At 46.1% G+C, this 288,358-nt stretch overlaps 1 protein-coding gene across 1 annotated transcript; it reads left to right on the forward strand.

Annotated features, from left to right (window-relative positions):
* Positions 1 to 6,854: 6,854 nt before the first annotated feature.
* On the forward strand, positions 6,855 to 126,930 carry XAF1 (XIAP associated factor 1). The gene is made up of 9 exons (XM_069217221.1): positions 6,855 to 6,966; positions 38,359 to 38,494; positions 44,341 to 44,397; positions 45,243 to 45,453; positions 53,317 to 53,376; positions 68,193 to 68,263; positions 70,104 to 70,490; positions 122,243 to 122,316; positions 124,794 to 126,930. Exons 1-8 carry the CDS (start codon positions 6,935 to 6,937, stop codon positions 122,288 to 122,290), a joined length of 1,002 nt encoding a protein of 333 aa, XP_069073322.1. The 5' UTR covers positions 6,855 to 6,934; the 3' UTR covers positions 122,291 to 122,316; positions 124,794 to 126,930.
* The last annotated feature ends 161,428 nt before the right edge of the window (positions 126,931 to 288,358 follow it).

A 288,358-nucleotide genomic window follows, 5' to 3' on the forward strand; every position in this document is an offset into this window, starting at 1 on the left:
ATGCGAGAATGAAAGTCATAAATCCACCATACAGCCATAAATCAGTGCTCCCCAGTCCAGCCAATTCAGCAACACCATAAATCATCTTTTGACAGCACGATCTGATATAGATTCCTATCCGTGCGCTGGATGAGAAGGCTGCACGGGTTGCGCACAGCAGCTTCTAGGCTTCCCTTGCTACCAATATGTGACATCCAAGGCCCTTTCCAGCCATGCCTGGGCTGCAAGTGCCATGCCTGCTTTGCGACTAACCCTCTCTGGCTCTCAATGTCCCAGTCATCTGGAATCCCAAGGACCACTGTTATAGCAACTCTTTCCCTTTCGTCGGCCGCCCTTATGTGTTATTGTTGCAATTTAATGTTGCTGTCTCCGCCACCGTGCTGTCTACTTTTCTTCATGATATTTGCAGCAGATCTGTTCCACCCTATCTCGTGCAGCAGCTGTGACGCCTGCTGTCCTGGTAGGTGTGGGTGGGTGAGGCAACACTCACTGTCAGTATCTCATTGTTGACCCTCCAGCCTTTGCATTTTAAGCTCTTTGGTGGTGGTGCACTCTTTTCTGGGTATTGGATCCTACAAAAGGATGCCCGACTAATCCTGTGCCGGAGTTGTCCCATGCAAAGATACATCTACCTTTCAAAAGCTAGGGGCGTCGTGCGCATGCCAGTCACCACCTGGCCTGGCAGGTTGGCCAGTTCTAATCTTCTGCTACCACCCTCACTGCTGCCCATATGACTTAGAGCCCTCAGGACGCATTACCCCCAGTCCTTATAGGGTCCAGCTTAGCCACCCCAGTCCGCTGTTCTTTCCTGCTGGTAGTTACATATGCAAAATTGACAAACCAATAGGTGTGACTTTAAAGTTGTAACACTTCAGAAATTATGGCTGCTTGCGATAGATATTAAAGAAGCAGATATATTGGTTTGCCAGAGCCTGTTCATTTTCCTTTTTGTTTATTTTTTAAATCTGCCCGGTCCACTTTGAAAATGCCACTTAACCCTACTTTCGAATGCTGTGAATTAGGCCTTAAACACTTTACTATCTTGTTGCGTTGTTGTAATTAGGGTTGATCCTGCGATAGCATGCGCCAGCGCATGCGTATCGCTTGTGAGATGCTGTTGCAGTTAGAAAAGGGCTTGGAGCCTGCCTGTCACTCACCATTTGTTGGCTGGTGTGACACTCTTCTTATCAGCCTCGTAATTTATCCACTTCAAGCTGACATCATTTCCAGTCCTGTCAGCGGAGCAGGGATCAATCACTGATTAATTTAACTTAATTAGTACTCCTTCGCTGCTCCCAATATGATTGAGGTACTATTTCTTCCACCCCTCTGCTGCCTGCTCCTCCCTCTTTAGCTTTTTTTAAATGCTTGTCACACTTCCTAAGGAGCGCAGTCCACTTACCAGATGTGCTATTTAAGGAGGGTTTTATATATTGCGCCATTCCCTGGGGAACTTCCAGGCTCCTGAACTCCCTCTCTGAACTCCACAGCTGACAACTTGTGGACTCTGTATAGTATACATTAATACTGCGCACCTCATATTCACGCTGCATGTCCACTCTTTCAATCTTCTCCCCTCCCTTGTATCTTTCTACCTGTTTAATGGATTTGCATTTACTGGTTTAAGGAGTCCTAAACTAAACGAGATACACAAACCAGCCCTTACGTCAAGACCTTTGTAATGTAAGCGGGGTCACTGCAGGCATGTTATGTGGCTCATCTAGCTTCAAGTGAACAGTACTGGAATTTCCCAGCAGGTCCTCTGTACTTTACTGGTAGGGTTCAGTTCTCACTCTCACCACTAGTTTTTGACTTCATGTTAACAGGGCGCCGTCTGAATTCTGTGTCAGGACGGAGGTGAGGATTATTCATTTCTTTATTCACTTTAATAAAACAGCATTTTCAAATTTATAAAAGAAGAAACATATAACAACGTCAGAACTACAAGTCCCATGAGTCTCAGAGTGAACGTGTCCATAGTAACCAAAGTCCAATCACAACACAGTCTATTGTATATAATCACGTGACGTCCCTTCCCGTTTCTCTTTCTTCAGCGCACATCAGTTAAGTCATTCCTTTATTAACTCCTCAGACATTGATAGTTATTCAATTTATTAGTGTTTTAATGTGTTTTTATTGATGCGCTTCTTCAGATGTGTACTGTATTTTCTTCCTAATATTGCACTTTAGGCTTTCTGACTGAGCACGTTTTTTCCCCTATATTGCAAGCTCCTGAGGAAATGCTCACGCTGGAGGTTTTCGATAAACTATCCGAAACCTTTCATAAGAGTGCACTCACGCTTACATGCGCACTCTACCGGGAGGATGTCCAACCCAGAGAAAATAGAGACACTGTCGCCCAAAATTCTGACCTTGTGTATGAGGTCCCCTTTAGGGGAGAGGGTTATTCACATGGAGATGTTTCCTCTGATACCGATCAGGACCCTAAGAGACCATGGCGCCCTGGGTCCACTTCTTCAGAATTCGCTGAAGGAGATGTAGTTCAGTCAGACATGTATGATCCATCCACTATTTATCACCCCCATTCTTCTGAGTGGATTCCTGATCAAAAAGTAGCAGTTTATGTTTCCAGCAACATATGACAGCCCTTAGAAAAAGAAGTCAGGGCTAACTTAGAGCAGAGTGCCCCAGACCATCCTTACAAGGGAAATTTGCGGTCACCCCTGACATAGACCCAAAGCTCTGTACCTTTTTTTAATAAATACATGAGGGATCCCAAAAAGGAAAAGATTGTTCATAGAGGGATTGCCAAGATAAGTTACTTGACGTGGTTGGCCCTCTTACCCAAATAATTCAATTAGCGGAGCATTCTAAACAAACAGGCGCTCCTTTATCTGCCGAGTTTATAACCAGTTGGGCTCTATGAGCTATCTGCTTGCTAGGGAATGCTAATTGTGCACTGGCAACTGAATGAAGGAGATCCCTCCTCATAAAGATTTACCCTAAACTGGGTGATTTAGCGACTGCGGAGGCAGGACAAACTGCACAGGGTAACCTATTTGGAGAACCCTTTGTTAAGGAACTAGAGAAGTTTGTTTCAACATTTTGATAAGGCACAAATCTCTATTAAAATAATCTTCCCTGGAAAGGTTTTTGCTGGGGCCGCTCCTCCGGCTCTTTCATGGAGAGGTAGAATCAACCCAGCTGCCAGAGCAGGCGCTAACACCCCTGGAGGAATTTCTGGTAAGCAATACCCCTTTTTTCCCCTCAAGAACTGGGAGGAGGAATTCAGAAATCTGCTCACAATTGGGAAAAAAGTACAACAGATCCCTGCATCCTACAAACTATTCAAGGTGTGCACATCAAATTTTATGGATCTCCAGTCCAAAACATTCATCCAAGACCTCTATTTTTCTCCATCGACAAATCAATTCTAAGCGACTTAAAGGTTCAAGATCTTTTACTGAAAGGAGCCATTTACAGTTCAGTACTTTACCTGCACGGTTTCTTAAGCAATATTTTTCTGATACAAAAGAAAGAAAAGGGATTCAAACCTGTGATAAATTTAAAGTATTCAATGAGTGGCTGCTCTATCGCTACTTCAAAATGGAAGACATCTCCTGCGAAATATTCTTTTGACAGGAGATTGGATGGTCAGGTTGGATCTCAAAGATGCTTACCTCACCATTCCAATCTTCCCTCCTCATTGGAGATTCCTCCAGTTTTTATGGAAGGATCAGGTGTACAAATTTCTAGCTCTTCTCTCCGGCCTATCCTCTGCACCATGATGCTTTACCAAACTCCTAAGACCAATGGTGGAGTTTCTACGTACAAGGGGAGTTCGGATGATCATCTGCTTAGATGACATTCTTTTGATGGACCAATCCCCTCAGCATCTCAAATACAGCTTGTACACGACTATTGCTCTCCTCCAGGACCTAGGTTTTATCATCAACCAACAGTAATCAGAACTCGTTCCAACTCAACAAATTGCTTTCCTAGGATTCCAAATAGACTCACTGAAAGCTTCCCTGAGTCGTCCTCCATCGAAGGTCTCAAAGATTCGGAAAGAACTCCGTACAGTCCTTTGACAAGACAGAATATCCTTACGCCAACTGGTCAGGATAGTGGGACTTCTCTCATCCTCCATCCAAGCCATCATCCCAGGGCCCCTCCACCATCGGGCTCGTCAAAGCTAAAAGCCACTCATTTACGCAAGGGTCTAACTTAAGGGCACTCAAAGAGTCACACACTAGTCACCGAAAAGCCATAAGCATGCTGAAAATGAAAAAATACAACTTGGCAGCTGGGCAACAGTGACTGTAGGTGAAACTACTTCTGAAAGTCATGAAGCTTGTACTGAACTCTTCTTGAACAAACTGTTGAAAATGAAACTGGTATTAATTTACACAAAGGGCCCCCATGTCACACAATTCCACAACTAAAAATTCCAATCCAACCCACATATTTCCACTGCACACTATATACATCCACTCCACTCCATTACACATGGGTAAAAGACATTGGCCCTCATTCTGACCCTGGCGGTCGGCGGAGAGACGGCGGTCGGACCGCGAACAGACCGGCGGTATTAAAAATGGCATTCTGACCGCGGCGGTCCCCGCCGCGACCGACCGCTACTTCTCCACTCCGACCGCCGCGGCGGTCATGACCGCGGGGCTGGAGTTTGCGCACTCCGGCCCGGCGGTCGTCCCAAGACCGCCAAGGGTATTATGACCCTGCCTAACGCCGCGGTTTCTTGCGGGCGGGAACCGCCGTGCGAACCATGGCGGTAAGCACTATCGGGGCCAGGGAATTCCTTCCCTGGCACTGATAGGGGTCTCCCCCACCCCCCACTACGCACCCGAGTCCTCCCCCCACACCCTCCACCCCCCTGCCACCCCCCAGAGGTGGTACGAACCCCCTCCCCACCCCCACCCCGACATGCACATACATGTACCGCGACATGCACACACCCCCAACATGCACATATACACACCCCCTACACACACATACACAACGGGGACACATACCCGCACACATACATGCCGACATGCGCACCTGCCGAACAGCACACATTACCCATAGACACAGCAGCACCCCCCGCCCGCATACACGCACTCACACACCCCCTCTACACACTCACACGCACACCCCCATGCACGCCCACATCACACAACACCCCCCCACCCCCTCCCCTCACGGACGATCAACTTACCTTGTGCATTGGTCCTCCGGGAGGCGACGGGAGCCATAGGGACGTGACCGCCAACAGAAGACCGCCAACAGAAGACCGCCACACAGAAATGTGGGTCGTAATTCTGTGGGCGGTGTTCTGCTGGCGTGGCGGTGGAGGTTGACCAGTCTCCACTTTCCCGCCGACCGCCAGTGTGGCTGCTGGCGGTTTTCCGGCGGAACGCTCCCAGCGGTCAGAATGCGCACAGCGGCACACCGCCGCGGTCGGCGGTCTTCACCGCGGCGGTAACTCAGCGGTCTTGCGAAAAGACCGCCAAGGTCAGAATGAGGGCCATTGTCATTTGCAACCCCAATAGCTCTAACTCTGGCAAACGCGAGAGCTATTGGCTTTGCTGCACCAAATAATTGCCATTCAGTCAGGAAGAGGTGGGAACATTCCTCCCCTTTCCTTAATTTTCACCAGCTTGCCATGGTTTTGTTTTTTTCTTAGCTCTGGAATCCTCTGTGGTGACCAAAAAAGTTGGGTTACTTGTTAGTTTGTTGTGTGCGACCTATAAAATGCTAGCACACACTCCATTGGCATTTTTATACCTGCAAATTGCTCTAAATTCTCGGACTCAGCCCCGCAAGCTTTTCTAAGGCTTCTTACACAAACACATTTCTCTATTCTCGCACAATGGAGAAGCAATGGTTGCTAAGAATCCTTGTACATCCAGACGTTCTTTTTTGTTATTTCAAAAACGAACTGTAAGGAATGATTAGGAAATTGTATACAATTTTGTTTTGCCTTTGTTTTCACATTTCCATTGGTTGTTTGATATTTGTTATAAATGTGCCTTCTTTCTGTTTATTAATGTCTAAACTCGGAGTCCATTCCCACAACTCTTGATCAGTGATGTCTCCTCCAGTGAGCATTCTTCATTTGAAGCGCCTCTGCTGCCTGAGCCGTCTCAGTGAGCTCCAAGAGCTGTAATAACAAGGAAATGTCCGGGTACTGCAACATAAAGTGTTCAGATTATCTAATCCGCGCCTCTTATCATTTGCTCCCGCTTTCCTCCTTCTTCATTTTTTTTTTAATACTGCGTGTGATAGCGTAAGCGTAGCATCTTCACACTGCTACTGGACTGCTCGCTTCCCCACTTGTCATTACACCAGGCCCTCTCCTCCCCACACACCAACTGCTCCTTTTATCTCTCTCTCTCTCTCACTGCCACTCCCACCTTTCATCTCACAATACCACTGCCCCTTCTCATCCCTCCCATACCTTACCTATCTCCTCTATACTGCCTGCTAACACAGGCTACCTGACTGTGGCTCCCACGCTGTGCACTGGTCCACCTCTCTCATCCCTCCCTTTCGTTGCCCCTCCACTTCTCTCTCTCTCTCTCTCTCTCTCTCCTGTACTCTCTTTTTCCCTTGCAACTCGCTCTCTCACGTACTGTCCCGCCTCACTAACATTCCAATACAACATACATACTTCCACTACACACCACATACATGCACTACACTACAAAGCAAAACGCCTAGCTAAAACATTATCACTTCTCACAAATGCGAAACCCATTGTATTGCAAATGCTTGTTTTTTATTGTCGCGCCTAATCGACGGAATCTGCAATTGCCTAACTGCAGCGCAAGGGGTTTCCCTTCTCGCTCTCTAGGCGTAGCTGGGAGGAGCCTTCAAGTTTTACGGGGTGTTTCGGTTTCATTTCCATTGCAGAGAAAAATAAGGAGCGACTTGCGAGAGAAGGCAGGGCAGACCTTAAACGCGGCTGAAAATGGAAGAAGAGACACAGTTTTGCGGTAACTGGTAAGACTGTTGCGTGGCGTTTGTTATTATTTAGAAATCAAGAAAGTGTGTCAGGAAGACCTTAGCAAAGATAACAACTCGAAGGATTTGTGCTCTCTTAGACATTGTTTCGAGAGGAGGCATTTAGATGGTTTACTTAATTGCTTTGTGATCAGGGGTGAAGGTTCCTTTGGTGCAGTAGGTGCAGTGCCACCGCGACCCAGAGTCCTGATGGGGCCCGCTAAGCCCTGAATATCCCTGTATTTTAACAGTCATACAACAGCCTGGGACCGTGTACTTCAGTGCACTAGGGTCGGTAACACATTGGCTACGCTAGCATTTTGCGATAGTTTCTAGTTTGGCACTTTGGGCCTGATTACAACTTTGGAGGACGGTGTTAAACCGTCCCAAAAGTGGCGGATATACCACCTACCGTATTACGAGTCCATTATATCCTATGGAACTCGTAATACGGTAGGTGGTATATCCGTCACTTTTGGGACGGTTTAACACCGTCCTCCAAAGTTGTAATCAGGCCCTTTGTCTGTTGTTTGGCGAGTGGCCGCTTAGTTGTGTATCATTCATTGCCACTGGTATGCTTGACTTGGAAAAGCGCTACGTTTCGAGTAGGACTGAGATACAGTGGACTTTAGCCTGAAGTTTGCATTTCTAAAGATACTAGTTAATCGTGCTGTTATGAAAACTCTCTCCACCTCCCAGGTATTCCCCGCGCCCATAGCTGCCAAGTTTTGGTTCCCGTACTTTCTTCAGTCAGTGCTTGAAATGAAAAACGAATAGTGGAAGTAGCCTGTACCAGGGTAACTGCTTACTTCTGAGACGTGCTTGTACCCTCCAGTTTAAACACAGAAGAGTCCCAAAACGACTTTTCAGATTATAAGATAAAATCTGTGGTGCTGAATTTCCCTTGAACACAAAACGTAGGCACACTGGGTGGTTGATTTGGTCTAGAACTAGACTCGTGGACAAAGACAAGGTTATATTTCATACCACAGTTGTTCAAGACTTCACCATAATGATTATGTGTAAAGTGCGACTCATCATTTCCCTCAGCGTCCATCAGACCACACACCTGTATGGAGGGAAGTTTACAAAAGCAAGCATTAAAACCCCCCACCCACAATAGTAAATGAAATGTCTTTGTTTTTACTTGCTAAAATGTTACTCAATTCAAACATGTTGGTCAAAGTATAAATAATCTTTGCACTTGTGTGAATTGAACAAATCGTCATACACATTAATTACAAGCGCTTGGAAGTCCCCTGGTAAAACTAAGCATAACATCTGGTGTAAGAGGGAGTTTGACAAGAGTTTGCAGATGTTCCAGGGAATAGGACTGGTACCAGAATAGCCAGACCACCCAGCCCGCCCTGTAGGGAATGGTAGAGCAGGTGAAGAGAGGGTGGAATACCCATCAACATGAAATGTGTACGTAACCCATGTCTCCCGAAGGCAAAACATATTAAAATCGTTAATAATAAGCCAATCAGGGTTATCCAGTTTAGTAGCTATTCTGGCTATATCCAACAAAACCAAATTCATCACATTGTAATTTTGGAACCGTGTGCCCTATTACATTCTGATTCCTCTGCGGATAGATTGAGGTAGGGCAGGGGGGTCAATGGAAGAATGTAATGCCTGCCCTGACTTACCAGTTTAGTCGCCCCAACACAGATTCGGCATACTCTTGAGGCAAATACCACACACAACAAATGTTGCATGATGGAGGCTCAATATCAGAGCCTTTATGTTTCTGATTTCTGAACTAAATCTTATTCCTGCAGCCACCATTTGGTTGAATACAGACGTAGCTGGGCCTTCCTTTTCTCTAATTTCCCTGTCTCTGAAAACACGGGGTCAATTTTGTGGTAATGCTCTTGAGACAGTCAGTTCAGCTCATTGAGAGAATCCAAAGGATCAAAGGTGTTGCTTATTTAAACATTATACGTTATACTTGGCCTTATTGCTGGCCTGGCATGCCCTTGAATTACACGAGAACAACGTCTGAGTAGTCACCCTATAGCAGGAGAGCAGTTATAGTACTTGGTTTAGAGGTTAACCTATTGATAGTGGTCAGTACACTGCCTACCATGGAAGAACACACAAGTTCGCAACAACACAATCACTCGAACAGGTCTTAAGTCATGGACCTCCCCACTTTACTCTTCTCATCATTATAATGTCGTGATAGAGCTGTTGGAAGCCTCCCACTCTGATGTCCACCAGTGCACCATCTTATTCTTGAGCTTAGTTCATTTCTCGACTGAGTATCCTACAAACGCAGTACACCGTTAAAGATAATTACACAGGGCGTTGCCTCAGGGGGAAGACGCAAAGTGTATGGCAGGCTCAGGTGCGGAGCATCATCCTTAGGTGATGTCAAACTATCAGACTCCTAGGGTAAAAACAGTGGCGTTGGATCATTCTGCATTGGGCCTCTAAAGACATATGGATTGGTTGCTTTACTGCTCTTAGTTGCCCCAAGGTAGCACCCTTGCTACACTGAGTTAATTAAGGGCATCTTTGGTTGCTCACCTGGCACTATCTCCGACAAACACTAAGCCCTCTTTTTGGCTGACTGATTCGGAATATTTATTGTTGCCAAGATGGTTGCCAAGTTAGACTTAAGCCCTTTACATTTTTTGAGAATAGTATCCAAAATTTGCGACATGTTCTTGTTGTTTCTTACTTGCCCACAGTTACAGTCGCCCTTGACATTCTCTAATAAAATCGATTGCCCTTTTGGCTGCGAGGTCTAGGGACAGCTTTCATTTTCTTAGTACGTGGGGACTCACTCGACCTAGGAGGGGAGATATTAATCAGTAAAGGAACGTTAGAAACACATAGATTAGACATAGACACAGCGTTGGTATTGGTTAAGCAAACACAATTTTTCGTAAGGCTAATGCCAGGACCCTTAGTCACAGGATCAATGGTTAATGCCTCATTAACTGCACCTTGCATACGTTCTAATGATCCTTCAACATTTAAAATTTCATTAACAGTTACCCCTATTGCATTAGACAAAAGGTTCACAGCACCTGACTTCTGTTTGCCCATAGGCTGCCAGTAACCAAATACAATCCATAAATCAAAGAAAAATAAGGTAGCCCAGTCCAGTCTCCCCCAGCCTCTGACAGGGTCAGTTGGGGCCATCTTGACCAGGCCTTCGCCCTGGTGCAGCCCAACGTGTTGCTGGTTCTTATGACGTGCTGTAAACTGCCAAATACGATGCCCCTCCTCCTAGTCACTTAGGCACTGTGAGGCTCATAGTCCAACTGCAGCAAAAACTTCAACAAAGCGCATTTTAAATGGATTCCTACCACAGGTTTCATAGAAGCCCCACCTTTGTGCCCCAGCTCCCAACAGCCTCTTGAAAGGCTGCCAACACCCCTCCATGTTGCAGAGGCCGCCTTTCCATAAACACACAGAGTTACGCTGAGCAAGTGTCCCCTCTCCTTGTCTTTTACTTGCAGCTCCCACTATTTCCCAGAAACCCCCGTTGCTCAAACAAAACCCTAATTACTGCTGTTAGTGCCTGCAGATACCACTCTCTGTAGAGCAGAAGAACTCTCCATGTCTCAGCTCCCCCCCACCACAACATAACAGCCCTCTGCGCCCAAATTGTAACCATAAATACTTTTAGGTCCACCCTCTGTTAGTGTTGCAGATGCCCCCTCTTAAACCATCCCCCCTTTTATTTGTTGTCAAATCTCTCTGTGCAACAAATGTCTCCAACCTGCATCTTTATTTGTGTGCCCACAGGGGACCAACTCTCTGTGGCTAGTACTCTCCCCACGTGCCTAGGTCCCCATTGTTCCCTCTGCCTAGGTCCCCATTGTTTCCTCTAACATCACTACTACCCACTTGCCTTTCTTACAGGTCCCCAGACTCTTAATCCTAAGGTGCCCTTCAGGTCCCTTCCCCAATTTCCTTGTGTAAGAGTTCCCTCCTACTCCGTATCTGACACAGGCAACACCAGTCTCTGCTAATTTGCTATTGCTTTGTTAGGTCTGAAATCCAAAACCAGCATAATTTCTCTTGATAAGAACACTATCCAAGGGAAAATACAGACTAATTGGCACCCTAAGCAAGTACATGTCGTACCATAAGTAGCCCAGAAGTAGAACCTTCTTAAAAAATTATGAAAAAAGCTTAAAAAGGAGGGCTGTAAGCATTACAAAATATTTATACCCATGGAAATTAATAAAACAGTTACATGGCAAGTTAGGAAAGCATTTACAAATATATACATTTGTTATACTTTAAAGGGTCAAAGCTTGCACAATTACCTCACATGCCATTCATTTCTTATAATAATGTAAAAGGTCACACAGTATTTTCCACTGATCTGGTTCAAGTGATGCAGAGGTCTCATGTTATTATATGTCAGGCATGAGTAGATATTTAGCTCTTACTGTTTTTATTTAGCTATAAATGATTTGAAGGCCTTCAAATTGGGTATTGGGGAAGTACAAAACCACAATAAAACGAGATCTTGATAGTCCATCCATGTTTTACAAGAAACAGTTTGAGATCTGCATCATAAAATGTACTGCAATTCCATGTAATGGTGTTGAGTCAAAAGCTATGTGGCGCATTTCTAGTAATATAGGGCCAGATGTAGGGAGCCTTTTGCATGTCGCAAACTGCGAAAAACGCAGTTTGCGACATGCAAAAGGCCTAACGCGATGCACATCCTCAAATTGCGAGTCGGTACCGACTCGCAATTTGAGGATGCGACTCGCAAATAGGAAGGGGTGTTCCCTTCCTATTTGCCAATGGACCACTGCCTACTCTGAAAAAATGAAACCAAATTGTTTCATTATTTTTTTGAATTGAAACTCGTTTTCCTTTAAGGAAAACGGGCTGCAATAAAAAAAAAAAAAACTGCTTTATTAAAAAAAGCAGTCACAGACATGGAGGTCTGCTGTCTCCAGCAGGCCACCATCCCTGTGAGTGCAGGAACTCGCTATGGGGTCGCAATTTGCGACCCACCTCATTAATATTCATGAGGTGGGTCTTTGCGACCCCATAGCGAGTCGCAGAAGGTGTCTGAGACACCTTTCTGCATACCAGTTTGCGAGTTGGTATGACTCGCAATTTGCAAGTCGCAAATTTTTTTTTTGGCTACATCTGGCCCATAGTGTTATACTAAATTACTAGTTTTGAACCCTCAAATATTTCCATTGTCAAACACTCGTTGTGTGGTTTCTAAGCCACACCCATGGGCCACCCATTCTATTACTTAGTGTCCAGCCTGGGAGCGTGAGTTCGCGGTTGCCCTGAGGACAGTGCTTTCAACATAATAGGGTGTACCTTCTCTGTTTGCACCCGGAGCACCTGCTGAAAGGTGCGCCAAGGTGCAAACCGTAAAAGTGCACCCTATCTGTAATAGGGGCCCTCATTGAATGTATGTTAACGCCTTAAAACGAGGTGAGGAGGAATTTAATTAATCATTTGTTCCTCTATGAGCCAAAAGACCAGTCCACGACTGGATAGTTCTTTTCAGTTTTTTCAGTTTCAAACAACAAAACCCTGAACTTTTTAATACATGATCATTCCAATTGGAGAGCTGTTTTTTCTGTTCGAGGCAGCTTCCCTAGATATTTTGGTGTGCAGACCTCTATGTATTTACTTATTTTATTAAATGTGTTGTAGCACATTTTAGTACTTTAGAAGACTGAGGCCCTCATTCTGACCCTAGCGGTCGGTGATAAAGCGGCGGCCAAGCCGCCAACAGGCCGGCGGTCCAAAATATGCAATTCTGACCCTGGCGGGAACCGCCAACACAGCCCGCCGCATTAACACTCCGACCGCCACGGCGGTACAAACAAACAGCGCGGCGGTCCCCGCCAACAGCCAGGCGGCGACAATGTACCGCCCACCCTATCACGACCCACCAATCCGCCACCTTTTCCGGGGCGGGAGCACCGCCGATAAAAACACGGCGGAAACAGACTACGAACGGGAAAACGCTCACCTCTACGCACTCCACGCGAGATTCCGGCAGTATGGAACCAGAGTTCCTGCTCATATACCAGGAGCACGCCCGGCGGCGCGGAAGACATCGGTGAGTACTGCACCTACGACACAGGGGAGGGAAAAGATTACCGGCACACACCCACCCACCCATACCCACTACAACACACACATCAATGCATTCCCACAGATCACTGTCACAACCCACAAACCCCCCCCTCCGAAATAATGCAAAGACCAAAAGAAGAGATCATAAACGGGCAGATATATTGAAATATGGACACCAGTAATCCCAATAAATAAATAAACTATGTACAAAATATACACAGCTACTAAATGTAGTCCAACCACTGTCCGTGGACCACAGGGGTCCTGTGCAAAGGGGCAAGGCCCAGTCCCACGACAAGAACTCCACGGAGAGAACACTGCAGGGGCATCAGAAAGAAAATAGGACAGGCACCTCAGGGGGAAGGGAAGGGGGGGCACCTCAGCCACTTGAGTACACGACGCCAGATCCACGAGGGGACTCCATGACCACTGGGCCATCCTGGGGAGTGCAAAGCCAGAGTGCAAAGCCACAGTCCAAACAGTCCATACAGTGGGTGGCCTGCCCACTGGGCCATCCTGGGGAGTGCAAAGCCACAGTCCAAACAGTCCATACAGTGGGTGGCCTGCCCACTGGGCCATCCTGGGGAGTGCAAAGCCACAGTCCAAACAGTCCATACAGTGGGTGGCCTGCCCACTGGGCCATCCTGGGGAGTGCAAAGCCACAGTCCATACAGTCCATACAGTGGGTGGCCTGCCCACTGGGCCATCCTGGGGAGTGCAAAGCCACAGTCCATACAGTCCATACAGTGGGTGGCCTGCCCACTGGGCCATCCTGGGGAGTGCAAAGCCACAGTCCATACAGTCCATAACAGACCCCACTGCCACTGGAGGAGGCATGTTGGCCAGAGGACATCCTGCAGCCCTGCCCGAGATAGATCCTGCCCTGCCACGTCTGCCAAAGGGCCAGCGGTTCTTGCCTGGAAGGGCCCAGTTCAGCGCCTCATGCCTTGAAGGGCCCAGTTCAGCGGGTCTTGCCTTGAAGGGCCCAGTTCAGCGGTTCTTGAGACGGCGGGGCCCAGCGGAGCGGTGCTTGAGACGGCGGGGCCCAGTTCAGCGGTTCTTGAGACGGCGGGGCCCAGTTCAGCGGTTCTTGAGACGGCGGGGCCCAGCGGAGCGGTGCTTGAGACGGCGGGCCCAGTTCAGCGGTTCTTGAGACGGCGGGGCCCAGCGGAGCGGTGCTCGAGACGGCGGGGCCCAGTTCAGCGGTTCTTGAGACGGCGGGGCCCAGTTCAGCGGTTCTTGAGACGGCGGGGCCCAGCGGAGCGGTGCTTGAGACGGCGGGCCCAGTTCAGCGGTTCTTGAGACGGCAGGGCCCAGCGGAGCGGTGCTCGAGACGGCGGGGCCCAGTTCAGCGGTTCTTGAGACGGCGGGGCCCAGTTCAGCGGTTCTTGAGACGGCGGGGCCCAGCGGAGCGGTGCTTGAGACGGCGGGGCCCAGTTCAGCGGTTCTTGAGACGGCGGGGCCCAGCGGAGCGGTGCTCGAGACGGCGGGGCCCAGTTCAGCGGTTCTTGAGACGGCGGGGCCCAGTTCAGCGGTTCTTGAGATGGCGGGGCCCAGCGGAGCGGTGCTTGAGACGGCGGGGCCCAGTTCAGCGGTTCTTGAGACGGCGGGGCCCAGTTCAGCGGTTCTTGAGACGGCGGGGCCCAGCGGAGCGGTGCTTGAGACGGCGGGGCCCAGTTCAGCGGTTCTTGAGACGGCGGGCCCAGCGGAGCGGTGCTCGAGACGGCGGGGCCCAGTTCAGCGGTTCTTGAGACGGCGGGGCCCAGTTCAGCGGTTCTTGAGACGGCGGGGCCCAGCGGAGCGGTGCTTGAGACGGCGGGGCCCAGTTCAGCGGTTCTTGAGACGGCGGGGCCCAGCGGAGCGGTGCTTGAGACGGCCGGGGCCCAGTTCAGCGGTTCTTGAGACGGCGGGGCCCAGCGGAGCGGTGCTTGAGACGGCGGGGCCCAGCGGAGCGGTGCTTGAGACGGCGGCTGGTCTATGGCCAACTGCTCATTGCCTGGTGGTGCCCTCCTGGGCAGCGGGGATGGTGCTCCTTCAATGCCCACCTGGGCTGTGGGTGGTGGGGCCCTCCTGGCCAGCTGGGCTGGGTCCTCCCTGGGCAGCGGCTATGGGGGTGGTGGGCTCTCCCGGGGCAGCTGTGCCGGTTCCTCCCGGGGCAGCGGCTATGGGGGTTGTGGGCTCCTCCTGGGCAGCATGCCTGCTGCCTGACCTCTCCGACTTGCTGCCCTTGCCCTCCTTAGTCGTGAGTCTGTGGCCCTTTCCTCCCTTTGGAGCTGTGGCTGGTGACTGTCTCTGGGTGGTGTCCGGGGGGGATGTAGAAGGCGGGCTCCTGCGGCGCCCCTTCCGCCTTCTGCTCCTCTTCCCAGGGGGTGGGCTGGCTGTCCCCTTGCTGCTGGGCGAAGATCCAGACATGCGGGCTGGCGGGCTCCAATACCCCTGCACCCTTGTCAAGGGGGCTGCAGGGCTGGTGGTGGCTGAGGTGCTCTTCTTACCCCGACGAGAAGGAGGGGGGGCTCAGGGTCAGGAAAGAAGTTAGCAGTGGCGAGGAAGAGTTTCTTGGGACAATGGAGAGTGGGAGGTACAGTGGGAATGGGAGTGGAGGGAGAGGATGTGGTTGTAGGTGAGTCACGTTTGCTGTCTTTGGGTGCAGGTGCAGGAGGGATAGGCTGTCGTGAGGTGGATGGCTGTTGGGTGGGTGGGTGGCTGCGTTTGTGTGGTGTGGAAGAGGGGGTGACAGACACAGTGGGAGAGGACACAGGGGACGTGTAAATGGCAGTGGGGGTGGTGACTGCACGTGTGCGGACTGGAGTGGAGGGTGTGCTGGTGATGGAAACACTGGCTGATGGTGAGGTGAATGGAGGTGTGAGTGTAGACGTCACAGGGAGGGAGGAGGGAGACGAGGAGGTGGGGGTCACAGAGGTGGTAGTGACTGTTGGCATGTCTGCATCGGAATGTTGCGTGTGTGAATGTCTGCGTGATCTGTGGTGCTTATGTTTGGATGAGCTTCTCTTGGGTGTTGAGGTGTGTGCAGGCTGGTCTGATGGTGTGGGTGGGACAGGCAGAGGAACAGGAGACTGGGAGGAGGGAGTTAGTAGAGGGAGTCAGGAGACAGGGACAATGGCTGCCGTCAGTGCTGAGGCCAGAGCCTGGAACAATCGCTGATGGGCAGCCTGACCCGAATGAATGCCCTCCAGGTACGCATTGCTGCGATGAACCTCCCTCTCCACCCCCTGGATGGCATTCAAAAGGGTAGTCTGCCCAACAATGAGCGTTCGGAGGAGGTCAATGACCTCCTCACTGAGGGCAGCGGGGGTAACAGGGGCAGGGCCTGAGGTGCCTGGGGCGAAGGAGATGCCCGGCTTCCTGGCAGAGCGGGCACGGGGCGAACGCTGAGGGGCTGCTGGGAGGGCGGAGATGTTGCGCTGGGTGGCGGCTGTACCTGTAATGGCGGGGGGCACGGATGGTGCCACCCCCGCAAGGGAGCTCCCTTCCGAGGACGTGTCCGTGTCGCTGCAGGGTCCAGTCGTCCCCGTCGTGCAGCTCCCCTCGCCCTCCGTCTCACTGGTCCAGTCTGACTCTGTGGCATGGCCCTCCTGGGCCATGTGAGATGCAGCTCCCTCCTGCCCCGATGCCACTTCTCCTCCGCCTGATGATGCTGATGCACACAAGCACAGAAAGACAAACAAAAAGGGGGGGGGAGAGAGAAATAAAGGGATATTGAGTACATGGATCTCCGGTACAGTTAGCGGACATGACAGACACAGATGCCCCCTGCACTAAGTTGCGCACTTGTGGTCCGCTACGCATTCCGTGGAACATGCCCTACACGCCTAGAGTTGACAACTGCACCCATGGATGACACGACCCAGGGATGGCTGTACTGACAAACTACTGAGGGTGGTGGCTGGGGACACAGGGGCTTACGGGGGTGCCCAGCCTACAGATATCGCCCTGGCCTAGGGGGACCCACAGCCCTCCTCCCCCACCCAGACACCTCCACTGCGCGACAACAGAGTAGATAATGCTTGTACTCACCCCCTTGTGTCTGCTGTGCTGCCCTCACGCGCCCATCCAAATCAGGGTAGGCCACCGCCAGGATCCGGAACATCAGGGGGGTCAGTTGACGGCAGGCACCCCGCCTACGTTGGGAGGCCATCCCCAGCAGAGACTCAGCGGTCTTCTTGGTCCCGCGGCGGATGTCCTCCCACCTCTTGCGGCAGTGGGTGCCCCGTCGATGGTGGACCCCCAGGGTCCGGACTCCCTTGGCGATGGCACGCCAAATCCCGATCTTCTCATGGGCGCGGACCTATGTGACACGTACAGGGAGGGAGAAATACCACGTTCAAGTTTGTCTGCATTTTCCCTGCCAGTGGCCCAACGCCCCCCATCCCCGCCAGGCCCCCCGCCATGCCCCCCGCAAGGCCCAACATGCCCCCCATCCCCGCCATGCCCCCCGCCATGCCCCCCGCCAGGCCCAACATGCCCCCCATCCCCGCCATGCCCCCGCCAGGCCCAACATGCCCCCCATCCCCGCCATGCCCCCCGCCATGCCCCCCGCCAGGCCCAACATGCCCCCCATCCCCGCCATGCCCCCCGCCAGGCCCAACATGCCCCCCATCCCCGCCATGCCCCCCGCCATGCCCCCCGCCAGGCCCAACATGCCCCCCATCCCCGCCATGCCCCCCGCCATGCCCCCGCCATGCCCCCCGCCAGGCCCAACATGCCCCCCATCCCCGCCAGGCCCCCCGCCAGGCCCCCAAGCCAGCCAGTGGCCCCAAATCCAGATTGAATTAAACTCACTTGTTGGTCTGGAGGACCGTAGAGTAGCGCATACTGGGGGAGGACCCCATCCACAAGTTTCTCCAACTCCTCTCCAGTGAAGGCAGGGGCCCTTTCCCCAGGCGCAGCAGCCATTGTCCCTTCCAGACCGAGGTCACAGCAACACTTGCAGTATAGGTCCTCTCCTGTGAAAGTTCAAGTCGCAAGTGGATTAGTAGATAGAAAATGGCGGTCACGTCCGCAGCGGTGCGTACCGCGGCGGTGCGTCCCGCCACCGCCGGCGCCCTTCGCCATTGGCTCCTGAAACCCATAGGCTTCAATGTTAACCAATGCGGCTTCGCGCCGCCGTCTTCGCCCGCCGCCCGCCGCGGTGTGCCACGCCAGCGCATTGACCTCACATCCCACTGTCACACTTCACAGGTCAGGCAGCCGCCATTTCCAGGCCCACATGGCTCTATTTCATCTGCGTCACACAGGCCTAGGCCTTGCATAGCCACTCAGACACGCCATTCACTGCATAGAGAATCGTTTACTGTGCTAGCTGTGAGTACGTACCTGTGGGTTGCTTGACTGTGTGCTCCATGTTGTCCTTCCTAGGCACCGTCCGCTGGGTTTGGCGAGGAGACGGATGAATCCTCCCGTGTACCGACCGCTGGTGGACCTGTCGACAATGGAAGAACGCCACATTATCCTGACCTACCGTCTTAACCGTGCCACTATACATGAACTGTGTGCCCAGCTGGAGCCCGACCTGATGTCCCCCATCCGCCAACCCACAGGGATTCCCCCTCTGGTGCAGGTCATGTCAGTACTCCATTTCTTGGCAAGTGGGTCATTTCAGACAACAGTGGGAATTGCTTCTGGGATGTCTCAGCCCATGTTTTCGAAGGTGTTATCCAGAGTGTTGTCTGCCCTGATGAAATCCGTGAGGAGCTACATCATTTTCCCTGAGGTGGGCGAATTGGCTACAGTGAAGGGTGATTTCTACGCCCTTGGACATATTCCCAACGTCATTGGTGCCATTGATAGGACCCATGTGGCTTTGGTTCCCCCAAGAGACAGGGAGCAGGTGTACAGGAACAGAAAAAGTTACCATTCAATGAACATCCAGGTGGTGTGTTTGGCTGACCAGTACATCTCGCATGTAAATGCCAAATTCCCAGGGTCAGTGCATGACGCCTACATCCTAAGGAATAGCAGCATCCCTTACGTGATGGAACAGCTAGAGAGACACCGTGTATGGCTAGTGGGGGACTCTGGGTACCCCAACCTGTCGTGGCTACTGACCCCAGTAAGGAATCCCCGGACAAGGGCAGAGGAACGGTACAATGAGGCCCATGGGCGTACTAGGAGGGTGATCGAACGCACCTTTGGCCTCCTGAAGGCCAGGTTTCGGTGCCTGCATATGACAGGTGGATCCCTAATGTACTCACCTAAGAAGGTGTGTCACATCATCGTGGCCTGCTGCATGCTTCACAACCTGGCTTTGCGCCGCCAGGTGCCTTTCCTGCAGGAGGATGGTCGAGACGGTGGTGTTGTGGCAGCTGTGGAACCTGAGGAGAGTGACGAGGAGGAAGACGACGGGGCTGAAACAGACAACAGGGACAGAATCATTGAACAGTACTTCCAATAGGACACAGGTAACAATTCAAAGATAATTTAGTAAATGTGAACTACTCTCCTGCATCTCTGCTGCCTGTCTATTTGCCCCAGTGTATGATGACTGAGTTGTGGCTTTTCCCTCCCTATTTCAGATCTGGGGTCCCCACTACGAGTCCTGTGCTTCGTTTCCCCATGGACTACAGCTTTGTGGCAGCTGTTTGTTGACTTCACCATGTACAAGGACATATTTGCACTGTCATGTCAATTACAATATATTGAAATCACAGCCAGACTCCAGATAGTTTTGTGCAAAATAGGTGTTTATTGAAGTGCTCAAAATGGGATGGGTGGTTTCAAGTGGGTGGGGGCTATGGTGAAGGAATGTCCATGGCAGAGTCCAGAGTAACAGTCACACAGGTGCATTGTCCATAGGCCTGTGGAGAGATGGAGCATGGGCAGTTCAAGGATGGACAGGGTGACAATGTGGGACAGTGGGATGACATCAGGTGGTATCCATTGCTGGCGGGGGTCTTGACATCCTACTCTGTCTTCTTGCGAGATCTCAGGGCCCTCTTGCGGGGTGGTTCTTCTCCTGCAGGAGGTGGGGGTCTGGTGGGCTGCTGCTGTGCGGGGGCCTCCTGTCCACTAGCGCCGGCGGAGGTGGTTGGCTGTTCTTGGTCCAGGCTAGTGGCAGGGGCCCTTGGGTGTTGTTGAGTGTCCGCCCTGGTGTTGACGAGGTCCTGCAGCAGCCCTACCATGGTAACCAGGGTGGAGGTGAGGGCTCTGATGTCCTCCCTGTACCCCCGATAGTGTTCCTCCTGCAGTACCTGGATCTCCTGGAACCGGGCCAGTACCGTCGCCATCGTCTCCTGGGAGCGGTTGTATGCTCCCATGATGGTGGTGAGGACCTCGTGGAGAGTGGGTTCCCTGGGCCCGTCCCCCCCCTGTCGCACAGCTGCCCTCCGAGTTGCCCTGTTTCCCTGGGCCTCTGCCCCCTGGCCGGTGTGCCCACTACCACTGCCCCCAGGTCCCTGTTGTTGTTGGGGTGGTGGGTTATCCTGGGTGCCCTGTAGTGGTAGACACACCGCAGATTGACGCGCCCTGGAGACAGAGGCATGGGCCCGCTGGGTGGGAGCTGTGCTGGTGTTCCCAGAGGGGTTTGGGTCTGTAGTGGCCTGGGCCTGTGTGAGGGGAACCAACTGTCCAGAGGTCCCCGATGGTCCGGGCTGGTCATCGGTGTCCAGGTCGACAGAGCTGCTGTCATCGCTGACGGCCTCTTGGGTGGTGGGTGTGGAGAATTCTGGGCCCTCCGCGGCGGTGTGTTGACGGTCGGGTCCTGCAGGGGTATAGAGGTATGGTTATAGTTTCAATGTGTGGCATATGGGTGTATCTGTGGGTTCCCGTGTCCCCAAGTGCTGGCATTCGTGTGTGGGGGCTTTGGTGAGGGTGGCTTGTGGGGGGGATGTGTATATGCATTGGGCATGCTTTGGTGATGGGTGTCCATGCTTAGTGGACGCATGCAGGCCTAGGTTTTGGGATGTGTGGGTTGTGATGGTGAGACATTGGCGGGGAATAGGTGTGCTGGGGGTGGGGGTGAGGATGGTGGTGGGGGTGAGGATGGTGGTGGGGGTGAGGGTGGGGGTGAGGATGGTGGTGGGGGTGAGGATGGTGGTGGGGGTGGGGGTGAGGGTGGGGTTCGAGGATGGGGGTGAGGGTTGGGGTATGATTTGGCATGCAGGTGGGGGGGAAGCAGTAGTGAAGCTTCAACTTACCAGTATCCATTCCTCCACCGACTCCTGCGAGGCCGTCAGGATGCAGGATGTTCAAGACTTCCTCCTCCCATGATGTAAATTGTGGGGGTTGAGGTGGGGGTCCTCCGCCAGTCTTCTGCACGGCGATGTTGTGCCTGGATACCATGGAACGTACCTTCCCCCGTAGGTCGTTCCATCGCTTCCTGATGTCTTCCCGATTTCTGGGGTGCTGTCCCACAGCGTTGACCCTGTCGACAATCCTCTGCCATAGCTCCGTCCTCCGGGCAATGCTGGTGTATTGGACCTGTGTGCCGAACAGCTGGGGCTCTACCCGAACGATTTCCTCCACCATGACCCTGAGTTCTTCGTCTGTGAAGCGGGGTTGTCTTTGGGGTGCCATGGGGTGGTGTGTATGATGTGTGGGGTGGAGTATGTGTATTTAAGTGTGTTGAGTGTGGTGGTGTGTGTTGTTTTGTGTGTGGATAGTGTGTGGGTGATGGTGTGGAGTGGCTGTGGCTGCTAGTTTGTGGATGGTGGTGTCTCGCTCTGGCCTTCTTTCAGAATTTTTTTGCGTAGGGGTTTGTGGGTGATGTGGGTGTGTGTTTTATATTGTATTGTGTGTGTGGGAGTGGTGTGTGTATGTGTATCAGGTGTGTGGGATTCAAATCGTCCAATGTGGCTGAGTTTTGTTCGTTTGTGTGTATTCTGACCGCGGCGGTGTGTCCCGTCAATGGAATACCGCGTTTGAATGACCGCCGCGTGGATTCGTGGGTCGTAATGGCATGGGCGTATTTCTGTTGGCGTGGCGGTGGAGGTTTTGTCACCTCCACTTTTCCGCCGACCGCTGGTCTGGCGGTCGGTTGTGGCTGTCGGATTTTCGGAGGTTTGCCTTCTGCGGGTCAGAATGACCGTGGCGGGTTTCCGCGACCGCGGCGGGATTATGGAGGATTTATGACCGGCGGTAAGTGCATTTTACCGCCGGGGTCAGAATGACCCCCTGAGTTTACACCGGGACCAGAAATGTTCAGCAATTTCTTTTTATAACAATCTGGGCCCAGTATCTGTGCAAACACAACTCTTCCGGACCACCTCACTCCTCTGCCTTCTTCCTTCAAATTTGTAGTTACTAACGAATGTCCACCTCAGTTGTTATAAAACTGCTTACTAGGACTTTTCAGATGGTATTCTATCTTAAATTGAGATTGTATGCAGCCCCACAGCTGATTTTTTTGATCGATCTTAAGGGCACATCTTTCCTTTCTTAGTACTCTATCTCATGATACTCCATGTATAATCTTTTCCCTTGCCCATATAAGAGACTACAGTAAGTACCTTAAAAGCTACAAATGGGACTTTCTTTGCTTCCAGGATACTGGCCTGTCAAACACATAAACATTGTGACTGTTTTCCAGTGGAGCCCTACATAGCCTGTTGTGAGACAGATCTTTTCAATCAGGTTCCCAAAAATCATGCGGCTTCAAAGCAAACTATGCACATTAATCAGTGCCCAGAGAAGAACAATTATCAACCTCTGCATTGGGAGAAGGAGCAACCTATTCCCCTCCAACCACGCAGTGGCACTGTGATTAAGCAGGCACACAAACAAATCTAAAATAAAAATTCTTGGAGCCGGATGTATCAAGCTCCCGGTTTGCATTTCTTAAATAGCAAATTTTTTAAGAAATCGCTATTTAAGAAATGCAAAATGGGATGTATCAAAATTGCGAGTCGGTAATAGCGATTTCTTAAACTTCGCAAACGCAATTTGTGAGTTGCAAAACCGAATCGCAAAAAAATAGCGAATCGGTATTTGAAAATCTCAAATTGTGAACACGGCAAACCGGAACAGCCTGATGACATCACAACCAGGAAGTGTGTCAACCGATGCTATTTCCAGGAGCCACACCCACAGGAGCAGGCAGAGAGACACAGCCCAGCACCAGGGAGGCAGCCTTGTGAGCCAGCCAGGACCAAAAAGCAACATGGCCACTGATGGGAATGTGAAGGAGAAAGATGACAGGAAGCGCAAGCTCAAATTCAGTGAGGAGGAATTGGAGGGGCTCACTGAGGAGGTGGTCAGGAATCACAACAAACTTTTTGGGAAGGACTCACTCCAGGTACCTGAAAGTGAGAAGAGGAAACTGTGGTCAGACAACCAGGCCAAAATATACGCAGTGGGCGTTGCGCAGCGCTCTGTAGAGGAGATACGCAAGCGATGGTACGACTTGTGTTCATGTGCCAAAGAGAGGGTAGCCAGCAAGCTAAAGGAGGCAAGGAGCACTGGAGGAGGAGCACCCACCCAGACACCGTCCACACCAATGGAAGGCATGGTGGAGTCCACACTGCTTCCAGAAGCTGTCAGTGGTGTCACTGGCATTGACACCTCAGGGACACCCAGCACCAGCAAAGGTAAGGGCAGTAATGATGTGTTTCCTCATATGTGCATGTACAAATGCCCCTAGAAAATAGCTACCAGCATGATGCAGTGATAAGTAGTCCATGCATACAATGCAACAATGCCTTATGGGAGTGGTAGTCCACATCCTAAAGTGCAACTACCACTTAAATAGCAAGATATTGTTCAGCCAAATAGAAAAAACAACACAAAAGACTTTTAGTGATACTATGTCAGTGTACAATTAATACTATTCTGCAGATCTGTCAATCGGCTCTCCACCTCAACTGCCTTGATATCACAACGTGCTGTGGGCATGCAAGTGGAGATAGCACATTGCAGTCGGGACGTCGCACAAGGATGGGTTCAAATAACCAATTTGTTGGAGACAATGCAGACAGCACGGAGTGCTACAAACAGCAAACTGGGTGGTGGGGATAGTGAGGAGCTCTCTAGCCTCAGCAGTCTCACAGCCCCTGTGATGGATCCAAGGTGTCGCAGTACCAGACACAGTACTGTCTTTGAACCCGCTACAAGAGGTGCCACTGAGCACTCAAGTGGAGTAGGTGGACGTAGGAAGTAATGATGAGGGGTATAGCGAACTAGCTTAACATGTAGCAAAACAGTTTTACTATGATGCTAATAGTGTGACACTGTTAATCGCACCTATTTGTGTATAGTGCATAGCCATGTCCTAATCACACGTATATTACCTGAAGTCAAGGCAATAAAGATGCTACATACTGCAATACATATAATAGACATGCTATTGTCATTACTTACATCAGAAATGGTTGCGCATGATGTCAGCACGTCTTTGTCTGCCCTCTGCTGCACTGTTTCTGTCTACTCGGTGAAGGGGTGGCAAGGGATCACCACCCTCATCTGAGTCTGGCTCGGTAGGCTCCACAGGTATGCCACTCGTTGTAGCAATGTTGTGCAACATTGCACATGTAGCCACAATTTTGCATGTTGTTTCAGGGCTGTATTTTAATGCACCACCACTCTTGTGGATGCATCTGAAGCAGCTCTTCAGCAGGCCAAAGGTCCTCTCCACAACACTGCGGGTTGTCCTGTGAGCAGCATTATACCTCCTTTTGGCGGGTGTTGCAGGACTCAGGTAGGGCGTCAGTATGAATGACTGCACGGCATAGGCACTGTCTCCTGGAATGGCAGGAGAGTAAAATGAGTACTTGTTATACGTGACGTCTCATTTACATCAATGCGACATTGTCAACTATTACATTACCCAGTAGATATCCTTCGCCAAACTCCCCAGCTAGTAGTCTTGTGTAAACTCAACTGTGACAAAAGATGTAGGAGTCATGTGTGCTACCTGGATATCTGGCCACGAGATCGGTTATAATGTTGGAGGCATTGCTAGTTACTTGTATGTTCATGAAATGTGAATTTTTGCGGTTCCAATAAACATACTCTGTGGCCGGTGGTGGAGAGATAGCCACATGTGTCCTCCAGTGGCACCTATTACATGTGGGAATCGGGCAATCTGGTAGAAATCAAATTTGTCTGTAGTAATTCCTGTGGGGTGTTGGGGAATCTTATGTGCTGTTGAATTCTGCTCAGCATGGCACTGAAAAATGCATTGAAAAATCGTGAGAGAGCACTCTGTGAGACCCCTCCAGCTGCTGCTATAACCCCATGATAACTCCCTAAGGCTAATAGCTGCAGGGAGCATAATACCTGCACATGGGTGGGTGTACTATTGGTCTTGTGTGTGGTGCGCTGCAATATGGGTTGTAGATCAGCTATCAGGTCAAGTAACATTGCTGAGCTTAACCCATACTTCTCATATATCTCCTCCTCTGTCTGGTCAAAAAGGGTTATGCACACTCTGAAAATGCGCTCCTGTCTTCTCCTCCCCCTCCTCAAACCTACCAGGATCCTCATCCACCTCGCCATGACGTAGAATGCATCCATTGTGGAAAAGGGGTGAGTCATTCTGGGCCTCTTTATATAGGTTGCACCTGGTTAGCACCTGATTTCACTTTGTGGTAAATTGCACGTGCAAAAGGCCATTCTGAGAATAATCGCCATTTGAGAATTTTTGATGTATAGCAATGCGAGACGGAATTTGCGTGTCGCAATCTGCGTATTGCAAATAGCGACAAGATTTTGCAGATCGCAGTCTGCGATTCACAAATCTAGGTCGCAATTTGTGTTACGCAGATTGCAATTCGCTAAATCATGTCGCAGTTGCAAGGAATCGCTATTTTAGCGATATCTTTTATTTGCACTGCGAATGCCTTTTATACATAGTGAAGGGCATTTTTGTATTCACAAACAGCCGATTTTTGCGTTTCGCAGCGTTTGCGAATGCAAAAATGTTTGATACACCTGGCCCTTGGTTACTGTAAGATAAACATTTTGGTGTTGTAATTTTGCTTTATTACCAAAAACATAATTAACTAGTGAAAGGAAGCAAAGCGCAATATCAGGAACAAGATAAGTGATATACAAGTGAAGAGCTATTCACTTTGGGGCCAAAGATCCATGCATTTAGGAAGCACTGTGTTTACATATCCACCTCTCTTTATAGGGATGGAATTTGCCCTCATTTGCATTACATATATCAGCATATACTGTATTCCCCAATTCAAGATCTATGCCAAAAAATGGTCCACACATATGGTTTGTTCTATTTTTTCTTCCACTATAAGATGGCTGCACCATTCAGCTCATGCAAGCAGTCTTTGGAAGAAAACTCTATCACATTATGGTTGAACCTTTAAGTGTTTGATGAGTAAAGATGATGATCTGTGAATCAAAGAGATTGCCAACAAAATGATCCCCTTATATCATCATTGGACCAGCGTTCCCTGATATAAGGCAGAACACAAATACTTGCCCTACTACACACACTGTTTTAGCGCTGATCACATGACAAAGTTCCCATTAAGAAAATAAGTAGGTGCACAGTTGAGCTCATGAGAATTAGGTGGCCTTCACAACTAACAAAAAAGTAAACATATTCTGCTAGGCTAGCTGGTTTTCAAACGTTTGCTTCTTGTGCACCAGAGTGCAGCACATGTGAGGTGCAAATCGTGCACTTCTGGTGATGCATACTCTGGGGGAATCCTTCATCATAAGGTTGTGTGCGTCTTTCAAGGAGTGCTTTCACAGCATGCTCTGCCCCGCAGGAGCCATTGGTGGTAAAGAGCAACTAAACACTGAATGTTGATCTAATATAGTGCAGAATGGTAGTGCATAAAGGTAGTGGTTCCAGAATGGCAGCACGAACATGACTACTAGGTTTGTGAAAGCCCCACCAGAGTCCTGCAGAACGGTATTGACAGTTGATTAGCTGAAACATGTCAGCACATCCAGTATTTCCAGTGACCCCTTGGCATTGTTTTGGCTTATAAGTAGAGTGATGGGTTATTTCAAATTGTATGGTACTTCCACTTGCAATTAGTGTTCAAACTCCTCAGAATGAATCTGTCTATTTATTGGTACACCTAGAATTGTGGTGTCTGAGAGATTTTGTCTGTATTAGTTTATTGTGTAATTGTGGTTTCCATTTGAAGTTTGGTTAGTCATTTTGCATTCTTGTTCTCCATGCAATGCATGTCGACCTGACTTCTAAAATTTAATTGAATGTTATCCCACAGAAGTATGTGTAGGATACGAATAATCTTGTGACTTATTGCCATCATGTGTAAGGATCGGGAGATTAGATATGTGGCTTGAGACAATCTTTTGTCATTGGAATTTGGCATTTATTTAGTGTCTTCAGATTCCACGATGGTGCTCTCAAAAATCTTGTATTTTATTGAGGCTGTGTGAGTGTTTCATTACTCATGCCTGTAAGCTGGACGTCATATCAGTGGTCACAAGAACTGACCCACCAATTTTTCCCACTACCTTCACCTTTGAAATCCTGCTGAAGCATGTCATTTGAGTTTCTTATCCTTTCACACCCTCTGTCACATTCTTGATGACTAATTCCATGGCATCACCTAGTCTGACTTTGTGTAGCACATATGGGTTTGTATACAAAGGCACATCCTATAGCCTTAAGAAACACAAAATTCTGTCCAGAGTAGACTACACAAGTTCAACCGTTCGCACTCAAAATTAATAAATCTCCAGCCATTAATGTTGCTGCTCCATGGAGAGGCACAGCACACCAAGTCATCATTATTATCCTTCCGTGTACCAGAGGGAATGGCTTTATTTGTTGGTGAGCATGACTTGATATAGCTTGGTCCGATAATGGATGGTGTTTTATGGGATGATGCGTGAAGAGTAATCTGATGGATGGTCTGGTGAATATCGTATAACGAGGTGGTTGCATGCCTACAAAGCTCTAATTTTAGTAGTTTGACATCTTAAGGGGAAATTCCCATTGGGAGAGAAATGCCTGATAGGTGTAAGAAGATATAACTAAAAAGTCACCATTAGAAAAGGCAGTTTTTCCTTGTCTGAATATTATCAGTTAGTTCATGCTTTGTCAGCCCCTGTTACATACTTGTTTATGCAAGAAAGATGTAGGAAGTGAAGGGTGGGAAATGTGATGAAAGGTTGATGTAGCAGAACTCCAGCCTTACAGCAATGGAAGGTATGGAATTCTATATTTTCGCATAGGAGTTTTTTTTAATGACAAAGAAAGAAATCTGACCTGTTCTGCATAGTAACCAGCACCCATTTCCACTTCTTGATTTGAATGAAAGTATATATATATATATATATATATATATATATATATATTTACCTTCTGGCAGTCACCAGTAGGCAATTATAGTTAGGACCTATTTTCCATATAAAAAGAGGTTTTTGACTTACCTTTATCTTTTGCAGGGGCTGAGAAAAAGGGGGGAGGGTAAAAAAAAGTGTGTTTACCATGTTTATTCCCATAGACTCTTCAGACACGCCTTCAGCCCGAACCGCTGGACGGAATTACACTAAATTTAGCAAAAAGGTAGCTTTTTGCCCTCAGATCACACTTTTTTTTAAAATTTGGTGCAAATCCATTCAGTAGTTTTTGAGATATTAAAAGGGAAAAGAAATTTGAATCTCTAGGGCTGCAGAGCCAGGGAGGTGATCTGCTGAGATCTGTTTGGCTGCCAATACTTCAAACAAGAAGTGTTGGCAGCCGTTTTGGGACTCTGCTTCAGCCGAGTCCAAAACAAATCATGAAAAAAAGGGTGGGAGTACTAGGCTTGGTTCTGGGGTCCCCCTGAGGCTCCCCAGGCCTAATAAGTATTTTTTTAAAATCTCAGCAAAATCCGAGGCTGGATCCGTGAAGTTTGCAGATATAAAAAACAAATGTGGTCTCCTGCGCTTATAAGTGATTTTGCCCCTTAGTGGGCCAGGTTCCGGGGGCATTGCTATAAAAAGGAGGGGGCACAGAGGGCACCCCTCTTAGGGATTTTAGAATCCCCGGCGACCACTACCTCCCTGGTGCAAAATCTGTTTAATATGCGGGAGGCCCCCTGTGCCCTGGGGTTCACCTCCTCCCTGGGGCTAGAAAATAAATGAATAGGGAGGGCCCTGCAGCACCACATGGGCCCCGGAGACCAGTTCCTCCCCAGAGCTATAATGTGAAAATAAAGCGTGAGGCTCATGTGGACCTCCCCGGGGACCACAACCTCCCCAGGGCTACAGTATGAAAATAAAATGGGGGTGGCGCGGAACCTGACCTCCCATTAGGAATCACCACCTCCCTGGAGCCAACTGATACTTAAAAAAGTAGGGGGGCTCCACGGCCCCCCTCCCGGGCCAGATACATCCCCTGAACCACCACCTTCCCCTGGCTGGCCTTGTGCTCAAGAAAGGAGGGGGGCCACACAACCTCCTCCTCGGGCGATATGTGGCCCTGGGGACCGCCGCCCCTCAGGGCTGGCTCTTGCTACCTCCCAAGGTGCCCACCCTCCTGAGGTGGCTGTTTGCCTTTGCGTGGCAGGAGCTGACAACTCCCCCCAAGCAAAAGCAAACATAACTCTGCTCCCAGCAAGCAGGAGCGTTAAAAATGCTCCCGCTTGCTTGGAGCAGAGTTTTCATCTATTTTCATGCCCCCTTACATGTGGGCAGTGTGAGAGATGAAAAGACTGCTCCTGGCCCCCTCCCTTTTTTAAGAGTAAGAATGGCCCTGGGGGAGTGGTGATGCCCCGGGACGGGAGGGGTCGTAAGGTAACTATAAGTCATGCCCTTGCCATGCACTGCTAATTACCTCAGATATTACAGCACTCGTGATGACTTGATAACATCATTAATAACATCACTGCAAAATTTGCTGTGAAATTATTCATAAAAAAACTGTGCATGGTGGGGGTGTGAGTTAAAGTTACCTTAGGGCATGAGTTATAGTTACTTGAAATATCTCTAACAGGTGAATTTCTAAGGTTGTATATGTTTAAAATGTGAGCCTAAGTATAACAACCCTGTAACCTCTGGGAAGGTAGGTATAGTTAGGACCTGATATACAAAGGAAAAGCTTTTTTTGGTTTTGCCAATACCGTTTGTGCTGCTTGATGAATCTGCACATAATTTTCAAAACTAGTTTGCCACTCACTTGAAAGTTTCGAGGTGATTTTTCAAGACGGGGCCAGAAGTGGGTGGCGCGTTTTGCCCATGCAATATCGCGTAGGGATTTTAAACACAACTACAGCCCGAATCACTGGATGGAATTACAACAAATTTGGCAGAAAGGTAGGTCTTGGTCCTGAAAGTGCTATTTTTGTATTTTGGTATAAATCCATTCAGTAGTTTTAGAGATATGAAAAGAAAACCAAATTTGTATATCCAGGGATATTGAGACTCTGCAAATCCCAGCGATCATATGCTGAGATCTGATTGGTTGCTAACACTTCAACTAGGAAGTGTTAGCAACCATTTTGAGACTGTGACTCACCTGAGTCCCAAAAAAAAGTTAAAAGTAAAAGGGGCAGAGTAGGAATACCCTGACCCCCTAGCCCTGGTGCTGGTGTCCACCATGGACCCGCTGGGGCAAAAAACCATTTGTTTTTTTAAATTGCAGAAAATTGCAGAGGTTTCCCATGCTTTTTTTTTTAACCCTGGGGTGGGCCAAGTCCGGGAACATGTTTTTTATAAATATTAATAGGAGGGCGTGCATGCGGCCCCTCCCCAAGGGAATTTTTACCCCCAGGAACCACCACTTCACCTGAGTTTATTTAGATAATAGGAGGTGGGTGTGTGACCCCCCCCGGCCTTTAAAGGCCTCAATGATCACCACCTTCCTGGGGCTTTTGAATTATTAAAGAAGGGACTGCGCGGACCCCCCCTTTTGCATCCTAATTGCCCTGTGGACATCCATCTCCCCCGAGCACAAAATTTGTCTAAAAAAGAGAGGTGGGCTGCCACCCACCCCAACGGCCCGCTGGCAATATTTGGCCACAGGGACCCCCACCTTCCCAGGGCATAGCCAAAAGCAAAGAGAGAGGGGTGCTGCGTGGCCCCCCTTCTGGAGCCATTAATGGCCCTGGGGACCACCACCCCCCAAGGCCGGCTCCCAATCTCCTGAGATGCCCACCCTCTGGAGATAGCAGTTTGCTGTCGCTTGGCTGGAGCTTTGACAGTTCCCACCAACCCAGATCAAACTGTAAGTCAGCTTCCAGCGGGCTGGAGCAGAAGAACTGCCCCACCTGCTGGGAGCAGACTTTTCTAAAAGAATCCTGCAATTTTTGTGGCTGCCTGTGTGTGGAAATGATGCCGGCTCCATCAGGAGGCATTCAGGCTCTCCTCATGGTCCTAGATGCAGATAAATATGAGTACATCACCACCAAACAAAGAAGTTCACATTACATATAACTAAAAGAAAGTGTAGTTGTTTGGTGGAGATTAAATTATTTGTCGTCTCGTTGTCTTCACCTAACCAGGATTCATGTTATCGCAGATATCTGTATGTAGACACTCGAGGAACTATCACATTGCCAAAATTACAGACACACATGGCAACAGGAGACCTTTACCCAGCTATAGTGTAGAATATGCACTATACATTCACCTAACAACGTAGTAGTTGCTAATTACACAGTACAAAGTACTCCGGTTGGGTAGACACTTTAAGCTAAACTGTGGCCTATTCGTTGAATAGCAAATCAAGTTAGAATACATTCTGCCACTGATGCTCATTTCACAGAAATTTAATCTCCATGGGAAATACTTACAAATATAAACAAAGCAGGTGCCCCAGTTGAGGCTCCACTTCTGTTAAGTTCAAATGACTGAAACTTCTTGCATTTGGAAAAGGGATACCACTTGAGTTTTCTCTGAAGTTCCATCTTCAAAAGTTATCTGGAACCATGCTGGAGGTGTTTGCATTGTTTTTCTTTTGAGCACAATATTTTATGTAGTGACTGTGGCAAGTGTTTTTTTTCTTGCCATGTGCTGTTGAGAACAGAGCACGTTGGTCTCCTTTTTACCTGCTACAAGTATGTACTACTACAATTGGCCAGGGAGGGAGGTCCAACATGAGGTTGGCCACAGGAAGGCTCTGCAGCCAACCCATGGCATACACGGCTGAAGACACTGCATGCCATGGGCTTGGTTACTTACATGGAATTGGTCACAGGACAGGCCCTGCGGGCAAACCCCTTTACGCGCGGCCAAAGGCCATGCGTGGCACAGGGTTGGGTGCTTATGAGGGGGTTTGTCACAGAGCCTGGCCACAGGACCACCTCCGCTGGCCATGTGAGGCAGTGGATTGATTAACATAAAGTATTTAAATATTACTTACCATTAAAAAAATATTGAAATTCACAGGAAAAAAACAAAGGTTACAGGGACGTTATAGTTAGGAATTAGCGTTTTAAAAAATACTAGACATTCCCAGAAAAAAACAAGGATAAGAGGGACGTTATAGTTAGGTTCTGAATTTACATCACAAAACCATAGATATTCAGTTGTTATAGTTTTTGTTAAGTATTTCAGGCAACTATAAGTCACGCCCTAGGATAAATATAACTCATGCCCTCGCCATACACTGCTAATCAACCCAGATATTACATCTCTCATGACATCTTCTATCACAACGTTCAGAATATCTCTTCAACAATTGCAGTAAAATTATTGATTAAAAAACTGTGCATGGCGGGACGCAAGCTATAGTTACCATAGAGTGCGAGTTATAGTTACTTGAAATAATTACAGCTGAATTTCTATGCTTTTGTGCATGTACATTCAGAATCTAACTATATCGTCCCTGTAATCTTTATTTTTTACTGTGAATATAGATAGATAGATAGCTATAGATACACACACACACACACATATAAACATTTGTGTTTTTCAAACTGCGGGTTGGAGGGCCGATTTTTGGTGGGTCACGATAGTCCAAGGAATAAATAAACATGCCTTTAAATTCTATATTTATCTTTTCACATTTGCTGCGCTTCAACAATAGTGGTCAAATGTCAGGCTATGTTTTCTGCTGCTTTTTAGATCTTGGCTAGACAGTGCATGCGCTGTTTGTTCGAAACGTGCTGTTTACACACAGTGGGCATACAGTCCACCCTTACCTTTTCATTAGCTTGCTTCTGCATCACTCTCGTTTTCTTTGTTCCGGTTTGTCAAGCCATCCCTGCATCACATCCTCTTCTTGTATTTGGCCCTCCCCCAAGTGTGGACCAAATACTTGTGTCCTTCCACTGCTCCCATTTTTGGAGCTACTTCGTTCTGTTTTCAGCAATCTAGATTAGTGCTTATGTTTTCCCCTCTCCTCCAGTCTGCTTCTTGTCCACCCTTCATGATCAATCCCGGTTTCATAAACAAACCCCCCCTACGTCCCTGAAGCCCCACCACCCCTCACCTCCCACCCACCATGGTTCATGTTTCTTTGTGTGCACGTTCAGCACACACTAGTTCATTGAGATTGTTGGAGTGTAGCTTTTATAATCAGAATTAACAATGAAATGTTGCAAATTAATGTATAATGATGCCGCATAGAGAATGTATTGCTTTGTTTTTTATTAAACGCATGTGCTAAATGTGCCCACGGGGAGTGGCCACCAATGTGTACGATGCTAAATGAAATTGACTAATAATTAATTATTGATGTACTAATGTATGATTTGTATTAGTGTTAAGAGTTATATGCAATGATCCCTGTAAGGCGCGCGCGCACCTTTCCTTCCCCCATCGCGCAGGCACCTTTGGCAAGCGCGCACGTTGTGCTGTTATCGAATGTTCCACCATTCCTATACGTTGTGGTAGTTTATATGCTTTATCACTTTCTGAGTTTAAATAAGCCTTTTAGAGCGATATACGTGCTCCCCTAAGGCAGATAATGCTCATATTTGAATCTGGATTGAAGTCAATGAAAACAGCGTTTAAATGCAGCGGGGAGTGTTTTAAACATCATTTGGCGTACTTTAGCATACAAGCGAGCAAGTGATATTTGTCTTGGAAATTAATGGTTAATGAGCTAGGAAAAGCTTCAGAACAGTAGAAAATGTGCTGTTATCGAATGTTCCACCATTCCTATACGTTGTGGTAGTTTATATGCTTTATCACTTTCTGAGTTTAAATAAGCCTTTTAGAGCGATATATGTGCTCCCCTAAGGCAGATAATGCTCATATTTGAATCTGGATTGAAGTCAATGAAAACAGCGTTTAAATGCCGCGGGGAGTGGTGTAAAGATCATTTGGCGTACTTTCGCATACAAGCGAGCAGGTGATATTTGTCTTGGAAATTAATGGTTAATGAGCTAGGAAATGCTTCAGAACAGTAGAAAATGTGCTGTTATTGAATGTTCCACCATTCCTTTACGTTGTGGTAGTTTATATGCTTTATCAGTTTCTGAGTTTAAATAAGCCTTTTAGAGCGATATACGTGCTCCCCTAAGGCAGATAATGCTCATATTTGAATCTCGATTGAAGTCAATGAAAACAGCGTTTAAATGCCGCAGGGAGTGTTGTAAACATCATTTGGCGTACTTTAGCATACAAGCGAGCAAGTGATATTTGTCTTGGAAATTAATGGTTAATGAGCTAGGAAATGCTTCAGAACAGTAGAAAATGTGCTGTTATCAAATGTTCCACCATTCCTATACGTTTTGGTAGTTTATATGCGTTATCACTTTCTAAGCCTAAATAAGCCTTTTAGAGCAATATACGTGCTCCCCTAACAGGTCATGTCCTTGGGGTGTGCAACCAGGTCACAAAACTGCCTTGATGCCCTATTGCATGGAGCAATGATATCCCTTTTTTGCTTTAGTGGTATGGAGAGGCTAATGCCAAAGATCTTGGCTAGTTATGCACTGCGCGCGCGTGAATGGTCAATTTCTTGGCGCACGTATCCTTGGCTGCAGCGCACAGAGACCGCACACAGTGGAAATAAATTTGAGGGAACATTGGTTATATGTTAAGGTTTTTTCTAAATTAATCACGAGGCCTTAGATAGCATGAGTCGGGGCTAGCTGCCGGTCTCATATTAAATGTGTTTTTCTAACGTGCAACGTGCAATGTGCTGACTTGCTGAAGGACATGTAGCTGTACTTTTCCAGAAGCTAGAAGATGTGTGTAACCGTAGTAAATTCTTTCTCATGAGACCCGACTTGCTCAAGGAGACATTCTTGCTGAATACAACAGTGTAAACTTGCAACAGGTACAAGGTGGCCTGAACTGGTAAAGACAATGGAACTACTGACAGAGCCTGCGAGAATAAAAGTTTGTACCTAACATTCTACCGTTAGAGACATCAATTACAGGAGCCAATAAACTACGTGAGAACTGTTCTAAAGTGAAAATCCTAATGAGGTGACTACATGATTATTGGTTGGAAATAATGATGCACCAAATCTTGCCCAATTGGAAATTAGGAGACTGTCCAACAAGATTGATATAATCCTGTGTCACAAGGAGAAATCAACCATTCCAAGCCACTTTTTGCCATTGCCATTACGTGCCATTTTTGCTATTACCTAGCCACTTTGTCACTCTGTCTTAAAGACTTTGCTGCTTGACCCTTCAACTCATCCTTACTCTTGTTCTGCCCGTTTTATACTTTTCCTCCTTATGAGGGAAGTCTCCCTTGTTATCTGACTTGCTGAACTTTGCTGTGTTTCCTGGCTGATGGCGAATCAACTGATGTCCTGAGGATGGAGACTGACTCTGTATGCTGACCCGTTACGGAGGGTAACTATATGATAATGAAATTATAACTGTCTGTTTGCCTTTCCTTTCTAGGTACCAACTGCTTATTTGATAGAGACCATAGTTAGATGTTTTCCAAATTTGTGTTGCTAAATTGTTTTGCATGAAGCCCAACATGACAATGCTAATTCGGGGTTAGTTAAGGGAATCACTAACTGGACGCAAATAGACAAATGACTGAATCTATGCTTTGTTGAATAATGCGCTAATGATACTCTGCTGAAGTTAATCCATGTTAACGTCGTGCTTTGTTCTAAGGTTCATGATCTTTGCTTTGATGAAATCTTATTCGAGTTGGCACATTGTGACATTGCTCATGTGTTTCCTGGTATTGAGACTAATAAATCTGATAGTAGATTGTAATCAATAGGGAATAAATATAATAAATTCTTCAAAATTTGGTGTGGTTATTCAATGGCTAAAAGGTCATGTTGTGATTAAAACTTTATTAATGCATTTATCTAAATTGGTTTGCTTTGTTATGTTGGATATTGAGAAAGTTATTGACCTAGTGATTTATACGCTGATTAGTCGTCTCGTCCTAAGGTGTCTTCAATCAGGCCTAAAACGAGTCCCAGACTAAGTAAATTATCTAGGAAGGGACGCGTTATCAAGATCAACTCGAGGTTGTATATGAAAACATTAGATACACTGGCGTTCAGGGCTGGGCACGGACAGTTTAACGTAGAGTTAAGGTTACGGTGCACTTTCAAGTCTTGTGACCCTCTGAAGCAGATGAAGAAAGTTCCATTACTTATTTATTTTGCGCACTGACAAATCTTTAAGCTTTAAGACTCTCTCCCCCTGTAGGCAGCACCCCTTCCTGCGGCTACCCTGCGTTAACTCTAAATTCTTTCCAGTTTCAGTTTTTACTTTGTTGTCAGGGCTATTTGTTCTGCCCTGCATGCATGTTTTGTCCGGGAGAAGAGTGGGAGGAGTCCTGGTCATATGGTGGCTCTTGTGTTTACAGCAGGGAGCAGCTGCTCCTAAATTGCTTTAGTTTATCGAGCCACTGCCTCCCTCTCTCACTCCCACCTTCTACCCAGGGCATGCCATTATGATCAGAGCTTCCAACCATGGAACTGAGGAACCAGGTTCAAGTCTCGGCATAGTATCAACATCCTGTGATCCAGGCCACATCACTTAATCTTCTTGTGCCTATAAACAATGCATGTGAACTTGTGTCATGTTACTAGTGCTTATGTAAAGCACTCAGCCGTCGGTTGAAAGAAAAAATACTTATTTTCCGGCCGATTTCTACAATGTGAGACCAGAAAATGCAGAAACATTTCTGCCCCATGTTTAAATTGTGTGCTCTTGAGCTACATGGCAACAAGACATTAACATTGACAAAGCCAATAGCTATCGCTTTGCTGAGACGAGTTGTCTTTGCCAGTGCTTGTTTTAACCTGAGGACTGGCGTTTACAAAGTTCTTTCACTTTGCAGTCAGAGGAAAAACATAAAATCAATGATGTGACAATATTGCTGGAGTACATGAAGTGTGATCATTAAAGCTTTAGAATGTGTTTTTTTAGTAACACAACAAAATGTAAAAACCTGTAAATGAACAGTGCACATTCCTCAGTTAAGAAAGCTAATTTTTTTGTAATTCTGAAGTGTGATGGAAATAAGAGTTTAGTAGGATCAGAACAAGGGCCATATGTACAAACCATTTTTACGGTAGGACATGGCCTTATTGGGCTGTGTCCGAATGCAACAATGATTTCACATATATCCAAATGCTAATTTACGATTTGGTAACTTGATACTGAAACGCAATTTGGTTTAGCGATTCAGTATTTGGAAAGGGTGTGTTTAGGGCGTGCCTTCCAAATTCCAAATTGCAGTGCTATGTATGAATGTTTTGTGACAGCGTTATGGTTGCAAAACATTCATTTTTGACCGACTACTAAAAGGTAGTGGTAACCATTTGCAAATGGGAAGGCATCCCCAAGTGTCCCTTTCCCCTCTGAGAATGTAAAAGAAATATTTTTAGGAGCAGGCAGTTGTCGTACGGACTTTGAAGTTTAATTTTTTTATTTTTTTTAAATGCGTCTTGTTTTCCTTTAAGGAAAACAGGTTGCATTTAAAAAAAAAAAAGTTAGCAATCACAGGCATGATGATCTGCTGACCCCAGTTATTCCTAATGGGTCGCAAATTGCAACCTACCTCATTAATATTGTTGCAGTAGGTCAATTTGGGACCCCTTAGGAATCGCTATTAAAGCTTGAATGTTTTCTTACATTAGGAATCATGATTTCCTAATTGTGATTTGGTAAGAATCACAGTAAGGAAATTGCAATTACTAAATATTGTACATGTAGCCTCAAATCAAGTCACTTTAGTTGGTGATGCACAAATAATATTCACTGAAGCACCCTTTTCCACAAAATATTATTTGTGTGTTATATATTTTTATCCTTAAAACTGTATGCCTGAGCAAAATTAGTCCCCATTTTTATTGAAAATGTGCTGTCTATAAATGACAATGCACTACTACACTGCGTTAATTAGATTAAAAAATCGTCCGCCTTGCAGGCGGGTCGCAAACTTTTGTATGGAAGCACTGCAATAGATAGATAGACGGACAGATGGATAGATAGCTGTGTTATTATTTACAGTAATACATTTTCCTGTTTTTGCAGCAAAAAAAATGTGGCTTTGACAAATTTCTCTCTCCATGAAGTACATTGCCGGCGTTTTCTCAAGGTGTGCCCAGAATGCGGTGAGCCTGTCCCACACAAGGATATGCAACAACATCAAGATGAGAGCCATAGGAAAGTGAGTGAAAAACCCAGCTGCAGGATGTATGTTGAAGCAGCAGGGCTATCAAAGCAGGTTTTCTGCCGTCCTTTATATCACAATAATACATTGCCATATTTACTCATTCAACATCCATAGTTGTATATGCAAACAGAGGGTTAATGTTGCAAAGAGTAATCAAGGATTTGCGTGTTAAAAGTCTGTTCATTCTTGCCCATGTCATGATAAACAAAATAAAAATAATGAATTGAAGATGGACAGTCTGAACCCTCTAGCTTCATCTCTAATTCGCAAGAAGACACGCAAGACAGCCAAGCTCATTGGTGTCCGGCTCTGATTTATGATGCTGGCCCTGTATGTTGACGACCCAACTCCATGAACTCCCACAGCTTTAGTTAAAAATGGACTCTCTTAGACTCGACTTCGTATTACAGCATCCAAAAGGTTGGCTTTATGTTCAGGCCTCTGTTGATGTTTAAGAGCCACACAGTGATAACTGCAACAAAGTATCTCATGCACCATAAAAAGCCCTCCTAACCTCTACAAACTGAATTGTCTCCTGGTGCTTGTAATCAGTTTTGTTGTCACCTTTCTCAGTGTGAATCATTTTATCAACCTTTGCGGGAATGCAAGGCTAGATTGTCTTTGTAGAGAATAAAACCTCCCAGCTGCAGACCCCCGCCCCATTCAATTTTTTGCATACCCACCTCACTAACATGCTGTAAAGCAACCATCATTTTCTTGACTTAGGCTGTTCCATGTGTAGGTATTGTGTAAGGGGCAGAGCAGCTGCACTTCAGGTGCTGCATCATGCAGTGCTCTCAGTATGCAAGGAAATAGACATGCAGTGCAATTTGAAACGTGTTAGAGTATTGTGACATTCAGAAATATTCCAGAAAAGTGTTTCCATCCATCCATCTGGTCAAATTACTTATGAGGAGTTACCCCAGTCAAGAAGTTGTTTTCTATAGAGAAGGCTTTTTCTTTAACGGTTTTGGCTAAAACCAATCGTGTTACTCTGTGTCCTCACAATTAAGAAGCACTGTACGTGGATATTTGGAATTGTGTGGCATTTGTGATGGGACTCATTGAGCATACATTATAGTTGAGTCTTGAGGGTTATCTAAAAAGACATTAATCAAAATTAATAATCCAGCATAGGAGATGGAGCCTGCATTGTTCTCTTTCCCCTGGGGAACTAATTCTGGGATTAGAGCATCTGGAGTGGTTTTCAATGTGCTCATGTGTGATGCGCAGAGCTGCAATTCCTTTCTCTAATTGCGCTGTTTGCTTGCTAGTCACTGACAGCTGATCTTCATAACTGGAGACATACCTCACTCCACTTGAAGAAACATGCCATAACCTAGAAAGGAAATGCTCTCAGTAAGTCTAAATTGACCAACATCGACTCTAACCTTATATTTGGGTTATTTGACATCTTTATAGAAAGTACAACTGATGAACAAAGTCCTCTTAAGTTCTTTGCTAGGGAATAAATTCTTACCATTCAAATAATTTTTCAAATGTGAGGTATGATAATTTCATGTAAATGTCAACATCTGTGGCTTCCAGAAACACTTCGATGTCAAGTTTATCTATGAAATAGCTGTATGCCCTAATTATTATCCATCATGTAATTATAGCTCTCTTATGGTACCACTTCTACAGTTTTATAGTATATTCATCATTTTACCACAATAGTCGTAGCAAACTATTTACTCGAAGCCTGGGTTCGTTCATTCTGCTAACCACTTTCCAACTGTTTAGTATTGAACTCACCAGACGAATGAGTAAGGAAAAGTAAGCTCTGAAACTCCAATTTGGTCACCGAATTTTATTACTTACACTAACCCACTATCCTCTGCTCCATCTCAGCTGCTGATAGGAAGGCAAAAGTCCAGCTTTAACACACAAGAAATGTCTCCCGCTTGGACACATGCTACTGATGAGTATGTGTGTTTCCTCTGGTCACAAGGTTTTCAAAACCTAGATTACAGTTTAATATTCTAATCATCATGTAGCAGAGTGCTCTGTAGTTGGCGTTTTGGGTCAAACGTGCTATTCAGAAGTTGGATTAACAGTGATGCAGTGGAAAGTAACCCTCAACTTATGAAAACCTAAATCTATCAAGAGCAAAAACCAGCAAAACAAACAAATATTCCATGATAGACAGGATTAAAATAACATTTATTATTAGAACTCTGAAATGTTGAGAGTTCTATTTAAGGCAATGAGGTAACTCAGGGCCACTAATGCTCTGTCTGCTCCAACATTCCAGTGTTTTTCTTTCTGTTTCCCCCTCCTTATTTTAGAGCATTCTACCCTCACTTGGTGGAATTTTCTAATAAATGTATATACCTTTGCCCTTGGGCTACAATAGTTGTAAAGACCATCTCCCTTGTTATCTTCCATTGCCTGAGTCATGGGCTGTAACACAGGAGCATACTTTTGACATACGTATAGCCCTAGGTGGCTGGCTATTATGCTTTATCAAATCACAGTGCTCTAAGTTATGGACATTGGAAATTGAGCACAATACTGTCAAGCAATAATACAACTCAGTGGCTAAAATACTTATTCCCTACAATACACCCTCTTTTAAATTAGTTTCATACATGGTCCTGTTGAGGCCTTCCTCGTTTTGGAATTTATATGCCAAACTAAAAAAATGAGGGTAGTCTAACTGGGAAAATAACATTATTGACTGATGGCAGAAGAAATCATTTTCAAGCTGCAGCTAGAAATTTGACTGGTGCAGTTAATTACATGGCAAAAACAATATATGGCAAAAGTTGCATCATTTGCAAATGACCAGGGCAGGTGTATACTTATGACTGAATTGTGTATTAATCTGCAGTTTGATTAAAAATGGCTATAGAGGTTTTGTACTACACACCCAATTTAAATACTTTTGTCTCCAGACACTTAGGGTCTCATTCCAAGTGCCCCAGTAAAAAAAGCAATAATTTTGCACAAGGAATTACCAATACCCCCTGCCAACAAGTTTCCCAATGTTTTACCTGGAGGAACGCTCCAGTCTGTGCTGTATTTGTACACTAGTGTTAAAAACTTTGTCTGTGTCATAGTTGGCATTCTTACCACCTGCAATATGACTGACATAGGGTCTCATTCACTAGGCTCTTCTTTGAGTAGTTCTGTCTTACTCTTTCCCATACACACACATCTCCAGTAGTAAGTCACAACTAGCCAAGGGAAAAGCTTTGTGATTGTGGCCCTTAGTCCTTCTGAACGTCTACTTCAGGAGTATCCAGTACTGGTCCGGATCAACCCCACCCATAGCAGATTATCAGGCTTCCTCACTTCATCAATTAAAGTAATTATATCCAAAATCTGTCATTGAGCCGACCTTCACCCAGCCAGTAATAACTGGGATCAATTTGAAGTCACAGATTTGCCCAAAATCTTTGACAAAGTAGTAAAGTTTCTGGTAAAAAACTATTAATTGAGAAAATAATTAGATAGGCAATGTGTGGGGAGCGCATGATCAGAACAACCAAAATGTGTTGTAAGCCATGGGACCAGAGAAAGAAATCCTAATCGTTCTTTTTCCAGATAAAGAGATTATGATAATCACCAAGGGCTCGATTCACAAAGAGCCTCTGCACTCGTGGCAGAAACTCTGCAATCGCAATTCTCACTGCATAGATTTCACCACGAGTGCGTAGGCTCCACCACCACTGCTGAACCTCTGCCGTGAGTGCGGAGGCTCTTTTTGAATCGGGTCCCAAGTGCAGTAGGTCTGCAATAAAAGTTCCTTTTGAAATAGTTCAACACACAGACTCTGATTATGAGCCAGCAAGATTAGAATTCCCAAGGGAATTCCACTTTGCCCCTGCCCCATCACAACAGTGTTCCCCCATCTGGTTTTGCCAGGTGCTGGAACACTGAACTCGATTTTACCAGTTGAAAGTCAGGTCAGTAAATTGCTGAAGACAGGTGGTAAATGTGTGCATTAAACCCATGCAAAATAGGGAACACGGTATGGAATACTGCACGGTAAATCCACGTTGACACAGTTGCTCCTGATTCTGTGGGGTTTAACTCTTTATTGCATGTACTGTAGGGTGTTACTTCACAGTAACTGTAATTACAGGTATGGAGAATGCACCCTGCCAGCATTGAGCAACTTGTAATCGGAGCCTTGGTGTCAATAGGTGTTACCTGGATTCCGGTTAAAACCTCAGAGTGTGAAAGCTTTATTATGTGTTCATATTGAAAAGTAGGCAACCCCTCCCTCCAACCCCCCCCCCCCCCCACTGTTAGAGGAGCCAGGCTGAAAGATCAAGGAGTTTTAAATTCTGTCTATAACCATATTTTTCTATGTTAGCAGACACCAGTACTGTTGGTTACCATCACATTGGGAGCCACATACAGGGAGTGCAGAATTATTAGGCAAGTTGTATTTTTGAGGATTAATTTTATTATTGAACAACATTGCGTGCAGCAGCAACCACAGCCTCCCAGACACTGTTCAGAGAGGTGTACTGTTTTCCCTCCTTGTAAATCTCACATTTGATGATGGACCACAGGTTCTCAATGGGGTTCTGATCAGGTGAACAAGGAGGCCATGTCATTAGATTTCCTTCTTTTATACCCTTTCTTGCCAGCCACGCTGTGGAGTACTTGGACGCGTGTGATGGAGCATTGTCCTGCATGAAAATCATGTTTTTCTTGAAGGATGCAGACTTCTTCCTGTACCACTGCTTGAAGAAGGTGTCTTCCAGGAACTGGCAGTAGGACTGGGAGTTGAGCTTGACTCCATCCTCAACCCGAAAAGGCCCCACAAGGTCATCTTTGATGATACCAGCCCAAACCAGTACTCCACCTCCACCTTGCTGGTGTCTGAGTCGGACTGGAGCTCTCTGCCCTTTACCAATCCAGCCACGGGCCCATCCATCTGGCCCATGAAGACTCACTCTCATTTCATCAGTCCATAAAACCTTAGAAAAATCAGTCTTGAGATATTTCTTGGCCCAGTCTTGACGTTTCAGCTTGTGTGTCTTGTTCAGTGGTGGTCGTCTTTCAGCCTTTCTTACCTTGGCCATGTCTCTGAGTATTGCACACCTTGTGCTTTTGGGCACTCCAGTGATGTTGCAGCTCTGAAATATGGCCAAACTGGTGGCAAGTGGCATCGTGGCAGCTGCACGCTTGACTTTTCTCAGTTCATGGGCAGTTATTTTGCGCCTTGGTTTTTCCACACGCTTCTTGCGACCCTGTTGACTATTTTGAATGCAACGCTTGATTGTTCGATGATCACGCTTCAGAAGCTTTGCAATTTTAAGAGTGCTGCATCCCTCTGCAAGATATCTCACTATTTTTGACTTTTCTGAGCCTGTCAAGTCCTTCTTTTGACCCATTTTGCCAAAGGAAAGGAAGTTGCCTAATAATTATGCACACCTGATATAGGGTGTTGATGTCATTAGACCACACCCCTTCTCATTACAGAGATGCACATCACCTAATATGCTTAATTGGTAGTAGGCTTTCGAGCCTATACAGCTTGGAGTAAGACAACATGCATAAAGAGGATGATGTGGTCAAAATACTCATTTGCCTAATAATTCTGCACTCCCTGTATAGTAATATGTGACTTTTTCCAAAATTATGTTTAATCCTTTTCAAAGTAATGGCATAACACATTGTTTTAAATATGGCCCATGGCTTTTGATCCAATGTGCTTAAGGGTTTTGCTAGTATAGGGCTGTCCTCAACTGTGAAGAATAGCCCCTTAAGATTTAGTATTCAAACCTATATTCCATGCCCATGAGAGGGGACATTATCTGGCTTTTTCTTCCCAAGTAATTTAGCACATTTGAATTTATTCAGCTCTGTCTGTTTTACAGGTTAAGTGTGATCTTTGCCATCAAAGTATCCAGCAGTATCTTCTGGAAGAGCATAAGGTCAGAAAAACATATTCAGTACCATATGTATTAAAACAAGCATTTTCTTTTTAAATGTACTGATTATTGACTAGATGCAATGGAACATGTTGTATAATGTGAATATTAAAATCACAAGGAAACATTTCTTAGCTCTAATGAAAGCAGTTCCTGGTTTATCCTGTATCTAACTCCTGGACAGTCCAAGACATATGTATGTATGTATGTGTTTGATATTTCTGTGGGGTGAACATAGCCAAAAGGAAGTGGAGCTCTACATATGGTCAAAGACAATCATTAAAGCAACAAGTATTACAATAGGATGCTGAGTTCTGGATAGTTAATGCATGGTCATGTAGTGTTCTTTAAAGAGGTGAGTCTTCAACGTTTTTTCTAAATTGGAGCAATTGTGGGGTGGTTTGATGGAGCCTTGTCTGTGGGTGTGCCGAGAACCACCAGAGAAGGTGAGCTTGTCCATAAGATAGGCTGCTGTGCTTGTGGTGATGACTTTGTAAATGATGTAGCTGGTTTAGAAGATAGTGTGGTCTGTGAAGGGGAGCAATTGGAGTTCCACCAGGATAAGGGTGATATGATCATATTAATTCTGGCACTGGATGAGACATGCTGCTGTATAGGATGTCTCTAAGGGGAGCCAGTGTGGAGGCTGGTAGCTGAAGTGGGGCATTACCACCGTCCATAAGCAAGAGTACTTTTTATACAGCACATTTATCCAAAGTGTTTTTTATACAACCATTATGTTTTAATTTGATTGTCACAAACCACTTCTACTTAGGCCCATGCTCTAATAATGACATAATCAAAGTGTTGGCTATTAATATTCTCTATCTTCCCTTTTCCACCTAAAGGCAGAGGAGTGCGATGAGCGCTCTGTAAGGTGTCAATTCTGTGAGCTGGATCTGGCTTTCTGCAAGTTAAAGGAGCATGCTGATACCTGCGGCAGTCGCACAGAGCTCTGCCATGATTGTAAGAAATATGTAATGATCAAGGACCTAGAAGACCACAAGCACAGCTGCCTGCCTTCCACTGCTCTGCCTGACAAAAGTGTACGGAAAAAAGGTAATGCACATGACAATTTGAGTTATTTAATCTCACAAATGTGAGATTAAATATCTGCTACTAGTGTATGGATATTGTGATTGGTTACTTTTTTGAACAGGGAACTGCATAACATTGTCTCTTGCAGTAACTTGTTTTGTTACTTATGGGAGTCCTGCATTGGGACAGTGGTGTACTGCTGGTGCTCCTGCTGCTTCTGTCCTTGATTGGTGCCTGTGCTGTCCCTTTCTCCATATGCCCCTCCAACATCAGTGCAGCTGCCTGCAGTACATTCTCCTCTTCATTGAAGCCGTTTGATGTCGGTGCTCATCCACCATCAGGAGACTCACCTGAAGTGCATGCTTATCCAACACTATGACTGTTTTGCATGTCTTGATGTTATGTAGCTCATAGCTACACTTTTAACTGGTAGGAAGAACTACTCTTGAGTACTCTCAAATACTCCACTTTATCCAGGTCCCCACACAATCACTTGGTATTTTGGGGTTGGGGTGTGGGTTGATTTCAGTAAAGACTACAGCATTAATGCTTGTTACAGGGAATTTGCTGTCTGTGTTGATAGGTCCTTTAGGTCATCTGATAACTAGGTCTGTTTTATAAGATTGCACTATTACTTAAACTTCCCACCACCACTTCAGTCCACAGACTCCACACCATCATCTCAGTCTTCTCACAGCAAATACAGTGAAACGTGAGGATTCTGCAGAAAAACGACAGTTTCCTTTCACTACTTCTAAAAAAACCTTCTCAACTTCGAGCAGTCTCCTAAAGTAATGTACCTTATTACGTCGGCCTCAGAGCTTCATCCTCCATGTATTCTATCTCCAGCTTCTGAACAAAGGGGCAAATAAGCTTCTGGTGTCTCTTTCCAGCTTTAAGTTTTGTCCTGTGAGGCGAAAGGATGCTTCCTCATAGCAGTTTCTGGCCTGTAAGGAGCCAGAAACCACTTTTTGGTGCATCCCTGCACCACTAACGCTCCATGTGCATTGTTCTACCACTAACATCCTTGCACTGGACCCTAGGCACAAAACCAACCTCCCAACATTGGTTTCCTCGACATTTCAAGTCATCACACTTAATCCACATTATCATCATACATGTTTTCCCAAATGTCTGATCAACCCCCCCTCTCTTGCATGTTCGTAAGTGCTCATCAAGCACAAATGTGTGTATGGCATTTATGACCTTGTATCTCACCATGCCCTGTATGCCCTCGTTATCACTTATATTTATCTCATTCCATTTCATGCACGTCTTGAAGAAACTTATCTCAGGTGGCGGCCTAGCCATTATAAATAAAAACACTTTCTCATTCGCGACCTCTCATGAGGACCCACTCACCTTACCTTTTATTTCACTTTGCATCCCCTGGCTATGAAAGAACCCTTTCTTATTTAGAGATATGTCTTTAATATTCATTCCTAAAACCGAAGACATCTACCCTGGCGACTTTCTAATTTTCCTCACAGCAAATCTGTGAGAGCATCCGTACTGCAAATATTTTCCTTATTTAACCTCACTTTCCATGCAATCACATCCAACCGCAACCTTGTAAACAACACAAACCTCATCCCCTCCGCTACTCCTGTTGTTATTTCTGCACAGCCCATAGTACTACCTGGGCCTTACCTAATCCTGAATATCAGTGGTCTGTGTCAAACTTATTCTAATGACATCTGAATTCATCCTCTTAAACGATGGCCAGCTCCAACCTTAATTAAAAGACTGGCTTATTAACGGGCTTGCTTCACCTCTTTCAACTTCATATTCTACATTAAGCGCTGCCTTTCATTAAAAGAGCACATAAAGAAGACAGCTTGGACCGCTTGATAATGTTTAAGATTCATCTGAAGGATTAAACCTTCCCCAAAACAAATCTTCCATTCCACAGTGAAATCAGTCATTTTCTCATACATGGCTAGAGGCAAATCTTCAGTTCCAGGCCCCCTGGATCTCACCTTAGCCCCTGTCTCCCTCACCCTCAACCGTGCACAGCCCAAAGGCCTTCCTCACGCAGTTGCTCACCACATTACTGGCCATTACCTGTCAGCACATTACTCCTATTTGCCCGAACCCCTCCACCACAGCCGCAGAGCCTTCATTGGCTCCCTTCTCCACACGTGTCAAGTTCATTTTCCATCACTTTCTGACCATTCAGTAAACAGGACTAGCTGGCAAAAACACTCTTTCTTCCTAGTAATAGCCACACCTCATGGAGCACAAACCTGCGGAAACTGGAGATCCCCAAGACAATTAATGGAAGAAAGAGAAAACAAGACATGGTCTGCTGTGCACCACCCATCAGGTGTGAAACACCCTTCTTTCTGATATTGTCCCAGTGCCTATCCTTCAGGGAAAAAGTAAAAATCTTCCCTTTCTACCAGTACCTCACCTAATTTCACCTTACAATTTCTGAGGTCGCAATTCCCTCCCAGTCTCAAACTCTTCATATCCCTGTATATGTGTATGCCTAATGTAGATTCATGTCATACTGTAAGACATTCAGTAAAAATCCTTCCATGCTTCTGTTGTCTGTATACACTAGATATGCTGCACTTCCCCTTAGAACTAGGATATTTTGACTGAAATGCCTGTAACACAACTTTGCATCAATCAAAGAAGTTTACCCCAGAGAAGGAATACTGCAGCTCATTCACTTTTCTGAGGAAGAGGTTCATAGAATTGTTAGTTTACTTCTCAACACAAGAGAAGCCAATGTTGAGAACTTCTTAGTGAGTTGAGAGCTCGGCGCTGGCAGGGTGCTCTGCAGTTCGTGAGTTGCGAAACTAAAAAGGATAACTCAACAGTCTGAGTTCAATAAACTGTGTATCAATAATTTGGAGAATAGTACCACCTCTTCAGTTTGTTACTTAGAAACAACAAAAGTGAAGTCTGGGGGAAATGTTTAAAGCAAGATAATGTTATTCATAAAACAAGTTATTATCTACCATTTCAGTAGTCACTGCTTGGAATTTTTCAGGCTGCAGTGGGCCAAAACATCTCAGAACTCAGGTGTTCCATGAAAGATCTCTCCAGTGGGCTAGTTTGTGCAAATAATCAGGATTGAAGTGATAAATTGCTAATCTGTTTACATAAGGCCACTTGTCGCTGCATCTAAAAAAGCAATGCCACTAGTGTGCTTCCCCATGGCTGCCAGGCTTGATGCACTACTGAGTGTGCATGCTGTCACAAAAGAAGCATCCTCTGAGAAAGTAAGCTGAGTATATCAAATGGGGCCTGCTGCAAATATATTATGACAGCGTTCTCATCCTGGTGGGCGAATAGTGCAGAAAACAAATCATGGAAATTCACAGACCGGCCAGGAAGAATTTAACCTGCTGTTGTAGTGGGTTCCCTCACACAGAGAAATGTCCTGTCAGGGGGCTTTCATGCTTGAACTTTGCCAAGCTAAATAATTTAGTTGGTGTAGTCAAAGCCTTAGGTCAGGTTGACAAACGTGAGCTAAACATGAATCAAAGAAAAGTGGAACACTCTGTAGATGATCCTGGGTAGCTTGGCAAAAGTTACATGGGTTCAGGCAAAAAGAGAATACAATTGTCACCATAGCTATAGTACAGTTGTGTGTTTTGACGATTTGCAGTCAGTCTTCCCATCCGTTACAAATACAAAACCAAAAAGTAATTCGACTTATTGATAAAGGGGCTTATTTGAACAACTACAGCCTAGTCCCTAACCTAACTCTACAAGACTAGATCACGATTTTCTTCTAAACTATGCAATCCTTCCCATCAAAGTCAAAATGTGGGTTAGCTCTAATTACTGACCAGTAGAGCCCCGCCCCCCTGCTCTCCCATTCGCTGATCGTTCCCCTCCCTCCTCCCTGCTGCCACTCCCTCCCACCTCCCCTCATATGGCAGCCGTGGCGCAGACGCTGCACTAGCGCGCCGCTGGCACGCCTTATGCAACCCCGTCTGCGCCCGTCTGTGCCTGTCCGCGCCCAGAACACGCCCAGCGCCTGGTCCCCAAGACCAGCACAGCCAACAACGCCGTTACACCGCCAACACCCACTCCACACGCAAACACGCCGTCGAACACTGGGACCTGCTCGACACCTCCACCCCGGACGTCGCCTTCCTGACGGAGACCTAGATGAACGCCTCCTCGGCCCCAGACATCGCCATAGTCATTCCGGATGTCTACAAAATCACCCGCAGGGATCACACCAACGGAGTTGGAGGCGGAATTGCCATCGTCCACAAGAACACCATCAGGGTCACGACCTATACCGACGACACCCTCATCGCCGCCGAACACCTGCACTTCCAGATCCACACCAACCCAACACCACCCTCGGAGAACCCTCATCTACAGACCCCCCTCGGACCTCGGCCTCAGTTCTGCCACGCCATCGCCGACCTTGTCAGCAGGCACGCCCTAGACTTTGCCGGCTACGTCCTCCTCACCGACCTGGACTTTCATCTTGATAATGACAACGAACCCAACACCGCCACCCTAATCAACAAACTCGCCACCCTCGGGCTCAGACAACTCGTCACTACCCCAACACACTCCGCTGGACACACGCTAGACCCCGTTTTCTCCGCTAGCCCCCACGTCACCTTCAGCCACACCACCAAACTCCCATGGACCGACCACCGCTGCATCCATTTCACCTTCCAGAAACCCACCATGCACCACCACACCCAACAGATCCCCCGCCGCAACTGGAGCAAAATCAGCCAAGACCAGCTGAACACCAACCTCGCCCGAAAACCACCCACCAATCCGGACCTCACAGCCTGCAACCTATGGCGCTGGATCGACGACTGTGCCAACACCCTCGCTCCGCTCAATAAATCTTCCAACAGAGGTGCCAACAAGAGAGCCAGCTGGTTCACCTCGGACCTTCAAGTCTCCAAGCAAACCTGTCGGAACTGGAGAGAAAGTGGCTCCTCGAACAGACTGCGGACAACCATGCTGCCTTCAAGAACGCCATCTGCAATCACCATCACCTCATCAGATCTGCCAAGAAAACCTCCTTCAAAGACCGCATGGACAACAATGCACACAACAGCAGAGAGCTCTTCAACACCGTGAATGAACTCTCCAACCCCAGCTCCAGCACAAACGACATCCCACCTTCACAAGACCAGTGCAACTCCCTCGCCACCTTCTTCCACCACAGATCACAGACATCCATGATAGCTTCAACAGCCAGACCACCCCGCCAATCACTGACTCCTCAGACTCTCCTCCCACCTTCAACTACGACCCCCTGCCCGTCTGGGCCAACGTGAACGAAGACGACACAATCAAAACCATGGGCTCCATCCACTCTGGATCTCCGTCAGACCCATGCCCGCACCACATCTTTAACAAAGCAACATCTCCTTCGGGACCACGACCTACCCCGAGAGCTGGAAGCATGCTGAGACCAAATCCCTGCTTAAGAAACCCAAGGTGGATCCGAGAGACCTCAAGAACAGGGCCCTGCTTGACAATGGCGGAACCGTGGCCCTCATCCTCCTGGACCTCTCGGCCGCCTTCGACACCATCTGCCACCCCATCCTACGCACATGCCTTCACAACGCAGGGATCCGGGACAAGGCTCTGGAGTGGACCACCTCCTTCCTCTCCGGCAGAACCCAGAGCGTCCACCTCCCCCCTTTCCACTCCGAAGCCTGCAAGATAATCTGCGGCGTTCCCCAAGGTTCGTCCCTCAGCCCTACACTTTTCAACATCTACATGGCCGCCCGCTTCGCCCAGCTGCACAACCTCAACATCCTATCCTACGCCGACTACACCCAACTGATCCTGTCCCTCAACAAAGACCCCCTCACTGCCAAATCCAACCTCCACGAAGGAATGAAGGCCGTCGCCGAATGGATGAGGAACAGCAAACTGAAATTGTACTCGGATAAGACAGAGGTCCTCATCTTCGGCACCAACCCCTCAGCCTGGGACGACTCCTGGTGGCCGACCGCTCTGGGAGCAGCCCCAACACCCACCAACCATGCACGCAACCTGGGCATCATCCTCGACTCAACACTTTCCTTGACCAAGCAAGTCAGTGCTGTCTCCTCAACCTGCTTCAACACCCTCTGCATGCTCCGCAAGATCTACAGATGGGTCCCCACAGATACAAGAAGAACAGTCTCCCAAGCCCTCGTCAGCAGCAAACTTGACTACAGAAACACCCTCTACGCAGGAGTCCCGGCCAAACTCCTCAAACGACTGCAACGCATATAAAAACCTCCACACACCTGATCCTCGATGCCCACCCCCCTTCTGAGAGACCTACACTGGCTCCCCGTCAACAAAAGGATAACCTTCAAGCTCCTCACCCACGCACACAAGGCACTCCACAACACTGGTCCAGCCTTCCTCAACAGATGATTCACCTTCTACACCCTATCCCTCCAACTCCGCTCAGCTGACCTCGCCACAGTCCCCCGCATCTGGAGAGCGGCTACCGGAGGCAGATCCTTCTCCCACCTCACCGCCAAGATCTGGAACACCCTTCCCTTTCCACTTCGACAGACCGAAGACCTGCTGACTTTCAGGAAGCGGCTCAAAACTTGGCTATTTGAGCAATAGCAGCACCCGCCCCCCCCTTCAGTGCCTTGACACCCTCACAGGTGGTAGTGCGCTCTACAAATACACTGATTGATTGATTGATTGAAGTCAGCTGTGAACGTCTGTGCCTTGACTTTCACTCCAGGGAAGGATTTTACTCCTACAAGGAGATAGAGGCTACCACTTTCTCTGGGTTACCCACCCGACAACCTTTGGGACCACCAAGGTTTGTCATCCTTGTGGGAGATCCATTTCCACGTTCATTGTATCCTGTTATTTTTCCTCCTACAACCAAGATTGTGTCAAGGCAGTCTTCCATGTTGCGTATAAGAAAATTATCTTTGCCTCCTAGAGCATGTCCAGTGACCCTCCTAGATGGCTTCAGTCTCCCTTGAGGGATTAAGGTTCTCAGAATATGCCACACAAGCCTAGGTAAATCAGGTATTCACCAGCAACATTTCTCTCACACTAAGATGGTGGGGTCTGAGGCTTTTCATAAACTCCTACATCTCTTCTGTGTTATCCTTTGAGAGTTTCCCTACTGGACTACCTTACAGTCTCCCATGATATTCTAGAGTGAGAACCCTCTACACTGAGCTTAACCGGTACAAACTTTATTGTCAGTGTGGCAACTCTCCATCCTTCATTAAGAACCTGTTATCTTAGGTATCAGATTAAATAGACTTTGCGGAAGAAAAGTTCTTCACTCAGCCAAGGTAAAAGCTGTGACTCATCATCTTGCCAAGAAGTACAGTCCACCTCCAGAGTACCCTTACTTCTTAAAGCAGACCCAAAGCCTGACTCTCCTGTAGTCTCAGCAGTAAGAAGAAGAGATGCATGAATGCCTGAACTATAGCACCTCCCGACAGGGAAAGTAAGAGGACGGATGTGCCTGTTAGGAAGATGTGTGAGATCAGTGTCATAGCACTGAAGATGGCTACTGCCGCTGCCCTTATAAACCATACATCTAGGAAATCTTGGATGATCTTAAGTCATTTGCTGAAGAACTGTCAAGACATTGCAAGCAAGGTTTTCAAGAGATAGTTTCAGAAAGATCCTTTGCCTTAAAAAAAAAAGTCCTCAGTGTGGCAATTGACTTGCTGGAGCTGGCAGCATCTAACTAGTTTCTGCCTGTTTCTGGCCACGGTAGCTGTCTGTCCCTGTTTTCCCCAAAAACTATCGGTATGCTGGGTTATTCAGTATTGTATTTTTTCTATGATTCTAAGGCCAAGTACATTGGGGTTCCGGGTTTAGGGATATTCTTGTCAGTTGTCTTCTTCTGTTCTCATCTTGTGATGCTCTTTCCCATTCCTTTTACTCCCTCAGGTGGTGCTGCTGTCACCGGTCATCGTACTTCTGTGGAATTCAAAAGGGACAAGGAATCAGGTAAGTGTTTTCTGGTTCTCACTGAGGGGGGAAGGGGTAGGTTTAGTGAGGGTATCCAGGGAGGGCTCCACTGTGTGAAAGTCGGACTTCTAGGTGTTCCCCAGGTGTAACATTTCTTGATGTTCCAGTGGGGTCTTGGCATGCACCCCAGTTAGTCTTGTCCCCCTCACCCTTTCTCTGTACCCTTTTTATCTTCCCTGTCTCCCCCTAAGAACAATCGTACCTTGGATAGCCAAGTTCTTCCTGAAACGTGGCCAGGGCAGTGCACCTCCAGGGCTCCTAGTTGCCTCTCAGCTCCTCTGCTCGCACTGACTCCTCCTTTTCCTGGACCTCGGTCGCCTTCTCCTCTCTTCCTGGTGCTTCCTCGTCCTTGCGTCCTCTCGCTCCTTCACTCGCCTTCTCTGTCCCTCCTGCTGCGCTCTCTCTTCCCTTTTCCCTGTCGTTCACATCTCTCTAGCCCTGAATCTGGAAGTCATAGAGACTTCCAGGTGGGGAACTCTCTGCGGTGCCCCCCAGGAACTGGGGAAGCGGCTCGTTAGAGGCTGTGGCTCCCACGTCCTCCTTCCGGTCTCGGGCTTCCAATTTACCCTGCTCCCCTTCCAGGCATGGCCGATCTGTCCATGATGCTGACATGCGGGAAAGGTAGTCAGCGGTAGTCTTCTTCTCAAGGAATGTTCAGTGTCTGAAATGAGAAGGTCTGAAGAGCCAAAAACCACCTTAAAACCCTGGGGTTAGTATCCTTATGGCAAGCAAACCAGGTTAAATCATCAGCAGTGTAAACCACCGACCCAAGAGATAGTACTGTAGAGCCTCAATCACCCACCTAACACACACGCATTCTCTTGCAATGGTCGGATAACGTGGTTCATGAAGCAACAGTTTTTGACTAATGTAGGCCACAGGAGGAAGATGGTGGGATTCATCAGGTTGGGAGAGGACAGCCCTGAGTCCCTAATTTGTGGTATTTATCTGTAATACAAAGGGTCGGGTAAAGTTGGGGCATCTGAGAATAGGGTTGGTACAGAGGTTTGTTTTTAGGGCGTCAAAAGCCTCTCGCTCAAGTGCTGTAAGATCCCCAAGTTTGTTGAGTCGTGATTGTTTTTAAAGTTCTATGAGTGGTGCGTCTTTCTCGGAAAACTGTGGTATGAATCGCCAGTAATACCCAAAAAGGCGAAAACCTCTTTTTTTTGCTGTGGGGTAAGGGAGGTAACGTATAGCTTGTACCTTTTATAACTGGGGATGGATGTTATCCTTTGAGATATTGTACCCTAAAATACTGTATGGATTCTCTGGCCAGGTGACATGTCTCGGGATTGTCTGTTAAGCCTGTCTCTCAAAGGGTAGCTAAAGCATTTTCTAGGTGGAGTAAATGAGAATCCCAAGATGGACTGTGTATCACTATGTCATCAAAGTAAGCGGCTGCATGGTTTTTGCGTTTTTGTATAATGAGGTCCATTAGTCGTTCAAGAAAGTGGCAGGAGCCTCATGTAGTCCGAAAGGCATTACTTGGCACTGATATAACCCTGAAGGGGTAGAAAAAGCATTTTTCTCCCTATCCTTTTCTGTCAAAGGTATCTGCCAGTATCATTAAAAAAGGTCTATAGTAGAGAGAAATTGGGCTCCTCCTAGTTGTTCTACAAGTTCATCAACTTTGGGCATGGGATATGCCTCAAACTTTGCGATCTTGTTCAGTTGGCGGAAGTCTATGGAGAACGGAACCATCCCATTAGGTTTTGGGGCCAAAACGCAGGGGAACTCCACGGGCTTTTGGAAGGTTCAATGTTCTTGCCTTCTAATATTTTTCCCACCTCCTGTTCTACTGCTACCTGCCGGGTTTCTGGTATCCTATAGGTTCCCAGCCGGATGACCTTGCCGGTTTGGTCTGTATGGTATGGTATAAAAGAGATGTCTGTCCGGGCCATGAGGAAAATATGTCTCGGCTTTGGTATACTATAGCTATTATTTGTCCCTGTTGTTTTTCGTTTAACATGGGACTGAGGGAGGGGAGGTTATCTAGTCCTGGGTCGTTGTATGGTAAGAACTGGATATCTAAGGGCTGGGTATCAGTAATAAAGGATACAGGTCGTGGTTTGGTGTTGTTTTTATCTGTTTCCTTCCACTCTTTTAGTATATTAATATGGAATATCTGTTTGTTTCTCCTTGATTGGGGTATTGACACTCTTTCAGTAACTGGGGTAACTTATTTGATGCTAGTGTAGGGGCCGGGACACTTAGCTAGGAATTTGTTCTCAGAGGTGGAAAGATGTATAAGAACCTTACTGCCTATGGCTAGATGTCTGAACCTGCATTTCTTATCAAAGTATAATTTTTGTTGGTCTTGAATTTTTCCATATATTGGTGGATCTCCCCCCAAAGTGTTTGAATCTGATCTTTTGGGGATCCTAGTGTACTCTTACAGGTTTTTCCGCTTCTTCTTCTTCCTCCTAATAATCAGCGACCATGTCCAATAAGATTCTGGGTTGCCTCGGGAACACTAACTTAAAAGGACTATGACCGGTTGAAGATTGTGCATGAATGCGGATGGCATATAGGACGAGGGGAAGTTTTATGTCCCAATCCCATCCGGCTTCGAAATGTTTTTCTTCAACAGGGACGTAACTGTTTTATTACATCTTTCCACTAAATCGTCTGGGGGTGATAGACTGAGGTCTGACTTTGTCTTATCCCTAGCAGGTGATATATTTGTACCATCAGTTTTGACATAAACCGAGTGCCTTGGTCGGTTAGTAATTCTTTTGGGAACCCCACCCTGGAAAATAATTTAACCGTTGCTTGGGCTGCCATCCTCATGGTCATACTTTTTAGAGGAATCACTTCCGGGTATCAGATTGCGTAGCCCACTAATACCAAGATATATTGGTAACCCTTCGAGGAGGATACCAAGGGCCCCACTAGGTCAATGCCCACCCGAGAGAAGGGTACATCGATGATAGGGAGTGGTTGTAAAGGTGTTTTCAGAGGTGTGTGTGGACTAACCAACTGACCTCTACTACAAGATGCGCAGAATTTCCGTATCTATGAGTGGACTCCTGGCCAATAGAAACAAGACAACAGGTGTTCCTCAGTCTCATCCCTGCCATAATGTCCCCCCCCACACACCGTTTGACTGTGGGCTAACTGGAGCACTTGCTTCCGGAAGGTTATGGGGACTATCAATTGCGTTCTTATTGAATCGTGTCCTTCTGTATTATGATATAACAAGTTATCCTGAGCAACCTGGTCCATGCGTTTTTTAAGGAAGGGTCCTCCCTTTGACAGGCTCGAAAACTTCCTGGGTTTTCTTCGTCAGGGCGGACAATAGGAGAGAGTGAAATGACATTAGCTAGGTGGGTCTGGTTATAATATAGGGGTTCTCTCTTGGTTCCACTGGCACATTCTAACTTATTCTTATTTTCTTCTTACCTCCCTGAGTCATGTCAGTCCGACCTGGGTCTGATACATTCCCTCTCGATTTCATTTCCGAGGGGTTTAGTCTTTGTGATAATAAAGAGAAGTCCCCATAGTCGGATCCATCAAATGGGGAATAGCTCCTACCCTGATCGGTTCCTGAAACCCCCTCCACTCCAGCTCTACCCAAGTGACTGGATATATTTGGATTTCTCCATGGACACAGGTTATCGCTGCCTTTTCACTCTCTAACCACTGATCCAGGAATACCAACGAGGCCTTTATAACTGAATGTCTACACCCCAAATCCATAACACTGAAATTGATCTGTTGTTGGCCTGCATCCCCATTGAAAAAAAGGTTCCGCAAGTGGTTGTGCAACAAAGTCACCCTCTGGAAAGACCCACCTCCATGGGTTCAGGCCCTAGATGCTTCTGGGGTCAGTACCGGGCAATATGATCCCATTTGGCACAGTTGAAGCATTGGGGGACTTGTCCCACCTCCCAACCTGGGCCCTGGGAGTTTTTGAAAATTCAGTATGATTCCTAGCGAAACTTTTTGGGGCTGTACTAGCTTTCTGTGTGGGTGGGGTTAGGGAAGGCCCGCGAGGGAGAGCCACGCCGGGCCTTCATTGAGCAGTGGTAAGCACAGGCTAAATCTCTGGCCTTGGGGATGGTTACTTCAGTATGTTGCCTTATCCATGTTCGGGTAGAGCCAGGAAGTGCTCCAAGAATATCTCCAACAATATTTTATTTATTACTTCCTGCTTCATCGAGTCACTAGGCCATAACAATTTCAAACCCATGTCTTGCATCCTATAGAAAAGCACCCGGGATTTGTCCTTGGAACCCCACCTCTTCTTCTGGAACCTTAAACTGTAATGCACGGAGTCACAACCAAGTCTCTCTAGAATCGTTTTCTTTATTTCACTATAGGGCGTATTCCCCCCGGAATTAGCATCTTGATACCCCATTTGTGGTTCAGAGGTCAGTAAGGGGGCTAGATACTGGCCCCACCTGTCTCGGGGCCATGTAGCCGAGTTTGCTACTCTTTCAAAATTAACAAAGAATGAATCCGGATCTTCTCCAATTTGGTATTTTTGGAGGACTGAACTCGATACGTTGGGATATACCTTAGAGCTAGCAATCGTCTTTGTTAGTTTTTGAAGGGCTGTCTCGTGAATGAGCTCATTATTGGCTATAATGGTAGATTAGGATTTCAACCCCTCCTGCAGCTGCTCTCTTTCATTTTGGGAGGTTTGAACCTGTTCTTCCATTACCATTTGCAAATGTCTCTGTCCCTCGGCTAGCTGCTTGATTACCTTGTCAGGAGAGATGGCGTCTTCCATCTTCATGGTAGGTTGTCACACTCCTATCTAGCTCGCCACTGTGACTGGCCCCTGTGGCCATCCGTCTCTGTTTTCCCCAAAATGAATGAACTATCGGTATGCTGAGTTATTCAGTATTTATTTTTCAATGGTTCTTAGGCTAAGTACATTGGGGTTCTGAGTTTAGGAGTATTCTTTTCGATTTTCTCCTTCTCTTCTTGTCTTGTGATGCTCTTTCCTGTTCCTTTTTCTCCCCCAGGTGCTGCCCCTGTTACCGGTCGTATTACCTCGGTGGAATTCAAAAGGGACAAGGAATCACATAAGTGTTTTCTGGTGCTCCCTGAGGGGGGAAAATGTAGGGTTAGTGAGGGTAACCAGGGAGGGCTCCACTGTGTGAAAATCGGACTTCTAGGTGCTCCCCAGCTTAACCTTTCTTCATGTTCCATTGGGGTTTTGGCATGCACCCCACCCACCTTTTCTCTCTACCCCTTTTATCTCCCCTGTCTCTCCTTAAGAACAATTGTCTTCTCTTCCTCCTGTAATGTGGCTGGGGGGGTACATCTTCCGGGCTCCTTGTTGCCCCTCAGCTCCTTGACTCGCACTGGCTCCTTTTTCTTCCTTATCCTGGACCTCGGTCGCCTTCTCCTGTCTTCCTGGTGCTTCCTCGTCCTTGCATCCTCTCGCTCCTTCACTCGCCTTCTCCATCTCTCCCGCCATGCTCTCTCTACCCTTTTCTCCATCGTTCGTGTCTTTCTGGCCCTGAATTTGGAAGTTATAGAGACTTCCGGATAGGGAACTCTATGCGGTGCCCCCGGGGAACTGGGGAAGCGGCTTGTTTGTGGCTCCCGCTTCCTCCTCTCGGTCTGGGACTTCCCATTTATATCTCTCTGTGTTATTCTCTGTGTTATTCTTCTTGGTTACGCCCCACGTCTCTTAAACATGATGCTCAGCTTAAGATTTTTAACCTACCACTTTCTGGCTCTTCTTTATCCAACAATACATAGAGGGAGAGGTGAAGAATGAAGCTGAGGCCTCAAAGGCTGTGGGTCTGGAGAAGAAAAAGTTTTCAAATTTCAGTACAGGCAGAGTGACTGCTGCAGTTATCCTGTTTAGAAGATTTAGGGCCATATGTACTAAAGCATTTTTCCATAGACACAGAATGGGTAAACCCCCTTGGTACATCTGGCCCTTAGTCCCCTTGTTGGTCTTATCAGCAGCAGCAGCAAAAGCATCAGTAGGGCTGTAGGATGCCCTTGCAAATAGAGGAGAGTACTGAAGAAGGAGTTATGTGAGTCCCAGCTGGTCCACCAGTTTCCAGTGTTCTCCAGTGACGCCGCCCTCCCTCCCTCCATCCTCTAAGAGCCACTCCGTAGTGGTCTTTGATATCTCATCAAGTGGAAAAATGGGGAAAGAAATCATAGATGTCCGATGTCCGATGGGTACTCGCTGTTGTCAGGAATGGCAAGTCACTGTTTTTCAATGCAGCTCCTCTTCTTGTTTCACTAAAGCCACTATCAAAATGTAGATGTAATGCTGTGAAAGCACACCTCCATATCACTGAGGAAATCTGCATTAGAACCTCTTTTTTCTGCACAAAGGGAAGATACCTTTACTCAATATATTTTATGGTTTAAAAGGCACCTAGAATTATTTCAGGTCAATCCCAGACTTGCAGATGGTCATCAAAAAGTTAAAAATACCAACTGTTAGCACTTCATCAAATGTTCCCACATCCTAGGAAAGGGGACTGTATATGTGCCCTAGATCTGCAAGATGCCTACTTCAACTTTCCAATACTGAAAAGACAGAGATAATTCATGAGATTCATAGTAGGAACATCCCACTACCAATATGCAGTGCTTCCCTTTGGCCTAAATGCATGGCAGTAGTGTCAGCCTACCCCCAATGTCAAGGAATTAACATACTCTTAGCTATAATTGTGCTCAGAAAGTAGTAAAGGGCTTGCTAATAACAACTTCATTGTTACACTGAATAGTCTTGAAATAATTCCTCAGAAGTCTAAAATAACCTAAGTAAACATTTTTTGTTATCTGGGGCCAACCTTGGACACATTACAACGAAAAGTGTTGCTTCAGGGAAGAGAGTGCCATCAGTCTGACAGAAATGTCATCTTCCATGGAAGACTGCCAAAGCTACAGCCCACCAAATTTCCACTTTACTGGGTTCCACGTGGCCGCCTGCATTTCAATTGTCCTGATTGGAAGTCTACACATGAGAACAATCCAGCAATGCCTGGAAGACAAGTGGTCTAAAAAGGAGAAGGGGTAACAAATTCATCTTAATAGCAGCAAAACCTCTCATTTCTGCTGGTGCAAAAGAGCAAAAAAGAGACACACAAATGCTCTTGTGATAGATGTCTTTGTGTCAGGGTGGGGAGGCCTTCCAGGAGCTCTGTCTGTGCTAGTTCTTCGATCAAAGAAGTGTTGTGGTCACCAGTGGTGGCTGGTGAATTTTAAATTGGTGGGGCGGAAAGTTAAATACTTTTGCTTACATACATATCTATCAAAAGTGCCTGATTACCTCTACAATGATTTTTTTCTGGAGCATATTGAGTGTACTAAATTTACTTGAAAGTCATAAATCTCACCTTGATTGAAGTTCCGATGAAAACCGTTATGCCACTAAGATCAAATCCTCATGCCTCACAGTGCCCAGAAGTAAAGCTGTGATTGCGGAGCCGAGGGAACATTAGTCTCAAGCACCCCCAGACACTTCAAGAACCTGATTCCAAGATAACAAGGGTTAGGGAGCGCTTCTCATGGTCATGATACTGGCAGATTAGATTTATCACACCTAGCTCTCTTTAGGTTAGTGATTAGGTTCTCCGTGCTAGGGTATTAGGTTCTGTTTCACATCTCATGTTATTGCAAGATGGTGGGGGTCTTCATAGTCACGACTCTCATCTTTACAATTCTACTTCTTCCATTGTTCATTATCCTAATCATTACAGCTCATCCATTTTACAGTAGACTGCATGCAGTCTTGTTAGTAAAACCTATTGAAAACTTCACTGCATCTCCTTCATTGCCTGCGTGTGACTAAGACTTGTTGCTCATGTGAGAAAAGGATAATCTTCGTTTAACTATGACTCCCCTCATATGTCGCACTCTAGAGTCCATTTGAAAAGGCTGCCAGAAATCACCTTTTACTGTTTGGGTTTTTGATGAGGTACTGCTTGTGAGCAGGAAGGGTTGGGCCGACAGTTGTGGCTTGTTGCATGATTGCCCTAGTCACCTACAATCAAAAGTGCTGTCATCCCTAAACCAGAAGTCTTGCCTAGAGCAAGAGTCCAACTACGACAAACTCTTCACCAGATTGCAGGGTCAGATATTGCACCTCAACCTTACATCCTTGAATTTGGCATCATGACTCATGATACAACACGGGCATCTGAATTTGCCACAGTCATGCATGGTAATTTTATGGGAGGCTAAACTCCCTTCAACAAGGGCTTGGGATCCTTTCAGATGGAAAAGCATTTGTTTATTGTGGCACCACAAAGGGTACAATACTATATCCTGCCAAAAAAAAGTAATTTTGCCTTACCTATTACTTCTAGCTCAAGTAGAGCTGCAGTTCTCATCGATAAAGGTCCATATTTTAGCTATAACAGCTGATAGGACGCTGGCTAATCAAGCGGCATGTTTTAAAATTTCTGTCATAAAAATGTTTAAAGGTGTAAATAAAGTATTTCCTCTGGTAAAGACATCCCCACCTTCTAAGAGCTCAATTAGTATCTATCAAATTAATGCATCCATCTTTTGAACCTATTCACGAGACTTCATTGCAGCATATGTCCTTAAAGACATCTTTTTAGTGGCTATTACTTCAACACATAGTGCTAGTGCAAATCAAGCCGTTTTAGCAGTTGAAACCTATATGGTATTCAATGCAAATAGAGTAGTAATACAAATCCATGCTTTTTAATCTTTTAACTGGTATCATAATTTCATATTATCCATACCATTACTCTCCCAGATTTCCTTAGGAATCCATCTAAATTAGCAGACTGACCACTCTGTGGGTTTCAGGAGAGTTCTTCACTATTTTCTCAACAAGACAAACATCTTTCTCAAATCTAACCAGCTCTTCATCAACTGCAGTCATATTTACCAGGATTAGCTACTTCAAAACACTCCATATCTCATTGCATTACATCTTGCATAGCTATGCTTTATCGTAGAACCTATTCCATTAGAGGAAAAGCAGCTACCATAGCCTTGCAAAGAAACATTTTGCTTTCACACATATGCAAGGTGGCCAATTGAAAATCAGTTTACACTTTTACAATCCATCATTCTATTGAATCCAATAAAAAGTTAACTCTAGTGTTGGATAAGCTACTCTGCAATTGCGGCTCGCTTTGCTAATAAGGAGGGGAGCGGCACACGGGGGGAGGGAGCGGGTCCAAAAATTAATAAAATAAAATAAATACTTATCTCGCTTCACGCCGCACCTCTCCTCCGTCTTGCTGCAGGCAGGCACAGGCTCCCAGCCTGCCCTGCGGCCAATCCTGATGCTGCTCAGAGCAGTGTCAGGATTAGCACCCCCAGCTGGGCGCTACCAGGCAGACTGTGTTGCAGGGCTGGAGAGAGCTTACTGCGCATGTGTGTTTGGCCGGCCCGAGACAGCCAGCCAAACACACATGCGCTCTGAGGGGCCCTGATTGCCCGTCGCCTCCATGGCCCCACCCCTTTCACCACAAAGGGATAATAAACCTAGTTTTTTATCCCTTTGTGGTGAAAGGTTTACAGCTTCTGCTGCTGGCAGGGGGGATGCTCCTCCGCCTTAATGGAGAAGCAACCCCTGCTACTCTGAGGATTCTTTTTTTAATAAATCCCATATTCAGAGATCCTCTAGTCTCTCATGGCAGTTACCATTTTTATTGCTTACGTCTAAGAGCCACGAGGGTTAATGATTTTTTTTAGTTTACTTCTCTACACTAACATTTATGACTATCATCGAATATGCTACAATGTGAGAGAAATGGTTATGTATTTGTAGTCCTGGTTCTACATCGTATGAATGTTCATTTAAGTTATAAACAACCCACCCTCCTTCTTGTCTTCATTTCCTGGGCATCCAGTACAAAAAACATCCTAAATGTAATCCACAAGTCTTAAAGAGACAGAGCGTTTTTAACTAATAATATAAGCCTGTCAGTATCAACTTTTCCTCCTTATTTAGACATGTAGGCCGCAGTCTGATATATTGGTGCTGTAGTAGCTTGATAAATGTGGTTTGGTGTTACATACTAAAATTCAGAAATGTTTGCCTATGAAGGTCTTTTGGATGGTGCTCCGCAAATCTGGACATGTTGGACTCTGCACACTTTCCATTTATATACGGATGTTTATTTTGATATGAAGTGTTCCCGGGTCCAAGCATACAGCACATAATTATTCTAATGTTTATGACATTATTGAAGATGTGCACAATATGGAACCAGGACTACAAGTAAGCTATGTTCCTTCTAGCCTTCATGTTGGTGCGCCCACTTGGCTTCCCACCTTTTGCCGCACATAAAATTCTCCGAGGGCAGGCATACAAAAGTTGAAAATATACAAATACACGACTCCACTCTTATTAACCCAAAATAAGAGAACCGTGTTTCTTTCCTTGTCCCCAGAGGTGTTATTGCAAGTTAAAGCAGATTTGTAACGGATTGTGACATTCAGATGCCTGTGTACCTACAGTTCTCTGTAGGTGCTGATGCACACACCTTTCTCCTGGTACAAGGCTATCTTGAAAGCTTGTTGCTTCAATTAATATGATTTCATAATACACAATAGAGAACTTTTAAACACCCAACTCGTTTTGTGCCTGGCCTATTGCTTATTCTCTGGTTGAAGGTTAGTGTCCTTGCTCTACAGTGTGTCCTTATCATATTCAAGTGTACACCACTTTTTAGTGAAACACAGCTCCCCATGAAGTTGAAGCTCATTTGGCTAAGCAGCTCTGTTGCTGCTCCTATCTGGCATATGGACTTAACTCAAAGCACATTCTTGTTGCAAATAATGAATTATTGCTGTAATGTTTCACTGATAACAATCCGTTAAAAAGTAGTGTCCGGCCTAAATGTATTAAGCTTAACAAACAAGATGCTAGTGGTATTAAAAGACTCTGAATTGACTGTACGTATACTTCTTTATTGGAAATAAATGTCCTGTTAGATTTTTCCTGCAAAGAACTGTCTATCTGTACCTCATATTAAATCTGAATCTGTTCAGATTCACTACAAGAGCCTATGCCCCAATGTACATGCACTGTTTGCACAAAAAATTGAAATGATCCTGCCATAATTTGATTGTATACTCTCGCTAAGCCATCTGTTTCTAGTGTGCATTTGTTACGTTTTTTTAATGTTTTTGGGGTTGCATATGGTTTGGTTTGTTTCTCAGTTTTGGGTTCTCAGCATTCCACAGTTTGTTGCCCTGGACACTCAGGAACCTGCCTGCGTTTACAACCATTTAAAAATGTGTTGGTGTGTTACATGTGTAGGTGGTAAATATTGGGTCATGTTGGAGTACAGTCTAAGGCTAGTTTGTGGAGGTATTTTGGTCCTTGTTACAGTAGGCTTTGTGCATCGGTCAGAGGACCTCGAACTTGAGCCTTTCCAGCACAGTCTGGCAGCCTAGTGTTGTAATATTTGCAGTCTATTGATGAGTTTCAGTAGAAGTCTTGTGTAGATATTTTCACTGTAATCAAGGCCACTGTTACTTATGCATCAGTGGAGGGAGGACCAGAATACGTAGCAAGGTCTACTAGATTATGCTGCAAAAAAGTAAACTGTGGAGTATAATTTGCCACATTTTGTGGCAGTATTGTTTTGCTATTTTGTCATTCTGACACCACAGAGTGCTTCCTGACCTCACAAAGCTTATGAAGTGCTTTACATACGTGAATATGATTCTAAGTACTAGAAGCACAACACCTCAGTAAAGCAATCTGAAACTAGATTGTGAACAGTTAACCTAAAAAAGAGGTTGCCTCTGTGCTACACTACATTGGGTACTTTTTAAAAATTCCTTTTTGATCTCTATAGGAAAGTGCCATTTTTTATGGTCACCCCCACATTTTTTCCCCAGTCCTGACGGTTATGACTCTGAAAGAGCACTGGAGCCTGCTAACCAGGCCCCAGTGCCAGTGCTCCCTCTCTAAATATGATATATGTGAATTGGTATCCCCAATTGGCAAGGACTTTAACCCCCTTATATGTCTCTAGTAAATTGTATCAGTGGCACCCAAGGCACAGGAGTTTAAGGGGGAACCAGGGCACACAACACTGATTGTGCCACCCTGAGGGACACAAGTAAAACGATATCAGCAGTCCTGCCATTGCAAACTGCATGAGCAGTGCAAACTGCCCTAACCCAACCTTGCCCTCACCATGAGTGGCAAGGCCACTGCACTGTCTTAATATACGTCAGTCATCCCTAAGGTAGGTCTCCTGAGCCCTAGGAGGCAGGGTGCACTATTTTAAAGGTGAGGACACATAAGTGCAAGCTTATATATCCCTATACTGGCCTCTTTCCATTAAAGGCTACTATAAGTGTTCAGAGGGCAATAGGATATCATGGGCAGGCACCTTGGCATTCTGAGGTTGCCAGCTCCATTATGGTACCACTGAATGGTTTCATGTTTGGTATCAAACAACTTGTCTCATCCGATCTGACTTGTTCCCCCAAAAAGATTTAATGTGACGTGCACCCACGTGGCTACCTTAGAGGTTGCCCACCGGTTGCCCAAGTTTTTCCTGTGCCCTGGGCTACAGCCGGCAGCTGCTGCCACTAGACACAAATATGATCCCCTGCCAGGAGGTGTAAACACTCACAGGAGTCAGAACCAGAAACCCGACTGGGTGGGAGGTGTCACCTCCCTCCCTGGCCGGATAGCTAGTGAAGTGGCACATCAAGGCTGTGAGCTTCAAAGCCCACACCCCTCTGATATGCAAGCGGGCTATGTCCCAAGGGAAGACAAAGCCATCCCCTGCCCAGGGTCATTTGTATCCAAACAGGTGGGAAAATGAGATAGTCAGAGGGTTTACACCCCCAGAAGGCTAGCCACACCCCTAGGTTGGGCTGTCTGGCCTTACAGACAAGCAAGGTTTCTGCCATTCTCAGAAGTGGCAGAATAGAGATTTCTGGGTAGAAAAGGTGCCACGCACCACTGGATGTGGTGACCTCAGGAGTGGATTAGCTCCTGGGGCTAGTAGTACTCCATTGGCTACCATTACCCACACCCCTAGTGCGCCCAAATCTAGGATTTAAACACCCCCTGGCATGTGAACTTCAGATCTGACGAACCTGTAACAAAGGGCAACTAGAGACATGTGACTGCGACTTCAGGACCTGCCAAAGCAAAGGCACGATGACCTGTACCCCTGACAACCATCCTGCAACTGCAAGACCACAACCTCCTGGACCAGCTCCAAAGGAAAGAGGAACCACTCTGCAGGCCAAAGGCAGCTCAAAAACTCCCTTGGACTAGAGACAGAAGTCCCCTGCAGCCCACAGGCACCTTGTACTTCTGGAAACAAAGAATCACAGGCCCTCAGAACCCTCGAGAGAGAACTGTGCAACATCCATAACCCAATGCCCCAGTGGCCCCTTTGTTGAGATTTTGCATCCCTTTCCTCACCAGCATCGTCACAGCAGCAAAATCAGTACGTACATCAGCACCAAGGACACTTGGCTGTACTAACTTAACTAAAGTAAAGTAAACTAACTAAAGTCCACCAGTTAGGCTGTACTAACTGGTGGACTTTGGTCCAGGTAAAATTGTAATGACTGTTGGACCTTGGTCCAGGGACTCGCATTACCTATACCCTCAGTGGGGTCCACTGAACTTTACCTGCAAGTGACGGATTGCCTCTAGTAAGTTTCGCCATTGACCGCAGTGTTAAAGTTTTGCGAAAAAGAGAAATGCACTAATTTATTTTTCCTTTAAAAATCCATAAATCCAGTTATACTCATTAGATTGTCTTTTCATAAGTTGGTGTTGGATTTCTTTTGAGTCGTGTCAATAACTTATCGTCCATGTTGATACTCTGAAATGCTTAAAACATGTTCCTTTAGTAAAGCCAGACTGCTCTGTGCTAGACTACCAGGACTGAGTTGGGGATTTATTGGTGTGAACCTAAAGGACTCATTTCGGGGTTAGGTGACAGTATTACATAGTGAAGCCTAACCAACCTCACTGTATAGTACCCCACTTTCTTACAATCCGGTTCAGCTAGAAATGTATTTCTATAATTCTTTAAATGTAAAAATGATGCATTGAATGTGAAATATGTGTCAGGTGTGGTGAAACCATAATTATGTAGAGAATGCTGCCAGATTGCAGAATTCCATTTGCCATGACAGTGGTTAATGCATTCCGAAACCTGGACTTTCTTGAGCTCCACCCAGTCCTGCATCAAATGGTTGGAGGATTTTCTGAAGGAGAGAGTGAGCTGCCCCAGCCACTGCATTACCTCATGGTTGGAATCAGATCTCTCCTTCAGTCAATACAACGTGTGGCCTAGCAATGAAGGACATTGGCATGGATCCGAGTATCATTTGTGTATATGTGGAAGTTTTGCTGTTATCATTTGAGTTGAGGAGTTGCACCAGAGGCAAACACAACATTGAAAACTAGACAAGAAACTGAAGATCCCTGGAGAATGCTGTATGACACTGGTAATGAAGATGATTCCATTAAGATGGTATTTATTTTCTGGCTATCTACATAGAGAATGGATTTGATGTTGCAGGCAGTGGTTACAAAAAATCTTGCATGGACACACTGTTCTAAAACACAAATAATTGGCTCTGAATGTGACTCTCCATAGTACTTGATTCTCCTCACACTAAGAAGAGGGTGTACGCAACCATCCTTTTTCTGCATACAAAGAAAATGTATTAGAGGGAACAATAGTAATTAACTATTTCTTACAATAATCTTATGCTGTTACCAAAAATAAACAATTTCGATTGACACATGCTTGTAGTAAAAGGTCATATTTCTCCAGTCATACACTTCTCCTAAATCTCAAACATTCCTTCTTTGTTCTTCAAAGATTTCAGTAAAAAGGTGCGTTGCCCAAAGTGTTCAGCACAGCTGCCAGAAAGCATGTATCTGCGTCACCAGGTAAGCTCCATGTTTGGTGAATGAGAGATGTGTAGAATGACAACCTACCAATAAAGTAGACATCATTCAATAGGAAGTGCCACACCATACTTACGTGTTAGTGCCCCATTTATCCTTGAAGACTTTTGTTGGGGGGGGGGGTGTTCCACGACTTCATGTCTTTTCTTAATCCCATATGATGGGTGACCAGATAGTTTATTAAGGTGAAGTGATCCAAAGAGGCACCCAGCCCAGTGAATGATATATCACCTTTCCCATTTTCAGACATAGAGGGAACGACAGTTGGAAGATCTAAGAGTACACACAGAGCTTTGACGTTTTTATTTCACTGTGAGAAAGTTTGGGCTCAAAGCATGTTAAGGCTTGTGAAAAATCTACTGTGAAAGAGAGCCATGAGAATGTAGTGCTGTGAAATTCTAGACCTGGGGTTCCTAACCTGAGCTCCACTTCACAGAGTGTATGTGACTGCTTAGAAGATTAAATACATTCTAGACTTGTAAAATATATAGACATAAAAAGGCAACATTTGAACATTTAAAACGCTCTGTAAATGTGAGGTAAGTTGAAATTGGAGGCCAAAATTAAGTTGGATCCTTAGCTTGATTCTTGGGAGTAGTACAGCTTCAGCAAACAGTAGTATGGGTGATTGGTTGCCATAGCTAAAACAGTAGTTTGTGGCCACACTACTATCTTCCAGTGAATCCTGAGATACTGTAGACATCTGGTAGGACACATATATTATGTAGAAGAAAAACGTCACTGCTCAGGTGAGGAAGGGAAAGATACTGATACTCTGCCAGAGAGAAAACTGAAAAATGCATCACAGCCTCACTGAACAAAGAAAATAAACAATCTAGGACATGGCATAACCTTTACACAATGAGATAAGAATCACAGAAACTCAGAAGCAAAGGCAGTGTTGAGGGGTGGGGGTAGTGTAATTGAGGCAAGTCCTCAAATGAGAGGGAAAGTCCAAATGCATATTAACCCTTATCTAGTCTCTGATCCTGACTTTGTGCTTGCTGAGCCAAGAATACTATTTCTCCATCTTGGAGGCGCACCAAATAGGTGCACACCCAAACATATGTGAATGTATACCTGTATATTTTTTGACTCAATGGGTATGGCAGTAGACTTCTTTGTTTCAGTGGCATGGAAAACATGATTCACTTGAGGATGGACTGCCACTATGTACCTCCATCATTCACCTTCCCCAGGACAGATCTGACACAAGTGACTGTCAAAAGGACAAAGGAGCAATTGTTTGGCCCTCAGTGGTTAGCTGCTTTAATGCAACATGTGGGTTACTGAACAGTAATCATTTCTAACCCTTTCAGCTAGGGTGGAAATATCTTCACCCCAAAGGTGTATTAAAGAGGATGTACACTTTATGAATTAGGGTTTGAAGTGACCTATAAATCATTATGTACTGCATTTCTACCTATAACCCCTTCACTTCAGAAAATCGCTGGGAGGGATCTTCAGTTTTCCTTTAAAACAATCGGCTTAGCATTCTTGCAATGCAGCATACATATACCATTTAATAATTAGACGAAATGTAAAGCATATTGTACAGGCGTGTCAGTTAACACTGTAACAATAACACGTTAAATCCTAGTTTTACTTAACAACCACTGGAGCCAGAACTAAAATTAGTTCCCACATAGAAAGGATTTTAAAGCATTTAATTTTGAGTGATACATTTTGCCTTTTTAAATTGTAATCTTTAGTCCTTTTATTGACTTGTCTTTTAAAATGTGACACTTGATATGAAAACCAATTTCTCAATTTCATTAATGTAAATACTTGAATGTCTTCATGCCCTTCTCTTTAATTACAGAATGAGTGCAGTCCATTGCCCCAGGTCGTACGCCGTGTTGCTTCCATGCCATGCAGGAGAAATGCAGATAACTTTACGTCCTTTTCTCCTGTGCTTAAACATTGGCGGGAAATCGAGTCCTCTCTCCCAGACAAAGCATCAACAGAGAAAGATGATGATGTAATGAAGATAAAATCAAGAGAGTTCTCTTTTGAATCCCGTTGTCTTCCCCCCTGCACACAGGAAACATCTTTGCATTTGAAAGGTCTGCTTGGGCGTTCCTCTTTTAGCTTTTACAACAATAAGCAGAGCGGGCAGGATGGTCTGTACAACACAGCATACGATGTCTTACAGTCCTGTCCTCATTGCAGTATCCTTCTGCCATCTCCAACTTTAAAGCAGCACGAGGTAAGAACAGCATACAAAACTCATACTGTCGTACTGTAGTGTACTGTAGTAATTTGTACTCCACTAGAGCTGAGGATAAGTTAAAGTAGCAAATTATACCTTTATTGATACATCTGCACCAAAAAGATCTCTTTTTAATTGGTGGATAGAAAATCACCTATTTTGAAAATACCTGTAGAAGATCTTGCTAATTTGTATTTAGTTACAGATAAGCACCACACCATAATTCCACAGTGGGTATCCTTCAAAGTTCTGTCTCTGGCAAACTCTGACATACTCACTTCCTATAAAGATGATGGGGGTCATTCTGACCTTGGCGGTCTTTTCGCAAGACCGCCGAGTTACCGCCGCGGTGAAGACCGCCGACCGCGGCGGTATGCCGCTGTGCGCATTCTGACCGCTGGGAGCGTTCCGCCGGAAAACCGCCAGCAGCCACACTGGCGGTCGGCGGGAAAGTGGAGACTGGTCAACCTCCACCGCCACGCCAGCAGAACACCGCCCACAGAATTACGACCCACATTTCTGTGTGGCGGTCTTCTGTTGGCGGTCTTCTGTTGGCGGTCACCTCCCCATGGCTCCTGTCACCTCCCGGAGGACCAACGCACAAGGTAAGTTGATCGTCCGTGAGGGGAGGGGGTGGGGGGGTGTTGTGTGATGTGTGCATGCATGGGGGTGTGCGTGTGAGTGTGTAGAGGGGGTGTGTGAGTGCGTGCATGCGGGCGGGGAGTGCTGCTGTGCCTATGGGCAATGTGTGTAGTTCGGCGGGTGCGCATGTCGGCATGTATGTGTGCGGGTATGTGTCCCCGTTGTGTATGTGTGTGTGTAGGGGGTGTGTATATGTGCATGTTGGGGGTGTGTGCATGTCGGGGTGCGTGTATGTGCATGTCGGGGTGGGGGTGGGGAGGGGGTTTGTACCACCTCTGGGGGGTGGCAGGGGGGTGGAGGGTGTGGGGGGAGGACTCGGGGGGGGCAGTGGGGGGTGGGGGAGACCCCTATCAGTGCCAGGGAAGGAATTCCCTGGCCCCGATAGTGCCTAACGCCATGGTTCGCATGGCGGTTCCCGAACGCCAGAAACCGCGGCGGTAAGCAGGGTCATGATACCGTTGGCGGTCTTGGGTCGACCGCCGGACCGGAGTGCGCAGACTCCAGCCCGTCGGTCATGACCGCCGTGGCTGTCGGAGTGGGGAAGTGGCGGTCGGTCGCGGCGGTGACCGCCGCGGTCAGAATGCCATTTTTAATACCGCCGGTATGTTCGCGGTCCGACCGCCGCCTCTCCGCCGACCGCCAAGGTCAGAATGAGGGCCGATGTGTTATGCATGTCCTTCATCAAAGCCCTCTCTGGGAATGCTGTTTCACCACTACTCACCATTATCAATGACTCCCTCACTCAGTGCATCTTCCCAGAAACTCCCAAGAAAAGCCACATTCCCCCACTCCTATAGAAACCTACACTAGACCTGATGATCTTGCCGACTACTGGCCCATCACTCACTTACTTTTCATCAGCAAGACCATTGGAAAATCACTTTACACTCAACTCCTCTATCATATCAGTGCTAGCCATCTGCATGACTACCAAGCTGGCTTCAAATCACACTACAGCACAGAGAGTACTACTTTATAAATGGCAGAAAATGCCCTCCTGACCTGGATGTCCAGTGTGTACCTGTAGCTGAACTCAGTGGCGTAGCGTGGGGGGTGCAGGGGGGGGCGGCCGCTCCGGGCGCAACATCTGGGGGGGGGGGCGCGCTCGCACTCGCGAGTGCTGAAATCCACGGGTTAGGGGGCGCAAATTACTTGCCTTGCCCCGGGTGCTGACAGCCCACGCTACGCCACTGGCTGAACTCACAAGTTAGCCTTGGGATTAGCTGTTTCCCTCATTGAAAAGAAAAATCCAGTTCATGCTGCAGATACATGGCATTGTTAAGTATGTAAGCTTCTAATTCATCATGCTCACAAACGTCTCTTGTTCCTTCGGTCCATTGATTGGGTGGAACTCACAATAGCTTTGGTATGGTTGCTGTGGCATCTGATACACCAGAGTACACAGGATGGAAAAGCAGAAACATGTGAGGATCCAGGAGCAAGCATCTGGACTTTTTCAATGTTTTAGAATGACTGACTGCATAATGGCCATCATGAAACCACTGTATTTTCCATGGAATGAAGGATCATAAAACAAATGCTGTAGCTGGGCACCATACAAGGTGCATGCTAGGGCAGCAGCTATATTATCTGTACCTGTTGTCCCAGTTACATCACCACAAAGACAATCTGCCATGCCTAATTCAGACAGAAAGAGAGCAACAAATCCATTTATCTTAGGCTAGAGTGCTGAACTTTGGAACTTCATGTTTCTCTCCTTTAGGATGGCATTCACTATCAAAACTTTCTTACTTATGAGAGTCTCAAAAATGAAAAGCTAGAGTTATTGGATTACTCTCAGTCATTTCTCTTTTAAAGGTTGCACCATACTGCACCTATATGTCACTTGGTCCCTTCCTGCTGTTTATTATTTAAAGCTATTTTTACTGGCAATATTGGTATTTTCCCGGGCACCCTTATTAGGTCAACGTAACATTTGAAAGTGATGTACCCTATATTTATTCCCTTGCACTACATTCTAAACTCTTTGACTGATTTGCACAAATTGCACTTTGTTCAATGTAAGCACAACTGTTAAATATGTCGGTTAAAATGGCACACCGTGGAGAGTGTATCTTTCTGTATTACAGGGATATTAATCCTTCCACGCTTTTAATGCTAACTTGCACCCAGCTGTCACTGCAGTGTTCTTTACCACGCTGTTTATAGATGCCATAATGTATAACATTTGTATTTGTAATGTGCTACTGATGTACAGCAATCAGACACCCATGAGATCAGGTCCATGCTTTAGAAGCATGTATACTTCATCATGATCTACAAATACATATTTGACTTCAAGTACCAGTCCCATGTTACTCTGCATGAGTGCTCAGTTCTAGTCCTCCAAAGAGAACTCTTTTATTAATCTGTCTAGCAAACCAGACAAACTAGTACCACCAGCTCAATGAAAATCAAATGTACAGGTTTTCTGCTGCTACCATGACAAAAGAGCCCTCAGTGCGAATGCAAGCATACTTCTAGGATAGAAATGTATATTGGAGTGCATCCAGGATTTTAGAAGTGGAAGCACAGAAAACGTAATTAAAGCAGTGGAGTCTGGCACAGGTTTGCAGAAAGGCTATTCAACTGTGCAGGCAATGGAATTAAGACTGCAGAGGAATCCTTATTAAAGGAAGAAGCAAACAGGAACATGCAACTCTCGATGAAACTAGAGATGCCAGTTCAGGTTTGCTAGCACACAGATTCACAGGTAAACCTCCAATTGAAAAAATGTAGCTATGTGTTTGGTATGTGTGTAATGCAAACCTTGCTAAAAGGTAGTGAAGTGCTGTACAGGGTCAAAGGCAAAGATATAGTCAACAAGTGAGTGGTGAGGTAGTGTTTTTTTTTGGAGTAGAAGTGGACAGCCACTACATCATGATGTGGTGTTCTTTAACCCCTTCGCTGCCAGGCCTTTCCCCCCTCCTGTGCTAGGCCTTTTTTTGCCTATTTGGAATAGTTCTCGCTTAGGCCCTCATAACTTTTTGTCCACATAAGCTACCCACGCCAAATTTGCGTCCTTTTTTTCCAACATCCTAGGGACTCTGGAGGTACCCAGACTTTGTGGGTTCCCCTGAAGGAGGCCAAGAAATTAGCCAAAATACAGTGAAAATTTCGTTTTTTTCAAACAAATGGGAAAAAGGGGCTGCAGAAGAAGGCTTGTGGTTTTTTCCGTGAAAATGGCATCAACAAAGGGTTTGCGGTGCTAAAATCACCAGCTTCACAGCTTTCAGGAACAGGCAGACTTGAATCAGAAAACCCAATTTTTCAACACAATTTTGGCATTTTACTGGGACATAGCCCATTTCTACTATTTTTTGTGCTTTCAGCCTCCTTCCAGTCAGTGACGGAAATGGGCGTGAAACCAATGCTGGATCCCAGAAACCTAAACATTTCCAAAAAGTAGACAACATTCTGAATTCAGCAAGGGAGTTGTGTAGATCCTACAAGGGTTTCCTACAGAAAATAACAACTGGAAAAAAAATATTGAAATTGAGGTAAAAAAACAGCAATTTTTCTCTACGTTTTACTCTGTAACTTTTTCCTGCAATGTCAGATTTTTGAAAGCAATATACCGTTACATCTGCTGGACTCTTCTGGTTGCGGGGATATATAAGGCTTGTAGGTTCATCAAGAACCCTAGGTACCCAGAGCCAATAAATGAGCTGCACCCTGCAGTGGGTTTTCATTCTATACCGGGTATACAGCAATTCATTTGCTGAAATATAAAGAGTGAAAAATAGCTATCAAGAAAACCTTTGTATTTCCAAAATCGGCACAAGATAAGGTGTTGAGGAGCAGTGGTTATTTGCACATCTCTGAATTCCGGGGTGCCCATACTAGCATGTGAATTACAGGGCATTACTCAAATAGACGTCTTTTTTACACACTCTCTTATATTTGGAAGGATAAAATGTAAAGAAAGACAAGGGGCAATAACACTTGTTTTGCTATTCTATGTTCCCCCAAGTCTCCAGATAAAAATGATACCTCACTTGTGTGGGTAGGCCTAGCGCCCGCGACAGGCAATGCCCCAAAACACAACGTGGACACATCCCATTTTTTGACAGAAAACAGAGGTGTTTTTTGCAAAGTGACTACCTGTAGATTTTGGCCTCTAGCTCAGCCGGCACCTAGAGAAAGCTACCAAACCTGTGCATTTTTTTAAACTAGAGACCTAGGGGAATCCAAGATGGGGTGACTTGTGGGGCTCTGACCAGGTTCTGTTACCCAGAATCCTTTGCAAACCTCAAAATTTGGCTAAAAAAACGTGTTTTCCTCACATTTCGGTGACTGAAAGTTCTGGAATCTGAGAGGAGCCACAAATTTCCTTCCACCCAGCGTTCCCCCAAGTCTCCCGATAAAAATGATACCTCACTTGTGTGGGTGGGCCAGGTGCCTGCAACAGAAAAAGGCCACAAACATGTAGAGATTATGGGGATAGCACAGCGAGTTGATAAGCACATATTCTTCTTTTACACATCTTTAGGCTGACTCTGCTTTCGGGGCCCACACAAGTGAGGTGTCATTTTACGTGGGAGACTGAGGGGAACGCTGGGGAGTAGGAATTTTGTGCTGGAGCGGTTGTCGTACAAACGAAAATCAGGACAATATGCTTTTTTAAGCAAATTTTGAGGTTTGCAGAGGAGTCTGGGTAAGAAAATGTTGGGGGATCCACGCAAGCCACACCTCCCTGGACTCCTTTGGGTGTCTAGTTTAAAAAAATGTCTGGGTTTGGTAGGTTTCCCTAGATGAAGGCTGCACCCAGGAACAAAAACATAGGTGCCCCCTCCACCCCAAACACAGGTAGTTTTGTAATATATCATTTTGATGTGTCCACATACGTCTGTGATGTGCCAAGCACTAAAATTGTGAAAAGAAATGCACTTAGGTTATGTGAAAAGGACCTATCACCCACCAACCAAGTTGGTGGCATGCTTCATCATCGGGGTCCCACCTGAGACACCTAGCGTGTCACAAGTGTGCTGCGACGCCTGATTACAGCGGAGCAGGTTTTGTCATTTGTACCACACATACTGGTTGGATTTGGCAAGAGGGTGAGTGATGGTTCAGTAGATCGAATTTTATTAACAAGAGATTTCCCAAAAGTGAAATGCACTGGTAATAACTGAAAGGCAAAAAACTGAACCAATGACTCACAGCTCATGAGCTGTAAAGCCACGGCAAGGCACCAACTGCTTTACAGTCCATTCACACACCTTTCATACATGACATACACAAGAACATTCACATCGCCAGCCACGGTCCCAGCACATTACAACACTCGCATCGACAGACAGTGCCAGTCAAGGGCCCATCACTTTCATACGCCCACATGCCTGATACAGCAATCACACCAGCTGATGAGTGTGTGGACTGGCGTTTGGCTGGCACCGCTAGCCAAGCGCCACCCCACCCATACCGCCAGCCAAGCGCCACCCCACGCAGACCGCCAGCCAAGCGCCACCCCACACACACCGCCAGCCAAGCGCCACCCCACGCACACCGCCAGCCAAGCGCCACCCCACGCACACCGCCAGCCAAGCGCCACCCCACCACACCGCCAGCCAAGCGCCACCCCACGCACACCGCCATCACTTTTTTTGTTGTTTATAAACAACAAAGAAACCACTAACTAATTATAAAATAAGTACAAAACTACAAACACAAAAGCTCTAACTAAATACATGACAGTAATGCCAACCGTGAAACTGAACATATGAAAATATAAAACAGGCAGTTTACGCTCACGGTATTTCCCAAACATTTTTCCTAGTGTGATAACTTCTGAAACAGCCGGGCACACACAGCCCAGGCTTTGAAGGGCATTCGGGGCAGTACATCCGGCTCTCCCTCCGGATTGCTCTCTGGGCACATACTCTACATTTCTTTGTGGGCAAGTCTTTTTTGGGAGTGGGAGGAATGTGATCTGGAAAGTGGCGATCTTTCAATCTAGCCACTTCCTCCACCACTTCTACTCTAGGAACTCTTGCCTGTTCCACCACAATAAGGTTCTCTATCACTGACTCCTGAAATTTAACAAATGTCATCCTCGACTCAGGTGAACAATCCTTGAACACAATAAAAGCATTAAAAGTTGCCAAATGAAATAAATGTAGAGCCAACTTTTTATACCACACATAAGACTTACGAAGAGCTGTGTAAGGTTCCAACCTCTGATCAACTCTATCAACACCACCCATGTGCCTATTGTAGTCCAAAATGCACGCAGGTTTGCGCACTTCCGCAACCTGACCCCAAACAGTCACAGGGGAAGTACTCTCATCATGGATGGTAGATAGCATGTACACATCCCTCCTGTCTGAAAATTTCAGAGCTAGCAGCTCATTATTCCGCAAGGCACTGCACTGGCCCCTCTCAAGTTTTTTACAGACAAGCTCCCTTGGATATCCTTTCCAGTTAGAATGGATTGTGCCACAAGCAACTCTAAACAACTCCTTGAACAACTGCACTCCAGTGTAGAAATTATCTACGTACAAATGGTGACCTTTGTTAAACAGTCGTCTACCAAGTTCCCACACAATTTTTCCGCTAACTCCAAAAGTGGCTGGACAACCAGGAGGGTCCATATTGGAATCCCTACCAGTGTAGACCCGGATATTATACACACATCCTGTACTGCTTTCTGACAGCATATACAATTTAATCCCATACCGTGCCCTCTTACTAGGAATGTACTGCTTAAAAACTAAACGCCCCTTGAAAAGGACCAAAGACTCGTCCACACTTATCTCTTTGCCTGGAACATAGACCTCTGAAAACCGATCCACAAAATGATCAAGGACAGGCCTAATCTTAAAAAGACGGTCACAATCAGGGTGATCTTGTGGCAAGGATAAAGCATTGTCTACAAAATGCAGCATACGAAGAAGAAGCAAATAGCGATTACGTGTCATAGTTGCAGGAAATATAGCCGTTGCCATCAAGGGACTAGTAGACCAATAAGAAGCCAGTGACGGCTTCCTGATCAACCCCATCAAAAAAGTCAAACGTAAAAACTTTTTCATCTCTTCCAGATATGTGGGAACCCACTGAGTAGCTCTAGACTAAGGCCTAAGTCTGGCAGCGTTGTCCCTCAAATATTGCTCTGCATACAAATTAGTCTGCTCCTCAATTTCTTCCAAAAATACATCGTCCATAAACAAGTGAAAGATATGGACAGGGAAAAAGTTTTCCGTATTGACTCTACACCCTGGGAGACCAGTAAATGCAGGTAACTTTGGCTGCTCCATGTTTGGGGCAATCCAGGTGACAGGTCTTCTAATGGGAAACCCTTCAGCCCCAGGCTGCTGCACTCTTGGCACATCAATGTCCTCCTCTAAAACAGGCCCTTCATCTGCACTGAGAGTAGCTTCCTCATCAGAAGAATACTCTCGGCCAGAAAAATCACTGCCAGAATCTCTCACTTCCTCCTCTGCCTTAGATGCAGAGTCAGCCTCGTAATCATGGTCTGAAGACGACTCAAAGAGCATGCCAAAAACCTGCTGAGCGGTCACTCTGTGGCTAGCCATGATCCTCACTAACAACAAATGGATTGCCAACAACAACTAGCACTAAAATAAGTAATAAACAAAGTTGTAGCTTTATCATAAAGAGTTATGTACTAAAAAACGATACCACTCACTTGCCTGAAAAAGCTACTCACCAGCAACTACTCTGCACAGACACAGCAATCACCAATGATATCCCACTAAAAAGAAAAAAGAAAAAAGAAAATTAGACATATGACAACACAAATATAATTGTGCTCAAATCTAAGGACAATTTCACACACAATACTGCATTTAGTACACCACCTACAAACATGTAATTCATGCATGTCAACAATACTCCTTTGGAGTAAATTGCTTTCACTTACCTAAAACATGCAACTATACAAACCGCAGGAAAACTACTGCCAAAACCGCAAGGATCCACAGCAAAGGAAGCAAAAGCTTTGAACTAGAACAAAAAGAAGAAATAAACTGTTACAATCACAAATACAAATACTTCGCCAGTTGACAAACACCCCGCCACCAAGAACTTAGAAATTGTCCCTGGTGCCTAAGTGGCTTCTGCTCCACTAGGAGGCACATGGGCTTAAAAAAAATAGGCTGTTCTGCCCCCAAGTTGGGCAGAAATGGCCAACAGCTCTGTACCCTGATTGGGGGGCGGCCCTTGCCAAAGGGGGCGAATGGGGGTGCCCCAGCACAAAAAAAACAAAGGGAACCAAAAACTAAAATCTCTGACATCTTGGTGCCTTCTGCCCCCCTTGGGGGTAGATGGGCTAACAAAAATAGGCTGATCTGCCTCCAAGGTGGGCAGAAATGGCCATCACTAATGTGCCCCCTTTGGGGGGGTGACCCTTGCCTAAGGTGCCGCCCCCCCACACACACAAAACACACACACGATCCCTGGTGCCTAAGTGGATTCTGCCCCCCTTGGGGGCAGATGGGCGTAAAAAAACAGCTCTGTGCCCCCTTTAGGGGGAGACCCTTGCCAAAGGGGGCACCCCCAGCACAAAACAAAAAAAGGGGAACAAAATAAAAAATCCCTCGCGTATTGGTGGTTTGTGCCCTCCTTGGTGGCAGATGGGCCTACAAAAATAGGCCCATCTGCCCCCAAGGGGGGCAGAGATAGCCAATATGAAATTTCCCCACTTTGCCCAAGGGGTGCCCCCAAACACACAGAACACACACACACCACACAATCCCTGGCACTTAGTGGGTTTCGACCCCCTCGGGTGCCAGATCGTCCAAAAACATGTCCGATCTAGCCCCGGAGGGGGGTCCGAAACATTTAATAAAGTTCGATGGCATGTGTAGCTGCAGATACACATGTTGTGCATAGCCCGCCATCTGATGTTGGGTCGGAGTGTTACAAGTTGTTTTTCTTCGAAGAAGTCTTTCGAGTCACGAGACCGAGGGACTCCTCCTCTTTTGCTTCCATTGCGCATGGGCGTCGACTCCATCTTCGATTGTTTTCTTTCCGCCATCGGGTTCGGACGTGTTCCTTTTCGCTCCGGGTTTCGGAACGGAAAGATAGTTAAAAATTCGGAAAATTACGTTAGTATTGTTGCGTTCGGGATCGGGTTAGATAGAATCGACACCGAATCGAATCGTGAAGAGCTCCGGTAGCCCTTCTGGGTAATTTCGATCCCCCGTCGGGGCCTGGTCGGCCCGACCGCGTGTAACATCGAAGCTGATGGAACGGACCCCGTTCCGATTCTGTCCTAAATGCCACAACAAATACCCATATACAGACCAACATTTGGTCTGTAACCTGTGCCTGTCGCCCGAGCACAAGGAAGAAACTTGTGAGGCCTGTCGTGCGTTTCGATCCCGAAAAACGCTCCGTGACCGGCGAGCCAGAAGATTACAGATGGCGTCCACGCCGACAGGACACCGAGAGTTCGAGGAACAAGGAGAAGAAGAGGAAGCCTTCTCTATCCATGAATCGGACTCGGAGGAATTCGACGTCCACGAAACAGTGAGTAAGACGTCGAAGCCAGCACACAAGAAAACAGACAAGGCCCAGGGGACGCCACTGCCAACAGGCCATGGCTCAACCCATAAAGTCGGTGACCGCCCATCGGCACCAAAAAAGGCCGAACTAGTGCCGAGATCGTCCGACTCGGGTCGAGACACAGGCACGCAGCAATCTCGGGACCGAGAAAGTGCTGCCGACAAAGATCGACGCCGAGACAGCGGAGCCAAAGCTGCTCGACGCAGAGACAGCGGCACCGAGGAGGATCGACGCCGAGAAATTTCGACTCCAAAAAAGAGAAAAGTCGCCTCGGAGCCGAAAAAGAGTAAGGACATAGTTTTGGTGCCGAAACGACCGGCAACCGAGCCAACTACCAGCTCCTATTCAGAGGAGCAATCACTGTCGTCTCAATTGCGCAGACATAGATTCGAGGACGAGTTACAATCCACTGAAGTGGACCACACTCAAAAGCGGATCTTTATACAGAGTGGAACAGGGAAGATCAGCACCCTTCCCCCTATTAGGAGAAAAAGGAGACTTGAGTTCCAAACACAGGAACAAGCACCACAAACAAAAGTGGTCAAGAAGGTAACTCCGCCACCCTCTCCTCCACCTGTAACTCACATATCACCGGCACAGACTCTGTCACACTCACCGGCTCACACCACCATGAGCCAAGATGACCAGGACGCTTGGGACCTATACGACGCCCCAGTGTCAGACAACAGTCCGGAGGCGTATCCTTCCAAGCCCTCACCACCAGAGGACAGCACAGCGTATTCACAGGTGGTAGCTAGGGCAGCAGAGTTCCATAACGTGTCGCTACACTCGGAACCTGTCGAGGATGACTTCCTTTTCAACACCCTCTCCTCCACCCATAGCACCTACCAGAGCCTGCCTATGCTCCCAGGAATGCTAAGGCACGCAAAGCAAATCTTCAAAGAGCCTGTCAAGAGTAGAGCAATAACACCAAGGGTGGAAAAGAAATATAAAGCACCGCCCACAGACCCTGCTTTCCTCACCTCACAACTGCCACCAGATTCAGTTGTAGTAGGGGCAGCTCGCAAGAGAGCCAACTCTCACACATCAGGCGATGCACCACCCCCGGATAAAGAAAGCCGCAAGTTCGACGCAGCCGGAAAAAGGGTCGCAGTACAAGCTGCAAACCAGTGGCGCATCGCTAACTCTCAAGCGCTCCTAGCGCGATATGACAGAGCCCATTGGGACGAGATGCAGCACCTCATCGAGCATCTACCCAAAGATTTACAAAAAAGGGCGAAACAGGTGGTTGAGGAGGGACAAAACATCTCCAATAACCAAATACGCTCCTCTATGGATGCAGCGGACACAGCTGCAAGAACAATTAACACAGCAGTAACCATAAGAAGGCACGCGTGGTTACGAACATCTGGCTTTAAACCGGAGATACAGCAAGCGGTGCTCAATATGCCATTCAATGAGCAACAATTGTTCGGACCTGAAGTGGACACGGCAATTGAGAAGCTAAAAAAGGACACTGACACTGCCAAGGCCATGGGCGCACTCTATTCCCCGCAGGGCAGAGGCACTTTCGGCACCTTCCGCAAAACAACCTTCAGAGGGGGGTTTCGGGGTCAGGCCACACAAGACAGTACATCACATTCAACACCGTCTACCTACCAGGGACAGTACCAAAGGGGAGGTTTTCGGGGCCAATACAGAGGAGGACAATTCCCTAGAAACAGGGGAAAATTTCAAAGCCCAAAAACACCTACAACCAAACAGTGACTCACAGGTCACTCATCCCCTCCACACAACACCAGTGGGGGGAAGAATAAGTCAGTATTACCAATCTTGGGAGGAAATAACAACAGACACTTGGGTCTTAGCAATTATCCAACATGGTTATTGCATAGAATTTCTCAAAATCCCTCCAAACATACCACCAAAAACACAGAATATATCAAAACAGCATTCAGACCTTCTGGAAATAGAAGTGCAAGCATTACTGCAAAAGAACGCAATAGAACTGGTACCAGGTACACAAATAAACACAGGAGTTTACTCACTGTACTTTCTAATACCAAAAAAGGACAAAACACTGAGACCAATCCTAGATCTCAGAACACTAAACACCTACATCAAATCAGAACACTTTCACATGGTCACGCTACAAGAAGTGTTACCATTGCTAAAGCAACAAGACTACATGACAACCTTAGATCTCAAAGACGCGTATTTCCACATACCGGTACATCCCTCGCACAGGAAATACCTAAGGTTCGTATTCAAAGGAATACATTACCAATTCAAAGTATTGCCGTTCGGTATAACAACCGCACCAAGAGTCTTTACAAAATGCCTAGCAGTAGTAGCTGCACACATCAAAAGGCAGCAAATACACGTATTCCCGTATCTAGACGATTGGCTAATCAAGACCAACTCACTGACAAAGTGTTCACACCACACAGATCAGGTCATACAAACCCTCTACAAACTCGGTTTCTCCGTCAACTATGCAAAATCACACATTCTGCCATGCAAAGTACAGCAATACCTAGGAGCAACAATAGACACAACAAGGGGAATAGCCACTCCAAGTCCACAAAGGGTTCAAAATTTCCTAAAAGTTATACAAACCATGTATCCAACACAAAAAATACAGGCAAAGATGGTATTACAACTCCTAGGCATGATGTCCTCATGCATAGCCATTGTCCCGAACGCAAGACTGCACATGAGGCCCTTACAACAGTGCCTAGCATCACAATGGTCACAAGCACAGGGTCACCTTCTAGATCTGGTGTTGATAGACCGCCAAACATACATCTCGCTTCTATGGTGGAACAGTATAAATTTAAACAAAGGGCAGCCTTTCCAAGACCCAGTGCCACAATACGTGATAACAACAGATGCTTCCATGACAGGGTGGGGAGCACACCTCAATCAACACAGCATCCAAGGACAATGGGACGTACATCAAACAAAGCTGCATATAAATCACCTCGAACTGCTAGCAGTTTTCCTAGCGTTAAAAGCATTCCAACCCATCATAACCCACAAGTACATTCTTGTCAAAACAGACAACATGACAACAATGTATTATCTAAACAAACAGGGGGGACACACTCGACACAGCTGTGCCTTCTGGCACAAAAAATATGGCAATGGGCAATTCACAACCACATTCGCCTAATAGCACAGTTTATTCCAGGGATCCAGAATCAACTTGCAGACAATCTCTCTCGAGATCACCAACAGGTCCACGAATGGGAAATTCACCCCCAAATTCTAAACACTTACTTCAAACTTTGGGGAACACCTCAAATAGACTTATTTGCAACAAAGGAGAACGCAAAATGCCAAAACTTCGCATCCAGATACCCACACAGGCAGTCTCAAGGCAATGCCCTATGGATGAACTGGTCAGGGATATTTGCGTACGCTTTTCCCCCTCTCCCTCTCCTTCCATATCTAGTAAACAAATTGAGTCAAAACAAACTCAAACTCATACTGATAGCACCAACATGGGCAAGGCAACCTTGGTACACAACACTGCTAGACCTATCAGTAGTACCCCACGTCAAGTTGCCCAACAGGCCAGATCTGTTAACACAACACAAACAACAGATCAGGCATCCAAACCCAGCATCGCTGAATCTAGCAATCTGGCTCCTGAAATCCTAGAATTCGGACACTTAAACCTCACACAAGAATGTATGGAAGTCATAAAGCAAGCTAGAAGACCATCCACTAGACACTGCTATGCAAGCAAATGGAAAAGGTTTGTTTGCTACTGCCATCATAATCAAATTCAACCATTACACGCATCTCCAAAGGATGTAGTGGGTTACTTACTACACTTACAAAAATCGAACCTGGCCTTCTCTTCCATTAAAATACACCTCGCAGCAATATCTGCATACCTGCAGATTACCCATTCAACTTCACTATTTAGGATACCTGTCATTAAAGCGTTTATGGAAGGCCTCAAAAGAATTATACCACCAAGGACACCACCCGTTCCTTCATGGAACCTCAACATCGTCTTAACAAGACTCATGGGTCCACCTTTTGAACCCATGCATTCTTGCGAAATACAATTCCTAACCTGGAAAGTTGCATTTCTCATCGCCATCACATCTCTAAGAAGAGTAAGTGAAATTCAGGCGTTTACAATACAAGAACCTTTTATCCAAATACACAAAAATAAGGTAGTCCTAAGAACCAATCCTAAATTTCTACCAAAGGTTATTTCACCGTTCCACTTAAATCAAACGGTAGAACTACCAGTGTTCTTCCCACAGCCAGACTCAGTAGCTGAAAGGGCACTACATACATTAGACATCAGAAGAGCACTAATGTACTACATTGACAGAACAAAAGACATCAGAAAAACTAAACAACTGTTTATTGCATTCCAAAAACCTCATACAGGAAACCCAATATCAAAACAAGGTATAGCCAGATGGATAGTTAAATGCATCCAAATCTGCTACCTTAAAGCAAAAAGGGAGCTGCCCATTACACCAAGGGCACACTCAACCCGAAAGAAAGGCGCTAGCATGGCCTTCCTAGGGAATATTCCAATGCACGAGATATGTAAGGCAGCCACATGGTCTACGCCTAACACATTTACTAAGCACTACTGTGTAGAGGTGCTGTCCGCACAACAAGCCACAGTAGGTCAAGCCGTACTAAGAACTTTATTTCAGACTACTTCCACTCCTACAGGCTGAGCCACCGCTTTTGGGGAGATAACTGCTTACTAGTCTATGCACAACATGTGTATCTGCAGCTACACATGCCATCGAACTGAAAATGTCACTTACCCAGTGTACATCTGTTCGTGGCATTAGTCGCTGCAGATTCACATGTGCCCACCCGCCTCCCCGGGAGCCTGTAGCCGTTTGGAAGTTATCTTCAACTTTGTACATTTGTAAATATATTATTTAAACCTTAATTGGTACATACTTATTCACTCCATTGCATGGGCACTATTACTAACACACACAACTCCTACCTCACCCTCTGCGGGGAAAACAATCGAAGATGGAGTCGACGCCCATGCGCAATGGAAGCAAAAGAGGAGGAGTCCCTCGGTCTCGTGACTCGAAAGACTTCTTCGAAGAAAAACAACTTGTAACACTCCGACCCAACACCAGATGGCGGGCTATGCACAACATGTAAATCTGCAGCGACTAATGCCACGAACAGATGTACACTGGGTAAGTGACATTTTCATTATTGCCCCCGGGGCAGCGACCCTTGCCTAAGGGGTCGCTGCCCAAAAACATAAAGAAAAGAACATTCCTGGTGTCTAGTGGTTTTCGGACACTCCCCCCCCCCCCCCCGGGGGCAGATAAGCCGAAAAATTGGCCGATCTGCCCCCCGGGGGGGGGGGGGGGGCTGGGGGGCAAAATAGGATTAAAAAAAAATAGCCCCTAATGGGAGCAACCCTTGCCCAAGGGGTCGCTCCCAAAATACATTACAAAAATCAAATCCCTGGTGTCTAGTGGTTTTTGGACTCCCCTGGGGGCAGATCGGCCAAAAAATCGGCCGATCTCCCCCCAGGTGGGGGGGGGGCGAAATAGGATTAAAAAAAATAGCCCCCCATGGGAGCGACCCTTGCCGAAGGGTTCGCTCCCAAAATAATTGTGAAAAATGAAATCCCTGGTGTCTAGTGGTTTTCGCCCCCCCCCGAGGGCAGGTCAGCCAAAAAAACACCCAATCTGCTCCGTGAGCAAAATACGAAATAAGATAGCCGATCTAGCCCCGGAGGGGGGACCGAAACATTTAATAAATTATTGCCCCCGGGGCAGCGACCCTTGCCTAAGGGGTCGCTGCCCAAAAACATAAAGAAAAGAAAATTCCTGGTGTCTAGTGGTTTTCGGACACTCCCCCCCCCCACCCGGGGGCAGATCAGCCGAAAAATCTGCCGATCTGCCCCCCGGGGGGGGGGGTGGGGGGGGGGTCAAAATAGGATAAAAAAAAAAATAGCCCCTAATGGGAGCAACCCTTGCCCAAGGGGTGGCTCCCAAAATACATTACAAAAATCAAATCCCTGGTGTCTAGTGGTTTTTGGCCTCCCCTGGGGGCAGATCGGCCAAAAAATCGGCCGATCTCCCCCCAGGTGGGGGGGCGAAATAGGATTAAAAAAATAGCCCCCCATGGGAGCGACCCTTGCCCAAGGGGTCGCTCCCAAAATAATTGTGAAAAATGAAATCCCTGGTGTCTAGTGGTTTTCGCCCCCCCGAGGGCAGGTCAGCCAAAAAATCACCCAATCTGCTCCCGGGGGGGGGGGGGAAGCAAAATATGAAATAAGATAGCCCCCCATGGGACCGACCCTTGCCCAAGGGGTCGCTCCCAAAATACAATACATAAACAAATCCCTGGTGGCTAGTGGGCATTTTTGCTCCACGATCGCGGGCCCTGGCCCCCCCATGGGCCGGGTGCAGGACGAGGTGATCTCTTCCAAGGCACCCAGGAACCGGTGCCTTGGACGAGATCACCTTGTCCAAGGCACCCTACGGGTTAAAGAGATTTGTCTTCAACTCTTTTATAAATTCAAGCAGGGTTCAGTGGGGCCTGAGTGATACAGGTGTGCTGTTCCACACTCTGGGTATGTAAATGAAGAAGGCCTGTTGCCTTGTTTTTTTCTTTTTTGCACTTCTTTGCCCCTTTCTGTTCGACTGTAAAAAACAAAGGGTTGCTTGTTATGATGGCTTTGTAAACGATGTATACAAAGAAGTGCCTGTCCAGCTGTTATTTTTCTTTATGTATGACATACAGGACACCTTAATACTCGTGTATCAAACACACATTAAAAAGCCAACTTAAATTACCTCCAATCATCATGTTTTTTTTCATTTCAAGAGATAAGTCGGAGTATACGGCAACGTGTTATCATCAGTCAGCTTAGTTCAAATCATATTTGTTCTTATTTGTACCCTTGAAAGACCATAATGAAGTAACACTTTGAAAAAATAAGCCAAAATGAATGAATGTTAAATAATGATTTTTTTGTTAAAAACAGATGTATGGGTTTTGTTCTTGAACATCAGTCCAATTTTCAGAAACAAAGGTTGTTCTATACTCCAATAAACACATTCAGCTAACAAGGTGTAGGCTAGATAGTGGCCAAGGCCATTCTCTACTGGGTAATCTATGGCCCTTTTAGAAATTTGTAAATGATGCAACTGGTTGGTTATGAAGATCATGCAGATTTTCAGAAAGATCAAGCGAAGTTCCATGTCTATAAGGTGATGTGATCATATTTCTTCAGGCCCCAAATGACAAGTGCTGTGGCATGCAGGGTGCCCTCATGGCAAATAATAAGAATTCAGTATTGCAGGGCTCAGTGCCATGGGAGTGATGGACATATAGATCTGAATGAGGTGCAGGCAGTGTTTAATGTCTATGATCTCTGGAGTGAGGGGCACTTTCAAGTACAGTAGTGTATCATTGGCATGTTTGTGAATTTTGATGCTATTGTGGAGAGTAGAGCCCAAGTGACTCTATAAAGACTTTGAAGACGACAAGCTGAACCCTGCAGGACTCCAGAGATTGTAGGGATATTCGGGGTCCCCGTATGCATTGACTAGTGGTAGTTGGATCAAGTAGAAGAGACAGAGAAGCATGTTGCCAATGAATACCGTTCAAGATGTCAGGGTGTGGATTAGGGTGGGATGATAGATGCCACGGAAGGTGCACGGGAGGTCCAGCAATAGAATGGCAACTAGTATGAAAAGTAATTAATTATTGTAAAGTAATACACGAAGACCTTCTTTCATTTCTGATATTACAGATACTACTTCAAACATTCCCAGTCTCCTGAGACAGCCGGAATTTGAATCTCTAGTTTAGTCAATACGATGTGCATGTATAACTGAATCTGCTGAATTCTGATTGGTTCATGGTTATTAGGGTTGGGTTTGTGATTGGTAGTAGGGTTGAGATTCTGATAGGTTCCTGGTTATTAGGGTTGGGTTTGCATTGGTAGTAGGGTTGGGATTCGTATTGGTTTCTGGTTCTAGGGTTGGGGTTGTGATTGGTTGTCAGGTTTAGGGGTATGATTGGTGATTAGGGTTGGGTCTCCCATTGGCTGTGCGATTTAGGGTTACAAATCTGATTGGTTAGGACTAGGTTTCTATTGGCCAGTAGGGCTATTTAAGCCTAGGGCTCAGGACGTCTCAGCTCGGGCGTCGAGGCTAAGGGTGGAGAGGACAAGGGCAGCTGCCTGTTTGGGCCTGGTCGGGACAGGTAGTGCCTAGGGCCAGAAATGCTGCCCAACTTCCCATTTATCAGAAAGGAACTTAGGGCCAGATGTAGCAAAGGGTTTTTCCCATTCTGTGTCAATGGGAAAATGTGTTTGTACATATGGCCCTTACTCCCTACACATCCATCAACATACAAACACATTATCTGCAAAGACATCCAACTTTTGCATCACAAATGGACCACATACAGATTGCAAAGTCTCATTATCCAACACAGTACCCCATATACAACACCTATGCACATATCCACCACAACTACAACAGTAAAACACCTTCATTCTCACAGCAAACACTACTCTGTCCACTCCCACTAACACAACCTGCCATCGCCCACACAACACAAAACCACATTATATATTACTTTCAGCCATCCAGATACACACTCCCTGTTCATACAAACCAACAGCACTATCTTCTATTTGCTCAACACAGACCCCTTGTCATCATGACAGTACCTAAACCCAGCCTTCCAACACACCATCTACAAACGCCCTTCCCCTCTCTTCACCAATTACACACAACCATACAATCCTCACACTCCACGCCACCACACATATTACCTCTTTCAGTCATCACAACTAACACAAACTCCCCTGACACACATCCATCCCCTCTTACACACCTCATACACCCATGTCCAAAACACATCAACACCCCCTGTAATAATCTACTTCCACTCACCAGCACTAACTCACATACAAATCCCTCACAGAAAACCACTACATCAATATCCCCTCTCACTATTCCACAAAAACAATACAGGCCACACACATAAGCACATCAAATCAGCACAAACGTTCATTATACTTATTGTCCCACCCACTCCCATCCTCATGACTACACAAAGAATACAAATCCTGACCAATCTTTACCCCTACATTCTCACTCTTCACAAACATCTACTACAAGCACCCCAACACAGCAACATTCATTCACCTGCCTCGCATCCATTTGCACAATTTAGAGCTTTACATAATGATCTACACCGCTAACCCATACTCCTTCCACACTAAACAGACGCAAACAAAGTAAACAACATGCCACTCGTAACAACTTTGCATCCCCTTGTCTATTACATAATAAGGCTACCATACCAAAAAAGTACACTCTTCATGTCTCTCTCAGCCACCAAGTCCACCATCCACACACACAGACCCAACAAAATGCCTCCTAAGCCTGCTGGAAGAAGAACACTATATTGAAAAACAAGACTATTGTGACCCTCACACAGTTATCACAACTAACAACACAGCTGCTACAAGCTCAAAATATACTGCTCACCCTTCTCCTAAACAAAACGACATCACCACTAACACACTTTTTCTAAACTGCCATCTCATAAATGCTCGGTCACTCTGAAAAAACGTACACCACATCTACGACCTTCTCAAAGACACACAACCTGACTTACTTTTCATAACAAGAATCATGGTTGGGAGATGACATGGCCCCAGTGTTGCATTAAGCCCTTCCTCCGGACTATCGAACCATCACACAAAACTGTATAGGCAGGAGAGGAGTTGGACTAGCTATTATATTCAAACAAGCTATAAATCTCAGTAAAACAGACATTTCCATACAACGTGGTGAAGCCCTCCTACCAGATGACACCCTACGCCAACTTCCTCCTGTAACTTTCTCCTCCTTTACAGACTCCCTCCTAACAACTCAACATTCCCAGACGCTTTTCTAGATACAGACTCAGACCATATCACATTATTCTCAAACCTATGCATTCTTGGGGTCCTAAACATTTGGTTTGACAAACCCAATATGCCCCATCCAAAAGCTATCACCACTGGTCTAGTCGCATTGAACCTACATCAGATTGTACACAATCCCACACACATCGCTGGACACATCCTAGATGTCATTTTTGCTAAGCCTGAACTAGTTACCATTCATAGCATCACACCAATCACATTGTCAGACCACCATTTGATAACTTTCTGACTTAAAACTCCACAAATCAACACACTCCACAACTACTTACATACATGCACCTATCGACCTTGGAGAAAATTCAGTTTTGATGACTTAGAAACACAACTAACAGCCAACACAGATCTAGATACAATTAATTCTGTTCCAAAACTTTATGAGTGGTTACAGGAAGCTTTTGATACCCTACTCAGAAAAACTAAACAGGACAAAAGAAAACCAACACCTTGGAGAAACACAGAACCTAAAAAGAAAAAGCAACAGACCAGAAAGTTGCAGCTGACCTGGCTCAAAACAAACAACACTCAAGACAAACTGCAGCTACACAAACTTAACAGAATATACAAATCATCAATCATAAAAGCTAAAAAAAAAAGGTACTACTCAGACAGAATTCAAAATGCTAAATCTGCAACACAAGAATTTTGTAAAATTCTCAATGAATTTTGAAAACCTAAATGCATGGAAGGAAGTCATCCCACTACTCAAGATTTCACAAACAAACTGGCAACTCATTACACAACCAAGGCAGACACATTGGACTCCTATTTAAAACAGTAGAAAACCATCAGCACCAACCCCTTTCCTAAAATACCCTCTAAGAATAAACCAATCCAGCCTCTACAGTCCTTCAAACAAATATCACAAGGTGAATTTATGGATTTGGTAAAAGCAAGCAGATCTTCCGGTTGCCCTTCTGACCCTTGCCCACCACACATCTGCAAGAACATTCTTTTATCTACTTCTGCTGCCACACCTGTAAGAAGAATCATCAACAACTCTTTAACTACATTAGCTTTTCCTGTAGACCAAAAAAGCATACATATAACCGTTATTAAAAAAAACAAACCTAGACCCGCAGGACCCAAACAACTACAGACCAATCACAAATGGACCTTTCCTGGGCAAACTGATAGAAAGAGCAGCATTCGCCCAGATGTCACAATTCATTAAAGACAATTCCATACTTTCAAACTGGATTCCACCCAGGAAGAGGCACTGAATCGGCACTCATAGCTATCTGGGATGATCTTAAAAACACAGTCGACCGCAATGGAGTTGCTGCACTATTTCTCTTGGACCTCTCGGCTGCCTTTGATACGGTTGACCATGACACCCTAATTCAAAGACTCCAGGAAGCCGGCATAGAAGGGAATGCTATCGCCTGGATTACATCCTACCTTCAAAAAAGAACTAATATCATCTTTTCTCCCACCTTCTCGTCCAAACCCTACATCCCAAAAGCAGGGGTCCCCCAAGGATCAATCATCCCACCTTTGCTTTTCAACATCTACATGATATCATTACCAAAACTGATCAATGATTTTCAACTCACGTGCTACAACTATGCAGATGACACACAAATACTACTTAAATTAGAATGCCCCCGAAATATTGATAACTCACAAATCTTCAGTTGCCTCAGAGCTGTTGATCAGTGGATGACTTGGAGCCATTTCAAACTAAATGCCTCCAAAACAGAAATACTCATATGTGGTGACTGGCAAAATTATGTCCCACTGTGCACCTGACCTGACGATCTCAGACCACCTCCTCAATTATCCGAGGAAGTTAAAAACCTTGGAATTACCCTGGGCTCCAAGTTAACAATGAATGCCCAAGTGGACAAATTAGCACGAACAAGCTTCATCACCTTGAAGCCTCTACGACGCATCGTACCCACCTCCGATTTCCACACAAGGTGCAGGCTACTATCTTGCTTGTACTATCCAAACTGGATTATGCCAATGGCCTCTACCATGGATCATCTCTATCTAATATTAAAAAACTACAACGTATTCAGAACTCCGTTGCCAGGCTATTATTACATGTAAAGCCACCAGCCCACATCTCACCTGCCTTGAGAGCACTACACTGGTTTCCTGTTGCCAGAAGTAGCACCTTCAAGCTGCTTTGTATCACCCACAAAGCTATACATGGAACAGGAACACTCTTTATCAGAAACAAAATAACCAAATACATTCAACAAAGAAACTTCCACTCAAGATTGACACCCCGCCTTAGAACACCACCATACAAGAAAAAGACTATATGGGGTACATCCTCCTCCGTTCAAGCAACCAAACTATGGATTTCATTACCCCCAAATATAAGATCCACAGATAACTATCTTATCTTCAGAAGACTACTCAAGGGTTGGCTCTTCATAACCACCATATTCAAACAGCTATGGACTGCATATGCCTGTGCTGATAAATATTTTTAATCTGATTATGTGTATATTCTAGATATGTATAGTTCTTTAGGAAATATATATCTCTACTATGTCATAACAATAAATCACACACATACTCTTTAAACCTGTTTAACTAATGTATATTTACTCCTGGTTTAAATATGTATATGCATGTGTATATATATATATGTTCGATGGCATGTGTAGCTGCAGATACACATGCTGTGCACATCTCGCCATCTGGTGTTGGGCTCGGAGTGTTACAAGTTGTTTTTCTTCGAAGAAGTCTTTTCGAGTCACGAGACCGAGGGACTCCTCCCATTTCGGCTCCATTGCGCATGGGCGTCGACTCCATCTTAGATTGTTTTTTTTCCGCCATCGGGTTCGGACGTGTTCCTTTTCGCTCCGTGTTTCGGGTCGGAAAGTTAGTTAGAATCTCGGAAAAATCGTCGGTATTGTTTGCGTTCGGTATCGGGTTAGTTACAACAGATCGACACCGACTTTTGAAGAGCTCCTTTGGCCCTTTGGGTTTTTTTTTTCGATCCCCGTCGGGGCCTGGTCGGCCCGGCCACGTGTCTCTTCAAGGCTGATGGAACGGACCCCATTCCGCTTCTGCCCAAAATGCCATAACAAGTATCCATATACAGATCAGCATCTGGTCTGTAACTTGTGTTTGTCGCCGGAACACAAGGAAGATACTTGTGAAGCCTGTCGAGCGTTTCGGTCCAGGAAGACACTAAGAGACCGAAGAGCAAGGAGACTGCAAATGGCGTCGGCACCGACAGGACAAGAGCGTTTCGAGGAGGAGGAAGAAACATTCTCCATCCATGAATCGGACTCGGATGAGATCGATCCCGAAGAAACGCCGCAAACCGCGAGTAAGACGTCGAAACACAAAACTCACGAAAAAGCCACTAAAGCCCAGGGGACGCCACCGCCAACAGGCCATGGCTTACCCCGAAAAATAGGTGACCGATCATCGGCACCGAAAAAGGGCACGCTGGGGGCGAAGTCATCCGACTCCGGTCGAGATACCGCCACACAGCAATCTCGGGCTCGAGATAGTGGCTCCGAGCAGGTTCGGCACCGAGATAGCGGCACCGAAATGGGTCGGCACCGAGAGACCACGATGCCGAAAGTAAAGAAGGTTTCGTCGGAACCGAAAAAAGCAGCCGAAAAGGTTTCGATACCGAAACATCCGGCCTCGGAACCGAAAACAAGTTCCTACACTAAAGAACAGGGACTGTCCACACAAATGAAGACACATAGATTTGGACAGGAATTGGAAACAATAGAGCCAGACTATACACAAAGAAACAGGGAAGATCAGTACTCTCCCTCCAATTAAAATGAAACGCAAACTTGCCTTTCAGGAAAAAGACAAGCAGCCACAGGCAAAGGTGGCTAAACAAGTAAACCGCCACCATCTCCACAATGCTCTCCGCAACCATCACCAGTAGCCACTCCACCAATGATGCAATCCCCAACTCATACAGGAATGAGTCAAGATGACCCTGACGCATGGGACCTTTATGACGCACCAGTGTCAGATAATAGTCCTGAATGTTATCCAGCTAGACCGTCGCCACCAGAGGATAGTACAGCCTACGCACAGGTGGTGTCGAGAGCAGCAGCATTTCATAATGTCAGCCTGCATGCTGAGCCCATTGAAGACGACTTTCTTTTTAACACACTGTCGTCCACACACAGCCAGTATCAAAGTCTTCCTATGCTACCCGGAATGCTAAAACACTCCAAACAAGTGTTTGAAGAGCCTGTAAAAGGAAGGGCCATTACTCCAAGAGTGGAGAAAAAATATAAACCGCCACCAACAGACCCCGTGTACATCACACAACAGCTAACACCGGACTCAGTTGTAGTAGGGGCTGCGCGCAAAAGAGCGAACTCACATACTTCAGGAGATGCACCACCTCCAGATAAAGAAAGTAGAAAATTCGACGCAGCAGGCAAAAGGGTGGCGGCACAGGCAGAAAACCAGTGGCGTATTGCCAATTCACAGGCTTTGTTGGCCAGATACGATAGGGCCCATTGGGACGAAATGCAACACTTTATAGAACATTTGCCCAAGGAGTTCCAAAAGAGAGCGCAGCAAGTAGTAGAAGAAGGACAGAGTATCTCCAACAATCAGATACGGTCAGCAATGGATGCTGCAGACACAGCTGCTAGAACTGTCAACACAGCAGTAACAATAAGGAGACATGCATGGCTGCGTACATCAGGATTTAAACCAGAAATACAGCAAGCTGTGCTGAATATGCCATTCAACGGACAGCAGTTGTTTGGGCCGGAGGTGGACACTGCGATCGAAAAACTTAAAAAAGACACTGACACGGCCAAAGCCATGGGCGCACTCTACTCCCCACAGGGCAGAGGCACATTTCGAAAAACACAGTTTAGAGGGGGGTTTCGAGGACAAAGCACAGAAACCACAACCTCACAGACAAGACCCACTTACCAGAGCCAGTATCAGCGGGGAAGTTTTCGGGGACAATATAGAGGGGGACAATTCCAAAAGAATAGAGGAAAGTTCCAAAGTCCCAAAACTCCTCAAAACAAACAGTGACTTCCAAGTCACACATCCCCAACACATAACATCTGTGGGGGGGAGACTAACCAAATTAGTACCAAAACACCAGAAAGGAACAGGAGTTTACTCTCTGTACTTTCTCATACCCAAAAAAGACAAGAGTCTGAGACCTATATTAGATCTCCGAACATTAAATACCTACATCAAATCAGATCACTTTCACATGGTGACATTACAAGACGTAATTCCACTACTCAAACAACAAGACTACATGACAACACTAGACCTAAAGGATGCATATTTCCATATACCGATACATCCTTCACACAGAAAGTACTTAAGGTTTGTATTCCAGGGGATACATTACCAATTCAAGGTGTTGCCATTTGGAATAACAACTGCGCCAAGAGTTTTTACAAAGTGCCTGGCAGTCGTAGCTGCACATATCAGAAGGCAGCAAATACATGTGTTCCCGTACCTAGACGATTGGTTAATCAAAACCAACACGCTAGAAAAATGTTCACAACACACAAAGTATGTCATAGAAACCCTCCACAAACTAGGTTTCTCAATCAACTACACAAAGTCACACCTTATACCGTGTCAAACACAGCAATACTTAGGGGCGACAATCAACACAGCAAAAGGGATTGCCACTCCAAGTCCACAAAGGGTTCAGACATTTCACAATGTAATACAGGCCATGTATCCAAAACAAAAAATACAAGTCAAAATGGTGATGAAACTCCTAGGCATGATGTCCTCATGCATAGCCATTGTCCCAAACGCAAGGTTGCACATGCGGCCCTTACAACAGTGCCTAGCATCACAGTGGTCACAGGCACAGGGTCAACTTCTAGATCCGGTGTTGGTAGACTGCCAAACATACACCTCGCTTCAATGGTGAAACAGTATAAATTTAAACAAAGGGCGGCCTTTCCAAGACCCAGTGCCACAATATGTAATAACGACAGATGCCTCCATGATAGGGTGGGGAGCACACCTCAATCAATACAGCATCCAAGGACAATGGGACACTCACCAAAAACAGTTTCACATAAATCACTTAGAACTATTGGCAGTATTTCTAGCGCTGAAAGCATTTCAACCCATAATAAGCCACAAACACATTCTTGTCAAAACAGACAACATGACAACGATGTATTACCTAAACAAACAGGGAGGGACACACTCAACACAGTTGTGTCTCCTGGCACAAAGAATATGGCATTGGGCGATTCACAACCACATTCGCCTAATAGCACAATTTATTCCAGGAATTCAGAATCAGTTAGCAGACAATCTCTCTCGGGATCACCAACAGATCCACGAATGGGAGATTCACCCCCAAATACTGAATACTTACTTCCAGAGTTGGGGAACACCACAAATAGATCTATTTGCAACAAAGGAAAACGCAAAAGGCCAAAACTTCGCATCCAGGTACCCACAAGACCAGTCTCAGGGCAATGCGTTATGGATGAGTTGGTCAGGGATATTTGCTTACGCTTTTCTCCCTCTCCCACTCCTTCCATATCTAGTAAACAAGTTGAGTCAAAACAAACTCAAACTCATACTAATAGCACCAACATGGGCAAGACAACCTTGGTACACAACACTACTAGACCTTTCAGTAGTGCCCCATGTCAAACTACCAAACATACCAGATCTGTTAACGCAACACAAACAACAGATCAGACACCCAAATCCAGCATCGCTGAATCTAGCAATCTGGCTCCTGAAGTCCTAGAGTTCGGACACTTAGACCTTACACATGAATGTATGGAGGTCATAAAACAAGCTAGGAAACCTACCACTAGACATTGCTATGCAAATAAGTGGAAAAGATTTGTTTATTACTGCCATAATAATCAAATTCAACCCTTACACGCATCTGCCAAAGACATCGTAGGATACTTACTACATTTGCAAAAGTCAAAGCTAGCTTTTTCTTCCATTAAAATACATCTTACAGCAATTTCAGCTTACCTGCAAATTACGCACTCAACTTCTCTATTTAGGATACCAGTCATAAAAGCATTTATGGAAGGTCTAAAGAGAATTATACCACCAAGAACACCACCAGTTCCTTCATGGAACCTCAACATTGTCTTAACACGACTCATGGGTCCACCTTTTGAGCCCATGCACTCTTGTGAAATGCAATACTTAACATGGAAAGTTGCATTTTTAATTGCCATCACATCTTTAAGAAGAGTAAGTGAGATTCAAGCATTTACCATACAAGAACCATTTATTCAAATACACAAGCATAAAGTAGGTCTACGGACAAATCCTAAATTTTTACCAAAAGTCATATCACTGTTCCACTTAAATCAAACAGTAGAATTACCAGTTTCTGATGGATACAACTACCTGTGGATTCCTCACCTCATGAATACTCCCATGGCGCCAGCATTCTACGGAAATCTTCTTACTAGTCTCTGCACGTCGACGAGGACGTCACTGTCTCGCACGCGACGCCGTCTGACGTCATACAGGCAATAAGAGGTCCTCGACGACGTGCGGACGTCAGTTCCCTTTTTTCCGTGCATTCGAAACGGTTATCTTCGAGGGAGCAACTGTTACTCTTGCGGTTACAGTGTATATCTTGCTGCGTACTCTTTCTCCGTGGAAATAATGTCGCAGAGAAAGTCTGGATTTAAGCCTTGTCGTGAGTGTGGAGGCAAGATGTCGGTGACGGATCCTCATTCCGATTGCCTTTGGTGTTTGAGCTCCGACCACGACGTCTCGACTTGTGATTCATGTCAGCACATGAATCCGAAGGCCCTTAAAGAACGTGAGGCGAAGCTGTTTATGGCCAAGTCAAAGGAGAAGCATCACAAGAAGTCTTCTCCAAAACATCGGCGTCATCGAGACTCCCGGCGCCGTAGAGAATCTCGGCGTCATTCAAGGGAGGCTCGTTCCAGGTCTCCGGATCGGCGCCGAAAGACATGGGAGGTCAGCCCCACGGTGACGCCGCATCCTTCGACGCCGTTGCCCTCTCCGGCGTCACCAACTTCGCCTGGACAGGCGTCGGTGATTGAGGTATTGGAGCCTCAAGTGTTTTCTCCGGCGCAGACGCCGAGGCCGGAGTCGGGGTCGCCTCCGAGACAGGCACCCCAGTATCCGGCTTTTCCCACCCCTGGAGCCGATAGTTCCGCATTCTTGAATGCGATGTATGCCATCTTCCAACAGATGGCTCCAGGGGGTGCTCCGGCTGGGCCTTTGGCCTTTTCTTTGGGTGATCCTGCGCCTCTTCGGCCGGCACCCTTTATGCCCTTTCTCCCGTTTGGGAACGTGGGCTCGGCGCCAGTGTCGGCGCCGGTGGCCGCTCCGGTGGCTTCAGAAGGATTGGCCCCGGGGATTTCCATCCCGTCGACGTCGGGATTTCGGCCTGTGACTCCGGTGGGTCCATCTGCTTCAGCTGCTCTTTCGTCGGCGCCGAAGTTACATGTGGCGCCGGACGCGGCGTCGGTGGCTTCTGAAGATCGGCGCCGATCTTCGACTTCGGCGGAGGCATTGTCGACTCCGCGTATTGAACAACGACTTCATTCGAGGAGACGTGCTCTCCGGGTACTAGAAGAGCAGGAGTACCAACGAGCCCTAGAGGAAGGAGAGCTAGAGGACTCGGGTGATGGGCTGCGTGGACTGGAGTCGGCCAGTGGGCTGGACACTTCCCCTGAGTGGGACCTTTCGTCACCGGGGGAATATACTGAGGAAGCTGCTTCCTTTCATACAGTGGTACGGAAGGCAGCTAGTTTTTTGGACCTGCCTTTGCCGGTGGTGGAGGCAAAACAAAACCTTTTGACGGAGGTGTTGCATCCGGCCTCAGCCGCGGCGGAGCCTCTGTTACCTTTTAATGACGCTCTGCTGGATCCGGTTTTAGAGGTGTGGAAGAGGCCGGCATCTTCCCCAGCAGTTCACAGAGCCGTGGCCAGGAGGTATCGGACGGCTCCAACTGATCCTGGTTTCCTATCTAGGCACCCTACGCCGGAGAGCTTGGTAGTGCAGGCCTCCTGTTCGTCCAAGTCAGCGCCTGGTTCTTTCCCGACGGTGCCTGGGGACAGAGACTCAAAAAAGCTAGAGGCGCAGTCGAAGAAGATTTTTTCGTCCTGCAGTCTGGCGTTAAAGGCCACTAATGCGACCTGTATCCTGGGGAGGTATATTCATGCTCTGATGGATGACATCTCCTCTTCGTTTACAGAGCTTCCCCAGGGTCTTTTGGATCTTGTCTCTGATGCCCAGGCTGCTGCGACCCAAATTATCCAGACGGGACTGGATACCACCGACTCGGTAGCCAGAGCAATGGGCACAACTGTGGTGGAAAGGAGACAGGCCTGGCTCCGTAACTCGGGCTTTTCGGCAGATGTACAGTCCACATTGTTGGATCTCCCGTTTGATGGGGACAAACTGTTTGGGGCTAAGGCTGATTCGGCCTTGGAACGTTTTAAGGAGAGCAGGGCCACGGCTAAGTCGTTGGGACTCCAAGCTCCTTCTTCCACGGCCTCTTCCAGATTCTTCAGGAGGTTTCGTGGATTTGGGCGTGGCTCTTCCTCCTCTTCCTTTCGGGGAAGATATCAGCAACCTGCCTCTTCCCACCCCTATAGATCTTTTAGGGGGAGGGGTAGGGTCCGCACCAGGGGAGCCTCTCAGCAGCACTCTGCCTCTTCCTCATCCTCTGGCGGGGTGCAGCAGGGGAAGCAGCCTTAGGCTTCCACCATTTCCCACTCACTCCTCTCCTGTAGGGGGAAGATTACAGCATTTTCTCACCAAATGGGAGACTGTTACGTCGGACACTTGGGTTCTCAGTGTTGTGGGAAAAGGCTACACCCTTCCCTTTCGGGAGTTTCCGCCCCTCATCCCGCCCCGCCCTTCGTATTGTTCACAAGAACACCTCCTGTTGCTAGAACAGGAGGTAGAAGTCCTCCTTTTAAAGGGCGCGGTGGAGTTGGTCCCGGAGCAGGAAAGGGGTCAAGGAGTTTACTCAAGGTATTTCCTGATTCCCAAGAAGGATGGTCGTTTGAGACCAATTCTGGACCTGAGGATCTTGAATTGGTTCCTCAAGCAGGAAAAGTTCAAGATGCTGACCCTAGCACAGGTGCTTTTGGCGTTGAACATGGAAGACTGGATGGTGTCTGTCGACTTGCAGGATGCTTACTTTCATATCCCGATACTCAAGTCACACAGGAAGTATCTCCGGTTTGTGGTGGGATCGCAACACTACCAGTTTGCGGTCCTTCCGTTTGGTCTTACTTCAGCACCTCGAGTCTTCACGAAGGTGATGTCGGTGGTTGCGGCAGAGCTCAGAAGGAAGGGGATAGCAGTATTCCCTTACTTGGACGATTGGTTGATCAAAGCCAAGTCCCCGGAGCTTGTGTTGCGTCATCTGCAGTCAACAACCCAGTTGTTGTTCGACCTGGGCTTTTCGGTGAACGAGCCCAAATCTCACCTGGAGCCCTCTCAGCGCCTCCTGTTCATAGGGGCAGTACTGGATACAACATTGGGTCGGGCCTTTCCTCCGCCTCAGCGGATTCAAGATATTCAGGATTTGGTTCCAATGTTTCGAAATGGAGCGGTAGTTCCAGTCCTCAAGGTCCTTCGTCTGCTCGGTCTTTTTGCCTCCTGCATTCTGTTGGTCATGCATGCTCGCTGGCACATGAGGGCTCTTCAGTGGTGCCTCCGAAGGCAGTGGTCTCAACACAGAGGGGATCTAGAGGGTACTGTCAAGATCTCCAGAGATGCTGCTGTGGATTTGAAGTGGTGGATTGCAAGCAACAATCTTTCACAAGGAAAGCCGTTCCAGCAGTCGCCACCAGTGGCCACAGTCATAACGGATGCTTCCACTCTAGGGTGGGGAGCTCATCTGGGGGATCTGGAGATCAAAGGTCTTTGGTCTCCAGAGGAACAGATTTTTCACATCAATCTGTTAGAGTTACGGGCTGTACGTCTGGCTCTCAAGGCCTTCCTCCCTTCCCTTCGTGGTCAGTCGGTACAGGTCCTAACGGACAATACTACCACGATGTGGTACATAAACAAGCAGGGAGGAGTGGGGTCGTACCTTCTCTGCAGAGAAGCTCTTCGACTATGGTCCTGGGCAAAGGACCATCGGATTTGCTTGATAGCAAACCATCTGGCCGGAGTCTTGAACGTGCGTGCGGACAGTCTCAGTCGCCACTTCTCGGCAGACCACGAGTGGCGTCTCCATCCAGATCAAGTCCGTTTAATCTTCCACAAGTGGGGGTTTCCTCGGGTAGATCTGTTCGCCACTCGAGAGAACGCGCATTGTCCGTTGTTCTGCAGCCTTCAGTATCCGATGCAGGAAGCGTTGGGGGACGCGTTTCAAATGACCTGGTGCGGCCAGTTGCTTTACGCGTTTCCTCCCATACCCTTGATTCCTCGAGTATTGAGGAAGATTCGCCAAGACCGGGCTCTAGTAATCTTAATAGCTCCGGATTGGCCAAGGAGGGTGTGGTACTCCGACCTTCTCCAACTCTCAACGTGCCCGCCGCTCCGTCTCCCTTTCAGGGCAGACCTCCTCTCACAGTCGCAGGGGCAGGTTCTACACCCCAACCTCCAGAGTCTGCACCTACATGCCTGGAGATTGAACGGGGCAACCTGAGTTCCTTCTCTCTCCCGCCTGAGGTAGTGGATGTTATATTAGCGGCCAGGCGACACTCCACTAAATCTATCTACGCTAATAGGTGGTCTAAATTTGTTGCGTGGTGTGGAGAGAGGCAGATTGATCCTTTACATGCTCATCTATCGGACGTTTTGTCTTTTGCTCTATCTCTGGCGCAGAAAGGCTGTGCAGTGGCTACCATTAAAGGTTATTTATCGGCCTTGTCAGCCTTCATATGTCTTCCAGACCAACCATCTTTATTTAAATCCCCTATTGTTATCAGATTCTTGAAAGGTCTTCTAAATCAATATCCTCCAAAGCCATTCGTTATGCCGCAATGGGATTTGTCCTTAGTCCTGACTTTCCTTATGGGGTCCCCTTTTGAACCTATGCATTCTTGCCCCTTGAGGTATTTGGTTTTAAAAACAGTCTTCCTGATAGCTATAACATCAGCAAGGAGAGTGAGTGAGTTGCAGGCCTTATCAGTAAAACCCCCTTATACAACTTTTTATGGGGATAAGGTGGTGTTGAGGACCAAGGCTGCTTTCCTCCCGAAGGTTGTTTCACCCTTCCATTTGGCTCAGGCAATTACTTTGTCCACGTTCTATCCTCCGCCTCATCCTTCCAAAGAGGAAGAAAGACTGCACCGTCTGGACCCAAAGAGAGCGTTGAGCTTCTTTATCGATAGAACAAAGGATTTCAGGCTGGAGGATCAGCTGTTTATTGGATACGTGGGCAAGAGGAGAGGAAAGGCAGTCCACAAGAGAACACTATCCAGGTGGGTTGTTCTTTGCATTAAAATATGTTACTCTTTGGCAAAGAAGGATCCTCCTGAGGGCATTAGAGCTCATTCCACCAGAGCTAAGTCGGCCACTTCGGCCTTAGCCAGAGGTGTTCCTGTGGTCGACATCTGCAAGGCCGCAACTTGGTCGTCCCTTCACACTTTTGCAAAACATTACTGTTTAGATTCTGAGGTTAGAAGGGACGGCCATTTTGCACGGTCAGTGCTGCAGGATTTCTTGGTTTGACCATTTAGGCACCCACCGCCGGGCGTGGTACTGCTTTGGGACTCTATTCATGAGGTGAGGAATCCACAGGTAGTTGTATCCATCAGAAGAACGAGTTACTTACCTTCGGTAACGACTTTTCTGGTGGATACATTAGCTACCTGTGGATTCCTCACGGTCCCACCCGCCTCCCCGTTGCCTTTATGGTCTTGCCAAGTAATCCTTGAGTGTGCTCCTCTTGGTCTTTGAGGGTGCAATAGATGTATATATATAATATATTTATATATATGTAGGTATATGTCTATATATCTTTATGTATATACTTGGTGTGTGTATATATTTTAAAAGAGAGAGTTTTATATATATATATATATATATATATGTACATAAAAAGATTTACAGTTATTCATACAATGTGGTGTATTTTTACATTATAATGGATGTTGCATTGTTCTTTCATTGCATTGCCTGGTTGTTCTCATGCACGTAAAAAATGATTGGTACTGACGTCCGCACGTCGTCGAGGACCTCTTATTGCCTGTATGACGTCAGACGGCGTCGCGTGCGAGACAGTGACGTCCTCGTCGACGTGCAGAGACTAGTAAGAAGATTTCCGTAGAATGCTGGCGCCATGGGAGTATTCATGAGGTGAGGAATCCACAGGTAGCTAATGTATCCACCAGAAAAGTCGTTACCGAAGGTAAGTAACTCGTTCGTTCTTCCCACAGCCAGACTCTGTAGCTGAAAGAGCACTACATACATTAGACATCAAAAGAGCGTTAATGTACTACATTGACAGAACAAAACTAATTCGAAAAACAAAACAATTATTTATTGCTTTCCAAAAACCTCATACAGGAAATCCAATTTCTAAACAAGGCATTGCTAGATGGATAGTTAAGTGCATTCAAACCTGTTATCTTAAAGCAAAAAGAGATCTGCCTATTACACCAAAGGCACACTCAACTAGAAAGAAAGGTGCTACCATGGCCTTTCTAGGAAATATTCCAATGACCGAAATATGTAAGGCAGCTACATGGTCTACGCCTCATACATTTACCAAACACTACTGTGTAGATGTGCTAACGGCACAACAAGCCACAGTAGGCCAAGCAGTACTACGAACATTGTTTCAAACAACTTCAACTCCTACAGGCTGAACCACCGCTTTTGGGGAGATAACTGCTTACTAGTCTATGCACAGCATGTGTATCTGCAGCTACACATGCCATCGAACGGAAAATCTCACTTACCCAGTGTACATCTGTTTGTGGCATTAGTCGCTGCAGATTCACATGCGCCCACCCGCCTCCCCGGGAGCCTGTAGCCGTTTAGAAGTTGATCTTGAACATCTGTATATTTGTAAATATATTACTTTAAACTACATTATGTACATTACTCCATTGCATGGGCACTATTACTAGCATACACAACTCCTACCTCACCCTCTGCGGGGGAAAACAATCTAAGATGGAGTCGACGCCCATGCGCAATGGAGCCGAAATTGGAGGAGTCCCTCGGTCTCGTGACTCGAAAAGACTTCTTAGAAGAAAAACAACTTGTAACACTCCGAGCCCAACACCAGATGGCGGGATGTGCACAGCATGTGAATCTGCAGCGACTAATGCCACAAACAGATGTACACTGAGTAAGTGACATTTTCCATATATATATATATATATATATATATATATATATATATATATGTATATATATATATATATATATATATATATATATATATGTGTGGGTATTTGTGTGTGTGTGTATATATATATGTGTATGTTATTCTATGCTTAACATGTTCATAGGTCATTGCATAGCTCCTAGATAAGTTGTTATATGAGATACTTATGAATCCCTACACTCATTTAATATCACACAGATCAAATGTTTTATTATCGGAAGCATTTGGCTATTCAAAAATTGAGTAAAGATAAATAAATGTTAGAAAAGTACACTTATTAACTCCAAATATTACAAATCTTGAACGTCTGTGTTTATACAATACTACTTTTCTTTTTCTTCTCATATTATACCCATTATTATATTCCTCGAACATATATTCCCTGACTATGTATTTACATATCTATTTATTTGTTACTCTAGTCCTTCTGTACTAGAGAAAAGTTAAATACAAATAACATCAATAAATAAAATTCAAAATTATATATAAGTACATTAAAAAATATATTATTAATAATAATAATGGATAAATAAATTAAATAAAAATAATGATCCAAATATTTGTGTATATATATAATATATATATTTTCGGTGGCATATGTAGCTGCAGATACACATGCTGTGCATTATCCTGCCGTCTAGTGTTGGGCTCGGAGTGTTACAAGTTGTTTTTCTTCGAAGAAGTCTTTTTGAGTCACAAGACCGAGGGACTCCTCCCTTTCGGCTCCATTGCGCTTGGGCGTCGACTCCATCTTAGATTGTTTTCTTTCCGCCATCGGGTTCGGACGTGTTCCTCTTCGCTCCGTATTTCGAATCGGGAAAGTTAGCTAAATATCGAAAATTCAACGGTATTGTTCTCGTTCGGTACCGGTTCAGTGTTATTGTATCGACACTGATCGCAGAAGCGCTCCGGCGGCCCTTCGGGGCTTCCGTTCTTCAGCGGGGCCTGGTCAGCCCGACCACATCCATCGTCGAATACTAATGGACCGGACCCCCTTCCGCTTCTGTCCGAAGTGCCACTCGAAGTATCCTTATACAGACCAACACCTGGTCTGTAATCTGTGTTTATCACCTGTCGGGTACATAGCGCGCTTTATAAATTCACTGATTGATTGATTGATTGATACTTGTGAGGCTTGTCGAGCTTTTCGATCTAAAAAGTCTCTACGTGATCGACGAGCGAGAAGACTGCAAATGGCGTTGACACCGAGAGAACAACTCGACGTCGTGGAGGAGGAAAGAATTTCCATCCAGGGGACAGACTCTGACAATTCCGAAAGTGAGTGACCCACAACGATGCAGAAATCAGTGAGTAAAACTGCCCCGTCCAAAACTCACACAAAGATCGTTAAGGCCAAGGGAACGCCACCGCCAGCAGACCATGCCTTAACCCATTGAAAAGAAGGTGACCAAACATCGGCACCGAAAAAGGCCAGAGATTTGTCGAAGACTTCCGACTCCGGTCGAGAATCCGGCACCGAACGATCTCGACACCGAGAGTTCGACTCACCCAAGGTGAGAAAAATAACGTTGGAACCGAAAAAGTCTTTATCGGAAACATCGGTACCGAAAAAAGCGGCTTTGGAGCCGACACGAAGCTCTTACACAGAAGAGCAAGGACTTTCCAGCCAAATGCATGAAAAACACAGATTTGAGCAGGAAATAAGTATGGATGAACCAGACCATACGCAAAGGAGGTTGCATATCCAGAAAGAGACTGGAAAAATACAAACTCTTCTTCCAATTAAAACCAAAAGAAAACTGGCATTTCAGGAGACAGAAATGCAGGCGAAGGTGGCCAGAGAAAAAACCCCACCACCAAGGTTTTCGCCACAACCTTCCCCACTACACTCACCACAGCTGTCTCCGGTGGGAACACCTCCAATGCAGTCACCTACGCATACAGGGATGACACAGGATGATCCTGATGCATGGGACTTATATGATGCACCAGTATCAGATAACAGTCCTGATTGTTACTCAACAAAGCCGTCACCTCCAGAGGACAGTACTGCATATACGCAGGTACTATCCAGGGCAGCTACATTCCACAATGTAGCAATGCATTCGGAGCCAATAGAGGATGATTTCCTGTTCAACACCTTGGCGTCCACCCATGCTTCCTACCAGAGTCTGCCAATGCTCCTGGGTATGCTCAAACATGCAAAACAGGTATTCCAGGAGCCAGTTAAAGGAAGGGCTATCATGCCTAGGGTGGAGAACAAGTACAAGCCTCCCCCAACGGATCCTGTGTTTATAACACAGCAACTTACACCGGACTCGGTGGTTGTAGGAGCAGCAAGAAAGAGGGCAAACTCTCAATCGTCAGGAGACGCTCCACCGCCTGACAAAGAGAGTAGGAAGTTTGACGCAGCGGGCAAACGAGTGGCAGCACAAGCAGCCAATCAATAGCGGATCGCTAATTCGCAAGCCCTACTTGCTCGCTACAATAGGGCACACTAGGACGAGATGCAACACATTATACAACACTTGCCCAAAGAACACCAGAAACGTGCCCAGCAGGCTGTGGAAGAAGGACAAGCAATATCCAACAACCAAATAAGGTCCTCATTAGACTCTGCAGACACGGCAGCACGAACGGTCAACACTGCGGTAACCATTCGCAGGCATGCATGGTTAAGAAGCTCTGGATTCAAGCCAGAAATCCAACAAGCAGTGTTGAACATGCCTTTTAACCAAGAACAATTGTTTGGGCCGGAAGTGGACACAGCAATTGAAAAATTAAAGAAAGATACGGACACGGCCAAAGCCATGGGCGCGCTCTACTCCCCACAGGGCAGAGGCACATTTAGAAAGCCAAAATTTAGAGGGGGTTTCAAATGCAAACACCAGAGCCTTCCACCTCGCAAACCAGACCCACCTATCAGGCACAATACCAGAGGGGAGGGTTTTGTGGCTCATATAGAGGAGGACAATTCCCAAGAGGAAGGGGAAAGTTCCACACCCCTAAAACAAGCCAAACCAAACAGTGACTCTAATGTCACAAAACCCCAACACTTAACACCAGTGGGGGGGAGACTTACTGCATGCTATCAAAACTGGACACACATTACCACGGACGCATGGGTCCTAGCCATTATCCAACATGGTTATTGCATAGAATTCACAAATTTCCCGCCAGATGTGCCCCCAAGGGCACACAATATGTCCAAACAACACTGAGACCTATTACAAATTGAGGTCCAAGCACTATTACAAAAACAAGCAATAGAGCTAGTACCCAACCATCAGAAAGGAACAGGCGTCTACTCACTATATTTCCTAATTCCAAAGAAGGACAAAACATTAAGACCTATCTTAGACCTCAGAACACTGAATCTCTTCATTAAGTCAGACCACTTCCACATGGTAACACTTCAAGACGTGGTTCCCTTACTGAAAAAGGAGGACTACATGTCAACATTGGATCTCAAGGATGCGTACTTTCACATACCCATCCATCCTTCTCACAGAAAATACTTAAGGTTTGTGATACACGGAGTACACTATCAATTCAAAGTGTTACCGTTCGGGATAACAACAGCCCCAAGGGTATTCACAAAATGCCTTGCAGTAGTAGCCGCTCACATAAGGAGACAGCACATGCACGTATTCCCATACTTAGATGATTCGCTAATAAAAACCAACACTCAACAACAGTGTCTTCTTCACACGCAATACATTATAGAAACTCTACACAAACTAGGGTTCTCTATAAATTACCAGAAATCACCTCTGCAGCCATCCCAAATACAACAATACTTGGGAGCAACACTCAACACACAAAAAGCAATTGCCACTCCAAGTCCACAAAGGAGCCAGGCGTTCCAAAATATAACATCAAGCATACAGTCAAACCAACACTACCCAGTAAGGTTTGTAATGAAACTTCTAGGCATGATGTCTTCATTCATAGCCATTGTCCCAAACGCAAGATTACACATGCGGCCCTTACAACCGTGCCTAGCAAAACAGTGGACACAAGCACAGGATCAACTTCAAGATCTAGTGTTGATAGACCGCCAGACACACTTCTCGCTTCAATGGTGGAACCCTATAAATTTAAACCAAGGGCGGCCATTCCAAGACCCAGTGCCTCAAGATGTGATCACGACAGATGCTTTCATGATGGGGTGGGGAGCACACCTCAACATGCACAGCATACAGGGTCAATGGGACAATCAACAAAAACATCTTCACATAAATCAGTTGGAACTGCTGGCAGTGTTTCTAGCATTAAAAGCATTTCAACCACTAGTAGCCCACAAACACATTCTTGTCAAAACTGACAACATGACAACAATGTATTATCTCAACAAACAAGGAGGGACACACTCGTCACAACTGTGTCTCTTAGCACAAAAAATTAGGCATTGGGCAATTCACAATCACATTCGCCTAATAGCACAATACATCCCAGGCATTCAGAACCAGTTAGCCGACAATCTCAGTCGAGATCACCAGCAAACTCACGAATGGGAAATTCATCCCCAGATCCTACAAGATCACTTCCTACGCTGGGGAACACCAAAAATAGACCTATTCGCAACAAAAGAAAATGCAAAATGCCAAAACTTTGCGTCCAGGTACCCACACCCTCAATCCAAGGGCAATGCATTATGGATCAGTTGGTCAGGGATATTTGCTTACGCTTTTCCCCCTCTCCCACTCATTCCTTATATGGTCAACAAACTAAGTCAAAACAGACTCAAACTAATACTCATAGCACCAACCTGGGCTCGCCAACCGTGGTACACAACACTGCTGGACTTATCCGTAGTACCTCACATCAAATTACCAAACAGACCAGATCTGTTAACACAACACAAACAACAGATCAGACACCCGAATCCAGCATCGCTCAATCTAGCAATCTGGCTCCTGAAGTCTTAGAATTTGGACATTTAGACCTTACACAAGAATGTATGGAGGTCATTAAACAAGCTAGAAAACCTACTACAAGACATTGTTATGCAAACAAATGGAAAAGATGTGTTTACTACTGCCACACTAATCAGATTCAACCACTACATGCTTCCACAAAGGACATTGTAAGCTACTTATTACACTTACAAAAGTCTAAGCTAGCATTCTCTTCCATTAAAATACATCTCACTGCAATATCTGCCTAAATGCAGATTACACATACAACATCGCTTTTTAGAATCCCAGTCATCAAAGCATTTATGGAGGGACTAAAAAGAATCATACCCCCTAGGACACCGCCAGTACCTTCGTGGAACCTTAATATTGTATTAACATGACTCATGGGACCACCATTCGAACCCATGCACTCTTGTGAGATGCAATACTTAACTTGGAAAGTAGCCTTTCTAATAGCTATCACATCACTTAGAAGAGTAAGTGAGATACAAGCATTTACTATACAAGAACCCTTTATACAAATACATAAACATAAAGTGGTTGTCCGTACAAATCCTAAATTCCTACCAAAGGTCATATCACCATTCCACCTAAACCAAACAGTGTAACTCCCAGTCTTCTTTCCACAACCAGACTCAGTAGCCGAAAGAGCCTTACATACATTAGACATAAAGAGAGCACTAATGTGTTACATTGACAGAACAAAACAATTTTGTAAAACAAAACAATTGTTCGTAGCCTTCCAAAAACCTCATGCAGGTAACCCTATATCCAAACAAGGCATCGCCAGATGGATAGTTAAATGTATTCAGACTTGCTATATTAAAGCAAAAAGAGATCTACCTATTACACCAAGAGCACATTCCACTAGGAAAAAAGGCGCCACAATGGCTTTTCTGGGGAATATACCTATGACAGAAATTTGTAAGGCAGCCACCTGGTCTACTCCTCATACATTCACTAAGCATTACTGTGTAGACGTGTTAGCAACGCAACAAGCCACAGTAGGACAGGTTGTATTAAGAACATTATTTCAGACAGCTTCAACTCCTACAGGCTAAGCCACCGCATTTTGGGGAGATTACTGCTTATTAGTCTATGCACAGCATGTGTATCTGCAGCTACATATGCCACCGAACGGAAAATGTCACTTACCCAGTGTACATCTGTTCGTGGCATGAGACGCTGCAGATTCACATGCGCCCTCCCACCTCCCCGGGAGCCTGTAGCCGTTATTAGTTGAATGAAAATTGTAAATTTGTAAATAAATATTATTTTAATACACATTATGTATATACATACCTACTCCATTGCATGGCCACATCTAGTATATTCACAACTCCTACCACACCCTCTGCGTGGAAAACAATCTAAGGTGGAGTCGACGCCCATGCGCAATGGAGCCGAAAGGGAGGAGTCCCTTGGTCTCGTGACTCGAAAAGACTTCTTCGAAGAAAAACAACTTGTAACACTCCGAGCCCAACACTAGATGGCAGGATAATGCACAGCATGTGAATCTGCAGCGTCTCATGCCACGAACAGATGTACACTGGGTAAGTGACATTTTCCATATACATATACATGTGTGTGTGTATATATATATATATAAATATATATATATATGTTCGATGGCATGTGTAGCTGCAGATACACATGCTGTGCATATCCCGCCATCTAGTGTTGGGCTCGGAGTGTTACAAGTTGTTTTTCTTCGAAGAAGTCTTTTCGAGTGGCGTATGGGCGTCGACTCCATCTTAGATTGTTTTCTTTCCGCCATCGGGTTCGGACGTGTTCCCCTACGCTCCGTGTTTCGGTTCGGAAGATTAGTTAGATATCGGAAAAATTTGACGGTATTGTTTGCGTTCGGTATCGGGTTAGTTAACACAGATCGACACCGAATTTTGAACAGCTCCGGTGGCCCTTCGGGGTTTCGGTTCCCCAGCGGGGCCTGGTCGGCCCGACCACGTGCGTCGACAAGACTAATGGAACGGACCCTATTCCGCTTCTGCCCCAAATGCCACAACAAGTATCCTTACACAGATCAACATTTGGTCTGTAACTTGTGTTTGTCTCCAGAACACAAAGAGGATACCTGTGAGGCCCGTTTCGATCGAGGAAAACGCTAAGGGACCGGAGAGCGAGAAGACTTCAAATGGCGTCGGCACCGTCAGGACACCAAGACTTGTAGGAAGAAGAAACATTCTCCATCGCTGACTCGGACTCGGACGAGGCCGAAACAGAACAGACGCCGTAAACCGTGAGTAAAACCGCCCCAGCCAAAACTCACGGAAAATACATAAGAGCCCAGGGGACGCCACCGCCGGCAGGCCATGGCTTAACCCAAAAACTTGGTGACCGTCCATCGGCACCGAAAAAGGGCATGCATGTGTCGAAGTCATCCGACTCCGGTCGAGATACCGGCACAGAAAAGACTCGACCCCTAGACACAGGGTCAGAACAATCTCGACATTGAGATACCGGCACCGAGACTACTCGGCACCGAGAGATCGGAACACCGAAACACAAAAAAGTGGCTTCGGAGCCGAAAAAGATGGTGGAAAAGGTTTCGATCCCGAAACATCCGGCTTCGGAGCCGAAAAATAGTTCATACATGGAAGAGCAAGGGCTTTCCACACAAATGCAAAGCCATAGATTCGGACAGGAACTAGAGGCAGGGGAGCCAGATTATACACAGAGAAGGATCCATATCCAAAAGGAGACAGGGAAGATAAGAACTCTCCCTCCTATAAGGATGAAAAGGAAACTGGCTTTCCAAGAGAAGGATAAACCACAACAAGCAAAGGTGGCAAAACAAGTAACTCCACCACCATCACCTCAACGCTCACTGCAATCATCACCAGTCGCTAGCCCACCAATGGTGCAGTCTCCAACACACACAAGCATGAGCCAAGATGACCCAGATGCATGGGATCTTTATGATGCCACTGTGTCAGATAACAGTCCTGACTGTTACCCAGCAAGACCATCACCACCTGAAGACAGTACTGCTTACACGCAGGTGGTGTCCAGGGCAGCTGCCTTTCACAACGTCACACTGCACGCTGAACCAATCGAGGATGACTTTTTATTTAACACCCTGTCATCCACACGTAGTCAGTACCAGAGTCTTCCAATGCTACCGGGAATGTTAAAGCATGCAAAGGACATATTTCAGGAACCCGTGAAGGGCAGGGCTATTACTCCCAGGGTGGAGAAAAAGTACAAGCCCCCACCAACAGACCCTATGTACATTACGCAGCAACTAACACCGGACTCTGTAGTAGTTGACGCAGCACGGAAAAGGGCGAATTCACACACCTCCGGGGATGCACCACCACCCGATAAAGAAAGTCGCAAGTTCGACGCAGTGGGAAAAAGAGTGGCAGCACAAGCAGCCAATCAATGGCGCATAGCGAATTCACAGGCTTTGCTTTCAAGATATGACAGAGCCCACTGGGACGAAATGCAACACTTTATTGAACATTTGCCCAAAGAATTCCAAAAATGTGCACAACTGGTGGTAGAAGAAGGACAAAGTATCTCAAATAACCAGATATGTTCAGCAATGGATGCAGCAGACACAGCTGCAAGAACTGTAAACACAGCGGTGACAATTCGGAGACATGCATGGCTGCGCACCTCAGGATTCAAGCCCGAAATCCAACAGGCTGTGCTCAATATGCCTTTTAATGGACAGCAGTTGTTTGGGCCGGAAGTGGACTCTGATATCGAAAAATTAAAGAAAGATACAGATACGTCCAAAGCCATGGGCACGCTCTACTCCCCACAGAGCAAAGGCACTTTTAGGAAGTCACCATGTTTCGGGCTCAAACAACAGAACCCTCAACTTCACAAACCAGGCCCACATACCAGAACCAGTATCAGAGAGGAGGCTTTTGGGGACAGTATAGAGGGGGACAGTTCCCTAAGACTAGAGGGAAGTTCCAAAGTCACGAGACCCTTCAAAACAAACAGTGACTTCAGTGTCACAAATCCCCAACACGTAACACCGGTGGGGGGGAGACTAACAGATTTTTACCAAAATTGGGAGGAAATAACAACGGACTTGTGGGTCCTAGCCATCATCCAACATGGCTATTGCATAGAATTCATACAATTACCACCAAATGTGCCACCAAAAACACACAACATGTCCAAACAACACATGGATCTATTACAAATAGAAGTCCAAGCGTTGTTACAAAAAGAGGCAATAGAACTAGTACCCAGTCATCAAAAAGGGACAGGGGTTTTCTCCCTGTACTTTCTCATACCCAAAAAGGACAAATCTCTAAGACCTATATTAGATCTCAGAACACTAAATTTTTACATCAAATCAGATCACTTTCACATGGTAACACTCCAAGACGTGATCCCCTTACTCAAACAACAAGATTACATGACGACATTAGATCTCAAAGATGCGTACTTCCATATACCCATACATCCTTCACACAGGAAATACTTAAGGTTTGTATTCCAAGGAGTACATTACCAGTTCAAAGTGTTACCATTCGGAATAACAACAGCACCAAGGGTATTTACAAAATGCCTTGCAGTAGTAGCGGCACATATCAGAAGACAGCACATACACATATTCCCATATCTAGACGATTGGTTAATCAAAACCAACACCCAGAAACAGTGTCTTCATCACACAAAATACGTCATAGAAACCCTTCACAAACTAGGGTTCTCACTAAACTACCAAAAATCACACTTACAGCTGTGTCAAATACAACAATACTTAGGAGCAACAATCAACACAAAAAAAGGGATTGCCACTCCAAGTCCACAAAGGGTACAAGCATTCCAAACCGTACAACAAAGCATGCACCCAAACCAAATGTATCAGGTACAATTGGTGATGAAACTGCTAGGCATGATGTCCTCATGCATAGCCATTGCCCCACATGCAAGATTACACATGCGGCCCTTACAACAGTGCCTAGCAACACAATGGACACAAGCACAGGGTCAACTTCAAGATCTAGTGTTGATAGACCGCCAAACACACACCTCGCTTCAATGGTGGAATCCTGTAAATTTAAACCAAGGGTGGCCTTTCCAAGACCCAGTGCCTCAATACGTAATCACAACAGATGCTTCCCTGGTAGGATGGGGAACACATCTCAAACAACACAGCATCCAGGGACAATGGGACACTCAGCAGGATCAACTTCACATAAATCAGCTAGAATTACTAGCAGTGTTTCTAGCGTTGAAAGCATTTCAACCGATAATAACACACAAACACATTCTTGTCAAAACAGACAACATGACAACAATGTATTACTTAAACAAACAGGGAGGCACACACTCATCACAACTGTGTCTCTTAGCACAGAAGATTTGGCATTGGGCGAATCACAATCACATTCACCTAATAGCGCAATACATCCCAGGAATTCAAAACCAATTGGCAGACAATCTCAGTCGAGATCACCAACAGATCCACAAATGGGAGATTCATCCACAAATACTGCAAACCTACTTCCAAAAGTGGGGAACACCGCAAATAGACCTATTCACAACAAAAGAAAACGCAAAATGCCAACACTTCGCATCCAGGTACCCACAGCCTCACTCCACAGGCAATGCGTTATGGATGAGTTGGTCAGGGATATTTGCTTACGCTTTTCCCCCTCTCCCACTCCTTCCATATCTTGTAAACAAATTGAGTCAAAACACACTCAAACTAATACTAATAGCACCAACTTGGGCACGACAACCTTGGTACACAACATTACTAGACCTGTCAGTAGTGCCTCATATCAAACTACCAAACAGACCAGATCTGTTAACTCAACACAAACAACAGATCAGACACCCCAGTCCAGCATCACTCAATCTAGCGATCTGGCTCCTGAAGTCTTAGAATTCGGACACCTAGACCTTACACAAGAATGTATGGAGGTCATCAAACAAGCTAGAAAACCTACTACAAGACATTGCTACGCAAATAAATGGAAATGATTTGTTTATTACTGTCAAAATAATCAAATTCAACCATTACACGTGTCCGCAAGAGACATTGTAAGCTACTTACTACACTTACAAAAATCGAACTTAGCTTTTTCATCTATTAAAATACATCTCACAGCAATTTCAGCATATCTGCAAATTACACATTCAACTTCACTATTTAGAATCCCAGTCATAAAAGCATTTATGGAGGGTCTAAAAAGAATCATTCCACCAAGAACACCACCAGTTCCTTCGTGGAACCTCAATATTGTATTAACGCGACTCATGGGTCTGCCATTCGAACCCATGCACTTTTGCGAAATGCAATACTTAACCTGGAAAGTAGCCTTTCTAATTGCTATCACATCCCTCAGAAGAGTGAGTGAAATACAAGCCTTTACCATACAAGAACCCTTTATACAAATACACAAACATAAAGTGGTTCTACGCACAAATCCAACATTTTTGCCAAAAGTTATATCACCGTTCCACTTAAACCAAACTGTGGAACTCCCAGTGTTCTTTCCACAACCAGACTCTGTAGCTGAAAGAGCATTACATACATTAGACAGAAAAAGAGCTCTAATGTACTACATTGATAGAACTAAACAGTTTCGCAAAACAAAACAATTGTTTGTAGCTTACCAAAAACCACATACAGGGAATCCAATATCCAAACAAGGCATTGCCAGATGGATAGTTAAATGTATTCAAACCTGTTATGTTAAAGCTAAAAGAGAACTGCCTATTACACCAAAGGCACACTCCACTAGAAAGAAAGGCGCCACAATGGCCTTTCTAGGAAATATACCAATGACAGAAATATGTAAGGCAGCCACATGGTCTACGCCTCATACATTTACTAAACATTACTGCGTGGATGTGTTAACAACACAACAAGCCACAGTAGGACAAGCAGTACTAAGAACATTATTTCAGACAACTTCAACTCCTACAGGCTAAACCACCGCTTTAGGGGAGATAACTGCTTACTAGTCTATGCACAGCATGTGTATCTCCAGCTACACATGCCATCGAACGGAAAATGTCACTTACCCAGTGTACATCTGTTCGTGGCATGAGACACTGCAGATTCACATGCGCCCTCCCACCTCCCCGGGAGCCTGTGGCCGTTTTAAGTTGACTGTAATTAAACTTGTACATTCGAAATATTGTAAATATAACGCTTTTAAGCACATTATGTACATACATACTTACTCCATTGCATGGGCATTATTACTATATACACAACTCCTACCTCACCCTCTGCGGGGAAAACAATCTAAGATGGAGTTGACGCCCATGCGCAATGGAGCCGAAATGGGAGGAGTCCCTCGATCTCGTGACTCGAAAAGACTTCTTTGAAGAAAAACAACTTGTAACACTCCGAGCCCAACACTAGATGGCGGGATATGCACAGCATGTGAATCTGCAGCGTCTCATGCCACGAACAGATGTACACTGGGTAAGTGACATTTTCCATATATATAGAAAATATATAAATAAAAAATATTTTTTTTTTTTAACTCTCTTGTAAGCTTTACTTTGTCTACCCATCACCATATGTCATGTCTCTATCAATCTATCCTCTATCCCCACTCTGACTCATCCCAAACCGATTCTACTACTTACATCTCCTAAATAACCCTGCCTAAGCTCTTCCCTCTACTTCTACATGTAACTCACCCAAACCTCTGTTTATTACCATGATCTCCCAAACAACCCTACTAAATTCTCCCTCATTTATCTCACTTTTGACTCATCCAAAACCCCTCCTGCTACTATGATCTATGATCTCCCAAACCCTTTCCACTGACTCTTCCCTCCTTCATCCCCTCTTTACTCATCCCAAGCCTCATCCTATGACTATAAACTCCCAATTAACACTTCTGGATTCTTCCCTCCTATACCCCTCCATTACTCCAGTCAATCCAACTAACATACTCACATATCCGCAGCTCAAATTACCTCTTAATAATACTAAAACTGTACTCATATTTCCCTATACTAATCCACCACTAATTCCTTTTGGGTTCTGGAGTAGGGTGCTACCTCCCGAAAAGCGCTTTGATGCCTTGTCAGGGGTAGTAAGCGCTATATAAATACTATTGCAATAGAATACAATACAATAACAATAACTGATTATGACTTATTGTGAATCATCCATTCACAATTATATTATTCCCTGCAACTAATAACACGTCTACTCTATTTGGATTAATTATGTTTCAGAGGTGTCAAAAAAACGATTTAAGATAAAGCCTGCCAAATTAGGACCAATTGTTTAATTTTCTCAGAGTAACAAGAACAATAATCAGTACTAGGATATTAACCGTGGACGGAGGTGGGCCTTATAGTGGTGGGAGGCTGTTATATGACTGGAAAGGTCATCCCACTGGATCAGCTGATCGCAGATTATGTTCTGCCACCTGGGCAGTTTTTGATTTAGGGGGCATTAGTCCATACATTTGCATGGATATTGGCCTGTGGTCCGAACAAAGCCAAACAACATGCAGTCTTACATTTACTTATAATGATGGGTAGTAGCGGACACTTGATAACCTGGATTTACAAGCCTCTAAATGGTATGGTGTGGATGGATCTCGAAGAGAATACTGTGTGGAGAGAAATCATCCAGAGTTTTATAAAGTACTTCAGTCCCCCTAGAGATCAGAGGGCCCCTCACTCACACTCCATTGAGAGCAATCTGGAGGATGTAGGGGGAAACACCCATACCCGAACCATCAAGGGTGCCCCTAGTTGGACACACACCTGGATACTTGCTATGGCACTGGATCACATTCCTCCCTCTATACCCACTTTAGGATAATAATGAAGACATAAGCCAGCAAATGTGATTGTTCAGTTTTTTTGGCTGGTTTATGTATTAAGAACCAAAACTCTACTGTGTTCCCGCATGCAAACCAATTGGAAATATTTACTATACATGTACATCATATGACTTATTTGCAAATAGTGTGTATATATGATGATACCAAATGTCTCAAAAGATGTGAAGTCGTACCTTTAAACCACAAAGAATTTGTTCTTCCCTTGTTTTTTTCTCTGCCATGGTAATTCAGGCTACAAAGCAACAGCTACACCTTAGACTCTAATACTTGAGACTGCTGAGGATCAGGATATCCTCTCACTAGCACGAAGAGCCACATGGTGGTATATTATGTGAGCTCCGGGGGAGAATGCCCTCCCTTCAACAGGTGTTTGCTGGAAACTCCATCTCAGTTATGTAGGAAGTGAGCATCCGCCAGCCCTGTGGAATCACCGTTCCTCTGGCTTACGCTTCCCCAATTGCATCCTATTGAGTCACCGCCTCTTCAAGCAGCAGTTTAGGTACCTGGTTGTAGCTCAAAAAACCATAGAGCAGGAAGTCTCAAAGCTACTCACTCAACTTCAATGCGCCTCCACTTTCCTCTCATCTCTCATGCAGGAACACGACCCGCAGGAGACTGCTACCCTTGGTTTTCTGAATTACATGTCACAGCACAACTTGGATATTAGGCCAAGAAAATTATGTCTACCATCAGTCTCTCAGAATCAGTATCTCTGGGAGAACACTACGACCATAGCAGAACAAACAGTTAGGAGCACACCTGCCTAACATCCCAGCAAAACCATAGCAGAACACACTCATCAAATTGTGTAACACTTTTGTTATCAGAAGAGACAAAAACAGAATTTGAAAGAATAGTACCCAAAACAATAAAAAATCTGTTCAAAAGGCATGAAGTACACCTTGACGTGCATTCACAGAGTATGCACAGTAACAATGACAACATCTCAGTGGATCACCTGAACAATTACAAATTCCCCATTTGGTACAAAGTTAATCCCTCTGGTGCCACCAAAAAGTAGAGAAAAAGTTCACTATTTTTTAAGGGTCGTATTGCATGGGCCACAATTGTCATCCACACCCAAGGCATGCGGAACAAACAACAGAAGTTACACTCACAGCCTCTTTTTCCATACTAAGTGTGAAAGATGCATCAGCTGTCTGGGTGGGGGGTATGTGTTCATTGTGACTGGGCCTCTGGGTCTGCGTATTCTAGGAAGTCACTCACTGCTCTCAAGTCAGCAACCTCAGCCGTGGCCCATACGTAGAAATCAGTTTTCCTAGAGTGCACTCTTGGGGTGGGATAAAAGTTCCAGTAAACATACCAGGAGTCATGGTAGGTCTGCTGTACCTGCCAGAGTTGAGACACTAGCAAATATCTGCTCTTAGATCCTCAGTCACAGTCAAACCTACAGAAAATGTCAGTAGCCCAGTAATTACCGGGTACGATAAAGTTTGCACCCCCACTGAATTTTAGCAGGTCCTACTAGAGGAATATAATGGGAACAAAATGCCTAGTAACTAGCTGGACTTGCAGATTTTGTTGCGATGAGCAGCAAAGCCTGCATACTAAGGTCCATTTTCAGGGCAAACTGGGAATAGGTAATATGTATCACACACAACAGACTTCAAACATCTCAGTGTCCTAGTTTATCTGCTGTGATATTTATTGCTGCTCACTGCAGGCCATTCAAAATCAGACCCTAAGTGTTATTTAACAGTGTATGAGTGGTAGTCTAAGCAACCCAGCCTTTCCATCACAGTGGTGTGCCTAACTGTCTCTGACAAAAGCTCCACATAAGGGCACCGGCTGACATTCATTTAGCAGGGGCTGATTCTCCGCAATGGTGGATGGACGTCGCCTCTTTGGCTAAGAGCCAGAAGATGAAAAATTAAACAACAGCATACTATTGTTTTATTTTTGTATGCTGGCTGAACCATTAGTGCAGGGAGGGGCTGGGCTTGGCCACGGGAGGGGGGAGAGGGGAAGGAGGAGGAGGAGAGAGTGCACCTAAGTAGGCATGTGTGTTTGGCCAGCCGTCTCTAGCCAAACACACATGCACACTTAGGTTTCTCCAACCTGGCTGTGTTCAACAGCCAGGCTGGAGAAACTGCACAGAACCCAGGGCAGTCCAAGGTGCTCAGACCAAGCCTAACACTGCTTTCATGCTAGGCTTAGCATGAAAGCAGCACCGGGATTGCTGCTGGTGCATCAGTGAATGCCGGGACACCAGAAGAGGAGCGAGGTTGCAGAAAGATGCAGCGAGAGAACGGTATTTTTTTTTTCATGTGTTTTTCCCCTCCCCCCCACTTGACATTTGTGATGGTCGCCGCTGACATTTATTGCCCGATTTAGATATTGGCAGACGTTACTCTGTCATAAAAGTGATGGATAACCTGTCTGCCGAAAACTAAATCCCATAGCATATAATGGGATTTAGATTTCGGCGGGCGGGATATCCGTAACGGTTGTGATAATATCTAAATCAGGTCCTTAGTCTCAAGTATCAAGAGTACATCCTCAAATGCAGTTTATTTCCCCGAGTAGCATCTTTTAAGCACCACATGCTCTCTTAATACAGGTAACCCACCCCTACATTAAACATTCTTTATTTGTAGACTTTAAATCCTAGTATCATATTTGAGTTATGGGCGTATTGTGATATCGATAGAGGAGATTTTGTTTAATTCTTTCCAAATGTATGGTAATTTGATATTTTACTGAGTGTGTTTTTAGTTTAATGGATCATGGTCCCAATAAACTGAATCCGACTGACGGACACCACATTAAACATTCTGTTTCAGTTCTCTTATAGCACCCTCGGTCACTCTGAAATAGTCCCTAAATGCATCTGGGATGTTTCCCCTGACAACTCACTTACCCTGGATATCAAAGGTATATTTCGTGAAGAGAGTGCTTGGACATTTTGCAAAATTGGAGGTGACACTCACTTTGCTTCCAGTTTCTTCTGTTCTCGAGTGGGTGCATATGCAGTTCATAGGTGGTAGTCACAGGAAAATCTAGGTTTCCGTCTGCCTATTGAGCTCAGTTTTGCCCCTCAAGGGCACATTTAAAAATGCATACAGTGAAACCAGCTGACCTTTAAGGGCCTGATTACAACTTTGGAGGAGGTGTTAATCCGTCCCAAATGTGACGGATATACCACCAGCTGTATTACGAGTTCCATAGGATATAATGGACTCGTAATACGGCTGGTGGTATATCCGTCACTTTACCGTCACTTTTGGGACGGATTAACACCTCCTCCAAAGTTGGAATCAGGCCCTAAGTGTGTGTGCCCCAGATGGAAACCATAACACTTCCTCCCCACTAGTTGTGGCATTCACCTCATTCAAAATATATTTTATTCCCCAGAGGCATAGCTAGTATAAAATAAATAGCCCCCAGTTTGCTACATAATATTATAGATGCAGCACATACATAAAATTCGAATTTTAACTGGTCCTTTCATTGTTTCTTCTTGGCAGATTGGAATGCTAGGTCTTAGCATTTGCAGAAAGGATATTCTATGGTGAATTCGACCCTACATTAGTAAAATGTTTTTCAAAAAAAGTTTTAAGTGCAGAGGAAGCATTTTCATGGCCTTGATAGCAGAAAGGAAGCACCAGATTTTCTTTTCGTTTTTTTTCTTTCAGCAAAAATGCAAGTTTCTAGCATCGTTGTCAGACTGTGAACGAGCCTGATCCTCACCTGATAACAACAAGAAAAGGTAAAGTTGTTATGTTTATTTCTTTTTTTGAGGATTCAGTGTTTTTGAAGAGTATACTTTCACCTTCCCTCGAACATGAACGGATACAACTTTGCTAAGAGGACTCGATATTGTCAACCGCAATGTAGTGACAGTGTTTATAGGTGCATTCCAAGATACGCCATCATAATATCGGCTTACTACTCAAAAATTCTGAGAAATATATTCAAAGATTGCATACTGATTTCGTCTGTTCACCATTCCCAAAAAAGGAACAGATACATTTTCATGTCAGTTGTTCGCAAGGTGCTGTGTCAAAACACAGCCAAATAATATCAACATAAAATGGTGGCGTAGCAAAGAGCAGTGTACAGTCCATGCAAATATAAACAGCATATGCAAACCTTACACAGCATACATATAATCATAATCGGCTTGTGAAGATAGACCTCACCAGGAGAGTGGCCAGCTTTATGCATCCACAAAACAGAAACTGTTTGGGCATTTGCAGTGTATTTTCATAAACAAATATTAAACTCATTGAATTATTGTTTCTGCTAAATCTAACCCTTTGTTAGTCGGTCCCAATAACTTTTTCCATATGCACTATGATTATTGACAAAGATTTTGATAGATAGCAGTATCACTGTGTATACCAATTTGTGTCTCCTTAACACTGAAAGTGGGTGCAGAAATCATTGTTTTCCCTACACAATTCGTCTTTCAAATCCTAAGGGTTTAGAATGTCTTTAGTGACCGGAAAATTAAGATTTGTAAAGGGTGAGTGCTTGCTAGCTGTTTGAAACCAGTGGGCTCTGAGAGCAGGTCCACGTTCGAATTAATGTAAAGTAGCCATAAAAACAGGCTGTATTCAGCCCTGCCAAGTACCACGCAACACGGGTTAGACTAATGCATTTTAGTGATCGTTTTCTCATCACCGCACTAAAATGCATTAGTCATGCATTTACAGAACTGCTGGACACAGTTGGGATCATGAGAGGCTCCACTGCTGAAGGAATAATTATTGACAAAAGTAGGCCTCACACACGCTTCGGCACAACCGACACCTTTCAATTTTTGTATAACATGTTTTAAGTAGGCCTGTGCGGAGTTTGCAGAGTTCTGCTACGCAAACTCTGCGAAGTGCCGAAAAAACTCTACTGTGCCACGCAGAGTTCTGCGAGAGGCGGAGTTTGGGTAAGTGGTACTGTTTGCACTGATTTTCTGCACCAGGAGTTCTCCTGCTGTTTAAAATCAGCTTCAAAGGCATCACGCTGAGTGGCAGAGGGTGCTAACTTCTTTCTGTGCTCGAGTAGGTTTTCTACTCAAGCAGCAGCTTCCTCAACGCAAGTGGCAGCTTTTTCAACTTGGGGAGGCGTGCCCTGCCACAACCTCCCGCGCTCAGAAATCTCACTTGCGCTCACCAACATAGCAATTTCTCTCACTCGTGCCAACTTAACGTTGGTAAGCCATGCAAGACTAAAAACTTTGCTCCGCATCAATTCGCAGAGTTTTTCTGAACTAAAACTCTGCGAACTCTGCCAGCGGAGCGGAATTCTTTGGCCACCTCTAGTTTTAAGGCTTACTGTCATCAAGCACCATTTTAATGATAGTATTCAGCATTTAGAAGTAGACACTACCATCTCCTAGCATCAGAGAGAATTCACCAAATTCCTTCAGTGTTAAATACATAAGGATTTATACTTATAACTGCATAAAACTCGTAAACAAAACTCACTCTGTGCAATGTTTTTATTTTTACTTTGATGTTGAAGTCACTTAGTATTTGGGCCCAACTGATTGATGTTATTTCTAGAGGCACCATTGGGCCCTTTGTGGTCTTGTGAAGTGTGCAGTCTAAGATTGGTGTGTTAAATAGACCTCTACTCACCGTTATTGAGTGCCAGCACTTCTGTATCCCCCCACACCCACACTGAGTACCAGGTCTTCCACTTGGCCAAGTAGAGTACCCGTGCACTGAGGTGCAGTTGCCAGACTCCTGCTAGGTATGTGCAGCTTTGTAGGAACGGTGCTGATCCGCTGACAACGTGGGTTAGCATGACCATGTGTAAACAAAGAGTAACAGAACTGAATCCTGATTTGCACAGTGAGGAATAGTTACTTGTATATTCATAGTGCTATGATGTCCCAGCCTGCGGCTCAGAAGGCACTGCAAATATGAAAGTTGCCATTTTAATAAAATTGCATTGCAAGCAATAAAAGTGTCACTCGAACTGTCATACATTTGGCTGTACAGTTTCACTTAAAAGTACACTGAAACCATGCAAACGCACACAAAAGCAATCTGAAAATTGGCAACTATGTTTTGCTAGCAAGAAAGTGTCACTCGTAGTCGTTGAAATTTCACTCATAATTACACTGAAATTCTGAAAATGTCACACAAAGCAATCTGAAACCTTGGCAGCTATATGTATTTTCTTTAAAAACTGTACTATTTTTTTTAGCATTGTAACATTTGTCTTTTTTTTTCTTCGCAGTTACTGTCGACGACATTAGTTGCATCAGGCAGGGTTGCCAGCACTAATGTAAAGAAAGGCTTTGTCAGTTTGGAATGCCTTTATGCGGGTAGTACATGCCAGCACAGCTGCAGTGGGCCTGGTGTAAAAGTAATATTAATAGTAATAAGTCTCCCCAAATGATTTATCACTCGAAAATCAGCTTTAAATATATTTTGGAAATTCAACCATTTTTCTTACACATCATCTTTTGAGTTCTGCAAATCCACATATTTTCAACTTGAGCAAATTGTTTGGCATACATATATTAGTTTAACCAAGAAAAAGGGTCCCATTTAGTAGGCTGGGATGCACACAGGAGAGCTACTTACAGTTTGCTGGAGAGCTACCAGTAGCTCGCAAGCTACTTGTTGGAGAAGCCTGACTTAAACTATGTCTGTTATGAAAGAAGATAGATGAACAGATTTAAACGCACAGATTTTGCAGCACAAAACCAGAAAGTGGAGAGTTTACATTTCATAAGCACGTACAGGCATGGGCTTATGTTATAAAAAATGCATTACACAGTTTACAGTGTTCTTTGTATAGGAGTTCATGTATTAGTAAAAGTATTTAAAAAGTATTTAAGTAGATGCAGACTTAATACAAGCAACAAGGAGCGTGAGAGAGGGAGGGACGTTGGCTGGTGAGGGAAAGCACACAAGAGAACCAGCAACATGAAGGAGACAGCAACAAGGAGCATAGATCGGAGTGGGAAAAAAACACATGAGGGGGAAGGCTGAAAAACACATGCATTGTCATGGAGCGCTTGAGCTAAAAGAAAAAAGGTAGTTCCCTAAACATGCGCAGTGGCAGGAAAGAGGCCACCAAGTGAGAGAGATGGTAAAGAAGCTCTGCTCCAAGGTACAAGCTGGGACAAGAAAGTTCATTGAATAAGAAGTATGCAAATGGTGACAGTACAGCCAACTAATGGTAAACTATAGGCAAGCTTTAAGCTGCTGCACATTATTTGTATGTCTACATTAGGTCTTTTGCAACCGAACCACGCAACTTGTACTGTCTGCTAGACTTGACTTAAAGAGTAGGAGATTGCCTAGTTGCAGATATACACATGTGCTTGTACTACAATAAATCTTTAGGAGACCTTGGCTAGTTGGCACAATGAAATCTAGCAGACACTGTGTTGTGCATATACATTTATCATTGGTTAAATAAATGTGAAAACAAACTAGTTACAACTGAATGTTTCCACCAACCAAAAAGATAAGAAACTATAAATCAGAATACAGAGGTTCTATAAAATAAATAGCCTACACCCAGAAGCACTAAATATAAAATACTGTTTTTTTATACAGCACTCAGTGGGGATTGGCTAGTTTCTTAGTGCTCTCGATTTTTGACAGCTAGGGAACCCAAAGTTTCAATATACAACATAGTTTGCCCTGGAAGATACAACGTGACTAGTTGGTGACCCCGGATTCGAACTACAAAGCCATGGCAAACAACCAGCATAACCACTAAATGTGCCTGTTCTTGTTTTCTCTCAAGGAAAATCATTATTGTGGAGCTCTTTAAGTATTCCTCTAGATTCATACTACAGGGATAATATTAAGTAACTTCTTTATGTAGACTGCTTATCCTTACAGACACTCTCCATAGAGCATATCTCTCAAGTTTTAAGATCTATGCAATGGCTCCCAATTAATACAAAATGCATTTATCTAACTCTGAAACAGAAAATTCTTTAAAAACAATAAAACTCTTGGAACAAAGAAATGCTCTCTAAGACAATACTTAAGTTCAATAACAACCCTTAACCAGTCATGCGTGGAGGCTGCACTACCATTTGGACCACCATCCATCTAGCACTATTAACAACAAACTTGTCCAAGGCCTTCTAGAAGTTAATGAAAGAGCTCTTGCTGGGCAGTGCACTCAACAACAGAGGAAGCACCTTCCAGATATGCATTGATTTTAATCATCTGGGGTCACATCTGTATGAGAATAATATAAAAATACATTCTCCTGTCATGTTTTGTTACTATAATGCGACTTTCTACGGATGATATGGCAAAGATGTTTATGTCTATATTTATGTGTTTATGTAATCATTAACCTGATTGTTGTAATGTAAATAATTTGTGATGTATACCTTTTATATGTGTGTCCATCTCATTCTTTGTAAAGCACTCTGCTTTCATGATTGATTATGTCTGTGCTATATAAATTAAGTAAAATAAAATAACAAAAACATATTTGAAGCATATATTTCTATAGATATACATGATCTGTATACTTCTGCCATTTAGTTTTGCGTCTTGAGTTGTGCAAGTTTTTTTTCTTAGAGGAAATCTTTTGAGTCAAGAGGTAGAGCAACTCCTCCTCTTGGTGATAATACGCATGGACATCAACTCCATTGTTAGATTGTGTGCCTTCGCTCTGTTTTTGATCCTGTCGCGGTTCGATCTTCGGTTCCACAACCATCCCTAACGTCAGTATTGTTCCAGTTCATGTTTTCCCATCTACCCGTCAATCTTAGAGAAAGCTTACCTTTGAAGAGGCTTTGTACATGCCACTCCCTCCAAAAAGGAAGACTATGGACAAGGCTACTAGTCCTCCACCCCTTCAATGTAAACCACCACCACATTCTCCTGCACCACTATCTCCTATAGGAGAGCCACTGGATGTCTCATCACAGGGGTCTTCACAGTCAGATACTGGTGGGTATGGGGGACCACAACGAGATGACCCTGGGACACCTATGACACTGATGCCCATGCTAACTTGGACCCTGATCTTTAACCTGCACCCCCATCTCTTCCGAAGATGCTACCTCTTACCAGGAGGGTATAGCAAGGGCTGCTGCATTTCATAATGTGGAGCTAAATAAAGAACCCTTCAACACGCTTTTCACCACACATAATACCTGCCCATGTTAAAAGGCATGCTTAGTGTTGGACCTGGCCCTTTTTCAGGTTATCCCCAAACTTTTTGACTTCTTCCTCCTATTTTTTCTGACCTGTTTTTGTTGGCTTTAGGACTCTGGGCACTCTACCACTGCTAACCAGTGCTAAAGTGCATATGCTCTCTGTGTAAAATATATTGGTGCTTGGTTTCTCCATGACTGGCTTGTTTGATTTACTAGTAAGCCCCGAGCATAGTGGAGCAGGTGTGCCCTGGGCCTGTAAATGAAATGCTACCGCTGGGCCTGCACTATCCTGAATAATCCACCTACTGGTGACACAGGCCACACCCAAGCAATCCAAGGTCAACATTTTTCAAGCGAAAGAGAGGGAATATATTATCTGCAGTGAGTGAGTGGTAGAAATGCATCTATAACAAAAGGGAAATGACTCAACCCTGAATAATCTGCGAAGACAGTGTGGCATGTAACAAGTGCATCAAAAATTACCTTGCTGCTGTATAGTGCTAAGCAAGGAACCGGATAATGTAGAAACCGGGTTAAGTAACCTGCAAGGGGAAATAGCAATGAGGAGTGTGACTGTAAAACATGGAAATCAAAAGCATTGTTCTTCCGAGGAGGGAACCCCCTTACTCACCAATAAAGTAAATCCTAGTCTGAAATCAGGCGAGGATGCATATTATGGTATAAAATAATATCTGTGGCGCATGAGAAGTGAGAATGTACCTCTAAATAAAAGGAGACTACTTAAGCCTGAACAAATCACAAGACTGTGTTAATCAGTGTGGCATGCAAACAGTACGCCAAAAGTTACCTTGCCGGTGTAGTCAGCAGCAGCAAGGTAAGACGTAAACCGGGTAAATTATCCCGCAAAGAGGAATACTTGGTAAACATGAAAATTGCAGGCATAACACCCCGAGCAACAATCATGGTTATTCACTGATAGGCCAATAAGGGGCCGGTCCACGAGTCCTAGTCTGCAATCAGGCATGGATGAGTAGCCACTGGATGTCTCACCACAGCACAACACAGAAAATTTGTACACGCATCTGCCAACACAGATGTCGTCTATGGTGTAAAGTCACCAACTCCCCACTTGTGGACCTTTTTGTGACAGATGGACATATGGAGAATGACCTTCAATGACAAGTGTTAACTGTCATCAAACCACCACCACTGCTGCACTACTCAGCAAGGAGGAACTTAAATGGATTTTACGTATAAACAGTTTTCATACTGGCCTTAACCGCATGGAAGACTGGCCTGGTGGTTTAATTGTATGGTCAATCTATAATACTCACCTTACTGATCCCTAAGTTTCAGGTAGATATAATTTCTTCGGTGGCACTCGTTGTAATTGTGAATTACACATGCATTTAATATTATTCCCTAAGGGGTATTTTTGACTTCCTCACCGGCTCCAACATTGGGCCTGGTTCTGTTCCCTTTTATAATAGCTGGTCCAGTGAACATTTTTTGTCCCTATTCGGGTGCCTTGTTTCCCTGTTTAGTTCAATATTGTGCTGTATTGTGCCTCCCCTATTTATGATAAACATGCTTTCTGTGTGGTCGTTTGGTGATAGCCATCAATCACCCTTACATCCCATGCACAAGAACGGGACTGTTCATGTGCCAGTGCATGCAAGACACAAATCACGACTCTCGGCATGTAGTTTCCTAATTAATGCATGCTCACACAGTCGCTTTTTTTTATTATATGGCTTTCTTCGGCCTCGTTTCTTATGTATTACAGCTGACAGTCACATTTATAGCATGCCACCAGTATCTTATTTGACTGTTTAGTGTCCCAGAAGTTACTTTAATTTGTAGTCAGTAACTCGGTATTGCAAGGATGGTTATGGAAACATCGTTCATGATGGCTACTTTTTTTGATGCTACTCGGCTGTTATGCAGTCATCTTCAGTTTCATTGCCCTAGTATTTAATCTCATTGTTTATACTCCTCCTCGTACATGCCTGATTGAAGACTAGGATTCGTAGGCTAGTAACTTGTTGGTCCATCAGTGAGTAACAGTGATTGTTCCCCGGTTTGCTATGCTTGCAATTTCCATGGTTTACGCCCGCCGGCCCAGAGGGGATGAGGCCGCAACATAGGAGCCGGCTCCTAATGGAGCCAGTGGTGTTGCGGCCGTGCGACGGGTGCAGTAGCACCCGTCCCGCTTTTCACTGTCTGCTATGCAGACAGTGAAAAGCTGTCCGGGGCCCTGTTAGGGGGCCCCTGCACTGCCCATGTCAGTGGCATGGGCAGTGCAGGGGCCTCCAGGGGCCCCAGGACACCCCTTACCGCCAGCCTCTTCCTGGCGGTGTAAACCGCCAGAAACAGGCTGGCGGTAGGGGGGTCCTAATCCCCAGGGCAGCGCTGCTTGCAGCGCTGCCCTGGCAGATTATCACAGCCGGGGCTAAAACGGCGGGAAACCGCCAGCCCCAGCGGTGCGACCGTGGCGCTACCGCCGCGGTCGTAATACTGGTCTCCGTACTGCCAGCCTGTTGGCGGTACGGACGCCACATTACCCGCCAGGGTCGTAATGACCCCCATTGTGTGCTGCACGGTTGCTGTGTCACTTCAGGAATAACTACAACATCACTCCAGAATTTTGGCAATTCTGTTTTATTTTGTTTCAACTGGTTTACTTAATGCCCCTTATGAATTTTTATCTTTCTTTTGTGTCCCCTCCCCCCTTATGTATCCTTTCAGTGTACATAACAATATTCTCAGGCATCATTGCTGAGTCCTGATGATGATCCCATGCAATTAGCTCCTAGAGATCGAAAAGTCAACAGCTGTACCTGAACTCATTTAATAATTTGAAATTGGTTCTTTGTATGAGTACGGGTACTAATTGAATTTGACACATTAATGTATTGTATCATGTCAGTTTCTCATGTCTGAGTTTGGCTATGGGATATCTGTATAATGCTGTGATCAATATACATTATTCACTATGTGAGATTATGTACATATACTTGCTGAACAATTAGCAACATATGTTTTTGTATTTTCTGCCCTTCACTTCATTGGATGTGCGGATAGTCATTTAAGTTTCCTTATGTTATGGCTCAGTTCCCAAAATCCTTTTGGAAGATCTCCTATTATTAATAAATATCATTTACCTTCAGATTATACTTAGACTTCATTGTATTTCTTTAAATTATAATTCATATTGTAAGGATAAGGGACCCCTGCTGCTTATGATACACTAAGACCCCTGGTCCCTTAAATATCCTTTGGGTTTCCTTGTTTCTTGAACTACGAGTGGGCCTGCAGCGCTGATTGTGCCACCCACACGAGCAGCCCTGCAAACATGGTCAGACCTGCCACTGCAGTGTATGTGTATGCAGTTTTCAATTGTGCTTTCAACCTAGCAAGTGCACCCACTTGCCAGGCCCAAACCTTCCCTTTTACTACAAGTAGGTCACCCCTAAAGTTGCCCCAGGGCTGCCCCATGGGCAGCGTGCAGTGTACTTAAAAAGTAGGACATGTACTGGTGTGTTTTACATGTCTTGATAGTGAAATAGTGCTAAATTTGGTTTTCACTATTGCAAAGCCTATCCCTCCCAAAGGGGAACATGGGGATTCCCCTGAAATATATTTTAAGTGGAATTTCCCATTGGGAGCCGATAGTGATAGGGAGTTTGGGGGTCACTGAACTCACAACATAAAAATACACCTTTCCGTGAGGTTGGTTTTTGAATTGTAAGTTTGAAAGTGCCACTTTTAGAAAGTGGGCATTTTCTTGCTTAACCATTTTGTGCTTCTGCCTGTCTGTTGAATAGACATCTTGGTCAGGAAGACATTGGACTGTTTGTGTATTCACTCCAGACAGTCACACAAAGGGAGCTGAGGTGTGCCCTGCATATCCTGATGGGTCTTCCTCAGCTAGAGTAGTGGGAGGAGATGAGATTTGTACCGGAATAGGGCTGTGCCTGTCCTCACACAAAGCAGTCTCCAAGTCCCTGAAGTGTGGAAGGCAGGATCTTGTGCACTACAAAGACTTCTCTTTGAAGTTTGCCTACTTCAAAGATAGAAATTGGTTTAAGTACTGCACCTCTGACACCACATAGTTAGAATCCTTCTAGATTGAGGACATTCTGCCAGGAAGAAGAGCTAGATAGTGTAGCAGGGACTGCCACTCTGCCTGTTGCTTGCTGTGCTGGCCTGCTACTTGCTGCTTCTGTTGTGGGAGTAAAAGGACTGACTTTGGTTTCTACATCCTGCTTCCAGTGGTTCGCCAAGGGCTTGGACTGAGCTTGCTTCCTGTTAAGAAGTCTCAGGACCGTCAAAGACTTCATTTACCAGCACCTGGGCTCTCTTGCCAAGAGTCTTGACTTGCCAAGTGGTGCCAAATCCAGTCCCTGGGCCCCTGACAGTGAGTTCTGGTGTAATCAAGACGTAACCAGCACATAGACTCCAGAGCGACCTTGGAACCAGCATCACTGTCTGACTCTGTGCCACTGTCTGCATTAGAGCTATGGCCCATGCTGAGTGCAACGACCGTGACCGACACCCCTGGCCTGCTGCCTCAGCACCTCCGAAGTCCCGCCACGGCATGAGTCCGATTGCTGTATCCCCAACATCTGGGACACCCAACTCGACCACAGCACCTGTGGCCCGTGGTGTGAAGGCAACATCGCAAAGTTAACGCCTCGTATGTTGACCTGCTGGATTCATTGAACCCACCTTGTCTTAAGGAACTGATGCCTCGCCACCAACACTGCATCACCTCCCCTGCAACCGTAAGGAACCGATGCCTTACCACCCCTACCTAGTTGTAAGGAACCAATGCCTCACGTGCCTGGTAGCAGTAAGGAACCAACTCCTCTCAGGCTCCAGTGACGCCTCACCTCCCCTACTCCGTGCAACTTCTTTGTTTCCTCGATGTTTTCCAAGGTATTGTACCTGAGGTCCGTGCGACTCTGTGACTGGCCCACACTCCACGCGAGTGGCCTCGGACTGTTGGGAACTACTTTGTCAAGACTTCATGACAGCCCCAGTTGGTGCTATTTTGTTTCTAAGCACTAGTCTAAGATTTAGGCTCTCATTATGAACATGGAGGTGTGGGCTGCCATGCCGGTTGTGGCGGGAAATCCCACCAGCCGGCATGGCTGCCCACACCACCACATAATGAAGCCAGAGAGGGCCACCATAGGCGGCCCTCACCCACCGCCAGACCGCCAGCCTGGGGTTTCCCCGCCAGGGAAAGGCTGGCGGAAGGGGTGCTCAGGCGCACCCCGGGGGGCCCCTGCACTGCCCATGCACTTGGCATGGGCAGTGCAGAGGCCCCTGTGCAGTGCCCCATCACGCAGGTCACTGCCTGATTTACGGGCAGTGATCTGCGCGACGGGTGCAGCTGCACCCGCTGCATAGAGGCATTGGTGGCAGCTCCATGTGGAACCGCCGTCAATGTCCCGGTCAGGCATTCCTCTGGGCTGGCGGGCAGAAACTTTGTTTCCGCCCACCGGCCCAGAGGAATGTACATTATACAGCCGGCAGGGTTCGGGGGGAGCTGGCGGTCACTGGGAAGACCGACAGCATGAACACGGCGGTTTCAACTGCCGTATTCATAATGAGGGCCTTAATCTTTGAAAAGTCGTATCTTTGCTTGTGTATGTTAGATGTTTGTCATTCTGGTCTTGTTTTACTCAAATAAATATTGGCTATTTTTCTAAACTGGTGTGGTGTACTTTTACGGTGTTTTCACTGTGTTACAGTGTGTGTTTACAAATATTTTATATATTGCCTCTGAGATAAGCCTGACTGCTTGTGCCAAGCTACCAAGGGGATGAGCAGGGGTTATCCTAGCTGTGTGACTCTCTTAACCTTACAGGGTGCAAACCACAGCCAACTGGAGGCCCCCATTTCTAACACGTAGGCATGCAGATGACATATTAAAAGATGCTATTAGGGCTGGCATTGTAACACCTAGGGTATATAAAAAATATAAACTAACACCATCTGATCCCCATTTACATTATCTCCAAAATAGACAGCACCTTTCTTTGCTCAGGGTCCCAGTGATTAAAGCCTTCATGGAGCGGCTCAAACTAGTTACTACACCACAGGTTCCACCTGCACCTTCCTGGATTCTCAATATCATCCTCACAAGAATCATGCCCCCCCCCCCCCCATTTAAACCCCTCCACTGATGATCCCTTCAATTCCTTTTTAGGAAGCTGGTATTTTTAGTCCTCATCACTCCACTTAGATGTGTTAGTGAGCTTCAGGCTTTAACCTTGAAGGAACCCTTTTTACAACTGCATAGAGACAGAGTGGTTCTTCGCACCAACCCTAAATTTATCCCTAAAGTTGTCTCTCAATTTCACCTCAATCAGTCGATTGAATTGGCAGTTTTTTCCCACAACCAGATTCTTTTGCAGAAAGGGCTCTTTATAATTTAGATGTTAAAAGAGGACTTATGTTCTATATTGATAGAACTGAAACTGTCAGAAAGTCGAAAAAAAGTTTTTATTGTTTTTTCATCTTCACACAAAGGCAACTCTATATCCAAACCAGGCATAGCTAGATGGACATTAAAATGTATTTTGACTTGTTATCCTAAGGCTAAAAGGCCTTTAAGTGTTCCTCCGAGAGCATACTCTCCTAGAAAAAAGAGGATATCCACAGCCTTTTGAGGAAAAAGTCCCGTAGCTGGCATATGTAAAGCAGCTACATGGTCTACATCACACACCTTCACCAAACATTACTGTGTGGATCTTTTAGCATGCCAACAAGCCAGTGTAGTCAGGTAGTGCCACATACACTTTTCCAAACAACTGCAGGACCCACAGGTTAGCCACAGCTTCAGAAGGGGACTGCTTTTCAGTCTGCAGAGAATGTTTATCTACAGCCACAGATGCCTGAAACGGAATATGTTACTTACCCTGTAAGCATCTGTTTGCAGCATGTAGTGCTGATAATTCACATGCGCCCCCCCTCCTCCCCAGAAACCTGTGGCCGTTGCAGTTTCACTTTCTATTTCACTTTATACATTTAGCAAGGTAATCTGATTACTTACACTTACAGTCTAACAATTAAGTCAGTGCCCATATGCATTATCACCAAGAGGAGGAGTCACTCTACCTCGCGACTCGAAAGACGTCTTCAAAGAAAAACAATTTGCACAACTCAGGACCGAACACTAGATGGCAGGATTATGCAGAGCATGTGAATCTACAACACTACATGAACAGATGCTTACAGAGTAAGTAACATATTCCATCTGCCTAATAACGTACAAGCAAATGCTGAGGGTTGTCAGCTTATAGAGGTGAAAATTAGTTTGGCACAGGATTAATTATAAAGGCTTATAACTTAACGTCACACCCCAATTTCAACATTACATACAAATTCACCTGATATTAAACAAGTCAGTTGACCTTTTTTCCCCATAAACATGTGCAGTGCTGCTGCTGTGTATGGTCTTTAAGCAATTAGGGGGTCATTACAACCCTGGCGGACGGTGTTAAAGCTGCGGTAATACCGCAAACAGGCCGGCGAAAAAAAAAGGGAATTATGACCGTGGCGGAAACCGCCAACATAGACAGCCACTTTAACACTCCGACCGCCACGGCGGTACAGACAAGCAGCGCGGCGGTCACCGTCAACAGACAGGTGTAAGACAAAGTACCGCCCAGAGTATTACAACAGGCCAATCCGCCATCTTTTCCGGGGCGGATTCACCGTGGATAAAAACACGGCGGAAACAGCTTTTGCAATGGGAAAACGCTCACCTTAACACACTCCACGAGGAAGGAGGGCACCATGGAGCCGGAACTCCAAATACTCCCTGCGATTGTCTTCCTGCTCCTCTACGAACATCAGCAACGGCGGCGCCGAAGACAACGGTGAGTACTGCACCTACGACATAGGGGAGGGGGGAGGCAAAAGTCAGGGACACACACACGCAACACCCCCACCCCCACCCCGACCCTCACCCACTACAACACACACACCAATGCATTTCCAAACATCACATTAACAACCCCCAACCCCCCCGGAAGAATGCAAAGACAAAAGGAAATGAGTAAAACCATTGTAATGTATCAAAATAGAGTATGCTCATATATACATAAATATATACACATTCCAAATATATACATCACGATTAGTAGTGCAGGTATGCACAATTCAATGTCTGTGGACCACTGGGCCTAAAATGCATGGGCGAGGCCCACACACGATACCTGTCCAGAAATGGAGAGAACACTGCAGGGGCATCAGATAGAAATACAACAGGCACCTCAGGGGGAAGGGAAGGGGGGGCACCTCAGCCGGATGACAGCACCACGCCAGATCCACGATGGGGCTCCATGCCCATTGATGTATCCTGGGGAGTGCAAAGCCACAGTCACTCAAGTCCCTACAGTGGGTGGTTTGCCCACTGTACCATCAGGGGAGTGCAAAGCCACAGTCTCTCAAGTCTCTCCAGTGGGTGGTTTGCCCACTGCTGAATCCTGGGGAGTGCAAAGCCACAGTCTCTCAAGTCTCTCCAGTGGGTAGTTTGCCCACTGCTTTATCCTGGGGAGTGCAAAGCCACAGTCTCTCAAGTCTTTCCAGTGGGTGGTTTGCCCACTGCTTTATCCTGGGGAGTGCAAAGCCACAGTCTCTCGAATCTCTCCAGTGGGTGGTTTGCCCACTGCTTTATCCTGGGGAGTGCAAAGCCACAGTCTCTCAAGTCTCTCCAGTGGGTGGTTTGCCCACTGCTTTATCCTGGGGAGTGCAAAGCCACAGTCTCTCAAGTCTCTCCAGTGGGTGGTTTGCCCACTGATTGGTCCTGGGGAGTGCAAAGCCACAGACTCTCAAGTGGATAACAGTCTCCACTGGTTCTGGAGGGGGACTGGTGCCCAGAGTGCTTCATCCTGTTAAGGACTCAGGTAATGGATGCTGTTCTCCACTGGTTCTGGAGGGGGACTGGTGCCCAGAGTACATCACGCTCCCTGTGACGGTCCCAGTTCCGTCACTGTCCCAGCCGCACATGGGCTAACGATGCTTGAGTTGGCGGTGCTTGCCCTGTTCAGCGGTGCTTGCCATGGCGGTCTTTGCCCTGTTCAGAGGTGCTTGCCGTGTTCAACTGGGCTTGCCCTGTTCAGCGGTGCTTGCCATGGCGGTCTTTGCCCTGTTCAGCGGTGCTTGCCCTGTTCAGCAGTGATTTCCCTGTTCAGCGGTGCTTGCCATGGCGGTCTTTGCCCTGTTCAGCGGTGCTTGCCCTGTTCAGCGGTGCTTGCCATGCGGTCTTTGCCCTGTTCAGCGGTTCTTGCCCTGTTCAGCGGGGCTTGCCCTGTTCAGCGGTGCTTGCCATGGCGGTCTTTGCCCTGTTCAGCGGTGCTTGCCCTGTTCAGCGGTGATTGCCCTGTTCAGCGGTGCTTGCCATGGCAGTCTTTGCCCTGTTCAGCGGTGCTTGCCATGGCGGTCTTTGCCCTGTTCAGCGGTGTTTGCCCTGTTCAGCGGGGCTTGACTTTGCTGTCTCTGACCTGTGCAGCGGTGTGTGGCATGGCGGTCCCTCATTGCCCAGCGGGGCTGGGGCCCTCCTGGGCACTGACGCTGGCGGTGGTCTCCAGACCAGTGACGATAGTGCTGCCCTCCTGGGCACTGACTGTGGCGGTGGTCTCCGGACCAGTGACGATAGTGCTGCCCTCCTGGGAACTGACTCTGGCGGTGGTCTCCGGACCACTGACGATAGTGCTGCCCTCCTGGGCACTGACTCTGGCGGTGGTCTCCGGACCACTGACGATAGTGCTGCCCTCCTGGGAACTGACACTGGCGGTGGTCTCCGGACCAGTGACGATAGTGCTGCCCTCCTGGGCACTGACGCTGGTCTCCGGACCAGTGACGATAGTGCTGCCCTTCTGGGCACTGACGCTGGCAGTGGTCTCCGGACCAGTGACGATGGGGCTGGCGGTGGTGTCCTGGCCAGCGGGGAGGATGGATGCCTTCTCCGCCGTGCTGCTCTTCCCAGACTTTGGCGACTTCTTCTGCCCCTTCCCCACCTTGGGAGGAGTCACAGCTGACTCGACACTCCCCCCGGGACCCTTGTGAGCGGCTTTGCCGGCAGGAGTCTTCCCCCTCTCCCGTCGGGCACTGTCCAACTTCTGGTGCTTCACAGGGGGTGGACTGGCAGTGCTTTGGCTCTGTGTCACACTGGCTGCCCTGATGCCCGGTGCACTCCACATACCTCTAACAGGCACAACTGGTACCGGACTTTTTTTGGCTGAGGTGCTAGTACGGGACCTATGAATTGGAGGGGGGGGTGGGGGGACAGAGGTCAAGGTTGCTCAGGAAATGTTTCTGACTAACACTGGGACGGGTAGCTGGAGGGGGTCTGGGAGTGGAGGAAGAGGAGGTGGTTGTAGGAGGTGTAACTTTAGATGATTTGGGTGCAGGTGCATGTTCTGGAGGCTGTTGTGAGGTGGATGGATGTTGGGTGTGTGTGTGCCCGCGTTTGTGTACTTTGGGAGGGGGCGTCACAGACACACTGGGAGTGGACACAGGGGACGTGTAAATGGTAGTGGGGGTGGTGAGTGCAGGTGAGCGGGGTGTGGTGCTGGGTGTTCTGGTGCGAGTCCTAGTGGCTGTAGTGATAGTGCATGCAGGTGAGAGTGTAGAGGACACTGGGAGGGAGTAGGGAGACGACGAGGAGGGGGACACAGTGGAGGCAGTGGATGTTGCTGTGTCTGTATGCGGGTGATGCTTGTGTGAGTGCCTGTGGGATGTGTGGTGCCTGTTTGTCTGAGCTGCCCTTGTGTGTTGAGGTGTGTGCAGGCTGGTCTGATGGTGTGCTTGGGATAGGCTAGGGTACAGGGGATTGGGTCTGGGTGGAGGAAGTTGGAGGGGGGAGGCTAGACACAGGGACAATGGCTGCCATCAGTGCTGAGGCCAGAGATTGCAGGGTTCGATGATGGGCAGCCTGACCAGAATGAATGCCCTCCAGGAATGCATTTGTGTGTTGCAACTCCCTTTCTACACCCTGGATGGCATTCACAATGGTAGACTGCCCGACAGTGAGTGACCTGAGGAGGTCAATGGCCTCCTCACTGAGGGCAGCAGGGGTGACAGGGGCAGGGGCTGAGGTGCCTGGGGCGAAGGTGATGCCCACCCTCCTGGATGAGCGGGCACGGAGCGAAGGCTGAGTGGCTGCTGGGAGGGCGGTGCTGGTAGGGGGGGTGGCGGCTGTACCTGTAGAAGTGGGGGGCACCACCCATCGGAGGAAGAGTCCGTGTCGCTGGTTGCAGATCCGGTGACCGACGTGAAGCTCCCCTCGCCCTCCGTCCCACTGGTGTATTCTGAGTCCATGGTGTGGCCCTCCATGGCCATGTGGGATGGAGCCCCCTCGTGCTCCGGTGCCACTGTACCTCCGCCTGATGATGCTGATGCACAAAAGAACAGGGAGAGCACAAAAAGGGGTGGGGAAACAGAAGAAAGACAGGTTGAGTGCATGGCTTACTGCTACCGTTGGCGGACAATAGAGACACAGCAGCACCCTGCACTATGCCGTGCTCTTGGCATCTACAGATGCAGTTCCTGGGATATGGCCTACATGGCTATGAGTGTCATCTGCCCACATAGATGACACAGGGGCATGTATACCTGTACTTGGCACTCTACAGAGGTGGGGTGGAGTGGCACATAGCCTGAACTCCGGAGGGGCCTAGCCCACGGAACTCGCCCTGGCCTAGGGAAACCCATAGCCCTCCTCCCCCACCCAGTCCCCTCCACTGCGCGCAAAGTCAGCAGAATGAGAGTGTACTCACCCCCTTGTGTCTGCTGTGATGCCCTCATGCGCCCATCCAACTCAGGGTAGGCCACCGCCAGGATCCGGAACATCAGGGGAGTCATGGTGCGACGGGCACCCCTCCCACGTTGGGAGGCCATCCCCAGCTGAGCCTCCGCCGCCTTCTTGCTCCAGCGGTGAATGTCCTCCCATCTTTTCCGGCAGTGGGTGCTCCGTCTGTGGTGGACCCCCAGGGTCCGGACGTCCTTCTTCTGGTGGGCGCTGACATACATGACATGTACAGGGGAAGAAAATAAGTCATTAGCAACTGCACCGTCGAAGTGAGTGGCCCACATCCCTGCCCTTGCCATGTGGCACATGCAATCACACTCCTTCATGCTCGCAGAACTCTGCCCCCTTCCTACTTACATCCAGCCCTCTCCACCCAGGCATAGCCCATACAACTTGCACCCTATGTACTCACCTGTTGGTCTGGAGGACCGTAGAGTAGCGTGTACTGGGGGAGGACCCCGTCCACGAGCTTTTCCAAATCCTGTGCAGTGAAGGCAGAGGCCCTTTCCCCAGGCGCACGTGCCATTGTCTCTTCCAGACCGAGGTCACAGCAGCACTTGCAGTGTAGGTCCTCTCCTGTCGAAGATCAGGTATCGAGTGATTGAACAGATAGAAAATGGCGGTCACGTCCGCGGCGTTGACGTCCACGGCGGTGCGTATCATCACCGCCGGCTCACTTCGTCATTGGCTCCTGGGACCCATAGGGTCCAATGTTAACCAATGTAGCATTGCTACGACCGCCTACCGCGACGGTGTACAACGCCAGCGCAGTTACCTCACATCCCATTGTCCCACTTTACAGGTCAGGCATCCGCCATTTCAGGGGCCCACATGGCTTCATTTACAACTGCGTCACACATACCTAGGCCTGGACTCAACACACATACAGGAAGATTTTTGGATTTTGTGTCGTGTTCTGTGTAGCTGTGGGTACATACCCCTGAGTTGCTTGACTCTGTGGTCGCTGTTGTCCTTCCTAGGCACCGTCAGCTGGGACATGTGAGGAGATGGCGGAATCCTCCGGTGTACCAACCGCTGGTGGACCTGTTGACAATGGAGGAGCGACATTTCATCATCACCTACAGGTTTGACCGTGCTACAATCCAGGAACTGTGTACCCAGTTGGAGCCAGACCTTATGTCACCAATCCGCCATCCCACAGGAATCCCCCCTCAAGTGCAGGTGCTATCAGTGCTCCATTTCCTAGCAAGTGGGTCATTTCAAACAACAGTGGCCATGGCATCAGGGATGTCCCAGCATATGTTTTCCAACGTGTTGTCCAGAGTGTTGTCTGCCCTGCTGAAACACGTGAGGAGCTACATCGTTTTCCCTCAGGTGGAGGATTTGGCTACAGTTAAAGGTGACTTCTATGCCCTGGGACATATCCCTAACATCATAGGTGCCATTGATGGGACCCATGTGGCTTTGGTCCCCCCCTCCCACAGGAGTGAACAGGTGTACAGGAACCGGAAGAGTTATCATTCGATGAATGTACAGATGGTATGTTTGGCAGACCAGTACATCTCGCAGGTAAATGCTATGTTCCCTGGCTCAGTGCATGACGCCTACATCCTGCGGAATAGCAGCATCCCTTATGTGATGGGTCAAGTCCAGAGGCACCGTGTGTGGCTATTAGGGGACTCTGGTTACCCCAACCTGTCATGGCTATTGTCCCCAGTGAGGAATCCCAGGACCAGGGCAGAGGAACGCTACAATGATGCCCATGGGCGGACTAAGAGGGTGATCGAACGCACCTTCGGCCTCCTGAAGGCCAGGTTCAGGTGCCTCCATATGACAGGTGGTTCCCTATTCTACTCACCAAGGAAGGTGTGCCAGATCATCATCGCCTGCTCTATGCTTCACAATCTTGCTTTGCGACGCCAGGTGCCTTTTCTGCAGGAGGATGGTCCAGATGACGGTGTTGTGGCAGCTGTGGAGCCTGTGGACAGTGATGAGGAGGAAGCAGAGGAAGAAAACATTGACAACAGGGACTCTGTCATACAGCAATATTTCCAGTGACACACAGGTGAGAATTTTTTTTTTACTATTACATTTACTTTCACATTTCTACCTCTATCCTGTCTGTCAATTTGAAGCAGTATTTGCTAACTGAGTGGTACATTTCCATTACGGTTTCACAGGTGTGGTTACCAATGTGTGTCATCTGCTTGCATCCTTCATGGGCTTGTGATGTGTAACATAGGTATGTTGACATTACATTTTTGAACGGATTTTGTCATTGTCATAGCTAATACACATTTTCAAAATCACAGACTGACTCCAGATTGTTTTGTGGTTCAAGGGTGTTTATTGAAGTGCTAATTATTGGAGGGGGTGGCAAAATGGTGATGGGTGATGGTGGAGGAATGTCCATGGCAGAGTCCTGTCTATTAGTCTCACAGGTGCACTGCCCATATGGGCATAGGAAGTGGAGCTGGGGCAGTTCCAATCTGGACAGGGTAACAAAGTGGGACAGTGGGATGACAATCAGGGTGGTCTCATTTCCTGGCGGGGGTCTTGCCATCTTGCTCTGTCCTGTTCCTGGATCTCAGGGACCGCTTGCGGGGTGGTTCTCCGTCTGCAGGGGGTGGGGTGCTGGTGTGGTGGTCCTGTGGCGGGGCGTCCTGTCCAATAGCGCTGGCGGAGGTGGTGGGCAGTTCATCGTCCAGGCTAGTGTCAGTGGCCCCTTGGAGTGCCACGGTGTCCCTCATGGTCTTCTGTATGTCCTTCAGCACCCCTACGATGGTGCCCAGGGCGGAGCTGATGGTTCTGAGCTCCTCCCTGAACCCCAAATACTGTTCCTCCTGCATGCGCTGGGTCTCCTGAAACTTGGCCAGGACCGTAGCCATCATCTCCTGGGAGTTGTGGTATGCTCCCATGATGGAGGAGAGGGCCTCGTGGAGAGTGGGTTCCCTTGGCCTGTCCGCCCCCTGTCGCACAGCAGCCCTCCCAGTTCCCCTGTGTTCCTGTGCCTCCGTCCCCTGGACCGTGTGCCCACTACCACTGCCCCCAGGTCCCTGTTGTTGTTGGGGTGGTGGGTTATCCTGGGTTCCCTGTAGTGGTGGACACACAGCTGATTGACGTGTCCTGGGTACGGAGGTATGGGCCCGCTGGGTGGGTGCTGTGCTGGTGTTACCAGAGGGTCGATGGTCAGTGTTGGGCTGTGTCTGTGCGAGGGGAACCGACTGTCTCGAGGCCCACAATGGTCTGGGCTGGTCATCTGGATCCAGTTGGCCAGAGCTGCTGTCATCACTGTGGGCCTCTTCTGTGAGTGGGGTAGAGATGTCTGGACCCTCCTGTCTGGTAGTGGTCCTGCAGAGGTATAAAAGCATGATTATTGCATCTGTGTGTGTCATAGTGTGCAATGGGTGGCTGAGCGTGTACCCCAGTGCTAGCATTCCTGTGTAGTGGCTTGTGTGATGATGGTTAGGGGTTGTTATTGGTATGTGCAGTGGGCATGCTTTAGTGATGAGTGTCCATGCTTTGTTGTGTCATGCAGGGCTTGGTGTTGGGATGGGTGGTTTGTGTTATTAGTACATTAGTGAGGAGTTGGAGTGATAGGGGAGGGGGTGAGGGTGGGGGTGTGTGATAGCATGCAGGTAGGGTGGGGGATGATAGTTAAGATTTGACTTACCAGTGTCCATTCCTCCACCGACTCCTCCGAGGCCCTCTGGATGCATAATGGTCAAGACCTGCTCCTCCCATGTTGTTAGATGTGGGGGAGGAGGTGGGGTCCGCCTTCCCCCGTAGGTCGTTCCACCTCTTCCTGATGTCCTCCCGATTTCTTGGGTGCTGTCCCACTGCGTTGACCCTGTCCACGATTCTTCGCCATAGCTCCATCTTCCTATCTATGGAGGTGTGCTGCACCTGTGATCCAAATAGCTGTGGCTCTACCCGTACGATTTCCTCCACCATAACCCTGAGCTCCTCCTCCGAAAACCTGGGGTGTCTTTGGCGTGCCATGGGGTGGTGTAGGTGATGTGTGGGGTGGTGTATGTGGTGATGAGTGTGGTGGTGTGGGGTGGTGTGGGGTGTTTTGTGCGTGGATGTTGTGTGGGTGATGGTGTTGTGTGCCTCTGTGTGGTGGGGTTGTCTACTGCTGTGCTCTCTCTCTGTCGCCTTCGTCTCTAATTCTGGGTCGTAGGGGTTTGTGGGTGTGTGTTTTATATTGAATTGGGTGTGTGGGAGTGGTGTTTGTATGTGTATCAGGTGTGTGTATTTTGAATTGTCCAATGTGGCGGTGTTTTGGAGATGTGTGTGTATTTTGAGCGCGGCGGTGTGTACCACCAATGGAATACCGCGGTTGAAAGACCGCCGCGTGGATTCGTGGGTCGTAATAGCATGGGTGTGTTTCTGTTGGCGTGACAGTGGAGGATTTGTTTTCGCCAGTTTATCACTGACCTTTGGTGTGGCGGACTTGTGTGGGTGTCTGAATTTCGGCGGATTCCGAGATGTGTGTTATAATAGCTGTGGCGGAATTCCGCGGCCGCGGCGGTGTATTGGCGGTCTTCTGCACGGCGGTAATCGGCTTTTACCGCCAATGTTGTAATGACCCCCTCAGTGTTCCCCATATATCTGAGAATTGGCACCCTGAGGGGAAGCAGCTCGGGCTCACATTGCTTGGCAGTGCATGACTTGATCTTTGCAGAATTACAGTTCCTGCTTGCGATGCACACAGTATTTGAACTCTCCACTCAAAATATCTATTTCCCAATATTTTTTCAGCTTGCCTATGAAAAGAAGCCTGTTTTGTTTTGACAAAAAAGCCAGACTTCATAATGAAGTTGACAATGTCCAAGACTCACCTTGAATACCATAAAGATCCTTCACAATAAAGAACCTACAAATGTACTGATTCTTTGTTTAATAAATACATTTTATCAGCAGTTGCCTTTTTAAAGTTTGATAAAGGTTTAGAAAGACATAATTAGGGCCAATTTTAAGTGAATGTGATATGTTCATTGTGTTTTTGAAAATCTTTTAAAATTATTATTAGGTGATGGGTTTGTTTCAGTGTCCTTTTGGGGGCAAGTTGTCTTTATTCACATGATCTCTGCAGCTCTGCTAGTGTGTGCTTCAGAGTTGTTGGTATAAATAAAGGATCAAAAGTAGGAAGTCACAGAGGTAGCGCACTAGGGACCATAGAGGTTAAATATGTAAATGCTGCAATGCTGACTATGAGTTGTTCTAACTGCTGATGGACCTGAAGGAGCAGCAGGGAAAAGTAGCACACTAGGAAGAGCAAAATGAGGAAGTGGGTGGTGGTGGATAAGATGGAAAGCAGTGAATGAGAGCAATGTGGGAGTGGAGCAGTCGGGGAGATGAACAAGGACTGGGGGGCCAGGAGAGAACCACTATTGAGAGAGAACAACCCAGAGTGCAGGTCCAGGGGGAGAAGTACATGATGAACAGACCATAGAGGTATTTAGGGAGAGCACTCAAGGGAGAGGGAGACAGCTGAAGAGCACATGCACTCTCATTGTGTCCTTATAAGGAAAAAAATAGTTCCGTATGTGAGCAGTGAAAAGACACAAATAATGAGGATACACTCCAGGGGATGGACAAACTCAGTATGCAGAAGACAAGCTATCAAATAAGAAGCAGGGAAATTAAAGTGGCAGTAATGCCAAGCAATGAGCGGGTTGCAAACCCTCTATGTTGTTAGTAAGCTGACAATATTGGGGGTTATTCTAACTTTGGAGGAGTGTTAATCCGTCCCAAAAGTGACGGTAAAGTGACGGATATACCACCAGCCGTATTACGAGTTCCATAGGATATAATGGACTCGTAATACGGCTGGTGGTAAATCCGTCACTTTTCCGTCACTTTTGGGACGGATTAACACCTCCTCCAAAGTTAGAATAACCCCCATTGTCTTTTGGAAGGTTGACCTACAAATGCATAGTTAGAGCTCAATACCTGAATTTTAATTAAGAGAAGGTAGTTCAGTGTTGTGAGAATTTCCCATGGAGGCACCCAGGAGGTTTGAGGAAAGAAATATAAATGTGTGTCTAGTGTGGTGGGTGTCATGCTTTCCAGAAGATTTGACTATGGAAATGTGTATATTCCATCATGATGCATTTTCCGGATCTTCCAGAACACAGCCCAGAAATTAGGCTTGTTCTAGGTACCTTTCACTAAGGGCTTTGTCAATGTGCGAGCACAAGACAAAAAGGCAGTTGGACTGCAACCACCCTGCAAACCCTTTAACAGTACATGAGTTAGATGCAGTTCAGGTAATGATCAGTTCTATAAAATATCACAGGCATAATTAATGGAACTCAAACCCCCCTTTACAGTAGTAAGACACACTAGAACATAAGGATACAATAGATATATTTAAAAAATATATATATATTTTAAAATAAAAATCCTATCCTAGTGCACACAACACGAATAGTAGCTATGATAATAAAACAAAAAGAATAGTAGCTTTAGCTTTAATGAGCACTGTGTATAGGAGAAAATATTGCAACATATTTGCAGTGTAATTTTATGCCAATCCCACCCTTATATCATTTTGATTTACTAATCTAAACTCAGCACCGAGAGATTAGCCTAATTCGCTTTTAAAAGATGGTTTGCACTCATGTACCTGCTTTGAACAATGAGGCTAATGTTCAATATAATGTCATTGTCTGCTATTGTCACCTGCTTTGGGAAGGCAGACTGATGAAATCAGCAAGCAAAGATTTAGGGGATCATTCTGACCCCCGCCGGCGGGAACCGCCAGAAGACCGTACCGCGGTCAAAAGACCGCGGCGGTCATTCTGACTTTCCCGCTGGGCTGGCGGGTGACCGCCAAAAGGCCGCCCGCCCGCCCAGCGGGGAAGCACCAGCAACGAGGAAGCCGGCTCCGAATGGAGCCGGCGGAGTTGCTGGTGTGCGACGAGTGCAGTTGCACCGTCGCGATTTTCAGTGTCTGCCAAGCAGACACTGAAAATCTCAATGGTGCCCTGTTAGGGGGCCCCTGCAGTGCCCATGCCAGTGGCATGGGCACTGCAGGGGCCCCCAGGGGCCCCACGACACCCGTTCCCGCCATCCTGTTTCTGGCGGTGAAAACCACCAGAAACAGGATGGCGGGAAGGGGGTTGGAATCCCCATGGCGGCACTGCTTACAGCGCCGCCGTGGAGGATTCCCTGGGGCAGCGGGAAACCGGCGGGAAACCGGCGGGAAACCGGCGGTTTCCCATTTCTGACCGGGGCTTTACCGCCGCGGTCAGAATTGCCCCAGAAGCACCGCCAGCCCGTTGGCGGTGCTTCCTCCGTCCCCTGCCCTGGCGGTCTATGACCACCAGGGTAGGAATCACCCCCTTAGTGTGCCTCTGGTTAGCCTACAGTAAAAATATGTAATATGATTCTGCATGGCCTGTCTTGTCTCAGTCTCCTGGCACAAAATTACTCCCTAGCCATTCACACAGTGTTCTTCACTTATTTAGCATTATCTGGTTGTTGTTGAATCTTTAAGAATAGGCAATTAGCAGATAAAGGCCTGAGGCCCCTTTACTTAATTTCATTCCGTGAGTCTGTGCCCTTTGAATAATACTAGTAAACAACAAATGAAATTGTCAGCTTCCATGAAGCTTGTTCACAACTCAACAACAATTATTTAAAACAGATAAATCCGTTCAGATGAACTACTGTAAATATATTTGAACAGGCACGATTAGTGTGTTGCAATAAAAAAAATACATTAATAAACGTTCATTCTACATTTGTCGCATTTCTAAATAATTAACGTGTAAATTATAAAGGTTGATGCCTAGAAGAGAAAAAAAAAACTTTACAATTATAGCACATGCATGTGTTACACTCCCTGCCCCCAGTTCTCTTTATACATGAATAGGATTATGCATAGCTTTAGCTCCAGGGAATGTTCAATTCCTCTAGCAGATTCACCAATTCAGAACCACTTAACCCCTGACCCTAAAATGCATTTTTGTGGCATCCCATGACATCTGCAAGAAAATGATTCAGGCGCATAATTAAAAAATGGAATCAACTTTTAACTAAAAAATTATAACTCAATTGTCAGTTTCGAAACCTCCATGAATAAACATATAAATTATCTCTAATCAATACGGCATCATCTCAGTATCTCTCAAGGGCCTGATTTAGAGTTTAGAGGAATAGGTTACTCCATCCCAAACATGATGGATATCCCCTGTGTCATACTGCAATGCCATTATATCCTATGGACGTCGTAGATATCCGTCACATTTGTGACTGAGTAACCTGTCTGCCAAACTCTTATTGGGGCCCTGAATCATGTCTCAGTTGTACACTCTGTGCGCATTCACATCATAAATTCATACAACAATCTTGTGTACCCTGTTGAGTATTTTTATCATACAAAAATATGCTCAACTGTTGCAGTTTGAAAAGATATAAAATTAATTCAATGTCTTTATTGTCCTTGTACAAATTGTCAAATTGATGTTGCTGAGCTGCTCCATATGCTAAGAGATTCACTAAATACATCCAGTTTTTGGCCCTTTACTAACTAGCTCTGACTGCGTCTAACCCAAAACACAAAAGGTACACTTTACAGTTTGAGATAAATGTTACTAATTACACAGTGGAAAATGTAAATGTGTGTTCGATGGCATGTGTAGCTACAGATACACATGCTGTGCATTATCCTGCCATCTAGTGTTGGGCTCGGAGTGTTACAAGTTGTTTTTCTTCGAAGTAGTCTTTTCAAGTCACGAGACCGAGGGACTCCTCCCTTTCGGCTCCATTGCGCATGGGCGTCGACTCATTCTTAGATTGTTTTCTTTCCGCCATCGGGTTCGGACATGTTCCTCTTCGCTCCATATTTTGGTTCGGAAAAGATAGTTATCCATCGGAAAATTAGACGCTATTGTTTGCGCTCGGTACCGGGTTAGTGCTAGCACATCGACACCGAAGAAAGAAGAGCTCCGGCAGCCCTTCGGGGCTTCCACTCCTCGGCGGGGCCTGGTCGGCCTGACCGCGTCCATCTTCAAACCTCATGGACCGGATCCCCTTCCGCTTCTGCCCCAACTGCCACGCAAAGTATCCTTATAGAGACCAACACTTGGTCTGTAATCTGTGTTTGCCCCCCGAACACAAAGAGGATACTTGCGAGGCCTGTCGGGCATTTCGATCCAAGAAAACACTGCGGGATCGAAGAGCTCAAAGACTTCAGATGGCAACGACACCGGCCGGGCGCACCGACGTCGAAGAAGAGGAGAGATTCTCCATTCGAGATTCGGACTCGGACGAGTCCGAGAGTGAGCAGCCGAAGATGCAGCAAACCGTGAGTAAACCAGCCCCGGCAAAAACTCACTCTAAAATAATGGCCAAGGGGACGCCACCGCCAACAGGCCATGGCTTAACCCGAAAACACGGTGACCAAACATCGGCACCAAAAAAGGCCTCCCAGCAGCCGAAGACATCCGACTCCGGTCGAGATACCGGCTCCGAACAGACTCGGCACCGAGAGTTCGGCACCCCGAAAGTCAAAAAGGTTTCCTCTGAGCCAAAAAAGACTGTCGAAAAGATTTTGGTGCCGAAACATGCAGCCTTGGAGCCGAAACAAAGCTCCTATACAGAGGAACAAGGCCTTTCCACACAATTGCAAGGTCACAGTTTCGAACAAGAACTGGGCATAGGAGAGCCAGACCATACCCAGAGGAGGCTCCATATACAAAAAGAGACGGGGAAAATCAGAACTCTTCCTCCAATTAAAATGAAGCGGAAGCTGGCATTCCAAGAGGCGGAAATACAGCCAAAAGCGAAAGTGGCAAAAGAAAAAACACCACTACAGCCGCTTCATCTGTCCCCGGTAGCAACACCCCCAATGATGCAGTCACCAACACACACAGGGATGAGCCAAGATGACCCGGATGCATGGGATTTGTATGATGCACCGGTCTCTGACAATAGTCCTGATTGCTACCCGGCAAGACCTTCACCACCTGAGGACAGTACTGCTTACATGCAGGTGGTTTCAGGGCAGCTACATTTCATAATGTAGCATTGCATGCAGAGCCCGTAGAAGATGACTTCTTGTTCAACACCCTGTCATCTACGCACAGCCAATACCAAAGCTTGACAATGCTGCCAGGCATGTTAAAACACGCCAAACTGGTGTTTCAGGACCCAGTCAAAGGCAGAGCCATCACACCTAGGGTGGAGAAGACATATAAGCCTCCCCTACTGACCATGTGTACATCACCCAACAGTTAACTCCTGATTCGGTGGTAGTAGGAGCAGCCCGGAAAAGGGCAAACTTACAAAACTTCTGGAGATGCACCACCGCCCGACAAAGAAAGTCGGAAATTCGATGCAGCAGGCAGGTGGGTGGCAGCACAGGCAGCCAATCAATGGCGAATTGCAAATTCGCAAGCTCTACTGGCAAGATATGAAAGGGCACCTTGGGATGAAATGCAACATCTCATTCAACACCTTCCCAAAGAGTTCCAGAAACGTGCCCAACAGGTTGTCGAGGAGGGCCAAACTATCTCCAACAACCAAATAAGGTCGGCTATAGACTCAGCAGACATGGCAGCCAGGACAATAAACACAGCAGTAACCATTCGGAGACACGTGTGGCTACGGACCTCCGGATTTAAGCCAGAAATCCAGCAGGCTGTGCTGAATATGCCTTTCAACGAATAACAATTGCTTGGGCCGGAGGTGGATACAGCGATAGAAAAACTGAAGAAAGACACTGACACGGCCAAAGCCATGGGCGCGCTCTACTCCCCACAGAGCAGAGGCACTTTTAGGAAGCCGCACTTTAGAGGGGGGTTTTGGGCCCAAACCACAGAGCCTTCCACCTCACAAGTCAGACCCACATATCAGGGCCAATATCAGAGAGGAGATTTTCGAGGATAATATAGGGGTGGACAGTTTCCTAAAACAAGAGGGAAATTCCAGAGCCCAAACCCCCTCAAACCAGACAGTGACTTCAACGTCACAAACCCCCACCACACAACACCAGTGGGGGGGAGAATCACAGATTATTACCACAACTGGGAACATATAACTACGGACGTGTGGGTCCTAGCCATTATCCAACATGGTTATTGCATAGAATTCCTACATTTGCCACCAGATGTGCCTCCAAGAGCACACAACATGCCCAAACAACACTTAGATCTGTTACAACTAGAAGTCCAAGCATTGTTACAAAAAGAAGCAATAGAACAAGTACCCAACCATCAAAAAGGAACAGGTGTATTTCCTAATTCTAAAAAAGGACAAAACACTGAGACCCATATTAGACCTCAGAACACTAAGGGCCTGATTACAACTCTGGAGGATGGTGTTAATCCGTCCCAAATGTGACGGATATACCCCCTACCGTATTACGAGTTCCATAGGATATAATGGACTCGTAATACGGTAGGTGGTATATCCGTCACATTTGGGACAGATTAACACCGTCCTCCAAAGTTGTAATCAGGCCCTAAATCTTTACATCAAATCAGATCACTTTCACATAGTGACACTTCAAGACGTGATTCCCTTGCTCAAACAACAGGACTACATGTCAACATTAGATCTCAAAGATGCTTATTTCCACATACCCATACATCCTTCCCACGGGAAATACTTGAGGTTTGTAATCCAAGGCGTGCATTACCAATTCAAAGTGTTACCGTTCGGCATAACAACAGCCCCAAGGGTATTCACAAAATGCCTTGCAGTAGTAGCTGCTCACATCAGGAGGCAGCACATGCACGTATTCCCTTACTTAGACGATTGGTTAATAAAAACCATCACTCAGCAACAGTGTCTTCTACACACAAAATACGTCATAGAAACCCTTCACAAACTAGGGTTCTCTATAAACTACCAAAAATCACATCTACAACCGTGTCAAATACAACAATACTTAGGAGCAACAATCAACACACAAAAAGGGATTGCCACTCCAAGTCCACAAAGGGTACAAGCCTTCCAAAATGTAATACTAAACATGCACCCAAACCAACACTATCAAGTGAGGTTTGTAATGAAACTCCTAGGCATGATGTCTTCATGCATAGCCATTGTCCCACACGCAAGACTACACATGCGTCCCTTACAACAATGCCTAGCAACACAATGGACACAAGCACAGGGTCAACTTCAAGATCGAGTGTTGATAGACCGCCAAACACACTCCTCGCTTCAATGGTGGAATCCTATAAATTTAAACCAAGGGCGGCCATTCCAAGACCCAGTGCCTCAATACGTGATCACAACAGATGCTTCCATGATAGGGTGGGGAGCACACCTCAACCAGCACAGTATACAGGGACAATGGGACGTTCAACAAAGACAACTGCATATAAATCATTTAGAGCTGTTAGCAGTGTTTCTAGCATTGAAAGCATTTCAACCGCTAATAGCCCACAAACACATTCTTGTCAAAACAGACAACATGACAACAATGTATTACCTAAACAAACAGGGAGGGACACACTCATCACAACTGTGTCTCTTAGCACAAAAGATTTGGCATTGGACGATTCACAATCACATTCACCTAATAGCACAGTACATCCCAGGAATTCAAAACCAGTTAGCCAACAATCTCAGTCGAGATCACCAACAAACACACGAATGGGGAAATTCATCCCCAGATACTACAAACTTACTTTCAAAGCTGGGGAACACCACAAATAGACCTATTCGCAACAAAAGAAAACGCAAAATGCCAAAACTTTGCGTCCAGGTATCCACACCCTCAGTGCAAGGGCAATGCGTTATGGATGAGTTGGTCAGGGATATTTGCTTACGCTTTTCCCCCTCTCCCACTCCTTCCTTTTCTAATAAACAAATTGAGTCAAAACAAATTCAAACTAATATTAATAGCACCAACCTGGGCCCATCAGCCATGGTATACAACATTACTGGACCTGTCAGTAGTACCTCATATCAAACTACCAAACAGACCAGATCTGTTAACTCAACACAAACAACAGATCAGACACCCGAATCCAGCATCGCTCAATCTAGCAATCTGGCTCCTGAAGTCTTAGAATTTGGGCATTTAGACCTTACACAAGAATGTATGGAGGTCATTAAACAAGCTAGAAAACCTACTACAAGACATTGTTACGCAAACAAATGGAAAGGATTTGTTTATTACTGCCATAATAATCAAATTCAACCACTACATGCTTCTGCAAAAAACATTGTAGGCTATTTATTACACTTACAAAAATCAAAACTAGCATTTTCTTCTATCAAAATACATCTCACAGCAATATCTGCCTACCTGCATATTACACATTCAACATCACTCTTTAGAATCCCAGTCATCAAAGCATTCATGGAGGGTTTAAAAATAATCATACCCCCAAGAACACCACCAGTTCCCTTGTGGAACCTCAATATTGTATTAACACGACTCATGGTCCATCATTTGAACCCATGCACTCTTGTGACATGCAATACTTAACCTGGAAAGTAGCCTTCCAAATAGCTATTACATCTCTTAGAAGAGGAAGTGAAATACAAGCATCCACTATACAAGAACCCTTTATACAAATACATAAACATAAAGTGGTTCTCCGTACAAATCCAAAGTTCTTACCAAAAGTTATATCACTGTTCCACCTAAACCAAACAGTGGAACTCCCAGGTTTTTTTTCCACAACCAGACTCAGTAGCTGAAAGAGCCTTACATACGTTAGACATCAAAAGAGCACTTATGTATTACATTGATAGAACAAAACAATTTCGCAAGACAAAACAATTGTTTGTAGCCTTCCAAAAACCTCATGCAGGAAATCCAATATCCAAACAAGGCATTGCCAGATGGATAGTGAAATGTATTCAGACCTGCTATATTAAAGCAAAAAGAGATCTGCCTATTACGCCAAAGGCGCACTCCACTAGGAAGAAAGGCACCACAATGGCCTTTCTAGGAAATATACCTATGACAGAAATCTGTAAGGCAGCCACATAGTCTACGCCTCATACATTCACAAAACATTACTGAGTAGACGTGTTAACAACACAAGCCACAGTAGGACAGGCTGTATTACGAACACTATTTCAAACAACTTCAACTCCTACAGGCTAAGCCACCGCTTTTGGGGAGATAACTGCTTACTAGTCTATGCACAGCATGTGTATCTGCAGCTACACATGCCATCAAACGGAAAATGTCACTTACCCAGTGTACATCTGTTCGTGGCATGAGACGCTGCAGATTCACATTCGCCCTCCCGCCTCCCCGGGAGCCTGTAGCCGTTCTAAGTTGATGAAACTTGTACATTTGTAAATTTGTAAATATATAATTTTTATTTGTATTTTTATACACATTATGTACATACATACTTACTCCATTGCATGGGCACTTTTACTATATACACAACTCCTACCTCACCCTCTGCGGGGAAAACAATCTAAGATGGAGTCGACGCCCATGCGCAATGGAGCCGAAAGGGATGAGTCCCTGGGTCTCGTGACTCGAAAATACTTCTTTGAAGAAAAACAACTTTTAACACTCCGAGCCCAACACTAGATGGCAGGATAATGCACAGCATGTGAATCTGCAGCGTCTCATGCCACGAACAGATGTACACTGTGTAAGTGACATTTTCCTTCTTTACCCCATGAAGCTTTGAAACATACTACAAATACAGCATTCTGTATTACCAGCAGGAAAATAGTTACGTTCTTGTGTTGCTGAGAAGGAAATACTTTCAGTTTAGTGTTATGTGTTGCACTTCTCACCTGTCCCAGATTAGTTTTTACTGTGTGTGCCACTGGTTTGATTCCAGGACTCCCTGCAGCCACCCACATCCTTGTCCTCCCTAATCCCTGTACCCTCCACTGCCCTCCCTTTCTGAAGTCCTTGCAGCCTCCTACATGGTCATTGGTTCCTTGCAGTCCCACACAGGGTTATTGGTTTCTTGAAATTACATTTTCATGCCTGAAGCTGCCTCCTAAATGTTCATGTGTTTTCCCCATGTGCACAAGATCCACGTCTTCCAGCGGGAGCTCGGCTCAGCTTTCATACGAGATGGCGGCTCACCACATGACCCGGCAGCCATCTTTGGGGCATGGCTATAAGTACTGCGAAGTAATGCGCCACAAGCTCAAGGCTACGATTGGTTCCGTCCATTTCCAGCGCAGCTGATCTCCCGAAGCTGTGGTCCTGAGAGCTCTCGCCTCCAAAATCCCCCAGAGAAAAACAATTTACCTGCAAACCAAATCCCCAAGAGGTAGACCACTTACCTGCTAAACAGAGCCTGGTGCCCACGGCGTTGCACACCTGAAAAAGAACAGAAGGACAAGATACTTTCTTTTACCCAGCGAGCAAGGGGGCGCCAACTAAAGACATACGCAACAAACACTCACAACGTTTGGAAGCTAGCTCAACTATTGTTATTCATAAGGAACTCACATGTAAGGATTTTAAGTGTGTAGAGCAAGTAGACATTCTTGTTTTCCCCCACAAGCATTGTGCAAACATTAAACTGTTGTTTAATGGAACATTTTGAACTTGGCCATTCTGGAGCCTTATCAGGAAGATTTCCAAACATAATGTTAGTTTACCAAAACCTTGTTGTTGAGTCAGGTATGCAATGATATCTTTTGCCCAATTTATATGGTTATAAGTGTTTTAACTAGAAGCTTCTTTTAATAACTGTGGGCCAGATGTAGCAAAGTTTTGCGAGTCGCAAATGGCCTGAATCGCTATTTGGGACCCCGCAAAATCTGAAATGGGATGCAAAAATCCCATTTCCGAATAGCAAATAGCGATGCGACCTAGCACCGACTCGCAAAAATTGCGACCTGATTTTGCGACCCGCAATCAGGAAGTCGCAAATTGCGAGTCGCAAACTATATGCAAATGCCAGTCGCAATTTGCGACTAGTCGCAAAAAGCCCGTTTTGCACATCCAGATTACCACTGATTCGGAGCAGGTGGTAACCAGAACCAAAGTATAAAAGGAGACCCAGAAGGCATCTGGGTGACTCAAAATGGCTGAACTGTACATGATAGCATGGAGGAGGAGAGTCCAGGCTGCCCAGCAGAGGAGGAGGAGGCAGAGACAGGAGAGGATATACTGAACCAGGCAGACACTATTTCAACAAACTGAGGAGGCGATTTATGACAAATACAGACTGAGCAGTGCTGTTATCTTAGAGATAATTGAACTGCTGAATCCTCAGCTTGAACAACAGACAATGCGCAGCAGCGCCATCACATGCTATGCTCACTGCACCTCTTGGCCCTGGGTAGCTATCAGGGGGTGATTGCTGTGGCAGGCGGGGTATCCCAAAGTGCACTCTCACGATTCTTCAGACATTTCCTAGATGCCATACTTCCACACATGTCCAGATATATATACCTACCCAAGAATGAGGCAGAAATTAACAGTACCAAGTTGGACTTCTACAGAATTGCCAACTTTCCCCATGTGTTAGGGTGCGTGGACGGGACACATTCAAATTTGCCCACCTGCAAATCTGGAATATGTGTTTCACAATAGGAAATGTACTCACTCACTAAACATCCAGATGGTATGTGACGCCCATAATGTCATTACTGACATTGTAGCTAACTATCCAGGGAGTACACGTGACTCAGATATTCAGGCACAGTGGGATACACCAACGCTTAGAACGTGGGGAGTTTGGAGACGGATATTTATTAGATATTGGTGACTACACTCTGAAGCCATACATACAGGTCACTGTGTAACCCTGTGATGCCCAGCTAAATTTGCCTTTTTTGTCAAACAGGTGACAGTGCATATGTCCTGAGACCATGGATACTCACCCCATACCTAACACCTGGCAATCAGAACGAGAGGCGATATAACATTGCACATCGGCGGACCAGAACTGTAGTTGAGAGGACCTTTGGCTTGTTAAAGGCAAGATTCAGATGCCTCCACAAAAGTGGAGGTGCACTCCAGTATGCCCCAGAAACAGCATGCAAGATAGTTGCCGCCTGTGCCATCCTACACAACATTGCCACCAGACGTGGGCTACATCTCACCCCTGAAGACACAGACACGGAGGATGAGGAGCAAGAGCTACCACACCGACACCCTGGGGATCGAAGCAACCCAATATTTTGGCAGGTACGTGGCAACTGTGACCACACTCACTAATGTCAGACACACATAGCCCAGTTGTGTAGTGAAACAAACAAAACCTTTTTATTGCTAAATTATGATGTTGATTGAAATGTGCAGTATGCAACTGTCCGGAATTGTAAAAAAGTCAAATAAGACATATTAATTGCATGTGCCTCAGTAATAGTACATTTTGGTGGCTCACAGCCTCCTCCTACTGCGGCCACCATGGCTCACTCCTTGGGGGTCCCCTGAGTCCTGCCGTGCACTGCTACTCTGCTGCACACGCGAGTCACTTGCAGACACACTGCTGATGGTAGGACCCTCCTCGATGTCCTGCGGGGTATCCCCTTTGCCCCTTGCAGCCTGCCTGGTCTCCATTAGGTCAACCGCATGGTTGATGCGGCCAAGTCCCCGTGCCACATCCCCAGCTAAATGGCTCACTTCGACCTGCAGGCTGACAGTGCGCCTTGACAGGCAGGTGGTGTTTGTAGCCAGGCGCCCAATGGATGCTGCAAGTCTGTCAAACCGGGCAGCAGTGTTGCGCTCCCTGCGCCGTGCCTGTGCCCTATCATGCACCAGTTCCCTGACCAAAAGTTTGATGGCCTGTGTCAGGTTCCCCAGCTGTGTGTTCATGTGTTGGAACTGATTGTCCACATTAGCCATCCCATGGGTCATAGTGGTCTGCAGTCTTGAAAGGTTCCTTTTTATTGACCGCAACTGTCTGTTTTGCAGGCGCTGACCCTGTACCAGTGATGCCTCAAGTCCCGCAAACTCAACGTCTGCGACATCATCCCTGTGCACAGACTGCACTCTGCGCCGGCATCTGTGCATTGCTCCTGCTGCTGGCTGTGTGTGCCTCTCTGTAGGGCTGGGCCCTGGTGCTACCACTGCCACCTCCATGTCCTGCGCAGGATCTTCCATGGCCTCTGGTGGAATTTCCATGGGTGGTGGTGTCCTGCTGTGCCCTGCTGTGTCACTGGAAGCCTCCTCCTGTGGGTCTGGCCCATGTTCCTCACCCTGCACGTGTTCGCTGACGGGGGTGCCTTGTGGGAGACCTGTGGGACATAGGGGATACACTGTCAGTCTCGCACATCTGTGTTTTGCCTCATAATAAATATTTGCCTATATTTGGACCACTGTACTACAATGCCCATAATGCACTATTCTAGAGGTTGCTAGACTGGAATGGAGTTAGTCTGGTGGTGCCTGCTGCTGTGTACTGGGATAGTGTGTATAGTGCATTTGTGGGTGTCAAAGCATATATCATGGTACTCACTTTTTGATGTTCCAGGCGCTGAACTGTCCACATCTCCTATGCCCAGTACAGCCTCCAGCTCCAGTGTCGTCTCCACCATTGTTTCCAGGGCTGTAGGTGGTGGAACGGTGGATGGGCCTCCTCCAGTGCCCTTCCTCTCCCTCATGTGCTCTGCAACCCTCTCCTTGGTCCAGGAGCGAAGGTCATACCACCTTTTCCTGATTTCATCTTGGGTGCGGTGGCTTACCCCAATGGCATTCATTTTTTCTTGGATGTCCTGCCAAATTCTTTTCTTCTGAGTGTCAGGGACACTCATTGCTGCCTTGCCGAAGAGTTGGTCGTGGTGCAGGCAGCACTCCTCCATTAGGACCTCCAACTCCTTGTCTGAGAACTTTAGTTTTCTCTTCCTGCCAGCACTGCCTGTCTCCTTCTCCATTGTTGCAGTAGCTCCTCTCACCTGGGTGTGGCTCTGCAGTTTGGGCTAGCTGCAGTTCTATTTGGTGACTTCCTGGTTCTGATGTCATCACCAAGAGCCAGGAAGTGGGTTTCCCAACTGTTATGCTGCACCTGCAGGCAATTTGCGAGGCAGTCGCAATTTGCGACACCGGACCACACCCTTCACGCAAATTGCAACCTCGCTAAAAACGGAGGTCGCAAAATGCGGTGCGACACCTCTGCGATTCGCAATTTGGTATGGCGAGTCTTTATAGCATTTCGTTTTGCGAGTCAGAAATAGCGATTCGCATGGAGTCGCTAATTCCGATTCACAAATTTTTATCTAACTACATCTGGCCCTGTGTTTCCCATTACAGTGCCTCTCAGAACTGGCCCAATTACACCCAAAGGGATACTTGAAGAAAGGTGTTCCGCTTGCCCCCACCCAAACCCAGAAGAGAAGCGGTGTTTCTCTTTTTTCATTCAACTCCCCTATTCCCCAGAGGATCAGTTGCCAGCCTAATAACATCTAGTGAAGAAGACTTAGAATTGTTCCCAAGGAGTGTGATTGAGCCAGCATCGGCCCAGCAGAATCCTCTGCCATTCATGTGAGCTGCACGTGACAGAAAGCCAAGCCGCATCTAACATTCTGTTTGGGTGACATGGAGTCCAAGGACAAGTTGAACATGCAAGACCTAGGTGAAGCCTTAGTTGAAGAAACCCCAAGGAGAAGGATCTGGCCAGGGGATTAAATAGTTTACACACCAAAGTGCAGGGGTTACAAGATGAATGCGCGGAATTAAAGGAAAAATTGCAATTGTTTAAGCCATGATTTATGCCATGAGGAGAAGCAACACGTAAGACAGCCCGTTGTAATTTTCTTTCTCCCAAGTTTGATGACCCAGCTAGGAAAGTGCCACCCCAAATCTAGTAGGGGCACAAACCCTAAATGTTACTGTATCTACCCCAGTGCCAATTCCCTTGGCAGCACCAGAACTGTTTAATGATGATAGTGCCAAATATATCTTTATGAGTCATTGTCAACTGCAGTTTTTATGTAGACCTGCTGCTTCCCCAACAATGCCGCCAAAGTGGCAGTTGTAATTTAGCAGACTTGACACAAACAGACTCGACTATGGTAACGTCCTTTACTATGGTATCGCAGCTCACCTCCTGAAGAGGCTACACAACATTCAGAACGCTGCAGACAGGCTCATACTCAACCTTCCCTGTAGGGCTCACATCTCTCCCCACTTCAAATAACTCCACTGGCTCCCAAAAACGAAGAGATGCCAATTCATGAAACTGCCCCAGGCATACAAAGCCTTTCAGAAACCCAGACCTGCCTGCAACAACCGTCGCCTGAACTTTCACCAACCAGCCAGACACTCTGATCCACCTCTCTATCGATCAGCCACTCTCCCTGCATCCACAAAAGCACTAAAGGGCGACACTTCTCCGATCCCTCAGCGAAGGCCTGGAACGACGTACACTTGCACCTCCACATCTCCCCATCGCCTATGGACTGAAGACTTACCTTTTTGACTAAGCCTAGCACCCTGCAAGCACCTGGATACCCTCACATGTGATTAGTAGCACTTTACAAATGCACTGATTAGATGATTGATTGATGGGGGCAATGCAGCTAATTGGTCTATCCCACTTGTAGATACAAATGAACCAATTTTGTATGATTTTACTCAATTTAAGGAGAGCTTGAGGAAGTTGTTTGCTCAGTATGTCTTTGTACAACTCAGCGACAACAAGCTTTTGAACCTTAATAAAGGATCTAAAGACCTACTATCTTATATAATCATTTTCAACCATCTGGTTGCCGAAACCCGATAACTAGAGGAAAAAGGGACTTCTCTTTTTTCATTGAGGTCTAAGAGATGACCTAAAGGTTTTGTTATCCCATATTGTCGATCCGCCAGATGACAGCTCAGACTTCACAGATCTGGTGATGAAACTAGACCATTGCCTCAGTAAACGAAGGGGATAGAGACCCCGTGGAAAGTAAAGAGTAGTAGTTTTCACAACAGAGCAAAAGGCAATTGACAAGAGAGGACAAGGCATTGAGCCAATGCAAATTGGGAGAATCCGCAGTCCTTTGACCCCAGACGAAACAAAATGAAGAAGAAAAGTCAATCGATGTCTGTATTGTGGCAAAGCAGGGCTTTTTGCTGAGAAGTTCTTGGCCAAACCTAAGAATAGAAAGGGAATTTCTAGCATTCTGAGGGAAGACTTGGGCCTGGGAAACTAAACTTCTCATTAGGTTTGGAGGTCAACTTGTCAAATGAGCAGACTAGTAATATCTCTCAGTACCTGCCTAATATCATTTGTAGAGTGACGGTCATTTGACCATCACCGTCACATTAGTGATACAACTAGGGAAAGTCCTTCCTATGCTCAGTGACTCTGGCACTACAGGTACATGATTAGCATTTACTCATACCATATAGTTTCTTGGTTTAGTAAAAGGCCCTAACTCTTCGACAGATGCGCGGGCTACTAATCTTTAGCAAGTTTGACTTTATTATCACTTATTGCCGAGGTACAAAAGAAACCAAGGCTGATACCTTGTCTCACTTGGGAGGTTCCACACCTTCACCATGCTCAGAGAACCCTCAAAACGCCATCCCATGAGAAACATTTGTGGGCATTTGCGAAAAATGAAGTCTGTGCAAAAACAAAATGGCACTCTGAACACGTAGATTCAGGGCAGTGGTTATCAGAACGTGGTAACAGCATCTGTGAAGGGGTATTTTTCCATAATGACAAGATGTTCCCACCCCAGCTGATTAAAAAGGCGATTGGCTGGATTCACGATACAGCTTTGGAAGGGCATGTTGGCATTCAAAAAAACATAAACAATTGTAAACAGTTTTGATGGCGAACTATGTCTTGAGATGTACAGGAATACGTACAGGCTTGTCCTGTTTGTGCACACAATAAAACCCCTCATACCGTCCCTAGTGATTTGTTGCAACCAACGCCTATACCTGCGGCTCCATGGCATACCATCAGCTGAGACTTTGTTACAGGCCTACAAATGTCCAATACAAACACCACAATCCTAGTAGTAGTGGATTTATTATCCAAGATGGCCCATTTAATTATTTTGAGAAAACTCCCCACTGCAGCAAGTTTGAGCGAAATATTTATTCAGTAGATCATGAGACTCCATGGTCTTCCGCCCAAGATCATCTCAGACAGAATGCACAATTCACAGGGGACTTACCTGAAGGTGAACAAAAACAATCTGGCCCCTTACTCTTGGACAGTTCTCTCTTTTATGTGTGGTGACTCCACAGTTGTAAAGATACTAGTAGTAAAATACCATTTTGAATAGCAAACAATTTTAAACGTACTCAAAACTGTAAGTTTAACTTTGTAAATCAGGTCTGTAGTGTTGACTTGTATGTCATTCCCATAGCTCACAATTTGTCGGTAATCAAACATTTTATAACATTTGTGTACAGAACTTCAATTCTGTCAAGGACAGGGATTAGAAGATAATGCATTTTCTTCTCTGCTTTGTCAAACACAGCAAGTGAGATACAACCAGAGAGAAAACATGGTAAACAAAGTCACAGAACTACAATGCCCCCAGATCAAAGTATAAAACTACAGGTTCCAATAACACCAACAGCTCTCAACCAATCATAATGCAGGCAACCATATAAACCGGCATGTGCTTATGTCATGTTCCTCTTCTTGCTACAAGACTAGAAATGTATTCTTGCTTCTGTTATGAAACTGAAGAAAAAATAGTCTAAGAGTCCAAACATCAATACTGAGTTAATTAATCAGAATGGTGGGCAAGAAGGAAAACAGACATTCCATTATACATATAAATATATATTCGCACAAGAACTGTTGAAAAATCATGGGTGGGACAAACATCACCTCTGTGTCCTTAAAAGAAGTACACATTATTTGTCATATATGTTAAGAAATTTGTGATTCAATGTCAGGACCGGAGGCTTCGGATTATAAAAACTCAAATCTTATCAACAGTCATGGAAAAAGGATTACTTACTGTTTAATGGCAGAATTCCTTAAACATTAGATCTGAACACCAATCTGCCATGTAGATGATCTCCTCCAATCGAACAGCAACACTGAAAAACTTGGAGGCCATTGCTCCTCTAACGGAGTGAGCACCAAAATTGTAGTATCAATGCTCACTTCCAACAAAACCCATTTGGACCATCAGGCAAGAGTAGGAGTAAGATTAGTAAGTGACCTGTAGGGAATGAGCGCAGGGGTGAGTTGACAGCTTCATATTGCCAAAGGCAATAGACCATACACAGTTTTTCCATCTCCTGGAAAGGCTGCAATAGAAGGCTCTCCACAGGCCAATTTGGACCTTTTCGAAATTGCAAAAGAAACACATACTTGATTAAAGTATACATCTGCTAGGTTTAGAGCTTTGGCCCCCTAGACACATTTACAGGTGTTTTCCTGGTGGGACTACAAGACCCAGGAGTCTAGGAGTCTGTGGGACTTTGGAGGCTTCCCTTTCCATCAGCCGCACCTGCTGCCACTTGCTGCCTTCTATAGTGCTATATAGCGAACCTGTCAGACCTGCAGCGCAGGAGTGTTCCTGGGGTGACTATGTGTCCCAGGAGCCTTGGAGGGAGTCTTTTCCATCACTCGCACCTGCTGCCACTTGCTGCCTTCTACAGCGCTATATAGCACATTTGCCGGACCCACGGTGCGGGGCAGGCCTGTCTTGTCTCATCATGGCCAGCCGAGGCTGGGCTGGGCCACTCTCTTTCGAGACTTTCTTATCCGCCCTCCACCCTTGGCTTTCCGGGGTGAGTGCTCCATTCTTTACATATCATAGGCTAACACAAGCGTACTGGTTGTGCCACACTCCACGAAGAATGACAAGCGTGAACAACATGCTTGAGAAAGCTGTACGGGTGATTACAAATGAGGTTGTGCTAACTGAAGGCAGACTATCTATGGAGCAAGCGCGGGGGGCTTGTCGATGCAAGCAGCAGCTCTAGCATGATAAATGGTGACTCAGTTTTGTCAGGGCTAATAGGGGCATTAGGTGCAGGCGGAGCAGCAGCGATCATAGCTGCCCTGTAGCGAACTTGGACAATTTGGATAACTGCCCGGTGTTACCAAGCCCTTCAAGTTTCAAATCACCCCAAGAGTCAGCTGTCAAGCGTAAAAAGAACAGTTGTTGTGTGACTTAGCTACAATCACAATAATACGTGGCCAAACCCAACAAGGGGGGAGCTCTATCTAAGATCGCTGACCATTGAGGTTCTATGCAGGAAGTTTTCTGTTCTGGTACAAGAACAGCTAGGCCCGATAACTGATCACTTGGCCCACATAGAGAAGCAACTGGCTAGCTTAACCAATTCATCTAATGATGTCATTAGCCAGAAAATCCTCCCATGTAACACTGACGCTCATGCCTGTGGCTGAGTGCCATGTGATTGCAGGGGTTACTTCTTTATCTGCAGTAGCCATGCAGAACGCAACTGCCCACACACCTGTTACCTTAACTAGCTCCAGTTCAGGCTTTAGTGGACACCCTCTTCTGTTTCTGTTCCAGGAACCTCTCGAACTGGCACCAACAATGACTTATCCTCCAAATCATTGGGTGTTCACGACCAAAGAACCACGGCTAATACTGCAACATTAAAACTACCGCCTGCAGTGTGCCCCTATGTGCTGGTTCTGGCCGCAGTGCTCCCTCTAAGGCGCAACCAAATATAAACATGGGTACAGCTGCATAACAGGGTCATTCATTGGTTTGGCACCAACAAAAACGTTAATGTTAGGGAGTGCAATGAGATTCTAATGATGCACAGGGTAGGTTGCGTGGGGGCCTCAGCCAGAAATATAAATAGAGACTGCATTGTGGTACATTTCAGGCATCCATCCTGTGTGAGGCAGTTATTAAAGTCCAATATGGAGGGCAACTTTGCCAGTTTGAGGATTGTGTTACCCCCTCTGGGGTATTGTTATAAGCCCAATATGCAGTTAATGTTCCCTTTTATGTATCATTACCTTCAGCCCAAGCCAGTTCTGGAATGTAATAACAGATATGCAGCCCTTCCCAGTCTTACTGAAATTGACTGACTGGGTGTGTATTGGTCTATTACTAACAGGCCTGTGTTAATTCAGCCTGTGGCTATACCTTAATCACCCTGCTGTGTAGGCTTTCATCATTCTAATGGGACTACTGGATTTCGAGTGGCACAATCGCCCGCGGTGTGGGGCACTAAGTCTAACCCACTGCGGGTGACACCTGTCGCTCCAATCCAGGTTTTGCTCCGGCCAACTAGCAGTGCCTCATCTCTACCCAAGAATAGGGATAACTGGGCAGCCGAGCGCATGACATACTTGTTTTCCCAGGGAAGCCGTGGTCACTCAGGTCTCATCCGTTTCTCTGTTACTTTAGTCTCATATATAAATGACAAATAGAGGCAGTATATGTTTCAATAATGATTTTAATAAAACAACTGCATCTTAGATAGCAAAGCATGAACAGCAATAACCAAGACGACACAACATAACAATATTAAAATTGTGACTAGAAGAGTGAAGCATAGAAACAACGCTATCATATTGTCACTATGGTGAATAGACTAACTCCTACCTAGAATATAATAAAGCACAGCATGTTAAGCTCTAATTCTGCCCTTCAGGTCCCCTGGGAAAGCATCATCCCCCATACCTGAGCAAAGGCCTGCGGTCTGCATTAGCATCTGTAACGAAGCATTCTGCAATCAGCTTACAGTCATGGTTCTCTGGCTGGAATCTCCCTCTAACGTGTAAGGGACAAGGACGTGTTTTTATAATAACACAGTTGATATTCTGGGAAAATGTCTCTACGTAAGGATGTGTGTTTTCTACGAATGTTGGAGACTAAACTTCTACCACGTTCAACGGCAATGTACTGTGCTGTAGCCTTGGAAGAAGCACAGAGTGATCAAGAATGTCTTGTTGGAGAACAGAGTGCTTGCCTAGGCAAAAACAGTTAGACAAACAGAAAATTAAACAAGACCGTAAAAGTGGCTATTGTAACAATAATAAAATGAAGCCGAATAAAATATATCTAGGTTAAGGTGCACAGCGGCTTGGCCTAGTGTGTTAAAATAACGTGCATGGAGCTATGGCTAAAATGGCTATACAACAACCCTCCACACATGCCCTTCTAGTGCCACCTGAAATGTATGTGTTTCCTCTATGAAAATTGGTCTTCGCTCTAAGATACATCTTCCGGAGTGGCAGCTCTTCGTGAGAGACATTCTGATGCTGCAGGAAACCTGGTACCCCAGCATACTGTGTTTGATGGGTTCCCGTGTTTCCGCGTGCCAGCCACTCTATCTTGTTCTGGCTATGCCTCTGGTTGACTATCTGTTCGGATAAATGTGTTGACTGGTGGCCATGCCACTGGATTTGAAACCCTGGGTACTGATTTTCAAGCTGTGCTTTTTAAGGAGAACCTGACCTTGTATTTGATTACCTTCTATAACAATGATTTTGATAATATGCCTAACTCAAGGTTCCCTGGTTTGTTTAAATACCTCAGCTTTTTCTTGGTAAAGCAACTGATGAGGGGTGCCAGGCGCACATCTGTCTAGCTGGGGATTTTATTGCAAGGCTGTCCCCCTTATCTGAGTTTCAGAAAGATAATTATACTTTAGAGGGTTTCGACCAGCGAGGTAAGGAGCTAGAGGCATTCCTCTTGTCACTTGATTTGCATAATGGGATGGACGAGGCTGGCATTAGTGACCAGTTCAGCAAAGTGTTCGTAGAAAGGCTCCTGGCCTGGACGGTGCCCCTAGTAACTTGATTAAATGTAATATTAAACTTTGGGCCCCGAAGATGACTAATGTTTTTAACAGTCTTAAACATTCATTGGTACCAAGCTTTTGGGCCGTGTCCACTATTTTCCCACCCTTTAAGAAAAGGAATCGATCACTGCCAAGTTGCTATCACCCTATCTCACTGATTGATACAGCTGTTAAAATCCTAGGAAGAGTTTTGTGTAACAAGATTAAGGAGTGGGCAGTGGATAATGGAATTATTAATCCTTGCCAGTACGGTTTTAGAAATCACATAGGGACAACTGAGCAATGTCTGAATCTTAACTTGGTTATAGGTGATAACATGTCCCGTCCTAGCTGCTTTACCTCATTGGGACTCGTTTTAGGCCAATGAACCTTTTGACCCTGATTGGAGACACCTTAAGACAAGATATCTATTCAGCATTTCAATCAATAGATCAATAATCTCACCAATGCTTCCAATAACGTATCAATCAAATGAGTTAATGACATTAATAAGAATCGGAACACACAATGACCTTTCGGCCATGAATAACCACACAAATTTAGTAAGATTTAGGATATTTATTCCCTATTTGTTACACTCTACTAGTAAGTTTATTAGTCTCAATACCAGAAAACACATAAACAATGTTACAATATGGCAACTTGAATAAGACTTTAGCAAAGCAAAGATCATAAACATTAGGACAAAGCACAACGTCAACATGAATTAACCTTAGCAGAGTATCATTAGCGCAACATTCAACAAAGCATAGATTCAGTAATTTGTCTATTTGCACCCGATATTGGTGAACTCCTTAACTAACCTCGAATTAGCATCCGCATGTTGGGCTTCATGCAAACAATTTAGTAACACAAATTCAGGAAAACATCTAACTATGGTCTCCATCAAAAGAGCAGTTGGTACCTAGAAAGAAAAGGCAACCAGACAATTACAATTTCATTATCATATAGTTACCCTCCGAAATGGGTCAGCATACAGAGTCAGTCTTCGTCCTCAGGACATCAGTTGATTCGCCATCGGCCAGGATAAGCAGCAAAGTCTCAGCAGGGTGGGGCAAAGGGGCTCTTCCCTCATAAGGAGGAGAAGTAAGTATCGGGCAAGGCAAGAAAGGTAAGGATGGTTTGAAGTATCAGAACGTCCAAGTTTCAAGCAGAATATCAGAGTAACAGCAAGAATGTCCCTAAAATGGCCGATTTCTCCTTGTGACCTGTTGTTATATCGAATCCGGCTAACAAGCTTCTAATTTCCAATTGGGCAATATTTGGTGCATCATTATCTCTGTTCAATGATCCATCAATCACCTTACTAGAATTTTCACTTAAGTCAGTTCTCACGTAGTTTATTGGCTCCTGTAATTGACGTCTCCAACGGGTAGAATGTCAGGTAGGAAAAGTTACACTGGTCGCTTCAGTCAGTAGCTCCATTGTCTTGTCCCAGTGCAGGCGACCTTGCACCTGTTGCGAATTACACTGTTGCATTCAGCAAGAATGTCTCCTTGAGCAAGTTGGGTCTCATGAGAAATAATTTACTACGGTTACACACACATCTCTAGCTCCTGGAAAAGTACAGTTACATGTCCTTAAAGAAGACAGCACATTGCACGTCGGAAAAATGCATTTAATATGAGACCAGGCAGCTAGGCCCAGACCCCAGCTAACTAAGGCCTAGTGATTAACTTAGCAAAATCCTTACATATAACTCTTAATGCTAATGTAAAATCATACATTAATACATTAATAATCCATTATTAGTCAATTTCATTAGTCATCGTATACATTGGTGGCCACTCCCCGTGGGCACATTTCAAACGCGTACATTAGTAGCACATTAACACATTTTCTATGCAACTTCATGATACATTATTTTGCAAGCATTTCACGTTAATACTGATTATAAAAGCTACACGCCAACAATCCCTCCTCTGATGACTCTTGTCATCACACAAATCCCTTTCTTTTATAATTCGTTCATTTTCTTAACTCTTTCACTTCTATTTCTTCCCCTGCTTTTACCTTTTCATATTTTGCTCTGAACAATTTTTCCCTTTTCTTCTCTTCCCTCCTCGCATTACGTTTTACCAATTTTGCTCTAATCCTTTTACTAATTTTGCATGATAAACATAGCCCGAATAAACAAGCCAAAACAATCACTATTCCCTGTATTAATTTTCCCAATATCCCATGCCAAATATTACTAAACCAGCTTCCCACTTTAGCAAGTCCCTTTCCGACCTTTTCGCAAACTCCTGGTTCTTTCAGTTCCTTTAAATCTGCACTATCTCTTGTTAGGTTAGTAAGCATACTTCTAATCTCATTGCTATTGTCGGGTATATAGGCACAGCAGTGACGCTCATTAAGCATCTTACAGACTCTGCCATTTTTCGCTAAAAGAATGTCTAAAGCAAGCCTATTTTGAAGAGTCGTAGCCCTCTCCGCAGCAAGTTCAGTATCCATCAGGAGTATAGCTCCTGTGAAGTTTGTCAGCATGTTATCGACAATAGTAGACAACTTTTGAATCTTTATGGAGTTCAAAATAACTCCCACTGAAGGAATTATTGCTCCAAATATGTCAACCTACTACACCAGCAGCAGTTTCTCTCTTTTGTCTAGTACGATGTAATTCAGACACTTTCGGGAATTTCTTTAGGTCGTCTAGCTGATATATCGTTGGGAAAACTATCCCCAAATAACATGTCCCATATCATCCCTTTGGAAGACGGTAATAAGCATTAAGTCCACAAATATAATAGACCCCAGGGATCGCTGGATCATGTCCATTTAACATGAACGTCCACTTACTCTGAAACAAAAACACATGCTCACATTCACTTGTTCCCACAAACACATTGTCATAATATGACTTAGGTCGCGTTATGCAAAGCTTACCTACATGTAGTGCATCTAAAGCTAATTTCCCTTGTTTCCTGACCCCATTATAACTACCACTATTAATAAAGGATCGTTGCTGCAAGCCTTTTTCTAATTTCCACTTTAGAACCCCTCTTCTATCTTCAGTGTGATCTAGAAAGCTTTTCTCTACAGGTGTAAGCAAGCAAGCAAGTCAAGTTATTGCGGTGTGCATAAGATGTACTAATTGTTACTCTAGCTTCAAAGAATCCTTTAATCAACTTTATGGCATAATATTTCGCTACACTATTCAAATCTTCTATGATAGGCACATAAGAGAACACAAGATCGTGATCGGAGTAAAAATATTGCACTTCTTCTTGATTATAGAAACGCGTTAGTAGCAAACTACAACTTATCCCGTATGTTAGTGGCAAACTATGATAGGTAACTCCCTCTTGTACTGAAACAGGAATTTGTGTACACACATAACAAGCTTTCGCATCCATAGTGTCAACATACTCACTCAGCAAGCGATAGAAGACATTAGTAGACAGTTCTGCCTTTGTGTTAGTTGTCTCATGCAAATACTTCGTATCTTGCTCAAACCTCTCCCAAGGAGTTAGTGTAGCAGACTCAGAAATTGTAAAATTGTTCGCTTCATTCTCATCCACCAATCGCATTTCCACAAACAAAGCTATTATGAATATCACACACACAACACCCAAATCAACACCCAGATATTTACAACACCTACTTCCCTGATTATCATCTCCCGTGCTAGGCATGATCTGTAAAGAATCAGAAAGTAAAGTGCTATAAGTGTAAACAACCAACTGAGGATGGTTAAAAGCTCTTTTTTCTCTTCAGCAAAGCTAAGCAAAGTCTTTCTTCAGCGAATATTTACAGCTCTCTCATTCACTCCCAGGATCCTTGTCAATTCGGTTAGCAGCTTGTCATAATCAGTTTTCAAAAGTCAATTCAGGTTAACAGTGTCACATCCGGTAATTTATCAGTCTCTTTTCTCAGCTTCCTTTAGCTCAATTTCAATTTAACACAGTCTCTTTTCCTGGTGGCAAAACTCAGGTACCATAGTATTGACCTAGGACTTCTCGATCAAAACAGAATGCAAGAACTCTTGTTGCCACTCAGCTGATGTGGCATAAGCCCATTCAGGACCTGCATATCTTCTGTTTGCTATTCTCTTTCTTTTCAACTTGAGGTCACCTTGCAATTCTCCTTCGCTCAGGTCTTCTTTCCTTGTGGTATCGACCTCTTCCTCTGTCGTTTCATCAACAACCACCTTTCCTTTTGTCACTTGCGATTCTGGCCACTTATCTCCTTTCAGTGTCTCTCTACTGCTTGGCTTTCCTTGTCGCGGCCCAATGCCCTCCTCTCGCTCTATGGTGTTTTCTCTCGCTGGATCTGCAACTGGCTCAGGAGGAGTCCGGGCACTCTGACTTCCCTCTGCCTCAACTCCTTCGCCTTCTGGGTCTGTCAGGGGTTCAACTTCAAACCTGTATCCGTCTGCTTCTGGGAGAACCTCTCTTTGTGTCGATCCTCCTGGTGCCTCAGTTGAGATAGGTTCACCATCACCCCTCTGGATCTTGTTTACTGTTTGAGTGACCAAGCCGTCCTCAACGGGCTCTCCTTCAGTCTCAGTTCCCCTTTGATTACTCTCTGGCCCTGAGACTTCCTTTTCTGTAGCTGTTATTTTCGACAATTCAATTTCCTCATTAGTTTGGCGAGTCACCTTCTTTGTGTGACTGGCATGGATCCAATTTGGAATTCCCACACACTTCACAGCAGTAGTAGTTGTCAGTATTACTTGGTATGGTCCCTTCCAACGTGGCTCCAAACACGACTTCCTCACGTGTTTCTTGACAATAACCCAGTCACCAGCTTTCAGGTTGTGGATCATTTATCGGTGGCAGTGTGGTTGCTTCCACCTGGTGAGTGAAAGAGTGGACCACGTCAGCCAGACCCTTGCAGTAGTCCAACACCATATCCTCTGTGATATTCACAAGAGCATTTGCAGGCACTGCGGGCAATCTCATGGCTTGGCCCATGAGAATTTCATGAGGAGACAATCCTGTTTTCTTGTTGGGTGTATTTCTCATTGACATTAGCACTAAGGGCAAGGCATCAGGCCATTTGTAGTTGCGCACATATTTGCCATTCTCGACTTCAGCGTACCATTCCTCTGCTCCACTAATCCTGATGCTTCAGGACGATAGCTACAATGCAACTTCTGCTCAACGTTCAATGCTGCACACAAGAGCTTAACCACCTCATTGTTGAAGTGACTTCCTCTATCTGATTCTAAAGAGATCGGAAACCCGAAACGTGGTATCAATTCCCTAAGCAGCAACTTCGCTACTGTGAGAGACTGTCATTCCTACGTGCAGGGTATGCTTCAATCCAGTGACTAAAGATACACACAATCACCAACACATATCTCAAATCTCCACACACAGGCATCTCAATAAAATCCAGTTGCATCCTGCTAAATGGACCTCCTGCTCTCCCATTGTGGCTCAAATTCACCACTGTTCCTTTCCCGCATTCATATGCTGACAGATGATGCACCTATGACAAATCACTTCTGCAGCTTGTCTAAATTTCGGATTAAACCAATCAATTTTGAACAACCTGATCATGGCATCTCTCCCAATATGTGCTTGACCATGGTAAAACCTTGCAAACTGTGACAAAAGACTGTTTGGCAAAACCATCTTCCCGTCATCTGAGACCCACAGATCATCCGATCTTTGTACGCATTGCATCTTGAGCCAAGAGCGCTTCTCTTCTCTGCTGGCATGTCCCTGCAACAATTTCAGTTCCTCCAATGTGTCAACCACCCTCAATGCGTAACCTGTGCATGTCTCATTCTCTGTTTCAAGTAACAATTTCCACTGATCTTTGAACGATATACAGTTCAATGCACAAAACCTTGCAACTTGGTCGGCATATCCATTTCCCATTGACACAAAGTCTTGTGATTTCACATGAGCGCTGCATTTCACCACGACTATTTCAAGAGGTAACTGAATCGCGTGCAACAACTCCTTAATTGTTTCACCATTTTTCACTGGAGAACCAGAAGAGGTCATGAAACCCCTCTGTGACCATAGTTGGCCAAAATCATGGACAATTCCAAATCCGTACCTGCTGTCAGTATAGATAGTGACTTTCAGTTTGTCAGCGGCATGGCATGCCCTAGTAAGAGCAACCAATTCAGCCACTTGAGCAGAGTATACTCTTTCAAGCCAAGATGCTTCTAGGATACCAGTGATTGTACAAACAGCGTATCCGGCTCTCAGTACTCCTACTGAGTCTCTCAGGCAAGAGCCATCAACAAAGATAATGTAATCATTTTCTTCTAGTTGGGTATCTTTAATATCAGGTCTCGGTTTGGCGCACAGTTCTGTTACCTCAAGACAATCATGTTCTACCTCCTCAGCATCATCAACCTCTGTATTCTCATTTGGAAGCAAAGTTGCCGGGTTCAACACAGTACATCGTTTCAGTGACACATTAGGTGACCCCAATATAATCGTTTCATATTTTGTCAATCTGGCATTTGTCATGTGCTGAGTTTTGGTTCAGGTCAGTAAAATTTCAACGGAGTGTGGGACCATTATTGTTAGAGGATGTCCCATCACTATGCCTTCACACTGTGTGAGGCTTTGACCAACTGCTGCTACTGCGCGCAGACAACCCGGTGAGGCTGCTGCAACTGGGTCCAAAGTAGCTGAAAAATATGTTACTGGTCGGTTTGCACCTCCATGGAACTGTGTCAGGACAGACAAAGAACGTGCATCACGCTCATGACAAAACAGGAGAAAAGGCTTCGTGTAATCAGGCATACCTAAAGCTGGAGCCCTGCACATACACTCCCTCAGCTCAATGAACGCCTTCATCTCTTTCTCAGACATAGTTAAAGTATCTGGGCCATCCTTAACCTCCTTAACCATCAGTCTCACCAATGGCTTGGAGATAACTGAGAAGTTCGGGATCCACTGACGACAGTATCCCACCATTCCCAGAAACATCCTAACGTCTCTCCTAGATGACGGATTCATCTGCAATATGGCAGTCACTCTTTCCTTGGATATTCTCCTCGACCCTTTCTCAATTAGATGACCTAGATATTTCACCTCTTTCTGACAGTACTGCAGCTTCTTTGGGGACACTCTATGCCCATTCTTTCCCAAGTGGTTCAGTAAGGCAATAGTATCATACCTGCAATCATCTTTCGTTTTGGATGTAATCAACAAATCATCAAAATACTGCATTAGGGTCGAATTAAAAGGCAATTCCAATGACTCCAAGTCTTTTTTTAATATCTGATTGAAGATGGAAGGTGATTCCGAAAACCCTTGAGGAATTCGACACCAACTGTAAGCTTTGTCCAAGAATTTGAAACTGAAAAGAAATTGGCTGTCCTCATAAAGAGGCACAGAAAAGAACGATTGGGACAAGTCCACGACTGTGAACCACTCTGCATCACATGGAACCTGGAAGATAATCTCAGATGGGTTTGGCACTATTGGGCAACACTTCACCACTATGTCATTTATTTTCCTCAGATCTTGGACAATTCGAACCTTCCTACAGGGCTTTCTCAGCCCCATTATAGGTGAATTACATGGACTGCTCATTACTTCCTTCAAGACCCCTTGCTTCACAAAGTCTGCAATTATCTGCATCACCTATATAAGAACATCTTGTGCCATGTGGTACTGCGGTACCTGGGGAAACACAGCATTTGGCTTCACATCTACTTTGACCGGTTCTACTCCTTTCATCAATCCCACTTCCTTTCCTGTCAAGTCCCACACCTTCTCTGTGACTGTTCCCTGCAATTCTGCTGGCAAATCGGTCACTGTGAACTTCGGGAAGAAGCTTATCAAGGGGTACTCCTCATCCATGGTCTCCGTCTCTGAGATCTGACCATCATTCCCTTCATCATCACTGTTTGTCTGCACTTCAATTCCTTCATTAGAGCAAGTGATTGAACAACTCGTCTTGCACAGTAAGTCTCTTCCCAGTAGGGACACAGGACTTGAATCACAGACTACAAACCTGTGCAATCCCTGAAAGGTACCAATCTCAACCTGAACCGGATCTGTAATCGGCTTAGTTAGGAGGTGATTTGCTACTCCCACTACCATTATTGTACGCCCTGAAAGAGGCAGCTTCGGAACCTCTGCACTTCTGACTGTAGAGCGTGTAGCTCCTGTGTCAACCAGGAATGAAACTTTATGACCCATCACTTTCCCTTGCACATAAGGTCCCCTCTGGTCTACTTCTAGGGACGCTGCAAGCCTGCACTCCTCATTGTCTGAGCTGTCATCCGACCATTCATCGCTTATTCCATTCTCACCATGCAATGGGAACTGTTGTACTGCATTATTTTGACTCATTCCTTGACCTGTGACCTGTTGAGGAAGCATCACCTGTTGCTGTCCCATTGGAGCTAAAGGCAATTCTATTTGCTGTCTAGGTACCACGGGAATCTGCTGTTGCACCTGCTGCCTCTGCACTGGTTGTACACGTGGCATCTGCACTTGCTGCATGGGTTGAAGACCCTGCATCTGAACCATGTTATTTTGGAAGTTCGGAGTAGGACCTCTCATCCTCTGCCCCTTCACGTTTTGAAATACACTGACATTGTTGCTGTGTTGAACAACACCCTCCTGCACCATCATCGGACATTCCCGCTTCCAATGTCCAGCGCCCCGCACGCATGGCATGGTAACACCTGCACATTGTTTTGAACCACAACTGCACTCAGGTCTGGACCACGGTTCACTAAACCTCCTCGACCTCTGCCTCTCACTTGCGTCTGAAACATTCCATTTCCTTGCGGCTGTTGCACCATTTGCTGCACTCCATTCCCCTGCATCCCTGCTTGCACTGCCTTAATTTGCATCACCATCACTTTCTCCTTCAACTTTCTCTGCTTTAACTCAATTTCGTCACCACAGTACTTTGCATACTGCAACACCTCATCAATCAGCTTCGCTTGCCAACAGATCAAATGATTCTTAATCATCTGACTAATCTCAAGTCTTAGCCCTTCAACAAACCTGAACAGAAGGTGATTCATGTCTTTCGGCTCTATAACCTCTGTACCACTGTAGTGCTTGAACTCCTTTTACAACCTCTCATAGTAGGCATGTATCGACTCTTTGCCTTCTTGTGCCGTTCGATCAATCTTTTTTGCGGCGACACCTTCTGCTTTAAAAACTCTATCACCTTATAGTAGTACTTCATTACATCAGGAGACGGTACTCCTGTAGCTCTGTCCCTTGCCAGTTCTGCTGTCAGCCAATCCACACTCCTCTTACACTCGAGCCACAAATCAGCTGGAACAATCATCTCAAACAGGGTATTCAAGTCTTCCCAAAGACACTTCGCAAGCTTCACAAGCCTATCTGTCTGCTGACACCATTCTATCGGCTTCTCCCTCAATCTGGGAAAGTCATTTGTGAATGACAAGCTGTCACCTCTAGACCATGGTACATGGACAAGAACCCCTCCAGTTGTTTTTTTCATTGGTAGCATCTTTATTGTACCCGTATCTGGCAAGGCTTTCGCCTGCGGCTGTTCCGAGCAGTCACTTTTCCTTTTATCGCTTTTCTTTGCCCATCTGCCTTCCCACTTCTCTAATGCTCCCCAAATTTGAGCACTTTGTAGTATTTCTTTAAGGTGGGCCTTCATTCCAGTAGACCTCATGTGATCAAAATCCTTAGGTTCGAAGTCTAACCTGATTTACTCACTTCTTTAGTTATCTTGAGGCAAAGATACCTCAATTCTGCTTCAGTGTATGATTCTAGCCTGTTCACTCCCATGCTCCCTTCGACTAACTCAGCTGCTTCCACACCCAACCTCACAAAATTCAGGTATTCTTCTCTTTCCGACCGCTCTGCTGTCGCAGGAGTAGTCTGTGGTGAATTCAGCTTATCTAACCACTCATTCAATTGTTGCGCAGTTAAGCCTTGCAACGGGATATTTCCAGCCTGCATCATTTGTGTTTGCAGCACGTTCTCACTTGAGATCTGCAGGGTCAGCAGTCCCAAACCTGCCTGTCTCATGGTATCTGAAGGAATCCCAATCGGACTAAAGTCTAATAGGGATCTAGACCTCTCAAACGTCTGTTCTATTGGAGTCATCCCTTGAGAGTTCCCTAAGAACCCTCCTCTTGTCATCTCTTGGGTCATTACTCCCTGATCGCATACACTAGGCTTTGCCTGTGCATACAGTGGTACTGGTGGACCAACCATAATAGGTAAGGATATGGCAGCTGGCGCCTGTCTGTTTCCCAAAGCCTGTGGAGCATTAACTCCCATATTCTGATTCATTACAGGTGCTGCGGCTGACTGCGGTCCTGCGACCGAAGTGTAGCTTCGAACCATCTGCTGCTGCGGCTGGGGTAGAAAAAGTGGAGTTGGCTCGATCTGCACTAACTTTGATCTCGCATATGTCTGATCAGGTGGCACCATCAAGCTCGTAGTTGTCTCTAATACTGGGACATCAGGGTAGGGCCTCTGAACTGGTGGTGGATGCAACTGTGTCTGCATCTCTGGAGCGATGGACACACTGACACTATTTTGTATCGGAGCTGGTGTTGTAACAGTGTTTACCTGTACCTGGTTTGTTGTTCCCTGGGTTTGCGTCGAATTTACAGGACCTGCACTAGTACTTGGTCTACTGTCATCTATGGCATATGGTGGTGGTCGATCATGTAACAACTGGTTAAGAAACTCATCATCATCTGAGTCATCTGCATCTGCCCAAGACTTCTTAGTCTCCTTTTCCTTACTAGAGCCTTTGTCTGTTTTACAAGTGGCCTTTCTTCCCTACGTGTCAGCTTCTTGAGTTATTGCCGGAAACATCCTAACTCCCTCTATTATTTCCCTTCTCCACATCCTGTGCTCACTATCTCACCTAGCCTCCGCTAATGTCTTTTCTGCTTTCCTCATCCTCCTCTCAAACTTCTGTTGCCTCTGTCGTATGGCCATTAGTTCCCAAATCGCTAGCGCCTCAAACTGGGCTGGTCTCGGAGGCGGTTTTTGCTCATTTAACGCCTTCTGCAAATTCTCTAAGATCCCTATGTTAACCGACCCATTCTCTGGGAACACCAAACACCCATCTTTCTCTGTTAATTTGCACCATTGCTTTAGCCAAAGACATGGCGCAACTCCTTTCCCCTCCATTATGGCATAACCTGGAGTATCCTCTGGTGGTGTAGGCTCCCCCACACTCGCTGTAATGTACACATCTCCCCTCAAAGCACTTCTTAAAGCCTTGAAAAACTTCATTTTTGCGTCTTTTATTTTGTTGTGATCGAATCAGGAAGTGACTTTAATTCCCAGAACGCTCTTCACCTGCCTTCTCAACCAATTGCCTCTCACGGACGGCTGCCAATCCGTGTGCGACCCTTCTCACTAACTGACCTATCCCAGCACGGCTCCAATGACGTCACACTCACACACTGCGTCTGACAAAGTCTTGCGGCTTGTCCTCCTTACTCTCTATTCACACAAAAACGAATGCAATATATTGCGAGCACTTAATAACAAAACCCAAATTTGCTGGTTTACTACAGGAAGGGTAACACAATCGCTTCAGAACTTTACAGAGATTTCACTTGAAGCCTCAGCCGCTACTCTCTCCTTCTCAGATCCCGCACTCGCAAGCAAAATTTGACCCGCAAATTCTACTCTCGACTTGTCAATGGTTTGTCCTAGTGCACTTTAGAACTCGCCAAATCTCCATCGAAGTTTTCACTCACACACTTTGACTCAAACTTGACTCGTCAACCACGCCGATTGACCTATTAAACCGCGCAAATTACAACATAAACCAAGTGTCTCATACACTTATCAATATACTCCGGAGTCTTAAACCATGCAGGGTCTGTACATGACCAACAACCACGTGGAAAATTTTGAGCACAAAGCGCCACAATCATATGAAGTTCACCGACTTCCCTACTCTCATACTGTGGAGTACTCACACTCCTACTAAAACATCACCTGGCCTAAAATCCTCACAAACCTCACAATTCACCTGCAATGTGCATAAGCTGTGCAAGCGCAAATTCTACGTCACACACTCTATCACTAGAATGGCAAGAACATACCCAACTCACTTCGACAAACACTGAGATTCCGGGAAAGTCATTTGGGACTTAGGGGGACATCATCTCTCCAATTTGCATTATTTCAAAAACAATTTTAAAACAATGGTCCCTCGTCTTAGGGCCCCAAAGGGCCGTAACCATCCTCTGCTACCAGAACTGATAACGTGTCCCGTCCTAGCTACTTTTCCTCATCGGGGACTCATTTTAGGCCAATGAACCTTTTGACCCTGATTGGAGACACCTTAAGACAAGATATCTATTCATCATTTCAATCAATAGATCAATAATCTCACCAATGCTTCCAATAACGTATCAATTAAATTAGTTAATGACATTAATAAGAATCGTAACACACCATGACCTTTCGGCCATGAATAACCACACAAATTTAGTAAGATTTAGGATACTTATTCCCTATTTGTTACACTCTACTAGTAAGTTAATTAGTCTCAGTACCAGAAAACACATCAACAATGTTACAATATGGCAACTTGAATAAGACTTTAGCAAAGTAAAGATCATAAACATTAGGACAAAGCACGACGTCAACATGAATTAACCTTAGCGGAGTATCATTAGCGCAACATTCAACAAAGCATAGGTTCAGTCATTTGTCTATTTGCACCCGATATTGGTGAACTCCTTTCCTTACCTAACCTCGAATTAGCATCCTCATGTTGGGCTTCATGCAAAACAATTTAGTAACACAAATTTAGAAAAACATCTAACTATGGTCTCCATCAAAAGAGCAGTTGGTACCTAGAAAGAAAAGGAAACAGACAATTACAATTTCATTATCATATAGTTACCCTCCGAAATGGGTCAGCATACAGAGTCAGACTTCGTCCTCAGGACATCAGTTGATTCGCCATTGGCCAGGAAAAGCATCAAAGTCTCAGCAGGGTGTTGCAAAGGGGCTCTTCCCTCATAAGGAGGAGAAGTAAGTATCGGGCAAGGCAAGAGAGGTAAGGATGATTTGAAATATCAGAACGACAAAGTTTCAAGCAGAATATCAGAGCAACAGCAAGAATGTCCCTATAATGGCCGATTTCTCCTTTTGACCTGTCGTTATATCGAATCTGGCTAACAAGCTTCTAATTTCCAATTGGGCAATATTTGGTGCATCATTATCTCTGTCCAATGATCCATCGATCACCTTACTAGAATTTTCACTTAAGTCAGTTCTCACGTAGTTTATTGGCTCCTGTAATTGACGTATCCAACGGGTAGAATGTCAGATAGGAAAAGTTACACTGGTCGCTTCAGTCAGTAGCTCCATTGTCTTGTCCCAGTGCAGGCGACCTTGCACCTGTTGCGAATTACACTGTTGCATTCAGCAAGAATGTCTCCTTGAGCAAGTCGGGTCTCATGAGAAATAATTTACTACGGTTACACACACATCTCTAGCTCCTGGAAAAGTACAGTTACATGTCCTTCAAGAAGACAGCACATTGCACGTTAGAAAAATGCATTTAATATGAGACCAGGCAGCTAGGCCTAGACCCCTGTTAACTAAGGCTTAGTGATTAACTTAGCAAAATCCTTACATATAACTCTTAATGCTAATATAAAATCATACATTAAAACATTAATAATCCATTATTAGTCAATTTCATTAGTCATCGTATACATTGGTGGCCACTCCCCGTGGGCACATTTCAAACGCGTACATTAGTAGCACATTAACACATTTTCTATGCAACTTCATGATACATTATTTTGCAAGAATTTCACGTTAATACTGATTATAAAAGCTACACTCCAACATAGGCATGTTCACAATAACAAGGAAAACACCTTGGTATCTTGCATTCATGGACTTGTCCTTAGCGTTAGATTGCGTTAAGTGCTCAAAGCTGTGGCAACTCCTTATTCCAATGGGGATGGATGGAGCCTGTGTACACTTTTAAGTGTCTCTGCATCAGAATATAAATGCCAGGATAAGATTTGGCTGAAATGGAGAAGTTTCCAAGCAAATTGAGATTGATTGCAGGGTGTGGCAAGGTTGTGTGCTTGTCCCTTTATTGTTTATCTTGTACATTAGCAAGCTCAGTCCTCATTTATTCTCTTGTACCACTGGCGTCCTCAGGGTGAACAGCATCTCACTTCCAGTATTACTGTGTGCAGATGCCAGTGTTGATGCCTCCCATCCCAAAAGCTCTGCATCAGCTGGTGCACTAATTTGTAAATATTATGCCCACCCTTGATTTACAGACTAATTTTACCAAATCATATATTATGGCGTGAGGCTCAGAGTGTGCACAACTTTCAAGCCTCGCAAGTGGCACAAACCGTTTACAAAGCACTAGCACTTTTTCGTACCTAGGAGTAATTTTTGATGGCGCAGGCTCATAGGCACCAGACCAAATATCACCCGCTGTAGGAGGAAGTTATCAAGAGCAGTTGGCTCCCTCCTTCACTCACCTGGGAGGGCACTTTCTCCACTTTTACAAATATATTCCACCCAATGTGTCCCTGTGGCAACCTATGGGGCTAAGATCAGAGACATAGCAGATTGTGCACCCTTGCAGGTGGAGGAAAACCATTTTTGCAGAAAAGCTCTGTCCTTTACTTTACTGCCTCCCATTTTGTCTGTCATATGGAGCTGGGGTTAAATTATTTGGGTGATTGTATTAGAATACTTCCACTATGGTTATCTATCTCGTGAACCGAGGAGGCATCTCCCACAAAAGACATTATTAATGACTGTCTAGCCTACAACATAGGTCTTTCCATTCCTTGGTTAGCTACGTAAAGAATACCTTCCAAGAGATTGGGTTAGCCCATGCCTTCCTTTAACCTGCTTCAAGTGGCAGGTTACATAGAAAGCATGTGCAAGGGCTATTATTTGCCAGGCCTGCTCACACAGGTTAACTACGGAAATGCTGAAGCCCACTATGGCAGCTTGTCTGCATTTGAGCCCTGATATCTCCCAACTAATTTCTTGTTTAGTATATATCCTGCATCCAGTCTGTGCTCCTCTGACAACAGGTCTGGGCAATCTATGATGCATTTTAAATTTTTGTGGTTTTCAAAATATCTGAATTTTAAGCAGTGTGCCCAAGACTTTTTTTCCTCCAACAGCTGTCCAATGACGTCATGTTTTTACGTCAGTTCTTTCTTGTGAGACTTTGTGCCGTCACATAGCACTATGCACTTTGAATAATGTTTTATGATTATACCCTGATTAGTTTGCACTTGGCTGAATTTTAAATCCACAGGACAAAGTGAGGGCTAGTATTAGGAGGGAGTTTCCAAGATGCTGGTGCTAGCTGTAATTGAGCCCTCAAACAGCCCTGGGTCCAGCCCAGTGGTGTTTGTCACCAAGGCTGCCCTTCCAGGTGTCACATCTGAACCTAGGTCATACCATTTGGGTTAAAGAACACCCCTGCCATCTTCCAAAGGTTGGTCAACTGGTTCCTAGCTGGACTGGAGAGCTTCAGTGCCGTCTACCTAGACAACATTGCAGTCTTCAGCTCTAGCTGGGAGGACCACCTGTGCCACATTAAGGAAGTGCTTCAGGCTCTTCAGAGGGCAGGCTAGGTCAGATAGGGCAGGGTTAAGTGGTGTACTTGGGTCTCCAAGATGAAGGTGACAAGGTGCAGCCTCTTTAGGCCAAAATTGAGACCATTCTGGTGCAGGAACACCCACCCCCAAGCCCCACACAGAAGTGCGAACCTTCTTAGGCCTCACTGGATATTAAAGGAGAGTCATCAAGGGATGTGGTACCATTGTTTCCCCCTTGGCAGAGTGGACTTCTAAGAACAGCCACGTCAGATGATCTCGACAGAGGTGTGCCAGAAAGCTTTTGACACCCTGAAGGAGGCCATGTGCACGGCACCTTTGCGCAAGGCCCCTGACTACTCCCAAGAATTCATAGTGCAGATAGATGCCATAGAGTATGGCACAGGGGGCGTTCTCTCACAGCTAAATGAAGGGGGCCTGGATCAACCTCTAGCCTTTATCAGTAGGAGGCTACATTTCCAATGAACAGAGGTAGAGCGCAATAGAAAGGGAACTTTTTGCTGTGGTCTGGGCACTGAAGAAGCTAAGGCCATACCTGTTTGGCACTCACTTCCGGGTTTGGACAGAACACATGCCCCTCAGATGGTTAATGGGAATGAGAGGTGAAAATCCCAAACTGTTGAGGTGGTCCATCTCCCTACAGGGAATCGACTTCATTGTGGAACCGTACTGGAACAGACCACGCCAATGCTGATGGTCTCTCCAGGTTCTTCCGCCTTAGTGAATAGAGCTCCCAAGGGGGGTGAGTAGCTCTCCCCACTTTCAGCTGGGGTGACATATGTTAGACCTGGCATCCTTGGCGTGGTTTCCCCTAGACATTTTGCTTTCTGACCTCCTGATCCACTGCCAGGAGGATGGAGCTGTGGCGGAGGATCGTGGACAGGGTGAACGCAGTGGGACTACATCCACGCGCAAGGGACAACATAAGGAAGAGGTGGAATGACCCACGGGGGAAGGTGTGTTCCATTGCAGCACCAGCTCCCTATCCAGAGGTCTGGCGGTAGACCCGCGCCTCCTCCCCCACAGCTGACAGCATGGGAGGAGCAAATCTTGGCAATCCTGCATCCTGAAGGACTCACTGGAGTAGCCGGAGGACTGGACACTGGTGAGTCAACATTTACAACCTATCACCCTCACCATGTCTGCATGCATCTCAACTCCTCACCCTGACTCTCTTCACCCCACCCTATCCCACACAGTGCACTACCACAATTACCAAACCTAAATGCCTACCCCTGCATGCCATACCCACTGCATGCACATCCCTTCCAGCCCTGCATGTACACCCACCACCAATGCATGCACAGCATGGATAACTAACAATCCCACAATCTATCACGATACACAAAACAAAGGTGGCAGGGCAACAGCAGTAATTTAGGGGAAGTTAGTGATGCAGAATATGTCACAGATATGTAGCATTATTCAGCACTTACAACCCCACAGGTTCCCCAGCTAATCTCAGTGGTGAGGAGGTGCCACAGCTACCCAGTCCCCCACCAGAAGATGCCCCCAGTGATGACAGCATCTAAGGAGCTCTGGATCTGGATCAACTCAATGGCCCATCAGGGACCACTGGCCAGTCAGCTACAACAGTCCACACCCAGTCCACTACAGAGCCCCTCCCTCAGAATCTGACACCACAGCAGCCACACAACATCCCCACACCTCTGTCCCCAGAACACGTCAATCAGTAGTGTGCCCGCCTGTACAGGGACCCCAGTCCACACATCACAGGCAAGACAATGAGGGTCCTCGGGTGAGTGGCAGTGGGCACACCATTCAGTGGACACAGGCACAGGGGGCCAGGGACGGTCAGAGGACAGCTGTGCACCAGGGACAGGACAGGCCCAGGGAACCAACTACCCAGGAGGCACTTACTAATGTCCTTGGGGATTACAACAATCCCAGGACAAGATGGGTCTGGTGATAAACATCATGCAGGAGAAGCACAGCTGTAGGGGGACCACCACCAGGAGATCAAGCAAGAATTACAGGCCCTGAACACCACCAAGGTCTTCATTGCAGGCATGCTGGGTGATATAGCCAACATCACGAGGGACTATACAGCACACCAGCGGGCCCCTTCCACTAGCCAGTCTACTCACCAGCCCTCCACATCTCCTGCAACTAGTGGACAGGAGGCCCTACCACAGGACCCACAGGCCACCAGCACCTCTCCCCCTGCAGAAGGTGAACCACCCCGCAAACGGTCTCTGCCAACCCAGACTGACACTAGAGACAGTTGCCAACACCAAGACCACCACCAGGAAATGAGCCTCTCCAGAATGTCCCCCTTGTGTTCCACTGTGCCACCTTGTCCACTTTGAACTGCCATTGCTTCCCTTCCTATGGCCCCTTGGACACTGGACCTGTGTCACAAACAGACTGGACTTTTCCCAACCATCACCCCACTCTATTGCACTTTGCATTGTATAATAGTGCTTTATCTGAATGTAATGTACAATGTGTAGAACTGTTATGAACTGTGTGAACCTGTGTAAATATCCATTTACATGCTGATCCATCTTACAAATGTGTCTCAGCAGTCTGTACACATCACAGCATTACACTGTTGTAACCACAGCAACATCTGCAATAAGGGAAGGCATAGGTGACAGTCAGGTGGGATGCAAAAGTAATGACTAGCATAATGCTAGAGCCACACAGCACAACACAACACAAAAATTGAGAAATGTTTATTACAACAGTCTTACCTGAATGCCATTGGAAGTACTGCAGAATCATATGTGTCCTGTTGTCCACATCCTCCTCCTCCTCCTCCTCACTGTCCTCAGTGTCCACTGCTGCCAGCGCTGCATTGTCACACCCTCCTCCTGCAGATAGGGCACATGCCGTCTAAGGGCCAAGTTGTGCAACATGCAGCATACAACAACAATCCTGCAGAACTTCTCAGGGGAGGAGCATAGGGCTCCACCTATCAGATGGAGGCACCTGAACCTAGCCTTCAGGAGCCCGAAGGTCCTTTCAACAATCCTCCTGGTACACCAATGAGCATCATTGTACCTATTCTCAGCCCATGTTCTCGGATTCCTTATAGGGGTCAGGAGCCAGGACAGGTTTGTGGAGCTGTACTCATCTGCAGGAAGTGAGGGATACACATTAGTCCTGCACAATGGCATTGGGTATGACTCCAGAAGGCATACACTGACATACATTGGGTGGGGTCTCAGGCTCACCTATAAGCCACACTCTGGGCCTCTGTAGTTGTGCCATCAGCTTTGGGACGCTGCTATTCCTCAGGACAAAGGCATCATGCACCGACCCAGGATACTTGGTAGTGACGTGGGAGATGTACTGGTCATCAAGGCACACCATCTTGACATTGATTGAGTGAAACTCTTCCGATTACTGTACATCTGTTCATTGGCCCGGGGGGAGGACTAAAGCATTATGGGTCCTCTCAATGGCCCCAATTACATGTGGTATATGTCCCATCGCATAGAATACAGCCTTTACAGTGGGTAGATCATCTACCTGGGGGAATTGCTGCACATGTGTTTGAGCATGTCAGACAAAACCCTTGCAAGCACAATAGAGAACACTGGCTGTGACATTCCTGCAGCCAAGCCTACTGTCACCGGAAAGAGCCGTTTTCCAGGAAATGGAGCACTGAGAGTACCTGCACAAGAGGGGGTATTACTGTGGTGCAATGGATAGCAGGTAGCAGATCAGGCTCTAATTGTGCACACAGCTCTGTGATTGTGGCCCTGTCCAGACAATAGGTTAGTATGATGTGCCTGTCCTCCAGTGTAGCCAAGTCCACAAGGGGTCTGTACCCGGGTGCTTGCCTCCTCATCATATTCCTCCGCAGTGGTTGGTACCTAAGGGTCCCAAAAGTAAGAAGGGAGTGACAACAGGAACCATGAACTCAGTACAGCAGTGTACACAGAGCATGCTTGTATGTTGGACACTGGAATTGTATAGGTGATTACATTAGACTACGATGCACTTTTAAATCTGTTCATGTGTACTACCATTAGAAAATGGCACCCGCCTGTCCTGTATACAGGGACAGGTGGAAGAGACCTCACTCCACCGGCTTTCACGTCATGATGGGAGGCGGTCTGCACCACCGTGCAATTCCTCATTGGCTAACATGGCCCTCTATGGAGTATGGGAACCAATGATGATCAACGCTGGCGGTGACGGTGTTCACCGCCGCGAACATGACCGCCATTTTCTTTTTACCACTTCACTTGATTCCTGACTTTCCACAGGACAACATCTCCACTGCATGTGCTGCTGTGACCTGTGTCTGGAACCTGCCATGGCACGTGCGACAGGGGAAAGGGCCCCAGCCTTCACGTCAGAAAAGTTGGAGAGGCTCATGGATGGGGTCCTACCCCTGTCTGCGCAGTTGTATGGGCCTCCAGACCAACAGGTGAGTACATCATGGGTACATTGAATGCGGCATGGATGCATGGAGATGTATGAGTGTGCCAGCAGTGTCCCATTGAGGGGGAGGGTATAGCTGGTGGCAGTGTTAATGCAGGGGTATGGGTCATGTGTGTGCCTGATGAGGGGCTAATGCAGTTTGTAGACCATATGTGTAACAGGCTGGATTGTCTTGTTCCTGGTGTCCCACTGTTTGTGTTTCTTCTGCAGGTCAGTGCTCATCAGAAGAAGGGGATGTGGCGTGTCATCGCCAAGGAAGTGCAGAACCTGGGGGTCTACAGCAGAGAGAGCACCCACTGCAGGAATCGGTGGGAGGACCTGAGACGCTGGGCCGGAAGACCGACTGCCTCCCAATGAGGGAAGGGTACTGTCTGAACCTGACCCCCCTGATGGCCCGCATACTGGCAGTGGCCAGTCCTGAGTTGGATGGGCGCTTGAGGGCATTACAGCAGCCACAAGGGGGTGAGTACAGAATGTTTGACAACCATCTCTGTTGCCTGGCATGGGATTTGGGTGCAGGGTACTAGTCAGTGGATGCCCCACTCTGCCAGTTTAGACATTGCTGCACGGTCCAGCTTAGGTAAATAGGGTAAAAGGCATGTTTTTGATAGCGAGGTAGCTGGTATTCCATGGCAGACAGGGCTTAGTTGGTCCCAGTGGCTGTGTAGCTGGCTGTGTTTGGCTCCAACCTGCTGTGGTACTTAGCCAATGGAATGCCAGTTTGGGTCCATAGTGCCCATTCTCAGTCTCAGTGTGTGACAGTGATGTGTATACCATCTGTGCTGTTGGTGCTGTGATTGACCCTGTGCTCCCTTTCTTTCTCCCCTCTCTCTCCCCTTTTGTCATCCTGTCCATGCATGTATTAGCATCATCTGGCGAAAGAGCAGGGGCACTGGCGAGTGAGGGAGCTGCAGCCCACGGGACCCAGGAGGCAGAATCCACCGACGCCAAGGGGACCAGTGGGACAAAGGGCAAGGGGAGCACCACGGCGTGGACAGGAGTTGATACCACTGACTCTGATTCCTCCTCTGATGGGAGCTCCCTGGTGGTGACGGATCCCTCTGGAACCACCCCAGCTACAGGTTCTACCACCACCCCCCCATACCAGCACCACCCTCCCAGTAGCCCTCCACCGAGTTGCCCGTGCCCGCTCACCCAGGAGGGTGACTTTAGCAACACAAAAGGATGATGGACGGAGTGCTGAACAATGCAAACACTCACCCCCAGTCACAGATCTGGGTTTCATCCATTGTTCTTTTGCTCACCATGCCACCCCAGTTTGGACCCAGCCATATGCAAATCAGTCTTGACCCTGTTCCTCATGGGAACAGTCCAGCCCGAACTGCTAAGCCAGGTCCTCCCTGGACCGGAAACAAGCATCCTGGGATTGGTTTCAGGGTATCACCCTTCATTAGCCAGGCTAGCTTGAATCCAGTGGCACAGTGAGGGTGGGCATCTCCTTCGCCCCAAGCACCTCAGGCATTGCCACAGTCAGCCCTGCTGCCCTCAGAGAGGAGGCTATTGACCTCCTGAGATTCATCTCTGTAGGGCAGCCAACCATAGTGAATGCCATCAAGAAGCTGGCATCCCAGATGCAGCAATGCTATGCCTTCCTGGAGGGCATTCACGGTAGCCTGGCGGCCCTACTAAGATCGTTTCAGGCTCTGGCTTCTTCACTGATGGCAGCCAGTGTCCCTGTTTCTTCCATCTCCCTCCAACTACCACTTCCCAGTCTCCTTGCCCCGAAACCATCCCACGTACACATTCAGACAAGTATGCACACAAAACATCACACAAGACTCACACAGACAAACACAGGCAGCACACTTCAGTCCACAAGCAATCACACAGCCAACAGACAGATGCTCATAGAGCATCATCCACTGTCTCCACTGTCTCCCCTCCTCCCTCACAGTCACATCCACACTCACACCAGCATGCACTACATCAATCGTCCCTGAACCTGCCACCTACACAGCCTTGCCCACATTCACCACAACAGCAGACCCGCAGGCTTGCACCCCACACACCACATGCCCATTCACCACCACCATCTCCACATCATGCAGCACACCCACCTCACTTACAGACACCACCACAACATCAATCCACACGTCCTCTTTGTCCTCCCCTACTCTGTCTGCACCCCCTTCCAAGACATACAAACGCTTGCACTCAGACCCCCAACAGCCATCCACCTCACACACGCACACTGTCCATGCACCTGCATCCAAGTCTAGCACACCTCCTCCTCCTACAACCACTCTCTCTACCTCCACTCCTATACCTCCTCCCACATCCCACCCCATTGGCCCTCAGAAGCTTTTTCTTGACCTCTTCCCTCCCCTTCCCCCATCCTACCCACAAGAGGAAGGTCCCAACCCCCCCAGGACAGTACCTCAAGCACACAGTCTAACATTGTACCACCCACAAAGTCTCCAGCAGCCACTAAGGGGCACATGAGTGCGATGCCGGCCCCTGCCCCAAGGACACACCTCCACCCACAAAACAGAGAGCTAAAGTGCCCCCCTCCCAAACAGACAACCAAGAGCATGAAGCCACCTCCAAAACCTAGGGCAAAGGAGACCCCTTTCAAGACCAAGGGCAAGGAGGCCCCAACAAAAACAAAGCCCAAGGAGGCCCCAACAAAGAGAAAGCCCAAGGAGGCCCCAACAAAGACAAAGCCCAAGGAGGCACCAACAAAGACAAAGCCTAAGTACATACCTCCAGAACCAGTGGCCAAGGACAGCCCTAAAGAACCAGTGGCCAAGGACAGCCCTCCAGAATCAGTGGCCAAGGACAGCCCTTCAGAATCAGTGGCCAAGGACAGCCCTCAAGAACCAGTGGCCAAGGACATCCCTTCAGAACCAGTGGCCAAGGACAGCCCTCCAGAACCAGTGGCCAAGGACAGCCCTCCAGAACCAGTGGCCAAGGACAGCCCTCCAGAACCAGTGGCCAAGGACAGCCCTCAAGAACCAGTGGCCAACGACAGCCCTCCAGAACCAGTGGCCAAGGACAGCCCTCCAGAACCAGTTGCCAAGGACACCCCTCAAGAACCAGTGGCCAAGGACAGCACTACAGACCAAGTGGCCAAAGACAGCACTCCAGAACCAGTGGCCAAGGACAGCCCTCAGTAACCAGTGGGTAAGGGTCCCCTTCAGAACCCGTCGGCTAAGGACCCCCTCAGTATCCAGTGACCAAGGAGCCCCCTGAGTATCCAGTGGGCAAGGGTCCCTTCCAGAACCAGTGTGCATGGAGCCCCCTCAGTAACCAGTGGGCAAGGAGCCCCCTCAGTATCTAGTGGGCAAGGGTCCCCTCCAGAACCAGTGGGCTAGGAGCCCCCTCAGTATCCAGTGGGCAAGGAGCCCCCTCTGTATCCAGTGGGCAAGGGTCCCCTCCAGAACCAGTGGGCAAGGAGCTCCCTCGGTATCCAGTGGGCAAGGAGCCCCCTCAGTATCCAGTGAGCAAGGAGGCCCTCCAGAACCAATGGGCTAGGAGCCCCTTCACAATGAGATGCTCCCCCACCCACCCCACTCCCCTCTGTCCCCTGAGGTACCTGCCCATTTCCAACACGATGCCCCTTAACATTGGAGTCCCGATGTTATCAGGAGTCAAGTTGGGGCTTGTACTTTGCCCTGTGGGCATTTGTGACTTTGAACTGGCCTTTGGGCCTGCATGTACGTATGCAGTTGTATGTTCTTTGAATTTGATTTGTCATCCAACATGATTAAAGTGGTTGGAACAGAGGTATGTATCCTATCCTTCTTTGCTCATGGGTCCTGTTACTGTTGATTTACTCTGCAGCTGGTTCTGGGTGTGTGGTGTGTGTGGTGTGTGTGTGTGTGTGTGTGTGTGTTGTGTGTTGTGCGTGTTACTCTCCCCCTCCCTCCCTTGTGTGCTAGGTGGCTGTATTCACTGTTGTCGCCTTTGTCGGTGTTGGTTCTCCAGGATGGCCATAGCGTGGTACAGCCTCTGGAACACTTGCAGTTCTGGTTCCATGGCGGCCGCGTCTCCCCTGTGTCCCTGGAGATGGGTGTCTCCTTTCAAATGATGTGTTTCCGCCAGGCTTTTGGTGTCGTTGCTACCACCCCGAAAATCCTGGCGGTGTGCTATGTCATGATATGGTGGGTGGATCCATGTCTTCCGCCTGCCTGTAGGTGGCTACCGCCGTGTTCAGTGTTCGTACGGCATTGGCGGTTGGTGTGGTACATTGGCTGTCTATGGGAGGGATCACCACCATGGTGAATCCGCTCAATAATGAGGGTAAGGGTGCCTGTGCTGAAACTGCTTCGACTGCACCAACCCCTTTATCGAGGTCAGAGAGGCCAGTCTATATGTCTAGCTGCAGTAGGCAGCCTGATACGGACTCTCTGGCAGCTGGGGGGGGTGGCCAACTGCTGTCTGGAAATGACAATCTGAACCAGCCAACGGCCAGGCCTTCCCCGGCTTGTTTGGATCTCCCCCCTGCATGTGCCTCCTATGTGGTAGCGCTGACGAATGTGCCTGCTCTTGTTTATGGGACAACTGAGTCTACAAACCAACTCATAAATAAGGTTGGACATTGGCTGAGAAAAAATTGCGATTTTTCATGTAAGGACCTCAAGGATATCCTGTTTGCCAGAAGAATTGGGTGGGTCGGTCCTAAAAATAAGAGGGGGAAGGGCGACTGTATTATTATAAATGTCAGATATCCCGCCCTGACTAAAAGGCTTCTCTCTAGCCATTGCTCTCCGGTCCCTAGTGCAGGTTCTATGGGTATGGTTCCCTTGGGCTATTTCTATGATCACATGCAAGCGTGTACTGGGGTCTCTTCTGGATCTGGTAGAACCCCCCCCCCCCGGGTCAATTCAGCCTGCAGGCACATAGTAGAAGAACCAACAGCAACCTATCCCTGGAAGGGGTGGATTGACAATGCGCCAAGGCACTGGCTATACAAGAAGAGGTACCCCCACAGTGTAATCTTATCTCATGGAATATTGCTGGCTATGACACTAAGCTATCTGATCAAGCATGGGTTGGGTGTGTGGCTAACTATGATGTTATCATGCTTCAGGAAACTTGGTCGGCGGGACTGGCTGTGTGGGATGGGTATGACAGATATGCAATTCCAGCTGTACAGTCTCTTGGTGGTCGTTCGAAAGGTGGCCTGGTTACTCTAATTCGCCTCTCTAAGATAGTGGGTGCTTTCCAAATTAACTGTAACCATCAAGGTATATTGCTGGTATGGGTACTCTTCTCCAATCATTTTAATGTATTATTGGTCAACTTTTATAATGCTGTGTGGGATATGGGGTGCCAAATTGGGGCCCTGTTCTCCATTCTTAAGATTATGCAATATAGAATGGAGAAGGTGGGATTGGAATTTCGTGCCATCATCTCTGGGGACTTTAATGCCAAGTTGGGCCGGTCCAGCACTGTGGTTAATCCCTTCATCCGTGACTGCAAGGTCTATTCAGCGCTGGGTCCGCAGGACTCCAGAGGCAGAGATCTACTAAAGGAACTCGGGGAGATGGGCCTCTTGAATTTCTATGATATTGAAGCAGTAGGCACTCACCAACTTCCAACCTTTGTCGGAAGAGGGTCTGGATCCACCATCGACTATATTTTGTGTCCCCTCCTATGAGAGACTTGGTGATTGGGGGTAAAGTGTTAGGCGAATGCTTTGGCGATCATAATCCCCTTATATTGTCCTTTAAACTCCCTGGGGCGTTTCGCTTACTAGGACGAGGCAGGCCTGTAACGGTGGTGACAAAGGACCAGGGTAGGCGGCTTGGGTGGAAGCAAGTAGACCACCAAAAAGTTGTGGGAAGGGTGGTGGGGGATAACCTACATCTATTTATGGAAATACTCCTGACAGAAGCGCCAAATCCCATGACTGTTATAGATGCGATAACAGTAGTATATGCAGCAGTCAGAGACTGTCTCTTTTTAGTAGGCAACCACCCTAATAAACGTAAATGTGGCTGGTACGACAAAGCCTGCTATGATGCAAGGGCAAATTTAAAGATGGCTACCAAGACCCACCCTAGAGATTGGGTTCTCATAAAAGAAGCGAGAATAAGGTATAAAAGGACCCTAAGGGATAGTAAGCTAAAATATAAAGATAAAGCCTGGGAAGAGTTAGAGCGTGCTACAGCTTTGAAAGACCCCGGCCTGTTTTGGAAGGTGGTGAATAGAAGTTCCTTTGAAACAGAAACCTCTGAGGGCCTTGGATGTAATATAGCCCCGGAGGCCTGGGTAACTAATTTCTGTAATATATTTGAGGGTACCCCCCTAAGTAATACACGGGAGAGTGTGTATGATGTGGCTCCTAACCTAGCAATCAGATTCTCACTACAGGAGGTTATTGATGCGATACAGAGTTGTGCGCATAATAAAGCTCTGGGCCCAGACTCGATCCCGATGGATCTGTATAAAGCTAACCCTCAGTTATGGGCACCCATTCTCCTAAATGTTCTCAATGCAGCCGTAACTGTGGGCATCCCTGCCTCTTGGAGATTGGCATGCATAGTCCCAGTTTTTAAAAAGGGTGATCGTAATGATCCTAAGTCTTATCGCCCTATTTCACTGTTGGATTCCTCTGTGAAGATTCTGGGACGGATTATCCTAGGGCGTCTGGAGGCCTGGATGATAGGAAATGATATTTTAAGTCGGGAACAGTATGGCTTCAGGGAAGGCCTCGGTACGCAAGAACAGTGTCTCAATTTACTGATGATAATCAACAAATACACGCAGGCCAGGAAAGGTACCCTTTATCTTGCTTTTATGGACCTCAGCTGTGCTTTTGATAAAGTGAACCGGTCCTTATTATGGGAGAGGCTAATTCAGTTAGGGTTGGACCCTATTATTGTAGAGCTTCTCTGATATCTCCATGCAGGGACAGTAGCAAATGTGAGGGTGGGCCCAAATGGAGAATGTTCGGAGGCATTCAAGCTTTCAAGGGGTGTGCGCCAGGGGTGTGTCTTGGCCCCTACCTTGTTCCTTCTATATACCAATGGACTGACAGATTTTCTGATGGAACACTGCAGGGATGTCCCGAAGGTGAAGGGTATTGATATCCCTGTGCTGACATACGCGGATGACGCGGTCCTTATGGCCCGCACGATGAATGGTCTCCGAGAATTAGTTAGAGCTTATGTCGTCTTTATGTCAGCTTTGGGACTGGAGGTCAATTTTAAGAAGTCGCACTTTATGGTTTGTGGTAAACCTATGAGTAGGGTAGGGGAGCTAAGGGTGGAGGATCAAGTTATTAGCAGAGTCCACGAGTTCCCATACTTAGGGGTCATTTTTGATGAGAAAGGATCTTGGAAACCCTGTATTGCTAGAAGGATTGTGCTTTTTCATGCAACTGTTGGTGCAACCTTTGACTTTGCGGCTAGGGTAGGTAGCAAACCGATCAAACCCCTGCTTGAAATCTATAGGCGGAAATGCCTACCTGTCCTTCTGTATGGTTCAGCAGTTTGGGGGTTTAGGGATACCCAAGCCCTTATGGTGGAAGAAAATCGTTTCTGTAGAAGGCTTCTGGGTGTTGGTCAAAATATTCCTGGATTTTGCCTCCACCTGGAATTGGACCTTGAGTATGTACAGGACACTACCCAGCTGGCTCCCCTTTTGTTATGGATTTCAGTTTGGAGTAACGAACATGCCTCCCTTAATAGGGATATCCTAAGGGATTGTTTGGCCTGCGACCATGTAAAACATATTCCCTGGCTGTCGCACATAAGGAAGATAGCACATGACCTGGGGCGGCCTGAATTGTTTGATTATCCCGAAGACCTGACTAGCTACGATAAGAAATGGGTTAAGGATAACTTTCAGAGAATCCAGGAGACCAAGAGGGAGGGGGAGGCTCTAAGGAAAAAATCGATCAGGGAATTTACTATGCTAAAGATGTGGGTGGGTCCTGAGCAATATCTTTTAGAAATCAAGGATGTGAGGGAAAGGTCTCTCATAACTCGATTTCGCTTGGGGATCATTAGAAGTAATTTGTGCTTCCCCCTAAGTCAGTATGGGGAGAAATGTATTAGACCCTGCCCCTGTGATGGGGTGTCCCATCAGACTTTGATCCATTTTACACTATTCTGTGTCTTTTATGCACCATTTAGAACCCGATTCCTACTACCGCCCCTTAGGCCCAAGGGTTTTGTGCAACACCGTCCTGCTTTCATGTGGCTGCAAATGGCCTCAGATGTACTGGTATGGAAGGGCCTGGGATCATTTCTGAAGGGAGCTACCACTTGGCGCAAAAAAATAGAATGTTTAGAATGATCTCATTTATTTTTCTTCAGTTTTTATGAATGAGGTTTTTATCTTTTGTTTTTTATTTTATTTTTTTATATATATATTTATATGTACATGTTTTTATGATGGGTGCTTTTATTATACATGGTTTTTATTGGTATTCTTATAATGTTTTGTTGATTATGTGTTGTAATGGATGAATTTTTTTATACAGAATAAAGCTTCTTCTTCTTCTTCACCATGGTCATTATTTGGCGGTCATTACCATCGGCCTGGCGACTGTACTATCACCATAGCCAGTGTGGCGGTAACCTGACCACCAATGTCATATTGACCACCTAAGTCTGTGTCTTGGTGACCTGGTGAGGCAGGCAAACAGGGCATGAGGGCCACTCTCAGTGCTGACCCTTCTGGCTTCTGCCATCCCTCAACTGTAGGTCTGCCTTTGTGCTGTTGGAGTCCGGATTGGGCCACCAACAGGTCTTGGTTGCTGCAAGAGGTCCAGTACCCCTGATATAGGTGCAGGGAGACTCCAGGAGGAGTCAGCATTTTGGGACTTTGGTGAAGTGCCGGGCAGACCTCCTGAGCACCAAGCAGTCTTCTCCTGGTTCGTTGTTCCCTCAGTGGGCCCAATGGCCAGCATAACAGAGTACTGGACTTTGCAAGTGGTGCCTGCAGAGACAGGGGAGCAGTTCCTCTGCTCCAAGGGAAATCTTTCCCAGTTGTTGAGGTATGGATCAGTCCTCAAAGGGTTTTGGGGAGGATGTGCAACTCTATGCGAAGTCGGTCCCAGTGATGGTTGAAGTGCAAGAAGCCAGGCAGGGTTTTGCACCAATCTTTGGTGCAGGTCTTCAGTGTTCGCTCTCTTCTGTCCATCTTCTTTCTTCCTCGGTTCCCAGGAGTCAAATCTGATTTCCTGGTGTCAGTGGGCCACCTAAATACTCAATTTAGGGGTGTTAATGGGAGTGAAGGGTATTAGCCAATAGACTACTTCCCCACCGGATCACTACACCCCCTAGAGGACCACTTCCTGAGGGGAGTGGGGATCACCCTGTCCCAGAGTTCCTAATTCCACCACACACAAGTTGGTGGAATTCTCCTTTTCGTGTTCACTTCAGGTAGCCAACGCTAGGTGTATGACTAGCCTGACAGTTTAACACACCTACTGAATATCTTATATCGCACCTGTCCTGGTGCAAAATAGGCCTTGGGCTGGGGGTTGCCTCTCACATGTCTCGGGGAACCTGGGATTGCATATCAAAGTTGGCAGGGATTTTGAAATCCCTAGCCTTGGTATGCAGACCTACTGCCATCCTGTTGGAGGAGGTAATAACACATCCTGCCAGACCAGGTATTGTTTCTGACCTCTGAGAGCAGAGGTTTTCACATCCAGGGGGTCAGAAAATCATCTGTGGTGGCGGGTCTGTCAGTACCTGTGAGCCAGCACACTAGAGGGTTAGTAGGTTTCAGGGGGCACCTCTAAGGTGCCCTCTGGGTGCATATCATAAAAAATCCAATACTGGAATCAGTATTGATTTATTAAGACAAGGTGTTTGATACCAAACACCATAGGGTTTCACTGAGGCTGTTATGTAGCAGGTTACCTCGTAGTGACCAGTGCCCATACCTTAAGATGGCTTCCCTGTTCACTTGCAACGTTTGGCAATAGAACTAGACATCACAGGGGCATATCTCATGCAGCCATGCCCTCACATGTATTATAATGCACCATGGCTTAGGGCTTTTAAGGCCTGCTGTAGGGGTGTCTTACATATAATACATGAAGTGACTTTGTAGTGTTTTCCCTCACGGCCTGTGCCCTGACACATAGTCTGCAATGGCAGGCTGTGTGTAATTTGTGTGTGGGTCCCTCAGGGTGGCATAAGATATGCTGCAGCTCTTAGGAGCCTATTTAGTACCCATGCTTAAGGTAAAAGGGGTACCATTTACTAGATACTTACACAGGTGCTATAGTCTTGTGCCTATTGCAAAATAATTGGACACACCTTGGCTTAGGGCAAAGGGCACTGTCAGTGAGGTCTGCTTAGCAGGCCTCAGTGCACTGTCAGAGTCCAAATCAGCATCTAGTAGTTCTAAAGGGGGCAAAAAGTGGGGAGACATCTGCAAAGAAGTCTAGTTTCCTACAAACACCAACTGCAGCCTGCTGGCATCTCTGAGCTCTTTTGAGGTGGAACAGTGCGGGGACAAGGCACAGAGGGCCTTGTCCCCGCCTCCATCTCCTGGTGCCCCCCCCCAAAGGAGATAACTGCAGATATCTTATTTATTGAGTTAGAGACTGAATCCTCTGAGCGTCTAGGTAAACAGAGACACCTTTATTTGAGAATCATAGGATAGCCATCTATCCAGTCTACATCAACAGGGTGCAGGACAGCTGCAAATCCTTTCTGGCCGGAAAACAAAAAACTTTATAACCTCCTGTACCCATCCAAGTTCAAAGTCATCTCCCACGGACGGGCGACATTTCTTCGAACACCCTGACAAGATGTGGAACTGGCTGGAGCTGTGGGACGTTCCCTCCTCGGGAATCCAGAGATGACGTGGCGGGATCCCATCCTCTCCAGGGATTCCACTGGCGCTCTATCAGACCTACTTGGCCACTCTCACGATGGGACTCCTGGAAGTGTTTCTTGAGGCTAGGGACAAGGGGATACTGTCTCCGACCATGAGGGAGTGAGAGATATGCTTGACACTTAAGCACGGGGGAGTCTTGACAGACCCAGCTGCCTACCAGCCACTCACCATCATAAACCCGGATGTGAAGATCCTTTGCAAGATGATAGCCCTTTGTTTGGGCCCACTGGTGGGTGACCTGATCCATGAGGGCCAATACGGGTTAATCGCAGGCTGCAACATTGGGATGAACCTGAGAGGGCTCATGTATATACTGCATGAGGCAGAGTATGAGAGTGAGGAGTTGGTCCTGTTCTCTACAGATTTAGAAAAGGCTTTCGACATAGAAGATTTGGGCTATCTCCTAGAAGGACTACAGAGGTTTTGTCCAAAATGTTGTGCCTGGATCTGAATGTTATAGACGAGCCCGAGAGCGCAGATTAGGCCCACTACAATCTGAGGGCTGTGAGTTGGGATGGGGCATGTGACAAGGCTGCCCGCTGTCACCCTTGCTGTTTGCCGTGGCACTGGATCCCCTGGCGATGAAAATGTGCAGAGATATGCATAGGTGGGGCATACCTGTGGGGGTAGGGGGGCAAGTCACCTGGTGTGGTGACATGCTTTTTCACCTTAGGAGCCCACAGGAGACCCTGGTACCGCTGCTGCATATCCTTGATGATTTTGGAGTGATCTCTGGTCTGCGATTGAACTAGAGGAAATCACTATTGTTCCCTCTCACAGCATTAGTCGGGATCCTGGTGTAACGTCTCCCTGATCTGGTCCTTCACTAGGAGCTAGACACGTTCTGTTACCTGGGGATTATGGCGGCTCACTCGAAAAAAGCCCAAATGTAATACAACATGGGCAGAGTCTTGGACTTTCTGTAGGCAACTCTGGCTTTTTGGAACACTCTGCCACTCTCAGACGTGGGCAGGATTGCCATCATGAAAATGGTGCTTCTCCCCCACTTGCCTCTATACTATACAACCCTTCCTTTGCCCACTCCCTTCCTGGATATTTTATAAAAAGTTTAATACACTCCTAACGTCCTTGATATGGGCAGGCAGGCGCAGTAGGGTGGCAAGAAGAACTCTGATGAGGACTTCTTGTTGCAATGCTGCAGCATGCGGCGCGATGGTTGGCAGAGGGAGACAATTGGGAGAAACATTTACTGGCGGGTTATTGTTAATGGGGGGTGCTGTGGTCTCCAGGGACTGTCCGTATGTGGTCCGGCAAACACCTAGGCCTAATGGTGCATGTGGTGCTCCCCAGGGCCCCTTCCATAGGGAATTACCGGTGTGGATATGTGCCCCTCTCTGACACATGGAGGATATCATAGCATACCAGGCATGGAGCGATGGAGGCCCTGAGACCAGGGGTGATCTGCACCCAAACTAGATCTTTATCTCCTTTGAGGACGCCCATCAGGAGTTTGGTGTGGGACCTCGCTACTTCTTGAACTATGTGGGCCTGGCCAGGTTTTCCAGGGAGACTTGGAGGACATTCCCGGCAGCCCCACCTGTATCCGACATGCTGGTGGTGATCCTGACTTGTGGGACAGGGAGACACTTGGGCCCATATTTTTACTTTTTTGGCGCCTCATTTGCGTAATTATTTGAAGCAAAAGTGGTGTAAGCTTACCGAATACAATGATATTTTGTAAGTTAGTGCTGTTTTTGTGTCAAAAAATGACGCAAATGCGGTGCAAAATAAGTATAAATATGGGCCTTGGTGTCTTTCTTATATAAATCCATGGGGGGTGGATGTAGTACATGGGAGGCTACAGGGTGTGGGAGGACTGGGACGCAGACCTAGGGGACCCAGTGATGGATGAGGACTGGGCCAGGGTGTGTGCATTTACCTGCAAAGTTTCTGGTAATGCATGGTTTAAATTGGTAAATTTCAACTTCCTTCATCATACATATATGAACCCTCCTCATCCTATCCTCAATGTAACATGAAAGGGGAGGATTTTATGCATTTGGCCTAGGGTTGTCCATTAGTGTATGACGTTTGGACCCAGGTCATGGATAGATTTACACATACCATGACGCCTTAGGGAACCCTCATGCTGCAGTTTTGCCTGCTGGGTAATATAGCACGACTCAAGGGGGGACAGATGTCCTACAAAAAGTTGAATTTGGTGCTAGTCTTGCCTAGATGGCTGGTGGCTATCACACGGATGGGGCAAAGAGCGCCCCTGCTGGCCCTCTGCATGAGGGATGTCACTGAGAGGTCTCTAGCTGAGGAAAATCATAAAAAGACCAGTAGAAATGATGAGAAGTTGCAGGACGTTATAGAAGTGTGGGTGAGATTGTGTGATCGTTTTCTAGCTCCTGAGAGTGTATCAAGTGATGAAGGAGGAGACACAGATGATTAACAATGTATTTGATAGTACCTGACCAATGCAAGTCTTTATCCTCTTGTGAATTGCTTACTCCTGTTATTCCAATGTCAGGTAATGTGATGAAACAACTGTTGATAATTTTTCCCTATAATGGGAATTTCCCTGGTTGATGCGCCAAGATTTGCCTGAACGACAACCATGTAGATGTCTATTTGCTGACTGTGTACACTTACGTTTGTGTTTGTGTCTCATTAAAAAGAGTTTGAAAAATTACTGTTCAGCTTGTTAAGAGGTATATTGAATGGCTTTCACACAGAATGTAACAATACCAATACAGTTCTAATGGGTGTACTGTTGAAACTTGGCTTCTAAACAAGAAAAAGTTTATGCACAGCAAGCAGAAATACAATTTCATTTGACGTGGGGCTTTTTAAGCCGAGGCCTACAGTAACTAGGGCTACCTTAAGATAAGCGCACTTTATCTATGGTCAATTATAATGTGTATATTATGTTCAAATTTACCATGGATGTCCCATATTATTCTATGATTATGATATAAATGTTAGCATGAAATTAAAATGAAACCCGAAAATGGTGACAAAGAATCACCAATGACTTGTCTGAATTGACATACTATAGGATGAACTGACAATATTAAAAAGCATTTGCAATGCATTGGGTCTCGCGTTTGCTCGAGTTAGAGCTATTAGCATTGTAAATTCCTAACTGGACCTTCCTTCCCACATAAATTGAAAATTAAAAGTGAAACAGTTGACATAACCAAGCCGATTCAAAGCGCCACTGCTGCCATGAGAATGAGCGTGAAGGAGAGACACAAAAGGAAAAATAAGTTTGCTCGCAGTCAAACGTATCGGCAAATGTCCAATTATCCATGTAACAGGGTCAATGTTGAAGACAATAACAAAACCGCCCCATGGAGGGAAAAACGTAAAGCATTTAACAATGATAACAAAGGATTTTTGAAAGTCAAGCCCATGAACAAGTGATAGTGATGGGCGTGCGGTTAAAAGCTCACAGATATATTACAACAGGGGAAATCAGATCAAATCAAATCATTAACATTTATAAAGCGCGCTACTCACCCGTGCGGGTCTCAAGGCGCTAGGGGGGGAAGGGGGGGTTATCGCTGCTCGAACAGCCAAGTCTTTAGGAGTCTCCGGAAAGCGGAGTGGTCCTGGGTGGTCCTGAGGCTGGTGGGGAGGGAGTTCCAGGTCTTGGCCGCCAGGAAGGAGAAAGATCTCCCACCCGCCGTGGAGCGGCGGGTGCGAGGGACGGCAGCAAGTGCGAGGCCAGCGGAGCGGAGGGGGCGGGTGGGGACGTAGAAGCTGAGGCGTCTGTTGAGGTATTCCGGTCCCTTGTTGTGGAGGGCTTTGTGTGCGTGGGTGAGAAGACGGAAGGTGATCCTTTTGCTGACTGGGAGCCAATGCAGGTGTCTCAGGTGTGCGGAGATGTGGCTGTTGCGGGGTACGTCGAGGATGAGGCGGGCCGAGGCGTTTTGGATGCGTTGCAGGCGGTTTTGGAGTTTGGCTGTGGTCCCGGCGTAGAGGGTGTTGCCGTAGTCCAGGCGGCTTGTGACGAGGGCGTGGGTCACGGTTTTTCTGGTGTCGGCGGGGATCCAGCGGAAGATCTTACGGAGCATGCGGAGAGTGAGGAAGCAGGCGGAGGACACGGCGTTGACTTGCTTGGTCATGGTGAGAAGAGGGTCCAAGATGAAGCCGAGGTTGCGGGCGTGGTCTGCGGGGGTCGGTGCGGTGCCGAGGGCCGTGGGCCACCAGGAGTCGTCCCAGGCGGACGGGGTGTTGCCGAGGATGAGGACTTCCGTTTTTTCAGAGTTCAGCTTTAGGCGGCTGAGCCTCATCCAATCTGCGACGTCCTTCATACCCTCTTGTAGGTTGGTCTTGGCGCTGGCGGGGTCCTTGGTGAGGGAGAGTACAAGTTGGGTGTCGTCGGCGTAGGAGGTGATGATGATGTCGTGCTTGCGTACGATGTCGGCGAGGGGGCTCATGTAGACATTGAAGAGTGTCGGGCTGAGCAATGAGCCTTGAGGTACGCCGCAGATGATCTTGCAAGCTCATGCAAGCTGACCTAAACATACCATTTCACATTGGAACCTAGTCGATTTGCTCTCTGATGTCAGCTGGTCACTGATGAATGCCAATGGGGAATAGGAACCATTACCAAAGGGGCCAGCCTGAGTGGCCATCCCCCTTGAAACCCAGCATCTGAATCTCAACATTTACTGGTAAAAACACCTGATCAGTGAATGATATGTCTGTCTGTGAACATAAGGATTTACTGACATTTCATATTTCAATTGGTACAGACACATGTGAGATGCCAGTTAAATCAGTCTGCCCATGTGATGATACAATCTTAGCCTTCAAACGGAAATGTACTATCCCATGACCCATACTGATATAAAGAGTGACTCCAATGTTTGTTTGAACAGTGCCAGTGAGTGGGTCTGAAGAACTGGAAGGAATTGTGTTTTAAGAAAGGCAACCTACCCTTCAAAACAAATGTTTTTGCATTTGGAAAAATAATTCACAGAGTGAGGTACCCGATGAAAAGGACTTGCAAGAGAACAATCTGCTGATGGTACTAAACTGCATGACTGGAAGTTGAACCAGCCCAACATTTGGCTTTGGCAGAAAAACCTTTTGAGCACATTTTGACAACTCAAAGGCTTGTCAATGATGCAAGGACCGCTTATGTCTGAACAGGTTACTGAAGGCTTGAACACAGAAGGATCCCATTGCGGAACAAAGTTGTGATGCAGACAACTCAAATTGTTTGATGTAGGTCTTATAACTGTAAATCAATTCTTCCATCTTCCTTTGCTTAACCAGCGGATCCCCCTATGAAGCAATTATACAATTAGTACCATTATTTTGCAGTGCAGTGACATACTGTAAAAGCCACAATCTGGTAAAACGTTTTGGTGGATTATCAGTCTGTTCTGACCTGATAATTGTGACCCCCCACCCCCCTGTACTTATAGTGTCTCCTTTAATATTTTCACCTGGTCACCTCTCTAGCTGTGAATACTTTGTTATTGGCATTTTATAACAGCGTACAACTGTCCATAGGATGATGGTGAAAAATATAAGCACTTTTTCATCCAGCATTATGCAATCCTCAAATATTTCCCCCCTCCCCCTCAGCTGCCCCAAGTCCCCCAAACCCCCAGCCACCCTCCACCCAACAAACAGCAAGGGTAAGAGGCCATGTGGATCCCCGTCCACCCAAGGTGCAGGTGGGCTGGCGGGCTAGGCCCGTAGGCTGTCATGATTGCAGCGAATCAAGGCATATTTTCCCCAAACAAGCACGACAATCTAGGTGGAATGGATGACTTTAGTCCTTCTCCTGTGATAGTAACTTCCAATGAGTTTACTTCTCTTGCAGCAGAATAGGCAAAACTATTACTGAAATAAATACATTTGGGCTCACCGCTTGATCCTTGTCCCCCAGGAACCGTACAGCTAGCTCCAGAAATCGCAGCGATACATCTCGCTAACATTTTTAGTGAGATGTTCCTATCAGGGTATTTCCCCAAACAGTGAAAAACCGCTTCTGTGCTATTGTTAATAAAAAAAATACCTACTGTTAACCCACCGGAACTTAGCAGCTACTGTTCCATTCCCGTCTTCCGATGCCTGCCAAAACTGAGACAGCCATGAACCAGGCACTAGCTTCCTTTCTAAATAAAAATCACCTTCTTGGCCCCTAGAGGACAGACTTCTAGATGACTACATGCCATGAAAAGCCATGTCCCTTATGTACAAAACGTTACTCAACAATACACCTGGGGCCAGATGTACCAAAAGGTTTTACCCATTCTGCGTCTATGGGAAAATGTGTTTGAACATATGGCCCCTGATGCCGTAACACAATTGAAAGAGCACTGGATCTACAACATCGGGGGCATCGAGGTTGATGAATAGAAGGAGTCCCTGGCATCCCCTAAAGAAGTAGCTATACGGTCAGGTTTTTGCCTAGTCTAATTAAAAATTCTTCACCCCTCCTATTACTCAAAGACCACACTAGTTAAGATGGGTAGAGCACCGAATGTTAACTGCAGATGTAGCTGTGGCCATACTGGCACCTTTTATCATAATATTTAGGACTGCCCAGTACTACAGAGCTTCTGGGTGGTAGTGGTCGAATATTTGAGTGAGATGTGAGGGACATCTCTCGCCCATTTGGTGAAGTGGTGTCTCCTAAATGCCTGGGAGGAAACAGATTTGCTCCATATCAAACATATATGGTGAACCCTGGGGTTGGCCATTGCCAAACTAAATATTGCTAAAATGTGGGGTGCAGACCATCTGCCACAATTGGAGGACTGGAAACGCGATATGGTCTGGAGTATGTTACTGAGAGAGTGTAAATGTATTCATATTTAACCACCATCTCCACTGACTCCATTGTGTGTTTAGCTTAGCTTCATACTCCATCAGGTATTTTTCCATGCACAGCTTGTGCAACATGTTTTCACTGTCTTTCTCACCAAGGTAGGGACATAACACAGAGGAGTGAGGGAAAGATAAGGATGGTCTAGAGAATGCTTATGGTACTGAAGGGAACAGTTCGGTCTTGGGAGTGCACCTTGGGATGTGGCCAATCTCTAACGTGCTCTTTCAACACGGACTGTTACATCCAGCGTTTGAACAACAACTTATAGTATGGAGGGGGGTTTCTAGAATTCTACTCTCCAGCTTTTTAAGATATTTAAGAGGGAGGCTTGACGACTGGGGTTAGATCGAACTCATTCCAGGAGGGGGACGCCCTTGCCCGGGTTATTCCCATTGAGGGTAGTTCTCTCTTTTGGCAGTCGTCTGGGTTCCGGACTTGAAGTTGGCAAAGAGATGATGTCCATGTCAAGCCCCATGGTGATGCATTTTTAATTCTTATTTTTAGCTTTGCATGGTGCATGAATATGTATTCTCTAATATAAATATATTATCCATGATTGAAGTAGTGTATTTCCATTGTTTGACCATTATTATTCTACTGCTGTGATTATTTTCAGAAGTGTTTTCGTATTGCTGCATTCGATCTGCACGCTTTCCCTATACTTGAAAAGTGCCTTAATAAATTTACTACTCAGACTAAGAGTGCTGAATTGTTGGCATTCCATTCATTTTGTCTCAATCTGAAGTATAGCAAAACACTTTGGCGTAGTCGAAAAGGATGGGTAAGGATGAAAACTGTACAATTTAAAAGTGAAATATGTTTGGCAAGAAGTCAAAAGCAGCATTGCAAACCATTCCTAAAAATGCGTTTGGATCAAAGAACCTTATAAGGCCCTCATTACAACCCTGGTGGTTGGCGGAGAAGTGGCGGTCTTACCGCCAAGAGGCTGGCGGTAAAAAATTTGGAATTATGACCATGGCTGTTACCGCCATGGTCATCCGCCACTTCTCCGAACCGACCGCCACGGCAGAGACGACCGCTACGCTGTAGACTTGGGTCTCCAGCCCAGCGGCCGTCACAAGACCGCCGGCGGTATCATGACCCGGCTGACCGCCATGGATTTCATGGGGTTGGGCACCGCCATGAAATCCATGGCGGTAACGACTATCAGTGCCAGGGAATCTCTTCCCTGGCACTGATAGGGGTCTCCCCCCACCCCGAGTCCTTCCCCGACAACCCTTACGCCCCTGACACCCCCCAAAGGTGGCAGGACCCCATCCCCACCCCTACCCCCGACATCACTACACAGACACACACCGACACCACCAACACGCATACCCGCACACACACGAACAAACATGCCAACAGACACACACACAGTCATAGAAGCAGACCCACATTCAGACATACACACACACATCCATACAGACATACATACAGGCAGACCCGCACACACTTCCAAAAACACTACACCCCCCACAGGCATACAAGCACTCACACACCCCCTCTTCATACTCACACTCACACCCCCATGCACGCACACAACACACAACACCCCTCCACCCCCCTCCCCTAACAGACTATCAACTTACCTGGTCCGTTGATCCTCCGGGAGGGGACGGGATCCATGGGGCCTGCTCCGCTGCCAGCACCCCGTCAACAGAATACCGCCACGCCGAATCACGTAACGTGATTCGGTGGGCGGTGTTCTGTTGACGGGGCAGTGGAGGTGGAGCAACCTCCACTTCCCCGCCGACCGCCAGTATGGCTGCTGGCGGCTCTCCGTCCGTAAAAGGACAGAGGGCTGCCAGCAGTCATAATTCGCTGAGCGGAAAACCGCCAGCACTGGCAGTCTTCAGCACGGCGGTCCCTCGGTGGTCTTGTGAAAAGACAGCCGAGGTTGAAATGACCCTCATAATGTCTTAGCGAATTAATGGTTTTGTTTTTCTGGACCTTCTGAATCCTTGGATGAATGCCGTTAGAACGCAGAGCCCCACAATGTACTTTTATGTTTGAAAAAAGCACCTTTTGAACATAGTGGTGATTTATCTATCTTAGGGAGACGAGGGTGGATATTGCTCTCTGCCTATAGAAAAATGCATGAGAAATGCAAGCAGTTAGAATAGGAGAGTCAACAATTAGAAAGGCAGCTTGTTGAAACTAAAAATACTGTAACTATGCTGTCTTGTCAGAATAAGCTGTTGCAATATAAGGCCGATACCTATCAGTCCGTGGCAGAGAAAGCTGCTGTTAAAGTTGCCAAGAACAAATTTTAGAAACACAGAGGCAAAATAAATCAAAACAAAGTTCATTTAGCAAGTGATAATGCAGGATTAGACTGGAATCCAGATTTCTGGGACACTAATTTATGGGAGAGCACCGATTTTTCAAATTCCAGTGATGAAGAGGTTAAAAAAAAGTGGGGGTTGGTGTTAGCCAAACGAGCAGAACGTGGTTCATGCACAGCGCATATTTAGACAAAAAATACAGGGTACTCTACAGAATCCGGGAGGAATTGAAATACATTCTTTAGAAGATTAATTATATTATGGACCGATTTAAACAGAATAGTGGTCCACTGCTTACATGGATGGTGAGGTTATTTGACACAGGCGCTTCAGGGGTACTATTAGACTCAGGAGATTCAAGGAAGTTTTGTACTCTTAGCACTAACACCCAGTACAAGAACTATTCAGGAGTTATGGGAATCAAGGAGTGACGAATTTATTATAATTGGCAGTCATATGATGTAATCTAAAATACCATACTGAATCAGACTGGCCGCCAAATGATAAGCCTTGGTACACATTAAAAGATGCCATGTAAAGAATTAAGGAAGAAAGTATGAAAACTGCTATTCTATTAGATGAAGCTCACAATTTGTTAGAGGCTGCACTGACCATTTCAGTACAAAATAAAAAATGATTTGTCTCGCCCTTCCAGCTTACAAGCAGGTGATAATGACTCTCCTAATTAATCAGACAGGGCAGAGAATAAAAGAGGTGCTGGAGGTGGTTCGCAAGCTGGGAGAGCTTGGTGATTGGAGTAAACCAGAGAGAGTATCGAGGTCTAAGGGTCACACAGATAACAACTGAGTATCTAGGAGAGACATGTTTATGGGATTACTGAAGGATGGTGTCAGCAAGGAGCAAATTGATAGGATAGATACCAAAAGCCTGTGGGAGATGTACCGTAAAAGGGACCTAGACTGCAAAGAAAGTAGCAGGCGGGTTCACAAGAAAGATAATAAACATGCAACTGAGAGTCAGTCACAGAAGCAGGAGGATGAAAAGGAAAGGGAAAGAAATGTCTCCTCACAAGGGAAAGAGGAGGAAGGTTGGGACAGCGAGTAGTAAACTGTTGAAAGCAGAGAAGGAGTAGAGCCTGCTCGCAGATATGAAAGCATATATCCCAATATGACTTGGGCAAAAGTTGACAGGTTTAAATCCCACTAGGATCCTGGCTAAGCTCCAGTACAGGGATGGGCTCGTAAAGATAACAGACCACATGATGATTTAGGAATACACTGGAAACACAAAAATGTGCAAAGAGTGCGAGCACAAGTTGAGACCAGAGTGGAGGCCTCTTTAACTTATGGCAATCCCAAGTAGTTTACAGGTCAGCACTACACTATCACAGGGTTAGGTGGAAAACAAACCACTGCCGTGGAATGAAATGAAACAATTGATATTGCCAATGCTTTCTTTTCCATACCCTTGGTCCCTGAATGTCAAGAACAATTTGCTTTCTCATATTGTGGCAGACAATTCTGAATGGTATCTTTACCTATGGGGTATATACATACCCCAACCATCTGTCACTGGCTGGTTGCAGAGTACCTGGATGAAGTATCTGTCATTTCAGGAGTGCAATTGTCCCAGTATATTGATGACATGATGATTCAAGGAAAGACTCCAGAACAGGTGTAAACTCAGTTGGAGCGGGTTGTGGAACTCTTGCTAAACAAAGGGTGGATTATTAATCCAGATAAGATGCAGGGACCTTCTCAAAATGTGAAGTTTCTAGGGATTCAGTGAAATCAGGGACATAGAGAGGTGTTGCCACAGGCAAAACTAAATATTTTAGAGTTTGCCACTCCCCACACTAAGCAAGAGACACAAAGATTCATCAGACTGTTTGGTTTTTGGAGACAGCATACTCCTCATTTGAGTCAGATCCTAGCCCTTTTGTACAAAGTGATACGAAAGAAGCATGAGTTTGAATGGGGTGAACAGCAGCGGTGTGCATTTGATTTGGCAAAGGAGGCGATTCAACAGGCTTTAGATTTATGGCCAGTACAGAATGGAGACATTGAGTTGCATGTTCAGAGGCAATAAGCAAATTGGAACATGTGGCCAAAACAGGGAAGAACAAGGGTGCCCCTGGGTTTCTGGACTAAAAAGTTACCTGAGGCTTGGGAGCGATATACTCCCTTTGAGAAACAGTTACTTTCATGCTACTGGGCTCTAGTGGATATTGAGCAAATGACCCTGGCCATAATGTGATATTGAGACCAGAGATTCCAATAATGCAGCGGGTGATGAGTTCACCTAAAATGCACCGCATAGGACATGCAGAAGAAGCTAGTATCATACATTGGAAATGACACATAAAGGACAGGGCTCGACTGGGACCAGCAGGCAGAGCCGCTCCTCATGAGCAGGTGTCACAAGACCCTGTGCAGGATGAGGAGAGGGTGCAGGAGGTACCACAGATAAACGAGTCACCAGTGAGATGGGGTGAGCCATTTTAATCCTTGTCCCTTGAGGATGGGAAGCATGTATGCTGTACCGATGGTTCAGCCAAATATGTGGGGGCCAAAAGACATTGGAAGGCAGTTTCATAATACCCTGTCCCCAAACAGCTGTTGCCCACTACAGGAGGAAGGAAGAGTAATCAATATGCAGAATTGTTTGCTGTGTAGCAGGCATTGAAACACAAATTGCCTGGAACTTGTCACATTTATACAGATTCTTGGTCTACTGCCAATGGGTTAGCCACCTGGCTTCCCACATGGCATGCACATAACTGGCAAATACATTCAAAGGAGGCGTGGGGCAAAGAATTGTGGCAGGAAATTTGGGAAATGCTAGAGCAAAGTACCATTACTGTGTATCATGTAGATGCCCATTGTCCCACAATTCCCTTGCAGATGACAAAGCCCAAATTCTAGAGGCAGAGGTGGTGACACTGAATTCTGACTCGGTGGGGATGGCTAAATGGGCGCACCAAAAATGTGGACATCTGGGTGAGAAAGCCACTTACAAGTGGGCAGATATTAGAGCGATGCACAATCCCCTAGACTTGTTAAAAACTCTAATCATGCAATGTCCCATTTGTCAAAACACAGAATAGAGATCTGTCCCGCAAACTGTCAGAGGTCAGTTGTGGAGAGGGAAGATACCAGGGCAGATATGTCAAATTGACTACATTGGGCCTCCACTGACTAGTCGCGCGTATCAATATGTTTGCACAGTAGTGGACATCTATTCTGGTTACCTGATTGCTGTCCCTTGTAAACGTGCCACTCAGTATAATACCATCATGACTCTGGACCTGTTAATGTTATATTATGTTGTACCACTCCAGATCCAGAGTGACAATGGGTCACACTTCAAATAAAACTTGGTACAGAATTACTGTCTACAACACAACATTGAGTGGATATATCACATTCCTTACTATTCACAAGCTGCAGGACTGATTGAGAGAATGAACGGCTTGCTGAAAGCCCAAATACTAAAATTGTCAGATGGAACTTTGAAAAACTGGGGAGAACATTTAAATGAAGCCCTACAAATTATGAATAACAGACCATTAACAAATGCTGAGACTCCCCTGATGAGGATGTTAACCCCTGCATTGCAAATATAACCCCATGTGGCCACCAACACCATCATGTACTGGGAAATAAAACCAGGAGCCTTAGCTCCTTACCGAGCCACACCAGAATCTGCAGGTCTTGACCTACATGCTTTAGAAGCTTACACATTGAAACCAAGAGACATGGCACTTTGTGATACAGGTGTTGGAATACAGATTCCCCCGGAGCATTTCGGATTGATTGCTCCTAGATCTGGGTTGCCACTCAAAGGTATTGAGGTCTTAGGGTGGGTGCTTGATGCAGACTACCAAGGAGAAATCAAGATTATTCTCTTGAATAGTGGAGACACTAATTTGATGCTACAAACAGCAGACAGAATTGCACAGATTATAATTATCCCTGTGTATGGAGGAATAGTGAGAAAGGGGACTGCCCCAGCCCTTTGGTTCAACTGACCAAAACCCTGGTGCTAAGGTGTGGGTGGAATCCCCAAATCGCCCACCAAAACCAGCAGAAATTATAGCTAAGGGCCCAGATAATGTTCTCCTAATCATGAAACAAGGAAAGGAACGGTGGGAACACATCCCAGCTGACAAATGTTATTTGTGAGAATGATCATACTTGTCTTTTTTACAGATCATACTATAAGGTGTCTATGCACTGACTGTGCTGTGTGCATGTGGGGTCAGAAGGAATCAAAACTCCAACCTGATTGATCAACCATGTTGACTGAAAAGCAATTGACTGAAAATATCTGGACCCACCTGGCATGAGTCGTGCTAAACAGATCGTATTTCTGCATGTCCTCCATGCAGAGCACAGTGGACGGCAATTCCACCTGCCTGGTGCCTATCCCTACAACTGCAAAAGTTTTACTGGATATCAATGTCACCAATAAGAATAGAAATGTGCAACAGAATGATGTGTTATCTCATTTTGCACCCTATGAGTATTGTAGGTGTGGCCAAGAACAACAGATGAAAAGTGGGACAATATCACATAACTAATTACCCACAACATCACCGCTGATGAGGTATGTTTTAATTTCACCTGTAATTCACATCAAATTGGAAAATGCGCTCAACTGCCCCTCATAGCAGCAATGGGATCTCCTCAAAAGATACAGTGGGAACAAAAGATACTTTGCCATTACCAAACATTGCAAACGGATGAATAATCCAAAGTCTTGTCTTCACGTGGTGAATGCTACTTATCACATCAAGCATGTTAAATTACTGGTGGGTTGGCTGTTCTCATGTGAAAATATCACTTTCACCCACATTCCTGCTACTATAACTTGGGGACTGTGTACCTTTACATGATTAAGACTCATGATGTTTCCATTTCATTTTGTACATACTCGTTATCCTAGGGAAGCTACTCAATTAAATGAAGACTGTGATGCTGACATTGTCGTAGTTTGGACTCTTGCTCTGGGCAAGACTGCTGGTTTAAGGATGGCAGTACTTATGTTTGTAGGTGACTATGCCTATACTACAACAAGTTGCAACTGTAGTCCCAACCCTTCCGTCTCACTAGCAGTACCTCACCAACAACCCAAACAGTTAAAGGTGATTTGTGGCAGCCTTTATGCATGGATTCAGAAGTATGACATCTCAGGGAGGGTAGTGGTTAAACAGAGATTACCCCTTTCTCGCAGATATATTATGTCTCAACCAAACACAGGCAATAACGAAGATGCAGTAATGTTTCAATAGTTATTATTTATTACAATGCGGTAAATTGTATTGGCTGCAATGATTAAGATAATGAACAGTACAAGGGATAGAATTGTAAAGACGAGGGCCGTGATTATGAAGACCCCCACATCTTGTATTAGCATAGAAAGACATAAAGTGCATCATATGTCCGTGTACCCTATCATAATAGGCCTAACCTTCTACCTAGAGGAGAGCTGGGGATGTTAAACCTAATCTGCCAATACCATGTCCCTGGAAGGAGCCCCCAACCCTGGTTACCTTGAATGAGGTCTTGAGCTCAGACTTCGGAAGAACACGAAGTCCGGGTCAGCGTCAAGGCGACGTGCAGCATCGATAGCAGTGATGGTATCTGGTCCGAATCCATCTGATTATCTGTCTAAAGTGTGATGTATTTATACAGATCTACTTGACCCCCTGCCGTAGGTTGTTCCAAAACAATAGATAACGCTGCATGCTAGGGACAGTAATTTCTAATGTGAGCACCTACAGTTTGTTTGTCTTTGTTGCATGAGTTGACGCCTTAGCGCGGTGACACTGATAATATAACTCTAAACAAAAAGGCCTAACTATAAACAAGGCAGCCATCTTAAAATATTTAATTAAACAAATGGTCTAAGACAGAGCAAGCTAAATAGGTTGAAAGTCACTAGGTGACGGTGGCACGAGTCTGCAAGCCAAAGGCTAAGCTAACTCCCATTATCCCATTAGAACAAACTAGGATTTACTACACCCTCCCCATTGCCGTAACAAGTATGACGCCAGTACTGGCCGCCACCGAAGGTGAGGTAATCCAAAAGCTAAAAAAGCTGCTCTGAACTTAAAACGATGCATAAAAACCAACGTTAAAAACATAGTTAAAATTGAATGTTTAAAACGTACTAAAGAGACTTAAAGTCAACCATGACAAGCACAGTAGGTCAAAGTAAATCATTGTGGCGTGGAACTATAGTCATGATCTTGAAGACTAGCTCCAAAGTCATCTTACAAAAAGTCATCAACAAATTAGGCCAAATCATCTGATGTGAGATCGATCACTTGGGCGGATGGATTCACGGAGCAAAAGTGCACAACAGTCTCATATGCGGGTCCACCTGCGTCAGTGCCATTGTCCGTAGATGGTAGAACCAATTCTGAGTGGTCATAAGTGGCCTCGCGGATCAGCCTTACTCTCATGGGGCATGACCGTGTATGAACCCTCATCGGGACATTAGCAGTTCTGGGTCCTCAGGAGATACTGGCAGGACGGCAAGACACACAGTTGGCAAATGTTCGAAGAAGCACCATACGCAGTGAAAGACCGGCTGCATGCACCAGAGGAGTGGTCGAAATAACAATGACCAATTCCACTCTAGTTCCTCCAGTAAGGAAGCATCAAAGATCTGAACCATGCGTTCTCGGCACAGTTGTGCTGGTGGCAGTGGCTCCATCGCCCAGTGTAGCTGTAAAGAGACAACCACTGCGAATCAGAAAAAATAGCAGTAGTATTCCACAAAATAATGCCAAAATTATAGGAAAGCCACCAAACACACTTGAAAAGAGTGAATGGATGGCCGATGGGATGACTCCGAAGATAGCCTGGAAGACGGACACAAATCCAGACCCGACAGCCTTAAAGAAGTGGACAATCCCAGTAGTGCTCGAGGCATTGAATAGTCTGGATACCAGCTCACCAAAGTGCTTGGGAAAGTTGGTATTTAATAGGGATTGTATCTTGGCTGATGATCTCGCAATCTGTAGCGCATACGTCTCTCTAGCGGATGTCAACGCGACCTGTTTCTGAAACAGTAGCGTCTTTAGTCTACTCAGCTTGTCATAATTAACAATAATAGTATGAAGGTGAGGCCACATTTCTGATACCTTTATCTCTTGTGTGGGGTGAAATAAAACATGTCCACAACACTTAACGACCTTAGAGACCGAAATTGTGTAGGCAATGCCCGGTCGCATACCGCAACAGCTTTGATCGCTCAGCACCACGTAATTGCCATTGGTAAGTACATGAAACGCTGGTCGAATCAAAGAGACAGGAGTACCCTTCAGAAAACAGGGCAAGTTTGCGACCCCCGCATTGCAGTGGCCATGAAGGGACACCTGCTTGCAGATCATAGAATGACTAACATTAGTCTCACAGTCGCTTCCGCTAAGCAAGACTTCTGTTTCACTGTTCAGACATTTATAATCAAAAGGCAACTCCCACCCTTCCTTACTACAGCTATCACCAAAACGCTCATACCTGCCCACAGCAAGATATTTCAAGCACTTCCAAAAATGAAAGGTGTATATGGGCAGTTTAATAATGCCATGTATGAGATAGACAGTCGAAGGACTCTCTGCAATCGTAAAAGGCAACTTTTCTATATGAAGCATGGTGAAACTTGCTTCCTTTTTAGCCATTGTCTGTTGTTTCTCAGAGAGTTTAAAAGCAGCGAACAGTTCACTACGTTAATGTATCTCCATGGAACACAGCCATTTTTCAATGTTTGTAACGTCCAACCAAGCTGCATAATAGAATGCAGCTGACTTTGTCCATGGTACAAACGGGACATGTCTGACTGGATAATATCAGTTGTAGATGACACTATATTTGTGAGTGAATAAATTCGGTTAGAGAGGGTGTTCATGCCGTTATCTACAACTGCCAAAGTTCTTTCTAAGTTTTCCTTATCTATCTGCCTTAAAAGTGCAGCGGCTTCTATCTGAAAAAGTTTCCATAACTCATTATACATCGCAAATACAAATCTTTTAGAGCGCTGTTTCCTAGAACCTAACAGGAAGTCCTGCAGGTCTATATTTTCAGAAAGTGTGTTCAGGTTTTCTTTAACTGTGGCTAACGTGTTAGACTGTACCCATTGCTGACACGGTTTACCCACACTGTACATAGTGACTATCCCCGTGTGTTGACCTGAGATGAAGCGAGGACATGGCCAGCTAATCTTAAAACCCCCTGAGGAATTTAAAAAATGAGCCTGACATCCATTGGTGTCCATTGGCCAAACTAACCACCCGCCGGGACTGGAAAGTGAAGAATTATAGGGACCAGCCTGAACCTTTGCATCTAGCTCTTCTTCGGTATTTTTCAAAAAGAATTGCCAACCATTGAATTTAGCCGTTGTGGGGATACTGGGCGTGTTCATTTCTTTTATATTTGCTAACCTGAGGCAGGATGTCTGTTGAACAGTATCATTCAAAAAAATCATTTGTTCAGGAATCAGGCATGCTCTAAACAAGGCCTCCCTACCCTGTATTTGCCAATCCTGTGTCCCCCATACACCCTTTAAATCAATATTGTTCTCCCAGTGATCGTAACAGACGGGAAACAAAGGCATCCGAATATATCAATTTTGTATCTGTTAGTAATATTTTCCTAATTTTTGAACGAGGCAGTTTGAAAAAATATTACTCGTAGTTTCTTGTGTCATGCCCAGAAAAGTAAGTACATTTTTCTAAATAAGTTTTAGGGCTCCCCACTGGTGGCGATAAACAATGTTCCCATTGTGTGTAATTAACTACAGGTCTATGAATAGTTGCATGGTGCAGGTAGTAAAGTCCCCAATTATTGTAGCAGAACATTTCCCCATAATTCATTGTATTTACATATACATCATCACTTTAAAATATAGAATAGTCCTTCATTTCAGTTAACATATTATCAACTGTCTGGACATCCCAATCATCAGAAACAACACTGGGTGTGATAACATCTGTCATGGATATTGTGAATACATATGGGATTTGAATGACCTCAGTAGGCCAGTATATTTCAAAAGGAACTTTTTTCCCACACAATCCCATCAGAAATGGGCACAGCTGAAATGTTTACAGGGGACAAGTCTCTGCTGACCTTGTGTGAGGAATGATGTGCAGTCAAAACTTAATCTATAGGTGCTACCATTGCACGTTCAGGGATGTAATTACCATTTATAAGCAAGAAAAATACAGTCACAAAACCAATCCAAAGAAATAAGGTAATAAATGTTAGGCAGAACCAAAAATAGTTCCATGGATATATCAAGTAGTTCTTTTTAAGGCATTGATATAGCTTGCATGTCTTTGAATCATTTTCAATCGTACGAGTGGATGAGTCTGAAGAAAAGTCATCAATGTTGACGAAGTAGCCAGAGCTAGTCTCTACAAAAACAGGAGCAAGTTAAGTACTTGTAGATGTGTTGACTTCTCATGGGGGCTCATAGTAAATTGTGCCATCAGTCTGTGTTGTATTGGTGTATAAAACGGCCAATTCTTGATCAGATGTTGTTGTGGAAGTGTTGACTGGAACCAGCAAGAGCTTAATCTCCGCCCTCCCCATGGTCGAGGAGCAACTTATAGCATTGTTGGACATTGTAACATAGTCCATAGTAGTATTAGTCATTCTGAAGAAAGAATGTCCTATTGGGTAGTGAAAAGGGATCGGGAACCACCCAAGGGACTTCTGGGTCTACTGTGCAGGATTGGCCACATGATGTAGTTTGACATTGTTAATTGAAACTAATCTGTTTCCTCGGGAACTAGGCAACAGTGGTAAAATTACAGTTCTGGTACCTTGTATTCCCAAGACTGAGACTGGTGCTCTGTAGGATGGACCGAATTTCTTCTTTACAGCAATCTTTTCACGATCCAGATCCCCAACTGTAGGAATCCAGCCAGTGGAAGTTGTTGGAATATCCCTTATTCCTAAGGTGGCAGCACTGGTGGATGAGTTGTCATCTCGAAATTGTTGAAGCTCCTGTAAGACAGTGAGACATTCATTTATGTCAAAAGTCATGTCTACTGCCACCATACCAGAACCATCTAGATCAGGGACGTACATAGGTATCCCAAAGAGAACCTCGTAGGTAGTTCCTCCCCCCAAGGACCGTCTTGGCAGATTATTCAGTGCTCTCTGGACCCCATATAAGTGATGAAGCCAGCTGCAGCCAGAACCTAATACTCTAGCTGTTAAGGACTGCTTTAGATCACTGTTCCGCCTCTCCACGACCAAATTTCCCTCGGGATGGTATGGTGAGGAGTAATGGAGTTCAACACCCATCGTCCCCATGGTGTCCCTGAATGCCTTAGAGGCAAATGCAGGGCCCTTGTCTGAGTGGAATGCTGCAACTGCATATGCATCGATAAAGATCAGCAAATCTTTTATAACAGTTTGAGCGTCAGCCGACCGCTACGGCCATACCCACAGGAATCTAGAACAAGAATCTACAGCGACTAGAATGTATTTGTATGCACCATCCGGTTGGAGTGGACTGCAGTGGTCCAGGTACACACATTGTAATGGCCTACTGGACACTACGAGGGTTGTCTGTGGTGGGCATTTGATATTAGCGCCCTTAATTTGCTGGCAGATGTCACAACAAAGGACATATTGCATTGTCTGTTTGTATAGACCCGGCCACCAGAATCTTCTCTTTAGGAGTGTTACCGTGGCCCAAATACCAGCATGAGCAGAAGCGACACCCTCATGCACTGCTTTCACTATATCTTATCTCTGGTCTTCGTTGGGGATTGCTCGATCTCCAACCCCAGGAAGTGTTGCACAAGCAACATTCTGTGCACTGATATGGTATGAATATTTTGTAGGGTATCCTTTCGGGAGAGAGTTGCCTTCAGCCAAAGCTTTCACAGCATTCATTATTTCATTATCCAATCTCATATGGGAACGAGTCACTGCAGCCACAGAAGCCGTAGCTACTTCGGATTTGGCTGCTACGTCAGCCAAAGTATTACTGATAACGTGTACTCCTACATGTTGGTGGCCCAATGTATGTACTACATGGACACACGGCAGCTTCTCCTTAAGGTCAACCACCCTCCCCTACAATGTCTAGTGTTTTATGGTGTTCCCTTAAGAATCTCTGAACCCGTTCAGTTTCCAATGATTAAGATAATCATTGTAAGACTGAACACAGTAATATGAATCACAGACTATCAAAGTCAGTCTTCCTGTCTCCGTTTTTTCTTGCGCTAAAATAAGGGCTTTAAGTTCAGCTAAATGAGCTGTGCAGTCCCCGAGGGTCTGCGTGTAGGTATTGTGATGGTGGAAAATTCCATCCTTCATCACTCCACTCACGGCTGCACAAGCGGCTGAGTATTGATGTTTGGTACCTACAGTTGGTTGGGCTGAACCATCAGTATAATTGACAGTATCATAGTTGTCTAAAGGTAAAAGATGTAGCGGAGCGGGGCACTCTTGATCATATTGGAGAAATTCTTGTGTCTGAAGTTTCGGATCAAAAATATAACCTACATCAGTAGCTGTCAGAGAAGTTGCTCACTTTAGCGTTAGGAATGCTTGCTTTGGTGTCCGCCTCTAGTGCCGGCACCGGAGTAATGACAATGATGCGTTTCTCCTGGGCAAGTGATCTCTCTTTTATGACAGCCATCAAGAATTTTTTCTATGGTAGCAAAGCGTTGCTCTGCATTCGAGTATAGATGAGATTTATATGCTATGGGCACCGTCATCCTCATTAAAGGTGACATACGTGAACCCAAGGGCACCAGCAATTATTCTGATGACCAAATTTTTCTTGTTGTTACAGGTGCGTAAGTGTTTGGCTTCTAGCATGTCCTGTTGCAAATCCCTAAGGATGCGTGTATGTACAATTGTCCAGTGTCTGCTAGAAAAATCTGCACAAATTAAGTCATATAGTGGCTTAATGCGTTGTGCGTAGTCAGGAATGTATGCTCTGCCAAAATTGAAGAAACCAAGCAATGACTGTAGTTTCCTTAGCGTTTTTGGTGGGTGCAGTTGTGCACATTTTTCCAGGAAGTGTGGGGCCAGGCTCTTTCCTTCGTTCAATAGCTCATATCCGAGGAAAAGTACACTGAGAAAGGCAATCTTACTTTTCTTAAAGTTGAATTTATAACTGACTTCTGCAAACCCCGAAATTATGCAATCGAGTCTCACAAGATGAATGTTCAGGTCGTCGTCTGTGAGATAAATGTCATCAACATAGGATAACGCCTCAGGATCAATATCATGTAATATTGACGTTACTCTGGCTGAGAACAGCCCTGGACTGTTCTTATAGCCTTGGGGTAAACGGCAAAATCGTTTTTGTGAGCCAAATAAGAATGCACTCAGGTCCCTACTTTCATCGGCTAAATTCTAGCAGAAAAATCTGTTGGATATATCCAAAGTCATTTTATATTTTTTCTGCACTATGTTATTTATTAGTGCCTTACTATGTGAAATTTGTATAGCATATGTACAGGTATGACTGTTTCAATGTCTGTAATCTAAGACTATTCTATAGGAATGGTCTGGCTTCGCAACTGAGAATAATGGGTTATTCATTGCAAAGGGAGAGGGCTCAATTAACCCCCTGATAGTCCAGATGAGTGAGGCTCTCCCTTACTGGAGCTTTCGCCTCATGTTTAACTGGATATTGTGGCTGAGGCTGGGATGTAGACCTGATAGGTATTATATGACACGGAGACTCCCTGTCCCAACGTACATGATTGCGATATAATGCAGGTGCCTGTGCTAGAGCTCAACTGACAGCGTAGGCTTCCTTTTTAGCTGCTGGAACAAGATTGGAGAAACAAGGTAAAATGACATTTTCCCCATGTGGGAGCTTACGGACGTGTTCGGTCGGCCAATCTTTTTGGTCCAATAGGATGTCACAATTAAGTTCATCCCAAAAGATCACACCAGTGGTGCGTTCCACGTCTCCCTCAATTTGGATCTTTAAATTATAAAGTCTATCTGGTGGGAGTACACGCCCATCTGCTGTTTCAACCGCAACAAAATCACTAGTTGCTGTCGCATCCAGATGTTCTCTCAGACTCTGGTGACCTCTGCTGTGCTGCCTAGCAGTGTCACTGCCCACGTCTTGTTCTTCAGCAGTGTTCTCAAGTGTATCGGCCTTTTTTACTGATAGTGCTGACACCTTTTTCTTTTTAAACTGTGGCTTTTTTGTGTGAAGTCTTCTCTTCTTTCTTGACTGTAGACTGTGGTGAGTCTTTCTTTTGTTTCACGTATTCAGGACCTCGGTCAGGATGGCTCCCTGTCTCGCTACGCCTATCCAGAGCGTCCTAAAAGGAACAAGAGGGACGTGAATCAGAATATCTATCAGGAGTACTAATATTCTCCCTATTTCTGAGAATGTATCTCCTTTTGGAGTTCTCTGGATGTGGAGAATCTTCTCTCTGCTTCTTTCTTTAAATCATTTTGGCGTCTCCCAGCGCTTTCTCGAGCTCTCTTGTGCCTGTTTAGTACCTTCCTTAGCGGTGGTACTGTGTACTTCCAATTTCTTTGGCTTGGCTCCCAAACTATCCCGTCCTATACTAGTATAGGTATCGGAAATAATTTTTGGTAACTGTCTCTCTTGTTCCAAATGTGGAGTTTCTCGGAGACGCTGGCGTATAGCCAGTGCTAACTCTTCCCCTTTAATGTTACTGAGTATTATCGAGGATACCTCGTCAAAATTACGCATCAATTTCATCCCCAAATCTAGGGCATGGGCTGTGCCGTGCTCATTCTGAATTAGTTTTAACACTTCCGGTAAATTGGCAGGTTTCGGAGTACCATTTGCGGTAGTATATACTGCAGCGAAGACTATACCCCATGTGGCACAGACATCCACCGAGGGAACCATCCTAAAGGGCAAGCACATTGTTAGAATTCTATGTTTCTCCTGTGGACCTGTATGGGGAAACATAGCTTCCAGCTGATTTGTTTTCCAGGCTATCCAATAAGGTATTTTCTCCCGTTCTGTGGGTAGTTTACCCATAATAGTATGTACAGTTTGTGGATTAATCCCAGTAGTCAATTGATATCCAGCAGGTGCTGGTGGTGCTGGACGCTCAGGTGTTGTGTTCAAAGTCCGCATTACGAACAAGCCTTCTATATAATGTTACAATTTCATTGTATAAGTTCCGCAGATCTGCTACTGGCATATTCTGTGTATCTGGGTGAGGTGTGTATGTGGCAAACATAGGCCATGTTGGTCCGTCATTACTTAAAGGACCTAATCTCACTCGTTGTATAACATGTGGTAGGGCGCCTTCAAACCAGTTCTGATGCTCTTGAAAGGTGAGCGGTATTTCGTGATACTGGTATGCTTGGTACCTTTGAAGTCCATTAGCAACTCAGCGTGAAATGTGAGTGACCTGGCGTCTTGCTCAGGAAAGGTGACCCATGCATAGAACGTTTCTGTTTGGTAAGCTTCATTAGCTTCCACTATGAAAGTGACATCCCCGCCCTCTCCTCTTAAGCCATGCGCTACTAGATGTAACGTTAATGCTTGTCTAGCATTTTCAGGAATGTCTATGGTGCTAGCCATATTGAAAAATGGGTGAAGAGATGGAACACCAAGTGGGAAGTAAAGTCCTTTTTAAAAGTTCGAGCTCGAACAACCTACGGTGTAATCAGGTGTTCCCTTTTCAGCTGAGGAGGATTTTCCCAAAGACCACGGACATCTCTGTATAATGGTATTTAGGGTACCAGTTGTTTTGTGAGACAGTGATAATCGGGGTACCCGTAAATTAGTGCTTAAACACCATCGTTGGTGGTGCCATGTCGTAGTTTGGACTCTTGCTCTGGGCAAGAGTGCTGGTTTAAGTATGGCAGTACTTATGTTTGTAGGTGACTATGCCTGTCCTACAACAAGTTGCAACTGTAGTCCCAAACCTTCCAGCTCACTAGCAGTACCTCACCAACAACCCAAACAGTTAAAGGTGACTTGTGGCAGCCTATACGCATGAACTCAGAAGTATGACATCTCAGGGAGTGCCGTGGTTAAACGGAGATAACCCCTTTCTCACAGATATATTATGTCCCAACCAAACACAGGCAATAAGGAAGATGCAGTAATGTTTCAATTGTTTTTATTTAATACAATGCGGTAAATTGTATTGTCGGCAATGATTAAGATAATTAACAGTACAAGAGATAGAATTGTAAAGACAAGGGTCATGATTATGAAGACCCCCACCATCTTGTATTAGCATAGAAAGACATAAAGTGTATCCTATGTCCGTGTACCCTATCATAATAGGCCTAACCTTCTACCAAGAGGAGAGCTGGGTATGTTAAACCTAATCTGCCAATGCCAAGTCCCTGGAATGAGCCCCCAATCCTGGTTACCTTGACTGAGGTCTCAACCTCAGACTTCGGAAGAACACGAAGTCCGCGTCAGTGTCAAGGCGAAGTGCAGCATCGATAGTAGCGATGGTATCTGGTCGGAATCCCTCTGATTATCTGTCTAAAGTGTTATGTATTTATACAGATCTGCTTGGACCCCTGACGTAGGTTGTTACAAAACAATAGACAACACTGCATGCTTGGGACGGTAATTTCTGATGTATAGAATCCATGCAGTTTGTTTGTCTTTGTTGCATGAGTTGACGCCTTAGCGCAGTGACACTGATAACATAACTCTAAACAAAAAGGCCTAACTATAAATAGGGCAGCCATCTTAGAAGATTTAAATAAATAAATGGTCTAAGACAGAGCAAGCTAAGTAGGTTAAAAGTCACTAGGTGACAGGGGCAGAAGTCTGCAAGCCAAAGGATAAGCTAACTCCCGTTATCCCATTAAAACAAACTAGGATTCACTACAACATACAATTACTATCTAAATCAGAATATATAAACTTGAGTCTCTCTATTGTAGGCATGCCCTGATTAACCGTTTATAATACTCAAATGATCAATAAATTGACATGCTAAATAGTTAAGAATATTAATCACACTTCTGTTGCTTTATCCAAAGAAAAGCTGCATTGCGAAACAGAGCTGTTATTGCTAATTTATTGTTAAATATGATCACGGTTGCTCTGAATTTGAGTGGCATGTGTTGTTTTAATCTGTCAAACCACTCTAAATCCATCCAGCCCCATATTGACACTTTACATGAGTTGGTGAAAGGATTAAAACAAGATGTGGATAAAGGGTGGTGGGATTGGTTATTCCAGTGGTTGCCCGATTTCGGACAATTCCATAATGTTTTGGGTAGGATACTCATGGTCATTTCTATCATTATAAAGTGTTGCTGCATACAATGCATACCTAATTTGCTTGCAATGTTTAGACCAAAACAAGTTAATTTCTCACCCGTATGCTATGAGAGTCATTGGTCAAAGCGTGGAGGGTAGTGCTTCATACACCGTCAGGTATTTTTCTGTGCACAGCTTTGCAACATATTTTCGCTCTCTTTCTCACCAAGGCAGGGACATAACACGGAGGAGTGAGGGAAAGATTAGGGTGCACCAGAAAATGCTTATTGTACGGCAGGGAACAGTTAGGTCTTGGGAGCGCACCTTGGGATGTGGCCAATTTCTAACGTGCTCTTTCAACACGGACTGGAACAGCCAGCATTTGAACAACAACTTACAGTAAGGGAGAGGGATTTCTAGAATTCTCCTCTCCAGCTTGTTTAAGGTATTTTGAGATGGAGGCTTGACAACTGGGATTAGATCAAACTCATTCCGGGAGGAGGACGCTTTTGTCCGGTTCATTCTCATTGAGGGTGGTTCTCTCTTTCGGCAGATGTTTGGGTTACCGCCTTGAGGCTGGCAAAGAGATGATGTCCATGTCAAGCCCCATGGTCATCCGTTTTTAATTCTTATTTTTAGCTGTGCATTGTGCATGAATATATAATAATAACTATATGTAGATATATTATCCATGATTGAAGTAGTGTATTTTCACTGTTTGTTTCTATGACCATTATTATTCTACTGCTGTGATTATTTTCAGAAGTGTATTCATGTTGCTTCATTTGACCGGCATGCTCTTCCTATACGAACCTTGAAAAGTGCCTTAGTAAATTTACTACTCAGACTAAGAGTGCTGAATTGTTGGCATTCCTTTAATTTTGTCTTGTCTCATTCTGAGGTATAGCAAAACAGAGGGTTGCATATGAAGGGCGGGGTTGCCTTCAAAAGTGCGCAATAGTTTGGAGACACTGGAATGATTGTAGAGATAATATATGTGATGGCCTAGCCCCAATCACCCTTTGTGACCAGACGTCTAAGGATATTGAGCAAAGCTGCAGGTTGTGTTTAGGAATGGTGGTGTGTGTGGGGGGAATGGAAGGGTTTGATGTGACTTTGAAGATGAAGTTACGGAGTTTAACAATACACAGTTTTGTTTGGTTCATGTTTTTAAAAAAAATGTACAATAAAAAGGTTTGCAAAAACAAATCACCTTCTCGATTCCACCAAGTATGGATTCAGAAACGTTCATAGTACTGAATCAGCACTGACTGTGGCCTCTGAACAAATCAGGGCAACTTTGGACAATGGAGGCAAAGTAGTAGTCCTTATTTTACTTTGACCTGTCGGCTGCGTTTGACACAGTCAACTATAATTTGCTGCTTAAGCGTCTCCATAATATTGTGACTAAGGGATCTGTCCTGGCCTTATTCGAATCCTTTCTTTCCTATTGAGCACAATCAGTTGCACTGAATAAGTTTGGTTTGTTTCTAGCCCATTTTATCTCCTCTGTGGGGTACCTCAAGGGTTATCTTTGAGCCCTACCTTTTTTAATATATACTTCACCATTGGCTGATTAAAACCTTTGGTTTTTCCTTTGTGCCGACAAAACACAAATTGTCATCTCGATTTCTAGTGATGTTCAAGTTACAGCCATGAGGTCCCATAACTGTATGCTAGAAGTAGGGAATTGGATGAAGGGTAAACGTCTTAAGTTAAACCCTGGAAAGACTGAGGTCCTCCTAATCGGGATGACATTTCCTCATGGTCTCCCACTTTGTGGCCACAGGAGCTGGAAACTGCACCAAACCCTATTGAGAAGGTATGTAATTTAGGGATCATGTTTGGTGTCAAGCTTACTTTCGGGGATCAAATTAACAAAGTCATCTCTTCCTCCTCCCAGACCTCAAGGATACTAAGAACAATTCTCTTGTGCATTCCTTTTGAACTTCTTAGTGGTGACTTGCTCTTTCCAAAATCGATTGCTGCAATGAACGCCCTTTAAATATATATATGCAGCGTGACTGCTACTAAACAAATTCCAGAACCTGCAGAATGCAGAAGCCCGCATGCTGTTAGGAAACCTCAAAAGTTACAATCAGTATCTCAAGCCCTGCATAAGTTACACTCATAAGGCGCTTCACAAAACTGACCCAGACTATCTCAAACACAGCTTCAATTGGTACATTCCCACTAGGATGGTTCATCCACCTTTGCTAAAAATATGAGGGTTCCTAAATTTAATGCAAAAACAACAAGGTGATGGATGTTTAATTGGCTGCACCACCAAATTATGGAACAGCCTACCTCTAAACATGATATCGATGACCAATCTTTCTCACTTTCATAAGGCCTTAAAAACGTGGCTCTTTGTTAGTTAGTAGGGGCTTTTTCAGCTTATGATCCTCTCTTACAGTGGCAGTGCCAAGATGAGCCAGTAGTCCTCTAATTTAACAGTGTCCAGAAGTTTCAGGTCCTGTAAACGTGTTGGTCAGGACAGCTCGTAAAAGTCTTTACTGAAGTATCCTAACAGCCAACCCCTTTGGTGAAGGTCTTCTCTTTCCTGCAGGCTAATTTGGATAACTTCTCCATACTTAAGATTCACCACAGCTTCTCAATCCATCTATGTTTGGGGGGAATAGTCTGTTGTACCCAGAATCCAAGTATAGGTTGTTTGGCCACCAGGAGGAGGTGAGAGATCAGTTAACTGGGGTAAACATGAAGTGGATGAATGTCCAGAGCTGGCTGTCCTGAAATGATCCCCTTGGGGCAGTGGAGCAGATGTGAACTGTTGATCTTTTCTAGCATGGTCAATACCGAGGACCCAAAGGGCTGTATCCTCAGGCATGACCAGAGTATGTGTCAAAGTTCCCTCCTTCTTGAAATCTCTCCAACAAAGGAGGTCACCCACCCTCTCGATCTTTTTCTAGAGGCATTGAGGTGTAGTGCCATATATAGAGTATTTTAAACAATGTTTCCCTCCATCCTGTGTGTAAGGTGAAATTGGTGGCCTGAGTCAAGATATACTCCCACTGGTCATGGTCTAGTGTGATACCTAGTTCTTTCTCCTATGCTCATTGGTAGGTGTGTTTAGCAGAGCCCTGCTTGTTGCTGAGCATGTTGTATATTGTAGATGTGTGCTATCCTCAGTGCAGTGCAAGAGGGAGTTTAGTTTTCAAAGAGCATGAGGACTCTCACAGCCCCCTGTCTCTAGGGTCCTGTAGCCAGTGGTGAAGCTCCCAGTAGTGGTATCTCTCAGTATCATGGAGGGAGTATTCTTCCATGATGTGTTCAATGGGTTTTACTGATTCCTGTGTGTACATGTCTCTTAATGTCTTACATCGCCCTCCAAACATTTGCCATAGGAGTTCTATCCAAGCTGGGGGAGAATTCCTGATTCCCCGGGGTGTGAATGGGGAGGGGAAAGAATTGAGGTCATATCTGATCCCCACCACATCCCACACTTCCAATGTTGCTGTTATAACTGGTGAGAGGTAAAGCATTTTAGTGTGCTCTGTCTTAGGCTTCCAAGGGATTTCTCATAAGGGGCATGACCCCATTGTGTGGCCCATCATGCATCATCCCTTCACCATCTCCCTGTGTTTCTAGTGAATGAGAAAGTAGAGACAGGCTGCTGCACAACAGTGACGATTTGGGATCCACAGTCCTCCTAGGTACATTGGAGCATGCTTTGTTTCCAGCTTATTTTCTGTGTTTTGTCCTGCAACAAAGATTTCTTAGGTAAGCATAGCCATATTTATTCCTTGTTGGCTGGAGTTGATAGCTTTGGTCTGGCAATTAGCCTTTATTCCTTTTTCCAAGGGTTCTAGTGAGAGGGCAAAGAGAAGGGGAGAAAGTGGACTTTCCTGTCCCAAGCCTTACAACTAATAGTCACCCAGTTGGAGACATGTCAATTGCCTGGGATCTTAGCTCATGGGGCACGGTAACCTGCCAAGAGCCAGGAAAAAAGGGTCTAACACGCCTCTCGCTCACGTTTTTCAGCATGTGACCAAGATGGACGGTTTGGGTTTTGTTGCACCTATGTCCAACAGGTGGAGGGGCTTCTTTGTGTTGTCACCCATATGACATTCTTGAATGAAGCCTGACTGGTCAGGGTGTGTTAAGTCTCTTATCAGGGGTTAAAGCCTGAGTGAAGCTGTTTTTGGTAAGCATCTTAGCTTTGGTGTTAAGAAGGGAAATAGGTCAGTAAGAACCACACTCAGTATGGTTTTTGCTGGGTTTGAGCATCTGATACTGTAGATTCTTTAATTTTGGGAGTTGCTCTGCTCTGCATCTGACCAATCCTTAAATTACTGAACTTTAAATGAATATGCAGTGGTTTGCATTTAGTCATTTCTATGAGCTTTACTTAATATGGAACAATTCTTAGCTAAGTTGGCATTCTTTATTTTTAGAAACTGACTTTTTACATTATAGAGTTAGTGACTGTTACAATACCCCCCACTCCTGATCAGTTCAACCATTACACGTAAAGTAGTTCAATATGGGAAACCTCAGAATGAAACATTACTTTTCATATTGATTTCCCTAAAGAAAGATAAATCTTGTTGCTCCTTTCTTGTATTACAGACAATACTAAAATACTACTCTACATCACCTACTGCTCTCACCTATTCCCATCTGCTTACCTTTCTTTTCTTCTTGCATGTGTGCAGCTACAACCTGGGCAGAATCAACATTTGGACTAAGACTGTTAAGTTTCATTGAAGAATTACTGTATTCATGCTTTTCACATCATGAAATAGATTTAACACATAAATAAATACATTTGTTTAAGACTGAAATAATTAACACTCAAAACATTGAGGCTGAGTGTGGCCTGCAACACAGAATAACATTGGTTCTGCATCGTAGAATTCTCACTGAATGTCATAAACCCAGAATATCCCCATGCATCTGCTGGGATCCTGGAACACTTTATCCTTAAATCTTGCTAAAATATTTTTCATTAGGGGGTAGTACCTCAATTCTCATATTGTAGAGTTACCTCCAATATGGCCTCTTTTTTGACTGAGATTTTTTGCCTTATAAAAGTACTGAACAAGGTAAAAAGACCAAATTGTAGCACCTGACTACAATCCAGCCTGAGTATAAATAGAAACATTTTCTTTGAGTACCTGCAGAGACAGAACCTGAAGTAAAAAAAATGAAGCCTGAAGTGTCAAGAGTTCAATAAGTGTAAGAAAAATACCATGTATACTTTGAGGAGCCGGGAGCTTCCCTTCCCAGCATGCACTGTACCGGTGGCTTGCTTCACAGCCTCAGTTCTTTTTTCCGGCTCATGCTCAGAGGATCTCAGGAACACTATACTTTTCAGTCTGAAAGTTAAAATGTTTTACTTTGTTCACATCTTTAAGGTTTTGTTACATTTTTCTCCATTTTTCCACCAAGCGTGGTGATATTTTTTCTTCACTCTTTGTGGAGTTCCCTCCCTCATGTGAGTGAAAAAACGCACCTTTAGACCCATATTCAGAGCTTGTTGTCTGCCTGCATGCCTCTCACTCTGTTAACAAATGTGTATTTTGTTGAAAAATGTCTAAGAGAGCCCCGAAAGATAGAGAGGGCATCAGCTTGAGAGGCAAACTGAGGAACATACGCCAGAAGGATGAGAAGACAAAAAACAAAGGAAATAAAGGACAGAAAAGGGGCTCTTTCTTCTGAAACAAGAACATCTCACTCTAATGACTCCCATAGAGGAAAGTCCAATGAGAGAAGACATAAAAAACACCATCATTATCACCATTCTGGTCACTCCCACCATTCTAGACACCGGTTGATGTCCAGGCAGCCATCGGGACTGACTTGCTCACCATCGAGGAGCACGAAGACAGCACCGCTGCCACTGACTTCTCAGGTACCACTAACTTTACCTTTGAAGTTGTTACCTGTTTCGGCACCACAGCTGTCGATGGCAAAATTGTCGACGTTGGAACATTTGACACCGACGCAGCACTTTTTGACATCGAGATGATCAGTTTCGAGGATGTCGATATCAAGATCACCGTTGAGGCACTCAACCCTAAGAAGATAGATGTAGAGGCAATCAAATATGTCTGTTTTTTCAATTTCTGACTCTCTCCAACCAGATAATGACAGAGTTACTAGACCAACCATGATAATTCAACAGGATGATCCTGTTCAGGAACACCTACCTCCTTTTTCATTTGCCTCCAAGACCTATTTCACCTATTAGTATTAATAACGCGTCCCTTTATAATAATTTATTACCCATCAGGACTCGTTTTTGGCCAATGAATCTTTTTACCCAGTTGAGAGACACCTTAGGAAGAGATAGCTAATCAATATGTCAATCAATACGTCAATAATGTCATCAATATTTATTACAACAATGCATTTCTCTTTAGTCAATGTCATTAATCAATTCAAAGCTACTACCATGACCTTGCAGTCATGAATAACCACACCAGTTTAGTAGAATGTTATGAGTTTTATTCCCTATTAGTTACAATTCTAAAAGCCGATGCGTTAATCTCAAAAGCAAGAAACATAATAGCATAGTCCCGATATGGCAACTTTGATAAGATTTAATTAAGGCGAGAATCACAAGTATTAAAACATAACACTGCGTAAACATAGATCAATTTAGCAGAGTGTCAATAACGCGTCAGTTCAACAAAGCATGGATTCCGTCATTTGTTTATTTGCGTCAGTTTAGTGAACACCTGTCCTAACCACTGATTAGCATTAGCATGTGGGGCTTCATGCAAAACAATTTAGAACACCAATTTGGAAAACATCTAACTATGGTCTCTGTCAAAAGTAAGCAGTTGGTACCTAGAAAGGAAAAGCAAACAGATGAATCACAAATGCATTGTCATAATTACCCTCCAAGGTTTAGGTCAGCGCACAGGTTCAGTGTTCGTCTTACAGGACCTCAGTCAAATCGCCATCAGTCAGAACTCGGCTCTGGGGTAAAAGGGGCACTTCCCTCATAAGGAGGTAAAGTGTACAAAATGGGCAATCTATGGAAAAGGATGGTTTAACTAAAACCAAAGTAAGTCACCAAACAGAGTGACAAAGTTTCTGGATAAAATCAATAGTATACCCTACCTCATTCTAAATGGCTCCCCGTGTCATGGGTTTTTATCCCTTTTTCATTGTACATTCCCCTAAAATTTTATTGGACATTGGTTATACCCCACTATCTTTATCCTATTAGAAAGGAGATTATGGCGGTCATTCCAACTTTGGCAGGCGGCGGTAGCCGCCCGCCAGGCGAGAACCGCCAATCGCCCACCATGCGGCCAAAAGACTGCAGCCGGCATTCCAACATTCCCGCTGGGCCGGCGGGAATGAGGCTGCAACACAGAAGCCGGCTCCGAAAGGGGGCCGGCGGTGTTGCGGCCGTGCAACGGGTGCAGTTGCACCCATCGCGCTTTTCACAGTCTGCTAGGCAGACAGTGAAAAGCAGGCCGGGGCCCTGTTAGGGGACCCCTGCACTGCCCATGCCAGTGGCATGGGCAGTGCAGGGGCCCCCAGGGGCCCCAGGACACCCCTTACCACCAGCCTCTTCCTGGCGGTGAAAACCGCCAGAAAGGGGCTGGCGGTAAGGGGGTCAGAAAACCCCGCCGGCCCCGGTTTTCCGACCGCGGCTTTACCGCCGCGGTCAGAATGGGCTTTGAAGCACCGCCAGCCTGTTGGCGGTGCTTCCGTCATTCTGCGCCCTGGCGGTCCAAGACCGCCAGGGTCAGAATGATCCCCTTTGTCATTAATCTTTCACCCCATATTATTTTACAAGCTTCTCATTGGTTCTCATGTTCGATGTCTTCGGAGGAGGCACGTCCGGTATGATTTCATCTTTCTGTAATTATTTGCACATCTTTTGGTCAGTAGCTCCATTGTCTTCACCGGTTTAAATGACCTTGTACATTACATTAATCTACACTGTTGCATTTTGTCTTAATAATTTCTACAAGCAATGAAGAATTCATGGGAAAGGATCTAGTATGGTTACATTTCAGCTTCTAGTTTGAAGAAAACAAGAGGTCATGTCCTTTTGCGAGTCAGCACACTGCAAGATAGGAAAAATAAATTTAATATGAAAGCCAAGCAGCTAAGCTTCGGCTCATGCCAACTTAAGGCCTACAAGGATTTCAGCACAAATTCAATAACGCAATCATTATTAATTAGTATAAAACTTATTCAGTATAACATTTTATAATCATTTTAGTCATCATTATTAGTCCACGTATACATTGACGGCCACTCCCCGTGGTCACATTTCAAGTGCACGTTTAAGCAGAAAAAAAAATTATTACTGCAATTTCTATTATCACACATTAATTCATAAACATTGCATGTTAATATAGATTATATAAGCTACGCTCTCTCAGTAACATACCTCATCCTGTAGCTCCAGAACCTAGGCTTACACCAACAGTGTCTACTCTTACTGAAGGCCATCCTCAAATTTGTACTCCAAGACATTCAACGCAAAGAAGACCTAAAAGGCGAAGTACTCCTTCTCAGTCTCTGTCTCCAACTAGAAGTTTTTCCAGTGATTCTTACTCCACCTACACTCCCACTTTTCCAGCAGCGTCACCCTCAAAAACTTCTCTGGTAGATGATGTTTTGACTTTTCAGGATGTTTTAGTTAGAGGTGCTAACAAGCTGAACAAACAATTACAGATGCCACAGACTTCAGTTTCTGTCATTATAAAAACACCTCAAACTAGGACTTTGTCAAGACCAACTTTACCCTTGGTTGCGGAGTTTACAGAATATTGGTTTTCTCCATTTACCATTAAACTGTTAACTCCTCGGCTCTATAAGAAATGTAAGGCTGCAGAAAAAGACCCTATATATCTAGCACAAACCCTAAGCCTGATTCTGTCATTGTTTTTGAAGTTAGAAAGAAACATCCTTCAGCTCCAGAGACTTAAGTCCCCCTGAAAGGGAAAGCAAAAGATAGGATGCAGTGGGGAGACAAATATGTAACTCTGCAGCGGTTAAAACTCCAACATGTCTTCCCTATTGGTCAGATATGAACAGTCCTTATAAGAATCATTGGCTGCATTTGCAAATGATCTACCAAAAGACAGGAGAAAGGATTTCATGAAAATCATATAAGAAGGCCAAACTGTTTCAAACCAATCCATCAGTGCAGCCATAGATGAGGCAAACTTGACTGTTTCTCAATTCTGTAATGGAATATCTCTCTGTAGATAATCATGGCTCAGGCTGACTTCACTTAAACCAGACACCCAAACAAAAATTATGAACCTTCCTTTCACCGGTTCTGTTCTTTTTGGTCCACACACAGATGAGGAAATGAAAAGAATGAAAGATTAAGCAGAAACACTAAAAGCAGTGGGTTGGAGGAGAGGGAAATCTTATTCTACCCCATTACTATTGTAGGACTACAGAGTACAACCCAGGCAGAGGGTTTTAGCACCTCAACAGGCTTTCTATTCACAATATCAAGGTCTTCAACAACAATATCAGCTACAATTCTCATCTAGGAATAACCAAGGCAGCGGACAGAAACAGAAACAACAAACGCACCAGCAATTCTCCTCCAAGATTAGACCGGCCTCAAAACACTGAGGTTAACACTCCCCCGCTTCAGTACCCAACTCCGGTAGGAGTGAGTGTCATGCATCATTTATCAGAGTGGCATTTATTGACCATAGACAAGAGGGTCCTACAAATTACTCAAAACAGATACTCGATCCAGTTCAAATATCTTCCTCCTACAATACCTCCAAAATCAGCATCAAAGCATCAGTTGGCGCTATTGTAAAGGAAGTACTATCCTTACTCCAAAAACATGCATTAAAACTGATTCTCTTTTGCAAAGAAAGGCAAACAACTGGAATACATGCCTATACTCGACATAAGGCACACAAACAAATTCCTCAAAAGACAAAAATTCAAGATGTTAACCTAGCATCAAATCTACCCACAATTGATTATATGAGACTGGGTGTGTTCTATGGATCTCCAAGAAGCATATTTTCAGATGCCCATTGCAAAGAAACACAGGACGTTCTTACAATTAATTTTAAAGAGATATCATTACCAGTACAAAGTCCTACCATTTGGCCTAAAGTCCGCACCCAGGACATTCTCCAAATGCATTGCAGTAACAGCAGCTCACCTCCGGAGAGGCAAGGTTTACATTTACCCTTATCTAGACGGTTGACTGATAAAGGCGCACTCTTATCGTAAAGCACAGGTCTATTTCAATAAGACAATCAATGTTTTGATAAAAATAAGTTTACATATCAACTACAAGAAGTGTAAGTCTTCACCTCGCCAACTTCGAGATTACCTAGAAGCTACCCTGGACAACACAAAAGGAGAAGTGTATCCTTCAGAGAAGAGAGTGTCTACCATTTTTCCAAAATCTCTCACAAATTCATCACATTACTGTACACCTGTTCTTTCAAGAAGATTAAGGCCCTCATTCTGACCCTGGCGGTAAAATCCGCCAGGGCCTGCGGGCCACGGAAAGCACTGCTAACAGGCTGGCGGTGCTTCCTGGGCCATTCTGACCGCGGCGGTAAAGCTGCGGTCAGAAAACCGGGTCCGGCGGTTTCCTGCCGGATTAACCCCGGTTGGCCCAATCCTCCATGGCGGCGCTGCAAACAGCGCCGCCATGGGGATTCCGACCCCCTTCCCGCCAGCCTGTTTCTGGTGGTTTTCACTGCCAGAAACAGGTTGGCGGGAACGGGTGTCCTGGGGCCCCGTAACAGGGCCCCATTAAGCTTTTCACTGTCTGCCTAGCAGACAGTGAAAAGCGTGACGGGTGCTACTGCACCCGTCGCACACCTGCAACACCGCCGGCTCCATTCGGAGCCAGCTTCTGTGTTGCAGGCCCTTTCCCGCTGGGCCGGCGGGCGCTCCCTTGGCGGGTGCCCGCCATCCCAGCGGGAACGTCAGAATGGCCCCCGCGGAGCGGCCATCTGGCGGTTCCCGCCAGGCGGGCGGCGACCGCTGCACGCCAATATTGGAATGAGGGCCTAAGTCACTTCTTCACTGTATATTTTACACTACAGTAACTAAGCTTCCATTCGCATTACCTCAGACACATCCCTGTCCATTCAGCCTCTATTTTGAAAGCTTGTTCATGTGTCTGGTGCCTCTCAAAGGCCAAATTAGTCCTTAAATCGCCTCCCACTTGTATGAAAGTCTTAACCTGCAGCCAGCCATGGGAAAAAATCTTTCTTAGATACAGTTAAGTGAAACAACATTTTGGCAGGGTGTAGTGGGGACACTATGACTGTATGATATGCATGGCCCCAGGCAGTCCCACAGTGGGAGACTCAAAGTGACCAAGTCTTTTTGTCTGCACCCCTTTGGGAATCCTGAAAGAAATATAGGGTTCTTCACTATGGGCTTAGGCTGATACCCATAACAGACAGAATATCTCCACTCATGCATGGAATCCCAGAATACAATACTACAAAAACGTTACTTTTTTAAATCAGATAAAGACAAAACTTGCCCAAGACAACAATATTTATTGTCTTTGTACCAACTGGCCAAGATAGAAGTTAAACAGTATATCTGGCTGACAAGACCATCTAAACAGTGTACTTGCCATAAAAGAAAGACAGAAAATGGAATCCCAATGTAAAACATTACACACAGTAAAATGTGAACCCGCTCCTTTAAGAACCATGCCATCATGCCCAACAGGGTGTCCATTATACAGATACTCTAAACAAAGTCCTGCTTTATTCAAAACAGCTTTTGATTGCCAACATCAGTTTTTTGACTAGTGTTTGGCTGTCATTCCACATCTGAGGAAATTAACTTTTAAAGCTTTTCTCTAAGGAAAGAAAGTGCTGGTCTTTCACCTGTCTTTACTTTTGGCCACTATCATAACACTTTGATTAAATAACAGGTTATCAAGGGAAAATGTCAAGAAGTGAGGACTACAACATCAGTGCAGTTTGTCTTCCTCTCACCCAATCAATCTAAGGCTGTAGGACAAGTCAGAAAATGTTGTACAGGATGCTAAAAGACAGAGAATGGGTACGTCTTAGTCTACCATTGGAGGGAAGAGGTCACCCTTTCACTCATGTCCTGGGGTCTGATCTACCGTGGGCTCTGAGTAACTGGGCCAACTACTATCCCTTCAGAGCTTGAATCTCAGTGGTAGTGCAGGTCGAGCAGTCCAAGGCTTCCGCAAGGGAGACAGGTGCAAGGTGTGCACAAGCACAACACTTAAACTACGTTCAGTAACCACAATAAATTAATGTCCAGACAGATGCTTGCTTCTATGAAACACAAAGTGAAATATAGCACACCACAAATAATACACAGTCTTCAAAAGACCAGTACTGTAGCACTGTCTGGGTAAGATCCTAAGTCCCACTTCCCCATCTTTGAACTGTGGTTATTCCCCATTTAGTTTAGGGAACATTCAACTGAGGCCCGATAGTGAGTCTAAGAATTTCCAAGATAGCTCTCTAAAAGTCAAAGTTTCTGAGCACCATTGCAGTGCAGTCAGAACAAGCTCCCCAGAAGCTCTGTGGCTTGGTGATCAGACCTGACCTGCTCAAGCTGGCTTAGAGATATGGAAGGCCCAGATGTGTGTCCAAAGCCTGGTGATGAGCAGTAGTCTGGATGCTGGGGGTGGGTTAAAAGGAGTTCTCTGCACTCCTCCGGGTATGCAGTCTCCCTGATTCCAGCAGTAGGTCTCAGGCGGCTTCTGGTGGTTATCTTGATTCTCTGCTTAGACAGGTCGCAAACCACAATGTTTCACTTTCATGGGCTGGTCAGGGGCGACAACCATCTTTCTTCACCGCAGCCCATACCTGGCATATAAGACATCGCAAACAGCAGCACACAAGGAGGGGGCCCTTTCAGTTACAGCATTGCACAGGGAGATGGCCCCTTTATCCCAGCGATGCAGGGATAAAGGGAGGGCAAGGGCCCTCAGTGTTCACAGTGGCCCTCACCTGGCATACAATGTTTGCGAACAGCAGTTCCAACAGTCACAGTACAGGTCGAGTGCCCTCTTTGGTCACAGTGATGTACCAGGGCAACTGCCATCAATCAGTACCATCCCCACCTGGCTTAAGGGGCTTATGCAGAGCAGCACATCACGGATGGCCCAATCAGTGTGGTGGTCCTGAAAGGACTGGAATCTCACATTTTGCTTTAGAAATCCACTCAACAGGATCCCCTGGGGACCATCCAGGCATTATCCTCCTCCTCCTCCTAACAGGGTCTTCAGGTCTCCGTGGGAGGCGGACGCTGGTGCTCCAGGACAAGTGGTCTTGATTCTCCTGGCTGTATCCCCTCACACAGCAAAAAGACTAGCAAACTTTGGTTCCTAGTCGTTACAAAACAGGCAGTTCTGTTAAGCAGCTTCATGCAGACATAGGTCATAGTTGACTCTCCGATGTTTAGTCATTTGGGGGATTCAAGCTCGCCATTTTATAATCCTTTTCAAGACACAGATGTGATTTAAGTGTCTCAGTCTTTGAAGTTCGGGTTGGGGGTGTTGTCTCCTTTGAAGTGCCTACTCCTTTCTCCTGTCCTTCGCCCAGGAAGGAGTCTGGCACAGGAGGAACAACTCTAACTTTTATAGCTCCACAAATCAGGCCATCACTGATAGACTCATAACAAAAGGTGACAAAGCCCCCAGCTTTGTAATTCTTTGGCCCATATTTATACTTTTTTTTGGGCCGCGTTTGTGTCACTCTTTGGCGCAAAAGCAGCGCAAACTTACAAAATACAATTGTATTTTGTAAGTTTGTGCCGCTTTTGCTTAAAAAAATGACGCAAATGTGGCGCTAAAAAAGTATAAATATGGGCCTTTGTCTTTTATCAGACCCATTCTCTGTTTCACAACGTGCCTAGGCGTCACTGACCTGTGACATTTTCAGAATCAAAGAGCCCTATTGAAGCGCACAGGCGAGCCTGGCTCTCTCAACCTCCAATGTGTGTCCGCCCCAGCTCCCATCACAGCATGCACATGCAGGTACATGCATGCTGCACATTGCTACATTCTAACATGATGTAGACCAAGGATGAGTAAAGCACACGCATGATCCGTGTTCGCCCATCAACAAAAATCGAAAACAAGGACCCAGATATCAATGCAGCTGGAGCACTCAGGGCAGGAGTGCACATCTGCCACCATGCAGGCCACTTTTCCACCCTAAAATACATTTCTCCCATGATGTTGCTGCTAACAGTTCAGCAAGTGGATGGGCAGCTACTCCATTACCGGCACTCCAATTCGACATCAAGGTGGTCAATGTTGATGGACTTATCGACAGCAAGATAGTTGGATGGGTGTGTGTGGGGGGCTCCCTGTCTCTCAGAGTCTCTCCCTGTTTAGCAAGCTGGGTTCCCTAGCACCTATAAGTCTTGGAAAAGGATTGTACCACCTTTACCGTCTCCTGCAGATCCTGATGAAGTGATGATTGCTGTCTCTATGGAAATGAAGGCAAGGCTCATCCCTTTATAGTTTCTAGGCCTAGGAGGAAAAGATGGTGCAGATTTTCAAAACTCATGTTTCAAATGTAGTTCATAATCTGACTTGCATGATTTATCATCAGCTTCTCCTGAGTCCGATCTGTAATGGGTCTCTCCTACTGATAATGCTGTGGCATTTCACAAGCTGTCAATTGAGGAGTGAACTAATTCAATTTACCAAACACCACAGCTGAATATAGCACTACCAGATAATACCTGGAGAAAAAAAGAAAACAAATCAGATCTGCAGATTTTGTACCCAAGTTCCTGAAGGAAATGATGCCTGCAGATTCCCTGATTGTGACTGTAGCAAAAAAAAACCTTAACGCAGCTGGCTCAACTTCCTGGAATCTGCTTTGGGGAGAAAGGTGTGCTAAACACCAGCAGTTATTGTGAAAGTTGCCAGATCCTCTGCTTGTCTTAGTCATTCGAGCTATTTCTTTGGGACTCAAAGAGCCAATTCCTGAAGTTCACTTTTAATGGCGGAAGGGACAATTTTCTTGAAGTTTAAGAAAGGAACGATAACCTAATTAGTGTTCAACGTGATATGCTGATGTGGCCGCTGCAGACATTGAACATAGTGTTACAGTAAGATGCTCTTCCTGGCTCAGACTTGCATTGACCCTTCACATGCAGCAAAAGATGCTGGAATAATCCTTCAAAAGGACATCTCTTTTTTTGTCCCAGGTAGCAGAACAGAAATATAAAAAATGAAGACATGAAATCTGAAAGTATGTCAATATGGAAATGAGGAAGAAGTTCCCAGCTGACATCTTTCAGCAAAGTGAAAGAGCTTCACATACAATTCTGGAAAAATACAAATTCAGGAACAGTATCAGCAGCAGCAGTCTTTTCCTGGGTAAAGCATTCTAAAGGGATAGGCAACAGCCAGTATCTTTAAGCTTCCAGGATAACACCTGCAAACCAAATAACCTATCATTCTGCATACAAAATACACTATTGTTAGAGTAAGAATTTCCAGCAGTTTCCCTGCCTGGCAGGAAATCCGTACGCTCTCCCTGTCAGATTCCACTAAAGGATTCCAGATGGATCAAGATACTCTTACACGCCTAGAGAAAGGCCTAATACAGCCAATGCCAATATATAAACGAAGAAAGAGTTGATTCGTTTTATGTCCTAATCATGAAAAATCCCAGGCACGATTTTCACCCTGCTTTAGATCTAAAAGCAGTAAACAAGTGGATGAAAAGAGAAAACTTCAGAACGCAGGCTCTTCATTTAATTGTTCCTCACATTGGATGCGTACTTGGAATCCTTAAGACGTTTTGGGGCCAGATGTATCAAAAGATTTTGCATTTGCAAACGATGCGAATGGGTAAACTTCACTGTTTGCGAATGCAAAATAGACTTTCACAATGTATGAAAGGCATTGCAGTCCCATTTTAGGGAATGACAATTTTTTGTGATTCCCTAAAATTACAACTCCAAATAGGGCATCGCAATTTGTGATTCCCTAAATAGGAAATCGCAATAGGGAATTCCTATAAATGCGAACTGGACTTTTAGGAAATGCTATTACCATCAACTTCACATTAATGGTAACGATGTGCAATTGTAAAACATACATTCAAGATTCATTTTTTAAAGTGCCATGTAGGGTAGACATGCCCCTAGGACATGCATGCGCTTTACATGTGAGCAATTCTTTTGTTTTGGGGTGCATCAAAGGGGGCCTTAGGCTTCAGCACCCCGGGTTTTGCATTTCCTAATTTGCGATTTCCTAGTAGGGAATTGCAAATTAGGAAATGCAAAACCATTCGCACCTATGGACCTTCAAGCCCATAGGAACGAATGGAGTCGCATGATTCCCTAATAGCGATTCGCTATCAGAGAATCGCTATTTTGTTACATAGCATTTTGCATTCCCTAAATACTGATTTCTTAAAAATCGCTATTTAGGGAATGCAAAATGTGATTTTAATGCATCTGGCTCTTACTTCCATGTACACAGTTGCTCGACTTACAGATTCTAAGATTAAACGTTTAAAAACATACTCTGTACAAAGTATTTCATTTCGACCAGCAGGCAGCTCACACGGCGCTTTCAACAGTTGTGGAAATAGTTCTGGCATACCTTTTGAGAAGGGAGTGTTTATTTTCCCTTATCTGGACGAAGGATTAATCGAAGCCTTCACTTAACCAAGACTTCAAGACCTACACTTGACAACAGACGTACTCTTCAAGATAGGTTTAATTTAAATGTAAAGAAATACATATTGTTTTCAAGATGAAAAATTCCTTACATGGGAGCAGACCAGTCACAGAAAAAAGAATTGTCTCTTTGTCACAAAACGTTTCTTAACGTATGTCGGAAATGTCGACTACACAGACTGGTTCCGTCCCCATCAGTTCATCAAGTGCCATCTTCTAGGGTCCGTGGTCTCATGCAACTTACTAATTTGGGATGCGCAGTCTGCAGAAATGTTCGGAAAATCAGTGATGGCAGAAGGCAGAAAACTGAGACAAAGAGCTAGCCTCTTCGCACATCTTTGAGGCGCTACAATGGTGGTGCAAAAAGACAAACCTTCTGACCAGAGTTCCCTTTTGACCTATAATTAATTAAAAAATAGGTGATGACAGATGCCTTTATGGAGTGCTCATATGGACAATCCTAACATTCATGTGCTATAGTCCTCTACAGAATAGGGCTACCACAAGTAACATGTGGCAGTTGAGCACATTTTACCTTGTACTGAAGCATTTCTTGACAGCCATCAAAGATGGTCCTATTCTACCTTATACAGACATGTCTGCCAAGTACTAGTTCAGAAAGCAGGAAGGGACAAAGGTGGTCATTATGACATTGGCGGTGACTGTTAAAGTGGCAGTAATACCGCCAAATTATGACCATGGCGGTGATACCTCCTATAGATAGTCAATGTACCACACCAACCGCCAGGGCGTTAACACCACTGACCACGGCGGTAGCCACCAACAGTCAGGCGTAAGCCAAGGTACCGCCCACCATATTATGACATAGCAAACTGCCCTGATTTCCGGGGCGGTACCAACGCCATCAAAAGCCTTGCGGAAACACTGCACAGACAACAAAAGACTCACCAATAGTGACACAGAGGGTTCCACTGCCGCAATGGAACTGGAAATTTCCGATGCTTTACCACGCCATGGCCGTCCTGGAACACCAACGCCCACGAAGATGACGATGGTGAGTACAGCCGCCTAGCACACAAGGGAGGGAGGGAGGAAAAGGAGAGTAACACACAACACACACCATTCACTCACACACCATACACAGAAGCAGCTGCAGAGTAAAACAAATGCCACAGGACCCATGTTAAATTAAAACAAGGGCAACAATTAGAGTGAACGAATACTGTAATCTGCTGCCAACAGCCACCATAATGTTAAGTCAAATGCAAATGCAGGCATCAATGTCCAGATTGGGCCAATGGCCAGTCCAAAGTACAAAAGGGCCACGTGGCCACAGGGCACAGTACAAGGCCCAACTTGACTCCTAACAACTTTCAGACTCCACTGTTCAGATGCACCTCAAGGGGGTATCACTTCAGCTGAAATGGGTAACATGCCCCCTGGTTCTGGAGGGGGGCACCTTCCCCAATGTCTCTGGAGGGGAGTGAAAGGCCACAGTCTCTGAAGTGGGAAACATTCCCTCTGGTATTGGAGGGGGCTCCTTGCCCAATTGTCTCTGGAGGGGAGTGAAAGGCCACAGTCTCTGAAGTGGATAAGATGCCCACAGGTTCTGGAGGGCGCTCCTTGCCCAATTGTCTCTGGAGGGGAGTGAAAGGCCACAGTCTCTGAAGTGGGAAACATGCCCACTGGTTCTGGATGGGGCTCCTTGCCCAACAGTCCCTGGAGGGTGGCCTACATGCCCTCTGCTGGAGGGGAGGGCTCCTCTGCCTCTGCTGATGGAGATGTCTCCTTGGCAGCCTCTGATGGAGGGGAGGGCTCCTTTGCCTCTGCTGGTGGAGATGTCTCCTTGGCAGCCTCTGCTGGAGGTGAGGGCTGCTTTGCCTCTGCTGGTGGAGGTGCCTCCTTGGCAGCCTCTTTTGGAGGTGAGGGCTCCTTTGCCTCTGCTGGTGGAGGTGTCTCCTTGCCTTTCTTTGGTCGTGGAGTGGGAATCTTGCCTTTCTTTGGTGGTGGAGTGGGACCCTACCTTTCTTTGGTGGTGGAGGGGTATTCTTTGCTCTCTTTGGTGGTGGAGGGGTATCCGTGGCTCTCTTTGGTGGTGATGGCCCCTTGCCCTTTGACATATCACTTGTGTCCTTGCCCCCATGACTAGGAGGTGCCTCCATTGTCGCCATCATCTGTCCATTGGTTTTCGCCATCCTAGTCCTCCCTTTCTGAGGTGTGCTCTCACTAGGAGTGGCTGCCGTCACACTCAGGGCCCCCTTTGTGGCAGCAGAAGATTTTTGGGTGGGACAGTGGCCGACTGTTTGGCTGAGGTGCTGGGCTGGGTCGTTGGGACCCTGCTCTTACGGGCAGGACGAGGGGGTGGAGGAGGAGGGAAGAGGCCAAGTTGGGCAAGGAAAAGCTTCTTAGGGACATTGGGATGGGATGTGGGAGGAGGGATGGGAGTGGAGGTAGAGGGAGTGGTTGTAGGAGGCATAGATCTGCTGGACTTGGGTGCAGGTGCATCAACAGTGTGCATGTGTGAGGTGGATGGCTGTTGGGTGTCTGAGTACGAGCATTTGTGTCTCTTAGGAGGGGGCAGACAGGGTGGGAGAGGACAAAGAGGACGCATGGATGGATGTTGTGCAGGGGTCTGCAACTGAGGTGTGTGTGCTGCCTGATGTGGTGATAGTGGTGGTGGTGGCTGTTGATGCAGTGCATGCAGGTGTGAGTACGGATGTGACTGTGAGGAGGAGGAGGAGTGGGAGACAGCGGAGGCAGTTGATGTTGTGTGTGTAACTGTCTGTTGTTTGTGTGAGTGCTTGTGGTTTGAAGTGTGCTGCCTGTGTTTGTCTGTGCCACTTTTGTGTGATGTTTTTTGTGCATGCTTGTCTGTATGTGTGCATGGGATGGGTTGGTGTTGAGGAGACTGGGAAGTGGTAGTTGGAGGGGGGGGCGGTAGGAACACGGACACTGGCTACCATGAGAGAGGAGGCCAGAGCCTGAAACGATCTCTGTAGGGCCGCCAACCCACCGTGGATGCCCTCCAGATAGGCATTGCATTGCTGCATCTGGGATGCCAGCCCCTGGATGGCATTCACAATGGTTGACTGCCCTACAGAGATGGATCTCAGGAGGTCAATAGCCTTCTCACTGAGGGCAGCAGGGCTCACTGGGGCAGGGCCTGAGGTGCCTAGTGCTAAGGAGATGCCCACCCTCCTGGGTGAGCGGGCACGGGCAACTTGGTGGGGGCTACTGGTATGGCGGTGCTGGTAGGGGGGTGGTGGCTATACCTGTAGCTGGGGTGGTTCCAGAGTGTCCACCACCACCAGGGAGCTTCCATCGGAGAAGGAATCAGAGTCAGTGTGGTCACCTCCTGTCTCCGCCATGGTGCTCCCCTCACCCTCCGTCCCACTGGGGACTCTGCCTCCTGGGTCATGTGGGATGCAGCTCCCTCAGTCGCCGATGCCCCTGCTCCTCCGCCAGATAATGCTTGTCAAGACGGGGCCACTCACCTGAAAAGCAGGATGTCTGCAGGGGCGATGGTATGCCCCCCACCTCCTGGAACATCTTTCGGCACTTCCTGGTGGACTCAGAAACCCCGGCAGGTGTCCCAAAAGGAAAGTGGGATTGGAAGAGAAAGAGACAAAACACGGCCACGTCTTGCCGGTCCAGCCAGGCACCCTGTATCTTCGGGGGGGGCAGGTCATTGTTGACAGAGTGATGGTAGAGTTAGTGCACTCAACTTCCTTGAAACTGAATATCTCTTTCAGATATGGGCACGGGAGCGGTAGAAGAACACCAGGATGCTCCAGCACTTTTCTTGGATAATAATAACTGTTGGTACAATTACTAACACTGCATTACCAAAAACCCAAACTGAGTACCATAACAATAAGTACTGCAACACTAGGGCTGGCTTCACAGAGATTCCCTGTCGCACACTACAATTAGAACTGGGGTTGCACTTATCATGCACAAGAAAGACAAACAAGGGCATTAATTATATCACGTATAACTTTCCTGCATGCACAGGGTTAAACTTAAAAGGAACAAAAACACTCCAAGAAATACAAATGTTCACTCAGGGTTTAAACAGTTAGGGTTGCACAGTTTGATTTGGTTTCACTCTGTATCTGAAAAACCCTTCAAAAGCAAATTCCTCAAACCTGAAACACAGGCATGAATGACACAGTTTAAATCCAAGAGTTATGCTATTAGAGAAAGAAAAGTCACGTAAATGCTCTTTTAAAATTGCAGTCACTTTTTGTAGTATTTTAGCTCAGGCAGATTTCCTGAAGCACATTTAGGCAAGTAAATACAATAATAATGTATAATGTTCAGAAATGCATTTGTCTCTTCAAGATAAGCACTCTGCCAAAATAGGAGGTCTGAAATACACCAGCTGCTTTAGGAAAGTGTGGCGCTCAAAGAACAAACTCCCTGGAGAATACTAATCACTTAGCTGCAGTCTTTTCCAGAGTGCTGGAGGAATGCCTGGTGTCAACTGATACAGGAACGAAGAAAAGAATTGCCTCAGAAGTCCTGAATACTAGGATGACAGCAGGGGCTGGACTGCCAAATAAGATGCTGAGATCAGGAAGCAAAACAAAGCCAAGCAAGGAGGCATGCTTCACTCTGCTATTTATAGCCAATCAGGAAAGCAGTTGAGTTTCCACATGTGGATGAGTCACCACACCCAATTAGAAGCACATGTCTACACCACACCCAATTAGAAGCACATGTTTACACCTGCTCACATTATCAAACTATCATTGGTAAAACAAACATTGATAAAACCAATTGTGTAACACAGCACATTATGTTTACTTAGAAACATGAAGGTTTCACCAAGAACAAAGATATGATTTAACCCTAATATGCTGACAGATATCGCAGGAGGCACCTTGGGGATTCCTGACAATGCTAAAGCACATTTGAACTGGATGACAGAAGAAAATGGGAGGGGGAGAGAAAGGGAGAACTGGGCCAAATACAGCATACACATTACCATCACACACAGTGATCAAGATTGAGCACTATGCACCGCACTTGCATTCCAGTGGCTAGGTACCACAGCAAGATGAGAGTCAACCACCGCCATCTGCACCCCTGCTGGGACCCACTAAGCCCTGTCATACATGGAATGCCACCTAGCTAGTTAACAAGATTTTGCCATACACCCATTTACCTTGAGCTGGACAACGCAGCAATGTCTGAGCTGCCATTAAGGGGCACCCACTAACTGAAACCCACCACCAGAATCCCATGCCAGGCAACAAAGATGGTTGTTTCACACACTGTACTCACCCTCTTGTGGCTGCTGTGCTGCCCTCAAGCGCCCATCTAGCTCTGAGTAGGCCACCACCAGTATGCGGGCCATCAGGGTGGTCAGGTTCCGACGGGCACCCCTCCCTCGTTGAGAGGCCATCCCCAGATGGACCTCTGCGGTCTTTCGGTCCCAGCGTCTCAGCTCCTCCCACCTTTTCCTGCGGTGGGTGCTCCACCTGCTATAGACTCACAGGTCCCCACGTCCTTGGCGATGGCACGCCATAATCCCTTCTTCTGATGGGCGCTGACCTGCAGAGGAAATAGAGACAGGAAGACATCATTAATCATACAATCCAGCCTGTCACACATATGGCCCACAAATACCATTTCCCCTCAATTGGCACACACATCACCCGGAGCCCTGAATGTACACTACCACCAGACATACCTCCCACCCAAATGACATACTGCCAGCACACACATCTCCATGCAGCCTTGTCGCATGTATCGTCCCCATGGTGTACTCACCTGTTGGTCTTGAGGCCAATACAGCTGTCCATACAGGGGTAGGGACCCATCCACAATGCGCTCCAACTCCTCTGAAGTAAGGGCAGGCGCCCTTTCCCCTGTCACACGGGCCATGGTAGGTTCCAGACACAGGTCACAGCAGCACACGCAGTGGAGGGGTAGTCCTGTGAAAAGTCAGGAATCAAGTGAGGTTATAGATAGGAAATGGTGGTCATGTCCATGGCGGTGTACACTGTCGCCACTGCTGGTGATCCTCATTGGACACTGTACTCCATAGAGCCCCATGTAAGCCAATGAGGAACAGCACGGCGGTGCAAGACCGCCTTCCGCCATGACGCCCAAAGCCGGCGGAGTTACATCACTTCCACCTGTCCTGTCATACAGGACAGGCAGTCGCCATTTTATGGTGGTGGTCAACATTCTGAAATTGTAAACTGCTTCATTGCTGTCATATGTACATTCATTGCCATTTACAGTCCAATGACATACATGCTCAGTTACACTGAGGTGGTGGTTGCATTGTTCAGTTTGTGACACCCTTCTCACTCTTGTGTCCCTTAGATACCCACCACTGTGGAGGAATAGGAGGAGAAGGCAAGACCCTGTGTACAGACCCTTTGTGGATTTGGCTACACTGGAGCACAGGCACATAAAACTCACCTATAGACTGGACAGGGCCACAATCACAGAGCTGTGTACTCAATTGGAGCCTGATCTGATTTCAGCTATCCATCATCCCACTGGGATCCCCACTCTTGTGCAAGTTCTATATGTTCTCCATTTCCTGGCAACTGGTTCTTTCCAAGTAACAGTGGGCTTAGCAGCAGGAATGTCACAGCCAATGTTCTCAATAGTAATGGCAAGGGTTTTGTCTGCCTTGCTCAAACACATGTGCAGCTACATTGTTTTCCCCCCGGTTGAGGATTTGGCCACTGTGAAGGCCAAGTTTTATGCAATGGGACATATCCCCAACTTAATTGGGGCGGTTGATGGTACACATATTGCATTTGTGTCCCATCCCCTTCCCCCACTCCCCCCGGAATGAACTGGTGTTCAGGAATTGCAAGAGTTTCCACTCCATGAATGTTCAGATGGTGTGTTTGGCTGACCAGTACATCTCCCACCTCAGTGCTAAGTATCCTGGATCTGTGCATGATGCCTTTGTCCTGAGAAATAGCAGCATTCCAAATGTGATGGGCCAACTACAGAGGCACAGGGTGTGGCTAACAGGTGAGTCCTGGTTCCCACCCAGTATATGTTGGTGTATGGGTATGGTGTGGGCCACATAGGCTAGTGTGTGGCTAAATGTTGTCCCTCAATATTTGCAGGTGACTCTGGTTACCCAAACCTATCATGGCTGCTGACCCCTGTGAGGGATGCCAGGACAAGGGCAGAGGAACGTTATAATGAGGCACATGGGCGAACCAGAAGGATAATTGACAGGACCTTTGGCCTCCTGCAGGCCAGGTTCCGGTGCCTCCATCTAACAGGTGGATCCCTGTGCTACTCACCCAAGAAGGTCTGCCAGATAGTAGTGGCATGCTGCAGGTTGCACAACCTGGTCCTCAGACGCCATGTATTGTTTCTGCAGGAGGAGGAGACTGGAGATGCCCGTGTGGCAGCAGTAGACTCTTTGGACAGTGAGGATGAGGAGGCAGAAGATGAGGATGAGGACAACAGAACTTCTTGTACAACAGTACTTCCAATGACACACAGGTAAGACAGTGTAACTTTACATTTCAATGCCTTTGGTTGTAATCTGTGTGGCAATGGCATGCTGATATTTCCCACTTCTATGCCCTGTGAGAACACAGGGCTGATTGCAGAGGCCCCCTAACTTTATGCCCCCATTTTTCACTTTTTGCTGGTGTTTTCCTGGCTCTGATGGTGCCCTGTGTACTGCTAACCAGGCCCCGGGCCTCTGTTCTGTGTAAAATCAATATGCAAATTAGGCTAATTATAATTGGCTAAGTTAACCTACCTATAAGTCCCTAGTATATGGTAGGGCATGTAGGTTTAGGGACCACAGCATAGGTAGTGCACCCATAGGTGCCCAGTGTCATTTTAAAGGCAGGCCTGCCTTGCTGGCTGCTTTTAAATTAAAGTTATATGCAAATTCGACTTTGGAATTAAAAGTAGTTCCAAAGTCTTAAACTACCTTATGTTTACATATAAGTCACCCCTAAGGTGTGCCCTATGTGCCCCTAGGGCTGGGTGCCATGTAACTATAAGCAGGGACCTTATAAAAATAGTTTTATAAGCCCTGGTGAGGTAAAAACAGCCAAATTCGTTTTTCCCTCATTGTAGTAAATGGCCTTCATAGGCTAGACTGGGGAGACTTTATTTTAATTTTTAAAGTCCCTTTAAATGATGGATACCAAGAGTTTGGTATCAAATTAATTGTTATATTAAATCCCACAACTTCCAGTTGTGGGATTTAATATAACGTGTTCAGGTAAAGAGTTTTAAACTTTACCTAAAAAGTTGCCAATTTCAGCCCTGCATTGTTTTTGCTGCTGTGCTCTGATTGGCCAGCCTCTAGCAGCCTGGCCAGGCTGCCTTGATGAGGTGTGAAGTGGCCTGGCTTCACACAAAGGAATGTGCCTGTGGGAGGGAATCTCCCCTCAGCAGATGGTGAGGCAGGAAGGGGGAGGGCTGCCAAACTGGTCTTCAAAGGCAGAAAAGGACATTTGGAGCAAGCAGCAACACCCCCACATCCTGCAACCCCAGACAACTAGGTGCCCCCTTGACTAGATTAGGAGAGGGCAGGAGAGGGGTGTGTTCATTATTTTTTGCCACACCAGTGGGTGGGCTCAGCCAGATGTAACCTCCAAAAATCAGATTCAGCCATGATGGATTTTTGAAGAATGTTCCCTCCTGGGATTGATTTTTGCCACACTTCCCAGGAAGTGGTCATCACAGGGGGAGGAAGGACCCTGCACCTGATTGGAGAACCAGGACCCTCCTGCTTTTCACCCAGGAGCAAGGATAAAACTGGCAGACCTGCACCCACAGCTCAGTTGCCTACAACATCCAACAAGGAAGAACTACAGAAGAAGAATGATTGCCCTACTGGACCCCTGGCCTGCACCTGGAACCTGCACTCAGAAGGACTGCACCAGCTGCACACTTGGGCTTCACCACAAGAAGGACTTTGCCTGGCTTCAACTGGTTCAAGGAGGGACTCCCTGTTTGCTACAGGTGAAAAATTGCTAACCAGAGTCCCCTGCACCAACTCCTGAAGAAAGCGACCAGCTGACCACTGTCCAGTGGCCAAAAAGGATTTTGTGCCAGGTGCATTCTGGGAGTTGTAGTCCGCACCCCCCAAGGACCATTTCAGAACTTCTGGACCCTTGGGGTGAGCTGTGGACCTCAAAATAACCTTAAAAGGGCATCCGGGAAAAGCCCCAGAAGTTTGGAGAAGTTTGGACAACTTTTGAAAAAAAGCTCCATAGAGGGACCGACCTGCCGTGGCAACTCTAGCCGGCTTGCCTCAACCGTGACCCGGCCTGATTTGCTGGTTCGTCCCGGTAAAGAAAATCTCAGAAAAAGAGACTAAGTCCGAAGGTAAAAAGTTGACCGGGACCTCCCAGCCAGCATATCCGAGGAGGGCTCCAGGGACGTCAGATCAAGATCCAGCTTTACCCCGGTCGAAGGATTTTCACCTCGAAAAAACGACTAAGTCTGAAGGTAAAAATCTCCACAAAGGATTCCCGCATCGCGTATCCGGAGAAGGGCTCCAGGAGGTCGGATTGGACTGGCAGGTTCGTCCCGCTGAAGAAAATCTTCGAAAAAGAGACTAAGGCCCTCATTCCGACCCTGGCGGTTTGAAACCGCCAGGGTGGAGGGCAACGGAAGCACCGCCAACAGGCTGGCGGTGCTTCCAGGGCTATTCTGACCGCGGCGGTAAAGCCGCGGTCAGAAAAGGGGAACCGGCAGTTTCCCACCGGTTTTCCCCTGGCCCAGGGAATCCTCCATGCCGGCGCTGCTTGCAGCGCCGCCATGGGGATTCCGACCCCCTTCCCGCCAGCCTGTTTCTGGCGGTTTTCACCGCCAAAAACAGGATGGCGGGAACGGGTTTTCGTGGGCCCCCTAACAGGGCCCCACCATGATTTTCACTGTCTGCTATGCAGACAGTGAAAATCGCGACGGGTGCTACTGCACCCGTCGCACCCCTGCAACTCCGCCGGCTCCATTCTGAGCCGGCTTCCTCATTGCAGGGTCTTTCCCGCTGGGCCGGCGGGCGCTCCTTTGGCGGGTGCTCGCCGGCCCAGCGGGAAAGCCAGTATGGCCGCCGTGGTCTTTTGACCGCGGAGCGGTCATTCGGCGGTTACCGCTTGGCGGGCGGCACCCGCCGCCCGCCAAGGTCCGAATGAGGGCCTAAGTGTGAAGGTAAACTTTTAACCAAGGCCTCCCGCGGCCTGTAGCCGAGCAGGGCTCCATCGCAGTTGGCCTTAAACTTTGACTTTGCCCCGGTCGAGGTGCAACCAGATGACCCGATTGGCACTTTTTGTTTCTAGGCACTAAAAAACAATAATTCTTTAAAAATTCATATCTCTGGTCTCCTTTATTCGATTTTGCTTTCGGTTTTGTGTCATTTTAAAGATAAAAATATAGGGGGTCATTACAACCCTGGCGGATGGTGTTAAAGCGGCGGTAAGACCGCAAACAGGCCGGCGGAAAAAAAATGGGAATTATGACTGTGGCGGAAACTGCCAACAAAGACAGCCACTTTAGCACTCCGACCGCCACGGCGGTACAGACAAACAGCTCGGCGGTCACCGCCAACAGACAGGCGGAAGACAAAGTACCGCCCACAGTATCACAACCTACCAATCCGCCACCTTTTCTGGGGCGGATTCACCGTGGATAAAAACACGGCGGAAACAGCCATTTCAAAGGGAAAACGATCACCTCTATACACTCCACGAGGAAGGAGGACACCATGGAACCGGAACTCTAAATACTCCCTGCGATAGTCTTCCTGCTCCTGTACGACGATCATCAACGCCGGCGCCGAAGACAACGGTGAGTACTGCACCTACAACATAGGGGAGGGGGAGGCAAAAGTCAGGGACACACACACGCAACACCCCCACCCCTACCCGACTCTCACCCACTACAACACACACACCAATGCTTATCCAAACATTACAGTAACAACCCCCAAATTTGGAAGAATGCAAAGACAAAACAAATTGAGTGCAACCATTGTAATATATCAAAATATAGTAACCAAATATATCCAGATAAATATACACATTCAACAAAATATACATCACGATTAGTAGTGCAGGTAATGCACCATTCAATGTCCGTGGACCACTGGGCCCAAAATGCATGAGCGAGGCCCACATCAGATACCTGATCAAAACGGAGAGAACACTGCTGGGGCATCAGATAGAAATACAACAGGAACCTCAGGGGGAAGGCAATGGGGGGCACCTCAGCCGGATGACTGCACCACGCCAGATCCACAAGGGGGCTCCATGCCCATTGATGTATCCTGGGGAGTGTAAAGCCACAGTCTCTCAAGTCTCACAAGTGGTGGGTTGCCCACTGTACCATCCTGGGGAGTGCAAAGCCACAGTCTCTCAAGTCTCTACAGTGGGTGGTTTGCCCACTGTTCAATCCTGGAGAATGCAAAGCCACAGCCTCTCAAGTCTCTACAGTGGGTGGTTTGCCCACTGTTCAATCCTGGGGAGTGCAAAGCCACAGTCTCACAAGTCTCTACAGTGGGTGGTTTGCCCACTGTTCAATCCTGGGGAGTGCAAAGCCACAGTCTCTCAAGTGGATAACAGTCTCCACTGGTTCAGGAGGGGGACTGGTGCCCAGAGTGCTTCATTCCTGTGAAGGACCGATGGAGTGGAAGCTGTTCTCCACTGGTTCTGGAGGGGGACTGGTGCCCAGAGTGCTTCATCCTGTTAAGGACAGACGGAGTGGATGGTTCTGGAGGGGGACTGGTGCCCAGATTGCCTCATTCCTGTTAAGGACAGACTGAGTGGATGCTGTTCTCCACTGGTTCTGGAGGGGGACTGGTGCTCAGAGTGCTTCATCCTGTTAAGGACAGACGGAGTGGATGCTGTTCTCTACTGGTTCTGGAGGGGGACTGGTGCCCAGAGTGCTTCATTCCTGTTAAGGACAGACGGAGTGGATGCTGTTCTCCACTGGTTCTGGAGGGGGACTGGTGCCCAGAGTGCTTCATCCTGTGAAGGACAGACGGAGTGGATGCTGTTCTCCACTGGTTCTGGAGGGGGACTGGTGCCCAGAGTGCTTCATCCTGTTAAGGACAGACGGAGTGGATGCTGTTCTCCACTGGTTCTGGAGGGGGACTGGTGCCCAGAGTGCTTCATCCTGTTAAAGACAGACGGAGTGGATGCTGTTCTCCACTGGTTCTGGAGGGGGATTGGTGCCCAGAGTGCTTCATCCTGTTAAGGACAGACAGAGTGGATGCTGTTCTCCACTGGTTCTGGAGGGGGACTGGTGCCCAGAGTGCTTCATCCTGTTAAGGACAGACGGAGTGGATGCTGTTCTCCACTGGTTCTGGTGGGGGACTGGTGCCCCAAGTGCATCACTCTCCCCGTGACGGTCCCAGTTCCATCACTGCCCCTGCCGCACATGGGCTAGCGGTGCTTGACTTTGCAGTTTCTGACCTGTTCAGCAGTGCTTGCCATGGCGGTCTGCGCCCTGTTCAGCAGACCTTGCCCTGTTCAGCGGTGCTTGCCATGGCGGTCTTTGCCCTGTTCAGCAGTGCTTGCCCTGTTCAGCGGTGCTTGCCATGGCGGTCTTTGCCCTGTTCAGCGGTGCCTGCCATGGCGGTCTTTGCCCTGTTCAGCGGTGCTTGCCCTGTTCAGCGGTGCTTGCTATGACGGTCTTTGCCCTGTTCAGCAGTGCTTGCCCTGTTCAGCGGTGCTTGCCATGGCGGTCTTTGCCCTGTTCAGCGGTGCTTGCCCTGTTCAGCGGTGCATGAGTTTGCAGTTTCTGACCTGTTCAGCGGTGCCTGCCATGGCGGTCTTTGCTCTGTTCAGCGGTGCTTGCCCTGGCGGTCTTTGCCCTGTTCAGCGGTGCTTGCCATGGCGGTCTTTGCCCTGTTCATCGGTGCTTGCCCTGTTCAGCAGTGCTTGACTTTGCAGTTTCTGACCTGTTCAGCGGTGCTTGCCATGGCGGTCTTTGCCCTGTTCAGCGGTGCTTGACTTTGCAGTTTCTGACCTGTTCAGCGGTGCTTGCCATGGCGGTCTTTGCCCTGTTGAGCGGTGCTTGCCCTGTTCAGCGGTGCTTGCCATGGCGGTCCTTCATTGCCCAGCTGGGCTGGGGCTGGCGGTCCTTCATTGCCCAGCGGGGCTGTGGCTGCCAGGGCCCTCCTGGGCACTGACTCTGGCGGTGGCCTCCTGGCCAGTGATGATGGTGCTGCCCTCCTGGGCACTGACTCTGGCGGTGGCCTCCTGGCCAGTGACGATGGGCCTGCCCTCCTGGGCACTGACTCTGGCGGTGGCCTCCTGGCCAGTGACGATGGTGCTGCCCTCCTGGGCTCTGACTCTGGCGGTGGCCTCCTGGCCAGTGATGATGTGTAACGCCGCACTCTGACGCAGAGTCTCTTTCTGTCCTCGCGGGTGGAACACGCTACCGATATTCGGAGCGCCGTTCTCTGCGTTTTTTGACTATGCTTTTTGGTAAGCATATATTTCGCTCCCGGTCGCGCTACACTTACTTGTAGCCTTTTTTCTTCTTTTATTGTTGGTGGTGGGTTTTTTGTTGGGCCTTTTGCCTGTCTCTATCCATGTTGTGTCCATCTTGTCTTCTTCGTGTTTTTGTCCCAGCATGCTCTGCTTTCTTTTATACTACTTCCTTTTTCCTATACTGGTCTATGGGCTTTTCCCAATCCAAGATGGTGTTACTTCCCTTTCCTGTGATGTCACTTCCCTTTTCTCAGTATATAAGTCAGTCAGTCTTGTTCCTCCTTGCGTTGCAAACACTTCCTTCTGGTTGTGCTGTTCGCTCCTGTTCTTTGTTCCTGCTTTTTTGCCTTGAGAGATTTTTGCCTGTTCTTTGTTCCTGCTTTTGCCTTGGGAGATTTTTGCCTGTTCTTTTATTCCTGCTTTTGCCTTGGGATATTTTTGCCTGTTCCTTTTTTCCTGCCTTGTACCCTGGATATTGCCTATTTTTGTTTCCTGTTGTCAAGTCCTGTTTTTTCCTTGTTTTCCTTCAGGAGTTCCTGTTAGAGGTTTTTTCCCCAGTGTTGGGTTTTTTTCCCTCTGGGACTCCTTCTGGAGGATACGGTCTGCTTTGGCGTAGCCTGTCAAGCGGCACCGTGGCTACTAGAAGGGGTCGCCCTTATCTGGGAACATCCAGGACCTGTAGAAGACCTGGTGTATTCGCCAATCCGAAATCCAGAGGTGAGAAGTCCAGCGCAGTATGTGACAGATTGCAACGCCAAAAGATTCCGCGTTGCGAGAGCGCCATGGAAGATCCACAGGGAAAGGTGTCGGAAAATGCTCAAGCTATGTTACAGACTGTCCAACAACAAGCCCAAGAGTTACAACAGTTAAGGGCAGAGAACACTGCGCTACGACAGGTCTTGTCTTCCCGATCAATGGACATACCACCCGTATCTGCTACTATTCCTCGATATTCCGGAGATCCTTTAAAGATGAAGGAATTTTTGGACGCCCTGATGGTTTTCTTTGCCTTTCGTCCACTCCAGTTTTCTTCGGATAAGACTAAGGTGGGCTATCTGATCAGTGCCTTGTCTGGTCCAGCGCTTGCTTGGGCGACTCCTCTGGTTTCTGCAGATGACCCAGTCCTGGCTAACTATTCCGCTTTCCTGACTGTTTTCAAACAAATGTTTGAGAGACCTGGGGTAGAAGCAGCAGCTGAAGAAGCCTTATGTGACATTCAGCAAGGTAATCAGGATGTACTGCAGTATATAACCCGCTTCAAACAGCTGGCAGCTGAAACCTCCTGGGTAGAACGCACCTTCATAACCCTTTTCCGCCGAGGCCTGCGTGAAGAAATTAAAGATGAGCTTGTACACTCTTCCCCAGCTTGTTCTTTGAAAGAATTAATGGATCAATCTATGAACATCGAGTATAGACTTCGAGAGCGCAAGATGGAAAGACGTAGAACTAGAGCTCCATACCAGCCCGGTACCTTCCGTGCTAGCAGTCGGCGAACGGAAGATAGTCCATCTGAAGCCTCTCCACCTCCCCATGAAGAGCCCATGCAGATAGATCTGGTTCGTGGGCCATTGACGGAGTCAGAAAGGGAGGAACGACGACGAAGGGGACTTTGCCTATACTGTGGTAAGGCTGGCCACCTGATCCGTAATTGTCCAGTACGTCCCTCAAGGCCTGCGGGAAACGCCAGCTCCCGTCCCCTGTAAGGAGGAAGGAGACGGGAGGAGCTGAAGTACCATCAATATGTTCCTCCAAAGAAAGCATGTCCACCCTGTTTATCCTCTCGGTCAAGTTACAAAGTTCACAAGATCAAGAAGAACATCTTCTGGCTCTCCTTGATTGTGGAGCCAGTGGGCTCTATCTTGATGAGACCTGGGCTGCTAGTAAAGGAATTCCCCGCATTCCTAAAGAAACCCCTGAGCAGGTTCACACAGTGGATGGCTCTCCGTTAACCTCAGGACCTGTGGTGGCCTCAACTCCTACTCTTTGTTTGACATTTGGGGGGCATCAAGAACACGTTGCCTTTGATCTCATAGCTTCACCTAATCACATCATGATTTTGGGAATTCCCTGGTTAGCCCGACACAACCCCTATATCAATTGGGAAACACGAACTATATCTCTAACGTCTTCCTTTTGTCAACAGAATTGTTATTCTACTACTTCTTATTGGACTCCAAAAAGGTCCTGTCAGTCAACTAAGGATAACACTAACTCTATCAATATTATCCAGGGGGTTCCAGATTGTTATCAGGAATATATCAGGATTTTTCAGAAACCTAGTAATCCTATTTTGCCACCTCATCGCAGTTATGACTGTGCTATTCCTTTAATTCCTGATGAAGTCGTTCCCTTCGGTCGAATGTATTCTCTGACAGACCAAGAAAAGAAGGTGTTAAGGGAATATTTAGACGACAACTTACACAACGGTTTGATTGCTCCTTCCACGTCCCCCGCTGGGGCTCCTCTCTTCTTCGTCCCAAAGAAGACTAAGGATCTGCGTCCTTGTGTGGACTTTCGTGAACTCAACAGAATAACGATTAAGGATCGATATCCACTGCCTTTGGACCTGTTGACAATGGAGGAGCGACATTTAATCATCACCTACAGGTTTGACCGTGCCACAATCCAGGAACTGTGTACCCAGCTGGAGCCTGACCGGATGTCAGCTATCCGCCATCCCACAGGGATCCCCCCTCAAGTGCAGGTGCTCCATTTCCTTGCAAGTGGGTCTTTTCAAACAACTGTGGCCATGGCATCAGCGATGTCTCAGCCCATGTTTTCCAACGTGTTGTCCAGAGTGTTGTCTGCCCTGCTGAAACACATGCGGAGCTACATCGTTTTCCCTCAGGTGGAGGATTTGGCTACAGTTAAAGGTGACTTCTATGCCCTTGGACATATCCCTAACATCATAGGTGCCATTGATGGGACCCATGTAGCTCTGGTACCCCCCCACAGGAGTGAACAGGTGTACAGGAACCGGAAGAGTTATCATTCCATGAATGTACAGATGGTATGTTTGGCAGACCAGTACATCTCCCAGGTAAATACTATGTTCCCTGGCTCAGTGCATGACGCCTACATCCTGCGGAATGGCAGCATCCCTTATGTGATGGGTCAACTCCAGAGGCACCGTGTGTGGCTATTAGGGGACTCTGGCTACCCCAACCTGTCATGGCTCCTGACCCCAGTGAGGAATTCCAGGACCAGGGCAGAGGAACGCTACAATGAGGCCCATGGGCGGACTAGGAGGGTGATCGAACGCACCTTCGGCCTCCTGAAGGCCAGGTTCAGGTGCCTCCATATGACAGGTGGATCCCTATTCTACTCACCAAGGAAGGTGTGCCAGATCATCATCGCCTGCTGTATGCTTCACAATCTGGCTTTGCAACGCCAGGTGCCTTTTCTGCAGGAGGATGGTCCAGATGACGGTGTTGTGGCAGCTGTGGAGCCTGTGGACAGTGATGAGGAGGAAGCAGAGGAAGAAGACATTGACAACAGGGACTCAGTTATCCAGCAATATTTCCAGTGACACACAGGTGAGAACACATTCCTGCCTACTACAAGTACTTTCCCACTTCTACCTCTATCCTGTCTGTCAATTTCAACCAGTATATGGTAACTGAGTTGTACATTTCCATTACGGTTTCACAGGTGTGGTTACCAACGTGTGTCATCTGCTTATATTCCTCATGGACTTGAGATGTGTGACATAGGTATGTTGACATTACATTTGAGAATGGATTTAGGGCCAGATGTAGGAAACTCCCAAATTGCGACTTGCAATTTGCGAGTCCCTGCGACTCGCAAATTGCAAGTCGCAATTTGGGATGCAGAAAGGTGTCTCAGACACCTTCTGCGAGTCGCTATGGGGTCGCAAAGACCCACCTCATTAATATTAATGAGTTGGGTCGCAATTTGCGACCCCATAGCGACTCAGGGCACTCACGGGGATGGAGGCCTGCTGGGAACAGCAGACCTCCATGTCCGTGACTGCTTTTAAATAAAGCAGTTTTTTTTTTCAAAATGCAACCCGTTTTCCTTAAAGGAAAACGAGCTGCACTTTGAAAAATAAACCGAAACCTTTTGTTTCAGTATTTTTCAGGGCAGGTAGTAGTCCATTGGACCACTGCCTGCTCTGAAAAATTATTTTTGGGTCCAGTTACAAAGGGGAAGGGGTCCCATGGGGGGGACCCCTTCCCGTTTGCGAGTGGGTTACCATCCACTTCAAGTGGATGGTAACTGCGAGTCCATTTGATACCACTGCGACTCGCAAATAGGAAGGGAACACCCCTTCCTATTTGCGACTCTGAAATGCATTTTGCGAGTCGGTTCCGACTCGCAAAATGCATTTCTACATAGCAATGACGCATTTGCGACTCGCAAACGGCGATTTTCGCCGTTTGCGAGTCGCTAAGTCGTTGCTACATCTGGCCCTTTGTCACTGTCATTGCTAATACACATTTTTAAAATCACAGACTGACTCCAGATTGTTTTGTGGTTCAAGGGTGTTTATTGAAGTGCTAAATATTGGAGGGGGTGGTAAAATGGTGAGGGGTGATGGTGGAGGAATGTCCATGGCAGAGTCCAGTCTATTAGTCTCACAGGTGCACTGCCCATATGGGCCTAGGAAGTGGAGCTGGGGCAGTTCCAATATGGACAGGGTTACAAAGTGGGACATTGGGATGACAATCAGGGTGGTCTCATTTCTTGGTGGGGGTCTTGCCATCGTGCTCTGTCCTGTTCCAGGATCTCAGGGACCGCTTGCGGGGTGGTTCTCCATTTGCAGGTGGTGGGGTGCTGGTGTGGTGGTCCTGTGGCGGGGCGTCCTGTCCACTAGCGCCGGCGGAGGTGGTGGGCAGTTCTTCGTCCATGCTAGTGTCAGGGGCCCCTTGGAGTGCCACGGTGTCCCTCCTGGTGTTCAGTATCTCCTTCAGCACCCCTACGATTGTGGCCAGGCGGAGCTGATGGTTCTGAGTTCCTCCCTGAAGCCCAAATACTGTTCTTCCTGCAGGCGCTGGGTCTCCTGAAACTTGGCCATTGTCTTCTGGGAGTGGTGGTAGGCTCCCATGATGGAGGAGAGGGCCTCGTGGAGAGTGGGTTCCCTAGGCCTGTCCGCCCCCTGTCGCACAGCAGCCGTCCCAGTTCCCCTGTGTTCCTGTGCCTCCGTCCCCTGGACCGTGTGCCCACTACCACTGCCCACAGGTCCCTGTTGTTGTTGGGGTGGTGGGTTATCCTGGGTTCCCTGTAGTGGTGGACACACAGCTGATTGACATGTCCTGGGTACGGAGGTATGGGCCCACTGGGTGGGTGCTGTGCTGGTGTTACTAGAGGGTGGAAGGTCTGTGATGGCCTGTGACTGGGTGTGGGGAACCGACTGTCCCGAAGCCCACGATGGTCCGGGCTGGTCATCTGGATCCAGTTGGCCAGAGCTGCCTTCATCACTGTGGGCCTCTTCTGTGATGGCCTGTGACTGGGTGTGGGGAACCGACTGTCCCGAGGCCCACGATGGTCCGGGCTGGTCATCTGGATCCAGTTGGCCAGAGCTGCCTTTATCACTGTGGGCCTCTTCTGTGGGTGGGGTAGAGATGTCTGGACCCTCCTGTCTTGTGACGTTGGGTAGTGGTCCTTCAGGGGTGTAAAAGCATGATTATTGCATCTGTGTGTGTCATGGTGTGCAATGGGTGGGTGAGCGTGTACCCCAGTGCTAGCATTCCTGTGTGGGTGCTTGTGTGATGATGGTTGGGGGGGGTGTTATGGGTATGTACAGTGGGCATGCTTTAGTGAGGGGTGTCCATGCTTTGTTGTGTCATGCGGGGCTTGGTGTTGGGATGGGTGGTTTGTGTTATTAGTACATATGTGAGGAGTTGGAGTGATAGGGGAGGGGGTGAGGGTGGGGGTCTGTGATAGCATGCAGGTAGGGTGGGGGATATGATAGTTAAGATTTGACTTACCGGAGTCCATTACTCCACCGACTCCTCCGAGACCCTCAGGATGTATAATGGTCAAGACCTGCTCCTCCCATGTTGTTAGTTGTGGGGGAGGGGGTGGGGGTCACCGCCAGTCCGCTGTACCGCGATGTTGTGCCTGGAGACCATGGAACGCACCTTCCCCCGTAGGTCGTTCCACCTCTTCCTGATGTCCTCCCGATTTCTTGGGTGCTGTCCCACTGCGTTGACCCTGTTGACTATTCTTCGCCTTAGCTCCATCTTTCTAGCTATGGAGGTGTGCTGCACCTGTGATCCAAATAGTTGTGGCTCTACCCGTACGATTTCCTCCACCATGACCCTGAGCTCCTCCTCCGAGAACCTGGGTTGTCTTTGCCGTGCCATGGGGTGGTGTTGGTGATGTGTGGGGTGGTGTATGTGGTGATGAGTGTGGTGATGTGTAGTGGTGTGTTGTGTGAGGTGGGTGGATGTAGTGTGGGTGATGGTGTTGTGTGCCTCTGTGTGGTGGGGTTGTCTATGCTGTGCAGTCTCTCTGGCCTTCGTCAAAAATTTTGGTCGTAGGGGTTTGTGGGTGATGTGGGTGTGTGTTTTATATAGTATTGATTGTGTGGGAGTGGTGTTTGTATGTGTATCAGGTGTGTGTATTTTGAATTGTCCAATGTGGCGGTGTTTTGGAGATGTGTGTGTATTTTGAGCGCAACGGTGTGTACCGCCAATGAAATACTGCGGTTGAAACACCGCTGCGTGGATTCGTGGGTCGTGATAGCATGGCCGTGTTTCTGTTGGCGTGACGGTGGAGGATTTGTTTTCGCCAGTTTATCACTGACCTTTGGTGTGGCGGACTTGTGTGGGTGTCTGAATTTCGGCGGATTCCGAGATGTGGGTCATAATAGCTGTGGCGGATTTCCGCGGCCGTGTATTGGCTGTCTTCTGCACGGCGGTAAGTGGCTTTTACCGCCAATGTTGTAATGACCCCCATAATCTATTTCTATAAATTGGTTTTGGATTCTTAAACTGTTTCCTGTGTTTTATTTAATTACTGTTTTGTGATATTTGAATGCTTTACACTCTGTCTCCTAAGTTAAGCCTTGACGCTCGTTGCCAAGCTACCAAGGGTTGAGCTGGGTTTAATTTACTGAGACCTAACTGGACCTAAGTGGAGGTTAGTGGCCTATTGCTAAGTGTAGGTACCTACCTGCCCTTACCAATAACCCATTTTCCAACATGCCCACTTACTGTTCCCTCTGGCAATTCATTTTGCAGATGTTGATGACTTTACATATACTCCTGGTGTGATCACTATAGCCAGCTACAGGTCATTGATCTATGCTCATTCTATGTACAGATAATTTCTTGTTTTGTCATCCTGTCCTTATGTGCATTAGTATCATCTGGCGGAGGAGTAGAGGCACTGATGATGGAGGGAGCTGCATCCCACAGGACCCAGGAGGCAGAGTCGACCGATGCTGAGGGCACCAGTGGGATGGAGTATGAGTGGAGCACCACGGCAGAGACTGGAGGGGACAATTCAGACACAGATTCCTCCTCCGATGGAAGCTCCCTGGTGGTGGTGGACATTTCTGTGACCACCCCAGCTACAGGTACAGCTGCCACCCCCGTACCAGCACCGCCCTCCCAGCAGCCCCTCGTCGAGTTGCCCGTGCCTGCCCACCCAGGAGGTTGGGCATCTCCTTCGCACCAGGCACCTCAGGCCCTGCCCCAGTTAGCCCTGCTGCCCTGAGTGAGGAGGCTTTTGACCTCCTGAGATTCATCTCTGTGGGGCAGCCAACCATTGTGAATGCCATCCAGAGGGTGGCAGCCCAGATGCAACATAATGCATTCCTGGAGGTCATTCACACTGGATTGGTGGCCCAACAGAGATCAATCCAGGCTCTGGCCTCCTCTCTGATGGTAGCTATTGTCCCTGTTTCCACCGTCCCCCCTCCATCTTCCTGCTCCCAGTCCCATTTCCCTCTACCCCAACCCATCCCAAGCACACAGCCAGACGAGCATGCACACAGGACAAAACCCAAGCGTGGCACAGGCAAACACAAGCACCACACTTCATCTCACAAGCACTCACGCAAACACCATACAGTTGCAGACAACTACAACATCCACTGCCTCCACTGCCTTCCCCTCCTCCCCTCCTCCACCTCCCACCCAGTTATGTCCACACTCACACCTGCATGCACTACATCATCATCCACTACCAGCATCATCACCACACCAAGCAGGACACACACCTCACTGGCAGACACCTCCACAACATCCATGCACACGTCCACTGTGTCCTCTCCCACTGTGTCTGTCCCCTCTCCTAAAGTACACAAACGCAAGCACTCAGACACCCAAAAGCCATCCCCCTCACAACAGCATACAGCCCATGCACCTGCACCCAAATCCAGCTGACAGACACCTCCAACAACCACTCCCTCATCCTCCACTCCCATTCCTTCTCCCTCTTCCCTCCCCAATGTCCCTCAGAAGCTTCCTATCCACCATTGACCTCTTCCCTCCCCCTCCCCCCATCCTGAACGTATGGCCAGGGTATCACAAGCTCAGCCAAGCGCCTCAGCCACACAGTTCACAGGCCCAGTTCCATACGCACCTACTCGTGGTGGAAAGGATTCCAGGCCACATATACTGAAGGGGAAGGAGCCTGCACCAGCAGGCAAGAAGTGCAAGGAGCCTGTACCAGCAGGCAAGAATGGCAAGGAGCCTGCCTCACCAGGCAAGGTGAAGGAGCCTGCACCTCCTACCTGAAAAGGCAAGGAGCCTGCACCAGCAAGCAAGAAGGGCAAGGAGCCTGTACCAGCAGGCAAGAAGGTGAAGGGACCTGCACCTGTCACCCAAAAGGGCAAGGAGCCTGCACCAGCAGGCAAGAAGGACCAGGAGCCTGCACCAGCAGCTGTCATGGAGCCCCCATCACCAAGAATGGTTGTGCATCCATCTGAGGGTGGAGGGGATGTGCAGGAGACTCCCACCAGCACCACCACAGTGCAGCCATCACCGCCGGCGGACGCAATGTGATCCTGCCTCCATGGGCTGATGTGTGGCCTGTCCACTCCAGAACCAGTGGGCAACACACCCACTCGAGAGACTGTGGCCCATCACTCCCCAGGACAAAGCACAGGGCATGTTGCCCCCTCCAGAACCAGTGGGCAAGACACCCACTCAAGAGTCTGTGGCCCATCACTCCGGAGGACAAACTACAGGTCATGTTGCCCCCTCCAGAAGCAGTGGCTGAGACACCCACTTGAGAGACTGTGGCCCATCGCTCCCCATGACAAAGCACAGGGCATGTTGCCCCCTCCAGAACCAGTGGGCAAGACACCCACTCGAGAGTCTGTGGCCCATCACTCCCCAGGACAAAGCACAGGGCATGTTGCCCCCTCTAGAACCCGTAGTCTTGTTTCTGCCTCCGGCTGAGGTGCCACCCCTGAGGTGCCTGCCTATTTGCCAACTAATGCCCTTGCAGTGTTCTCTCCATATTGATGCAGGTGACAAGTGGGGCCTTGGACTTTGCCCTGTGGCCATGTGGCCCAGGCAAACTGAGGACTGGGCAGTGTCCCTTTTTCTGTACATTTGTAGATATCTGTAACATTGGCTAAGGTATTTTTATACTGTGTTGATACACTCACGTTGGTGAATTTGTTTTGTCCTTACATTATTCAGCCGATTTAGAGGGATTAACTTTCTTTCTTGTGCATCTGGTTGTGTGTACGGGATGTGTGTATGGGGTGTGTGTGGTGCGTGTGTGTGTCACTCTCTTTTTCCTTCTCCCCTCCCTTGTGTGCTAGATGGCTGTACTCACCGTCGTCGTCTTCGCCGGCGTTGGTGTTTGTGTTGGAGCAGAATGTAGAATATCATCGGACATACATGCAGTTCTGGTTCCATGGCGGCGTGGTTGTTACCTGTGTCTCCAATGGTGAGTCCTTTCACTTCTGAGCTATGTTTCTGCCAGGCTTTTGATGTCGTTGATACCGCCCCAGAAAAGGTGGCAGTTTGCAGGGTCTTAATATGGTGGGTGGAACTTTGACCTCCGCCTGGCTGTAGGCGGCTATTGCCATGGTGGCTGTTGTTTCCGCCCTGGTGGTCGGTGTGGTACATTGGTTGTCTTTCAGAGATCTTTCCGCCATGGTCACAATTTGGGGATAGTTACCGTGGCCTGTTGGTGGTATTACCCCCACTTTAACACCGACCGCCAGGGTCGTAATGAGGGCCAAAATGTTTTGCTTACACCTCCAGGTTTCCACGACCTCGGTCCGTAGAGAATGCACTTTCAATAGGCTAGTTGAGATTATTTCGACGATCTTCCCAGGATCCCAACATATCATCTCTGTACTTGACTGTGTGGCTCTCCACTCTTGCAATATTGTCACTTTAGGCTTTCTGATTACTACATGGCCTTCCTGAGTGAGACAAAACTTCCACTGTTTCTTCATATGCATTCAGGCGGAGGGGATTCTGCTTATGTTGTCTCAACAAGACGAAAGATCAAAGAATGTGTCAGAAGAGAAGTATGGTGGTACTGTAAGTTGTGTACCACTAATTCTTATAATGTGTGAACTAGACCTATAATGTGTTCGAGCACTGCAGAAATAGTTGTTTGAGCAAGCTGCACAATGATAACATTAGACAATAAAGAGTGCATTATTGCCTTGTGACTGGAAGTGTCGGCAGAGGCGGACTACACTCAGAGCAAGAATTGTTGGAACCATAAGACTGAGTTACTTCTTCAAGGGAAACAGCTTTATAACCCTGCTTTTACCACACAATACCTTTTATTATTATTATTTGCTGCAGGCATCTCTTGTCCGCAAATCAGTAATCTGTTCTTGATCCGTATTTGTATTTCTTACTGTAAAAGTAATATACTCCCTGGGGATTCATCCACTCTTGCACTCATCCCTGAGCCGTAAATCTTCTAAGATATGTTATAGGCACCTTACCATGTTAGGGGAGTTAACTTAGGCCCTGTAATTGAACCTATCTACAGTATTATTCATTAAGCAATTGAAGTCCCTACCTATCATAACTGGGGTTTTATTCTTGAGTAGTTTTTGAAATAGTGCACTCAAAGCTTCCCGGTCATCTACATTGGGCCAGTAAAAATGAGCACATGTCAAACGCAGTATACCAATGTTGATTACAACAACTCACCCCCCCCTGTCATCTAGCTCAGATTTTGAAACTTGTATACCAGAGTAGGCTCTAATTAAAATTTCAACTCCTTTGGTTATACACATTTGGCCTGGGTCCACCCTTGTTGTACAGTTAACGTCCTGGGCCTGGGGTTCAATTAAAATATATGTTGGGGAAGGGGGGTGTTGGGCACTCCTTCTCAAGCCGATTAGGGCCCAGGTGACATCTTCATGGGGTACATGTTCCCCTTCCCGAGCCAGTCACAGTCCCGGGGAACCCATCCTCCATGGCCCGCAAGCAATGTGCCAGCGAAACCTGAAAAGGGGCAGCTGGCAACCTCAGAAATGCTGCAATGCCAGCTAGATAGATTTTCAACTTGCCCAAAGCACAGCCCTACTGGACAAAGGAAAGAAGAAACAGGAGAACTTAAAAAGAGGTGCAGGGGTGAGGTTGAACATTTTGATCTGAACACTTTGTCCCAAAGTAGCTCCAATGGCAGGCATATACCGTATTAGTGGAGGGACGCCGGCTGCCGAAATAACATTTCAGACTTCAGGTGAAAGGTTGAAAGCTGTCAACTGTCACTGCTCAATCTCTATGCCATTCATGATCCGCTAGGACATTGACGGCTGAGGGTGTCCGCCCTGATGTTCAGAGAGCCCACCAGGTGTTCAGCCACTACGGCTATGCCCTGGTGTTTCAGCCACATCCAGATGCACAGTGGCTTTATGTAAAGAGTTCACATCCCCATCCCATTGCAATGCCACATGGTAGTGGTGTTGTCTTTGAACACTTGTATCAACCTTCGCTTGAATGAAAGAAGGAAGGCTTTCAGTGCCAAATTGATAGCCCAAAGCGTCAACAGGTTGATGTGGAGCCCGGATTCTGCCGGACACCAAAGGCCTCTGATCTCCACCTCTCCAAGGAGGCCGACCCAGCCCAAGAGTGACACATCTTTCACTACAGTTAGCTCTGGGTGGGGAAGGAAGAGGGGTCTGCCACTGACTGATTTGTAGTTCATCAGCCATCACTGCAGGTCTTTTGCAGATCCTGCCGAGATCTGGACCATGTCGAAGAGATTCCCCTGATGGTTGTCCCACTGGGCCTTAGGGTCCCTCTACAGAGCCCGCATGTGCCAATAGGTATGAGTCTGAGGATGGCGGAGGCCATGTGTAGTAATTTCTTTAATGATAGAAGAAAATGCAGCCTTGATAATCGTAGGAAGTTCTTCTTTATTTTATGAAGACGAGGGTAACAGAAACTCCATCCACACCTGCATGCAGCTCCTCTTGCTCTAACTGCCCAGAACCCAGGAGCATTCCAGATTTCCCAAGAGCTGGTGCAGGAGGGGTAACCAGATCATACCAACTACAATATATAATACATTTGAGCTGAGTATAAAATATGCTATACAATAAAATATGACTAAATTTGACACATACAATACTACGCCATGAGGCCCAACAACCGCAGAGTCAGTCTCACCAAAATCTAGGACAGAGGTTGAAACATTGGTATCCTTGCCTGAATATCTTGGACTTGGTGATCAGGAGGATAAGCGAAAAATTGCACTGTGTCCAGGACAGCTCTGATTAAGAGCGCAGGAGATTCGCTGTAGTCTGAAAGTGGGGGAAGACTGCCTGGGGTGAGCCTGGCTTCAACTTTCAGCCGTAGAGGAAGAGGAAGACTGGAAAGCCCTGACCTCAGCATATAAGCTGCAACCACCACCATTACTTTCCCGGACATCAGAGGGGTGCTGTTAAAACAGAAGAGGAGCACGGCAAACTGAAAGTGCTCTTGGCCCACTGTGAGCCACAGTTAATGTCTGTGGGGAGGCAGGACACGGATGTGGAAATATGTATCCTGCAAGTCCAGCGCTACTATCCAGTCTCCCAGGTTCAGGGCAGATATGACTTGCGTAAGTGTGAGTGTGTGGGCATTTTTAATTTATCCTTTTTCAGGAAGAGTTTGAGAAGACACAGGTCTACAATAGGACGAAGTCCTCCATCCTTCTAGGGCACCAGAAAGTAGCAGGAATAGCATCCACAACCTATTTCTGATGCCAGCACCCAAAACATTTAAAAAAGATTGGTTGTTTCCCGGTCCCTTTCGAGGGCACCATTAAGAATAAATAATGTGAATCAAAAAAGCCTTATGCAATTATCGGCGCTCCTTCAACAGAGCAGAACAAATATGTGAGCAGCTACCGTTGCTCATTTTTTTTCCATTTTGCCTGGAGCTGGGACATTTTTTTCAAACGTGGGTGCCCCAGTGCCCAATTAGAGCACTCACCCTACCAAACCTGTTGGGTGTTGCAGGGGCAGTCCTAATGTCTCTACTGCTCCTGCTTACCCCCCAGGCAGCAACCACATGTTGCAAGCAGGAACTGGCTTTCTTTATTCAAAAGTGGTTGCCCTAATGCCATCCCGAAGCTCCTACATCTTCAAAATCCACAGGAAACAACGAGGCTTTCCCCAATGCCACCACAACCCCTGCCGGCTCCCCAGCCAGCACTATACTGTGTGCTGGCCCGAGCTTGCTCCCTTACCTTTCCTTACTTTTCTCCTGTCCAGGCGGGTGATGGGGTTTCCAGGGCATAATAAGGCTCAGGGAGGGTGTCATGCGCCCGTCGCATTTAAAAAAAAGCAGCCATAAGGGTCCCTGAGGCCTAATAAGGTTCAGTGAGGGAGGTCACGTGCCACCCTCCTAATGTAGAATAAAGCATTCCTAGAGGATTGGGTACCGAGGGCCTAAAAAAGTCTAGGGGTAGGGAACCTCCTTTACTGTTTTGTTTTTTTAATTGTGGCTGCCAATTTCTTTTTTTTTACCATGATCCCACAGGAGGACCACAGAAACAAGGAACAAAATAATATATATATTTTTTAGCTCTTAGCCCTGGAATGGTCCTTCTGGGACCTATCCACAAGGGCTAGGGACAGGGTATCCCTTCCCTTTACCTTTAATCATTTTAAAAACAAAACAATTCAGGGCAGGGGACCAGGTCCCCAAGTCCTGTATTGGCTGTCGCACCAAATCTGTTCATTTTGCAGCAAGACAATCAGAGTGCTTGCTCGGAAAAAAACCTCTAGGCCAATCAGAAGACTTACATTTTTTAATTTCAGCCCAATGACCCATATTTACAAATATTTTGAACCTTAATTACTCAAAAACTACTGAACTGAATTACACCAAACTACAAAAAGCATGCTTTCTCAGTAAAGATTTATCTTTCTGCCAAATTCAGTGTAATTGCATTTAGCCATTTCTACTGTAGCACTGTTTAATAATACCAATGGAAATTGCATGGGGAAATTGCATTTTGGGAATCCCCTTTTTCTTGGTCCTTGCTGGTCAGATCACCACGAAACATTCAGGGAAGGGCCTGAGGTAGATGACCTTTTTTCAGGAAAGTTTCATGGAGATTCATCAAATGACCCAAAAAGTATTAGCAAACAAAAACGCTATTCCTATAGTAACTAGGTCCTACCTCTAACTACACAATGGCAACCAGCACTGTGTAATATATATATATATATATATACATATATATATATATATATATATGTGTGTGTGTGTGTTTTTCAATTAGCTTATACGTACCATGCTTGGTGGTAAAGGCATGTGTGGTAAAGGCATCTGCTCAGTAAAGGCATGCATGGTATAGGCTGCATGGAAAAGTATGTGTGGTAAAGGCATGTGTCATATTGTCATACAACCCTTCTGGAATAACTGAAAGTTGGGTAGCTTTCTCAATGATGGGAGATCGGGTTCCAAACCCTGTGTCCATTTACAGTGAAGAATTGTTGTTCTAGTCCACTCCTACATGAAGGCCAGAATTTCCAGCATTAATATGTCAGAGATTCTCAAGGCATATTTGTCTGAGATGATCAGTTTTTGGTTAAGGTAGTTAGGAATTGTGTGTGAATAATTTTGAATATGATACAGGTACCCTGACCTGGCATTTGGTTTTGATTAGAAGCAAATTGGGAGACAGCAATAGGGTGATGTGGTCATATTTTTGTGACTCAAGGACTAGCCTCGCCAATGTATGGAGAATTACTTTAAGAAGCACTATGTGGATTTTGAGAATACTTTAAAGAATGGACATGCAGTAGTAAAATCTTTAAAGCACTAGTGTTTGAATTACAAGTCTGCGATCAGTTTCAGGAATTATGTGTTTGGGTCTTTGTTAGTTTCAAAAAGTGTTCTACTCCAGACTCTTTAAAGTTTAGGGAATATGTATGTTTAGGTTTCTGTTCATTACAAAGCCAAATGATTTAGTACAGTGCACAGTCTCTGGATTGTAATTTAGAGGGGTCAAATAGTTGAGGCTTTATTGTGAAAGAGTAGAGCAATAAGGGGGCACTGTAAGCAAAAACTCTGTTTTGAAAGAGTTGAGTTTGAGCTGATGGTATGTTATCCAGAATTGAATATCTTAGACTCAAGCCTACTATTTCAATGTCGATTGAGGAGAAGATTTGCATGTACAGCTAAGTATCATCAAAAAAGAAGCAGAATTACATTAGTGTTTTTAGGCTATTGGCCAACGTTTCCATGTACAGGTTAAAAAGTGTATGTGAGAGAACTGAGCCTTATGGAACTCCTTTGTCTAACCTACAATTGTTTCAAAGTGTATTCGCATTATTTTCCTCTGGCTTCTGTTATCCAGATGAGATTACTTACTTGAGAACTGTGCATCAATGGATATTTCTGTCTCCTTGGGGCTTTATTATCGTGTGTTAACTGTTTCAAATGCCCCCAAGAAGTCTAGGAAGATAAGGAGTTAGGAGTCACCCGAATCCAGAACCCTCAGAGAATTATCAACAATAATTAGAATGGGACAGTCTATGATGCACCTTTTCCTTAAACCTGACAGTTATTCATCCAGAAGGTTGTGGCTATTGATATATGGCTGGTTTAGGGAGAAACAAAATGCTCCAAACAGGATGGTAGTTATTTTGATAATCAGTATCTAATCCTGCTTTATTACATTAGGGTGTGAGTTGACCTATTTTGAGGTAATCAGAGACTTTCCCTTGAGAAAGCAAAATATGACTTAGACTGGTACAAAACTGTGCAAGGGAGTGAAAGGTTTCCTGTAAGATTAATGTTTTAATGAATTCTGAAAAACGAGAGGATGTTCTGCAAATCTCTGCAAGTAAGACTTCTCCAAAATCAGTCCAAGAGCCAATAGTGTTTTAATCAGATTGTATCTACCCCATCTTGTAAATTGGGTGAGAGGGCCAATCAATCTGCTTTACCTTTTCTGTGCAGAAGCTTAGAGATTCCTTGCATCTCTGCAGTGGAAATGTTTTCTCAACACCCTGAATAGCTTTCTAGGATGATGTTCGACTTTATTTCATTTTTGACTGCAGTTGATTTAGCCTTGAAGATTAGTTTTTCATACTGTCTACTTTTAATGTTCACATTTGAAGTTTGTCGATATTGGGTTTTGTCGCCACAGTCACTCAGACAGTCTCAGTATTTGTCTTTGATAATTTAGGACCTGCTTAGTGTCTTGGCAGATGGAACACTCTGTTACAAATGTGACAGATATTCCGTTCGCCATATTACGATTTCCATTGGATATAATAGAATCACAATATGGGAGACGGTATATCCATCATGTTTGTGACAGAGGAACCCCGTCCTCCAAGATCGTAATCAGGCCCTTAGTTCTTTCAATCACTGTACAGACTTTTTGGTTTTCGATTTGCTTAATTTTTTGATGAGTGGTCTTGACAATAATTTAATAATATGAGACTACGTATAATGCTCCCAGGATGCTCTCTCATTATATGCAAATATTTGCAGAAGCTTGAAAGAAAGTTTGATGATCCTTTGCTTTCAAAATAAAATGTTCACAAAAAAATGCAACTAGGGAAAAAATGTTTTGTAAAATTATTGTGAAGTTTTAGGGAGCATTTCTTTGAAGAATCATTTAGTATAACGTGTTAATGCATGCTAGTATTTCCAACACGCATTCATAACTGGAAATCAATGTAACCAGTTTCAACAAGAATATGGTAAACATGAAAATAAACATGCAGTGGCAAAACCAATAGGTCCGACACTGTGGGTTTCAGCTATTCGGTTTTGTCGATGTGTGTCTTGTTTTCACATGGGTTTTGTAGCACTTTATTGTTGTGGGCTCTTCAGGGCCCTCACTACTGCAACAAACATGGGTAAAAGGGAAAAATATTTTGTGGTTTTGAAAAAGCACCAATTGCTACAGTAGTTCCTGGCACGGGAAAAATACTATTTTGTATTCAGATATGCTCCTTGTGAAAGGGTAGATTGTTATCACTCACGGTGAAGCCATCCAATAGATGGATCGAGAGAGACATAGAACTTCAATAAAAACAAAACGTCTTGGTTAACGCCAGAACTAACTTGGGGCCAAGTTCTTAAAGTCACAAAGAGGATGAGATGCTAGATATCTGTGCATTAGTGCAGATTTACGTATTTTATTAATTCACAAGAATTTACAGAAGAAGACCAGGAAATCGTACTCCTAGAAAATATTTGTGTGCTGTGTTTTAGCATGAGTAAGTATAGAAGGAGTATGCTCTTCCATGCCTCAGTTGGTGCCACTTTTGATTTTGCCGTAAGAGTAGGAAGCAAACCCATTAAGCCTCTGCTTGAAATCCATAGGCGAAAATGTCTCCCTGTCCTGTTGTATGGTGCAGCACTCTGGGGGTATATGGACACCCGAGTGCCCATTATTGAAGAAAATCGGTTTTGTTGAAGACTATTGGACGTTGGTCAAAATACCTCTGGCTTTTGCTTGCATCTAGAACTAGATCTTGAGTGTGTTCAAGATACTATTCAGTTGGCTCCCCTTTTGTTATGGATTTCGATCTGGAGAAATTAATTTGCTATTTTTAATAGAGAGATTTTAAGGGATTGTTTGGCCTGTGATAATGTAAAATGCATATCCTGGCAGATGTACATAAAAAAGGTAGCACAGGAGTTGGGGTAGCCGGATTTGTTTTATTCTCCCGAGGGTCTGACTAGCCAGGATAAAAATTGGGTGAAGGAGAATTTCTTAAGAATTCGGAGGGCTGAATGAGAGGGAAAGGAACTAGGGAAACAATCGGTCATGGATTTTATTATGTTAAAGATGGGGGTGGGTCCTGAGCCCTATCTCCTAGCACTAAATGACCTGAGGGAAAAGACTCTTATTACTAGATTCCATTTGGGGGTCATTAGAAATAATCTCTGCTTTCCGTTAGGTCAGTATGGTGAAAATCTATCAGACCGTGTCCCTGTGATGGGGTGTCCCTGCAGACCTTGTCACATTTTACATTATTCTGTGTTTTTTACGCACCTTTTAGAAGACGTTTTTTATCACCCCTGCTGAGGCCAAAGGGTTTTGTGCAATTTCGTCCTACTTTTATGTGGCTGCAAATGGCCTCGGATGCATTGGTATGGAGGGGTTTGGGATTGTTTTTGAGGGGAGCCATAACTTGGCGTAATAACCTAGAGTTTTTTTAAGGGACATTTTAGATTATTATCCTTGAAAATGATGTTTGATTTGTTTTTAAATTATGATTATTGTGATTTTATTTTTCTATTGATATTATGGTTATTTATTGTTGTTTATGTAATTTAAGGGTTGAATTATTTCATACCGAATAAAGTCTTTTTTGAGTAAGTATGCATGTGGCGAGTTGCTCATGAGAAAATCTGATGAGCGTTTACAAGTTCACTTTTTCTCCCCCAACCACTTTCTTCCCCATCACTGGAAGAAGTACATTTCCAACCTTTCTCAATATAGGAAACCATTAGAGAAGAGCTGGCAGAATCCCTTAAAAAAGGCAAGTTAGTAAGTTTGAACAGACACAAAAGAGCATTTCAACCCTGGAACTATTGCTTACCACTAACTCCAGCCCCAATATGTAGAGCTGCAGAAAGCTGGCAAAATAAGGAAATTGCTAGTATTCAAGCCCTACTGTAGTATTAGCCCTGACATAATCAGAGAGGCTGTAATCATAGTTCTTATATAATGAGATAGCTGCAATAATTTGCCACCGCATTTCGTGGCACCAAAGTGAAAAGTAGATTTTCTATAGGATAAGTAGATTTATGAAGCAAACTGTCCCATGGACAAGTAGATATTTTATTACATTCCACAACCCTTCTCCAAAGGGCTGTACTCATAGGGGTCTCTATCAAGGAGTCCCACTATGATTGCAAAGCATGGTAGAGCCGTAGGTATTTATAAAACTGGGAATGTTGAAGATTGCATTTTGCCTGCAGTTCCTGAAATGACCTTATATGAGAACCTTGCCAAAAGTGTACCAGCTTGTAAAGGCCTGTTAAATCCCATTTACCAAACCTGTCTAATTGGGCTATTTGTCCTAGCCAACAGCCTCTACAGAGGGGAGTCTGAAGGGTAATCCTTCCATACCATCACCAACGTAGGGCTGCCCTCCAGACCAGAAACAGCACCCTGGTGCATTCCAGAAGAGAAAGAGGAATTGTCACCCATAGGCCATGCTAATGATAGCATCTACATCCGTAAGGCTACTTCAATCTGAAATGCTGGGTCTGCCCAAACACTGTTAATCCAGTAATTAAGGACCACCAGCTGGGAGGCCCAGTAATACACATCTGCTAAAGCAATGCTCTCTCTGAAGGTACATAGTACACCTTAGCCAACAAAGGCCCACGTGTCCCATTTGGCACACAGGAAGGATTGCACTTTATCCTGAACCTCGTTGGAGGATACAGAGAAATCCCTGCAGGACCATCATCTGAAAGAGTGCTGATTGTCTTAGGATGGTGAGTGGAAGGTGGGCCCATTTCGCAGAATCCCTTCTCATTTTGAAAACCAACGGCGTGAGGTTGAGGGACAAAGAGAGGGCTGTAAGCAAACCTACGTATACCCTAAATATTGGAAGCTCAACTTGTGAATGGGTACCTTAGACTGTCATGCCACTGCTTCAGTTTGTCCCGTGATGGGAACTAAAAGTGATTTAGCCAGTCGACTTGTAGACTGGAAGCCAGCCCATAGTGTTCTAGTATTTGGAAGCGTCGCTGTCCATGGCAATTGGGTTAGCTAGGAAGAGCAGCATATAAAGAAATGCCGTCCTCAAGTCTGTTCACCCCTTTAAAACCCAATTGCCAAGGCAAAATAGCATGGGGGAGTAGCGAGCAACCCTGTCTGGTGCTATGCTGAAGAGGGAAGGTGCGTGAAAGTACCCCGACACACACCTTAGCCATAAGACTGGAGTATAGCTCCTGTACCAAAGATAGGAAACAGGAGCCAAATCCAACAAGACAGACAAGAGAGCACCTCCATTAGAAAGTCCCAAAAAAGGGAATCAGAGGCCTTTTTAAAGCCAATGTGTAAGAAGACATTGATGCCGACAAGATGATGGCGGCATGCCAAAGCCACGTGGACCCTGCGAATACAGAGTCTGGGTGTCCGCTGAGGTATGAAGCCACATTGGTCGAGGTGGACCAACGTTCCAACATTAGTAAGACTGTAATGCACCTATTAGCCAGTACCTTGGCGTCGAGTTTAAGTTTGCTATTAATGAGGGAAATAGGGCGATAGGAGGACAACCTTCTTTATGTAGCCGTATTACCATGGCAAAATGCAAGCCTTCTGGGAAGCAGCTTTTCTCAACTACCTCATTATATATCGACAACAAAAGAGGCAGGAGAGATTTCTGGAATTTCTGGTAGTATTCAATGGGGATACCATCTGGTTGTGGGGTTTTATCAGAGTTCATGTCTCTACGAGACTCTTCCAATTCTTCCAAAGCAAGAGGACAGTCTAGTTGAGGTGCGATCAATGTAAGCAGGGGCAGGTCTGCAATCAAAAGTGCAGACTTCACCCTCAGAGGTTTCGAATGCTTAGAATAGAGGGCTTGATAATAATCAGAAAAGGTAGCTGCAACCACTTTGGCCTCTGTCACTCCCCCTTGCAGAGCTCTGTATACCCAGTATCAGCCTGTCAGACGCCCCATAGGTTGCCAACCAATACAGCAGTTTACTGGATTTGTCACTCCAGCCTGATAGGAAACTGGTAAAGACAATCCAGCATTGGTGTGTCTCGTTAAGGCACAGATGTCTCAGAGATATGCAGTCAATCTCCAACAGTAGACTCTCGGTTTGTCTCTCCCTACCTCCTTCTCCAGACAGACAATCGAAACCTGTAATTCCGTTATGTGTTGCTGTTTCTGCTTCGCCCCTACTCTTAGGTGGCACTTCTCTATACCCCGCATGCAAGCTTTCCAGCCTGGAGACTCCACTGAACCTTTGTTGAGGTCTATATAAGCATTCAATTCCAACAAAAGGAAGCGACTTACCTCTTTTTATACCAGAAGCAGCTGCCTGACCTGGGGTCCCCATCATAGAGAACTATAGGGAGTGATAGAGATTCCCTTAGGCGGGATATAAGCGCCCGTATGGAGCAAATCCGTGGTGGACAACAAACGGAGATCAATAAGGGACATTGTTTTGTGGACAGTGGAGGCAAGAGTTCCAGACACGCACATGTCAGAGTCAATGGCTTGATGCCCATGTCACAAGTTTCTACTCAACCCCATGTCCTGTAACTGAGAACCTTGAGGAGCCTACCTGTGGAAACATCACTGCATTGAAGTCTCCCCACATGATTGTTATCCCGTGTGGGAGTCGAAGGACCAATGACCTCACCACTTCCAATGTAAGCCCTCACGACCGAGAAAGCACATACACAGTAATCAGGCTGTAGACCTGCCCTGCGTTTGCTCCTTCAATTACAATATACTGTGCCTGAATATGACTCTGAACATGTTACTACCATAGGTAGCCAATTATTAAAGATGATCGCTAGCCCACGGGCGCCTCTGGAGTAGCCTGCGCGAAACACAATCATACCTATGTCTGGCCAGGAACAAACACTTTGTGCCCAGCAAATAAGTTTCCTACAACAGCAGGATATCCTGTGTGTGGTGTCTTGGAAACCCTAAGAGTGGTCCACGTACAAAACTGTTGTTCAAGCCACTGACATTCCATGTAATGATTTTAGAGTTGTACAGGGTTGGGCATAAAGTGAGGTATTAGAGGGGACTGGTGCCTCCTGAGATCCCCCGGGGTCCCAGTCAAGCAGCCACCCACAACTCTTTGTCAAGAGGGATCTGCAAAACCAAATGTTACCAGAATGCAGCCAGATTTATGCCTGCAAACTAAGCCAACTGTGACCAATGGGCTGAAACCGCCCTCCACTTAAAACCCCCAACTCCTCCCGTCCCCACACTTCTACCCTAGGAGCATCTGTCAACCAAAAAAATGGCAACACATAGCTGGCTAAAACAACTGAGGCTTCAATATCTAGTTTGCTCCCCCACCTCTAGGGACAAGAGCCTGGCTAAACAACTGAGGCTTCAATATCTAGTTTGCTCACCCACCCCTAGGGATCAGAGCAGTGTACAGTAATGTTGTGTTGCTGGCAGAGCAGAGAAAAAGGCTCAAATCAGGGGACGGCCTGAACCACATTTGAGGGTCATTTTGAGATTGATGATTACATCTGTTTCATGGGTCTTTCCTCCAGTGCCTCCGGTGTGTCACAGGATTGGATCTTGCATGGGACATCCACCGCCAATGGCCACAGCTTGACCAAGCTTCTTCTTTGTATCCAGGCAAACCGTGTCTGTCAAAAAGGAGTCTCATGACCCTCTATTGAGCTCCCGTAGTCTGTGGGAGCCCCTGCACTTGTTGCTGCCCTTATCAAGTGCCACTACTGGTCCCCCATAGCCAGGCGCTTTTCAGATAGGAGTTGCATCTGATGGGTCACTGTTCCTTTGCCCATTCCCACGCCACTTCTGGGGTATCAAAGAAGAAGGATTAAATATGTGGATCACCCTGAGTTTGGCCGGGTACATGAGCATATATTGCAGTTTTATATCTCTCAGCTTTTGTTTGACAGCACTGAAAAATTTACATTCCAGCTGTGCTTTGTGGAAATAGTCTGGGAATATCAGGATCTTAGCTGACTGATACATTAGCGCCTCTCTCTCTCTAGCTGCTGTGAGGGTCACGTCTGCCTCTGTAATTCAGGACTTTGGCTATCATGTTGCGAGGTGGCATGCCTAGAAGTGGTTTCACCTCCAGTGAGCTGTGTGTCTTCTCAACAATAAAGCAGTTAGAGAGTTTCTCCTTAGAAACCCATGCGGTAATCCTCAACTTGAGGAATTGCTTTGGGGAGGCTCCTTCTGAAAAACTATGAAGAGCAGATCGCCCAGCTGCATGCAGTTTTCTGCTTCTTCTGCATGGTCCTTCAGAACTTGGGACATGGCGGCCAGGTGTGCCACCTCAATGCAGAGGGTAGCAAGAAGTGTCCTCCAGTTCAGTAATACACCCATTGGCCATTGATACTCTATCTGTAGCACTACTTAGGTTCTGACTCAGCAGGACAATGTCCATTTGACCTCAGCAGTCTTGGTCTCCAGCGCGAAACGTGAGGATTTGAGGATAGTTTTAGTGTCTGTAGGGTCGGTGAGCCATGACATCACTCCTTTGTCTCCATTTGCTTTGCTTGTATTTGGCTGTGGAGCAGTAATCTTGTCAATCTTTGTTAGGGCATGATGCAAAGGGGGTCTGTCCCGGCCCATAGATAGTTACTGGGCCACAGGGCCCGTAGCACCCCCGCTGCTGGAGCCTGTCGTAGACAATGATAGCTCCCAGATAAGGTGCCCAAGATCCTCTTTTCTATGCCTGTGGTCAAAAGCGGGTACTCTTCCAGAGGACTCCCACTACTCTTACATGCAGTGAGATGTACCTTCGACCTGCATGCCCTAGGACCACCACCAGTAGGGGGCAGAATAAGAAGTCTTAAATGTGAATTACTTGCCCCTGCTCTCAAAGTTTGTACCTACCTTGGGAGATTGTTTTCAATTTTAATCCTTAAAAAGCCAGAATAGACGCTGTTAAAATACATATACTTGTGGTGGCGCCCAATCATTTTCAGGCCCACATTATTAAAACTGAGCCAGGATTCTTTGACTGCTTCATATGGAGAGATATGCACCCCAGAATGCCATTATAGCTACTGCAGTGCAGCAAGTTATGTGGAGGTTTAGATCTACCACATTTCAAACTGTATTATTATGGAGCCTAACTGAGGGTGATAACTGTCTGGTCTACAATTGAAAGAAACTAATTATGGCCTAATATGGATAACACACTTGTTGGCAAACCACAAGTCTATCTTATATGGTTGAGAAAAGGATTATGGCCACCTTGTGCCCGAGTCCCCCTGTGCATAGGACTCACTAGTCTGGGACAAAAAAAATTGAAATAGAGCTTAGCCCATTTTCTTTCTCCATATACTCTGATTCACTTCAACCCAGAGTTTACGGAAGCTTTTCAGCATCCACTGTTCAACAAATGGTGACAAGGTGGGGTAGAGTTATTTCTGATATATTCTTAAATGGCACTATCATATTGCCTGTGCAAGTAGACTATAGACTTGACCAATCTGAAATCTACCTTATTTCTAACTTCAACAATGGATGATGCACCTAAGAATAAGGCAGTCAGCTATTTGAAAGGACACAGTTTTTGAGAGACTCGTCCTCCACCACATTTAGCATTCTAGCAGGGGACGTGTTATTGGCTTCAACTTAGAAGTGATAGAGCGTTCCGTATTAGTACTTTACCTGTATTTTGGACGCTCTTTAGGCCGATGAATCTTTGGCTAAGTGGGACCCTCTCCACCCTTAATCAGTCAATTTAATCAAACCAATAATCAATAACGAACATAAGCAATACCCTGATCAACATAACACTTAACAATTAACCCAGAATACATTTCGGCGAACCCTGACCTTTCAGTCAGGAATAATCACACCAGTTTATTCAAAGTTAGTGAATTTATTCCCCTATATTAACAAAGCTAGCACAATATAGATGTGTCTCAACACCAAATGATAAACATATATGAACATTAATAGCTGTCCGTAACGGCGAAACAGGTGCAATCTATGCAGCATTTGAATAACTAGGCATTCGATAATAGCAATGCAAATCACTAGAACTATAATCTGTAATGAGCTAATTGCATACATTTAGTCAGCATAACAAGGTCTCAAATTGCATTGTGCAACAAAAGGAATCCTCATCTAACCTCAAATCAGCATCGGCATGTGGGACTTCATGCAAAAACAATTTAGCAACATTAATTTAGAAAACTCCTAACTAGGGCTCTTATCAAAAATCAGCAGTTGGTTACCTAAAAGAAACACAATGCAATTGTACAATTTCCTTTCATATTTACCAATTTCAATCAGCATTCAAGGAAGTCTTCGTCTCACAGGTACCGTTTCTCGATCAGCATGGGACGGGGCAAAGGGGCAGGGGTGGACGGGGCAGTTGCCTCACAGCGGCAAGATAAACTACTACTTCATGCAAAGGGACAAATCAAAGTTAAAGTCTCTAGGGTAAGAATCATTTAAGTCTCTTTCTCTCGATTAGAGAAAGCATCAAAGTCTCTCAAAATGGCGTCGCAGCAAGGTGGGCCATAATAGCTGCAATGTCCTGCAAAATGGTGGGTATCGGGCTGGTAATAGCTACTTTCTTCTCGTGCACCTGGTTTAAATAGACAACAGTTCAAATCCAGTAGGGTCTTCCATTGGAGGGTTCATAGGTTAGCTTCAAATTGTCCAATCAAAAACAACAGTTCTCAAGCTTTTACTTAAGCATACATTATCCTTGGAGACGGGTACGCAAGTTGCAACATTTTATACCAATTAACTCATTTTCTGAGCTTCCATTGTCCGCACCTGCAGATTGACCTTGGAGCAAAGAGAAAAAATGCCAGGCTGGCACGAAACCTTAAGATAAGCATGTGAACGATCTCAGTGGAAAAGTACAGCTTCAAGCAGAAATACACGTTTAATAGCACATTGGAAAAATACGAGCATCTAAACCGTGAGACCAGGCAACTAGGCCGAAGCCTGCACTAAAGTAATGCTAAGCTAAAACATTTCAAACAAGCAAATCATAGCACACGTTTACGATTATGTCGGATTAGTGCAATTCTAATACATCACGTTATATAAAGCACGCTTATAAATGTTGGCAAACTACTCTGAGGGCACATTTTGTCCCCGTACAATCTTTATTAGTTCGGTTAAAGTCACACATGATTATTGCAGCACTACGTTTATGCGTCAAATAAATGTAAAACCTTCATTTCAGCTTCATCAATCCCTCCTCTGATGACTACTTGTCATCACACCAAATCATGCCCACAAATTTTATTTCATTAAAATTCTGTCAGTTCTCTTTTCCTTTTAATTCCCCTAGTTTTCGCTTTATATTCTTCTGCCATTCTTTTCATCATTTTCTCTTCCTTCCTTCTTCTAATTCTTTCCATTATCATTATTATTCCCCTTTTTATTCCCCAAATTCCAAATATGCAAATCAGTACTATTAGTATTCCCTGTATTATTTTTAGTAATATTCCATTCCAAATTCCCCCAATCCAATTTCCCACTGAAGCAAGTCCTTTTCCAACCTTCTCCCACACTCCTGGTTCTTTCAATTCCTTCAAGTCTGCACTCTCCTTTGTTAGATTAGCAAGCATAGTTTTAATTTTCACACTGTTATCTGGAATATACGTGCAACAGTGTCGTGCACCAAGCATTTTGCAAACGCCGCCATCCTTTGCTAAAAGAATGTCTAAGGCAAGCCTATTTTGAAGAGTCATAGCTCTTTCCGCTGCAAGTTCAGCATCTATCAGGATTATAGCACCTGAAAACTTTGTCAACATGTTATCCACTATAGTAGACAACTTTCTTATTTTGATGGAATTCAGCACAACTCCCAACGAAGGAATCATGGCTCCAAATATATCTCCTACCACAGCAGCTGCGGTTTCTCTTTTCTGGATACGATGGGATCCAGATGTCTTTGGAATCATCGATAGGTCATCCAGTTGATAAACCTTTGGGAACACTATACCCAAATAACATCTTCCCCACCATCCCTTTGGAAGACGATAATAGGCATTATACCCACAAATGTAATATACACCTGGTATGACAGGGTCAAGTCCGTTCATCATGAATGTCCATTTGGCCTTAAAGATAAACGTATGTTTACACTCACTCGCTCCTACAAAAATGTTATCATAATAAGATTCACCTCGATATATACAAAATTTCCCTACATGCCAAGCATCTAAAGCTATTCTCCCTTGTGTCTTTATTGCGGCAAAATCATAATTATCTACTGAAGTCCTCTTATGTAGCTCTTTTTCTAATTTCGCATTCATTTGTGCCCTTCTATCATCTGTGCGATCTAAAAAGCTTATTTCTACTGCAGAGAGCGAGCAGGTAAGGTTTTCCCTATGAGCGTGAGCCGTTTCAAAAGGTTGCATTGGCTCGAAAAATTCCCTCATTATTTTAGCATCCCAATCTTTAGCAATCTGGCTTAGCTGCGCTATTATAGGAACATATGCAAAGGTAACATCATAATTCGAGTAAAAATACTGTATGTTAGCCTGACCATAAAACCTAGACATTAGTATACTACATGTAATCCCGTATGTAAGAGGCATGTGGTGATAAGTCACCCCTTCCTTTACTGATGTCGGTATCTGTGTACACACATAACAATCTTTCGCATCCATAGTCTCAACATATTCCGTTAGCAAGCGATAGAAAACATTATACGAAAGTTCTTTCTTATCATGCAAGTGTCTCTCATCTAATTCTAGTCTTTTCAGTGCGGTTAGTTCAGTGACAGTAACAGGAGCAAGAGTAGAAGCATCAATTTTCTCATTCTCACCCTTTCCATGCATTCCAAGCACTATTGCCATTATTATTAGTACACATGCAATTACCAAGCCTATACACACATATTTACAATATTTCTTTCTACTGTTTTGTGTAGCGTACCCAGTCATGATCTGTATAGAATCAGAGAGCTTGAAGCACCTAAAAAAAACACTATTTGGCAATTCAGTTACAAAGCTGAACGAGCGCAATGTTCACACAGTCTTCTTCAAGAGGCCAGTCACTTATCGATTAGCAGCATTTGTCTCAATTCGGCAATAACTCAGTCTTTTATCAGTTCAGCAAGTGTCTTATCCGGTTTAGCAATGTCTCAGCTGGTTGTTTGTATCACGTTAGATTATAGCAAGCAATGTCATTTATTACCCTTTCAATCGACAGAGTCCATAAAACTTTTCTTTTCTATTGGTATCTCTTCTTCTTCGTTCTCGAGGCTAAGAGATACAAATTCGTCAGTCCAATCGTCATTGACTGCATATGCCCATTCTGGACCGGAATATCTCCTGTTTGGTATCCTTTTCCTTTTCAGTTTTGCCTCTCTTTTCGATTCTGTCTCACTGGTGCTTTCCTCTTTGGCCAAGTCTTTTCCTTCACTTGAGGATGGTACCACGACAGTCACTTCCTTTCTTTTCTCTTTCACTTTTGGCCTTTCTCCGTCGTTCAAACTTTCTTTAGTCCTTTGTTTTATTGGTGATATACTTAGTCTCCTCTTTGCACCGTGTCCATTTGATGGACCTGCGACCTTTTCTGTGGAAGCTTGAACTGTTTCGTTCTGTTCTGCCTTGTCCCCTCCTTCTGGGGAATCAATCACGTTCTCCTTTTCTTTTTCTCTATCGTCTACTTCTGGGAAAGCCCTCCTCTGATCAGGCTCTCCTGCTTTTTCACTTCTTTCGAGCCCTTCGTCACCGTTACTTTCTTCAGACTCTTTATCACTTTCAGCTGCTTCAGGCTCTTTGTCACCTTCAGCTGCTTCAGGCTCTTTGCTACCCTCAGCTGCTTCAGGTTCTTTGTCACCTTCAGCTGCTTCGTCGCTGTCTGAACTTTCTCCTTGGTCTTCCCCAAGTGAGTTGGTCGCTTCGTCCTCAGAGAATATCTCTCTCTCTTCTGTTCCTGCCTGTTCGCTTTCAGTTTGGTTTTGCTCTGTCTCAGCGCTCAGCACTGTTTTATCAGGCACTGGTAGTTTCAGCGCTTCAACTTCCTCATCTGTGGGACACAACACTTTCTTTGTGTGACTGGCGTGAATCCAGTTGGGAACTCCCGCACACTTCACAGCGGTAGTTGTCGTCAGGATCACTTGGAAAGGGCCTTTGCAACGGGGTTCCCGACACGACTTTCTCACATGCTTCTTTACCACGACCCAGTCACCTGCTTTCAGTGTGTGTCCTGGACCTTGGATCGGTGGCAAGGTGGTTGCTTCCACCTGGTGAGAGAAAGAGCGAAGCACGTCAGCCAGACCTTTGCAGTAGTCTAACACCATATCATCTGTAATATTCAAAAGCGCGTTTGCGGGAACTGCAGGAAGTCTCATGGCCCTGCCCATAAGAATTTCGTGCGGAGACAATCCAGTCTTTCTATCAGGGGTGTTTCTCATTGACATTAGCACCAAGGGCAATGCGTCAGGCCATTTCAAATTTGTCGATGCACATATTTTCGCCATTCTTGATTTCAGTGTACCATTCATTTGCTCCACCAGTCCTGAGGCTTCAGGGCGATAGCTACAATGCAGTTTTTGCTCAATGTTCAGCGCTGCGCAAAGTAACTTTATCACCTCGTTATTGAAGTGACTTCCCCTATCTGATTCTAAAGAGATCGGGAATCCGAAACGTGGTATTAACTCCCTCAACAATAGTTTTGCGACTGTAAGGCTGTCATTTCTACGTGTGGGGTATGCTTCAATCCAGTGACTAAAAATGCACACAATCACCAACACATACTTCAAACCTCCATGCACAGGCATCTCAATGAAGTCCATCTGCATTCTACTAAACGGGCCACTGGCTCTGCCAATGTGGCTCGCGTTCACAACTGTTCCCTTTCCTGGGTTCATCTGCTGGCAAATAACACATCGATGGCAAACTGCTTCTGCAGCTTGACGAAATCTGGGGTTAAACCAATCAGTTTTGAACAATCTTATCATGGCATCTCTCCCTAGGTGAGCCTGCCCATGATAGAACCGCGCAAGCTGTGATAAGAGACTATTTGGCAAAACAAATTTTCCCTCATTTGAAACCCATAACTCATCTGGTCTCTTTATACATTGTGATTTAATCCAGGAATCTTTTTCATCCTCCCTGACGTTATTCTGTAATGCTTTTAGTTCATCTATTGTATCTACGACCTTCAAGGCAAATGCTTCAGCTGGTTCGAGTTCTGGTTCACTTATCGAATTCCATTCATCTCTGAGCAATATACAGTTCAAGGCACAAAACCTTGCGACTTGATCTGCATATGCATTTCCCAGAGAAACATAGTCCTGTCCTTTTGTATGAGCACTACACTTTACCACTGCAACTTCGGCTGGCATTTGAATGGCGTGTAACAATTCCCTTATTCTCTCCCCGTTTTTCACTGGCGATCCTGATGAAGTCAGGAAACCTCTCTGTGACCATAGTTGTCCAAAGTCGTGCACAATTCCGAACCCGTACTGACTATCAGTATAAATGGTGACTTTCATCAATGCAGACAGTTGACATGCTCTTGTAAGGGCTACAAGTTCTGCTACTTGTGCAGAATAGACTCCTTGAAGCCAGGACGCTTCCAAGACACCTGTTACAGTACATACAGCATATCCTGCTTTCAAAATTCCCATCCCATCTCTTAGACATGAACCATCAACGAAAACAATTTGGTCATTTTCATCAAGCTTAGTATCCTTAATGTCAGGTCGAGGTTTTGTGCAAAATTCAGTCACCTGAAGGCAGTCTTGCTCGACGTCTTCAGCGTCCTCAATTTCAGCATTTTCACCGGGAAGCAAAGTTGCTGGATTCAGCGTAGTGCACCTTTTCAGCTGCACATTCGGTGAGCCCAGAATTATCGTTTCATACCTTGTGAGTCTTGCTCCAGTCATGTGTTGCGTTCGGGAGCGGGTCAAAAGTATCTCAACTGAGTGAGGGACCATGACTGTTACTGGGTGTCCCATCACTATTCCTTCACTCTGAGTGAGGCTGATACCAACTGCTGCTACGGCGCGCAAACACCCTGGAAGTGCTGCTGCGACCGGATCCAAAGTAGCTGAAAAATACGCTACTGGTCTGTTTATGCCACCGTGGGCTTGAGTCAAGACAGACAAAGAACATGCATCACGTTCATGACAAAACAATGTGAAAGGCTTTGTGTAATCAGGCATACCTAAAGCTGGAGCCCTGCACATGCATTCTTTCAATTCAATAAAAGCATCCATCTCATCTCCTTTCAGCTCAATTTGATCCAAGGCATCCTTCTGGGTCAGCTTCAGTAAAGGCTTTGCTAGAGTTGAGAAGTTGGGAATCCACTGACGACAGTAACCCACCATTCCCAAAAACTTCCTCACCTCCCTCCTTGTCTTTGGTGGACTCATTTGAAGTACACTCGTTATTCTTTCCTTCATTATTCTCCTTGACCCTTTCTCTATCTGGTGACCCAAGTATTTCACTTTCTTCTGACAGAACTGCAATTTGGAAGGAGACACCTTGTGTCCATTCCTTCCCAAATGGTTCAACAGAGCAATGGTATCGGCTGTGCAGCCACTTTCTGTCTTAGATGCGATCAGTAAGTCATCGATGTACTGTACTAGGGTTGACTTGAATGGCAATTCTAATGCTTCCAAGTCTTTCTTTAGAATCTGATTGAATATTGACGGTGACTCGGAAAACCCTTGAGGAATTCGACACCAACTGTAGACTCTGTATAGGAATTTGAAACAAAAGAGAAATTGGCTGTCCTCATGAAGAGGCACCGAAAAGAATGCTTGTGACAAGTCGATGACTGAGAACCACTCAGCATCGCAAGGGACTTGAAACATTATCACAGCTGGATTTGGTACGACAGGGCAGCATTTGACTATGATGTCATTTATTTTCCTCAAGTCCTGCACGAGTCGGACCTTTCCACTCGGCTTTATTAGTCCCATGATTGGTGAATTACATGGACTGCTTAACACTTCTTTCAGTACTCCCTGTTTTACAAATTTGTCTATGAGTTGGGCAACTTTCATGAGGGTGTCTTGTGCCATGTGGTATTGTGGGGTCTGGGGAAAGGTTGCATTGGGCTTTACAGTCACTTTCACTGGTTCCACTCCTTTCATCAATCCCACCTCTTTCCCTGTCATATCCCACACTTCCTTTCCGACTGTTTCCCGTAATTCAGCTGGAATATCTTCTTCAGTTATCATCGGGAAGAGACAAATCAGAGGATACTCTTCATCGACAGTTTCCATCTCATCCCCCTCTGCACTGTCCTCTTCCTCCCCATCACTGCTCGTCTGGATTTTTATTCCCTCGTTCGAACACATAATCGAACAACCCAATTTGCACAATAGGTCTCTCCCTAACAGTGCTATCGGGCTTGAGTCACATACCACAAATTTGTGTAACCCTTGATAGTTACCAATGCTGACTGGTACCGGATCTGTAATTGGGTTTGTCAGGTGCCTGTTTGCTACTCCCACGACTTGAACTGTCCTTCCTGAGAGTGGCAAATTTGGTACTTCAATGCTCTTAACAGTTGAACGTGTGGCTCCTGTGTCAACCAAGAATGAGTCACGATGACCCATTACTCTTCCCTCCACGTACGGACCCTTTTGATCAACTTCCAAGGATGCTGCAAGCACACAATCTCCTTCCTCTCCTGAACTTTCACTCTCCCATACATTGTTTATTTCACTCTCACTGTGTAATGGAAACTGTTGTACAGTGCCATTTGTATTCATTACCTGACCCGAGACCTGTGAAGGAACCATCACTTGTTGCTGACTCATTGGTGCCAAAGGTATTTGCATTTGCTGATTAGGTACCATGGGAAACTGCTGTTGCATTGGCTGCATTTGCGTCATCTGCATACGTGGCATCTGCATCTGCTGCGGCTGCATGGGCTGTAATCCCTGCAGCTGATTTATGGTCTGAAAATTTGGGTTTGGACCTCTCATTTTCGGTCCCCTCATTGTCTGAAATGCATTGACATCATTGTTTTGCTGACCAACACCTGCACCTTCCTGCACCACCATCGGGCACTCGCGTTTCCAATGACCGACGATTCCGCACACGTGACACGGCATCAGCTTTTTCAATGCCTGCACACCATTCGGAGTCACAACAGTGTTCAAATCCGGACCATTATTCACAAAACCTCCTCTGCCTCTGCCTCTCGCCTGTGGCTGAAATGCCATATTTCCCTGCAACTGCGGCTGCGGTTGCGGTACCTGTTGTTGGAACCCTTGCAACCCTTGCAGACCTTGCAAACCTGTCTGAGCTGCTTTAAGCTGCATCATCATCACTTTCTCTTTCAACTTTTTCTGTTTCACTTCAATTTCGTCGCTACAGTATTTCGCATAATTCAACACCTCATCAATAGGTTTCGACTGCCAACAAATCAAATGCGACTTTATCATCTGACTTATCTCTGGTCTCAGCCCTTCCACAAATCTAAACACAAAATGAAGCATGTCCTTCGCCTCTATTGTTTCCGTGCCACTGTAGTTCTTGAACGCCTTCAACAACCTCTCATAGTAACTATGAATCGACTCTTTAGCTTCTTGGGCAGTTCGATCAATCTTCTGCCAATCCACATTTTTCGCGGCAACCTTCGTCTTCAAATGCTCAATCACCTTATAGTACAAGCTCATCACCATAGGTGATGGTGCACCCGTATCCCTGTCTCTCTCCGGTTCACTTGTCGGCCAACCTACAGCTCTTTTGCAATCTTCCCACAAATCTGTCGGAACCACAATCTCAAAGAGAGTGTTCAGGTCTTCCCAGAGACATTTTGCAAGCTTCACAAACCTGTCAGTCTGTTGATACCATTCAATCGGTTTCTCTCTCAGTTTGGGAAAATCATCCGTAAAAGACTGAATGTCGCTTCTATGCCATGGTACATGTATTAATTTTCCCCCTGCTGTCTCCCTCATTGGTAACATGGTTACTGCATCACTACTCTGTGGTCTCTTTTCGTTTAGCTCTGGGACACTGTCTTTCCTCTTTTCCTTTCTCTTTACCCATCTGCTTTCCCATTTGTCTAAGCACCTCCATACTTGTGCACTCTGCAACAATTCTCTAAGGTGCGCCTTCATGCCTGCTGATCTCATGTGTTCAAAATCTGTGGTCCCGAAATCCAACCTGTAGCTCCTGCTCAAGTGTTTTGTCTTGTCTATGTCAACCCCGTTTTTGTCAGCTATTTCCTGCAAGCTTTTATGTACCTTGTTCACTTCTCTCGTAATCCTGGGACATAGATACCTCAGCTCTTCTTCCGAGTAGGACTCTAACCTATTCACACCCATAGTCCCTTCCACCAATTCTTGTGCTTCCATGTTCAACCTGACCCTATTCAGATAATCTTCTCCCTTCCCACTGGCTGAACTTTGTGTGGAATTCAGACTGTTGAACCACTGTGTCAGCTGTTGCGCATTCAACCCCATCAGTGTAGCATTCACATCGACTGCCATTGATGGTTGCGGCAACTTTTCAGTGTTCGATGTTAGAGGTATTATCAGTGGGGGGCTCGACCTCACCACTGCCGACTGAGCACATATGGGACTAAACTCCATCAAGGACCCAGATCCGGTTGGCTGAGCCGCTATTGGAGTTATCCCTGGAGTGTTTTCTATGCACCTCCTTTCTGTCCCACTCTGCAGCATTGATCCCTGGCCGCTCATTCCTAAGTTAGGCTGACTGTACAAAGGTACCGGCGGACCTACAGTAATGGGTAGTGATATCGCATCTGGGTTCTGTGCATTCCCCATGTTCTGAGACATGTTCATTCCCACACTATGGGTCATCATTGCCGGCATGTCCATCTGACTCCCCGTCATTTGAGCATGTGCGTTTCCCCCCTGCATCTGCTTTTGAGGCATCAAAAACTGGGTTGATTCAGCTTGTGCCATTGTTGGGTTGTGACCATTCTGTCCTCCCATTGCGGCTGGATCTAGAATCATTCCCGTACTATTGTCACTGCTGTAGTACCTTGGGGCCTGTGGCTGATAATTTTCTGCCGGTTTCAACATGGGCACATCTGGATATATTCTCCTAACCTGCGGTATCTGTGGGGTGAACAGTAAACTCGGGTCCTTAGATCCCGATGATGCTCCTGAACTCTGGGTTTCACTGTTCTGTACCGGTGCCGGAGGGGCAGAACTGGTACTTGGACCTTGTCCACTCTCTGCATAAGGTGGTGGACGGTCGTTCAACAATTGCATGATTAACTCCTCATCCTCTAACTCCTCTTCTCTTCTCAACTTTTCCTCGTCCTCTCTATCCTTGGAACACCTCCTGTTTGTCTTACAGGTAGCTTTCTTACCTGTCTCCTTTTCTTCCTTAGTAATTGCGGGAAACAATTTTATCCCCTGCAATACATCTGACCTACACACCTTCTGTGCATTATCCCACCTAGCGTCCGCTAGTGTCTTTTCTACCTTCCTTATCCTAGTCTCGAACTTATTTTGCTGCTGCTGTCTAGCCATCAGTTCCCAAATCGCTAGAGCCTCAAACTGCGCTGGCCTTGGAGGTACCTTCATGTCGTACATCGCGAATCTCAAATTCTCTAGGATCCTTATATTGAATGTCCCATGGATCGGGAACGCTACGCTCCCATGTTTCTCTGTCAGCTTGTGCCATTGCTTTAGCCAAAGACACGGAGCTACCCCCTTCTCTTCCATTACAATGTAAGCTGGTGTGCCTTCGGGCGGCGTTTCCTCTCCTACGCTCGCTTTAATGTAAGACTCTCCCTTCATCGCACTCTTTAATGCTTTAAAAAATTTCATTTTTCTCGTCTTTTATTTCACAAAATATGTAATCAATAGGTGACTTTAATTCCCGGAATACTCTTCGCTTGCCTTTCCCCTTTCAATCGAGCCCCACGGACTGCGTCCAATCCGTGCGCGACCCTTCTCTGCAACCAACCTATCCCAGAGCGGCTCCTAGTGACGTCACACTCACACACACTGCGGCTGACAAAGCCTCGCGGCTAATCCTCCTTCACTCAGCTCCTCTCGTAACAACTTCTGGCATGTATCGCGAGCTACCAAAAATATAAAACAGATCTGTCGGTTTACTACAGGAGGGGTAAC

The sequence above is a fragment of the Pleurodeles waltl genome, chromosome 12 (genome assembly GCF_031143425.1).
Source record: "Pleurodeles waltl isolate 20211129_DDA chromosome 12, aPleWal1.hap1.20221129, whole genome shotgun sequence".
Taxonomy (NCBI): Eukaryota; Metazoa; Chordata; class Amphibia; order Caudata; family Salamandridae; genus Pleurodeles; species Pleurodeles waltl.

Excerpts from the sequence above, each read along its gene's own strand:
- XAF1 (XM_069217221.1), top strand. The coding sequence starts at position 6,935 with ATGGAAGAAGAGACACAGTTTTGCGGTAACTG. Across the intron at positions 38,495-44,340 it reads AAGATGAGAGCCATAGGAAA|GTTAAGTGTGATCTTTGCCA; the intron begins GTGAGTGAAAAA and ends TCTGTTTTACAG. Across the intron at positions 45,454-53,316 it reads CAAAAGTGTACGGAAAAAAG|GTGGTGCTGCTGTCACCGGT; the intron begins GTAATGCACATG and ends TTACTCCCTCAG.